We start from the raw sequence: 288358 nt of genomic DNA on the forward strand, positions 1-288358 counted from the left end.
CTTACTGACTGCACTGCCTTTGGCGTTTCTGTCACCTCTACATCTGTGTGGGGAGAGGGAGCTTGTCTGCCTTGCAGGGTTACTGTGAAGCTTTAACAAGATAAGGAATGCAAAGTGTTTAGTGTAGTGCCCGGCACAGGGTAAATCCTAAAACAACACGTTAATGGCTCCTTTCCCTCTCCTTTCCATTAATATTAGCTGATGGTCCTGTAAGTAGTTTTATCGTAAGATTTATTATATTATGTGATGCTCTGCTTTCCCCCCACATTTTCAGTGAATTGAACACGTTGGTTAACCGTCTCCATTTTATATGCATAGAAACAAATGCAAAGAGAATGTCAGAAATGGATTCTTTCTTTTGAAGGTGTAAAATCATTTATTTTTTATTTTTTGTATATGTATTTTTTATTGAAGATAGTCAGTTTGCAATGTGTCAATTTCTGGTGTAGAGCATAATGCTTCAGTCATACATGTACATACATATATTCATTTTCATATTCTTTTTCACCATAAGTTAGGAATGGATTCTTATTAAATAAGAATAAAACTTTTTTATAATACGGAAAACATGAAATTCCTAAATTTATCGCTCTCTTTGACTAATCATCTTGCTTCATAATACATAACACGCTTCATAGAAAATATATTTATAAAAGTTATCTTTAAACAATACAGTGACGAAGTTTAAAAAAAAATGAGTTAGTGGGCTGAACAGTCCTTTTTAAAAGACTCACCATTTACATTATATATTCAAACCCTGAGGTCAGTCATTAGCTGGGAGGTCAAGGGGAGGAGGAAAAGGAAAAGTTTCCGTTGGCTTTTTGTTGGTTGCCGGGAGGCACACAGAGGCAGCGGGCTGAGGGAACAAACAAGCCCGCGCTGCAGGGAAGGTGGCCTTCGCTGGCCAGCACTTCACTGGGATGGAAACCTAGCAGCTCTGTCACCTAACTCAGGCCTCCAGACAAGAAAGTGGAGTTTAAAACCACAACATGTGAATAGAAGCAAGGTTAGTCAAAGAGGTTTTGAGAAACTGCTTTCCTAATGTATTTAAAATGAGTATTAGACATTGCGCTCTGTGTCAGTTGCTATAAACACAGGGGAAACTTTCACACGTTTTTTAAATCGAGCCAGGTTAAACAGCGTATGAGGAAGGGGTGTTTTAAAACAATTTGACTGTGGATTTTGAAAATAAACTGTGGAATTAAGAAAGTGTGGGTGTTGAGAGCTTTCATTCCCTACGTTTGGGGGAGAGGGGAGGCTTGAACATTTGACCTCTTAATTGAGTGCCTTGAAATGTACTTTTATTTTGGAATTCTATTGCTAAGTTGTTTCGTTTCAAAGGCACTTGTTGAGGAAAAGAAAAAAAAAAAAAAAGAAACTTGTAGAGAGAGTTGAAGGCTGCTGAAAAGAGGTGAAGCCATTATGAGTTGCCAGAATGCTACCCAGGAGTTCAATCGCAGGTCCCAGCCTGGACCGAAGGGCCGGGAGAGAACTTCAGAAGGCGCGCCTGCAGAGGAAGACGTCGGCACAGCCTTCCTCGAAAACCAACTCAGCGTGGGCGACTTTGTCCAAATACAGCGGGCTTTCCAGGTATGTGTTAATCTTATTTACGGGAGAGTTTGCACTGTTCATGAAGGAGACCGGGATGAAACAGAAAGACAGTTTCTCAATTAAAAAACAAAAAACAAAAAAACATTTAATGGCTAAAACAGGGAATTGAAAAGAACTGGTCAGACTTGGGTTTAACACCAGAGTAACTTTACCTCTTTGTTCTTTGAGTCAAATGATATTATTTAGTATGAAATTGCTGCTGTGGAATATCATGACCGTCAAGGAAGGAAGATGAATTTTTGGACAAGATTTTTCTTAGCGATCAACATGGTTTTGGAAAACAGAAAGTTACAGTCGTGAGAGGAGAAAGCCAGATCTCTAGGGTGACTCCCAGTGGTAACTGCCCTCGCATGTCACATGGAAGGAGCACACTTCAAGTGTAAATGCGCACCTCCGGTGTGCAGACAGGCCCTCCTGCCTCACCCCCAGTGACACGGCTGCTTTCAGAGCTGATTGTGGTTCCGTGTGAGGGACCAGCCTCCCCATTCCTTTTGAAAATATTGGAACAATGCCAATAGAAACAAAATGTAAAAGTTTTATTTTAATTCTACATATAAAATAAACCCTAGGAATTTTAACTATAAAATGGTTTCCTACTCTCTGTCTTAATTTGGAGTTGTGCAGCTACGCTAATGAACAACATACGTCAAAATGATCTCTAGCTTCTCATGCTGAGAGGAGGAAGTGATCTTCCATGCTGTGGAACTTAGGTAGACATGAGACCCCATCCTTTCTACTTCATTACACTGGCTAAATTATGACCTCAGAGCCTCCGAGTGTCCTCCGGGGGTGCTTGGGAATGTCATATTCGTTTGAAACAGACATACAATATTTTGGAGTATCACCTTGAAGTTAATAATGTATGATGAAATCTAACCGTTAGATTGGCTTCTAACTGGCAGAAATTTTAATCTTTTCCTATCCAAAAAAGAGTTACTAACCACTGAGAAACTCTACTATACCCTTGTTTTGTAGAATAAGTTAAATTCTACCTGTGTTGATGAATTAATGTCCCAACAGTATCAATCATTTCTTTGTAATACAATCTATCCTATTTAGTAGGAGAAACCTGCGCTGCCCTGTACTTTTCTCCTTTTAGTCTCCATATATTTTGAGTTTACCCAACCCTGTTTGTCTGCTAGATGTTCGTGCTGCTCATGTCCAATGCCCCAGATGAATCTGGCATATTTTGATAGACATAGGAAACATTTTGACAGCTTGAGGACATTCAGAAAAACGCAACAGCAGATTATGACAGCTTTGACTCTGGAATGAACAGAAATGTGGCAGTTTTGTTCTGGTGCTAAGAACACAAAGAATTTGAATGCTGGGGTTTATTAGGAGAGCCGACATTGTAAAGCTGATTCAGTGAAACTGCTACAGAAGGTTGGGGGTGGGTGTTCTTTTCAAATTACTGATTGTCCGGATTGAACCCAAGTGAAACCGGACAATTCTATCTCAAGATATATGTATTTTTTACTTTAAATATTGCAAAAGCTGGATCACTTATTTTGAAATTAACCAGTTGGAAAAGCAGGTACTACTGATGGACCAAAGGGGAGAAGCCATTGCTAGTCCGAGCTTGCATGAAGCTAGAGAATCTGATGACAGTTTTTAAAAAAGAAACTGAGCCGCGCAGGCATATTTCAAGACAGAAGGAAATCCATCCATTTTTAACACACTCAACAGACACAGAGTGGGATGATCCAACGGCAAATGTACTACCAAGAATAAAAGTTAGGCCCTTGAGACAACACAGTTTCCATACACAGCATGGATACCTAGAGATGAATGAGGCACTGGATGATTTCAATGGAGTCCAGTCCATCTGTCATGAGTGTTGGGCCCACAGGTCACAGGTGTAATTGCTATAAAAGGGAAAATTGCCCTCAGTGGCTGTCCTGCAACACAAAACTCTAAAGGCAAGGATCTGTTGTCCAATCACTAAGGACGTGCTCTTGGAATGCCAAGAGTCTGGCAGTTGATCCTTTTACCTCTTATTTTGTTTTCTGTACCCATATTGTTTACTTGGGGCTGAAGTGGTTGTCAGGTATTAGGTAAAGTCCATGTCCTTAAATGGCAGTAGCAATGCTTAATTAAAAAATTGGAGGTTGAATCTTTGAGTTGTGTAGTGAATGTTTCACATATATTTCCAAATGAGATTACATGCCATATAAATCTTAGTAGTAACATTTAGGAATAAAGCTAGAATACTTACATTTACTGTATAATGATATAAATAAGTCAGAATCACTTAGTGTTTAAAAGTCAGGGGTCAGACTTCGTGGATTTAAATGCCGATTTTGCCACTTAACAGTGTGACTGTGCAAACCACTCCATCTCTCTGGGGCTCAGTTTTCTGTATTTCTATCATGAGGATAATAGGGTTGTTTTGAGGATTAAATGAGATATTATCTGGAAAGCACTTGGAGGAGTACTTGACACAGAAAACGTACTCAGTTAACATGGGTATTATATAGTCAGTGAATAGAGGCTGAACCATGTAGCTTTTAACATTCTCTTAACTTTAACTCATAGATGTCCCTAAAAAAACAAGCTTTGAATAGCACAACTATGCTTCTACGTTCCTTTTAGTTGGAGTAGGAAGCGGAAGCAATGAGTGGCAAAGACACAAATTCACAAGAAGAGCACAAAAACATTGTCTTTCTGTCTCTTATTTCATATTTTATTAGCATGATAAAGATTTTACTGATGTCTTGATCCTCTCCTTTAGGACAAAGAAGTTATCTGGATAGAAGTCCTAGAAGAGTAACTTGTGGATTTCTTTTGCTTTTAAGTGATGTGTCCAAAAACCGTATATCAGCCTGAAGGGAATGAGATGGGTATTATTCATAGAATTGTAAAATGCTTGTTACTCAAACTTTCCTATAGCACTTAGAAGTCTCAGAGAAATGATACAGTCTCTGGATATTCATATTATTTTAATGTCAAACATATTTTGCGTTTTCTTAGATACTTCAAAAGCCAGTACTGTGTAAGGAAGGATGGCTGTGATTTGCTGATTATATAGGAATCTCAAGAAGTAAAATTATGGTCCAAGGGAAATGGAATTTTGGAAGAGCCCCACTGAGACTCAGTATATACTGACTTTCTTCCAAGATTGTGGCTACTGTAGGTTCCTGAATATTTCTTTCCTTGAATTCTCCGTCGTTGACCGCTTTCTGTCAGGGCAGTCTACTCTCTGATCCTGGAAGCCTTGCTGTCTATTTGGCCTGGGTCTATAGTTTGCCTGCACTGCTGGCCTCACTGGATTGGGTCCTGACCTGCCCCTGTTTAGCAACTGTGTCTGTATTGTTGCCAAGCCAAACTTGAGTCCACTCGTCTGCACTCAGTAAAGTCAATCTACTGACACCAGGTTGTGCAGAAGGAAATTGCAGGGCGCCAAGCAAGAAGTCCTGAGCATCCAGTGCTCAAAACATCCAGACTCTCCGATGGGTTTCAGGAAAGCATTTTCAAAGGCCAGGTGAGGAAAGGGGTGGCAGGCTATGTGATCAGCTCCTGCACAATTCTCTGATTGGCTAATGGCATGATAACAGGGGAGTCACAGGGATTAACATTATCAATTCTTAGGTGCCAGTAGGTCTGGGGGCTGTGTGCTCATGATCATCAAGTAGTTAATTTCTTCTATCTGGTTGGGTTTTCATATCTGTAAAACAACTCAGGAAATGTGCATCAGATACTATTATCTAAGTACTTCAGAGAGGAGCTAACGCAGAGGATATGGGGGAGGGAGGTCTGTCCTGGGAAGGCCCCACAGGGTCCTGCTTGGTTGCAGTATCACCTCCTGGCATGTCCTTTCTGGCCCTGGTTGTGGGCCCAGAGCCAAGGCCTGGCCCTACCCTGTCTACTCCGTGCTGCGGTTTGCCTAAGCCCTGCTAAATCTCTAGTCTAAATAGCTACGAATGAAACCTCCCAACCCACATGTAGAAGGTGAACTATTTGTGCTTAAAGTAGGAAGGGCCAGAGCTGTTCAGTGTGAGAAAGGCATGGTAAAAATCCTACCAGAAGTCCCCAGAGAGGTTCCGGGAGGGTTCTCAGAACCAACCCCTCTTGGGGGTGAATGGAATCTAAGCACAATGCGCTTGTGCTGACTTCATCTCAAAAGGCCAGAGACGTTCGGGAGGCAGTCTGCAGGTCTGAAAATTATGCTTGAGCTGTAATAAATGATTAGATCCACAGAATTTATGGTATCTTCATACTTGATTATCTTTATATAATTCTCAAGATTCCTGTAGACGGGTTCTAAAGCAGGGTCTGTGAACAATGCTTCCTTGTACCAACAGGACAGAGCTGGGGGTTCTGATGCCCTGCCAGGCAGGCTGGACTCGATGGGAGTACAGACAGTCCAACTCAGCCCTTTCCTGCCTTACCATTGTTTATCCTTCCTTCTAAGCTGTCAGGGACCTCCAGTTCATCAGGGACCCGCCTTCTCATTGCACATTGTATCTTCCCTATTAAGTTACCCAAGTGGACAGGACTTCCTGAACATGTCTCTTGTACAAGAACTATTCTTATCTCTTGCTTTTTCCTTTTCTCCCCCAGACATCACCATCTCAAATGCATAAATAAAATCACCCATCTTTGTTTCATTTCCTTTCCTCAGAACTGTTAGATTTTGTTTGTTTCTGACAAAATATGAGACAGTCCATAAAGTTCCTTAAAAAATGTTTTTAAAGTAAAACAGATAGTTAAAATCTCTGTATATGGTGGTATCCGATAAAGTTCAAAATTCAAAAATCTTTCTTTTTATAGAGTGTGCAAACTATGTAAAATACAGAATAGCATATTCATGATAGAAGTTTCTTTCTTGCTTTTATGAAATAGAAAGCAGATATTTCTAATTAGTGGGCAGCTCCAAGTAGGGATTCTGGTACCTGGCACCTTCCATCTTCCACGCTGGCCATATGTTAAGCTAGTCGCAGAGGGAAGAGCAAGAAGGAGAAGGGGCAAGGGTTTTGTGAGCCAGCCTCACATCCCAACTGCAGGGGCAACTATAAAGTGGAGGCAGGTGTGTGCCCACGAAACAATCCATCTATGATCCTTAGAGTTTAATGAGAGGAGAATTTCCATCTCTCCTAACAAACCAGAGTGCTTCAATTTGTAGATTAAGAAAAGTCATGTGCCTAATGGTGTTTTGTGTTTTGCCTTTCCTGCCAGGAAGTTCAAAGCTAAATTTAGTGTTCAGTTGATACAACTATTCTTAACATAGATTTTTCTGTAACAATTATCTTCTGTTTTCATTAGACGACTCTTGTTCTTTTATCTTTGCTTTAATGCTCCAACTGCCAATGAACCTTCTGCGGTAACTGAACAAAAGCTCTTTCTGGAAATCAGTGTAGGTAAAAATGATGAGTAAAAATTTAATATCTTTGAATCATGGTAAGATTTTATAAAGCACTTCTGTAGGTATCATGTTGTTTGATCCTTTCACCAGCCTGAAATGCGCGGACATTTTTTTTCCTATTTACACATAAAGAGAATGAAGCTCAAGGATATTTAATTGAATTACCCCATGGAGCAGAGCCAGGGCTCCAGGGTAGATTGTCAGCTTTCCAGCCCACTGTATGGTGTGGCTCCCTCTGGCCATCAGGCAGCCTCCCTTTGGGATTTGCTCTAAGGACCAGGAATCCCATAGGATAAGGACTTCATTAACAAAACGAGCATGTCAAGTTAATAGCACACAGGCACTGTGCCTTGGTAACTTAGAATTAATGCATAATCAGCAGATAGTCAACAACTCCTATAATAAAATCAATGCAGGAAAGGGCGAAAGAATAATAGGGAAAGATAAGAAAAACCTATTGCTATTTTTTTATCATTATTTTTTTCCTTTCTAAAGGCATCTCAGTGGAGGCTTGTGAGAAAGTAAACCGGAAAAACTTAATCTATAACTCTATTCCATAGTGCAGAGTGCATTCAACAATCTCAGTCAGTTCATCACCTGCTGAACAAAGGCAGCAGGTCAGAGCATTTTTCACCCCAACTCCCTTAGTGAAATCTAAAAAACCCTATTTTTGATGGCAGCAGAAAGGCAGTGAACCCAGCAGGTCCCCCTCCTCAGCATGAAGGTAATAATGTGAAGACAAATCAAACAGCATTGCAGCGGTCCCCATTGGAAACAACAGAGGAGTTCTTTGGTGGTTTTGTTGGAGTTGCTAGAATTCATGGGTGAGGTTAGCAGATGATGGCATTACGAGAACACAAGCATGTGAAGTTGACGTCAACGTGTGAAAAATCGGTCTTCCTCAAACACTGCTGCCTTTGTGCTCAATTTAGTGACAAGTTCTAGCAGCTCCACGCCTTTTCGAATTTCTCTTGTGCTTTCAGAACAGGTCTTACAGCTATTCATTTGAAGTGTATCAGCTTAGCCAGAGCTTTAGGCCAAGGGCACAGCCTACCTTTTCAAATTTCCTGAAGATTAAAAAAGAAAAATGAAGAAAACAGACAGCTGAAGAACTATAATTTGTGCAATTTTGATTTCACATTTGTCTTGTGTTAGCAGGTGTAGCACACCCAATGATGAGATGAGACCCCACCAACTCTGTTGCTAGAAATAGGAGCCCTCTGAATTGTCCCTTGGGGCTTTCTGACCTTGCCCTGAAGCTCTGCCTCAGGCTTGCTCAGGCCCAAGCCCCTCCCATCTTTTCTTCCCTCATCGTGTCTCACTGTCAGATTACAGTTGAGACTCTCATTACATCTTCATTCTCTGGGCGCCTGACTCTCTGCTGAGGACTTTTAGGAATACCGTTTTCCTCTATTCCATCACCTCCCATGTTCTCCCTCCCTAATTTTCTCAACGCATCTGAGCCCAGGTCTTGCTCCAGTCTATCCAGTATGGCGGCCATGAGCCACATGTGGCTGTTTAAGTTAAAACGAAATAAAATTAGAATTTAATAAAATAAAAAATTCAGTTCCTCACAAGCACCAGCCACATTTAAAGTATTCAGCAGGCACAGGTGGCTAGTAGCTACCACATTGGATAGTGAAGATTATAGACCATTTTCTTCATCACAGAAAGTCCTATTGGACAATGCTGTTTCAGACCTTTCTCATGATATCTGACTAAATTGGTCCACTTCTGGCCACATTTATATGGCCAAGGGGCTACTTGTCGCCCCTCAGTCCCCCTGGAAATATACCAGATTGCTCATTTCTTAGAGCTTGGAGGCCAGACTGATTATTGGCCCCAGAAAATATTTTTCCTTGGCTTTAATGTAAGACCTACTTCTCCACTTTCCTTCCTCAGGGCTGCAAAGAATGGGAACATCCATTTCTTTCAAGGGAATTCTTGCCTCCCGCTTCAACCCCCTCTCTTCTTCCCACAGTTATCCAGTTGATTATGGTTCCAACAAGTCACTCACAAAATTATCTGACACTGGAACATTACCCAAATTGTTCATGCTGGTCATATTTTAGTGACGAATGCTTTAACAGCATTCCTGTTTTATGACTTATCAAATGCTGCTGCCTCAGATTGGACTATTCCTGCTTCCCTCCCCTCAGTCTCCAGCTGACTCCTACTCATACTTCGTGTTTAAATACCACTGTAAGAAAGCCTTCTTTCAGCAACCAGGCTGAAGCACCTTATCATGTTCCCGTTTTCTCTCCTCATAGCTCCTGTCTGTTCCTTTCCTTGCCCTAATTACAGAAGCTCTGATTAAGTACCATTTGAGCCAAGTAGGAGGATGAGGCTGTCAGAGAGAAGCCAGTACGAGATCCCGGAGGGTGGAGGCCATGGGTGCAATGAGAGCATCTGGAGGAGGGAGCAGAGGGTCCAAGACAGGATCGTGGGGAAATTCTTCAAGGGGGCAGAGAAACAACGGAGTTGATACAATAAATAAAGAAGCAGGGTGATTTCCTGGGAGTAGAAAGAGGAGAAGCAAACAAACGGAAAAAGAGGGTGTAGCCAGTTGTACACAGTTTCATTGGTTTTAATGATTCCTATTTATTTGACAGTCCTTTTATCATTAAAAAAAGTTAGAAGGAATGCGTTATTTTCATTGTAAAAAATCAAAGTTTCGCATGAAATTCCCCTCTTACGATGGTCCAGCCCCAGCAACTGCGCTACTCTGAGTAACTACTCGTAATGCTGCAGCCATCCAGTATATTTTTCATTCATTTCTAACCACAGATGCACATATATCACATATAGCTTTATTTTACATTTAATTTATTTAATATATTATATGTGGTGCATTCAAGGAAGAGCGCCACGTAAATAGCTGCCAGTCGTGTGAAAAGATACTCAAACTCATCAGGAATTGGATTTGAAACTCTCATCAAAAAAGACACCCTTTTTCATTCATCAGCTTAGCAAAGATTAAAAAGATCAATAATATTTACTATGGTTGGCAAAGAAAAGGGGAAATGGGCACTATCACTAAGATTGTAAACCATCAAAGCTTTTTTGGGAGGCAGTTTTCTGGAATACATCAAATGTAAAATGTAAAACGTACCAAGTGTATACTTTTTGAACCAGCGATTCCAATTCAACAAGCTGTCCTAAATAAATCATGACAAGTGCAGAAAAACACATGTATGAAAATACTCATTGTAATACTGACAATAAAATGGAGTATTTAAAACAGCCCAAATATTCATCAATAAATGAATGGGTAAATAAATTATGGCATACTCCTTCTACTCAGCTATTAAAAAGAATAAGGAAGACATAAAACTGCCAAGATTTACTGTTCAGTGAAAAAAAGAAAATTGTAGAACAGTGCATGATCATAGTCTAAAATGAAAAATACGCGTATTTGTGTGCGTGTCAAGGTCTCAATTATGGGAAAACAGAACTGCTCTTGTAGCAGGGTGAAGTATGGCAGATGACTTTGTGGGCTCCTTCCCTATACCACAGTTCAACGTGAAGGTAAATTTTATTAAAACATCGGGATATCCCAATCACCTAAAGACTCAGTGCTGCTGTTTTCTAAATGTATGGTTTAACGACGCTGAATTGAGAAGCAGCACCATTTATAGATACTTTGTCTTTCTGTTAAGTGGTTTTCTCCATCATCTTCCTTTCACTGAGCTTTAGCATTGAGAGAGACTATAGAGAGCTATTTTTTACTGCCTTTATTTGACAGGTGAGGAAACAAAAATTCAAAAGAAGAGATTTGTCCAGGTCCATTTGAGTTGTTGGCAGAACCAGAACATCACCCAAAGTGGTGTGATATCCATTTTGATCTCTTCTCTCTTGGTGAACAACTCTAAACTTTACTCAAACTTATTTCTAACTGTCCAACATGATTTTACACAGTATTTTTCTATAACTCAACCATTGTTCACTTGTCTGACCCTGTCCCCAAACTTGCCATTATTGGTAAAACAGATGAACGCCTCTTCTACAATATAGGAGAGAATATTAACAATATGTTTATTCATTTATTGATTCTTACAACAGATATTTATTGAATGTTTACCCTGTGGAAATTAAAAACCACTGAGATCCAGACCTCCCCTCAACTGAGGGCTATACTGACAAGTAAACTTGGAGTTATTCTATAATCACTTAGTGCTCTGAAGAGTGAGCCATGTGGGGGGGGGGCACATAGCTCACATTGGAAAGGGCCTCCAGGAAGGCTTCCTGGAGGAAGTAACTTCAGGCTGCCATCTGATGGAAGGGCATCACTCAAGCAGGTAAATGGGTGTTGGAGGAGTAGATTTTTAGAAAGAGGTTATGAAGTTCAAAGTTCAGTTGAGCAGAAGTAGTGTGGTGCTTTCAGGCATCCGTTTGAAAGAGTCAGAAAACTCATCTGCAAAGGGGAGAAGAGTAAAAGATGAGGCTGGAGCACCCAACCAGAGTCATGAGGAGGGCCCTGGGGAACCGTGTTAAAGAGACAGACATTTTGGGGACTGCAGGGAGCCACTGACATGTTTTTAATCATGGGAGTGACGTGATGGGAGTGGCACTTTGGAAATAATCACTAAGGCTGTATTTTTGGAAAGTGATTTGGGGGTGGAGGTGGGAGAAGAGCAGAAGGGAGGTGCAGGGCACTTAGAAGGCTGGTACAATGGGCGGCCTGTGCAGAAGAGCTTGGTGGAGAGATTCGGAGCTGTGATGCACAGAACTTGTTGGTCAGTTGGGGTTATTAAGGCACATACACTGAGTTGCGGAATACAGGCAGAGGAACGAGTATTTTTTTCTCCTTGAACTCTTTATTTTGAAAAATATCAAACCTAGAAATATTAAAAGTGGAAAGATGAGTATAGTGAACATCCATATACCCTCCATCCAGATTCAACAATGTTTTGTTAATGTTAATGTTTTGCTACATTTATTTTCTCTCTCTCTCTCCATACATGTGTATATATGTGTGTATATACACACAATGTGGAGATATATATATATATATATATATATATATATATATATATATATATATAGTGTCTTAGTCCTTTCAGGCATAACAAAATATCACAGAATGTGTAGTTTGTAAACAACAAGAATTTATTTCTCACAGTTCTGGTGGCTGGGAGTCAGATCAGGGTGCCAGCATGGTTGGGTGGGGGCCCTCTTTCAGACTGCAGACTTCTTGTTGTGTCTTCACAAGATGGAAGGGGCTAGGGAGCTCCCTGAGGTCTCTTTTATAAGAGCATTAATTCCATCCTTGAGGGCTCCATCTTCATAACCTTATTACCTCCCAGGGGCCCCACCTCCCATTACTATCATGTTGGGCATTAAGATTTTGACATGTGAATTTTGGGGGGACACAGATATTCAGATCATGGCACATGGTTTTACCTCAGTCATTTAAAAGTGAATACAGACATGATGATAGTTTACCCCAATTAGCTCAAAATGTATCTCCTAGGAACAAAAAAATTCTTCTAAATTACCATAATGAAATTATCTTACCCAGGAAATTTAACTTCATATATTACCTAACAAAAAAAGGTCTATATTAAAAAAAAGGTCTATATTAAAATATCCTTATTTGTCCTGATAATGTCTTCCATATTTTTTTTTTTCCTTACAGCTCCCTTCCAGACTCACACATTTCCTTTAGTTGACATGTCTTTTTAGTTTCCCCTAATCAAGAAGAATTCTCCTACGTTTTCTTACCTATCATGACATGGCCATTTTTGAAGAGTCATGTCAGATGTCTAGAACATCTCACAACCTGGATTTTCTTATTGATTCTTCACTCTTAGATTTAGGTTCACCATTTTTGGCAAGGCTACATAAGAGATGTTACGTCCACCTCTTGAATGACACAGATGTTACGTCCACCTCTTGAATGACACAGATGTTACGTCCACCTCTTGAATGACACCTCTTCAGAGGCACAGCATGTGAATTTTTCCTGTTATTGGTGATGCTATAAGTTGAATCCTTTAATTGCAGTGGGTCCACTAGAGGTCTACTTAGTAAAGGCACCTGTGGGTGCCTCGATGTTGTGTTGGAGTATTCTTCAACAACTTTCACCCATTAGTTTGAGCATTAATTGATGATCTTTGCTTGAAACAATGAATACATTGGTGCTTGGAAAATGGTGACTTTTAAATTCTACTGATCTTTATCTATTCTCAGTATAGCGTTCCTCTGTAAGAAAAAAGCTTCTTCTTTCTCACTCCCTTTTTTCTCTTCCTCCCATTCTCTCTTTCTCTCTCTCTGTATCTTGGGTGTTACTACAGACCCACGGATTCATTTATTCTGTTCAATGCATTATTACCTATTACCATGATTTTTCTTTTTAATACTGAAATTGCCCCAAATTTAGCCAGTGTGGCCCCCTTCAGGCTGGCTCTCACATCCTTTTTACATGTTTCCACCAATCTTTTCTCGCTTCCTTGCTTTCTGGCAGAGCTTCTGCCCAACCATCAACCTTGATCAACTGTGGACTTTGGTCAATGAACAGACATTGGTAAATGCTGCCGAAAATAAGACTGGAGCTTCTTCCATTATTGATGTGGTATAATTAGACTATTGTAAAGTTCTGGAGAAGGAAGAACTCCGAAAGCAGCTTGTCATGAAAGACAAATTCTTCAGCAGAAGAGCTGAGGAGAAGATTAAAGGTATGTCCATATGTCGAGGAGCTGTGTCCTGGTGGTTTGAAGCCACATGGAAGGAGGCCCGTGAGATGCTAACATATGTTTATATATAAAGTCACTTTAGCTATGTTGCCTATGGGATTTTCCCAATGGCCCTTTATTGCCATCCTCTGCCATCTTGTTGTCTCCCATCCTGTCCACCTCCTCTTTCTGACACTATTCTCTTCCTGTCTGTTTAATTAAACAAAAACAAGTGCCAAATTCTTCTCTTCTCGATTGATGGCTTTCATGTGCCTCAGATTTCACTTTCCAACTAAATGGGAATCCTAAGAAATTTTCTCAACCAAAGATATTTTGGCATCAAATATTAACCTGGTACACATTCCACTTTAGAACTGGAAAGAAAGAAACCACTGAAAGAGTTAGCTACAGGCTTTTGATCTTGGTAATGCAGCTTCAGTAGCGGGGAAGGGAAAGAAGCTGGCTTGCAAAGGTTGAGTAAGTTGGAGGAGAGAAAATTGAGACAGTGTGTGAACATGATTCCTTCAAGATGGCTCTCTGAAAGGAGGATGGGGCAGTAGCTAAAAGCAGATGGTAATGTCAAGGGAAGACTTTTAGCAAGTTCATGTGCTTTGATTATGTTGAAATGCTGATGAAAAGGACTCCATAGAGAGCAAGAGAATGATGATAGAAGAGATTCTCTGAGGTGATGGGAAAGGACATAGCCAGGAAACAGGAGAATTTCTGTTGTCACAGGAAGGAGGGAAATGGCTGCAGATGCAGATCAATCTCTGCGTGTGTGCAAAGGAACGAGGAAGTTCCAATATGGCTGATGTCTTCCTCCTCCTCTTCCTCCTTCCTCTCCTTCATTTCTGTGGATCAGAAGTCAAATGTCTCTATTAGAAACGGACAGGGAAATTATGAAGTAGATGGCTGAAGAATGAGAGTTAAGAGTTCAGCGAGGAAACATGGAATTCCTAGCAGTGTGGGAGGGACTTTTTGAGGTTGGCAACCATGTGTTTTATTATGATGGCACCATTCTGCCCATTTCTCTGATATTTGCCCATCAGTGTTCAGCAGCCTGGGTGTAGGCATGGAGAAAATGCTTTTCCAGGGCTATTGTTTCACTTGACACTTGGGATAAAAGGGTGAAATGATCCCTGGCCATACTCAAAGGAGTGAGTAAAATGGTCAGAGATTGAAGTGTTGGCTTTCTGGTCTGAGAAAGTTACAAGAATAGGAAGGAGCTGATAATTTGGTTGAAAAAAATTTCCCCTAGAACCTGGGTTGGAATCTTTGTGACTTTTTAGTCATTTCCTGCTTACTTATTGATTCAGAGTCCCTACATAAACTTTATGTATATTATCAGAAACTTTAGGGTTCTAAGTAAATAGCTTTAATCAAAATTCCGTAAGACCATTTGGGTGTGCATATTCCAACCTCATATTTTTCTAGTTTGTTGATGAATGAGTTACCCTAAAGAGAATCGGATTTTCTTGAAGTCAGCATGTTTGTGGAATGATGAAAGTGGTCAGGAATTGGAAATCCTTGGTTGTAGGCCTATTTGTGGCGACAGTGAGTTATGTGACCTCAGAGAAGTCTTTTTAACTTCCTGGGCTTCAGGTTCTTGTTTTTAAATGAAGGTTTTAGCTTGTACCTTGTTGATGGGAATGTAAATTGATGTAGCTACTGTGGAAAACTGTATGGAGGTTTCTTAAAAAACTAAAAATAGAACTACCGTATGCCCCAGCAATTCCACTCCTGGGTATATATCTGAAAAACAAACAAACAAACCAGAACCACTAATTCAAAAAGAACCCAAAGTTCATAGCAGCATTATTTACAATTGCCAAGATATGGAAGCAACCTAAGTGTCCATCAATAGATGAATGGATAAGGAAGATGTGGCATATATATACAATGAAATACTACTCAGCCATAGAAAAGAAGGGAATTTTACCATTTGCAGCAACATTGATGGACTTGGAGGGCATTATGCTAAGTGAAATAAATCAGACAGAGAAAGACAAATTCTCTATGATAACAGTTATATGTGGAACCCCCAAAATACAACAAACTAGTGAATAGAACAAAAAAAGAAGCAGACTTACAGATACAGAGAACAAACTAGTGGTTACCAGTTGGGGGAGTGGAGGGTAAATTAGGAGTGGGGGAGTGGGAGGTACAAACTATTGGGTGTAGGACAGGCTACAAGGATGTATTGCACAACATGGGGAATATAGCCAATATTCTGTAATAACTGCAAATGAAGTGTAACCTTTAAAACTGTAGAAAAATTAAAAAAAAATAAATGAAGGGTTTGGTATAGATTTTTTAAACTTCCTTCCAGCTCTAACATGCATGAAACTCATGGATGCACACAATTTTTTGACTCCATCTACGGTTTCCAATGAAGAGACTGCAGTTGTTTTTTAAAAACAATATATATTTATCCTGCTGTAAGGATATTTCCAAATAAAGATCAGTGAAGTTCAGTTGTCTCTTGGTTGCAATGGTCAGGCTCACCCCCGAGGCTTCTAAGCCTAGGCAAACAGACGATAGTGATAAACATCATTAAGGTCTAAAGCAGAAAATTAAAGACTTCCATAGACTTAGGGAAAAATGATATAGACAGTTACATATCCCAGAAATTATGATTTTTATTTAAAAGAGGAAGATAGATTTATAGATTTTTTTTTTTTAATCTTGCAGCTGCAATTCACCTCTAATTTACCAGGTGGGTACGAAATCTAACTGTTGAATTTTTGGTTCGGGAGCTTTTAGTTCCAAACCATTTCAAGTTCAGTACAGGGGTTTCGAGGCCTGTGTCTTTGCTAGTCACAAAATTTTAACTCCATTCAGACTGGTGAGCTTTTGAATCATTGATATCATAGTATCAATGAAAATTGAAACCAACTAAAATCCACTGAAGTGAGAGAAAAGAGCAATATGAACTTTGGCTGGCAGACGAGTCCCTTCTGTTCTGCTGTTCAGTCTCCTATGAACGTTCGTTGGTAGGTGAAAATTGCAGGGGATGATATAAACTGATGCATGTTTTGAAATAACACATCTCATCTTCTGCTCCAGAAGATGTTCACAGGCTTTGACAGCAAACTTTAATACATATTCATAACCAATGCATTTTAGAACCAAGGGAAATTGAGGCAAGTGCAACAGAATGAAGCATGAGGAAGCAGCATGTTAATTTTAAATTTAATTATAGGAACTGGGCAAAGGGTGCATTTTGATAGTGTATCCTCATTCAGCTGTCACAGAACATTACCCCAAAAGCATGCTGAATATTTGACAGAAGAAATACTATTTTTGGTGAAGTGCTTAATAAAACTAGCAAGTTCTTGGGAAAATAAGATTCTGAGATCCTATTAGAAGCTATTTTTTATATAGAGGAAAGGAAGCAGTGCAAAATTCTAATTATCCCAAGGGTCGGGGCAGGTGGTGAAAAAGTTTTCAGACTAAAGAGGATTTCTGGTCTGTGCAAGATTTCAGTTCATGGAATGTTTTTGACATGCTTAAATGCTAAATTCAGTTTGAAATTAGGCAAAATAATAGTGTGATTTTTTGTGATCTTTTTACTTCTGGTAACCTAGAGCCACATGTCATCTGTTGTGATCAGCATTCTTGGGCTCCCTACTGCAGTGTAAGCATTTGAAGAGCATAGACCTCCACTATCTTATTCAGAGCTGGTGCTAAGTGCTTAGAATAGTGTTTGGCACAGATCAGGCACTTAAGAAGTATTTGTTGAACGAATGAATAAAAGAATCTGCCTCATGCTACCTTGTATGGTGTACATGCTCAATATATATTTATTAATAGATAGATCAGTGGATGGATGGATGGATGGAAATATTTCTCTAAGTGGCTCACACCTCACCATTTGATTTTCAGAATCTGAAAGTAAATATTCACTAACGGGTAAGGGCAGTGAAACTTGGATCAGAGACATGTTAACCTACTACGAGCTTTGACAAAGGAGAAAATACCCAGGTTTCTGACCAAGTTGGATTATGCTCTTTCCATTGTTTCAAAGTGGGACTTGTATTCTAGTCTTGGGCAAATCCCTGTTTCGTACAGAGTTAGAAGAAAAATTTCCTTTCCTCATTTCATGATAAAATATTGCTACAGGAAAGAGTTATGGAAAAAACTCACATAAATAACATTTCTAAGAGCTGGCAGATTTTGAAAGAATTGAGTGCTTGCTTTGGGAATGTTTGCTCTGTTTTGCCAGCAAGTATGTAAATGTTCAGGCTTCCTGGAAGTGATTTTTAGAAACTGGTTGATGACTCTTAAGAGGAGTGTGAAGACCCCAGCTTGGTGCGGGTCTTGGGTATAGGCGGTCTCATACTTTGTTAATGGAAATGTAAATGTGTTCAGTCTTTTGGAGGAAGATTTGGCAAAATACATCAAAAACTTCAAGAATGTGCAAATTCTTTGACTTAGCAATTCTCCTTCTAGGGAATTTCCCTCAGGAAATAACTGGACGGCTAAGCCAAAGATATATGTGCAGAAATGTTTGTTGCAGGGTTGCTGATATGAAAGGGTAAAGCACTGGGAACAACTGAAATTTTTAATACATTGTATGCCTTCTCCATAGAAAACTGTGTGGCCATTAATATATGTTGTGCAAGGCAAAGCTTCATGGTTGATGTAAAGTGGAAAAGGCAGGACACAAAGATAAGGAAATCATGACACCATTTGGTAAATAATGCACAGTATTTCTATTCCTGTCTAGGAAAAAATCTGATAAGCTGATGCCATTATGAGGATTTTAATTTTGGCTTATCTATATTTTGTTTTTTCTATACTAAACATGAATTTTTTTGTGTAAAAATAAATGATTTTTAAAATGTGTTGGCACACTCACATGTTGCTGATTGAAAGCATCTCTTTTTGATGAAACAAGGGCTGTCAGTTTTCTTAAAAAGGGTATACTTTTGGAAGTTTACACTTCGGTTTAGTGCTCAGGTTTTATATAAGTTACAGTGAAATCCAAATTTTAACAAAGCTCAAAAGCTGAAGGGAATTTTACAGAATTCATGCTTTTTTTTTTTTCTTTAAAAATAAAAGATGGGTCACAAGAACTGACTGTAGCTGCAGAAAATGCTTTCTAGGCAAAAGGAAATGATTTTTTAAATATTCTTTGAAAAAGAGTCAGGAAGACAGGAAGATTTTCTAAAGGTCTAAAGTTGTGCTTGCTAAGAAAATCAACCAGACATTCTGGGTACATTTCTTGCAAGAACAGTTGAAGGCAATAGCTGGTTATTTTCTCACTCAATAGTTACATAGACATAGCAAAATAAATTTATTAATATTATCTTAGTAAAGGCTGAATGAGAATATGTTTTCTAATGGATCGTACATGCTTCTCTTTTATTAAAAGAGGAGTTCTAGTAGATGCAGGGGTACTTTTTATCTCAAAAAGACTGGACAGAGAATCGTGACTAATAGGAGTGAAAGGGTATACTTGAAAACACTATTAGGTAGTTTTTATTTGGAAGGCCTACATTCAAATTGGAACAAACTGTCTGTGGGAAGAACATTTTATTAAAGCCATACTAATTAAATTTTCAGTTGAAGGGACTGAGAATTAATTATTTTGTGCTCTATGTTTTATATTGAAATCCAATTTCCTAAATTCTTAATATTTCCCTAGCTATACTAAACATATGCTTGTGAATTTAACTTGATGTGAATGTGTCTTCAACAGGAATAAATAATGTTTAAATAAAATTGTTCAATGTAAAGAGGGCCTTATATACAGATTATCTTACTGAACCCTCATTCAAACCCTGGAGAGGTTCTGACTGGCCTGTGGTCATGGCAAATGCAGGCATAAAACCCAGATGCTAACTGAATTAGTACTAATTTAAATATATATGCATATGTGTATATGCGTGCATAACTAAATATATATCTTAAAATATGGCTGAAAGATAAATTATTTTGCCACTTAATGCTGAATCTAATATAGTTTACAACCAAATCATGGTATATGCAAACTCATTTTTAGAATGAAGGATTTTCTTCTTTCTTTCTATGGAGTTATCTTCCGCCAAGTTCAGGATGGAAACTTCCAGCTCACCTAAAATCCACAGAGCCCAGTACAAATGGCTCAAGATAAGACAGAAGCTGTAATTACTCACGGTGATGAAATGTCATACTTGGTTGTGGGAAATAGTCTTGGTTTCTGAAAACAGGTTAACTTTTCTTTCCCTGGGCTCACTTAGGACAGTGTTCTGTTTGTGCCTTTGAGAAAGGACAGCTGAAACAGTGTGTGCAGTTGCTATTTCATACTAAGGCAGCATCCATCGTCTGTCCCTGTGACAGCAGTGGTCATGGAAACGGAAGGCTTCAGACAACACTGTTAGTGGACACAGTCTTCTGACCCAGTTGGATCACTTTTAGAACCAACCAGTTAGCAACTGGCCACCTCTGATAGGAAGGACTGATTTACTGAAATTAGTAATTGTGTACACTTCCAGAGCCTTACACACACACATACACACACACATCAACAAACAAATTTTGCTTCATCTTCAGGGAAGAGTCTTTGCTGGCATGATGACTCCATTTATAGTCCTTTTATTCTTTAAGCCCTTTAGCAGCCAGTTAATGTTTATTGATTATAAATTACTGGACTCACATTAAATGACACCATATGGTAGATATACATTAAATTAGCAACTAAACCTGATAGCACCTCTAAGATTTAGTTATTATTGTCCCTATTTAGAGGTGCAACAACTGAGGCTGAAGCTTAGAGCTCCAAGTCTGCAATCCCACAGTCTCCCTACCACGGCTGTGGTATGTACAATATACTGGAATGAACAGATGAATTCTAGTCCTGGAATCTTAATGGGAGCCACTGATAAAATGAGAATGAATTGTGTGGTAAAAGTCAATGCATTTACAATTTTAAGCTTGAGTAAAAAATTTACATACCTTAATTGTACATTTAAGAAATGTATTAAAGCTGGCATATAATAGAATTAATAAACATAAGCCACACATCAATCAAGGCATAATGCTTCTTGAACAAGTTAGAATTTTTTAAGTAAAAGCAAATTCCTAAATTATAACGGAAGATATGGCAAAACCATGGTTTTATTTTCAAATTGAAAACAAAAAAGCTAATGAGTGAACAATCAGTAATAGAATTGTCAAGTATATCATACAATTGCATTTCTCTGTCACATTTCATAAATTGGAAGCATTTCTCAAATCTTCCCCTAGTGCATAGTGGCATTATTAATGTGCAGAAAATTATGAAGTTGATTGTGTATGTTACCTTGGGGAAGAAAATTTGTTTTCTTCTTTGTTTATGGTCTATTTGCAATTCCATATACTAGGATAGAAAAAAAGAAGTTGTCTTGGTGTTGTCAGTCAGAACAGTTTTTCATTCGTAGAAATAAAAATAAATTACAAAACTCATAGGAAGAAAATACTTTAAGATTCAGCTTTAAAGTGTTTTTTGTTAAAGGGATAATGACATAGATTGGAGGGTTGATTGATGTCATTATGCAATAGTTTAAAATAAAAGATCAACGTTGACTTAGCTTTCAGAAACAGTTTGCAGTTTTGGCTCAGATGGAGTGTTTTTTAAGATCAAATTTCTTTCTGTACTCTTAAAATCTGGGTCACTGAAAATTTTCCATCTATCTAAACTCTTTAAACTGAAAATAATTTAACAAAGATAAGAATGATGGACCTCTGAGTAGTTCAAAGGGCTAGATACCAATTATTTCTCAGAAAGTTAATTTAATTAATTAAACTAACTTCTGTTGAATGCTTGATTGATTACTTAGTTCTTGCACAAATGATATCTCAGTCTTTTTTTTCTTCATTAAGATTATATTTTTAGAGCAGTTTTAGGTTCACAACAAAATAAAGAGGAAGGTACAGAGATTCCTCATATTCTCCCCACCCTGACCCATGCATACCCTCCCCAATTATCCGCATCCCCCATCAGCGTAGTACATTTGTTACAATTCATAAATCTACTTTGACACATCAAAATCGCCCAAAGTCCACAGTTTACATTAGGGTTCACTCTTGGTGCTTCTATGGGTTTAGACAAATGTACAATGATATGTATCCATCATTATGGTAGCATTCAGAGTAGTTTCACTGCCCTGAAAATTCCCTATGTTCTGCCTATTAATCGTCCCCCACTTCTCTAATCCCTGGCAACTATTGATCTTTTCACTTCCTACATAATTTAGCCTTTTCTAGAATGTCATGTAGTTGGAATCATACAGCATGTAACCTTTTCAGATTGGCTTCTTTCAGTTAGTAGTATGCATTTAAGTTTCCTCCATTTCTTTTCATGGCTCAATAGCTCATTTCTTTTTAGCACTGAATAATATTCTGCTCTGTGGATGTGCTGTGGTTTATTTATCCATTCACCTATGAAGGACATCTTGGTTGCTTCCAAGCATCGGCAGTTATGAATAAAAGCTGCTATAAAGATCGGTGTGCAGGCTTTCCTGTGGATATAAGTTTTCTAATCCTTTGGGTAAGTGCTAAGGAGTGTGATTGCTGGATCTACATATGGTAAGAGTATGTTCAATTTTGTAGGAAACCACTAAATTCTCTTTCAAATTGAATTTACATTCCCACCAGCAATGTATTAGAGTTTCTGTTGCTCTACAACCTTGCCAGCATATACTGTTGTCAGTGTTTCCGATTTTGACCATTCTAATAGATATGTAGTGATATCTCATTGTTGTTTTCATTTGTACTTCCCTGATGATATATGATGTGGAGCATCTTTTCATATGCTTACTTGCCATCTGCATATCTTCTTTAGTGAGGTATCCATTAAGGTCTTTGATCCATTTTTAATTTGATTGTTTGTTTTCTTTTTGTTGAACTTTAAGAAATTCTTTGTATATTTTGGATTAATTTTTTATCAGATGTGCCTTTTGAAAATATTTTCCCATCTATGGCTTGTCTTCCAGTTCTCTTGACATTGTTTTACATTTTAATGAAATCCACATTATGAATTCTGTCTTTCATGGGTTGTGCCTTTGGTGTTGCATCTAAAAAGTCATCACCAAAATCTAGGTCACTTAGGTTTGCTTCTATGTTATCTTCTAGGAGATTTATAGTTTTATATCTTACATTTAGGTTTGTGATCTATTTTGAGTTAATCTTTGTGAAGGGTGTAAAGTCTGTGTCTAGATTCATTTTTTACTATGTGATGTCCAGTTATCTCAGCACCATTTGTTGAAAACCTTATCTTTTCTTCATTGCATTGCCTTTGGTCCTTTGTTAAAAATCAGTTGACTATATTTATATGGGTCTATTTCAGGGCTCTCTATTCTGTTTTACTGATCTAATTGTATATTCTTATGCCAATACCACACTGCGTGGGTTACTGTAGTCTTATAATAATATAATAAGTCTTAAAGTTAGATAGAGTCACTTCTCCGACTTTGTTCTTGTCCTTCAATATTGTGCTATCTCATCTTGATCTTTGGCCTCTCTATATAAAGTTAGAATCAGTTTGTCAATATCCACAAAATAACTTGCTGAGATTTTTCCTGGGATTTCATGGAATCTATAGATCATCTTGGGAAGAACTGAGATCTTGCCAATATTGAGTCTTCCTATCTATGAACATGGAATATCACTCCAGTTATTGATTTTGTTGATAGGAGCTTTTAGTTTTCCTCATATAAATATTATACACATTTTTGTTAGATTTATATGTGTTTCATTTTTGAGGATGCTAATGTAAGGTGGTATTGTGGTCTTAATACCAAATTTGACTTGTTCATTGCTGGTTATAGGAAAGCAGTTGACTTTTTTATATTAATCTTGTATCCTGCAGTCTTGCTATAATTGCTTATTAACTTCAGGAGTTTTTTGTTGATTCCTTCAGATTTTCTAGTAGATGATCATGTCATCTGATAACAAAGACAGTTTTATTTCTTTCTTCACAATCTTTATACTTTTATTTGCTTTTCTTGTCTTATTGCAGTAGATCTTTGAGTACGATGTTGAGAAGCAATGGTGAGAGGAAGATATCCTTGCCTTGTACCTGATCTTAGTAGGAATGCTTCAGATTTCTTACCATTAAGTATATTGTTAGCTGTATGTTTTTGTCAGATATTCTTTATCAAGTTGAGGAAGTTTCTTTCCATTTTTAGTTTACTGAGAGTTTTTATCATGAATGAGTGCTGAATTCTGTCAAATGCTTTTTCTGCATCTATTGATATGTCAGTTAACCTTCATAATAATTTTCTTGAGGTTGGTATTTTGCTATAACCACTTTACAGATGGGAAAATTAAGCTTCAACAGTGAAGGAACTTGCCAGTACTTCCCACAATTTCTGGTGGAACCAGGATTAAACTTACAGTTGTTGGACCTGCTCTATAATATGCTGCTTCCTAGTGCTTACTGTCAGTTCTGACTCTTTGGCTCTGAGGAAATAGACTCTCTCATTATGAAGGACACCAAACTAAACAGCCTATTAATTTATGTACTTACTTGAAATACAGATGATTCTCATCATTCACAGATTCTGCATTTGTGAATTTGCCTGCTTGCTAAAATTTATTTGTGACCCCTAAATCAATACTCAGGACACCTTCGTGGTCATTCACAGACATGTATACAGTTGTAAAAAGTTGCCATCTTCCAGCGTGTCTTTGCCATGCTGAACGCAAACACGGTGACACCTGTCTTCTTATTCTAACTCTTGTACTGTAAACAAGTGTCCTATTTGTGCTCTACTTAGTTCAGGTTTTTGCATTTTGTGCTTTTTGTTGGTGATTTCACTGTTTAAAAAGGGCCCCAAAGTGTAGTGGTAAAGTTTTGTCTAGTGTTCCTAAGTGCAAGAAAGCTGTAATGTGCCTTATGGAGAAAATATGTGTGTTGGATAAGCTTCAGTCAGTCATGAGTTATAGCGTGTTGGCCATGAATTCAATGTTAATGAATTAACAATATATATTAAAATGTCTTCAATGGAATCAGATGTAAAACAAAACTATGAATTGATCTGCTGATGAAAATACTGTGACCAGAGGCTCACAGAAACCTAACTCTGGATTTCCCATAGGAGCAATGCTTCAGTATCTGCTAATTTTGTGTTTGCAGAGACTTTATAGAACAAAACTACCATGAATAACAAAAATCAGCTTATAAAGTTTCACTGTTTTTGTAATGGTGTCTTCTTCATAGAGGGGACTCCTTGCCCTTGGATTAAAGTTTTGCTGTGATAAAATTTTACTGGCTGTCCTATACTCTCTTCAGGGATTCACCCATTTTCTCTAAACCGCTACATTTGCTTCTTACTGACGGGATAACAAATTACCACAAACTTAGTAGCTTAAAACTCACAAATTTATTATTTTACAGTTGTACAACTCAGAATTCCAAAATGGGTTTTGCAGGGCTAACATCAAGGTGTTGTCAGGGTTGTCTTCCTTCTGGAGGTTCTGGGGGATAATCTGTTTCCTTGCCTTTTCCAGCATCTAAAGGCCACCTGCATTCCTTGGTTCATAGCGCAGCATCACTCTGACCTCTGCATCCATCATCATATCAAACCTGTGACTCTCCTACCTCCCTCTGCTAATTATAAGGACATTTGTAATGGAGGATGTCAGCTTGTGGGCCTGTCAATTATTTGCTGCTCAGCCCAAACTCACTTAAGTATAGCACTGTCATAAAGTAGAAGATATTTTTCTTTGCATCTTGGAAGAAATGCTGATTAGATCCACCTTTGGGGTAGCACAATGCTCTGGTACTTAGGATGCTTTCACTGTTGTCTTGTTTTTATTCCTGTTTCTAGCCCGCAGAGCCACGTCAAACCATTTGTATGTCCAGGGAAGAATTTATGCAGAGGATGACAGAGGTTGTTGGTTGGAGCACAAAGGAAGCATATGGAGAGCTCTTTGATAAAGTGGATGTGGCCCAGGATGGCTTCATTAATTGGGACAAGCTGACTTCATTTATGCTGTTAGCCCTCTATGAGAAAGATGAACAAGCAAAAGCAACTGTGGCTCCACAGTGGAAAGACCTTGAGTTCCTCCCAGTGAAACACAAAGACACCATTCAAAAAGTAATTTTCTTAAGAAGTTCAAGCCGTTATCTGACCATCAGTAAGGAAGGTTTATTAGGAATCTGGGGAGAGAATTTAAAGCTGCAAGAAACGCTTCCCATCACTTCTGATGCCACCAAGCTTAAACACCTGTGGGTGACAAGTATGGTTTCTCTGGAAAATGTAAACAAGGTATAGTCTTTATAAATAAACGTATGGCTTGTAAAAGGGGGGAAATGAAGGGACAGGGCTCTGATCAATAGCAAGTATAACACTAGCTGTGACAGAGAGCTGCATTAGTCTTCTGTACCTCTCATCTGACCTGGACGGAATGCAAGTAAAGCCAAGTGAGTTAGTCTATTCCCCAAGCTGTTATGTTGTGTGCCTTTAAATGACAAGGCTGATAGCAACTCAGATTCTTGGCTCTGTCCCAAATGTGGCATGCTGCAGGACTAGCTGATAAGACCTTTATGACTCCATAGATTTTTAGCAGAGTCATGGATCTATCTGCAGAGCTGAGAAGCTGCATCAGTGGACAGCATGGCTCAAAGCAATTTCAGGAAACTGCTTATCTGATTTTGACCACTGAACTAGTCAGTTTCTTAATTTTAATGGGTAGAGACCATGCAGTTCAAATATCCTCATATAAATATACCTATGAGCAAGATAACATACTGAAAGGAAAATTAGTTTGTGGGGGAAGAATGCAGCCTAAAGAATCCATATTCTTAGTATTTTCACATTAAGTAGATGGTAAATTTTACTATGGAAAATTGAAGTGCACACACAAGCAGAGATAACAGCATTAAGAACCAATATCCACTCTTAGCCATTTTCAATTCATAGCCAGTCTTGTTTCAGCTACATCTCCCCTCTTTTGAAATCCAAAACATCCAATTATTTAATATGTAAATACTTTATTATTTCTAAAAATGCCTCTCTTTTTAGCATAACCATAATATATCACATTTAATATCAATAGCAATAATTCCTTAATACCATCAAATATCCAACCATGTACCTGTTTCCTTGTCTTAAGATTTTTTGATAGTTTGTTAATCGTTTGATAGTTTGTTTGAATCAAGATCTGAATAAGGTTCAAACATTATGAATGGTTGATATATCTTTTTTGATCCAGACGTTTTCTTCTATCTCTTCTTTATTCTTGTGTTTTGTTGTTCTTGTTGCTGTTGCTGTTTTTGTTAAAGAAACTAGGTGTGTGTCCTTTAGAGTTTCTCAGTCTAGATTTCACAGATTGTATTTACATGGAGATGTTTAACTGGGCCACCTGCTCCCTGTGTTTTCAGTAAATTGGTAGTCAAGTCTAAAGTCTTGATGGTTTGTTTATATTGGAATAGATGTTCCTCAATCAGGAAGCATGAAATGCCTGGTTCTTTCTCTTCTTGGGATGTTAACAGTTACTGCTGACTATTCCTAGATCCATCGATTTATTAAGGGTTGCAAGATGACGATATTCTAATTTCATCCTTTCCTGTTTCTTTAGAAATACCTTTATAAAAAGAAATTCCCTTTGTCAATTATTTAGCCATCATGTAAAACAAATTGTATAACAAAGGCAGAATAAATGCTTAATTCTTTACTTTTATTTAGCAGTATTCAAAATAATTAGCTAGTCTTTTAATATCCTCTAAAGATGAAAATGAATACTACTATCATTATTGTTATCAATACCAATACAAACTCATAGGTTTAAATTTGATTTGTTTAAACCCACTGAGTTATTATCCTCTACCAAAAATTGTGCCATCTTTGGATAATGGAACTAATACAAGTCAATGTCTGAGTCTTTTTTGATATAACAATAGCAGTCGTTGAAAGCTCCTTTGTTTGCTGGTATGACAAGATGTTCTAGGATCATCTTGTGTATCTATTATTCTGGGCCTAGAATCAGCCATTTCTCTAAAGAGCCAGATTCTTTTAAGTGGGAAAAGTATGTTCTACTGCTTAGACCCATAAAGAGTAATCATTATCATCATCGTACGCTCTAATCTTCTTCTCAAGATCACCATGAAGGAAATAGTATTCCCCCTTCAAAAATGAGAGACTGGGCAAGGAGATATTGTTTAATTTGACCCAGTCACACAGGATGTAATCAATGTTGCAAGATCTGTAAACCAAGGCAACCTGATTTCAGAACTTGTGCTTTGCTGCCTCAATGGTGACAGCCGACGTTATATCCAGCTCTTTCTTAAGGATCTGGTGTTAATGTTTAGCTAGTAGGGATTAAAAGATGGTTCTAGTTCAGACATTGTTTGTATATGTGTATAGCATTCTGTTATTATCATGTAATGTTTGTACTGCTATATTATGTAATGAATATGTTGCACTGTTTCTGCTTTCTGGGACTGATAACTAAATCTTAGCCTTTCTTTTGTACTTACTTAACATAAAAGCCTAAAGAATATTGCTTTTTTTCTTCTTTTTTAAAACAGCCTTATTGAAATACACTGCACATATGAAAAGTGTCCAAGCTGACAGATTCTAATCCATATTTATAACTGTGAAAAATCAACAGTACAATGAAAATAATGGCTACATTTATCACCCTCAAAAGTGTCCGTGTGTCCTTTTGTAATTCCCCCCCTCCAGTCCCTCCCATCCTTCCTTGCCAGGTAACAGATAAGATAAGCTTTCTGTCACTATAGATTAGTTTGCATTTTCTAGTCTTTTATGTAATTGGCATCATACAGTGTGTACTTCTTTTTTGTCTGATTTCTTTAACTCAGCATAATTATTCTGAGATTCATCTATGTTGTTGGATATATTAGTAGTGTATCATTTTATAGTTGTGTAATTAATATTCCATTGTGTGATGTAGCACATCCTTACCAATGCTTGGTATGATCAAGATTTTTTCTCTTAATTTTGGCCATTTTAATAGGTTTGTATTTTGTCTTATTGAAGTTTTAATTCACATTTCCCTAGTGTCTAATAATGTTGAGCATATTTTCATTTGCTGATTTGCTACCTGTATATTCTCTTTGGTGAAGTGTCCGTTCAAATCCTTTGCCCATTTTTTCATTGGGCTTATTTTGTGATTACTGAGTTTTGAGAGTTCTGTCTATATTCTGAGTCCATGCATTTATCAGATGGATAATTTACAAATATTGTATCCCAGTCTGTGCTTTGTCTTTTCATTCTTGTAACACTGTCTTTGGTCATTTCATTTTCAGATTGTTCATTGCCAGTGAACCAATAGGTTTTTAAAAGTTATCATATATCCTGCAACTTTGCTGAACTCATTTATCAGTTCTAATTGATTTTGTTGTTATTGTTGTCAAGTTGTCTTCCTTAGGATTTGCTTTATATAAGATCATGCCATCTGCTAATAGAGATTGTGTAACTTCTTCCTTTCCAATCTGCATACCTTTAATTTCTTTTTCTTGCCTAATTTCCCTGGCTAGAATCTCCAGCACAGTGTTAAACAGAAGTGGTGAGAGTGAATGTCCTCATCTTATTTCTGATCTGAAGGAGAATACATTCAGTTTTTCACCATTAAGTGTGGTATCAGCTGTAGGAGTTTTTGTTGGTTGGTTGGTTGGTTTTGGTACATGCTCTTTATCAAGTTTCTATTCCTGGTTAGTTGAATATTTTTATTATGAAAATGCATTGGCTTTTGTTAAATGCTTTTTTGTATCTACTGAGGTGGTCATACAATTTTTGTCCTTTATTCTATTAATGTGGTATATTACAATAGCTGATACTTGTTTAAGTTAAACTAACCTGGCATTCCTGGTGTTGGGAGGAAGAAATTTTCCTCCATCCTTTTAGGTTCTTTTGGTTGGGCTAATAATTAATTTGACATGAGACAGATTAATGGGGGAAAATCAAACAGAAGTTTAATAAAACATATACACAGTAGAGACCCAGGAACACTGAGTAACTCACCAAAATGGCTGAAGCCCTCACCTAGAATGCCGTCTTTAGCAAAGACCAAAGATGATGTTGCGGTGGTGGTTTGAGATTTCAGAAGGGATGAAGGCAATTCACATGAAGATGGAAAAGCAAATGTTTGGTATACAAATGTTTGCTGGGCCCTGCAGAGACACCGGGACACTGAGTGGACTCTGATCTCTCGGCCTTGGTAAGTGGCTGCCACCACACCTGGCCCTTATTCTGTGCAGATGTTTTTGGTAATAGCTCTATTCTGGGTACAGGCCCTTTATCCAAATTCTTTAGGCAGCTAAGGCAGAAGTAAAAAGGAAAAAATGCCTGAGTCTTCTGTTTGTTAAAAATGATCAACCTAAATTAATCCTCACACTGAAGAGACAGTTTTGCTCCCTTACACTGGTGTAAATGTTACTTGCTCATGGTGTGTAATCTTTCTCATATGTTGCTAGATTCTCTTTGATAGTATTTAGCTGAGGATTTTTACATCTGTATCCATTAGGAATATTGGTCTGCAGTTTTCTTGTGATAAGTTTTTATGTGGTTTTGGTATTTGGATATTCTGTCCTCATAAAATGATTTCGGAAGAGTTCCCTCCACGTCTAATTTTTGGACAAGTTTGAGAAGGATTGGTGTTAATTCTTTAAATGTTTGGTAGAATTTATTAATGAAAAGCCATCTGGGCTTGGGATTTTGTTTGTGGGAAATTTCTTTTGATTACAAAATCAATTTTTTTTTTTTCTTACTTGTTATATGTCTGCTGAGATTTTCTCTTTCTTCCTCAGTTAGTTTAGGTAACTTTTGTATTTCCAGGCATTTGTGCATGTTGGCTTACAATTGTTCATGATATTTTCTCATAATCCTTTCTTATTTCTGTAAGGATGATGGTAATGTCCACTTTTTTATTTCTGAATTTAGTAATGTGTGTCTTCTCTCTTTTTCCCCCTCCTTGGGTTAGTCTAGATAAATTTTCTTAGTTTTATTGACAAATTTATTTACCCTTTATTAAATAGCTTTTAGGATTTTATCTGACTTAGGAAAGTTATTTACAGAGTTTTTATCAATTAATTTCTGTGAAAGCCTCTGCTTATCTCATAAAACATGGTTTGCAAAGTTTCTGGTATGACTGTGTGATGCTGTAGCTCCTCCTGTCTGTCTCTCCTATGTGATTAGTTGTCTAGTCTCCCGTGGATGGAAGAGCTTGATGGGTCTGTGAAGTGGGAATAGAGAAGGAAGCACATTCAAATAGGAAAAGTTTTTTTCCTGGCTAGAGTCCAAAGTTAGAATGCTGTACTTCTGTAATACAGTTACGGGCCCTCAGGGGAAAATGTCAGATTTGGTGCTAACATTTGCATGTGTGCTTTTCATATTGATCTCACTAAATCCATCAGAAATGCTTTCTGATTTTCTACTTTGCTGCTTTTTAGATAGCGGTGGCTTTTACAAGTAAAGAGATTTGTTTCTATGATCTGCTATCCAAAGAAGAATTTCCTTGTCAATATAAACTCCAAGGCCTGAAAGGAGCACCGGTTTGCATGGATTATTGGTATGACCCTCTTGATGCCAATGAATCAATTCTTTCTTTTGGGGACATCACTGGAAAGGTAAGTGAGGGAAGGATAAGATTGAACACTATGGACTTAATCATCAAACTGTAGCTCAAAACAGAAATAGCATGCAATGAGCAAGACCTTCTAACTGAACTACATTATAGAGTATAAGGCCACACATCTTGGACATGAAAAAGATGGATTAGGTCACACTTCCTCTTCTTGCATATGAAAATCAATCTTCATTGTAGTTTTCTTGCCTGTGTATAGTCCCCTTTTCCTTATTTAGAAAAAAATATTTGCTAGCTTTTTCACCATAGGTTGCTTAATCTAGTAGACCTCAGTATTAATAAACATTTAATATTAAATGTCTAAAGTTATCTCTCATAACTCTTTCAAATTGATTATTCAGATTTTCATTCATAAGGTTTCAGGCTTCTCAGTAGCAGACTCTTGGGAAAGGCTTATTTCTTGTATCATGTAACAAAGGGATGGATGCATCAGAGAGGGCAGCCCTGAAACCCAGACACTGCACACGATGATTTCTGTCTTTCTATCAAATTCTACCCTACCTCTGAAAAATTACTTACTGAATGGCATAGAGCATGCCTGTGAATGCTGAAATAGTCTAATTTGTACAATTTCCTTTCATAATTGTGTAAGCTCATCATTCTCACTGTTTTTAATGACAAGTATATCATAAAAGCAAACAAATAAAATGCCCTTGGTAACTGCCTTACCAACCTTGTAGCGTAATGTCTTTTAATATAACTGCCTGCATCCTTTAAATAATATCAAGAAATTCCTATTAATTCAATGTCTGTTCCTTGTTAATCTTAAAGAACATGGAATCTTCTTGCAACAATTACCCTACCCATGTTTGTTTTTCTTTCCATGTCTCTCTCAAGGTTCAGATAATTTCTTTCACAACAGCCTTGATTTCCCTTTTCGAGCGTCCTGCTAGTGCGTGTGAAGATGAAGAGGCAACCGTGACCATTAACTGGGCAGAGTTGCTCTCTGGACGTCACAAATGTTGCCGTACATTAGCACACAAACTTCATCTTGGAGACTGGGTCAGGCAAGGTACTGAATTTATTTGTTTTTTAATTTTATTTATCTATCTGTTTATTTATTTATGAAGCATGGTTGATTTACAATGTTATGTTAGATTCAGGTGTACAGGAAAGTGGCTCAGTGGTTATGATTATATAACATCATAAACCTCCCAGTCCCTGAAGAAAATTTAGATGCCTCACATGCAAATCACATTTATATGTAAACTGCAAATTAAAACAATTTTCTTAGGGCAGGCAGTATGTCCTTTATTCTCCTTAGTGTCCACTATAACACAGTACGATGCTTCATACAACTTTCCCTTTCTTCTGATTATAAGCAATTTGATTTTGATGTGCCTTAGTTTTTTTGATGTGTGTGTCTGTGTGTGGGCCTGTGTGTTTATGCTGATTGGAATTCACTGAGATTCTTGGGTATGTGGATTTATAGTTTTCATTAAAATTTGAAAATTTTTCTATTGTTATCATTTCCAAAGTTTTCTGCCTCTCTGTCTCTCTCTTTTTTTTTCTTCTGAGACTCTCACTATTTATATGTAAGATGCTTGATATTGTCCCACAAGTTATGGACGCTTTTTCATCTTTATTCAGCTGCTTTTTCTTTTTAAATCACTATACTTTAGTTTAGTTAGACATAGAAGACATATCTATGTCTTCAAGTTCCTGGATCTTTTCTTCTGAGGTATTGCAGAGGGGTTTCAAAGGGTGAGTGAGGCTGCTTCTGTGGTTCAGATGGGTCAGGATACCCCGAGGCTACTGCCTTAGTTGGGGGAGCCCTGCAGAGTCCTGTGGTGTGGGCTGTACCCAGTGGAGCCATGATATGAGCGGACCACTTCAGAAAGCTGCGGTGGGGGTGGGGCCACTGCCATGGCATGGACAGTACCTGTGGGGGTGACACTGCTATCCCAGGGAGTCTGGAAACCAAGAGGATTATTCTTAAGCCTTAAGTTTAATGGAGTTTTCCCTGTTAGGTTCTGTGTTTACTTGAGACCTCTCATCTCTTTTATCTTTCTTCTTTCTTTTGGAATGGGAATGCCTATCACATGCCTGCTCCACGGTTTGGAAGCACATAACTTGTTTAGTTTCACAAGGAGTTCACAGCTTGGAGAGGAATTTGCCTCAGGACGGGTTGACTGTATCCTGAGTCTTACCTACATCTGGTGTAGATAGTTCGATGAGATTTCAACTTAGACTTCAGAGTCATTGTTGGAATGAGTTAAGACTTTTAGGACTGTTGAGATGTATTTTACATGTGAAAAGAACATGATTTTGGGAAGAAGGGCAGGGGCAGAATATATGGGTTGGATTTTTGTGTCCCTGCACTGCAAATTCATATGTTGAAATCCTAACCCCTCAATATGATGGTATCAGGAAGTGATGGCTTTGGGACATGATTAAGTCATGAGGGTGTGGCTCTCATGAGTGGGGTGGGTTAGTGCTCTTATAAAAGAGACTCCAGAGAGCTCTCTCACGTCTTCCCCATGTGAGGACACAGTGAGAAGTAGACCAACTATGAATTAGGAAGTGTGCCCTGACTGGACACCAAATCTGTCAGCACTTTGATCTTGGACTTCCCAGCCTCCAGAACTGTAAGAAATAAATATTTGTTGTTTAAATCACTTGTTCTCTGTATTTTATTACAGCAGCATAGATGGACTAAGACATTGGATAAATGTTATTACAAAACATTTTAAAAGAAAAGAGATAAACCAGTGGAAATCATACTAAATATTGGTTGAGTTCTTTTTTTAAATAGGGGTTTACTTATTGTTAAAAGAAAGTGGTTGGGGTGAGAAAAACATATTTACAAATAATGTGTAGTTTAATACTCTTATGAATGGCTGTTGAAGAAAATGCAGTAGCAGAGAATTCAAACAGGAGAAAATAAAGTGTATGGAAAGATGAAGTATCTGTATAAGACTTTCTTTTCTTTTGAGTTTTAGGTTTGAAGCTCAGGTATCTCTGAAAGGGAGATCTACTTCAGTCCTAAGCAATGGATGAGTGCCTTCGCCCAGATTTAGTCACTGGGACTAGAAGCTTAAATACAACTTCTTTTTTGGTTTGTTTGCAGCTCAGTTATTTCACTATGAGAAGGGAGTGATACAGGAGAAATGTGGGGTGTGAGAGGATGGCCATGTCCAAGGTCCCAGGCGAGTGCCCCATCAAGTGAGGGTCTTTAGCTTTGCACAGGAAGGAATGCAAAAGCGAGCCATAGTTGAGTAAAAGCAGATTATTCAGAGAGATACATACTCCTTAGACAGTGCAATCTGGCTCGGAAGGCAAGAGAGGCCATGAGGTATGGGGTTGGGTGTTTAGTTTAAAGTAAAAGAAGATACACATCCATAGACAGAGTGCAGGCCATCTCAAAAGGCAAGAGAAAAGGCCACACGGTGCGGGGTTGTTAGTTTCTATCAGCTTGGTAACGTCATATGCTAGCAAGTGGAAGGATTATTCCAACTACTTTGGGGAAGGGGCAGGGATTCCCAGGAACTGGACCATCACTCACTTTTTGACCCTTTATGGTCAGCCTCATAACTGTCATGGCACCTGTGGGAGTGCCATTCAGCACGTTATTGTATCTCAATGAGTGTATAATGAAGCTCAGGGTCTACTGGGAGTTGAATCTTCCGCCATCTTGGTGCTAATTGCTGTGTCATTCTTTGAATAGTTGTGCCCTGCCCCCTTCCCTCCTGTCTCAGGAGAATGGCTGAAATGAGGAAGCAGGAAGAAGAGGAAGGCAGGTTGGAGTCAGATATAGGACAGTGGACTTCGTAGTGATTATGTTCCTTGGCTGCTGGCAAGACTTACTCTGTCAGCGGCAAGCAAACAATGGCTGCTTTCATTTGATACTCTTTTTACCCCAGCAGAATGAATTGATATTCTTAGACCTCCTCAAGAAATATTTTTGCTGATTTCCTTCTCAATATAAGGATAGAATATACAATTGAGGAAAGAAACTAATACATGGACAAGTTTGGGAACAGTGTTCCACTGAAGCTAAGGATAAAATATCTGTACAACTGAAATGTCAAAGGGAACACTCAGTTTCAGACATAAGAACATTAGCTTACTGCTTTCAGATAAGGTTCAGACTTATTTAAATCTTTGACAGAGAAAATGTTTTCATCTTGTCTGAGTGGTTCTGTGTTATATCTTAATGGAAAAATAATTACGTTCTGAAAGGCCTGGAAAGAAAGTACAGAGATTTGGGGAAATAGTGGCAAGACGCAAATTCAAAAGATGTCTTAAATCTCAGAAAATTATTATTTTTTTTTTGGTCCCAAAGAATTGCCTTCTCTTATAGACAGTACCATTGGAAACCTTAGAAACCAGAGATTGGAAGTTCAGCTATGGAAAGAGTGAGCACTAAATTGCCAACAATAAAAACGATTGCTTTTTTAATTCTGTTGAAAGGTGTTTTGCCCTTTTTGTTCGACCATGGCTAGGAGAAGGTATGAGACAGTTTGAACTGATAAAATCACTAATTGCTGAGCTCATTAGTGGAGCCATGCCAGGGAGCTGAGACCACAGACAGCAGGTTGTTTCTTTCGGGAGCCTTTGTAATTGATGGGGACTAAGTTTGGAAGAGAAGCCAGATTTAGTGTCTTGCTTGTGTGCTTTTCCACTTCCCTGCATCTAAATCAGTCCTCCAGAAAGAAATGATGCCCCACTGAGTCAGTGGGAACACGCTGCCCGTCCTGCCAGTTTCCTCACTGTGTTTAAAGCACTTGAAATCAGCTGTGAGCCAGTGGCCCAGGTTTGAAGTAAAAGGCCACTTCCTGCAGCTTGTTCCATAGTGTGGTGGAAGGGTACCCACCGTAGCGTGAACGTAGGGTCTCATCGGTATTTCAAAAAGTCATTACATGAATTGCATTATTATTTTTTAATGTGCCTCTCAGTGCTGAATTAGATGTATTTTGATTTTTAAAAATGGAATAGAGTTATTCTTTCTGATCTTTCCTCTTTGAAATGAGAGTTGCTCAGAATGTGGAGAGCCCTGTGGTGGTCTCAGAGAATGGGACTCCAACTTCAAAATAAGAAATGCAACTAAAAATAAGCTCCCTCAGACATGAGAATATCAAAGAAAGTCCAAGGGAGGGAGATTTCCTAAGTCATATGACTCAGAAATTAGAGGCCTGAAAAGTGATATTAAGAATTCCTATTTCGAAGTGGCCCAGTTTCCTACCCTGCTAGAGCTTCCATCTGGCAAATGGTGGAGTAGCCTCATTCTAGCTTACTCTAAGTGCACTTCATAGCACTACTTACTTAGTTTTTAGGTATCACTTTTTCAAATCACTTTTCCCACATTAACTAATTGCTGTTACACAGGATGATTTTGACAGCAAAGCGAAGGACAAGGATCGATGACAGCTTCCCTTAATGCCCTTTTTATGACTAAGGGGCAAGAAACTGGAAGAGTTGAAAGTTAGCATCTTAATGGGCAGACATGATCAAATTGTCTCCCCCGCAAATATTATATGAAAGTAACTTAAAAATACTTCTTTACCAGTCCTCAAACTCACTGAGAATATTAAAAACAAGTTATTTTATCCATTCATTCCATTCCCTAGCTTGATATTTTAAAAACTTTTCCATTGTAACTCATTTCCTTTCCTCTCTTCAAAAAGTGAAGAACACATTTTTATTTATGAGGTAATCTGATTTTAAGGAAATGGCTTTACTTTCACCTTCTACCCGGGCACTCTCAAGAGCTCTGGCATTCTGCAGTTTAATCAGAAACGAGTTATATCTTGGTTGAGAAATAAAGTGTGAATTGTTGAGCCTCCAATATGTAAACACTACAAGTCCATAAATGTCACTTGCTAACTTCCAGATTCAAATCTTAAAGCAATACTTTAAATACCAGGGCAGAATGTACTTCTTTATATGTCTGTCTTTATGGCCTCAAAAGTAAAGATGATAACTTACATATAATGTGGGAACATCTGACAAAGCAATTTCCTGAGTGGAAATGCTTTATTTTGATTGTACTGTAATGATATTATGGAGTTTCCATGGATTGGAAGATATAATTTTAGTGCTGTGGTGCATACTTTACATATTATAATATTGCTTTTCTGAGTCAAGTTTAATAACCCTTAGCATTTTCTGTAAACAAAGAGAGATTTTCAGTGAGGTGGCTCTTGATGGGGGCCCTTGTCATCACATTTTATACTGTTGGTACTTCTGGTAAAGTAGCAGGGTTAGAGCAGCAAGCGATCAGCAACCTCTGTGCTCCTGAAATTAATTGTTCTCCAGTGATGCTCAGAGGACTCAGTTTTACAGGAACTGATTACTTCTTCCTTCCTTCCTTTCTTCCTTCCTTCCCGCCTCTCTCTCTCTCTCTTTTTTAAGAAGGAAAGAGTAGATAAGAAAAAAGGATGCAGTGCAAGAGGACATAGGAATACTGTTCCTAGGGGGATAAGTGGCAATAAAAAATGAAGAGATCAGGAAAGACTCAAGATGAAGTGGGGGCTTGGTCTCGGACTGAGGGTGTGAGGGAGATGGATGTAGTTGATAATAGAGAGAACCTCCGATCAGGTAATAGAAAGAACCTGGCTTGCATACGGCAGCGTGGCTTAGTGGAAAAGAGGGATGCAGAAGCACAAAACAGAAAGCTCACAGCCAGACAGGGCTGGGCTCAATCTCATGTCCGTCTCCAGTTACGGCTTTTGGACTGTCTATTTCTTCATCAGTAAATTTTGGTATACCTACCCAAAAAAAGATGATTACAGGGTGAGAACATTTGGCATGATGCCTGGTAATGGAAGGGATTCAAAAATTATCCTAATACAATTAATATAAATAATTCATAGACTGAGGGAGATTACATGATGGGATAAGAGCAAGAAACACACTGTCCCAGTGAATTCTAGACAGAGGGGAGAAATAGAGCCTTTAGCAGTCCTTCTGTGTTTCACAACACACTGTATGGTGAATTATTCTGTTTGTTTAGAGCTCTGTGAGGTTCCCTTTTTGAAACTCTCCTTTGCATGATCCCAGCCCCGCTATTTTCCTTAGATACTGTGTTCCAGCGTTGAGCAGGAGAACCTCAGCATCGAAGGTCAGTTAAACTCATTTACTTTAAAGTAGTAGAAACCAAAAAGAAGCCCAGAGTGAGCATGGATTAACACAAAGGTTATACATCATTGGTAACAGAAATTTTAAGCATCGCTTGAAAAAGCAGGTGCAGTGTTTCACAGTCGCAAATGACTTGGTAGCTGGAGATTTACCAGCTGAGTCCTTCAGCTCTGTCATGGCCGGGCTTCATGAGTAGAGGTTGGGGGGGGGGGTTTCCTCAAATCCTGATATTTTGTACAGAATTTTGTGTGTGTACACATCTTTCTGGTAGAGAGGGTCTACAGCTTTCATCAGATTCCCAAAGGGGTGTTTGGCCTCCCAAATTTGAAGAGTTCTGGTTTAATTCTCTCGAGTGTGGCAGGACTCCACGGAATGTATTCTAGTGTTTCGCTGCTTTAAGTGTGGTCCTAAGACAGCCTCAGCGTCACAGCGGGGGGTTGTTAGAAATGCAGCGTCCTGGGTTTACTGAATGAGAGCCTGCCTTTTAACGCTGATCTCTCCAGTGACTGGTGTGCATATTAACACAGAAGCCCTGTTCCAGCTGTCAAGAGATCAAGCCTGGATTTTCACTCTGATTCTGCCAAACATTAGTGCCTCGAGCTTGGTGTTTTAATATTGCGTGTTATATAACAACATCAAACTACCAAACTCGGAGTCAGGGTGCTTGGGCTCTGGTCCCAGGTTTGACAACAATCAGTTGCTGACTTTGGCCAAATCTTTGAACCTGTGTGGGTCTCTATTTCTTAGTCTGTAGAATAAAGGAGTAAATTAGTCTACTTTCAGCTATAAATTCTGGAGGTTACCTTTTGTTCCCCCCCATATGTGTTTTGTCACCACGTATTTAGTGAAATGTTGTCTTTCTGTCAAGGCTCTCCAAACGTCTTCTAAACCCTGCAGCCCATGCTGGTTTCTTTCTTTTTAGAACTTCTAGTATCCTTTGTATGCCAAAGTTTTCTGTAATTGCTTGGTTTGCATGTCTTTCCTTCCAAGCTTGGGGCCATCCAGACTCTGTCTGTTTCTTCTCTTGCTAACTGTATCAGAGCACAGGGCACATGGTAGATGCCTAGTAAATCTTGGAAGACTGGATGCCGTGTTTTGAGAGAGGATGTCTCAAAGTGACACAAGAATAGTCTCAATTTCATCAATTTGGTTTTAAATTGGTCATGCTAACCCATTTATTTCATTGTGAGGTAGATATGAAGTATGTGAAATTAAGCTGTTCACATAATGTCAGTATCAGCTCTTAAATGAATAAGCCCTGGTTGCTTTTAGAAGCGATTGTCTTAATAGAATAAGCTGGAGGGAAAGAATGTACTAAGCTATACTTCTGCCTGTCAGAATTCCCTTCCCTTAAGTCATTCGGAGATGTATGTATTCATACATATGTACACATATATACATATGTATACACACATCTAAATAAAGCAAATTAAATTCTTTCACCAAAATAATAAAACTTGCACGTCAGTTGCTAATAAGTTAGCTTGCCAATTGCAGCACAATCAACAGTACAGATAGTGTGGGGCTCACTTGGAGGATGAACTTTTAAAAGACCCTTAAACTAGTAGAGGACATAAGACTCGTGTTAGAGAAAAGAAAGACTTCATTACTCACAGCATGAGTATCAGCTTATTTGTGTCAGTTCCTCTTGAGACTCAGGTCCCACTGAGGCAAGACAGATGGTCAGAGACGAATGCCTGCAGGGTCGTGTTACAGGAGAGGAACCCACGAGTTTAGAGAATCTGAATCCTCTACAGTGGACAGGACGCATGCCTGTCTTTTGCTCCAGACTTATTCTCGGTGGTAAATTTGTCTACCACTTGCTGCAAAGGGAGACACGATCTCTGTATTCTAGGATTGTGTTTCCTGTGCAAACATCCTTGACAAGATAGTGTGGAACAAAGAGCAGTGAGGGATTAATCTCATAAGAAGCAAAGGAATGCTAGTGATAGATACCCTGAGAACTTGTATTCCAAGAGTGTCACTCTTGATTCTATGTAATAATCAGATCAGAAACATTTCCAAGAGCCATTCTGTTAAAGCAGCTTTTCTTAAGCTATACAAAGGGACAACGTCCCTCTTTGTGTGAGGCAGAAATTTAATCATGAGGTCAAATTAGAAAAACTAACACAACATTATAAATCAACTGTATCTCAATTAAAAAAAAGGAATCTTTCAACTTAGGGGCACAGATCACTGTCTTAGCAAAATGCAAAAGGGACCTGCTGCCATCGAACCACAAAGGACATGGTGGTTTGAAGGTTGGTGGGAGAGTTGGTCTTTTGGAGCCTGTGAGTCTGACAGGAATGAATCTTGGCATTGCATTGAGTCCTGGCCACCCCTCTCTCAAACATTCTAGACCAATCAAAACATAAATAAACCAGTAGTTTGGGCATGAGCTGGACCTTGTGAGCAGCAGATGGTTGCTGAGCTCCCGTCTGCCTGTTCCAGGCCCAGGAGGCCCAACCCAGCAACTTGGCCAGTGACTTATATCTCCAGAATCCCATATGATTATTGTGATTAATATTGTTTCCTGCCCTGTGTTCTAATTAAAAATGATTTTTTAAAGGTATCCTTAGAGTGGAGGATAAGTCTGAATGCAGACTTTGCTGTAATTTTTCACTGTAAGTTCTTTGGTGGGAGAGAGGGTTAGTGAGGTTTTGTAAGTATCAGGTTGTGTCATCAAAATCTGAGTTTAATTTTTAACTTGATGTATGGAATCGATTCCAGTTTGCCTGTATCTTGTGAGAAATCAACTAAAGATTGTTTTCCTGTTCTGTTTTTTTTTTTTTTTTATCAGTTACTTACAATGCATCTTTAGATGCTATCATTTCTAGTACAACCAGCAGTACTAACACTGTGGTGATGGCTTGGAGAGAGAAATCAAAAAAGCATCTGAGAATGACATCCTTCAACATTGCCCAGGGCATTAATGCTTTCGATTACCACTCTCGGCTCAATTTAATTGGTATGTAAAATACATCATGATAACTATGAAGGACTCGTAAATGGGCTGGGATGCATATTTGTATGCATGGAGCCTCTTCAACTGGTTGCTTTATTGCAGAGAGACCAACTCAAGCAGCTCACTTTTATTACCTGAGAATGTTTGATAATGATGCATTATGAAGGGCAACATACATAAACTACATTGGGGTGAAAATATGAGAAAGTGCCCCAATGCTTTAATGAGTCTTTTTATTAGAATTGATGGGGAATGTAAAGTGATGCAGAGAAAGAAGACTTTGTGCAGCGTCTGCCATTCTGCCATCCTCCTGATATCACCAAATGCTCAACCCAAACAAATACATCACTTTCCTTGTGCACGTGCATGTGCGCACATGCACACACATGTGCGTACACACACCGGCTCACTAGAGAAATGCAAATTATAGTACGTTTTTCAGTCATCTTTTAGAATACACCTCTAATGGTTTTTGAAAAATTGCAGATTTCCCCTTTAGTGTGTCAAAGGAGAGTTCTTTGATGTAAATTTTAGCTGAAGAAATAAGCTAGAAAGGTTTTCAAGTATTAACTAGTGAAATAAAATATTAGATATTTTGAAAGCTGATAATTTAATATGTATATATTAGCTCAAAAATTGTAAAAAGTGTGTTAAAAAAACTAATATGGTAGTTACAGAGAATGAACATATATGGACCTACAAATTGGGTCATATTAACCCTCATTCAGAAGTTATCATTCATATAAAAAGTATTGCTATCAGCTAGGGGGCTGAGTCGCTAAAATTCCCAACAATAATAGCTGACAATCATGGTAAAAGAGACCTTGATTTTGAACTCAGGAATATGTCAACATCAAACTTTCAAAGAGGATTGTAGATTTATTAGACAAAGCTAGAAGAGTTAGTGAGCTGAGTTTGGAAGGACTCAAATATCAAGCAATTCATTGATTCATTGATTAATAATTTCAGCCCCTTTATACTGACCACTTGTATCTGTCCCAGTGCTGAAATCACATATTACTACATGCAGTAATATTTAGGGTAACATTTATCAATTATCTTTTTGATTTCATTCTGTGAGTTAAAGGCTTGAAACGAAAGTGGATTCACCATCTCTCGTTGCTATAATTTATACGTGTATACTGGGGTATTAATCAAAACAGGGGTGTGACCTTTGAGGCAGCTCCTTAAAGGTGTGTAGGTTCAGCTCCACAGTCAGCCCTAAACGAGGGAACAATAGACGGTGCTCAGCCAAGCTTCCCCAGACCTGAAGAAGCACTGTGCTCTCAGTTCCTGATGTGCTCCCAGGTCCTCATGTGCTGCCTGAACATAACCAGTTTGTGTTAAAGGAAAATATCTCATTCTCGCAATAGAGCAGGTCAAACATCTATTTCTGATGCCTGTTTGCTTGCAAATGCTCAATAATTTACATGATGGTGAAAATAATTGGCTCCTAGTACTTTTTCATAAATTTGGAAACTTTAAATATTGTTTGAGTTCTCTCTTACTCCTGGGAAAACTTTAACGTGGTCTGCTTTCCTAGACTGTGCTGGCTGGAGAGGGGAAACACTGGGGCTAGGAAGCAGGATTTTGTCCCCTTCTGGTTGGGCTGCTGGTTGCCTTTTTATTTTTTTTTTAATTCAAGTATAGTCAGTTGTAATGTGTCAATTTCTGGTGTACAGCACAATGTCCCAGTCATGCATGTACATACATATATTTGTTTTCATATTCTTTTTCAGTAAAGGTTATTACAAAATATTGAGCACAGTTCCCTGTGCTATACAGAAGAAACCGTAAAAAAAAAATCTATTGATATATATAGTGGCTAACATTTGTGAATCTCAAACTCCCAAATTTATCCCTTCCCACCCCCTTTCCCCAGTAACCATTAGATTGTTTACTATGTCTGTGAGTCTGTTTCTGTTTTGTAGATGAGTGCATAGTGTCCTTTTTTTTTTTTTTCCTTTTTCTTTTTGGATTCCACATATGAGTGATATCATATGGTATTTTTCTTTCTTTTTCTGACTGACTTCACTTAGAGTGATGATCTCTATGTCCATCTATGTTGCTGCAAATGGCACTATTTTATTCTGGTTGCCTTTTAATGGACCTGCCTTGTGCTTTCGCCCCTTGCAAACCTACTCCCTCCATGTCAGCTATTTCCCGTGACAGAACTCATGCCCTATTAGCCGGGGCTGTTGGACAATGACAAACTTTCCTTCCTTCAAGGCAGGGTGTATTAGTGCTCAGAAGGCATTCATACACCTACAGTGATACACTGTGGGATATATTCATTCAAAAAGAATGTGTTGTGGGGTTGTCATGGTACTAAAAACATTTCTTTCTTTCTAATATTGATTAGCAACTGCTGGCATTAACAATAAAGTTTGCCTATGGAACCCCTATGTTGTCTCTAAGCCAGTTGGTGTCCTTTGGGGTCACTCAGCCAGTGTAATAGCCGTCCAATTCTTTGCTGCAAGGAAACAACTTTTCAGCTTCTCCAAAGATAAAGTAAGTAACAGTGTGCATTTAATTTATTTAGTTCTGCCTTTCCAGTTCTTACCCAAATTTGTCTTTGGTCTCAAATTCCTCTTTGAGATGGTGTAGATTTTTAAAATATACTCACTTACTACTATGTTTTTGGAAATCTATATTTTAAAAAAAGATATTGATGGTAACAAGAATAGTCCTGGTCGACTGGACAAAGTATTTCATTAAAACATTTTTTAAAATATGTATTCATAGATTGTTTCCTTATTTTGGACTCTCAAGGTCACAATTTGAGTTTCGAAAGTATTTACTAATCCAATAAAAAGACTGAAATGGGAATGAGAAAATGTTGCTTTGATAATATATGGGATAGGCACAGTCATTTAGCTATTATTGCTTGCTGTGGAAGAGACTCAGTAAATTAGAAATGAAAGTTAATCTGAAGACTATCAACTGCATGAAGAATGTTTCAATTAAGTACATCAGTCCGTTTCTATTTGATAATATTGATGTAACATTCTAAATACAGTGGAAAAAACATGGTACCTTAACCAGGTAGTCCAGGCTGAATGCTGACCACATTATTTACCACTTAGCTCCCCTGTGGAGATTTCTTAATCTCTAATACTCTCATCATTTGTTCATCTATAAAACTGCTTTACATAATATTTTACTTATAGATCCAGTTAACATTTGATAGATTTCAAGACACGTGGTTGTGAAAGATGGGCAATCGGTTTATTGGAGACAACCTCTGAGAGTTTTTCAGTGAATACGACTTTTCATTTTATTCTAAAGTGATGTGTGTATGTGAAAATTAAATAGACATGAAAGAAATTCATCTTCAACTCATTAGCTTCACCCCATGCATACATCATACCAAGCTTGCTTATTTTACTGTATACTTATCAGCTTGTAAATTTTCTCCCTTTGCCTAAAACTTCTCCAGTCAACTGCCAATTCCAATTGATTCTACCATCAAATATGTTTATCAGCCTCACCTCTCCCTCTCAGCTGCCACTGCTATAATTCAAAATCTCATTTAATTATTATCTTCTGGATTATCTCATCCACAACATTGCAAAGGTTTCCTAACTTATCTCTCTTCTTGCAGACTGGTCTGATTCCAATCTGCCCTCCATCCTGTTAATTGAATGGTTTCTAAGAAAACTTCTTTAATACCTCCTTTTCCCTTCATTCTAAATGTCACCTCTAAAATTCTTAAGCTTTTATACAAATCCCTCCCCAGTCCACCAGGCCCACCTCACTTCCTGCTTTTCTCCTCCATCCATTTGATGCTCCAGCCATATCAGACTTCAGCTGTTCCCACCATGCTGCCTCTGGGCTCTGCTGCGTGCTTTTGCTCCTGCCTTCGGTTTCCTCTCCTCCATGATCAATTGGCAAAAGCTTCAGACTTTTTGAAGTCTTTCATGCAGACCTTGGTGTTTGTTCTTCTGTTGCCCCTGTGTGCCCCTCATTAGAGCATGTTGTTTTCTGTTGTACTGAAATTGTTAGTTTTCTTTTTTTTTAATTGAAGTATAGTTGATTTACATTGTGGTGTTTGTTTCTGGTGTATGGCATAATGATTCAGTTATACATATGTGTATATATATTCCATTTCATATTCTTTTCATTATAGCTTGTTAGAAGATATTGAATATAGTTCCCTGTGCTATACAGTAGGACCTTGTTGTTTATCTATTTTATTTATAGTAGTTAGTATCTGCAAATCCTGAACTCCCAATTTAACACTCCTCACCTCCTCCCCACCTTGGTAACCATAAGTTTGTTTTCTATGTCTGCTAGTCTATTTCTGTTGTGTAAATAAATTTGTGTTACTTTTTAGATTCCACATATAAGTGATAACATATGGTATTTTTCTTTGTCTGACTTCACCTGGTATGATAATCTCTAGGTCCACCAATGTTGCTGCAAATGGCATTGTTTCATTCTTTTTTATGGCTGAGTAGTTTTCCTCTGTAGTTTGCTTTCTTAAGCAGGGTCAGTATCTTTTCTGCTTATGTACTTGGTATCCATTACAGTGCTTGGCACCTTGTCATATTTGGTCAATGATTATTTGTCTACAGCTTGAAATGAAGATGCATTATTGTGATTCTCAAGTATTAAAGAAACTCAGACTGAAAACTTTTCTGATGCCTTAGTCTTACTTAGTTGTTCTGTTTTCTGAGATCTTTTAGCACTTTTTTCTAACTTCTGTTACTGAATTTCACACAATCTGACATGTATACTCAAAGGTAGTGCATGTATATTATATCTTTCACTAGATTTTGAGTGCCTAAAGGCAAAGATTATTGAATTCATTTTTGTGTTTCCCAGAACCTAGCATATATTAATGTAGATTAAATACATGTTGAATAAAATATGTATTATTTTAATAAAATAATGTAACTTTCAACTAACCAATTGGATACATGAGGTTAGAGGTTATGTCTTTTTTGGATTGTGCCAAACATATGGTAGGTCCTCAATAAATCATAGATAAATGAACAAGTCTTTATCAAAGCTAAATATGAAAGAAATAGTGGTTATTTTATCATTACAGAATTTCCTGAAAAGGGTTTATAACTTTAAAAGCAAGGGAAAAAACTGTTCTTGGAGTCAGAACTGGTTGCTGTGTAGCTATCATTAATGTTAAGACCGCCTGGCCTTTTTCAGGGCAGTTTCATCTTTCTGTTTTTGCTTTGACTTTAAGCCATTACATCCTAATAAAGCCGGTCATGCCGTCTTTCGCATCAGTCCAAATCCATTTCACTTTGACAACTGCATCGTAATCTCAGCCTGTATGTCTTCACCACAAACAGCAGGCTTTCAGCCACCAGCTTGAGCCTTTGCCTCGGTGCCACACAATTCTGTTGGCTATTTTATAGGACGGGGTTAAGTTTGGGAATAGGGAAAATGAAAGAGAGAGTCTTAGACTGAACCATGTTTTGGTCAATGAATTGCTAAATTAGAGGCTTTTTAGACCAAAGCAATTTAGATCTAAATAATTTCTCCCAGAAATGATCTGAGACTCCAGTTCTTGTTTGGAAGACTGCTCCATTGCACTTTCCGGTGATGATTAAACAGTTTATCCCTATAGAATTTGGTGTCATACTATGTACATTGTCCAATTGCATTTTGCTTTGGACTCCTAAATTGTCTTACAAGATGGCAGTTACTGATGGCAAGGCCCTGCTGGGAGCCAGAAACTTGGTCATTTAGAGGCAGAATCACCATGGGAAGTAAGAGGATTTTCAAAGCCTTGGGGAAATTTCTCTGCTGGGAGCTGACGTTCCAACCAGTGAACCTGATTAGGCTTTTCTGTTTCTCCTAACTCTTCTCTCCTGGGATACTCATCCTGATTTGGCCACCAGAATCAGATCAGCTTGTAACTTAATCTTTTGTTTGAGGGCCTGATTTTCCCCAGAGCCTGGTTTCTGTGTTGTAGACCCAAGACTGGGAAGGAAAATACGAAGACTTTGGAGCTGCTGACTAGTTCAGATCTGTTTATCTTCCTTTCCCTTCTGCACACCCTCTCTTCTCAACATCCCTGTGTCCATCCAGAGACAAAGCCATTTACATTTTGTTTAAATTATGCAAGCAAATGGATTACTGCTCTTCTGTAAAAATTACAAGTCAGGAAGCATGTAATGTAAAAAGTGAATATTCCTCTTGCTTACTCCCCCTTCAAATAAATCCCTCTCCCAAGAAATAGCTATTACTAACACTTGATATGTATCATCTCATATTTTTAGTATATACTTAATGTATTATGTAGTATAATATAGCATATTATAGTATATGGTGTTATTATAATTTATTATTATATATACAATATGTGTGTATACAAATATAATGTAATATTTATTATTAATTTTTGTATAAATGGCATCACATGAGACATACTTTTCAGCAACTTGCCTTTCCCTAAACAATATTTCCTGGAGATCTTTCAATGTGAGTATATCTATATAGATCTGAATTTTTACCTGCTACATAGTAATTCATAGTATGGATGGTCATAACTTGATGATTCAATCACCTGTTGATTACGAGATATTGTCTCTAATTTTTTGCGTTTATAAACCGTCACATGTATACACATAAATATACAAATGCACACACACATCTTTAAGACCACATAAGTTAATATCTTTGTGATATGTTCCTAGAGATGAATTTCTAGAAGTGATGTTATTGGGTCAACAGGGATTCAAGTCTTAAAGGATGATTTAGATTGTAGAAACATTGTACCAGTTGGTATACTCATCAGGGTGTATAAAGGTGTCTGTTTTCCTACACTCTTGTCAATGATAGATACCATTAATGTGTCCATTCTTTCATGAATCTAATGGACAAAAAATTAGGATGAGTTTCTTCTTCAAATATTTATTGGCCATTTATATTTCTTGTTTTTTTTTTTTTTTGCATTATCCAATCATGCCCTTTATCTAATTAAGTGGACTCGGAGCTACTATTGATTCTTTGTAGTTTGAAAAATATATTATAATTTATTATATATGATGCAAATATTCTACTTTCAAGCATACATCTTTTAACTTTTTAAATGTAATTTTTATCATTCAAACTTTTAAAATTTTTATGAATTTGACTCTAAGAAATGATTTTCTTTATGGCTCTGAATTTTATATCTAGCTTAGGAATGTGTTCCACATTTCATTTTTATAAAAGTATTCTCCTTTATTTTCTGCTAATACTTTTCCTATTGTCGATTTTTTTTTTTTGCATTTAATTTTGCAGTTTATTTTTGTATAAAGTGTTTTTTTTCCTGCAAATGGATATCCAAGATTATTTTTTGAATAATTGTTCTCCCTCACTGGTTTAAAATGCCATTGTTATCATCATTTAAATTCCCATGTACATGTGAATTTATTTCTGGATGCTTTGTTCTTTCCATTAGTGTACTTGTCCTTTCCTACACAAATGCACCACTATTTAACCAGGATAGCTTTATTCTATGTAAGTAAGTAGCTTTATTGCATTATAAGTACATGTTGGTTCAATATTCATGTTCTGTGAAAAACTGTATTAATTTTTGGATTGGATATCCATTGAATTTGACATTTAACATCTTTAGAAATATTGAGAAATCACACCCTGTGTTTACCCATTTATTCATTCTTTTAGCTTTCTTTCAGAGAACAGCATATGCACAAATTCCCCATCCCTTGCTGAGGTTTCCCTGCATATTTCAGGAGGCATCTTACCACATTCTTGACTTCATGCGAGTGTTTGTAATGCGGCTATGCCCACTTTCTATATAACCTATACACTGAGTTTTTAAGTTTAACATTTTGTTTTCCTAAAATATTTTTTCAACTACCTGATAATTTTGTGTAGTCTTTTGTCCCTTACCCATTTGGGGGATTTTGACTTTTAGCTCTTTAATTTCATATTCAGTACTGTATATTCTTATCAGATAATTCTAATAGCCAGAACCCTTGGTGATCCAAATTTGCAGTTTGCTTTTCTGGTGATTCTCCCTCATGGTGACTTGTTTCCCTTTTATGTTTAGTTATCTTTTCTTGTTACCTCATTTTTTTGCTGTTGCTAAACTAAAGGCATTCTGAGGAATGAAACTGAAGATGCTTTCTTCCAGAGAAGATTTGTTTCTGCCGAGTGGAAATGAGGAAAACTACTGTCCTGAAGCTGCTGCTTTTTTTTTTTTTTTGGTCCAGTTTAATTGAATAGTCTCACCTCAGTGCCTTCCCCTTGCTGCTGGTCCAAGGCTCCTGGTGGTAGTCTCTTCATTTATGCCTACTGTTCACTGTCTCCACTTTAAGTTTCTTCTTTTTTAACTCTTTCTTCTTTTGGACCCTTGGAGATCGTCCCCAATCCCTGAAGATCTAGCAAGGCAGCAAAAATTATGTTTTATTTCCAGTTGCGCTTCTTTCAAACAGGAAGGCCTGTTACAAAAACCTAATCTACAGTGATACTTGAACCAGAGTTCCCTTGTTCTAACTGGTTTTCACTCTTTTTCTTCAAAATTGTTGTTAGCATAAATATTGAGTACAAAAAAAAAAAAAAAGAAATGTAAAGTGTTTGGGTTTACTTTGTGAAATAAAAGAGGAACAGTGATCTTTGAAAGGCAAAGTTAGAAGGCTTTTGTTTAAAGACTGGGAAAAATTCTGTTATGTTTTTCAGTGTTATGTGAGTAATGATAATGGCAAAAAATCAATTTCACTGAACTTTTAAAATTCCCCAAATGAACTTTTGTTCTGAAAAAGAAACCCCTTGAAATAAAATGTTGGTATTAGTCAAATTTGTTGCTAAACTTGAATTTGGAAATCAATGAGGTTTTTGCAGAACAATTCATAGTGTTAGGAAACATTTTGACTTCTTCAAGGTCAATGATAGAATGCACAGTTAGGCACATAATGGAAATCTGAGTCTTGGAGCTGTCTATGTTCTCTCATTTTTGTTGAAAAGAAGGGAAAAGAGGTAATGATTATGGTAGCAGTTTAAAGATGAATAGCACAAGAGAAGATTTTAATTTCCAATTAATATTTTAAATTAGACCTCAGTCCTGGGGAAAAAATGGCAAAAATATTTCTCAAAGGAAGATTTGTTATATGACTTTAAAATAAAAATATTAGGTATTTTTTCAGTAGAATACTTTTGCTAGCCTGTATCACATCAAACAAAATTGCCTTTAAACATTCACTGATTATGCCTTTGTGGATTATCCAAAGGCTTAAACTCTAAATAAATAGACTTGTTAATACATAAAGGTGTATTCAGGAGCACCAGTGCCCTCTGTTCCTGTTATCCGATTATCTGCAAGTAGGCTATCCATTTTTGTGGATTATCCCGGAGAGGTGAGCTGCTGCCCTGCTGTCTTCAAATCCCCCAGTGATATGCACACTCTCTCTCTCTCTTTTCCTTATTGTCATTTTGTATCTGTGCCTTACAGGATGGCAGGAGTTAGTAGCAAACGTTTGATGCAGCCAAAGAAGTCTCCTTTTGATACAGTTGTCTAAGTCTGTTTTCTACTTTTCCTTCACTTTTATATCACTTCCTATATATTAGGAAACTATGAATCTTTTTTTTCCCCTCCTACCTATCTGGAATTAAACTTGGACATGTTGCCAATATGTAAATAGTGCTGATTAAGTTTTAAAAAGTGCACTGAAAACAGATTCTCTTTCCATCCATACATCTATTTGTGCATCCACCCATCCATGAAGTTACCATTTATAGTGCAATATTTATAAGACAAAAGTTTTATTCATTTATTTATTACTTATTTATTACAGTTTTATTATGCCTGTGTGAAATGATTTTGTCTGTCTCCAGCAGGGAGCAGGGAATAATTCTTCAGCAAGATTAGAGGGTATTTCTTTAGCCCAATCTTCACAATATACCTTCATGAATTTATTTGAATTGATGTTATTTTGGAATCTATAGGTAATGGATTGAGCAATTTCAGTACATTCTAGACAAAACTGACAGAATTTCCAAGCTGGCAGGGGCCCCTTCTGTATGAAGGTGAGGAAATGGGGAAGTAGTATCACATACCGAAGCCGACAGACCTGAGTGGTATTAAAAGTAGGATTCAGATCTCTGGAGTCTGGCGTCTCAGTCCACTGGTTTGTAGAGCTAGTGTCTGTGAATAGAACAGCATTTGCTTTTATAGTCCTGCATTGTTAAGTGGCTAACGGTTGAAACAAGATAAAGATTAAATAGAAAAATAAGTCCTCATCATTTTGTGAAAAGCTAACTTTTGCCTTGATATAAAATCATAAGCTTAGATACTTATTCCTCCTAATACTAGAAAAATGGAGATGAAATAAAGAGCTCCGTATATACCATTTCAAAGACTAGACTTAGTAAGTCTGAAGTTGGACAAGCATCACAAGTTTTTAGGTATCATGATGAAGATAGAAAAGTACAGTTTAGGTGAAAAATATATGGAAAACATAAATAAAAATAATCAATTATAATTTTTAAGCCTAGGTGTTTTGTCAGTTTCTTTATTTTTCTTGCCAAGAATAAAGAAGATATGTCTAGGCTATCTGGAATGGAAAATGTTATTAAATATACTCCTTTCTCAGCTGGGACCTATTTCCATTCCAGAAGTCCACTTGAATATAAGAAAAGACGAGAAACCAAAATTCTCAGATAATAACTAGATTATTTAAGTGACATTTTGCAAAAGGCTTGATTAATAAAATGAAATTAATGTGAGATAGTTTTCATGATTAAAAAGGTATTGACTGATTAGGGGAGTAGAGTTACCTGGTTTAAAGCCAAGGCACGTGGTATTACTGATTAAGCTGAGAGAAACATGCCTTTTTCAAGGAGATTAGCATTGACTTTAAAGCCATGTGGAGAAGTTAAGGTATAAAACGAAAGAAATCCTTGGGAAATTAACACGCACGCACGTGCACGCACAAACACACACACATACACACTATTGCCTGAGCCCCATCGTCAGAGGTTCTGTTTTAATTGGCTTGGGAAAAAGGCCCTAACATAAGTGATTTCTAAAGTACCATGGGTGTTTCTAATGTCAAGGTTAAGAACCACTGGTATAGAATATGGGAATGGAGGAAAAATTGAAAAACAGATGGGAGGTCACATACCATGACATGATTTTGGAGAGAATGCTGAAACACTGTTTTATGCACCGATGACAGTATGTAAATTTTGTTGGCTTTGCCTCTCAGCAGAGAGAAAACTTAGAGAATTAAAGATGGAAGGGGATTTGGGGGGATCACTAATTAAGAGAGCTAAAGTTTCTTCAGAGGTGGGAGGGAAAGCAGAACAATAAAAATTAATTTAAGAAAAATTAATGAATATACACCTTTAATAAAAAGCACCTCTAGTTTTAATTGCTAATAGCAAGAACTAACCTGTCATAGACTAGAGGTTATCGCTTATCTATTTTCAATTTTTCATTTAATTGATGTGACTAAATGTCGATGAAATATTAAAGCCAATATAAATTGTTTGAACAACACAGTGGAAAATGATTCTGGGGAAATTATAGTCCATTAATACTGCTGAGTTATTGTTAATCTGTATTTAATCAGGCCCCAGATCATTATTCTGAAATGAAATTCGTTTCAATGTTTTAGGAGGGAGTCCTTACTAAACAAGACAGATTTTGAACAGTGAGGGTATGACTGTTACAGGTTATATGAGTGTCCGAGAATGATCTAGATGTGTCTAACCTTGTGGCTTTAACATTCACAATAATAGCTCGTCAATCCTATTTATACTTAGAATGCTTTGAAATACATTTGCTCTTCCTGTTCCCTTCAGTGTTTGTCCTGTTCCATCTGTGTGTCATTTTTGTGTCTTAATTGTCTCCTTGAATAAGAATCGGATATCTGTGGTTTATTTGAACTTGATTTCATTTAATAGTAAGTCTTTTTATTTCAGATACATACATATATGTGAATATAGAAAGAGAGAGAGAGAAGGAGGCTGTATTCATTTTCTATTGCTACTGTGACAAATAACCACAGACTCAGTGGCTTGAAGCAATGCATGTTTATTTTATGTTCTGTAGGTTAGAATTCCAGCCTGGGTTTCACTGGGCTAAATTCAAGGTGCTGGCAGGGTTGTCTTCCTTTCTGGGGGGCTCTGGGGGAGAATCCATTTCCTTGCCTTTTCCATCTCCCTGGTCCGTGGCCCCCTTTCTCCATCCTCGGAGCCAGGAACACTAGGTAGTGCCCTCCTTACATCTCATCGCTCTGAGCTCCCTTGTGATTATGCTGGACTCTCCCAAATCACCCAGGATAATCTCTCCATCTCAAAGGCCTTAATTGATCACATCTGCAAAATCCATTTTTCCATGTAAGATAATATGCTCACACATTCCAGGAGTTAGGACACGGGCATCTTTGGAGACTATTATTCTGCTTACCACAAGCTCCTACTAAATGCAGGCACTTCTGGGGACTGAGGCAAAACACAGCCTTTCCCCAGAATAGATTGCAGTTGAGGAGATATTTAAACAGAGCAAGGAAATACAAAAAATACAAACAATGAGAGAAGTGTGAATAATTACAGCTCTATGGAATGTTTGCCTGGGGTTGAGGGGGAGCTAGAGAAAATTTGGCTAAAAAGTTAGAATTATTCTTGACATACTCATATGACTCTGTCACTTTTCGTGCAGGTTTTGAGACTCTGGGATATTCAGCACCAGCTGTCCATCCAGAGGATAGCTTGTTCTTTTCCCAAAAGTCAGGACTTCAGATGTCTCTTCCACTTTGATGAAGCCCACGGACGACTTTTCATCTCATTTAATAACCAGCTAGCATTGCTGGCAATGAAAAGTGAAGCCAGCAAGAGGGTGAAAAGCCACAAGAAAGCAGTCACTGGTGTGCTTTACAATTCAGTCTTGAAGCAGGTAATGATGCTTTTCTGTCATTCTCCTAACATGTCCCCATGCCCAGAGGCTCATTTCATTAATTCACTCTAAGGTAACTGAGGACAAATATAGAAAAAGGGATGTGGGAAAGACATGATTCAATAGCTGTGTGCTTTTTCTGCAACACTGTGTGTTCAGGTGGATTTGAAGAGTGATTTCATTTTCAGCCAGTGACCACAGCAGCACTGTTAGAGTTACTAGAAGGAAATACTCCAGCTAAAACAAACACAACATGGAATGTAACTGAACTTATCTTTGTTACCTGCTCATTTGGGTCTTGATGCCAAATGCAAGTGAACCTGGCGTAAAATTCCCTTTTATGAACACTATCCTCCTGTATCCCGGTGGAAAGATCTGAAATATGCATGAAATGTAATTAGCAAAGATCCATTTCGCCAGCAGAGTTTCCACGAGTGGCTCACAGTGGCAGCCTAGAATGTATTCATAATAAAATGATTCAGTTAAACGTGGTGCCACTTGGTATGCAGCGCCAGTGTTGTTTGTCTCCCTACCACGCTAATGACGCTTTGCAGCCTTTGCTGATGGGAGCGCTTCCTGCATGTCAATGAGGAAGCGGGCGCTCTGGAGCAGAGATGCCGCCCCAGCCACAGGCCTTCTTCGAGGACAGTGAGGGACAGCCTGTGGGTATCACAGAGGGAGCAGGCACCCGTGGAGTTTAGTTTGCTGCCGTGATCACCTCGGGCCTGACAGTCACAGCACAGCAGGAGCCCAGCTGAGAGCCAGGATCCTGCTCGTGGCCAATTAAACAATAACTCCAGCCCATTCTTTCCTTCCTTTCTGCAGAAGCTTCTGTATTCATGCAGAAATGAGTAGTTCAGATGGTGTGTGAGGGGAGGAGAGCCCTTTGTTAGTAATGAGTGGTGTGTCGTGTCATTGCTTCAAACACTGTTTTCTGGTTATTCTAGGAGATAAAAGTCCTTTACAAAACAATGCATTTTGAATTCCATCTGCAGGGGGAATGTTCCCGCGTAAATGTTTTACTGAACTTTATGAAGGCAACCAGTTAATTCGGCTCCCTGGCGGCCACGGAGAGTTGTATTTGTTTCCAGGAGAACATTCTGCTAATTGAGATCTGCAAAGTTAGAATGCTGGGTTTGTGCATGGATGTTATGATCTGTGCTGCCTGGCCACGAGATGAGCAATACTTCACGAGGAATTCAGGAAATGGGATACAAAGAGGGTCTGGAATCTTCCGTGTGGTACATGAAGATAAAGCCAAGATAACACAAGGATATATAAGTTACAGGCAACAATAGAATATGCATATATGGAATATTAGTTAGAAAGACTCTGTACAATTGAGTTGGTATTCACGCCTCTACTTATTTTTGCCGTTAAAAGTATAAATAAATGCATTAATATGTATATAAAGCACATGGAACTGTGTATGATACATGTTTCCTGACTATTAGCAGCTAAGCCACAGAGAAACACATTGTACAACATCTATAATTGGAAAAATATGTTGCAGTCAAATACAAAGACAACAGTATCACCCACATTCCCATCAGCCAGCGATCATTTATCATTTCAGAGTAATTAGACAAAGCAAGTAAGAGTTTTAACAAGTGTCAGGTGCCAGGAATGAGGAATCAAAGATTCATGTACCACATGGTTTTTTGCCCCCGTAATTCAGGGAGACTCATAGCTGGGCAGGTGCTCATTACAGGATTGTGGGATGAGAGAGGAGGAGGCAGACACATTACCAACTCAGGAGGAAACAATGGAGTACAGTCAAATGCCTAAAGATGAGAACCAAGTGCTATCCTTGGAAAGTAATCAGTTCTGCCTGGGGCTGGGGTGGGTGACAGTTCAGCAGAGCCCTGAAATCTAGAGAGGGAACTCCTGAGAGGAGAAGGAAGTAGTTCCAGACAGAGGGTACAACATGACCACCTTCAGAGAGGCTTGGGGTGTGGCTGGTTTGGGCATACTTAGCAAATGTCATGGGAGTTGAGACAATAAAAGAGGCTTGGAGCGGGATTGTGAAGATCATTCACTCAATGTACTGGGGTCTGGTCTTGAGAAAATAAGGCATAGACTTGAGGTTAGAGCAGCAATTCTCACAGCGTGATCTTGGATCCCTGGGGAAGGCAGATCCTTTCAGGGAATCTTCCAGATCAAAACTACTTCCATCATAATATTAATTTGCTGTTTACTGTTTTCACTCCTTGTTTCACGAGTGTACAGTGGAGTTTCCTGGAGGGTCCATGAAGAACGATGATGTCACTTCTCTGAGGGCGAAAGGAATGTGTGCTTTTGTATTCTCGAGCTTTAACAGCTTCTCAGTTTAAATTTCTAATTTGGCAAATGTATATGTGTATATCTGTTTATCTCTGTCTCTATCTCCATCTCCCACCTAAATAAGAGCCGTTTGGATTCTTCAGTCATTTTTAAGAGCATAAAGGGATTCTGGGACCAGATGTTTTGAGAACCACTGAGTTAGAGAGATGAGAGTTCAAACGTTGGGCAGACTACTTATCATGTCTAAGCCTCAGTTTATTGACTTTCAAAAATGTGTGTGTGGGGCTGGGCATAGAGATGATGATGGTACCAGGGGGCATTTCCCACCCAGCCTCGCTGTGTCCTGTCCCTCCTCCTTCCTCCCAGGCGGCCAGCCCTGCCTTCTTGCTTTTTTAAAATCTTTATTTGAATTTTGCATCATGTGGAAGCAGATGTTAGGAAGGGTAAGAGAGGCAGAGGGGCCCCCAAATTGGGCTTTGTTTCTGGCCCCTTGAGATGAGGAAGTGGTTTTTTCCTGCCCCTTCTCTTCTCGGCCATTGCAGTTCCTGCTGGTAGACGTTCAGGTCCGGGTTTCGGCTCTGGTCCTCTCAGCATCCGAGGTCTCCAGGGACGTCTCCTGCCTCACTTCTCTCTTCCCTCTCTGCTCATTGCTCACATTTCTAGTTGTTGTCCAGTTAAACACTTAAGTGCATTCTCATTTTTCTCTCCTCCTGTGTTTGTCTCCCACTTCTGTGTTTTCCTCCAACTCCTGACGCTGTCCTGAGCACCCATGTTTGCTGGATTCCTAGATTTGGTCAGTTACTGCTGTTTCTCATTCCGGGTCAAAAGGAAGCCACCCCTTTTCAGTCCCCTGGAGCTTACTCTTTGGTTATTTGGTTTGTTGTCTTTTTTGATTTTGACGACTTACACTTTGTTTGAATTTAATGAAAACCTTTTCTGTTGTCATTTCAACGTGTTGCCAACAATTTATTATTATTTCATTCTATTTGGGCATCAGCGGGGACCTAATGTAATCCTGTATAAAAGTGGCTTTGGTATATTTCTGTGACTTTTCTTTCTCTTCCTGCCTTTCGGTACCCTCCATCCTAACCTAAGAAAGTGATGTTAAGCCAGGCAAAGCTTTTTAGAAGGAAGCACGTGCTTTATTTCACCCGGCAAAGCTTGCCCTCACAGCTAGCAGCAGAAGTTGGGACAGGATGAAGGAGTCCCGGGAATGCACAATTTTGAAGGAATCAAAGTCACTCAGTTCTGATGAACTGAGTTATCACTATGGTTCTCATCTTAATGACGTAGGTTTGTATGTTTTTGTAAAATAGGTAATGTTTTAGTGTTCTGCATTTAGACACATTTTTAATCAGGCTAAATATGTAAGCATCATCCAACTTTGACAGAGAATGATATTTACTATTTTTCTTATTGAATTAATTTTTTTTAAAAAAATTAAGAATTAAAACAATGCAATGAAGATCAAATAAGGACCTAAATATTGCTGAACTATCAACATGCTCTCACTATCTCTTCGTGCTAGGCTATTTTACATAAATACGGCTCTGTCACCTACTTTTTAATTCTGTAACATATTGGAATTATTTCCTTGTACGTAAACATAGATTTACTTTGTCATTTTTAAAAGGCAGCACAGTGTCCCATTGTATGTATGTATCATAATTTACCAATCCATTTGCCTTGATGAGCATTTTGCTTTTATGACTTTTTTGTGCATAAATATATTCACGCTCATGCCTTTATCTCTCTAAGGTAAAATCTTAACAATGTATTTCTAGGTTAAAATATATGCATATTAGATAATTTGATAACACAAATTGCCTCCTGAATCTTACCATTTTACCCAGTAAACACATTAATCACATACATTGTTATGGAAAGAGACATGTCAGGCAGCGGCTGCCTGGCTGTCTCCAGCAGGACTCCTGAGATCCTCGAAAGGGTTCCCATAATTCAGCATGGGATGTGGCTCTGAAAATTTGAAAGTTAGACTTTTCTTTACTTTGTGTAGAATAGTGCTGTTTCTTGGAGGAACAAGTCTCACATTGCCACAAGAAACATGACCCCAATCATTCATTAACAGCGGGGCTAGGGTACAGTTTTTCATGACAGTGCATCCTGTCCTCTTTTTTGCACACGATTTTGGGGTAGTTGAGATATTTAAGAATCTAACCAATTCAACTGGTAGTTCCCTTGGGAATTGTACAATCTGAGCAAAGAGAAGTGGATGAGCTTGAGGGAAATTTATCTCCATCTTACAAGACATTATGCCTCTTTAGTGCCTGTATTTAGGGCAAAATCAATGTGTTTCTCCATTGAACAGAATTGGATGTACACTAATGAAAACTTTCTCTCTGCCTGCTTATTTCTGGTCTCCTAGTGACCTGCCTTCTGTTAACATGGCTTTTTTTCATTGGCCAGCTTAAGGCAGTACTTGATTACATGTCAATACTGAAGCTGTGAGCTCTGGTCCCTTGATGGAAGGATGGAAGTACACTAGTCTTAAGGTTAAACCAAAGCTGATACACATGGCACATGCACATCCACACACACACACACACACACACACACACACAACGAGTTTATTAAAGGTGACTACTTGGAAGGAATAACACATTTCAATTTTACAAAACTCAAAAGGACAAAGGGTATACAGGAAAAATGTCCTTATTCCTGTCTCTACTACCAATTTCCTTTCCTGGAGTCAAACAGTTTTATAAGTTATATGAGCACCCTTTAAGTGCTGTTGCATTCTTACAAAAGTAAATATGTATACTCCCTTTTAAATATATATATATATATATATATATATATATATATAGTAATACTTAATATCTAAGAATAATTATTATTTTAGATGCTTTTTACACAAATGGTAGCATATTATATGCACAGAAACACTGCTCTGTATGTTGATTTTCCACCTAAAATATAGCCAAAAGATCATTTAATTTCATTACTCAAAAATTATCCTCTTTCTTTTTCATAGCCAAATAGTATTCCATTAAATGGGTGTACCAAACTTCATTAATCAGTCTTTATGAGCATTTAGATTGATTCCAGTATTTTTGTATTAAAAATAATGTAGTATTTTTTAAACTTGAACACATAAACCCTAGTGAGGAAATATCTGTGGGATAAATTTCTAGAACTGGAATTATCGGGTCAGAGAGTATTTATGTCAGTAACTTTGATGGATATTGTCAAATGTTCTGCATAAAAGCTGCTTTACTTCCATCAGCAGGGTAAGAGAGAACACCTTCCTCGGCCTCTCTCGTTATCACAGTCTCAGCTATTTTGTAAGACTACTCTTTTTTAAAGAGCACTTTTAGGCTCACAGCAAAATTGAGAAGAAGGTATAGAAAGATCCCTTACACCCCCTGTCCCCCTCATGCGTAGCCTCCCAGCATCATCTACATCCCCCAAGAGAGTGGCACACTTGTTAAAATTGATGAAACTGTATTGACACATCCTTATTACCAAATGTAATCCCAGTTAATATTGGGGGTGACTCTTAGTGATACCCACTTTATGAGTTTAGGCAAATGTATACCCCCATATCCACCATTATAGCATCATAAAAATCCTGCTCTCCACCTCTTTATCTCACCCTCCTCCCCTAACCCCTGGCAACCACTGATATTTTTACTGTCTACATAGTTTTGCCTTTTCCAGAATGTCATATAGTTGGAATCATAAGCATGTAGCTTTTCTGATTGGCTTCTGTTAGTAATATGCATTTACATTTCCTCTGTGTATTTTAATGGCTTGATAAGTCATTTTTTAAACACTGAATGATATTCCATTGTCTGGGTATACCACAGATTGTTTAGCCGTTCACCTACTGAAGGGCATCTTGGTTGCTTCCAGGTATTGGCAATTATGAATAAAGCTACTACAAACATCTGTGTGCAGTCTTTTGTGTGGACATAAGTTTTCAACTCCTTTGGATAAAACTCAAAGAGCATGATTGCTGAATTACATGGTAAGGGAATGTTTAGTTTTGTGAAAAAAAAAATTGTCAATTGCCTACTGAAGTGGTTGCACCATCTTACTTTCCTACCAGCAAAGAACGAGCATTCCTATTGCTCCACACCTTGTCAGCATTCGGTGTTGTCAGTGTCTCAGATTTAGATGTGTGGTATCACATTATTGTTTTACTTTGTATTTGCCTGATGACACATGATGTGGAGCATCTTTTCAAATGCTTGCTTGCCATTTGTTTATCTTCTTTGGTGAGGTGTCTGTTAAGGTCTTTGGCCTGTTTTTTAATTGGGTCGTTTGTTCTCTTACTGTTGAATTCTAAATGTGCTTTGTGTATTTTGGATAACAGTGATTCATCAAAGATGTCTTTTGAAAATATTTTCTCTCAGTTTGTGGCTTGTAGTTTTATTCTCCTGAAAGTGTCCTTTGCAGAGCAGCAAATTTTAAGTTTAATGAAGTCCAGCTTACCAGTTTTTTTTTTTTTTTTCATGTACTCTACCTTTGGTGTTTTATCTAAAAAAACACCAAACCCAAGGACATTTAAAGTTTCTCCCATGTTATCTTCTTTCAGTTTTATAGTTTTGTGTTTTACATTTAGGTCTGTGAGCCATTTTGAGTTAGTTTTTGTGAAGGGTGTGAAGTCTGTGTCTAAATTCATATTTTTGTGTGTGCATGTCCAATTCTGTAAGCACTATTTGTTGAAAAGATTATCTTTTCTTAATTTTATTGCCTTTGATTCTTTGTCAAAAACAGTGTTTATGTGGTCTAATTTTGAGCTCTCTATTCTGTTCCACTGATCTAGCTGTCTATTCTTTTACCAGTATCACTCTATCTTGACTGCTGCAGCTTTATAGTAATATGTGGAGTTGGATAGTCTCAATCTTCTGATTTTATTCTTCTGCTGTATTGTGTTGCTTCATCTCAGTCTTCAACCTTTCTGTATAAACTTTAGAATCAGTTTGTTGATATCTACAAAGTGACTTGCTGGGATTTTGATTTGGGTTGCACGAAACATATAGATTAAGTTGGAAAGAACTGAGATCTGGACAATTTGAGTCTTCCTGTCCGTGAACATGAAATCTCTTTATTTAATTCTTTGATTTCATTCATCACAGTTTCATATGTTACCTCATAGAGTTCTTATATATATTTTGTTAAATTTATATGTATTTCAGTTTTGTGGATGCTAATGTAAATGGTATTGTGGTTTTATTTTCAAATTCTACTTGTTCATTGTTGTTATATAGGAAACTGATTGACTTTTGTACATTAACTTTGTATCCTGCAATCTTGCTATAATCACTTATTAGTTCCAGGAGGGTTTTTTGTGTGTGTGTGTGAATCCTTTAAGATTTTCTACATAGAGGATCATGTCATCCGCTAACAAAGACAGTTCTATTTCTTTCTTCCCAATCTTTATGCCTTTTATTTCCTTTACTTGTCTTATTGCGTTAGGCAGAGCTTCTATATGATGTTGAAAAGGATGAGGGGGACATCCTTGCCTTGTACCTGATCTTAGTAAGCAAGCTTCAAGTTCCTCACTATTAAGTCTGATATTTTCTGTATATTTCTTGTAGATATTTTTTATCAAGTGAAGGAATTTCCCTTCTATTCTTATTTTACTGGGAGCTTTTAATCATAAATGGGTGTTGGATTTTGTCAAATACTTTTTTGCATCTGTTGATATAATCATATAGTTTATCTTTTTCAGCCTGTTGATATGATGATTTACATTAATTAATTTTCATAAGTTGAACCCACCTTGTATACCTGGGATAAACATCACTTAGTTGTGGTGTATAATTCTTTTTATGCACTGTTGGATTTGATTTGCAGTTATTTTGTTGAGTATTTTTCCCTCTATGTTCATGAGAGATACTGGTCTATACTTTTCTTTACTTGTAATGTCTTTGTCTGGTTTGGGTTTTAGGGTAATGCTGGGCTCATAGAATGAGTTAGGAAGTATTTCCTCTGCTTCTATCCCCTGAACAAGACTGTAAAGAATTGGCATAATTTCTTCCTTAAATGTTTGGTAGAATTTAGCGATGAACCTATCTGGCCTGGTGCTTTCTCTTTTGGAGCACTGTTAACTATTGATTTAATGTCTTTAATATATATATATTTATTATATATATATATATTAATATATATAGACCTATTCAGACTTCTTCTGTCTTGTTTCTTTTAATATGTCTATTTCTTCTCATGTGAGTTTGGGCAGATTATGCCTTTCAGTAAATTGTCCCAGTTCATTTAGGTTATCAGACTTGTTGGTGTAGAGTTACTTGGTATTCCTCTGTGACACTTCTCATGTATATGGGGTCTTCTGTGATGTCCTTGCTGTCTACACTTTGGTTTCTGGCAGTTTGTGTCCTCTCTCTCTCTTTCTTTCTTTCTTAGCCTGACTAAAGTCTTACCAATTTTTAAAATTTTTTCAAAGAATCAGCTTTTGGTTTTACTGATTTTATTGATTTTTGGTTTTCAATTTCATTGATTTCAGTTCTAATTTTAGTTTTTTTCTCTTCTTCTGCTTACTTTTCATTGTGTTAACTCTTCTTTTTCTAGTTTTGTAAGGTAGAATTTTAGATCATTGATTTTGGATCTTTTTTCTTTCCTAATACATGCATTTAGGGCCGTAAATTTACTGCTAAGCACTGCTTCTCTGCATCCCATAAATTTGATGAGGTGTATGTATTTTCATTTTCATTTAGTTAGAAATATTTTAAAATTTCTCTCGATGTTTCTTCTTTGATCCATACATTAAAATTTGAAATGTGTTGTTTAGTCTCCAAGTATCTGGGGATTTTCCAGTTATCTTTCTGTTGTTGATTTCTCGTTTGATTTCATTGTGGTCTGAGACCAGACATTGCAGGATTTCTAGTCTTTTAAATTTGTTAAGTGGTGTTTTATGACCCAAAGTGTGGTTTATCTTGGTGAATGTTCCATGAGAGCTTGAGAAAAATGTGTGTTCTGCTGTTGTTGGATGAAGCAGTCCATAGATGTCAATTATATCTAGTTGATTGATGGTGGTGTTGAGTTCAACTATATCATTACTGATTTTCTGCCTAGAATGATTCTGTCCATTTCTGATAGAAGGGTGCTGAAGTCTCCTACTATAATAGTGGGTTCATGTATTTCTCCTTGCAGTTTTTCAAGTTTTGTCTTACGTCGTTTGACACAGTTTTTAGACACATACACATTAAGGATTGTTATGTTTTCTTGGAGAATTAACCCCTTTATTATTATGAAATGCCCCTCTTATTAGTTATTCATAATAACTTTCCCTGCTCTGAAGTCTGCTTTGTCTGAAATTAATATAGCTACTTCTGATTTCTTTTGCTTAATGTTAGCATGGTATATCTCTCTTTATCCATTAACTTTTAATCTATCTGTGTTTGTATATTTAAAATGGGTTTCTTTTAGGTAATATATCATTTATTTTATATTTGATCCACTCTAACAATCTGGCGTGATTTGTGCATTTATCCTACTGACATTTTAACTGATTATTGATATAGTTGGATTAATATCTATCATATTTGTTACTGTTGGTTGCCCTTGTTCTTTGTTCCTATTTTTGTCTTCTCTCTCTCTTTTTTTTTTTTTTTGCCTTTTGTGGTTTTTTTAAATGAGCATTTTAAATGATTCCCTTTTCTCTCCTTTTTTTAGTGTATCAGCTGTGTGTATGTATAAATATATATAAATATAAATACATAGATATATATACATATACACACACACATTTAACTTTTTTTGGATGATATCCCTGGAGTTTGCAATCTAGATTTATAATGTATCCAAGTCTACTTTTAAATAACACTGTATTGCTTCACAGATAGTGTTAGTACCTTATAATAACAAAATAATTTAATTCTTCCCTCTTGTCCCTTGCATTCATTTCCCTTAAAAACATAATTTAATTATATACATAATCACATATTAAGTGTATACATAATACATATTAAATGCATAATTTACCAAGTTGTTGCTATTATTGTTTTGAACAAACTTTTATGTTAGTTCAATTAAATATAAAACAAATAAAAGTTTTATTTTCTCTTCACTTATTCTTTATGCAGTGCTCTTCTTTTCTTTCTGTAGATTCAATTTTCTGATCTATATTAATTTTCTTTTCTCTAAAGAATTTCTGTTAGTATATTTTGAAGGCAGTTCAGACTGGTAACAAATTCCCTCAGTTTTTCTGTCTGAGAATGTTTTTATTTCTCCCTTATTTTTATTTTTGCAGGATACAGAATTCTAGGTTGGTGACTTTTTGCTCTCAACACTGTAAGTGTTTCATTCCACTCCCCTCTTGATGGCATGTTTTCTCAGAAATAGATGTAATTCTTTGTTCCTTTGTAGGTGAGGTAGGAGTCTCCTTCCTTTGGCTTCTTTCAGGACGTTTTCTTTACCTTTGATTCTTCTGTAGTTTGTGTAATATGTGTAGGTGTAGTTTTTTTTGGTATTTATCCTTCTTGATGTTATGTGAGCTTCCCGAATCTGTGGTTTGGTGTCTGACACTAATTTGGGGAAATTCTCAGTCATTATTGTTTCAAGTATTTCTTCTAGTCCTTTCTTTTTTCTTCTGGTATCCTCATTATGTGAATACTACACCTTTTTAGGTGTCCCATAGTTCTTGGATATTGTATTTCGTTTTTTTTTCAGTCTCTGTTCTCTTTGCTCTTCAGTTTTTGAGGTTTCTACTGATTTATCCTCAAGTTCAGAGATGCTTTCCCCAGCCATATCCAGTCTACTAATAAGACCATCAAATGCATGCTTCATTTCTGTGACAGTGTTTTTGCTCTCTAGCATTTCTTTTTGGTACTTTCTAAGGATTTCCTTCTCTCTGCTTATGTTATCCATCTGTTCTTACATGCTGTCTGTTTTACCCATTAGGGCCCTTAGCATATTAATCACAATTGTTTTAAATTCCAGGTCTGATCATTCTAACATCCCTGCCATATCTGAGGCTGACGCTTGCTCTGTTTCTTAAAACTATGTTTTATGTTCGTTTGTTTTTTGCCTTTTAGTGTGTTTTGTGATTTTTTTCTTGACAGTCAGACATGTTGTGCTGGGTAAAGGGGATTGCTATAATAGGGAAGTAGAAACGTGGTGGTCAGGTGTGGGGCAGAGGGGAAACATTCTATATTCCTGTGATTGGGTCTCAGTCTCTCAGTGAGCCTGTGCCACTTGGCTGTGAACTTCACGTATGCTTTCCACCCTTAGGTGGGACGGGAAGGCTAGAACCAGCTCAAGTTTGGTATTTCCCTTCCCCAGGTCAGTTACGCTCTGGTTAAGGAGTTCCTCCTGAGGGCAGACCTTATCAAGAAGAGAGTGCTCTGACCCGTTTTGCAGTTGTTTACTTCCCCTGACCCTGCCAGGGCCTGCGGGGATTTTTTTCTAATATTTACAGTGGGAACATGGTCAGTATTCTCAAAATAAAAACTGATACATTTGTGGGGGCTCCCCAGAATTTTTAACTCTCAGACTTGCCCGCTTTGAGCCTCCAGCAACCCATCAGTTCCGGTTCTGGTTCTCCTCACTCGGCTCTGTTACCCCTGGAGTTTTCAGTTCATGAGTTTCTGCTCTGGATTTTCTCTGTTTGCCTGCTGGTCTCTCCAGTTTCGGGGGCAGTGACTTGCCCTGTGACCTCGTTTCTCTCACTGATCTTACTAAGAAGGGTTGTTGATCTTTCAGCTGTTCAGCTGTTTACGCACTGTTAGGTTGGAGCGACAGCTTCCAAGCACGCAGCACCAGGACCTGCAAGACCGACGCGGCCTCAACTAGTTTTTGTAGTTTTCTTAGCAACTTTAATTTTTAAAAAATTTTTAAGAATTTTAAATTGAAGTGTAGTGGGTTTATAGTGTTAATTTCTGGTGTACAACATAGTGAGTCAGTTACACATATATACATATTCCTTTTCATATTCCTTTTCATTATAAGCTATTGTAAGATATTGAATAGAATAAAGGAGGTAGTGCGGTTTTAGAGTAAGAGTTCTCAATGCTTTATGTTGAGCAAGTAATTTAATTTCTCTAAGCAATAATTTCCTTACCTATAAAAAGGAATACCTTTTTGTATATAATACTACCTCCCCTGTAGATTACCTGTGAAGGACAAAGGATATTGTATATAAAGATACACAGAAGGAAGCAGGAGTAAAAGCTAAATAAGTATTAGCCAAAAAAGGAGAAGTGATACTTTTCTGACTTTGTCCCATAGTTCTTGTGGGTGCCCAGTGATTTGGGAAGTGTTTTGAATGCTTGTATCATGACCACAGCAGGTCACAGCCCATGGCTCCTCCATGTATTCACACTGTCTGAGCCTCACTGGCCTTCTTGCTCTTCCTTGAATATGCCAAGGCCACTCTGCCTCAGGGCCTTTGCACTGCTGTTTCCTTTGCCTGGAACTCTCTTCACCCAGGTATCTGCATGGCTCCTTCCTTCGCCTTAGTCATGTCTTTCTTCAGATGATTCCTCAAGGAAGCTTTCCCAGAGCCCCCAGTTTGTGCCCACCCCCAGTGATCTCTGCCTCCTTCTCAGTTATATTTTTCTCTATATCGCTTAGCACCACTAAACATCATATATGTGTGTGCGTGTATGTATATAAAATGCTTTTGATTTTCTCATTTACTTGCATTTCCCCCCGACTAAATATAAAGTCAGAAATTTTTCACAGTTATATCTGCAATGCCTAGATCCTGGACTTTGCATATTATAGTTGTTCAATAAACTCTAGGAATGAGTTCGAAAGATCCAATTACAAATTAATCTCTGAAGAGATGAAATCTGCTAAATAAGATTTACAAATGGAGAATGGCTGCCTTCAAATTTTTGAATTCTTTGTCTGTACCAGTCCTCTGGGATATTATCATTCTCCTCACCTCGCTACTTACTGAAATGTAATTTCTAGAGATTTGAGGCAAAATAAAAAAATTTACAAGTTAACCTGCTTTATATGATGAGACTATAAATAGCACTGACTAAAAAAGAAAACTAAAACCAGTAATTAAATCAAATGCCCTGATCCCTTGGTAGCCAGCAACATCTGCTGCTGTACTTTTTGATTCTTCTTGCTTTGACCTAGAGCTTGGGATGCATATGAAAGACAGCAGAAATGCTTATTGTTGTTGGAATAGCAAGGGAACAATTAGGGGACAGGGACAGAGCCTCACATCTCTTAGAATTGTCTGATTGGCTGTGACAGCTTCGGATGAGAGAGACAAAAAGACCTATGTATTCCTAAACAGTTATTAACTCAGGTGTATGAGGTGGAGCGTGCTTGCATCAGAACGATTTGCTCCAAGGTCCATTTGCTCTGCAGTGAGTTATTAGGACGGTGCTGTTTCTGCTCTGCAGATGCCAGGGCTCTGTCCTCAACGGTTGAGGTCTCATCTGATAAGAAGCAGTCAGGAGTAAACTCAAAAGTTACAGGGATTTGGTATCATCAAAATGTGGCATATAAATATGATGCCAATACTTATTCCTGGGTTTCATCACCGATAAAAACAGCTTACTAAAAATACAGTCCTCACCGCCCTGTAGTCAAACCACTTCATCTGCTGAGTGATGTTAAACGCCCTCTTCTCTTGCTAAACTTTGAATGTCTTTTCACCTGCCTTGTTATTCGTGTATTCTGCTGTTGTCATAGTGAGAGTAGGTTCTGTTTAACACCAGTTGTGTGTTTTTGACAAAGTCCTCGTATTTCAACACATTGTTTTCCTGAAGACTGCTCCTTAAGGCAGATTGCCATAAAATGAAATCTGACTGGCTGTACACTATTGTCATTATTGATTCAGATTTCATGAGAAATTGTGAAATGACTAGAGAAAGGTGCTGAACAGTGATGAGTAGTATGCTGGGGCTCAGTCAGGTAAGGCAGGGAGGGAGAGCACAAAACAGCAAAAAGCGAGAGTTACCAACTCCTGTTGGACATCTACATTAGATAAAAGTGGTGGGTGGGGCATGACATACTTTGTAATGCGAGTGAAGTCAGTCTTGAACAAGTAAACAAGTCTTTCTCTGAACATGGGTTATTTGATTTTGCTTCTTTTGTTTCTATCAGGGAATACCCATCTTTTAGTACTGAAATGCTTAGTATTCAATAATGCTGTATCAGTGCTTTTCAAACAGAAATCAGAAAATCCTCCAACCTTCTCTTTAAAGACTGCTATCAACATTTTCACTCGTACTTGGAATATTATGTTTTCATGGCTTTGTCTTTAATGAATACAGTTGAAATTGTTAATCAGTTATGTGAGAAAATCCTAAGTGTGATATAATTTTAAATTTCAACATACATCTAAAAAAGCTGGTTTCTAAAATGTAACTGTTTACACTCACTCTTATTGTTGGAAGCATTAAGAAGGCATTAGGGGTTTTTCTTAAATTGATTTGGATATAAAAAGTGATATGATTCCAAAGGAGAGGTCAGATGATTAAGCTTAAACAGAAAAATAACACCAGCTAACTTCTATGACTTCTTTATTGTATGTGTGCAGTGGGGTAAGGGCTTTACAAACATTGGCGTATTTAAATCTCTTAACAGTTTAAGGTAGTTACTGTGATTCTCTCTGGTTTACAGGTGAGGAAACTGAAACTTAGAGAGAACAAGAAACGAGCACAAGGTCAGACACTGACATTCAAACTCAGGCATCCTGGTTCCAGACACAGCGCTCTTAGCTATCGTGCACGCTGCACAAACCAAAGCAAACAGAAACACAGCGAGTTACGTGGGATTCAGGTGTTAGGTGACATTATTTTGAAGATTCAGGCCATTTGTCCTAGCAATTATGCTATCGTTTAATAACAGTAATTAAACATCGAAGCTACTTTTGATTTCACTGAGGGAAAATGTGTAGCATAGACATAGTTTTACCTCCTTTAAGAAATTGTCTGATTAAGGGTTGTAATATTGGGGGGAAGCAAAGGCTGTGAGAGCTCTCATGCTCACGATCGATTCTTTGCTGAGGCATTAGTGTTGCTAAACGGTGGCCTTTTTATCCAATTCCTCCTCTTCTTTTTACCTCTGGAACTACTGTCTCAGGTGAGCATCTCTTAGCTGGACTATCACAGCAGCCTCCAAATGATCTTCCCCAAACAAACGAGTTTGTTTTCCACGGTGAGATCGTTCTTAGTTTTATTTTGAGTCATACATGCCACTGATAACCACTGATAACCAATGAAAGCTATGAACTCTTTCCCAGTAAAACCAAACAACAAAACCAAAACCTTTATACTCACTACCCGTTATTCTCTGGCATTGCTCATTAGAGATTTCAGGTGTCTGTCACCAGCTTGCTTCCTCAGCTGATGCTCCACCCCTCATCTCATCATCTGCTCTCGGGCTCCACTGTTCTTATTGTTTTTCAGGCTTGAAATAGGCTCCAAGTTCTGTCTTCTAAGCACACTCGTCATTGTCTGGGATGAAGGAAGGTCTTACCATGTGACTGTCGGAGAAGGCCCAGGATTCACACCTCCTTATACCAGCTTGGGGATGGTGCTCAGCTGATTAGAATCTCAGTTTCATCACTGGTAGAATAAGGGCGATAACATAATTTTACAGAGTTTTTATAAAGATCAAATGAGAGAGTGAGGGTAAAGGACTTGACACTCAACAAACACGTGTTCCTGTCTTCAGTCCCAGACTGGTCCTTCTCACTTTTAACCCACCCCTCCTCCTCCAGTGAGTGGATTTTGAGTTTTACTCTCTGTGCCCCCAGGTCCTCAGGAGTGACACTTCTGAATTTGTAGCATTGCTGGGCATTCATCTATTTCCTGTCTGTCTCTCCTTCTAGCCAGTAGCACTTGACCCAGGCTGCGTACTTAAGTAACCTGGGGAGCTCTTTAAAATATACCACTGCCTGGTCCAATTAAGTCACAGCGTCTGCCCTGGTATGCAGCTGTGATCTTTAAAGTGATTCTAATGTACAAGCCTAGACTAGAGACCCCTTGAGAGCAGGGGTTCATCAGTGAAGCCCCACTGCCGTCATAGAGCTGGCCCCAGTGGACATGCCGTGAACGCCCGCAGAATGAGTGAATGAATAAATGAATGAACATATGCATGACAGCCAGCTCTCCAGGCCTTTTGAAACTTTAACCCATTTAATTGTGCAAATGTGACATTCAAATTTAACCTATTAATAAATTTCTCTTTGTACATTGATGATCAATATCTAAGCAGATAAAGATATGCTTTAAGTTTTCTTAAAATCTAGATATTGCTTCAGGCAACTTCCTGTCCACACATTTTTTTGGTTTAGTGGGGTTTTTTGGTTTGTTTTTCTTTTATTCTTTTGGGTCCCAAAGTCATATTGTTGATTTAGTTATAACCTATAAATCTCTTAAAGGGTGTCTAAATACCTAGAGCTGAAATTAGCAGTCTACTTGCCACTATTAAATTTCTTATGGTGGGACTGTCGTATATAATCCTATCCCTCCCTGCATTTGTTTTGCTGTCTTCTTCTTGGAGTGTATATGCAGATTTATATTTAACCTTCCTGTGTTCTTTGTTTTCAGTGAGTCATCAATAATTGTGTCTAGCTGTAAAAATACACACAGTACCTTGAGGGAAAGAGGAAGAAAGGGGCTAATGGCATCAGAAGCAATAGCTCTAGCGATTTGCTGAAATGAACTTTTTCCCATCATGGCTGCTGGTGCCTTCGTTTCGAATGCTGAATGGAAGCTGATACCTAGTGAGATGTTTCTCTTCATATAGTAAATAGTGTCAGAGTATCGTGACTGATACAATCAGCTTTCTCATCTAAATGTGATAGATTTGTAAGTTCATTCTCAGTAGGATTCTATTTCAGAATGGCCCTCGACACTAAGCTGAACAGTGGGTAAGGGAAGAAGATTCCTATCTTTTCTGATAAAGAGAATCATGACTTCATTACCTCCGTTCTGGCCTAGAAATTGAAATGTTATCAGCTTAATAAAAAGAAAGTAAATACATTGCAAAAATGTCTAACTGTGGAGGGATCTCGCGAGTGGAAATGCACAGGCTGGATATTTTTATTGAAATAAAAATGGTAGATTCTGGGAGTATATTTAATTTCCCTCAGTGTTATTTTCTCGTAGGTCATCAGCTCTGATGTGGGGTCGACTGTTTCCTTCTGGATGATAGACACTGGGCAGAAAATCAAACAGTTTACTGGTTGCCATGGCAATGCAGAAATCAGCACGATGGCCCTAGATGCAAATGAGACACGTCTTTTGACTGGCAGCACAGATGGGACCATAAAGGTGCGAACACAGTGATGCTTCTCTATCCAGATATGAGGGGATTAAAATGTTGTGCAAGGAGACACAGCTTTGGCTATATTTGTGCTGGTATTTTTGGTCTTGCAGGAAGAGAGATGAGATGAGATAAGAGTTAAATAACCCAAACCATCTAATACCAAAGCTGTTAGGAAAATAAACCTCTGTGGACAAATGAATAAATGATTTTTCTTAATAAATTATTTAGAAGCTTACTTACTTTAGAAAGCCTTTTCCAGTGTTCTGGAGAAAGGACCACTTTGGGGAATAAGAGGCCTGAATAATCTTCGTGTGCTTCAGCTACTGTCTCTAGTCTTCTTTTTTCTCAGTTTATACAATGAGAAATCAGGGCAAGTAAGTAAACTTTTAAAATGGCATCAATGCCAATTTTTCTGAAAATGAATATTTAAAAATCAACCCATTTTGTAATTTGCATTTTTGTGTGAAGGTAACTGAGATAGTAAAGAAGGGTAGTACGAAAAACAATCATATTTATTATCCATCCTAAACTATCACTATTTTATGCTTCCAGTTTTCTTATTTTGTAACTAGTATTAATTTCTTCTGGGAGGAAGGTGCTATTTCACTTTGCAAAAATGATAAATTTTTGCAAAAAGTTAGGTACTTAAAATCAAAAATCATACCCACCAGTGAATCTTCTCTGCTCCCCTCGGCTCCCAGAGCAATGACAGTTTTGGATTAGAGGTGACTTGTGACATTTTGAGGCAACAGAAGGCTGTTTCCTGAATAAGTTTTGAATGGTCCTCAACTTTCTGTCACAGCTGGAGTCCAAAGACTATTGATTAGATGTACCTGTTCTGGTGGGCTGTGGGATGCATTTTTTTAGGTAGGCTGCAGGGGAGGGTCATGCAAAGCTATCTGGATATGTAGGTAGAACAGCATGGGATTTGGGGGCAAGGACTCAGGGGAATTCCAGGCTGGCAACGGTCAGTGTGGAATGTGCTGCCGTGAGAATCTCTGGAAATCAGCAGAACATGGCCTCTGGGAAGGTTAATATCATGCGATGTGGACTGGGAGCACAGGTTTAAGTAAAGTAATCTAGTTCATGGGGGAACTGGTAAAATGTGTGAAGGTAATGGAATAATCCCAAAAGTCAAGGTGAAATAAACAGGAGAAACTGGAATGGAGTTTAGACAGTGGCTCAGGCAAAGGGAACAAGCGAGCATCCCACATACCAGTCTTCAGATATGGGACTGAACCGAGAAATGAAAGCAATGGGTTAGACTCCTTACTCCTATCTTGAGAAGTAACTGGTTATAGTGTCCAGGGTAGGAGAGACTTGTAGGTGGTTGCTACAGTGGTCCCAGCTAAGGGACTTGATAAGATGGAGGGACGGTCAGATCTTTACAATACTTTTTTGTGGGTGTTATTTTTGGTGGCTTGGTAAGAGAGCATGTGCACCCCTCAGTGTCTGAGCTCAAGCCTTGACATCTTAGAAGTTAATGTGAATTTAGTATTACAACCACAGCTTTTGAAGGCACATTTATCCTTATTACAACAGCACAACAGAATGCTGAAATTTGGCAACCCCTGTGTAGGGTGCATAAATCAGTGTTGAGCTGTGCTGGCCATATTCTGTGAAGAAACAAGAATGAGTGCTCTTTTCCAACCTCATGTATAATTTAGAATCCAAAACCAGTACCTATGCAATCAAAGATTTAAAAGTATTGCCCTATTTCTCATGGTTTTGAAGTGTCTGCTTTTAAATTAATTAATGTTTTGAATAATTAATGTGTGCACACAATAAAATTTTAAACAGAAAAGAGATATACAGTGAAAAGAAAGTCTCTTTCTCACCCCTGTTCCCAGCTCCTTCCTTGTGGCTATGAGTGTTACTAGTTTCTTTTACGGCTTCCTAGACCATGAGCTCTGTTTATTTCTCATCGGCAGTCCACTGTCCGTGCTGTCTGCATTTTGTATTTTCCTGTGTTGAACATTGATTCATATGAATGCAAACAATGTAATAATAATGTTAGCTAAATTTTATTGCATACTCACTATGAACAAGACACTGTCTTAAGCCCTTTTTACATGTATACACACACACACACACCCCTGCATCTATATGGTTGGCAGTATTATTATACCCGATGAGGAAACTTAAGCCCAAGGAGATAAAGCAACTTGCTTGAGGTTCCATAGCTGATTGGCTTTCGGCAGAGCTTAGACACGTGGAGATGACTCATTCTTCTTCATAGCTACATTATACGCTGCTGTGTAGAGATTCCATATTCTGATGTTCAATCTCTGTCAATGAGCAATTAAATTGATTCAAATCTTTAGCTTTTATAAGCAATGCTTCCAGAATATCCTTCAAAATATGTCATTTCACACACATAAATACACCTGTGTGGTGATTTTCTGGAAGTTGAATTTTTGAGGCAAAGTGTATATGCATTTTAATTTTGATAGAAAGTGCCGACTTGCCTTTTGTGCGTGAGGTACCAATAATGTTTCATAGCGGGGCTCCATTTAAACTGCTGGTGAACTAATGACCCTCTCTCTTAAAGTACATCCATCAGGTCTGCGTCCTCACCCACAGCCTGAGGAGGTGAACTAGAATTGTTTGTGCTTCTGTGGGACTGGGTCTGGCACCCACTGTCAACAGGAGTTTTTATTGTCAGAAGAGAGAAAACCTAGTACGTGATGACCTTGTTCCCGGGCTCTGTACTAGATGTTTCAAATTCCAAGCATCCCTGAGGAGGAAGGTTCCTATGTCATAAACAAGGAAACAAAAATTTAGAGAGACATTTAGAGAAAGAAAGATTCTGACAAACTCCAAAATATGGCGCTTCGTGATTTTTTACTGTCTCCCCCTTGAAGATATGCATTGATTAATAGCCTTTGAACCAAAAATTTTAGAATAGACTGATAAGGTTACAAATAGAGTAACAGATATAATAGCTAAATTTAAATGGTGAGAGGATTTTCTTTAATTATTATATACCTCAAGTGAATCAACCCTAGTCCAGAACGTAAACAAGAAAGTTAAAAATAATCCTGTTACACCATGTGATTTTACTCATTGAAGAAGACTTTTTCTTGTCTGAAAGGTGATTTTCATTTTTCTCTTAAAGGTCTGGGACCTCAATGGATATTGTCACCACACACTAAATGTCGGGCAAGAGGGAGCTGTGGATATTTCACATATCCTGGTTCTTAAGAAGGCAATACTGGTGACAGGCTGGGACAGGTATGGACAACACAAAACCAGGACAACACAGTGTTGCATGTCCTTCATATAAAACTGTAGCTGTAGGAATATAGAAGGAGAATGTTTCATTTAAATCTAAAAGAAAAAAACCCCATAGAAATCTTGATCAAATTCTGAGTCTTTAACTTGCTGGTGGCCTGGGTGAGTGACTCTATTTGGAATTGACTGAATGCTTAGTGAATAAAATATTTTCAGATCATGCAGCTTGAGTGGCTTTGAGAAGTGTTACAGTGCTTTCTCCTGGCTTTGGGAAATCTTTTTTCTTTAACCATTCCAAGTAAAAACACAATACCACTTCTTGGGTAGTAACTCCAGAAATTTGCCAAATTCTGTAGGCAATAAATTCTTAATGTATAAATAACATTCCTTCCACTGCAAAAGGAACTCATTCCCTTTTCTGTTGTTACTTAGTTTAAATTGCAGCACAAGCGGGGAATAACCTGCTGAAGTCTGTTAGCACCTCCTTCATATCAGTGCAGAGAAGGGCCTGTCACAGTCCACTTACTGTTCTCCAGGAGCAATTTTCCCATTTCATTATAAGGAAAATTACTTTTCTTTCCTTTTTTCCTGAGAGAACTAAGGGAACATAAGCAGGGCCTTTTCTATGGCATTGTATAAGCACTAGGAAGATAAAAGTGTGATATGTTTTGAAAATATACTGTCCATAAATTCAATGGTTCACAAAATATTGTCCTAATATGTAATTTGCCCAAGATTATTCGCGATAGAATTATGACCTTAATGGTTCAAAGCTAGGATTAGATCAGATTTTATACCTAGAAAACTAGTAGTATTTATTTGGGGATTTTTATCAATCATAGGAAAGGCTTTATTTTTTTAATGCAAATGTGCACAGACAGACAAGAAAACATAGTGCCACACCAGCTTGGTTTTCAGGGGTAGTTTGACTATAAGGAAAGAAAGTCTAGTTCAGATTATTCTACTTGCTATTAAGAGGTAATTTAATCATCCTCACCTTTGAAAGGCAAAGCTTCTTCACCTCCCTGGGAGCAATCATGCTCCGTCAAAGACTCATAACCATTCCCACAGACTATGGCCTAATGACCTCTCTAATTAGGCTCCGACAATGAATAAGTGAAATTCTCCAATATCATGGCAGGGTAGGTGTGTAGTATACAGCTGATCCACTTTAAATTTTGAACATGACAAAAAAGAATTTTAAGAACTAATCAGTGTTAGTCAAAACTTTGGATACCGTTTTCTTACATATATTTTTTAGACATCCATAGTTAGAAATTAACATCAAATGTAAGGTTTTTTTGATTCCTTACAGCAGGACACTTTTTAAAGATTAGATATATAAAGTCATCCAAAAGTGATTTAAAGGAACATCTGATGTTCTGATCTATATTGATGGATGGTCAATTTCCATAATCTTTTAGGGAGGACATTTTGGGAAGATTGAAATGAGAAGAGGAAAACTTATCACTCCTCTCACTTTCCTCCATCTTTTCTATCTTCCACAAGGTTGTCAGGCCTTGGATCCCTCAGTTGGAATTTAAAGCTGAAGGAATACATTCCCAATTACATTGTCTTACTTTCATATTGATGAATTTTAAAAGTATATTTCCTAAGTAGAGTTTCTTATATTAGGATGGATTTCGCAGGATCTTTGCAGGATCTTTTTTCACCAGGAGGCATTTAACAAAAGAGGCAAGAGAATAAGTGAATTGTTTGGTTATAGCTTGGGAAGAATGGTCCATTAAACCAGTTCCTTAATAGTTGAGTGATTTGAGAAGAAATAACTGGAAGATTGACAGTCAGCTTATTAAGCTTTCTTTAAAACTCAGAGGAGGCTGTTAAGTTATACTGTAACTTTAGCTTTAGACTCTATTTAAATGAAGAAATTGGTTTGATAATTCTGCCCAAGGTGGAAGAAGAATTTCATTTATTGAATTAGCTACCTAAATATGCCATCCGATTTATTTTATTCATAGTACTTTGTCGTGTTACGCACTTTACATACATTATCTAATTTAATCCTTAGCTTCATCTTGGAAGGTAGGCAGTATTTTGCAGCTGTCTCAGATCTCTGTCTTCAGCTCTTCTCTTTCTAAGCTCAGTTATCCATTTGCTTCCTGGTTGTGTCTGACTGCAATCCCAAATTCAACATATTCTAAACTGAATGTATTATTCATTCCTTTCCCCCGAACCTGCTGATTCTCTTAGATTCAGAGCTTCAGTTAACAGCTGGACACCCTGGTCAAACTCCTTGGTTTTCCCCTCTCACTCCACTTCACAACTGAGTAGTCATTAAGCCTTCTCTACTTTATATTCTAAATATTTTTTTCAAATCTTTTCCCATTACTACTAAACTGTATGATTCAGAGCATCGTTTCTACACGCATGAATGCCACAGCCTTTTCATTTGACCTTTCTTATAGTAATGCCTTTCTTTTACCTCTTAAATAGATTCTGCTCATTTTAATGATTTCTGCAATGATTTCTTTCTATAATGCAGTCTGTCTACGTCACTTCCTTGTTTAATGCTTTTAAAGTGTCTTCAAAAAAGCTGAAGCTCCCTCTGGCCTGCACCTATTCTTAGTTTCCTTCTCACCCATTCTTGTGCATATTCTAAGCTCAAATGGCAACATGCTGTCAGAGCGTTTCCGTACAAACCATCCTGTTTCACAACCCCCACCTTTATTCTCTCCCCTTATCTAGAAATCTCTCTCCAAATACTTTTCATATGGCTAGTGTTTATTGCTATTTCAAATCTTGTTCATACATCTCCACCAGAACATCTCTCTTTACTCCCAGAATGGAAATATGCCCCCTTTAGTCTTTGTGCTGTCTAGCTTCCTGCGCTTTATTTAACCTAGGAATATATATTTTGAACATCTAATAAACATATATAAATATATAGTGCCTGGTGCTTTTTAGATGCTCAATGATATTTATTGAATGACTTAATTAACATTTATTGAATAGACAGGGAATCTGAGGAATAGAGAGATTAATTACCCATGGTCACACTCCAAATAAGAGGCAAGCAGAATAGATATTCAAATCGATTCTCTCCTTACAATAAGCCAGAAAGGCAGGCATTACCAATTCTCTTTCACGAGGGAGGGAAAAAGCCTTAAGGAGGTTGGGTAGCCTGGCCAAGGCTAGTAGGCAGCTGAATTAGAATTCTGTGCCAAAGTCCATGCTCTGTCCACCATTCCTGAGTTACAAAAGGAGCTGTTAGATCATGGTAGAGTGACTATATTCTTTTAAATAAATAATTTGACTAAGTATGTTGGTCATGTCAATCAAAGCTAAGGAATCAGTTCTGTGCATTTGAAGAAACACATAAAAGACACATAATATCAACAATACCTCAGAATTTTAGCTTACCATTATTTTTCCCCTTTCTTCCCCACAAATATTTTTAAACTGCATCTAAATGGAAAGTACTCAGTTAGGAACAATGATGGACTGAATGAGAATGTGAGGAAGCATGAGTCCTCTCCAGGGCATCACATTGTGACTGGGGGGTTGATGCATACAAGGCAGGATATGGTAGCTGCCACTGTGACCTACTCTTAAGCCAAGCCTAACTTAGAGAGCCGTGTTGGTTATTTAGAAATATGACCGTTCATATTTAGAGAATATTTTTCATCAGAAAAAAAGAAGCTCCAAATTCAGAGCTTCTAGAAACATGTTTCTTATCATTTGAAGCAAAATATACTCAAAGTTGTGAATTGACATAGGATCAGTTAAAACATACTTGATTAAGTATCTGGTCGTATTTATGTTGATAAAACTGAATGAATAGAAGATCAACTATCTTGACATTTGTTTAAAGTTGTCATGTAACATGTATAGCTCTGGTAAAATCAAAGAAACAACCATACTAGTTCAAGATTTTATCATATTTTTATCTTAATTTTATGCCCTAAAATTCTATGATTCTGTATTTACAGCTTTCTATAAAAATAAACTCAAGCTCTTAGTCTTCTCCGCTTCTGCCCAGAGGAAAACTTCTGTTTATGAAGGTTTTATCTCTGTAAAATATCTGGACTTATACCAATACAAAAAAAAGAGAATATTTCATTTAATTTCATACAATTCTGAAAATATTGATAGTAGCATCCTTCACAGACCTCTGTAAAAAGTAAATGTATAATAAATAGCTGTTGATATACTTTTATTTCTAAAAATGTTTTTAAGGAGAATGAGATTAGGGATTTGAAGTTCCTCAACAATAAAATTTATCCATCACAAGATGTTAAATCGTTGATAGTTCACCTTACTAAGGAACTATGTATAATCTTATATATGACTCTATAGGTTTATATTATTAGGATAAGTATCAGAATGAAAATTTCCAAAGCTGTGTCTTACTCTGAATAACCTTGCTGGAGGCTAGGTGGTGACGAGTATGTTTGAAATTCACAAATAATCCTCAAAACTAATTTTGTGTTGGTTTCAGTATCTAAAATTTGACTCCACAAATTTTAGGAAAAAGAATAAAAATGAACTGATTTATATTGAACTCATTCTCTACCTTTGAGATACCCCTTTTAAACCTAAAAAGCAATGGATCAAATACAGATACATTCTTATGACAGTTGGACTAAACAGCACATGAGCAGTTAACCTCTGAGGGAACAGATAGTCGACTGTGTTCTTTTGTTTTCACCATGACAATTTCTACCATGACAAGTTTTAATAAAAGTTATTTTCTTAGCTCATTCATCTTAAAAGAGATTTTTTTGATTTGTTTTGGTTTTAGGTTTTTTTTTTTTGCATGGATGGGGCAAACCCCAAAGAGGTTATTTTTTTAAACATTCATTTACTTATTTATTTGCACTTGACAGGTAAACTAATTTTGTTCTCACAGAATTGGTCACCATGTCTAACTTTTGAAATAGAGATATCTTCACAGGATGATACAATGACTCAGCAGCCGTACTCTCAGGATTTTGAATGTGAGGTGTGGAACGGAACTAGTAAACTCCTTCAATGCCAGGAAGAACAAATCTCTCAGACTCCTAAAATGGCCTTAAAATTGGCTCATTCTGCACTTCAGGTTTACTCTTGGCAAAAGAACAAACTTAAAAAAGGTTATCTTTGAAATGTACAAAGTAAGAAACACAGTGTGGATCCTGAAGGCATTCTAAGGATAACTGTCATTTCAAATGCAAGCTTCAGGTTAGGTTTTAAAGGGAAGGTGGCAGCTAATCAGTTTCTCACCGTTTTGACACACAAGGTCAAATATCAGAAGGGCTACTTTTTACACCATCTTAGGAAAAGCATTTTGTGCCTTTGGATGGTAGTTCCTAAATATACCTAGTTAATATGGGTATCTTGGCAAAAGAGACATCCAACGTTGAATTTTGACCCAGAGGTAATAGAAGTGCCGTGGGTTGACCTCTTTCCTGTCACTCTCACCCTCAACACTGTCCATCCCCAAAGGTTCATCTCTCCAACTAAACTCACCAATAAATAAAGAGAAATTAAAAATATATACATATAAAGCTATTATGAGATTAACTACAATTTCAAAATTGCCAATCATCTTATTTATATTATCTTATCTTGCTAAGCCTTATATTAATATTATTAAAATTATAATGTTAAATTATTGCTTTAAAAAATAGAATAATTCCTTCATTGACTCAGCAAATATTTATGAAGTGCCTGTTATATTCTAGGTACTATTCTAGGCACTACTGATGCCGAAGGGAAAAAGTCTTTGCTCTCCTAGAGCTTATTTATGGTAGGAGAGACAGAAAAGAAACAGACAAATAATAGACCACAATATCACATAATGATAATGTAATAAAGAAAAAGTGTGTAGGTGAGGGATGAGAGACTCAAGAAAAAGTCTTTAGCTAGGATGGTCAGGGAAGGTTTATTCAAAGAGGTAGTATTTGCCCAGAGAATTTTTCATTCATTCATTTGACAAATACTGATTGAATATTCAGTATGGGTGGGTCACTACGCTTGCTGCTGTAGGGTTGTCGAATGAGACAAGATCCCTGGTTTCTGAGAGCTTACAATCCAGCAGAGGAGTGGAGACTTACAATATTAATTAAATATTGTAGGTAAAATGTAAATGATGTAAGAGGTCAGAAGAGGGAAATATTTCTTACAACTCTAGTTATTAAGGAAGCCTAGAGAACAAAATAGGCCTTAGAGAATGGGTGTGTGGACAGGTAGATGTGGGTCTGAGGGATGAACGGAACTCCGCAGAGGGATGGAAGAGCACACTGAGAATGAAGGCAAAGCAGCTGGAAATGTGAGGGCTACTTAGAGAGCAGTGAGCACTGCTGGGCTTGAACGTGGAGGCGGGCTTCAGAAACAGTCTCTGAAAATCCCGAACAGTTCAAAATAGCTCCCTCAAGCAAGAAAGTTATTTGAAACCTTGCATTCTAGCTCTAAAGTCTAGGTGAATTTTGCGTTCTATTACACAAATCCATCTATCCTCATTTTAATACAAAAATAGTTTCCCTGCAACCCTTTGAGTAAAATTAACACTTGGGAAAGTGCGCCAGTTAACCCTGTGGCTTCCAGCAGCCCTGTCGAATGTTTAGTTGGACATTCACATTTTCCTTTGAAAAGCAAGGATAGAAGAACAAAGGGAAATTTTCTTAAAAAGCTGATTGGACCCAGATATTATAGGGTCTTTAATAACAGACCCCCACATTTGAATTTTGTCCTGTAGGAAATGGAAAAACTAAGAAATGTTTTGTAATAGGATGTTAGCCTCATCTTGGATCATGCTGTTTCCCTACTCTGCCTGGAGTGACTTCCTCTTCCGAATCTTACCCCTCTATCACGGTCCAGCTCAAACATGACCCCTCAAGTCAGCCTTCTGTGATTTTTGCAACTGGACTTCCATGGCAGTTGGTCAGTACTTCCTCAGCACTTCCCACTTTTCACTTTGCATTTTAGTCGTTTTATGCTGTGGCTCTGTCCCCTGCAGCACCGTGAACAAGGACTTCCACTGGAAGTGGAAGAAGAAATGCTTGTAGAATGAATGCATATTAAGAGCCCCTGAATGGAATGATTGATCTAGTAGCAGAATGAAGAACACACTGGAGGTGGGTAGCCTAGAGACAGTGAAATTGGTTAAGAGGCTGTTATAGTTGTCCAACCATGAGGCAGGGAGTGCTGAACTAGGAAGCTGTCATTGGTTATTTAAAATACAAAGGAAGGAATGAATATGTAATGAATATGTAATCGCGGAGGTAGAATCTGAGTATTTTATTTTACTGGGGAAGAAAAAGACATGCAGAAGGCTAGAATTCTGGTCTGTTAACCAAGTTTGAGGAGTTAGGGAGTTCCGCTGTGGAGGGAAGATGGAAAATTTGGATTTTTGATATGCTGCTGATGGGAACTATAATGGAACTATCAGTTGTGGAGTGGGAATTACTCAACACTGGAAAAAGTTACAAATGAAGATAAATTTAAGAGCCATCTGTATAGAAGTGAGATTGGAAATTACGGTGGTATACAAAATCCCTGAACAAGCCCTCTTGAGCAGAGAGAGGGGAGTGGAGTGACAGTGAGTCATGTCCATAGTAAAAGGAGAAAGAGGAAAAAGGGAAGGGAGGTAGAGTTACCAGGAATGAAAGGTCAGGGAGGCTGGAAGAAAGCAGAAGAGTTTCCAGGAGGAGGAGAAACTTACATCCATCAAAGGGTGAGGAGTTACACCGACAGCGTGATTGGGAGACTTTTAGCCTGGGCGGAATAGAAGAAGGATTTCAGAAAGGTGAACAGAGGATGCAGGTGAAGACACCATGCCTGTGGTTACAAATGCTCATTTGAAATGTGTGTGGCTCTAAAAGGAGGGAGAGGCTTCCCAGAGGCTGGTGGCCTTAGTTGAAATCAAGTAGAAACAAGATGGTGTTGATGTCCCCGTAATTTAATCTTTAGGCTCCTCCCTTCCCCACCAGGCACCAGGCATTTCAATCCCTGTCCAGGAGACTGACCTTTTAAAAACTCTTATTTCTGTTCAAAATGTATCTGCCCTATGTCCCGTTCCTTTGAATTGGCATTTTCCAGGTGTGTTTCACGAATAGTCATTCTTCAAGATGCTGTGTGAGGAAGGACTCCATGGTCAAATCAGTCTGGAAAATGCCACAGGGAATGTTAACATATCAGATGTCCTGGAAGCCCCTGATGAAAAGAAACCTTAACAATTCTGTTTAAACTATCAAAAAGTTTTTGGCAGTTCCTCAAAAGTTTGTCTGTTTGTTTAATTGAAGTATGGTTGATTTACAATGTTGTGTCGGTAGAAGTGTACAGCATAGTGACTCTAAGCTACCAAATATTATTTGTTCACATACTGCTCTTTTTTATTGTTACTGTCACAGAACTCTTTGTGGTTCCATGTCACCCCCGTATGGAGAAATTTTGCTTTAGGGTCTTGGTGATGGATGATTAATCTGCTAAATGCATGCATGTTTGGTGTTAATGATTGTGAAAGGATGATTAACCTTCTGATATTAAATATTTGTAATTTACCCAGGAATTCAAGAGAGAATCCACATGGAACTTCAGTGGGAATTCAATCTTGTGAATGAGAAGTGGGAATAAAATTTTGGATAGCATTGTCGTTTAGACCTCTCAAATCACACCATCCAAGTGCATGATGGCTACTCAATCTTGGTATCACTTTTAGATTCACAGCTAAATGCTGTATCCTTTTTTACTAGGGCAATTACTGTGTTTCGACCTCAGAACTTCAATCAATTTTTCATCCAGCCTGAAGAATGGAAGGGAGGAATACAGCACCGTGATGACATCTTATGTGCTGCATTTTTACCTCCACAAACACTTGTTACAGGTTACTTGAACCTTCCATTTGATGATCAATGGAGAAAGTTTTTTTTTTTTTCTCACTCACTTAGAAAATGTCTTTTCTCCACTGCCAAATGAATAGATTCCTTGAAGAAGCAGTCCTTGCCCTTAAAACTACTCTTGGCCCTTATTTCTGATAGTGGTTATGTCCATCAGCTCCTGAGCCTGGCTCCCTGGCTTCAGGTCCTGATTCCACCATTTGCCACTACATCATATTGAGCACATTATTTTGACTCTAAATTATAATTTTCTCTGGCTAATAATAATATATTGATATCTTGGTTTGTAGCAAAGATTGCATAAGATAATTTATGTAAGGATTTAACATAGCTCAGCACACAGTAAGTTCATCAGTAAACGCTAGCATTTATTTTTATTGTCCTTTTTTCAGGAGCAGCAATAGAGCTATTGGGTGGAAATCACACTCCTGAGGAACTCAGATGTTTCAAAATGGGAACACGTTAACCCTTTGGCACCATTTAGTCTAAGTAATGTTGATTAAAGACTGGTCTCACCAAATGTCTATAAATCCAAGCTCTTGAAAGGATCTGCAGGCAGACTTTGATGTGACTTATTAAAGAGGATCAAAAATTGTTGTATCATTTCTAGCCAAAGAAAACAATTTATAAAGACAGATTGCAACATGAAATTATCAGGTCCATATTTTGACAGCCCCAATTTTTTATAGAACCAAATATGGCATAATTAAGAGGGATGAAGAATTACAGGAAAAGAGCTAACATACCTATAAAGGGTTGTAATATGAGGTTTACTGCTCTGTCTATGCTTGAAGTTTCATTGTTTTCAGAACTTCCCTGATTAGTTTCCAGTAGGGCCAACTCTGCAGTTGAATTTTCTTTATAGCTACTGGAAGTCTACCCTTGCAGCAAGTATCATGTCCTGAAATGTGATGGAGACAAGTAAGGCTGTGTAGTTCTTATTGTAAAAGTGTCATAAAATACCACTGTAATTGGGGAATGAATAATCTCTTCATTCATTCTCATCCCATCAGTCCTATGTGAAAATGTTTGGTCAAGCACTTTGTAAGTGAAGCATTTCAAAATAGTAGGAGAAGGTGGATACTCCTGTGGACAGCCAATTCCATGGGCATTCCTCATCCTTGGCCAGTTTGTAAGTTACACAGGTTGCTCTCTCTAGGACAAAACAGAGATTCAGTGTGTTTTACTCCATTCTCTCTCCAAGTCCCAGGAAAGACACCATCAGTACATCCCACTCAGCTTTTATCTTCTGCTCTCCCCTGGACGCTGACATTCTGCTTAGTAGGGAGTTGTTCTCACCAGGCTGCCAAGAGCAGCAGTCTGGGCAAGCGTTCCTCCTCCCACGACAGGCATGGCCAGACTTAGTCCCACTATTTGGGCTTTCTACGTTCTCTGGGATGAGCAGTAGGAAAGGACTTTGTGTAGGGAAAGATTTAGGATTGGAGAAAGAAACATTCAAGGAATAAAAAGAACACACACACAGGAGAAGAGATGTGGGAAACAGAAACCTAGAAGGACTTGATTTGCTTGAGCATCAACATACTCACTAATATGTAAGTACGTTAAGAATGATGAATAGTTTTTCAGTATTTGTAATGTGCTAGGCACTATTCTAAGTGCTTTCATTCTACACAACAACCCTATGACATATAAAAGTTATTAACCCGGTTTTATAGGTGAGGAACTTGTGGCATCAAGTGCAGTTAGGTAACTTGCTCCAGGTTACACAGCCAGTAGGCGATAGCGCCAGGACTCAAACTCTAGCTATTTAATTACAAAACCTTTATCCTGAATGCTTTATTACTATAAAATAAAAAAAAGAGATATAATAATGAGTTCTATCACACTTACTGAACAGGTATTCAGTGAAGATTCTAAATTCTAAAGTTGAATAAAAACCTAGTAATTATTATCCATCCATTCATGTCTCCAAAAATATGGAGACCACTTACGAAGTGTCAGATTCCGTGTAAAGTATTAGGTTAGTAACTTCTTCTACTTGCTGTTGCTCGTATTGTCTGTCTAACTTTCTGGCAATTTATGTTCTCTGTCCCGGCTCATATAGGGAGCTATGATGGAGAAATTGTTCTGTGGAACAGTAGCACAGAAAATGCTCACTATGTCCTTCACCCTGATTACCAGTGGCTGCCTAAAATCAAAACCGGGTGAGTGCAAGTTTGAAACTAGAATAACGTGGCCGAGTCCAGCCACAACAGGCCAGGCTGTTTGTGCTTGCTCCTGGTGTCAGCTTGCTCCCAAATTATAGGTGATCGGCTGCGAGCACACGGGAGCAGTGGTACCGCTGTCTTGTCAAAGTGACTAAAGGGAACCTTGAGATTTACTCGGCTTAGCAAATTCTCCACGGCTTGCTGTTCCTTCTTTTTAAGCAACGTCAGCGTTTCTGAATTACTGACGGCAGGGAGCAGGCCTCTGATTTTTATCTAGTTCACTTTTTTGCCAATAAACCTCGCCAAATTGCCTTTGAGTGAACCTTGGGTACTCCTTGGTAGGAAAATAGGAGCTCGTGTTCACTTGATAGGCTGCTCAGACTCCATCTAAGCTTGTATTAAATATCATGCTGCCTGGAAATCTTAAATTATTTCTTGCTTTAGAAGCCTGTGAGGAACATTAGATGGGGGTATATTGTATTTTATGGGAGTTTAGCAGAACAGATAAATATTTTATACTTAAGCAAAATGTCTTGACAATTGCCTTTCACATTTTATTTTAGCTTCCTTAGATACTACAGGCTTTTCCTTAGACTAATTTATTTGGGGTAATGAATATGTCACTCCTCATGGCCCAGTGAGGTTCTGTTGTCTCAATTGGATGAACTCACAGGGGCTGAATTAGACCTTAGGAAAGGACTGGTCATCAGAGACAGCTTTTGTGTGTGTGAGTGATTTGTTAGGAGAAAGAAAACTCACTTAAGAGATTTAGAGTTTACTTGGCTGCAGGCACAAAAGTGACCGGCTTTATATACAAAGAGCTAATCATTAGGGTTCATCTGAACCCTCCACGGAGAGGGTAGAATTCTGCCTCTTTCTCTGCGCTGGCCCTCTAGAAAGCACTGTGTTGCTCTTAGAGCAAACCTAATTGTGGGTATGATTAAAACCGCAGAGAGATAGATAGGAAAGAAAAGCAGATAATGTCAAATTTAGAAAAGACACAAGAGGCATTGCTCTGAAATTTTGAAGATTCCTCTGTATAGATTTTTCACAACTATGTGCAGACTACTTATGGATTCTGAGATGAATATCCCCAGTTTTTATTAGTGTGACCTGGAGACGACATGATTAGATTTGTACAGTTAGGAATATCATTTCTAGGGTAACTCACTAGCAAATAATATTGCTTTAAAACGATCACTCACATATGTTAAATAGTCATTATATCTCATATTCATTAAGTTACTTGCAAGCTTAATTTTAATGATTAATAAGTTGAAAATGCCATGACACTAGACTCACATTTGTCTTGAACATATCAGGATCTCTCAGATGTTAGCAGTGACTCCAAAATGAAGTCCCTATTAATTCAGATCAAGGGAAAACACAGTAAGCGTGTTTGGAATATGAGGAACAAAAATGGAACCAAATAATCCTTCAAGTTGGGGTTGGCGGAGTGAACAGCAGAAAGCTCTGTGGATGTTGACTGGAAACCTACTGTGAGACTTGCTGGAGTCACTGGAGGCCGTGATGGAGGCAGGGCCTGTTGTTTTCCACAAGTGTTTGTTTGAAAGGCAGAAGCTTCTGTTCATTAAGATACCTGGCTTTCTCTCCATCTCAGATACAGAGCCACAGAAGCTTCTTGGTGCTGGAAGGAGCCACTCCACCCACCCCATGGCAGACCAAACCACCCTGGGAGCCTGTTCCTTTGAGAGGGATGCTGAGTGCAATCATGCTGTTATGACGCTTTGCTTCCTTGAAGCAAGAGAAAACATCGCAGCGACAGGTAAAATATATATATTTATATTCTGACTGTAGACTGCTTTGATATACTATAAAATGTTGGAACAGGGAACAATAAAGAAAGTTCAGTCTAATCCTATCAAGGTCTCGTAGAGTTTGACTGCGTCTAGCGAATAGTCAGTACTAGGTCACGGGAGGCCGCAGACCAAGGTGCATGAGGTTAGGGTTTAGGAGGCTGGCCAAGGAGCAGGAGCCAGACCAGACCCACCAGCAATTTATACAGTGCTGTGTCTGTCAGGATCAGAATGAGAAAAACTCAACAACAATCAGAGTTGGTGTTCTAGCCAGGGCATAAAGAGGTTTAGTAGGGTAGAGGACACACAAAAATTATGCTCCAAGCATATGAGCCAAAGCTTAGGTCTACATGGGGCAGAAGGATTGAGTCGAAAATAACCATGCTGGCACCTGTTATCAAAATGGGCTAGGAAAAATAGTGAGAAACTTGGAGATTGGGGGCAGTTGTGAAATTTGAAATAACTGTTGATCCCAGGTCAAGAGAGCTACTGGCTCTTTGTCTTAATTTTTTTGAAGGGAGGGGAGCTGTGAGTAATGCTTTGGTGTCTTTACCAGCTGTCCATCCTGTCCAGAATAGGTCAGAGTTCTGGCTAGAGCTTCTGCTAAGATATATGCTAACCCTGGTGCTACAATACAATATTCCATAGGTATTTGATATTAGAATAGATGAAGTAACTATTTGCTTCATTTCCCCTTTGTCTTCATTGGCTATGTCAGCATGGTGTTGATGCAGCCTGTGTCTTCACATAATATAAAAATCTGCTTCTGAGAATAATGCATTATATTTTGACCTTTCATCTAAAAAAAAGAATTTTTTTATTTTAGACTTTTTTTTTAACATTGGGAATCTAGACCTATGTGTGTTCTATGATGGAAATGAGAAATAAACATATCTGAACCATTTTTTCCATATTCAGTTTCTCATATTCAATTTGCAGATGGAAAATCTGCAAGAATTTCATATAAAAATTTTCAGCATTAAAAATCAATAAAGGTATGCCCTCATAGAGTTTGAGGATCACTGTGGAACATTTAAAATAGACCTTGAAACGATTAGATTCTAAAACTTTCTATTTTCTGGAACTCACTTATATTCACAAAATGAACCATTATCCTGAAATTGCTCTCATTTCCTCAACACTAATTCTTCTTAACTGTTATCAGTATTCCCAAATTGTTTCTACTGAAGCGGCTACAGTACCATCATTTCTACCTTAAACAGATACGATTGTTAATAGGCAGCACATTTGTGAAGCAAATTGGAAGTCATCTACAGATTTATCAAATAATAATAGGAACTTTGCCACAGAAGAATAATTTAGGCAAAGTGCTTCTACAAAGCATATAAAAATGGAAAATGAAAAGGTTAGTTCTAGGCCTATGAACCAAAAAAGTGCTCCATAAGGACTTACAATGAACTCTTGATGAAAGTGAAAAAACAAGCTCAGAATGAGAATTCTAAGCAGGCAGCTACGAAGAGAAATCCATAGCTATGCTGCCGTAACTACGTGTATGCATCCAGCTCTAGGCATGAAGAATTTTACCTCTTTGGTATGTGTGTCTAGTGGGTTATTAAGAAAGATGGGTTTTACTGTAACTGAAAAAGTCAGCATAAAGTTGAAATTAGTATTTTATAAGTTTATTTGGAGTAACAAATTAATTCTATTGAAATTTACCAAACCAAATAATATCACAATGATGAATGAAGGAAAGGAAACTAAAGTTTATGGAACATCTTATACATCCTATCTCATTTAATCCTCAACACAAACCAGTGAAGGTATCCTAGGGTTATCTCCATTTTATATTTGAGAGAGTCAAAGTGCTGGAAATTGATCTCAGGGCTACACAACTCTCCAGCATCCACATGCTTTCCACAGGGCAAAGCAACGTGGAAGTTGTTTCTTGTGTTTGTAGTTTCCTAATTAGGTGTTTTCTTACGTATTAGGGGGAGCCAACCTGGTGTCATGTGGAGGATCTGGGTATGTCAGATTCTGGGATACAGTCAAGAAGCAACTTCTGGCTGAATTTTTGGCTCATAGTGGAGTTGGTTCCATTATTATGTCTACTGATAAAACAAATCGATACCTTGCTACAGGAGATCTTGACGGCTGGTTGAAAATCTGGAATATAGAGGTATGTTGAAAAAATTCTCACATTATCTTTATTATTTTTGATTGCCTTTTGTTGCAGATAACTATGAATGCGGTCTTGACGGTTTCCTAGGTAAATGAAGAACAGTCAGTATTTTAAAGAAAACATTTACATGTATTGATCAGAGACTCTTAAAAAATTCATGGGGAAAAACAGATTTTTTTCAATATTGAAAATCTTCTGTTAATATATTGTCAAGTCAATCACCCAAAGTAAGAATGCAGTATTGTCAGGAAGGTACTGCAGCATCATTTGAGAATAAATAATTAGTATGTGCCTTATTTGAAATGAGACAGTAAACATAATTTAAATAGAGTCCTGACCTTTCATATAACAGTCTTGCCATCCGGAGTTAGTTTGGGATTTTTTGTGTCAGTGATTACCTGCTCAATTTTCTAATAATATTGTGAAATTGTATAATATGTGACAGTGTCTACATGATAAAACTAATCGATTTTATCAAATAACTGACTTTACCATCCATTTTTTTCTTTCCATTCTTCCACTCCTCAAGTTAGTCAAATCAGTTAAAAACCTTTTTTTGAATGTTAATACCTTTTTTCTAACCTCTGTTATCACAAACTATTTATTTGCATTTGTGTCACCGATTGCTGTTCCCAAATGTACCTTTTTTCATTTTCGTATCAGAGTTTTCAAAAAAATGTTATGTCACTGTAATATTTACTATTTGGATGTTTCAGAATTCTGGCATTTCTTTTTATGCAGGAGTACTGTCTTAATTCCAGTAAGAGCAAACTCACACGGGCCCCAGCTCTGATAAGATCCTTCCGACCCCATGAAGACTGGATAAGCTCCTTAGAGATGTGTGAGCTGGGTGGCCGCTGGCTGGTTCTCTCCGCCTCTGCTGACTGTAGCATTTGTGTGACTGATGTCTGCGGTGTTCCCGTCGGGGTCTTTGGTCAGGTAGAAATATTGCTTCTTTATTATTCTAATATTTACTTGACATTTACTATGAACTTGGCCTGATTTCCATTTGAATCTCATCGGCTGTTAAAGGTCATTAGTCATGAAAGAACTGACTTCCATTTCTGGAACTGTAGCTCCAAGCTTCCGATGTCCTGTTTGCCATTCACCATGGCAGTTCCCTCAAGTGGAGGACACTGGAGACATGAGAAGATGGGGGCTCTGTGCAGCTCAAAAGGTACCAGGATTTCTGGAGAAAAATTTCTCCCCCAGAATAAGTGAGCCCCTTCAGTTTCCAAATTTAGTAGAAATACAATATGGATAAAATTACCATATTATTACTAAACAAATAGATGACAATGACAGCCAAGTAATAACCAAGGTAACAATCAAATATAGAAAATTTAAGGGGAAAAAACCAAATCTTTCTATTCATTGTCTGATGATGTCATAACCATCACTAATACTTGTTTGTAACACCTAGAAACTACATGCCTGCAGCCCTGTTCTAAGGTCTCTACGTCAATCATTTCATGTCATCTGAACAGTTGTCTATTCCATGAGGGAAGAATGCTCATGATTCCCATCTTACACATGAAGAAACAGAGGCACAGAGAGTTTGAGTAAATAGCCCTGAGCTCACAGAACCTAATAAGTAGTAGAGTTTGGCTTTTAACTCAAGCTGGCTCATTTCAGAACTCGTGCTTTTAACCTCTTCCTCCCGTGAAACTAAGCTCTGGTTTATACCTGCTTATGAAAAAAATGGAAGCGAGGGGCATGAGAGAAAGAAAATATCCATTGTCTCTCTTTTTTCTTTTTTCCATTTGTTTTCATGGGAACTCAGCTCCTGAACCTTTGTGCTTTGGGGGACAAAATACCAGTTTGATCTGTTTCAAACAATACTCTTCTGGAGGGTGATGATAAGGCTGGTTTGGCCAGGTACTGTGGGAGTCTCAGGGTGATACTTGACAGCTTTATGGTCTCTTCTGCCCTGTCGGTACGGCAGGTGTTAGACTCTTCTGAGTCCGGGAAAAGGGTGTCTGCGTGGGAACTCGGATGGGTGTGTGGGGAGGCAGCGGGGAGAGAGACAGCTTGGGGCACGCTGTGTTCTGAACATGCAAGGAGTCGGAAAGCTGCTTCTGGCAGTTGGAGAGTTCAGACAGTGCCGACAGAGCTAGATGGCCATGCCACATGCGCTCTGGTGAGATAAGGTGCGAGTTAGAGCAGGCAGAGAAGCAAAGTGTCATCCAGTGTGTGATGTCTGTGGTGTGAGTCCCTTACAGGGTGCTGACGCAAGAAGTAGGGCTGTTCTAGGTGTGGGTGCCACGTAAACCATGTCCACCAAACACAATCTGCACCTAATTTGATTTTAGTTAAGAAATATGTGCTAGCAAAACTGTTCATTTTTATCCTTTTTTTCCTTAGTTGTTTTGTAAAGTCTTTTGTATTTTGCGGGACTTCAGCCTCAAAAAGCCTGCGTGAAAATAATTTTTTTTTCCCTTCTGCTCAAGACAGGAAAAGAGCTACCAGGGCTGGGTAGTTATAGAAAGTAAAGGCTGGCAAAGCAGGGGACAGCTGGGTTTTCTAGTTCCTTCTGCTTGCGCTTTGATTTTTTTTTTAAGAACTCACTTTTATCAAGCTGTCTTGGATATGGTTGCTGCTGGTCCTCAGGGGCACAGGAGGCAAGGGGAGGGGAGGTGAGTGGAAGAGAGGGGAAGTGGAAAGAAAGAAAATTAGCAGGTATTAGAAAATAGCAACAGTGAATGTCTTTCTCAGTGTGAAAAGGGATACCCTTTCAGAAAGAACAGAAAGATATGGGAGGCAGATGGAAATACAGAGATAAGAAGAGAAGAGACTGAGTTAGTAAATATGACTGGGATCAGAACAATTTTTCCTGAACCAAGGTGATGTGTACAATGTGGAGACTTTTGACCTCCTTTGAATGTTGCCTTTGTCTTTTAGTTGAATTAATTCTGGTCTAACAGGTATAAAAACAGAAGGAAAAGCAATAATGTATTTTAGTTTTCTACATTAAGTCTTCATTTTCCTATCATATTCAGTCTGATTAAAGTATTCAAAATTCAGTGCATTATGACTCAATATATATTTCATGAAAGAATTTTTTTAAAATAACGAAATCACTTTATAACACAGCTATTGATCTGAGGTTGGTTTTCAAGTTAGATTTTTAAAAAGTACGTGGTGTGGTATGTCTATTTCTGGAGTTGGAGACACAGGAGTGGGGATGATTTATGGGTGGAGATACATTTATCCCAGGAGACTGTCAGATGATTGTGGTATAAAAAGAAATGAGATGATGCGTGTTTGTCTCCAGTGCTGGCCTCAGCCTCAGCTCCGCTGTCCCAGCAGAGTTTGTGTACTGGACCCTCCTCAGCTGACTGCCTTGATGGCCAGTGACTTTGAGCCTGTTCACTCAGTGTTTAAAATTTGATTTAGTTGCCCACGTTTAATCATGAAGAGATTTTGTATAAGACCAGATTTCTTGCTTCTCCTAGAAAAGAACGTATGGCATTTCCTGAGAGTAGCTATGGCTCCCTTTAAGTAAAGTCGGTTCTAATTCAGTGTAGTCCTGCCTTTCCTTCCCTTTTGCCTATGAACACGGAGGTGGCCTTTCATTTGCTATTGATCATCTTGTATGAGACTTGACATTCATTGACACTATCTTTCTGGCCCTGGGGCGCATTTCACTTTGCAAACCCTTCTGACAAAGGTTGGTGGGCTTGCAGGCCAGTCAGGTACCTGGGGATTCCTGATACTCCCTCACGTCACAGGGGCAGTGTTTCCTGGTGCTTTCCTGTGGGTGCAGTGGGAACGGATATAAGACAAGGAAATCGCTTCTGTGTTTAAAACGTAAAACAGATTGTCGGTGGGGAGCTCTTGCTAGATGGATACCATTAAAAATTGTAGCCAAGATCTGTGACAGCTATCATACAATATATTTTCTGGGGAAAAGTACTCAATAACTGGACTGGCTTTTGAGATTTTTTGAGGAGGGGAGATGCAAAGAATGTACATGTATGAAAAATTCTAACACTCCTTCAGCAAAAGTTTTGTTTGCCTTTTCAGTAAATACATATCTTGCTATTCAGGATTTTCAAGTGGGACTGTCGTTTTGTGTTTTTTTTTTTGTAGTTCATTATTATCTCTTCAGAAGATTTCTGTTTGTTTCTTATGACATATCTCTTTCTAACTTTGTTAAAGTTACACGTGTATGTCTTATCTCCTTTATAAAACTGTAAGCTCCTTGGGGGCAGGAATTGTGTCTTATTCATTCTATTTTTTTTTTTGTGTGTGTCCCAAGGACTTCAATTAATAGTCTAGCATATGATAGAAACACATAAAAGTTCAAGGAAAATACATTTTATAAAATGTATGTTTTTCAGGCAAAGCATTGGCAACTTGAGAACTGTTTTTCCCTTCCTAAAAGAGATACTAATTTAATGGAAAATAAGATTCAAGAGAAAAGCATAAAGGAAATTCCTTTACTTTCTAAGGAGGAATTATGTTTAGACCCATCAGAACATTCTCTACTTGATAAGGAAAACAAAGATTCAACATACAAGTAAGTACATCTAACCTGTAAAGGGTAAGATTGGCTCAGACTTCCTTGTGTGCTCCGTGGAATGTCCCATGAATATCTCAGGATTTTGTTAACATTTTGGTCATTGGTAGGTGTGTGTGTGGCGGGGGAGAACTTATGTTCTTAGGGTGCTGTCTGATTCTGATTTCTTACCTTTGTTGAATGTTTGATTTCTATTCCGTGTCTCCTAGTCTTCTGTGTCTGCTCCATCATCAACCTAATTTTGGAAATTAACCAGATTCTTCAAAAACAATATATGTGTGTATGGATGGATATGTCTAGCTAGCTATCTACCTATCTATCTTAGAATGTATATCAGATTTTACTCCTGGTTTTGGTAAGGTACCCAGAGGTGTACATGACAGAAGTTCAGAGAGTTTAACTTTAAATATTAGACATCACTCTCCTTTCAAGACTCCTAGTCTTTCCTTCATGTTTTCAGCCACTTCTCTTCACACCACCCTTATATTCCGTTAAATCTCTAATACCAGGCAGTTTTAATTGCTTCTTTTGCTTCCTATACTCGTGCAAACTCATACTCTCATAATTTCACCTTTCATTATTTTTTGAGAAAATGATTTTATTCATTGTATTTTCTTTGAAAATTGGCATTTTTATTACCATGTGCACATTTTGCTTTTTCTCAGGTCTACAGAAAAATTGCACAGGAAGTAGTGTTCCTGCATACCCCACCCCAAACATATAGTGTCACACATTAGTGTGGTACATTTGCTACAATTGATGAACAGGTATTATTATTAACTGAAGTCCATAGTTTACACTAAGAGGGTAGTTTGAAGGTTCTCTGATGACCCCATACAAAGCCCTGAGCGTTGCACCTTTGTAAATTAATGCACTCTCTGGCTAATCTCTTGGGGCTCAGCCCCAATAGCTGGGATTTTTCAGTTCCAGTCTCCTCATACTGGCGGGGCTCGCCTCTTCCACAACGACCCTTGGGTTACCTTCTGCTTGGCCACTTAAGAATCCCATGCATCCTTGCTACACCGATTGCTCCACAGTTACCTTTCTCCTCTTGCTCACTTGGATAGTTTCAGCCACAGCTGTTTGCCTGTAGACTTTTTCAGATATTAATGAGTCACTGGTTCACTGTGTCCCTCTAATGGTTACCCTGGGGGCACGTGTTAAGCTCTTTGCCTGGTTTATGTGAACAGAAGCTAGAACGGAGGGGGATCTTCCCTCCTCTCCCATGGGAGTGGGACTGAATGTGTACCTATAAGTCTCTCCAATGCAGTTCTCTCTCAGAATTTCTGCATCCTTAGTCAGCTTATATCCTAGCATGATGGTTGGCTTGGGCATCACAAGATATCAGTTTGAAGCCACCTCCTTGACCAAGTGGGCCTGCAACAAAGAATCTGTCAAGAACTTCACTTTGGAATATGGGAATACTTTTTACCTTTAATTAACTAATTATTTCACTTTTAGAGTTTTGGACCTCTGCTGACAAGGAGGGTAGGAGAAAAAAAAATCCCCTTTTAACATCCTGTTACACTAAATTACCCTTTGGTATTTGTTCTTCTATTTCGTTGAATTATGGCTTGCTGAAATGTCAAGTGGCGTTTTGCTTTCAGGAAGAAGGATCTTTCCATTTAGAAATATAGCATGACCGATCCTGCACAAGAACAGAATGCTGAGAATGGAAAGACTTTGTGTACGATCAAATGCCCCCACCCAGCCACCCAGCTCAGTTTTACAATCAGGAAATAAAGTTACCCCAGGGTAACACAGACTGATCGTTGTTTCTCTTCCTGCCACACTCCTGGAAGAGGGACTGCAAGTGTCCCAGATCCCTGTTTGAATATTTCAGCCGATGTTACTAACTTCCCATTCTTTATGACAATCTTTTTTTTTTTTTAAATTAGGCTTTCCTTAGATTTAAAAATTGTCAATTTGAGCTGTTTACTTCTTCCCCGACTTCTGTCTCATCTTGTTTTATTTCCTGTTGTTCCATGACACTTCATTTGTATTGTGAAAATTAGTGCTGATATGTAGGTTCTTAAATTCACAGATTTCTCTTAAATCTAGCACTCTGTGCTCTGCCAGATTAAATAAGAATACAGCAGAGTGATCTTTTCACCTTTATTATACGTTTCCGTGGACCTTGGGAGATGCTTCCAGGAATAAAAAGCAAAGTTATCTCTGTTACTTCATCTTTTCAAGTGACAACACCTCCAAAAATACCTGGATGGTATCAACAAATACCTGTGATCTTTCAAATTTCTGCCTTTATCTAGTTCAGATGGCTGGATTGAAATAATTCTAAGACTTTGCAGTAACGAGATAGTACAGAATGTCATTTTGGAATTATTGAACTAATTGAAAGAAAAAGGTTAAAAATGTATCTTCAGAATTGACTTGGCAGGTACATCCCTCCCTTTTCCCAGGATCATGTCCAGGAACCCTGTGCAGAAAACATATAAACGCAATGCAGTTGTCAGATGTAAAATATCCTTCATGGCCTCCATCCAATACTGAAGAGATTACAGATCATTTTCTCCCTAAGAAAATATTATTGTGCAGGGCGTTCCTTAGTCCTAATCAGATTAGTAAATCCAAGGAGAAAATCGTGCCAGTTCTTGTCCATATGCAAAAATATGAAAGAAAAGTAAATATGTGAAAGAATTTAGAGAGGCTAAAAGAGGAAAAGCACATTTGGTGTGTGTATGCAGATGGGGTGAGGTTTAGATGGAAGGGGAGAAACAGTAAGAAAGATGGAGAGGCAAAAAGAAAAAGCCATTAGAAAATGGAAGAAGCAAGAAAAATGAAGGAAAAAATTAAATGATTTTAAGCTGTGTTCTCATCTTAACTCCTAAGATTCTCTTTCCAGGATAAAAACCTTGGCATTTATTACCTTTTGGCTTATATATAAATACCAGGTTTCCATAGTGCTCCAGGTATTTTATTATATTATGTGTGACAACTAGGTAGGTGGTAAAATATTATCTTCAATTTAGGTCCTGGGGAGATGAAGATGAATATAGAATTTCAGAGAAAATAGGAGGCCCTAATGCTAAGTTAAAAATTGACGCAGAGAAATAGGTTTTTTCCTTTCCATAGGTTCTGCGAAAATTGAATTACCATTAGAAAATAAAAAAAGAAGAAATAACTGAAGAGAGAGAAAAGAGAACGAAAACCACAGTGGACATGTGTTTTTCTTAAGTTATGGCAGAATTTGGTTTCTTGACTCAAACGAAATTATTCTAATCTGGAAAAAATTTTTAAATTTATTTTTTAATGAAGGTACTGGAGATTGAACCCAGGACCCTGTGCATGCTCACCATGCATTCTACCACTGAGCTATACCCTCCCCCCTAAACAAGTGTATATCTTATAAAAGTGAGGACATAGTGTACATGGTTTATAACCTGTTTTATCACTTAAAAAATACAGTCAGTACATTTCCCTATTAATTAATGAATGCCCATGGACATCAACATTCGTAATGACTTCCTAGGAATTTATCACATAGCTTTTTAGCCATTCTCTACTTTTCAAATATTTAAACTGTTTACAAATCTTAACTGGGAAAAGGTTTCTTTGAATACCTTCATGCACATGTGTTAGAGTACCTGACTGAATTCCTCACTTGAATGAATTCTTTGAAATGGAGTTGCTGAGTCAAAGTTTTAAAGGCCTTTGCATCTTGCTAAATTGCTGTCCCTACAAGGTATGGCTCCACCCCCAGCAGTATATGGAAATGGCTGTCTCTGAGCCATCACTGAATATCGTCATTGTCTTAAAACTGTTGCTCTGATAGATCACCGTAGATTTAAGTTGGATTTTTAAATTATTTATGAGAGTAAACACTTTTCACATGTTTATTAATCTTTAGTAATTCAGTTATGAACTTGAAATAGGTATCTGATGTCTACTAGACTAATTCTTACTGCATTCTTAAGAGAAGCCCATCCCAGCCTCTTCTTGAATAAATCCTTTGAGATGCACTCACCATCGTGCCAGTAGCCTTCTCTGTTACTGAACCGCTCCTTATAATAGAATGGCTCTAATGGTAAGTCAGATCTATCCATTTGTAGAACACTCTCTCATCCATCTTCATTCTTATTCTAGGGCAACAAAGATCAAGCCTACTCCATCTTCTATTATCTGACACATTTTTCTTTGGTTATCATTAGAAAATATTTATGGGGAAGGGATTAATTATTATAAACCAGAATAAAAGAATTCGATGGGAAATGAAACAAATTTCCATTAATTTCTCAGTAAGTTTACATAAGGCAGAAGGCACTCTCAAAATGAATGTTTCTTAGACATGTGAAATAATGATGTTTTAAATTCCATACTATTGTTAGAAGGGTACTGACATTTAATATTATTTATATGCTGTGGATTATCTTATTATTCTGCCAGTAGATCTAATGTGAGAAAATAAATTAGGAATATTATAAATATAAACATATAAAATAAAATAAGGACTGGTTGAAGGGGATGTTGGGACTCCCTGCTTTGAGGGAAAAATGTTGTATTATTTCGTACTTAAAGGGATGGTAGCCAATGCTTATTGATACCATATTTCAGGCACTGTTCTAAGGTTTTTATGTATTTAACTATTTAATCTTTACTATATTCCTGGGAGATATCTACAATTATAATCTCTATTTCATGACTAGGAAAGCAAGTTAGAAAAGAGTTCAGTGATTTACACAACCAACAAGACGTGAGCCAGGAGCCCTAACGCAGCATTTTGGCTCCAGAGTCAGGACACTTTGCCACTGCTCTATTCTGTCTGTCCAACAGGAAACGTGTGACAATGTTGAAAAGTTACTGGTCTCTGAGTCAAGTGATCAAGTATTTTGTCAAGTACCTGCTATGTGGAAGCCACCACTACAGACAATTTCGCTTTCCTTTCATACTCGACAGGGCACCTGGGGACTTGTCACACATCAGTCCTCCCTTCTGCATCCAGAACCGCGAGTTGGGAGAGTCAGCGTCTTTCCTTCCCACAGAATTGATGCCAAGACTGCCGGAGCCCATAGTAGGCTCCCTTTTGGCAGAAAGTTTTAAACTCTGTCTAAGCCCTTGATTACATTCTTTAGCATCTTCATTTTTGTCCATTAGGAATATTGGCTTGGGATCTTAGGAATATTTACCTCTTTCCAATTCCCTGTACATTTTCATAGTAACCACTCTCCCAAAAGTCAGATGTCCATGGAAAGGAAGCAATGGTTTGGCCTTTGAGTATGAAGTGGATTCTACAGTCTAGTTGTTCACAGAACTGCCCTTTGTCCTGGGGCTTTATCTGTTATAGCTCTATGTCCTAGGCAACCAGCGCAATTTGTTGTGACTCTGTAGGGAATTCTCTCCTACTCTCTGCCTTTCTCTTTCCCTTTGTGGATTAAACTCTTGAGTGGAGACAGGCAAAGTATTTTGTTTTATATAAAAGATACTAAATTTAAATACCATTGAAAGAGAGAGCCAGAAAGCAAATGGTCTAAAAGCAGGAAAGAGTTCAAGGTGTTTGAGGAAAAACCAAAGTCTGGTGTTAACTAGTCCAAGAATAGACCTCCTTACTTACAGACCTCCTTCAAGCTTTTGCATCTCAGTTTATTTCAATAATACTTTTCTGGGGAAAAAATTGTTATTCTTTTTTTTTTTTAATTGAAATACCCTCAGTTACAATGTGTCATTTTCTGGTGTACAGCACAATGTCCCAGTCATGCATATACATACATATATTCGAAAAAATGTGTTCTTAACCTAGTAACTGCAAGGCCTAACTGACTGTACTCTACATTCCTGCATCCACTGCCAACTTCTTACTGTTACAGATTCTCTTACTATCTTAAAGTGACTCTCTAAAGAGACCATCATTCTTGTCTTCAAACTCAGATAGTGGCTAAGTAATATATCTTATTCATGGGAGATAGTATATTGTAAGGAAGGTTACTCCAGTGTGATTGGGGAAAAACTACCCTCAGTCTTTTGGATGGCAGAGATTTCCTTAAAAAAATCTATAATTCCAAATAACTTATGTAGATACTCCCCCTAGTTACGTAGGTAGAACTTAACTCTTCTTCATCTTCCTTAAGTGTAGGCTGTGCTTGGAAACTTGCTTCCAGAGTAGTATGCAGAAATAAAGGGGAAAAAGTAATACTTTACAGTGCAGAAACTTGGCAAACACAACCTTGGCCAGGTGATAAAGTTACATCAGCAGTGCTGAGCCAGGTTGACAGCATGTGCCCTTGACAAGATGTGATGAGAACGGTGCTTCATCTCTGTTGTCTTCCTCCTAACAACCCATAGTCCCTCTCTAACCAGAAGAAAATCATCAGACAAACCCAAACTGAGGGAGATTCGACAAAAAAATCTGACTGGTATTCCTTTAAACTGTCAAGGTCATCAAAAACAAGGAAATTCCGAGAAAATGTCATAGACCAGAAAAACTAAGGGGTCAGAAAACTAAATGTAATGTGGTATCCTGAGATAGAAAAAGGACAATAGGAGAAAAAAGCTAGGAAAATCTTAACAAGATATTGAGTCTAGTCAATAGTATAATACAAATACTGATTTTTATAATTGCGACAAGTGGTAATATAAGATGTTAACAGCAGGGAAAATTAAGTGAGGGGTACAGCAGAACTCTGTCTTGTCTTTTCTGCTTCTCTGTAAACCTAAAACTACTTTAAAATGAAAATTTTACTTTTAAGCTCATTGCGTTTGGGAGACACAGTCAACTAGAGCAGAGGAAAAGGAAAGAGGGAAATTAACATTTACTGAATACTATTAAATAATAGTATTAGACACATCGCTGAGCATTCATCCATCTTATCTCCTTTAAAACCACAGTAAGAATCTCATATAGAGCAGGAAATTGAGAGTGTAGGAAACATCTCAAGGTTCTGTAGCTACTCAATATGTAGCAAAATTGGAAATAAAAGTTTGGGGGTGGGAGGGCAGTAACCAAGGAGGGTAAAAGGATTCTAGGAAAGAAGGCAGGAGGGCGAAGGCAGGCCCTGTGGCCCTCAATGATCTGGTGAAAAATAGGCATGTTTTCTGGCCTGATGCTTCCAAGAGAATAATAACAGTTTTTGGCAACATGATGTCTAGCTGTTAAGGGTGAAGTTCATGACAGTGAATGTTAAATGCATTTGAGACCATTTCCTGTTTTCCGACTGGAATCACATACAGCTAGGCAATGGCTTCACTCCCTGTGTTTTATTGATAATAACTTTTCCTGTGGATTCAAGCTAATCTAATGTTTTCTTATAGAGTCATATGATAAGCCTCAAAATCACTAAAATTTTGTGGGTTTTTTTTGCATTTTGGATACCATAAGTGAAGATCCAGGCATAATACTGAATAAAAGAGCTTTTGACACATACCACTGATTAGCCCATATAATTTACACTCAGGGCAAGGGCAGTGTGTGCTTCTGTGACATTTTCTTCTACATAGTTTTTTCTTTGACCTCCCAATAGTTATGAGGACAAGACCTTTGCTTAACCATCCTCTCCGCCTCTCTGGCTCTCGCCCTCTTATACCATCACCTGGCTAGCAGGCATTTTATTCAAAGATGTAACTGGATTAGTGTAAACAAATGTCACTGCTTAGGTCTACAGGATGGAGTTGTTTTTTGTTAAAGTAAGGTATGTATTTATAGCCAGAAAGCATCTGTTCACCCTTCGTGACTGATATTTTGTTTCATCATAAATTATTTTCTTTCAGTGTCAGACCATCGGAAGTCATAAATTTAGGTATGAAATATAAGGAAAGAAATATTTATAAGAAAAAATCACATAATCTTTACAATGGTGAAGTTACGCAAAAATCATTCAGTAAGTAATCACTATTGATATATTTTATCATATTATTATTTTATAGATTGGAATGAATACAACAAATAACTATGTGCCAGGAACATTGGTATTCCTTAATAAACCTGAAACTAAGGTCTTGTCATCTCCATTTAACAAAGGAGGACAGTGAGACTCAGAGACGTTGAGTGACTTGTCCGAGGCTTCACAGCATACAAGTGGCAGACAGTGTAAGGTCTAAGCCAGAAAACATGTGAAAAGTACCCATCTGTATTTCCCAAAATAGAGTTGGTACAGAATGTTAATTCTACCTCTTAAGTGTTTAAAAGATAAAAGTAAAATTAAAACTATTTTTGCTCTCAGAGGCCCAAAAGCCACACAGAACAATGTATTTGTTTAGTTTGGCTGACCAGAAAAAGAATTATAAAAACAGTAATTAAAACAAAAGAATTGCTATTATACTGAAGTGTATTATTTATAATTATTTATAAGAGTAAGTCATGAGAATCATTCTCGAAGCTCCATGATATAACAAGAGTATTTCACTCACTACAAATCTTTTTTCAACTTGTGCCCGAGGGGGATCTGCACTTTCATAGAGCAGATATGCTCATTTCTGTTGAAAATTTGCTGTCAAATTTATATTATTATTTGGTAATATTCAATGCACATTTATGAACTAATCTACTCCATAGGGGTTTTATCAAGATTATATGAGATAATATATGTAAAGTATTAGTGCTTGGCATATTATAGAAACTCAGTACAGTTTTATTATTAATGTTATTATTATTATTGATGTTGTTATTGTTGTTGTTATACCTTGGAGTGTAACTTTTGGAGTGAAACACACTTGAGTTGATGTCCAAGGGCTGCCATTTACCATTTATGTAAATTCAAGCAAGTCACTAAAGCATCCTGAGCCTCGATTTCTTCATCTGTCTGAAGGGCATAATGGTACTTTACAGGCTGTGAAGATTTCTCCTTTGGTTTGACATAACACATTGGTTCTCACAGTGTGTGGCCTGACCTAGCAGAAGCAGTATCACTGGGAACTTAGGCATATTCTGAGGCCCCATCCCCACTGGACTAAATCAGAATTGGGAGTGGTACAAGTGGTTTATGCTTTAACAAGCCCTGCGGGTGAGTCTGATGCCTGGTAGTTTGAGAACCACTGACACAGCACACGACTTGTCTCTGAGCAGGTGCTGATTACGTATTAGTCTACTTTTCCTAGGTACTGAGCCATCACGATGACAAAAGCACAGACAGTTTTTCCCTTCACGGAGCTAACAATCAAGCAAATGTAAAATCACATCTTGACTTAAGTTCTTGTAGAATTCTAGTCCATTATCCATTTATCCCGTGAAGCAAAAACAAAACCTTTTCACTTTGTCCAGGGCTTTGCTTGAGAGGGCATAATTAAAAGAGGTTTCCTTCCCGTTATCTCCTTGTGTATATCAGAGATATAATAATACAGCTCTGGTGTACATTTTAGCAAAACGAAAATGTACCTGCAAATTCAAACTTTTAAGATAATGCTGTTAAACTAAATGCTAAAAAAAATAGATTCCATCTCACAAAGCATACAGTTTTCTTGTAGATAAAAGAGAAACTGGAGCTTTTCCAAAACTGCAGAATACTCATTCCTAAGGGAAAATCGCACAAGAACACAAAATGAAAAATAAATGAATGGGGAGCCTTGAGTTTCTTTTGGTGACTTTGAATAAAAGAACCATGAATTTATCTTGAGCAGCTGTGTTTCTTGGGTTTACTGATCACAGCAGCTGTACCAGCTGAGTAACAGGAAGGGTAAATTGAAAAAAGTTAGCTGGGAAATGTGCTAGCTCCTTCTGAGGAACTAATGATATTGTACTTTTTCCCCATCCTCCCCTAAAACCTGCTGTTGTGCAGGCGCTTTTAGGTCGTTGAGCATCGGAACCTTGGAAGAGCTGCCTCCAGTGCATAAACCGGCTTTTCTTCTGGACCCTGAGACGTACTTTAGGGAAGAGCCAGAGGAGGACCGTCCCCAAATTCCAGAGGTTCCATCACTTTGTGAAAGTAAGTCCTCCGCCGTCATACACTTCCATCCTCTCTCCCCGTGACACTCGACCGATTACAGAAACAAAGCAGAAAAGCGTGCAAGTGACACGTGTTGCCGTGTAGGTTGCAGTGAAGTGCAGTGTGGTTTGGCTCAGATTTACAGCTCAGCTGCCGATCTGGGCTCTCAGAAAGGACAGCCAACAGGCTGAAATACGTCAAAGGGATATTTTAATTTTCTCACTTTTCTGACGTCCGAATGCCCTTAATATATATTCTGAGTTTACCATGAATGAAAACCCCTCCCCCCAGATAATCCATTTTTAAAGCTGATACCAGAGAATGAGACATCGTAAAGACTGCTTCAGAGCAGAGTCCCCGACGATCTGCTTTTGTTCTTTTCACGTGCAGTATTATAAATAGCTCATACTTAAAGCGTATTGTCTTAGAGACTTCCAGCTGCAGTGCTAGGCTAATATGATGAGAAGACAAGAAAGCTTAACTTAGAAAATAGAAGTGAATGATCGCCGCAGATTTGGAAACAAGATATGCAAAAGAATTCTCAAATTTTCAGGACTGTTATTGACTTCCGAATTTCGGAGAACTTGAAGAATATTATCTACAAAAATCCTACCCTGCTGAGAGGGGCCCAGCGGGAGTGTAGACAGCACAACCTGCTACTCAGCAAGGCACTCAGAGAGCATATGGACACCGCAGGGAACTCACTTAAAATAATTAATGAAAAGAGAAGCTTTCAACTGTTAACAGTCAAAAGATCAGATCTGCACTGGAACCATCAGAGATCTGTGGTTTCTAAACTTTTTCAAATCCTCCGAGGTAGAGGTTCAGCTTCATCCCTGAGAAATAATAACCCTTGTAGGAGGGAGGTGTTCCTTTATGTCTACCCTTGAGGGGGTTTAAACCTCTTGTCTCTGCTTGGTTCCCTGTAGAAAGGGGCAACAGCTGGCCAACATTAAAAAAAATCCACTTGTAAGCAAGATACAGCTGTCATTCCTCACCGCCATAGTTTCCAGTCTAATCATTACCAGCTTCCTCTGCTTCTTCTCAGTTTCTTTTTTCTAAATTTATCATCATTTATTTGCTCTCAGGAGGGTCATCTGTGGTTTCCGCTCATTTCTCTTAAAAACATGAATCCATAAATGTTAGGGCTCTAAATAACCCTTAGTGCATCTGACGGGGCTTTCAGTCTGTCAGCCTATTGCTTTTTCCCCAGGATGATTCATCCTTCAGGAATAAATATGGGGAGGACTTGTCCTGCTGAGTCACAGACGGAAGAGAATCTGGGGGAACAGACAGGAAGAAAAGATCCAGAGAGTCAGAACGGAGTGTGAAGGATAGTCTAGACATAGAACATACACACAGGAAGAGACCAAGATGGAGCAAGGAGTCAGAATTGAGGCAGGAGAGACAGACGAGCGGGGTACCCAGAAGCTGGAGAGGCAGGAAGTGGCAGAGGCCAAGGGTGAGGGCGGCAAATGCCTCTCTCCAGCCCTGGGAGCTCCTGCTTTTGTGAGGAGCCTTGTACGTTCTGCAGCAGAATTCGCCTTCGTCTGCAGAGAAATTCTCCTCATGGGCAGAGAGGACGTGTGTCGGAGGAGGTGGGGGTGAATGGCTGATGGTAAATATGGGGAAACACTAAAAAGACTCTAATACGTTTTCAAAGAGATTTCTTTTTTCTCCTTTGAAAAATATGTTTTCTCTCTTTTGCTTTTCAAGTTCTTTCTTCCGTTTTTCTTCCTTTGCTCCCTTCTAAATATTTCCACTCACCTACCTTCTCTGCAAGTAAAAATCGTTCCTTTTAAAAAAAAAAGTTTCATCAACTTGAGGGAGAGACAGATGTAAACTACAGAGGACAACAGAATGTGTGACTCAGATGAGCGTCTGTGGAAGCACCGAGGAGGACGGCAGGTGGACTTTGGCTGGGGCTCTGGAAGGAATTCCGAGTGGAGGTCACATCTGAGCTGGGACTTAGAATGAGTGGAGGTCAAAGGGGGAGGGAGGAGAAGAGGAAGTCACAGTCAGGGAAATGTAAGGAAAGACACATTGGGGGTGAATAGGGCAGAAGTCCAGATGGTTCCAAGTTGGCTTCAGTGAGAGACTTCAGATGGTGACACGTTAACTGAGTTTGACACAGATGAGCAGAGTTGAGTTTGGAATGTATTGAGATTGAGGTACTGATATGATATTTGGAAATAAAGGTCTGGAGGACGGAAGAGGACTGTAACATACTCTGCATGATAACAGAGTCTTCAACTCGCTGATACTGAAATCATGTTTGCTCCTGCATGTATTCAGCCTTCCTGGTGAAAATGGAGTACTTTCTTTATGTAGCCCTTGGGCTGGATGCTGGAGGCACCGAGCTGGCATGTAGAGACACAGCCATCAAAGCTCTTGAAGACTAGTTGGGGAAATGGATAAGGAAACAAATAATTATGCTTTACAACAAAGGCTGTGATAGAGATAAGCACTGGATACTGTGGGACCACATGGAGATTCATAGATGATTTTTCAGAGAAACCAGCTTATGCCTGAACTAGATATTAAAAGTTAAATTGATAGTAGCCTGGAAAAGAAAAAGGGGGATGGTACTTCTGGCAAAGCAGCAGCATATGCAAGTGTCAGGGGGTAGGAGTGAGATGGATGGTGTGCTAAGGAGCCACGTGGAGTTCCAAATGGCTGGGTTCTAGGAGGGACATGATGAGAATTGAGACTAGACAGGTAAATGGGGGGGCCAACCATGGCGCACCTAGTGGACTATGCTAAGGACTTCGGTGTTTATTTTACCAGCGATGAGGAGCCGTTGGAATGTTTTAGTCAAGTATTCTGAATGATCCCATTTTATCTCTTCTGTGAACTCTTTAGTTTTTATAGATCTCTTTGTGTTATCCTTTTAGTGATCGCTCTAGAGTTGATAACACTCTTTCCTGTGTCTTTTATTTCTTCCTGGGGTGCTAGGCTTCCGTCTGAGATTATTTTCCTTCATTCAAAAGAACTTCCTGCTGTCTTTCTTGTATTGTGGGTCTGCTGGTGAGTAATTTTCCCAGCTTTCATGTGTCTGAAAAAAGCACTTATTTCATTTTGATTTTGGAAGCACATTTTCACTAGGTTTAAATCTTTTTGGAAGCACATTTTCACTAGGTTTAAATCTCTGGATAGAAGTTTTTTCTCTTTTTTTCCGACTCTTTAAAGATAACATCCCATTGCTTCCTTGCTCCCATAGTTCCTGTTTAAAATTCCACTCTTAATATTATTGTTGTTTCTTTGAATATATCTTTTTTTTTCCTGACTTCTTTAAAGATTTGTTTTTTCTTTATCATGGTTTTTAGCAGTTTTACCATTGTGATGGGTATAAGTGCACTTTTCTCTGTATTTATACCGCCCAGGATTGACAGGAATTCTTGAGTGCATCTTTCTTCAGTTTTGGAAAATACTCAGCTATTTTCAAATACTGTTTCCTTCCAGTTACCACTCTCCAGCCCTTCTGGTATTGCAGTTACATGTATGGTAGACTTTCATCATATCACAAACGTTTTCTATGTTCCTCTCACCTTTCCGTCTTATTTTCCTCTCCAGGCTTCATTTTGGGTATTTTATGTTGACTTGTCTTAGATTCACTAATCCTACCTTTTGCCAGTCTCTTTTAAACCTCTGTTATCAGTTTCCAGTTTCAGGTTTCTTATATTTTTTTCAGTTTTCAAATGCCATTTCAGTCTGGTTTATGTATATCCTAATTCTCAGTTGAAATTACTTAGGTTTTCAGCCATTTTGTCCAAATTTTCTGTTTGCTTTAACATATTTTAAATAATAATTTAACAGTCCTGATCTGCTGACATCAATATCTGGGTGATCTTTGGATCTACTTCTAATGTCTATTTTTTCCTCTCGATTAGTGTTCACATTTTCCTTCTTCTTTGCAAGTCCTGTAATTTCTGTACAATCTTTATTGTATGACAGAAATGATGTATATAAGATCTATAGATAATGAAGTTAATGTTACTTTCTTCCAGAGATAGTCCACCCTTTCTCAGCTGGACAGAGAGCATGAAGGGTAGATTATGTTAATCCAATTAGGATTTGAGCTGGGTCAGTGCTGGATTACCACTTCAGTTAGACTTCATTTACTTTTTATTTCAAATGTTTGTGTTAGGCCGCTCCCTTTAGTGAGATATGGTCTCCTGAGTACCACAAGACTGCAGGAAACATTAATCTGCCTTTCCAGTCCAATCCACAGTCTCCCACACCACCCCAGCACTCAGAATATGTCCTGTGGGGAACACTGGCCATAGTTACAAAATTTCTCTAGATTCCAGTACATCACAGCAACCCACCTAATCCTCAAAAGCTCTTCTGATTGTACTTCCCCTTAGAAAAGCCTCTCTGTCTTTAGGAAGCCTGTTTCTTAGCAATGCCCAGACTTGATTAATTCCCAGAGGGAAGAAAAGATTTAGCAATCTCATCTTGTCTGAGAAGAGTTCTCCTATCTCATGGATTTTAATTTGATAATCTTTGTTTTCACAGCCCTCTGATAGCTTTATTAAAATATCAGCTCTCTAACTTACCTTTTTTTTCTCTATCTGGTACAATGAAAAGGGTGACCTGCCACTACTTACTAAATTCCATCCAGAAACAAAATATCCATTGAAATGTTTAAATGGGAAGGTAGCATGATCAGAGTTGCATCTTAGAAAGCTTCCTGCAAACTGTGTAGTGGATGCCTTATCATGGGGCTAGACTGAAGGCAGTGTTTGTATTATCATAGTGGGAACTTGTTGTATGCCATCAGCTACCTGCTTTTGAATTCTCACTTTGCCTTCTACTAGTTGTTTATATCTGGATAAATTACATAAGCTACGAAGTCTTGGTTTTGTCATTTGTAAAATGGGGTTAATGACACCTGCTTCTTGGAGTTGTGTGGGTTAATTTTAGCGCAATGACTAGCACATACTAAGCATTCATTAAGTGGTATCTATTATTATTTTGAAGATAAGGAGACCCTAGAATAGAAAGGAAGTAACTACTTTTAGAAGTATTACAGAGAGAATTTAAAGGATTATGTGCCCTGATGAGTTGTTAAGACATGAATGACTGTCAGGTTTGTAACCTGGATAACTGTGTCAAAAAAGAGGCGAATATTGAGAGAAGAAATATAGGGGGAGAAGACGGTTTAGAGTTAGTTTTCAGAATATGTTGAGATGGAGGTACCTGTGGAACATCTAGCAAGAAAAGCTAACACTTTTCCAAGAAACTGACTGTAGCAGGAAGGGGAAGGACAAAGCACAGTAACTGAAGAGCAACTGCAGTGAACTATAACTGCCGTCAAGGCATGTTTTAGAATTAATTTTAAGTTCATTTTTGCTTCTGGTTTTAGGTATAATATAGGCATCTAGTGAAAACTGGCTCGTAAGAAGTAAGGAGAATTCTAAAGAACACAGGGATAGCACATCTAAAGAGCAGCCACCACTCCCAGGCCCGAGGTAGACCAGGGAAGATGCCCACCCAAGCCGGGCTGAGACCCAGCAGTGTGGGAGAGGGCTTCTCCAGGTCTCACTGGACGGCAGGTGGAGAGCCGCCGCAGTGGAACTTGTGGGAGTCTGCTCCCAGGGGTGTCGGGGGAGCCATCCGCAGGGAGGTGCTGCATGTCAGAGCTCACTGCAGAGCCGTCAAGGGAGTGCCGGGGAGGCTGTTCACAGGGAGGAGTCACACTGGTGGCCCTTTGCTTCCCTCTTGGGATGTTATGGGCAATCATTCACTGGATGGTGCCAGACAGGTGGCACTCTGCTGCAAAGCCACCTGAGAGGGTGACAAGGGAGGCTGCTGGCTCTGGGCTCTAGAGACGTCATACTTGCGTCACAGGAGTTTGGAGCTAGAGAAGCCACTGGAGGAACTTGGTCCTGGAGGAGCAGTTCTGTATGTGTCTAGTGCTGGAGATACTGCCCTACCAGAGCCCCGTGAGAGGAGCACTGACCTGGAAGAGAAATCCATTTCTCCTCTGGTGTCCCTCTAGTGCCCTCTAGTGACAGACATCAACACCATACCCACTGTCAAAGGAGAACTATTTACAGGGCTCCAATCCATTATCACGCAGCAAGCCGTGGAGAGTGGGTTTGGAGCTGAGGGGCAATGCATTAATAATTGGCATAGTACCGTCCTCCTTGGCTATTCATAATTTATTCCCCACTCCTGGTCTTTTACATTATTCTGTAACCTTTGAAATCACACTCATTATTCCTGCTAAGTTATAAGATGTTAATAGTTATGATTGTCTTTTGGAGAATTTCCATTTATAGAAGGAATAAAACTTGGAAGACTGAAAGCAATAAAGGTATTGTGAGGGCAAAATTTCATGCATAAACTTGGCTTCAGATCAAGATTCTACCACTTGGCTAGCTATATGACCTTGAGCAGCAGGTCAGTTAAAATCTCTGTGCCTTAGTTTCTCCAAATAAACATGGCCGTCGTATTAGTTACCATCCTCATAATGTTGCTGTGAACTTTAAGTGAAGTAACCCGTGTGAGGCCCTTAGCGCAGAGCCTGACCCCTAATAAGAGTTTGATACATTTTCTTTACTGATGACATTTTATCATTATTATTCTACTAAATAGCTCTATGATATAAGAATGATTAGCATCTCTATTTTCCATATAAAGAGTCTCTGGCATAGTCCCTGTGGCATAGAAAAAAGAGTTTAAATAACTTATCTACTCTTGCATAGCTAGGAAAAGGTGGACCTTGGTTGAGAAGTGTCCGTGTTATTCAGGTGTTCACATTATTAATATTTCAAGGTCCAGCCTCCCTTGTTCAAATAGTGTTGAAATTATTTTCCCTAGGCAACTTAGTCTTATGTTGATTTCTAAAACCAGCTGTTTCACTATAATATTTACCTATTTTTATCACTTTCACTTAAAATTGTTCATCTCCTTTTTCGTAGGAGGCTATTGAATTTAAACATTGTTATTATAAATGAGCACTTAAAAAGTCTTAATTATTAATATTCCACCCCCCATGCTATCATTACAGCGTCTACCTTAAGCCTCTGCTCTGCATTTTACTCATGTTCCTGCAATCACCATAATTTCAGTGTGCGGACGTTTATTTGGCAATTGTATGATGTTATGCGTTTTGCCAGACTTACTCTCGATGTTCTAAACTATCACTTTGGAACTTGGGACAGTTTTCAAACACTTCATAACCCCTGGGTGACTTTTTAGTCTTACCTACTGGGTTTCTAATGTCCTTTTGTACTTTCTTTCCTTCCCTTTCAAGTTGAAACACCTTTCACACTCTCTCTTTAGCTTCCAAGTTGTTCCCCATGGGTTCTCAAACAGCTTGAAACCCCGTTTTGATATGCTTTATTTAAAAAAAAAAAAAAAGCTGGAAACTACTTAGAAGTGGCTCTGGGTCAGGTTTTGCCAATAAATTCCCCAGAAATCATTCAAATTGTACCTGTAAAATCTTTAAACTTTCCAGTGTAGAGAAAATGCTGCATTAGTGATACCTCAGATGAATTGTTTTGTTGATGTTATTCTGTCAAAGACAAAATGCATGGGACAATGCAAGATGTGATTTTATTCAAGCTATTGCAACGAGGAAGATATTCATCTTAAAAAAGGAAAGGGGCTCCTGGTGTCCTTTAAAGTCCAATGACACCCATTCCTGGGCTCTCAGATGTCTACCTGTGATTCCTCAATATGTTAAGTACATTCTTCGCTGGGCTTGTTTGCCCTAGCAATTAGCACCAGGTAATGCCTAGTGTCACAATAGCCCAGGCTGGCTTGTTTCAGCCCACCTTATCGGAGTCAAAAACATCACCGCCCTTCACGGACCCCAAACTTCTTACCTCACCTACCACCAATCAGAGACCCTGCACAAGCCGATCGAGTACCTTGTGACCCGACCTTGTAAAAGACCCCACCACCTGGCTCCAGGTGCACACACAAGCACCTCTTGTCTGTGTGGCCCACTGTTGTCTATGACAGCGTAGCCTTCATAAACTCCTTTACTATTCTTAAAAAAAAAAAGAAAAAAGAAAAAAAGAAAGGGGGCTTGAGTTGTTACAGAGCCAGGTCAGTGAATCTTTAATATTGGTCTTGTTGTTGCTGAGAAACCAGCCTCTGTACCCTGATGGCCGAATTGAGACTCGGAGGCAGAGTTTTGGGAGAATTAGAAAAAGCAGCTTTATTGCTTTGCCAGGCAAAGGGGAGCCACAGCAGGCTCGTGCCTCAGAGACTGAGTCCATCTTGGGGTTGGTGTCCTGAGCTCCATAGAAAAACCAGATGGAACAGAAAGGTGACAACAATCAGGGTGTTTTCTGGGATACTGTGTTCTTCCTAATCTTGATGAATCCACCTGGCGTCATGGAGAAACTCCGGGGGTCTGTTCATGCTTCTGAGGCTATCAGCCTGTGACCACCTTCCTGGAGCACAGCTTCTGGGTTAAAGGATAAGCTACTCTGGGTAAAGAATGTACAGGAAGTGGAGAGTGTAATGGAGAGGTTGGGTGCTGTTTAGCACAAAAGCAGTTGAGCAACTGAAGCAGAGATGGGGGTTTGTCAGAGAAAAGAGAAAAACAAGTTGCAAGAATTTTAAGTCAGAATGAATCGGCAGACGGCGTTAGCATCAGGGAAGCCATTTTGCTAGTTTCCTGCTCTTTCATTGCGAGGAGGGTGGAGAGGGGCTTATCTCAGAATGAAAGAGAGCAGAGGCGTCCTTTGCTGTTATCTGTTTCCAGAACACAGGAGGGTGGGGGCATTTCTTATGTGCCTCTACCATCTAGGAACACAAGGATTAGGTAAAGTTCAACGTTGTCAGTCCCCTCAGTTTTATTCAAGATGAATGAATACTGCTCATCACTGAACAACTCAGAAGTGACTATAAATCTCCCGGGTGGAGGAAAACAGTATCCAAGAAGTGTCTTTCAGGGATTCTTACTGGCATTGCTCCTGCAAAACCAGTTGAACCAGATACCAGGAGGGGGCAGCAAGTCAGTTGTTCTGGAGTCCTGGAGGTACTGGGAGCAAAGAACGGCTGCAAGGAGGCAGAGAGTCTGGATTGAAGATTTGGGCTGTCAGGTTTTACTTCTCAGTTTTAGACAGCTGTGATGAGAGCTGAAAAAAGTTAGTTTGGAGGATTGTAGTCAGATACTGAAGAAAACTGGAAGAACTGAAAATTTGGTAAGAGTGCACAATTTGTGCAAGCTAACAGTCTCAAAACTGGTGTTTCCAAAGAAAGTCAATTAAAACTCTTACCAGGTGAGATGGAGTTTGCAAACCTGCAATTTACAGAGAGGGGCAAAATAGCTCAAAAATGGTGAATGCAGCCAGAATCTGCCTAACCAGAAGGATGTGCTAGATACAATGCTGGTTTACCCTCTACAGTTCTTAAACTACAGGTACAAAGTACACACACAGGATTTTAGTAACATCTAGCTTGTATAGCTTTGCTTTAAATTTAAAATTTTTAAATCTTAAATCTAGTACCAGTCAAGAAAAAGAATCAGATATTATAGAAACCTGCTTACTTGAACAAGTAATTTAAAAATACAAGAAGAATGCATTTATAGTTATATTCATTTTAAGTAAGAAATGAGAGATTGCTATTCACTCCAGGAAATTTTAGATAACTAGAGATCCAGATTGAGCACAAAACTCAGAGATGGCCGAAAAGTACAGATCCTTCCTATTATCCTGTTATTTTCTATCTTTGTTTACATGATCGCCACAGCATGGCATCTTGAAAGTCACACCCAGACCCACTAAAATTTGAGTCCTACAAAACAGAAGTCATTAGCATATGAAAAACATTTTAAAAAAAGTTTCAACAGATGCTCCATATCATATGTCATCAGAAAAATGCAAAGTTAAAAAACAATGAGATATCGTTACACACCCATTAGAATGGCCAAAATCCAGAGCACTTGATGAGTTCAAATGCTGATGAAGATATGGAGCAACGGAAACTCGCAATATTGGTGGGAATGCAAAATTATACAGCCACTTTGGAAGACAGTTCTTTGGTCTCTTACAAAACTAAACATACTTTTACTACACAATCCTGCAAACATGCTCCATGGTATTTACCCAGAGGAACTGAAAACTTATGTCCATACAAAAGCCTGAACATAGATTTTTATAGCAGCTTTTTTCATAATCACCAAAACTTGGAGGCAACCAAGTTGTCTTTCAGTAGGTGATGGATAAATAATCTGTGGTACATCCAGACAATGGAATAATATTTACCACTAAAAAAAAAAGAGATATCAAGCCATGAAAACATATGGAGGAATCTTAAATGAACATTACTAAGTGAAAAAAACTAATCTGAAAAGATATATGCTGTGATTCCAACTATATGACATTCTGGAAAAGGCAAACCCATGGAGACTGTAAAAATATCAGTGGCTGCCAGGGAAGCAGGAGAATATGTGAATAGAAGAAACACAGAGGATTTTTTTTAGGGCAGTGAAAATACTCTGTATGATATTAATGAAGGACGTTTTTCATTGTCCTTTAAATGTCCATAAAATGCACAACACCGAGAGTGAACCCTTAGGTAAACTATGTCCTATGGGTGAGTAGATTCATTCCACTCTGATGAATGATGTTGATAATGGGTAAGTTTGCATGTGTGTGTGCAGAGAATATACGAGCAATCTTTGTACCTTCTTTTCAATTTTGTTGTAAACCTAAAACTGCTCTAAAAAAAGTCTTAAAAAAAAAAGGTTGAACAAGATCCCAAACCAGTCGTTTAAGTGTCATATGAAGACTGTTAAAGTGTTTTGATCAATTCTCACTACTCTGCCAACAACCTGTTGCTTTGTTACTTGATTGTTACTCAATGGTGGAAGAAATTAAATGACAGCTTGGCCATACCGATCTGGGTTCTAGAGTTAGGAATCAGAACCTTGATATTAAAGTGTGGGCAGTGGATTATGGTGTGGGCATCAAGGTCTCAACTCTAATCTATTGCATCAGAATCTGCATTTTAACAAGACTTCTAGGTGATTCTTGTGAACTTCGAGGTTTGAAAAGCACTATCTAGAGGACTTGGAATAGGACAGAGGATGTGAATTAAAGAGAAAGTTTTCAGAGCACTGTATATTCATAGGCTAACAGCAGCTGGTCATTGCAGCGCTAAATTTACGTAGCCACTAAGTCCCTTCTTGCCAGGGTGCCTTGTGAGGTTTGCCACTGTTGTTTTCTGATATATAGCTAGTTGCCAATCAAGGGGCACAGGGGAAGGCTCTGATGACAAAAGATTAACTTTGCTTTATTAAAATCACTGAATCATTTTATTTTAGTGAAAATGTTTGAATAGCTTCATGACCACCACATCTTTCATTTTCATTGCTTTTAAAACACCTTTCGGTTATCATTATAATAAACCTTGTTGCGCAGCCGACTAGCAAATGAAGTGATAAATGTATAATGCTGTATTTTCCCAAGTAGGAGATCAAGAATGTAAATGGTTACCAATAACACTTAATGTTAATTTTTAGAGCAGAAGTGGTGGTAAGTGGATGGATATACAGATATAGGACATGGAGGAGCACCCTTCTGTTAGTATGTAGAGCCCTCAGGTCTCTGAAATGCAGGAGTTCCAAGGTGTGGGGCATGAGCTCACCCCTTTGCATGCCTCGAGGTATCTTCATTCATTTGTTCATTTATTCAACAAATACATTTTTTGAACGTTTTCCATGTACCAGACACAATGCTGGGTGCTAAGGGCATTTAAGGTTATAAAGGCAGACAAAGTCTTTGCTCTTGTTGAATTTGTCATTTAAGGACAAAATGGACAATAAGTAAGTAACTAAATATAAGAGAGTAAGTTTGGATAGTGATGTTGTTAAGGGGTAAGAAGAAAATAAAGCAAGATAATGTAATGGGAGGGTGACTCAGGGGAGCGTCAGTGAAGGTCTCTCTGATTGTTGAGCTGAATCATGAAAGGTTAGAGGAAGCAGTTACAACTAGGGACAGAATATTCCAAGGACAGGAAACAGACATGTAATGCTACTGTGGTGGGAACAAGGTTGATATATTCCAGGGACAGCAAGAAGGTCAGTGTTGCTGGAGCAAACTGAGAGAGCTGCTTGTAGTGGTACAAGGTGAGATTGGAGAGGGTCAGGGATCAGGTCATCTGGGGCCCTGTAGCCTCGGAAAAAAATTTAGGTTTAAGTGTGAAGGAAGCCTTTAGAAAGTTCAAAGAAGAGATGTGACCCAATGTATCCATATATGTTTATTGTCACTAACTCTTTTAAGCAAATGACTCTCCACTATTTTAAGTTAAGTTGTTGGGCCCATAAGGCAAGAAGTTTGAGGCTTGAGATCCCACATAACACCCGTGTGGGAACTTGAAGGTGCTTTAAGATAAGCTGTGTATTTGAATAAACAAATTTCCTTTATAAGGAATCTCCCATAGACTCTGGTCACAAACCACAGGAATCTCAACACACTGGTCTATCTGTCTCAGTAAGAACGCTTCACCCTTCACAATCGCTCTGTGGTAAACTGCACTTTATGGCAAGTCTGTTAGCCAGGGTTCAGGGAAACCAACAGGATCATATATTGAAATGTATAACAAGGAATTGCCTTATGGGATTGTGAGGGCTGGCTGAGCAGGTCCAAAATGAGTAGGGCTGAGTCAGGAAGGAAGATCATGGGCTGACTGGACAGAGGCTAGGGTTGTCCCCAGGCAGCTAAGAAAGGAAGAGAACAGAACACTATGGGCACAAGCAGAAACCTTTGTCCAGGGCTGGAATTTCTTTTCTCTCTTAGGAAGCCTCAGTCCTGCTTTTAAGGCCTTCCAACTGATTAAGTCTGGCTCACCCAAATTATCCAAGATAATCTCCCCTACTTGGAGTCCATTGATTAGGGATTTTAATTACAGCTGCAAAACTTCTTCAGAGCAACACCTAGATTAGCGTTTGATTGAATAATGGGGGACTCGAAAGAGCCTTGCCAATTTACTGCATTGAGAAAACAAGTCATCATAGCAAGGTTAAAGACATTCTTTTATAATCTTAAACAGTTTCAATAAATGGTTTCTTACATGTATCACAATCCATTGCAGACTCACTCATATCATATGAAAATAAGTATTCCATTAACCCATGGATGTTGTTACTCTGAATAGTAAGAGGAATTAATTACCGTTATTCATTTAGAAGATATTAAGCTATTGACATCTTTTTTGCCACATAAAGGAGAATTAATGTAGGTTAAATTTTATAAGCCTTAGCTCCAAAGACCCTTGTGAGTATTAGGAGTTGCTGGGAGTTTTAGGGTGTTCTAGGTGAGGAGAGGAAGCCAGGTGATAAGCAGGAATCATTTCCAGGTAAGCATTTCAGGTGCCTTTTCTAAAAGACATCTGAGAAGAAGCAGACTCACCTCTACCAACCTCTAGTAATTTGCTGAGATATGTCTTCTCCTTCTAAATAGCCACTTTATGAATAATTTCTTATGTACAATTTTATATTCATGTTCTTAAAGAAAGCTCCCCAAATTGTAAGCTGCAGGTCCAGGAAATAGGGATCCACTCTTGTATATGCATTTTTTTATCACTTGTTTTTTAACTCAAAAAATAAATTATCCCAGTAAGATTGTCCTTCTCAAGATCTTACAAAGCCCTATTGGTTAGTTATTGAGTTAATTGTCCTGCAACCCAGTCAATTACAATGAAAATTCCTCAGCTATTTGAGAGACAAATTTCAGCAAAACAGCTAGAGTTTATTTCAGAAGTAGTATTTTGGCTTTCATAGTGGACCTCGGGAGAGCTCTAAGGTATTCAGAATGCCTCGTGATTCTGAGGTGCTTATCTGCAGTCAGAGGACAGACTCAGCTGCTCACGCCCAGAAATCCACACCGTCTTGTGCTGCTGGTATTGGGCCAGTGGAAAGTGTTTTCATTTGTACCTTTGCTTAGGAGATAGGTCCAGGTTTCACTGTTGTCTTATTAAAAAACAAAATATATTCTTACATGAAAAACATATTCATACTGGGCAAATATTAAAACATATAAAAATTATTCAGTGAGAAGTCTCCCTCCGTTCTATGAGGCTGAACTGTTTAGTTCCCACTTCCACGTATTTCTGGCGACCACCACTACGAGTTTCCGTGTATCCTTGGAGGGTTTCTGCAGGCATTTATTATTTTTGATTTCAATCCTTGCTTTGTTTTGATTTTGATTTGCCTGCTGTACTTTTCCAATCTGTTTATTTCAAAAATTCGGAGTCCCTTTATTTCACATGTGTGTTGGATTTTGCTTTTGATCCAACTGAAAAATTCTTTTTTAAAAAAAATCATGAAATTGAGCACATTTAAATCTGTTAATATGTTAGACATTTTGGTTTTGTATTCCTCCTACTCTTTTCTGCTATTTCTTGTTTATATATTTTTTGAAGTTTTCACTGGACCTGTAATCTGTTTCTTTGTTTTTATTGTTTTTATTTATTGTTATACATTTGTTCTGGTGGTATCTTTATACCCATAGCTTCATAAGATTCTTCCCACCCTTTATTTTTCTAAGACAGTCATGATTAGATCCATGCTGATTGATGATAAAATGAGCATGTTTCCTCATTCCCCTGCCCCTCTTCCACCGTACAGTTTTATCCAATAATACGACCTTTCTTTGTGCTTTTATTTTGTGAAGTTTGCTTACACTACGGTTACTTGACTTGTCAGTTTAAGTCCTTCGTCTCTTAGCTGTTACTGATGTATCACGTCTTCTTTCTTACTCTCCCAACTTTTGTGAATTGTATCATTTCTACATCATCAGGCATGTGGCGTTTCTAATTTGTCATCACTTTTATGTTTAGATACGTTCGGTGCTTACCACCTAATCTTTCCCCCAATTTTCCTCAGTCATTTCTCAGTTTACATTATAGTCGTTTCCTCAAAAAGGACTCTTGGGAACAATAGTCCCTGAATTCCCTGCATGTTGAAGCTGTTTGTGGTTTTCAGATTTGAGGGACTGCTTGGATGTTTATCATATTTGTACCTCTCATGTTCTCTCCTTGTTTATCTTGTGGGTGTTATTCTCTCTACTGTCCACTGGTATTGATCACTGCTATGAAGATATCGAATGCAGGGCATGTGTTTCTCTCCTTTTGAGTGAACTGATCATTTTGTTTGGCTGCCAAGTGATTGTCTTAAAAGTCTAGCGACTTGAAGAGGATATGCCTTATTTTTGACTATTCTGAGTCTGTTATTTCTAGTACACGGTTTATCCTTTTTTTTCTCTCGGAGAGACAAAAGTTAGTTCTTTTATTTATATCCTTTTTGCCCCCAACTCCTTCTTTCCACTAGAGATCTCTCCAAACTCCTTCCTTGTCACAATTTTAAAAAATTGTCTCAGGCCAATAACAAAGATTGGCTGTCTCTAAGCTATTAAATTATACCAAGAAATACCACATATACCAAGAAGTAAAGAGACTGAGATTTTGGCAAAGTGAAGACATATTAATAAAACTGTGATTGTGTTTGGAAGTGTTACCAAAACTACAGATGCAAGACTGAAGTTTCTGCAGGTTCATCAACCATTTAAAAGTTCCAGAATATGTGCTCTAGGCTGAACTGTGTTCCCCCAAATTACCAACCCCCAAGTATCCCATAAGGTGACTCTCTTTGGAGATAGATAGGGTCATTAAAAAGGTAATTAACAGTATGTCATTTTTATATATGTCAGGGTGTCTCTTACTTGAGGAAAGTTTTGTTACATGATACCTTAAAGTATTTCTGCTTAATTTTTCTTTCTTAAGGACTCACCCCATTTATGCATTTGTTGGATCTTTTTTCAATATCTATTATTTCCCTCTCTAATTTGTTCTCTCTTTAATTTTCACCTTATCATGTTTGTTTTTCTCACTCGATTGTTGTTTCCCATTGTGTTGCACGCAGTCTGTTCTCACCTGTGGTATTTTTCCTGCATTCTGCCAGCCAACATTTCTTCACTTCCCGTTGCATCTTCATCTCTTCCCTGAGTTCTTTTACTTTTGCTCTGTGATCTGCCTTTCACAGAGGCAGGTAATTTATCAATTTTAAAGCTAAGCTTGACAAAATGCTTCGTAACACTACTTGTCTGTCCAATGGCAACGTTTTTCTGATGGTGAGCCACATATTGATTAGTTTTGCTGCTCTTTTAAAATTTTGTTTTGGTTTGTTTTTAATTTTGCTTATAATACATTTGTGTCCATGCTATGCTAGTTTTTTTTTTAGTTTACCCTTTTAATCAATTAGCTTTAATGAGTTTGGTGCTCTTAGACGTGAAATTTGTGGTAGGTCCTCGGGTGGGAGCTTGGGATGTGGGATTAGTGTGGCCTTCAAGTTTTACAGCCTCCAGAGGTGGGCTGCTTTTAGCAGAAAATGGCTCGTAGGTGTGATTCTTTATATAGTCCTGCCTCATGTGTTTCTCTGAACCGAGTGAGTTTGGGGGCAGCTTTTGCTGCCAGCCTCGTTCACTTCTGTGTAGCAGCCATAGATACAAATGAAAGATAAAGCATTTGGACCAGGGGGTGAGTCCCTCATCTTTAGTGACCATCTCTTTGCTAACGCTTTCTGAAACGCTACTGCTGGACTTCTTACACCCCACACTTAGCGGTTTATCCTGTGTAACTTCTGCCCAGCCTCAGCTGTCTGGCTGCCCTTCTTCATGTTTTGTAGGCTGCAGGTTACTGAGTGTGGAAATTGTTCGTGGGGTTTTGCTGAGTGTGGAGATTGTTCATGGGGTTTTGCTGAGTGTGGAAATTGTTCATGGGGTTATTTCACCTTGTTTTCCTGGTTATTCTTATATAATATTCCAAGAGCAAAAGGGGCAAGATACTGACTTATCCAGTCATGTTTGTATGAGAGGTGAAGTGTTTTGTTTTTTGTTTTTTTTAAGTACAAATATAGAAAGATGCTTCTGTACTGTGAAATTATTCAATATGTATGTAGTTCCCTTATTTCATATTTCTTGGCTTGGCATTTAAAGTGCTCCCCATTCCAGCTCCAATCTCATTCTACTTTCCTCTCCTGTATATATTTTACACTTATGTTAAATTGTACTGAATTATTCAGAGTTACCTGTAGAGCAGCTCCTATTTCTCCGTACTTTTATTCACTTTGATCCCTCGAGCTGACATTTCCTTTCCTCCTTGTAAACCCTTCCTCATCTCCATGGTTCTCACCATCAGTGAAAATCCTCTCTGGGCTTCAAGATCTACGCAAATAGCATCCAGTTCTTAAAGCTTTCCCTCTGATCTCTGCATATTGTTATAATCCTTTTATAGGTTTAACCGTAATTTACATTGCTCAGATTCTCTTAGCATGGTATCCTGGTATATCTGATATTTTGGTTATTTGGCTACTGCTCCCATTTTCTACCAGTTGGAAGGAAGCCTGTGACTTAGTCATATTTGTGTCCCATTTATGCCTGAGCGCAGAACGTGGTGCATAATATATATTCAATAAACATTTGTTGAAATGACAATATTTAGCAAGAGGCCAAAATGGTTTTTTTTGAATGCCTGGCATAATTTCCTCCTGCTTCTCCCTGATGCACAATATAGCCGTTCGCCGGGATAATTTGGTTCCTTTTTCACTGAAGCCACAGGTCCCTGCAGATCAAAGTATCTTACAAGGATGTGATTGCAGATGCACTTGTTCAGTCATGCAGACAGTCAGACTGTGTTTGGATGATTTTAATTGTCTTATTTCAATACAGAATAATTTGTTCTTGGCTCTTTTATGAGTATTTGATAGCTGTTAAGTAGATTAAAAAAACAAAAATGGAAAACAGAAGCTTCTTTAGTCTTTTACTGTTAAGTGGTAGGTCTATATCATGGTATAAATACATTAATAGAACAAACACTGTTAAAAGTTAACTTTTAAATTTAAATTGAACTAAAAGGAATAGCAGAAGCTTAGGAGGAATATTTCCCAAATACACTCTTGGTTTTAGAAACATACACATTTTTAGAAGATGTGAAACTCAAAAATGTCTCCCCACTATTTCATTTAATTGGATCTTTTACCAAGTTGAATTTATGTGCCATTTTCTTCATCATTTTGTAGCACTGAAAGCAGTATTTGATGAGAAAAATCTGTTCCCCAAAGAAATTCTGGATCGTGAACGAAGAGCCAAGCAATTATGCCAAGAAACAAGTAGTGAAGTGAAGATAAAGAGAAATAAAAAACCATTATAATTGAAAGGAAAATAAAATATTTCATTGTCACATAAAGTGTGTATATAAAATGCAAAAAAAAAAAAAAGGAATCAAGAATTTTGCTCCTTTCTTTTACTTTCTATTTGAACTTTAGGAAGCTTTATTTTGAAACAGTGTTTTAATACAGCTTTTATCCATCACCTTTCACTTTCTTTGTATTCTTTGTAAAGGAAAAATATGACTATAGAGGGGGCAGTATCAATTGGTATTATCTCAGGTGTTTTTATATAAAATGTACAATTCCAGAGCAAAGTATTCTAACCAGTCAGACTTCTTTTTACTCCAATAGCCAAATGCTTTTGGCCAATTTGCATTGTAAAGTCAATTTGCATTGAAATTAAACATGTACTGATGGAGTGAATATCTACAAACTTGACTAAGAAAAGCATTTCACCTTATTTACAGTTTCTTAAAAAAGGGTTTTGATAATGCAGTGAAACCTGTCAATAGCAGCTCTTGCTATTAACTCAGTGACTTATAGCCATTCTTCTATGTGCTTATTGAGAAATTACTACATATGTTCTCCTTCTAAACTTTGTTATGCTGTACTCTAAAACTGAGTGGCCTTGCACAACCAAAGAGGTAATAGCCTCGAAGGAAAAAAAGGGGTTGTGTGAAAGGCTCATTCTATGTGGAAAGTCAAGTAGGGAATGTTTATTATGAAACACAATACATTACTTTTTGATCTGCTTTTCTTTATAAAAATCATCATCACCAAGCAACCAGTATTCTTATGATGCTTTAATTATTGCATCCTGTAGGAATCATTAGTAAATTCATTCATATAACATTAGATTTTTACTATACATTTGCATTTTAAAGAGTCCTTTCAAAAATATATGTATTTTAAGAATTTTGCAATAACACAGGCAAGTAAAGGAAATGATTGACAACATATAGGGGCCTAGTCTGTTTAGTAACTGCAAAAGTTCACGTTTAAGCCTCACAATAATTACATATAAAGATATGTATTTTTAAGGTTAAAATCTGAAATTTGGACACTTTAGGAGAGTGCCCAATTATTGATGGCAGAGTTGGGATTGGAGTCTAGGTCTGTTTTAGTCCAAAAAACATGGTTTTCACCCTTCACTATTCTGTTCACTTGTTTCTTATTATATAAAGTCAATGGAATAAACTCTAACAGTAGAATTTCCAGCATCAGTAGAGCATATGTCTGAATTTGATGGAGAGGGTGCAGAGGAAAGGTTTTCAGAAGACAGTTCACTGTTCCATCACCTTTAAGTGAATGCTGAGCCAAATTTTGCAACTTTTATGAATATTACTTTTCCTTCTCATTGAATAACAGTCACATATGGGAAAGATGTAGGATGTAGGAGAAAAATTCTTGAAAGAATCAATCTCAACAAATGTTGGAGAATGTTGTCAGAGAGGTGAAGGCCCTGGAAACCATGTTCAAGAGGAACAAATAAATAAATGGGGAGGTCTGGCTTAAGAAAGAGAATTCATAGGATATATAAACTATTCTCAAATATTTCAAAGCTGTAGTGAAGAAAGAGTAGAAGCAGAACTGATGGGTCCAATTGTAAGAAGGCAGATTCTAGAGTAGCTTACAATCCCTGTTAAAACATGAAAAGATTTCTTATTTCCCCTTTCCTTCCCATCTTCACTTCTCATCTTGGTGCAGAACTGTTGGCAGCAGGCCAACTGCATGGCTAGGAAAGGAAGTAACAATTGCCAAGAGAAGACCCACCAGAGATAAGCCTACTGGACCCAAGAGTATGGGAGGGGTGACTGGGAGTGGGAATTAGTGGGTGGGAAGGCAAAGGGATGAGTGGAGGAGATGACCATCATGGTTGAGAGACTGGTTATATTGGGCAGATAAATATTGAATAAATAAATGGATAATTAGTAGATATATTGAGAATGAGAGCTGGGTATCTCACTGTTACAGACAGTCTTTATAAAAACTGAAAGGGAGTAAACTAGAAAGAATCCTGAGATTTTGGATTGGTTTGATAATTTTCTTTTGTATTATCTTGGTTTCTTTTTGGTTTTCGTGACTCTCCTGTATGCTTTTGATTTGTGGTTACCCTGTTTTTCAAGTATATTAACCCATTATTACTATATATCTGTTTGCTTTAAACTGGTAGTCATGTAAGCTCAAACACATCTTAAAAAGAATGAAAAAAAGAAAAAAACTATATATTCTTGCTCCCCACTCCAACCTTTTATGATTTTTATGTCCTCTTTTACATCTTCATGTTTATTCCCTTGCAACTCATTGTAGTTTTCTCCTTTCTTTAGCATCCTGCCTCTTTTTTATTTACAGTAGACTTTTCAATATTTCTTTGAGGATAGGTTTAGTATTGCTGAATTCTTTTAGTTTTTGTTTTTGTGAAATTCTTTCTCTCTCCATCTATTCTAAAGGATAGTCTTACTGGATAGACTATCCTAGGTTGCAGCTTTTTCTCATTCAGGACTTTGAATATATGAGATTTTTGGATTGGGATTATTGGTGTGAACTCATGATTTTAAACAGATAGATGATAGATGGATAGATGGATAAGAGATAGAATGAAATGTTCAGGAGTGATTGAAAATTGTGTTTGCAGCTTGTTCTCAAATGATTCAGAGACTGTTATAATGTTTACATATATATATATATGCACACACACAAACACACCACTTACATTTATTTACCCACACATAATATATGGGAAAGGAGAAAGAGAGGGAGGGAAAGAGAGATTAGATGCACACATGTGGTGAAATGTTAACAATTGGGGGAAAACAGAGAAGGAGAGAGCTGGATGGTAGTTCTTTGTATTATACCAGCAACTTTTCTGCAAATTTGAAATGTTTCAAAGAATTATTTTTTTAAAAATGAAAAAATTTGCCTTGGTATAAAGGGTTCCCTGAGATGTTAAAGCAGAGGCTGAGTAACTCTCACAGGGATATTGCAGAGAATTCTTGCATCAGTTGGAAGGTTTGATTGGACAATCCAGTATTTCAAAAACTTAGAGCATATGATCTATGAATTATAGATTGGTGACAGTACAGTGGAGCAAATATGAGCCATATTCCCAGAATTTAAAGGAATATTAAGATGTTAAAGAGATAATGTGTACAAATACTTTGCGAAGTCCCTTTTCCTCATTCATCCACCCACCCATCCCTCCATCCCTCCATCCATCCTTCCATCCATCCATCCATCCATCCATCCATCCATCCATCCATCCAGTTATTGAAAGCACATGCAAAGACTGTTTTAGATGCCAGGTATACATATTTAAATAGAACAAACTTCTGCCATCAGCTTTCTGAAGTGAAGGCACATAAAGTGCAATGGTTTTTGAAGTAAAGATTGAATGAGCCCATTAGTTTTTCTGTTACAATTTGGAAATTGTTCTACTAGATTTATTTTACTTTTTTTTTTTTTAACCCCTGGAGATGACTTTGTTTGAAGTGATTATTCTGAAATAGCCTGGTTCGTATAGACAGAACTTCTCTCTGTAGCTTACTACATGTGTGTGGCACTAGGCTGTGTGTGACCCTAATTCCATCCTTAATTGACTCAGGACCTCTTTTGTGAAAGGAATTAGGAGAAACTGTCTCATAATTATATTTAATGAGAATAGAGCTTTTAAAAGTATGAAAGTCTCTTTTAATGTTACTCTAGTAATTTGGAACAAAAACACACACAAAGGGAAAAATTAAAAGACATTTATTAATTATGTCTTATATCTTCTAGCATCTAATTGTGTAGGCAGGTAGCAGGGTTTTAAGCTTATCAAATGTTAATAGAACTGAAGACTTTATAAGCTGTTTCTGAAATTAATATTTAGGTTCAATTATTTAAGATCCATTTTTCTGCAGTGAAAGGAACTTGTCACATTAAAATAAGATGTGCCACAATTTGCAACAGGCTACTTTGTACTATGTAGACTGCACTAAATATAATTTAACCTGTACTCTTTACAGAACATTTTCCTCTTATCACTCAAAATATATGGAGCAAACTGGTAGAGAAAAGAATACCTGCAATTAATTCATGCTTCAATGGAAGAATTAACTTATACATCCTTTATTGAGAGCATTTGCTTGTATGTTTTTCAGTTGGGAATTAGTTATATTTTTACTTAGAAAACTATAAAATGCTAAGAAAGATAATGAGATTGAACCTGTAACCCCTAGTTATTATTTTTATACATAGTCAGGTTTATTTTTTACAGTGGAGGTAGTGATGGTGCTCAAATTTATAGCAAGATGCTCTGGCTCCCACTAATGAACATTTGTTTTTTACCTGATGCTCTAGCGGCAAACAGAATTATAGAAAGAACAGATTTGTGAAAATATTTAAAAGGTTTGCAGCAATATTTTATGGACAGTTGTTGTATCTTTATGGTCTATTAAAAGAACTTAAACCAGGGAGGAGAAATTCATGGCCATTGCTTTTTACTCCCCAAGAGACAGGACAATATACATTCTGCTTGAACTGCCCTAACATAAGGTTCTTACAGAACAACTTCATTAAGTGGTCTTACCAAGACAGAGTATCTGTCTCTGTCATTGGAAGGAAAAGTAATGGCCTGTTCCTGGGTAAATCACATTATGCTCTGGGTAATGTACAGACATAGTAATTTGGTAGCCAAGGGTACTTGTGATGGATATGTGCTGGTGTCACTGCATGGATAGAAAAGCATTGATTGAATGATAGTCTTGGACATTCAGACTTATTCATGAATTGCAGAGTAGAACAAGAAGAATGGTAATGTTCTCCTGTGGCATAACTCCATTTTTGGAAAATTATCTCCAACACTATGAAGTTGAGGCTGGAATAGAGTTTGCTTATGTTAAAGTAAGTCATATTAGAATAGAAGCCAAGATTTAGGAAACATTTAGAGGTGCCTAGATGGGAAATTAAGAATTTTAGTAATTTACATTGTAAAATGACTATTACTCAATTAAAAAGTGTTTAAAAAAAAGAATTTTAGTAATTTAAGAGATTATGGCCTATAATTGTCATCAGGCTTTTCATGCCTGAGTTATAGCCCTGTTAAGACACTGAAAGAGATTAACAGGGTCCTTGAAAACTTTAAAAAAAAATGAATTCCTTTTAAAGATATCTAAATTAATTTTTTTCTGTCTCATAAATTTATTAGAAATAATATTACATTTAGTGAGCAATAGTGAATATTTGTTTAATTAAAACTGGACCAAATTTTCCATCTCTCTTCTCAGAGGCCTCTGATGAGTAACATAATGTGTTTAATGTCTGATTGCCATTGAGGTGATTGATTTGAACTAGAAAAATGAGATCAAAACCCATTCCATTATGCATCCATTTTTTATTAATGACCTCTTTGTAGAGAAAGTCATGTAGAACTTTAAAAGCACATGAAAGTCACACCAATGTTTATTATCTAATTATCTGTGTTTGACAGTATTATCTTGATAATTTGGTAAATCAATAATCTTAATCTGGTGTTTCTGCTCAACATAAAGAGTGTATTTCTTCAATGTTCATTCTTTTTCCTAAGGATTCAAATGAGCCTTGTATCCACAGGAAACTCCTCTGACTATTGTATAATTTGATGAATTGTTGAGAATTCTGTAATCGCAGCAGTAATTTGTCTCTGCATTTTGGACTTGATTTAGCTTTATTCTTTTTCTTGTAGGCATTCTGAAATATTTATGATGGAATACATTGGTAATCTGATGTGAGAGTCCTGTAAAAAACAAAAGGACTAATTGCTAGCAAATGTACAACCCCTGGCCTATTCTTTCACATTCTGTTTCTACTTACTATAGAAGAAGTGAAATAATGGATGAAATGATAATGAGAACTTAATGATTTTTAAAAATTCTACTGTTTTCTCCCTGAATTCTTGCATATTTCATAATTTATCATTAACCTGGTCATGTTAGTCCTTTTATACAAATGTTGTGAACACCTGCTTTGGTTTTAGAGGAATTAATCAAGCAATGTTTAAGATAAACAGAGTTGGCCTTGACTGATCAGGTGTTCCATGTACTAGTGTTTCCCAGCAAGAACATTCTAGTGGTAACACTGCAGTGAATAATCAGAAGCCAGTTTTGAGTAAGTACTTTAAAATTAAATAGCTTTTGAATGAAGTATGTATGCAATAACATTGACCATGGGTGTTTAATAGAGCAGAGGAACGGCATTTCAGTTCACTTTGGTGGAGGTATTATTTAAATGTATTAAATTAACACATTACTTTTATTTTCCTTAAAAGATGTCACTATAAATTTGAAGGTCAAATTCTTATAGGACTATTCATCAGATTGCTTAGTTCACCAGTGCTCTGTGCTTTCTGGTGACATACAATCCAAAATGCAATGAGGTAAGTGACTTTTTAAAGCAATTTCTTTTTTTTTTTTTGCAAGAACTCATAGTTTATTAAGTGCCTAGAAATTGTCTGGGAAAGATGGATGCTCAAAGAGTATATATTTTAATTATTAAGATTGTTAATGACAGGACAGCTCCGAGATTCTACCACAAGAGAAAAATTACATCCTTCATGGTATTATTTGTTATTCTGATATAAACCAAGTACATAAAAATGTTCCTAATGAACTGCCACTTGATGACTTAAAAGTACTAGTAATGTTTTGATTACTGATATATCTACAAACTGATATTTTGGCCAGAAATCTTCTGAGAGATTGAATATATTAGAAAAGGATACACAGAAATGTATTTTGCATGTAAAACTTCCCTCACACACTGGCTTTCTCTATTGTTGCACTACCACTCACAACTCTTGTATTAATTTTATCCTCAATAGTGCATTAGCTTGATAGCATATGTTTATATTTTCAGCTTACCAACGTATTATTTTCTCACAATTGTTTTGGATTGCATTTTGAGATTTTTTCCTTTGTAAATTGCATATCTAAACAAATAGTGTTTAACTACATATATTAGAAAATAATTTAAAATAACTAGATAATGACTCTACAGCTTGGTTTTGGAAAGTACTTGACTATTGGTAATCTTTATATATAACAATGATTCTTAGTGACTCTTAACCATTTAGGGGTCATAGTAGCCCTCATAATCTGTAAAACATGCTGGAAATACAGTTCTTCATTTCTTTAAGCTAACAAAACATTGTTCTAGAGATTTTCATCATTACCCCCAATAAAGGGTTCCTTCCTAGTAACCTATTAAACTAAGAGTTATTGAGAGTGGCTGAAGTGTGTTATTTGTAAGGTAAAATTAGTGTTACTAAAATTTTAAATAGTTTAAAAATTTATTTAAAATTCATTCATTTTAAATACTTCAGAGTCCGTATTCTACCAAGTCTGTTGTAATATTGCAAAACTCACTCTGCTCCTGATGTAATGAGATGGTTGAATTTTTTGCAGTTTTACTGGAGAGCACTTTAATAAAGTGTCATTAGTGTTGTGAATTGGTTACAGTTTTCAATTGAAGCTTTCTTATATTTGTTAATTTGTTTGTCAAATCACTCTTTGATTTTTTGGCAACTGCTTTCTTCTTTTGTTGTTATTGTACTGTTTCTATTTGATTGTTATTTTGTTCCTTTGTAACTTTTTCTGAGTCTTTTCACCTCCCTTTGGAAAAGTATGAGGTGGGTTTGGGGGTATTTCTCATTACAGAAGTGGAATTCCATAAAGTGTAAGACTTGTTGCTGTAAGCAGTGAGCCAGATTAACTCAATTGATCTAGAATATATTAATTTCCTAATATTGTGGGTCCAAAACCACACTGGAGTGTGTTCACTTTTTTTTATTCCACTTCTCCTTTTGTTCTTTAAACCTTTTTAGGGTCGTCTGGACAGAGGTTTCCCTTGATGTTAGAGTTGCAAGTATCCCATTTAAAACCGTGGGAAAAAATAAGAAAAAGTATCATATAGCTATTCAGAGATAGTATTGCTATTGATAATAGCCCAGAATTATAATTTCTCCTTTAACTAAAAACCCCTGCAATATATTCTCTACTGTTTCATGAATGAATATGAAAAATTCTGTGGTATCTGAATCTTCTTGTCATAGTTTGTTCTAAGTAAGACAGAAAGTTCTTAGTAGGTAGAAATCTTTCTGTTGAGCTTACTATGGTAAATTCAGATTACTTTGAAAACTGAATTTCTAATTAGACAGCACGCAAAGGTCAAAATGGAGAAGATCTTGTTGTGGAGTCTCCTGTTAACTCTTTCTGGAAGTCAAGCTTCAAGACCCTGGGCTGAAAGAAATACTGAATTTGCGGTGGATCTTTATCAAGCCATTTGTTTATCTCATGAGAACAACATCTTAATTTCCCCTCTTGGAACAACTCTGGCCCTGGGGATGGTACAGCTGGGAGCAAAAGGAAAAGCACAAGAGCAGATTAGACAAACTTTAAAATTCCAGGAAACCTCGACTGGTGAGTTTCTTACGTATGATTATTTATACTGGACAAGATCTGGCCAAATTTATTTTTAAACTGTTCCTCTATTAGTAGCTCAGGTCTGTAGAACATTAATAAGTTAAAAATGTTATGTAAAGTATAAAAAGTTTTATAGTTTTTCTTAATAAAATGGAGAATCGTAAATGCAAGTAATTGTCAATGTAAACAAATATAATTGTTTCTTCATGAAAATGTTACCAAAATCATTTATTATGAAATTAATGCTATTCACACAAAAACTGTCAATCTGTCTGTGTATTTTCTTCTGGCCTGTTTTAGCTGGTTTTAGTTGAGGTTATGTTGTGTGTGTGTGCATGTGTGTATATGCATAGATATACACCCTAAATATGGATACGCATTTTCTTCCACTGACAATTCCTATGTTGTGATCATTTTTTCATATCCTGCAACTGCTTCAGAATGTATTTTTAATTGCTGTGTCTCATTGACACTTACGGAAATACCATCGCGTACTTACCTGACCCTCACCACTGGGTAGTCGCCAGTACTTCTCCTGTGAGCCTGCCGCAGTGAGCACCCTCCCCCAGAAATCTGTGTGTGCATCTCTCATTATTTTGTAGGCTTTTACAAATTAGTGTTCTAATTAAAATTTAACTTTTTCAATTAAACGAGACCCAGAAAAAACATTCATTTATACATTTTAAAAGCTAAAATTAATAGTTTTTCAAGTAAACTTGAAAAAAAAAAGAAGCATTTACATAACCTGAGACCTTTTTGCTCATGAGAAGTTGGCTTCTCGTCTCATAAAGACCTATCTGAGATAGTGTGTAGAAGCTTTAGAGCTGGTGTCCCATTTGAAGGGGCAGTTGCCCATCACCCTGGCTGTCTTGTGCTCCCAATTTTCATAATGATTTTAACTTAAAATTTTACATCACCGTCAGATGTTGTGTCCTAAACATCAGGGGAGACACTCAGATTTTTGATTCGGGCTTTGAGTCACTATAACTATAATTCATTTTAGTATGTTTACCTTAGCACAGAGTCATTCTATTTAGGAAACTGTTTTTCTGAAAAAAAAAATCTATTTGCGAGGTTTTATTTGCTTCATTTTAAATAAAAGCAATTTTATATAGAAAGGGAGTTGGTGCTAGTGAAGTTGATTCCAAGAGTTTTCCTTGGTGAATGATGTAAAATGAAGCCACTGTGTTCAGATCTAGTCTTGATTGTCTGTATGAATTTCAGCAAGTCCCACTGGACAGTCCCAGAAACATTTATGTCACATGATACTGCTTTGAAAAATAATAGAACACTTATGGAGGTATGTAAAGTTGATCCTATGATAAACTAGCAAAATTAGAGCCTCTGAAATTTGAATTACTTTAAATGAATCCATCTTATAGAGGAACACAGGAGTCTTAACAACTCGGGATTGTGAATGTGCTAATAATCATAGTAATAAAAATCACTATCATGACACTATCAAACATATACAGTGTATCAGTTAGTCATTGTTTTATGTACTTGTCTCTAATCTTCACAGTTTGTGAGGCAGACACAGCCCTGCTATGCAGATGAGGATAACGAGGGAAAGAAAGGTTAAGTAACTTGCCCAGAACTAACTCCAAAAATGATTCACTGAGGGTTGTAGATCTTAAGAGCAACAATAAACGTTCTAATATTTTCTTTGGAATAGGATGTATGGACAGTTAAACATTAATACTGTAACACATGCAATAAAATCTACCAGACCATTATGCTTTGTCAAGGGAGAGAGGCACAGATGGCGGGTAAGTGCAAAAAGAAAAGAGAGACCAGCCCAGAGGAGAGAAAATGTAAAAATTAAACTCTGGAAAATAAAAAAGAAGGGAAAAATGAAGGAATAAAGAGAAAGGAGCTACAGAGTTATGGAGGAGAACAGAGTGAGAGAGTGCATGCATGAAGCTGCTCTCTGCTGAGTCAGGCTGTATTTTACTTTTCCTGCTACCAGTCTGCTTCCCATGAACGCTGCTTATTCTACAGACGGTCGTGCAGCTCCTGGCATCCTACCCCATCGGGGCGCTCAGTGTCCTCAGTTCTTCTTTCTTCCCCCTTGTCAAAACAGCTGCTGAGGATTTAACCTTCTCCAGTTTACTGAGCATCTGATAACACTCCATTTTGCTTTGCCTCTAATAATGCTGCTTATTAATCAAAGACTAACTTAAAGGTGCTTCTTTATTCTAAGAGAATAAAGAGAATTAGGTGTCGACTTCTATCTCAGTTCTGCATCCAAATGACCTTGCGATTGGGCATCTTTCAAGTTATCTTATCTCTCTGGATTTTAGATCCCTCACTATAAAAAGAGGAGTTTGGCTTAGATGATTTCTGTGGACCTATTGGCTAAAATAATCTATAATCCTATGACTGCCTCTGTTTTCATCTTTGGATCTCTTGGATTGTACACATGCTTGGTTTGGGGGCTCTTAATAGCAGGAGAAGTAAACACGTACCAAACTTTAGAACATTTTCTGGAGGTCTGGTAACATCAAACCAGAAGTCACATTCACTCATGACCTGTAGGTTTTCCATGGCTTTATTTTAGGAAATGAAGTTAACTTATTCTCAGTGATTATTAGGAGCCATGGGTATGTATTCTTTTTGATCTGTGCTAAAAGAAGTTATTCATCTGTAAATTAAATCAAATTTATAAGGCAGATAACTTTATATTCTCCCAACATGTGTTACTGGAGAAATTTTTTCATTGACTTCCGAGTCCAATGATTTATCAAAGGGCACACAGTCTTAGACCTTAAGTACATGACATAAATTTATTTGCTCTGACAAGTGAGTTGGAAGTATTTTTTCTCCCCCTCTCCTTTTCCCCCTATTCCTTTAAAGATGTTCATAAATTACAAGCTCCTGAAAATTGGTTTCAAATTCTGCCACTTTATTTCTGACCTCAGCTAATTCTTTTGGAGCTCTCTTGCCCTCACTCAGAAAGTGTTCACTGTAGCCTCTCAGCTATTGAGCTATTTTTCTCAGCTTCAAATAGCAAGAAATGATTGCATCTAAAGTCATTGTATATACAAATAAAACAGACTGACATTCTCCCCTTCCTTACATAAGGAATTCCAGGGTTATAAAGCATTGCTGAAATTCTTCAGATCCAATCATACGGAAGTAAGTTTTTGTTGTTTGTGTCTGTGTCTGTATCTCCGTGAATGGAGAATCATAGGCTTTGAAACAGAATGCAGTATACCTTCCAGAGCCTGCATGAGTGGACAAGGAGGCAAGTGGGGACTGAAAAGTAGTCTCCACTCAGCTGCACAAGATGCAAGACAACGGAGCCACAGCCCCCACCCACCAATGAGGGCACAAGTTCTTATTTGCACAAAGATGCCCTGTGGCATCTGATGAAGTGTTCACTCACACACACACACACACACACACACACACACACACACACACACACTCCCCTTCTTTCCAATAGACACCTGATAGCAAGTTTCTCTCAATCCTTTTTTGTTTCTGTATTCAATGAACGTCACCCAATGATGAACCATTTATGTTTTCTTCAATAGAGATTAATTGCATGTCATCAACTTGTAAGTTATGAAAGTGGTATTTTCAGCATTTAACTCAAAATGAAACAAAGATTCTGAAAGAACCTTGGATTTGAAATACAGTTCCCAGATTTAACGATCGAGTTCCTGAATTAAGCCAGAAGGGGATGAAAAATATCGGTACCCTTTGGTAATAAATAGGAAACCACGGAGCAATGAACAGAGCTGAATTCTCTCATGGTGCATACACCTTCCTGACAACACTGTGGTCAGAGTGACCCAATGGTAAATAAGTAATAGGCCAACAGTGATTCTTAGCTGACTCTGACAGACTCACTTGGCTAGTGCTTACAGTTGGGATGGTTAAAGATTTTTATTGTTCACAAAGACAGCCAAAGTACATAAATTCATGAACCTGAAGAAATAGGCAATTCTGGTTCTTATGCATCTCTAGAGATGATTATAGGGGTTACTGCATTCATTTCAAAACTTGGACAAGCACAGTTGCTCATAAGAGAGCAATTCTTTCTTATGCTGAAATAAAAGTAGTATTGAAAAGGATTGTTCACACTGCCTGAGTCCCCATCCCCATCAGCATTAATTAGTATTCCTCTTTCATAAATATCACATGTTGTGCAAAGAATACGATTCTAAAGATACATTTCCAACAAATAAGAATGAGCTACATTTGACTATAAAGAGGGAGTTTCCTTCAGCCTGTTTAAATGCATATTCTTGTTTTTGAGAAATTTCAAATTTACATGGACTTTTTTCTCCATCTCTCTACAAAATGCATATTCCACAAGAGATAAATGCTTAAAATATTTATACTAACTTAGAAAGGATCGTTAGTTATACCTAAGGGTGCAAAAAATTGATGATGTGAATCAGAGTGCTTGGAAGCGAAGCTGAGAAGCTGTTGTTTTTATGTTGTTCAATATGTCAGTATATGTTACAATTATTTTTTAGGAGAAGAATTTTCTGTGCTGAAGTCATTTTTCTCTGCCACCTCAGAGAAAAAACAAGAATTTACATTTAATCTTGCCAATGCCCTCTACCTTCAAGAAGGATTCACTGTGAAAGAACAGTATCTCCATGGCAACAAGGAATTTTTTCAGAGTGCCGTAAAACTGGTGGATTTTCAGAATGCAAAGGCTTGTGCAGAGACAATAAGTACCTGGGTAGAAAGCAAAACAGATGGTAAAATTTCCCATTTTCATAAAATCATTATTTGCCATTGTATTCATGGTTTTTAATATCCTGAAGTAAAGAATGGTTGAATGTTTTCCTATTAAACTGTGGCTCAGAGAGATCAAATCTCCTATTTTGCTTCCCTGTTATTCAAATTAATACTAAATTATAAAATTGAGAGAAATTGTATGCTGCTTTGAAAAGTATAGAGATTCTTTTTTTTGAGAGACACCTATTTGTAGCATTCTTAATGGAAGAATTTTAATAATAGTTTTTGTTTAAGTGTAGGGTTTTTTTTTTTAAGTAGAGCAGAAGGAATAATGTCTTTGGCTAGGTTAAAACTTCAGTCTGTCAATCTCAGATGCCTACTTTCCCACAGACATTGTAAATAATTAACACATCTTAGTTGGATGTGTTAAAGTTTCATAATAAATATTGATGATTCTGTCATAAAATGGTAATCTAAGCTTTAATTTAAATATAAGCTAGCAAAAATTCCAAAGGCACTACAGAGTGACATCGCAGAAAGAACACAAGTTTAAACTCATACAGATCGGAGTTCAAATCTTGACAAGTTCTAAACTAAGCCCCATTTAAAATGAGGGTACCATTAAAGCATTTCAGGATTACTGCGTGGTTAAAAAGAATGTATGTGAAGTGACAAGCCTATGTCAGGTCCTCAATTAATAGCAGTTTGTTTCTTTGTGCATATGCTCTGATGCAAAAAACTATGATGTGTAAGAAGCGACTGTATTCATGGGAAGCCTCAGATGGAGAAGCCTAAGCTGAAAATGTGAGATGAGTGTTGTGAGCAGTGTTCACAGGAAAGTCCTGTTAATGGGATGCATAATGAGAACAGCCCTAGACAGCTCCAGGGCACCTGATCATGCTGCTATCCCATAGATTCCAAATTCTCATTGGACACAGAAATAGGAGACTGGTTGTTTAGAAGAGGAAAAATCACACCAGCAACTCCATTCTTGTCCTTTCCTGGTCGTCAGCGGCTGTGGCTGCAAGAGTGGCAAGTTTGCAGGTGCCATGACCTTATTAACTCTGACTAACTTGCTGAAGAACCTTGAAATAAAGTTAATTTAAAAAGACCAACAGATATGCAGGAAGAGGTATATAGTTTTTGTTCTTGCTATCTGAAAAACTATTTACACAATAATCTCACGAAAGAGAGGCCATTACTAAGTCTGTCCAAATTTGCCTGAGACAATCTTGTATCTCCTGTTTCCTAGTAAAACCCTGTTTGTATCTGTTTCTAAGTGAAATATTTAATAGCACTCCCCTTTACTCTCAAAATTGCCAAGTTTAAATGATAAAGCACCCTGGTTTTAATTATCAGCAAAATAAATTTTTCTTTTAATTCTATTTAAAGCAGTTCCTTTGAATCAAGATGGCATATTTCTTTCTGCCTCTTCCTCCATCCCCGTCACAGGAAAAATTAAAAACATGTTTTCAGGGGAAGAATTTGGCCCTCTGACTCGGCTTGTCCTAGTGAATGCCATTTATTTCAAGGGAGACTGGAAACAGAAATTCAGAAAAGAGGACACACAGCTGATGAATTTCACTCAGAAAGATGGTGCGGCAGTCAAAATTCCAATGATGAAGGCTCTTCTGAGAACAAAATATGGTAGTATGAAACATGACACTCTAAGACATCAATTTGGAAATTGCCAGGTATATTAACAATATATTTTCTCTGTTCCAGGTTATTTTTCTGAATCCTCCATGAACTACCAGGTTTTGGAGTTACCATATAAAGGTGATGAGTTTAGTTTAATTATCATACTTCCTGCAGAAGATGTGAACATAGAAGAAATGGAAAAACTCATTACTGCTCATCAAATCCTGCAATGGTTCTCTGAGATGCAAGAAGAGGAAGTGGAAATCAGCCTCCCCAGGTTGGTAATGTCGTTTTATCATTCTGGTTCTTCTGTTTTCACTCATGGAGGGATTTGAAAAGCTGGCTGAAAGATAACAGATGCTTGAAAAGGCTATTGACAAAAATGAAAAGAAAACCCCATTTGGAGATGTTATGCTACTTTATGGCTACAAGGGCAGGTTTGAACATTACCAGCATTCCTTTGGTTAAAAGAAGAAAGGTTTTCAAAAAAAAAAACAAAACAAAAACCAGGAGATGGTTAAAAATATTTGCAATCTTTATAGAAGTTATCGAGTTAATGTGAGGTTATAGGGGCGGGCCCTAATCTGATATGGCTGGAGTCCTTATAGAAAGGAGAAATTTGGATGCAGAGATACACAAAGAGGAAAGATGATGTGAAGAAACAGAGGGAGACAGTGGCCATCTACAAGCCAAGGAGAGAGGCCTGGAGCAGATCTTGCCCTCATAGCCCTCAGAAGCAACCAGTCCTGCAGACACCTTGATTTTGAACTTCTAAAACTATGAGACAGTAGGTTTCTATTACTTAAGGCTCAGAGTTTGTAGTAATTTGTTTAGGTGGCCCTTGGCAAACTAAGTAAGAACAACCTCAATGTTTAACCAAACGTTACTGAAAGCTAATGATAAAAGGGGCTTATAAGGTGAAAAGTAATTTAAAACCAGGTGCCAGGGAGTGTCAGCCATTTCTTGTACCCGGGAGTCTTCTGTCCATTGCTCTCCTTAGCCTGCCCTTATCATGGTGCCAAGGCCATTCACCCCAAAGGAGTGTCTTTACCATTCCATCCTACCCAGCATCCTGGGTCCTCCAACTTTTACCAGCATAAAAAGAAAACAACACAGATTTCCCCCCATCCTCTATAAGGTCAGATTCCTAGTCATGTCAAGAACCTAAAGCACTAGATTTCAGCCTTCAGTGAGAACAACAGTTTTGTATTGGGTAGAATAGATTACACCCTCATCATCGCAAACTTCTCCATCTCCATCCCACAGCTCCTATTTGCATAAAAAAGCTCCCTGTGTTGCTTTTCCCAAACAAATGAACAATTTGCCTTAAGAGGTGAATTTGTATCTTCAGTTATATGGAAGCAGAAACATTCATTGGCAGTGGTATACTCTTTTTCCAAACAAACTCCAGCCATCAAAGATTTCTTAAAAATTTGGTGGTAGCTTCAATCACAGTACCTCACTAGATGATTCTATTCATAGCACAAAGCCTGGAAAGTAGAAGATGCTAAATAAATGATGGGTTTTTTTTTTTTTTTCTCTTTGTTGAAAGATCACTGCTCAGCCAGTACCAACCTAGAAAGTTTCCTCTGGATTCTCAGTCTCCCTTCCTCCTTCCCCCTTGGTCACGCCCTTCTCCATGGTAGCTAACCAGTATATTGAAATTAACTCTTATGTGTAGATTTCTCCAGGATGCTCATTAGAATCGACCACTCCTTATTGTTACTTCCAGAACACTGCATGCATGTTTACATTAAGGTACTTATTTCGTTGCATTTTCATTTCTGGCTCACTCTTATTGATCCTATTAAGATGTGAGCTCTAGGACAGGGGTTAGTTTCTCCTTCATTTTGGTTTCTGTAGTCCCTAGCACGTTTCCTGGTACATAGTATGTGCTAAATGAATATTGTTGAGTTAAGTTACATAAATATTTTCAAAGAAAGAGATTCTATGTTATTTCCCTTTATCTGATTTTAAATGTCTCAAATATCATAATTCAATTTTCTAGTCACTCTTGAATTCATTCCCCTTGAGGATGCTGACAAAGCCATCCCTCCCTCTCATGCATGCGGCAGAATAAAAGATAGGATATTAGTCATTTTTTTGTACTATTCTCTCTAGAGAAATAAAATTAAGATTTTTTTTTAAATTCAAGGAACTGAAAATTTTGTTATCAATTATTCAATTGCATTAATACTTCATTACATTTAAAATGTATTCAGTTCTCACTAAAAGGATGAGTCTTCTGATTTCTTAAAGGAGTCATTTGCTCATGTGTTAAGTTCATGAACGATTTTAGTCCATCAGGACCATTTATTGAATCCAGTTTCCTGAGCACTAAGATCATGGATTGAAAATTCTGAAATACATTTTCCCCAAGATGAGCAATTTCCTTACAACAGAAAAATACCCATTTGAAATCTGTGTTTAATACAGAAGAGGGAAAATTGTACGGGCTCAATAAATACTCTTGGGTGAACTGACAGTCTTATACTTTATTACTCAATGCTGTGGTTCTTCTATATCTGAAGGAGTGAATTATGGTTTCCAACTGATAACTAAGGATTCTGGTGATACTGGGACAGTTTCGTCAGCCGTGTTAGTTTCCCAGGGCTGTTGTGACAAATCACCACAAACCAGGTGGCTTAAAACAACAGAAATCCATTCTTTCACAGCTCTGTACGCTAGAAGTCCAAAATCAAGGTGTCAGCAGGGCCATGCTCTCTCTGAGGCTCTGTGTAGAATGTTCCCTTGCCTCTGCCTTGCAGCTGGTGGTGGTCCGTAGTGCTTGGTGTGCCTCTGCTGGTAGACTCATCACTTCAACCTTTGCCTCACGTGGCCACCTCTCTTTACATGGCATCCTCCTTTCTTGCAAGGACACCAATCATACTGAATTAAGGTCTGGTTCTACCCCAGTATGATCCTGTTGGTCTGAAACAAATACACTGTCAGATGTTTCTCCAGCAAAGATGAGTTTATTCAGGATAGCAGAGAATTGCATTTTGGGGTCTACAGCCATGACAAGCCACATGCAAGTCCCTCAATGGTAAGGGAAGGAAAACGCTTTTATAGAGAGGAAAAGGAAGTGGGGAGGGCTATAGTAAACAAAGAGTCCACTTCTCTCCATTGGCTGAGTCCTTGCCAGGAAGGAAGGGGAGTGTTTCTTCTTCCTGTTGGGCTTTGTTATTATTGTCCTCACGGAGCATGTAAGCTCCCCCTTCTGGTCTCCCAAGTCTATTTAATTGAGATTTCTGTTTATTAAATTTTTTTACAACCTCAACCTAACTAATTACATCTGCAATGATGCTGTTTCCAAATAAGTTCACATTATAAGCTGCTGGGGGTTAGGGCTTTGACCTATGAATTTTGGGGGACACAGTTCAACCTATATATCAACTAAGCTAAATTTTGTCATTGTAAAAATAAGTAAATAAAAGCTTCTTTGGTAGCAAAGTTAAGTAAATGCCAAGAAAAGAAAAATTAAACATAAAAATGCTTGTAGTGTATGAGTGACTAGATTATAGTTACTGTTAAGAAACACTTCTCCTTCCCCTCTTTGATATATGACTAGTTTAGAATCAAGGTCAATAAGATAGAGTGTAATCTAAAAATACTAAGGCACTTTCTAGTGTTTACTATCTGTAACATACCAGATACCTAATTTTGTACTTTATCCTGCAGTTGGATAACAGCTACAATAATCACATTACTTTTTCTAAATTTAATAGGGATCTTATCAATATTTTAGTAGTCAGAGTTCCTCAGATTGATGATTCTAACACACCCTTACTATGTATCAGATTCTACTCTCTATAAGAAAGGGTTTGAGATTGTATTTTTATGATCATGTGTATTGGCAAAATTGATCATTTATTACATGTAAATAAGGTAAACAAACTTTTATCTATATAGCACTTTAACTTTGTTAAGCATTTAATATTTACATTTTAATACAAATTACTATAGTTCTATAAGCTGACTTGGTTATATCTTGCATTCCACAGATAAGGAAACTGTGTCATTCAAAAAACAAATTGATTGACATTCAATTAAGTATTGGGAGACAAGATTAGCTCTCATTTCCATTGACTCACAGCCTTATGATCTTATTAGTTTGCTACTTATTAGAAAATTTATCTCCTTTTCAAAAGCAGAGATTGCTTGGGACCCCACTATGGACAGGGGACTGGGACAAATGCAGATTGATAGACATGCTCCCTATGGATAAGATGGTTACCACTTAAATGGAATGGTGCAAGATTTGCACAAGAAATTTACTAACAATATACAGTAAATACTAGAAGATTAGTACAACTTGTAAACACTAGAAGATTCGTGAAAAAAGAAAGGAGAGAACGGAGAGGGGGCACCAGAGACTGAAACTGCACAGACTTCATGGAAGAGGAAGGATTTGCACTGGGCTTTAGAAGAATGAAGAGTGAAAAGTCCCATATGCAATGGGGAATTATTGTAAATTTCCAAGTAGGCTAGTGGGATGATTAGGCAGTGCTTTATAGATATATTTGGTAGTCACAGTGCCTTTGGTCAAGCTGGATAACTTGTCTGAACTCTCTCCCTATTCTCCCTCCACCCCCATTTTTTTCTAGATAACTTCTGTTGGTCCTGAAAATCAAATTTGGGTTTTAGAAAGCTTTTCTGTTCTTTCCATGAAAGATTCCACATCTTCCCTTCTCCCTGCTAGGAAAAGTTCCCCTAGTACCTTGTGTTGTTTTTTGCACAGTAGTTATATTAAAATTATTTGTTTGTCTTCCCACTGGACTATAAACTTCCTGAGGTCAGGAGCTCTGCATCTCTCCTTTCTGTGACCTCATCACAACAGTAGCTACTCAATGAACATTTGTTGCTTTAATCTGAATAGTAGTGATGTTCAGGACGTGTTAAAGAGGGAAAGACTGAGGTCCAAAAGATAGGTTAAGAAACCACTGCAACCATTCAGGCACTAAGTAATGAGTATTTAAAGGAGCAGCCTCGCTGGGAATGGTAAGTGACTGGTGAAGTAGAAAGGCATTTATTGGAGTGTGTGACTACCTAGATATGGGTTAAGAAGGAATAGATGGTTCTAAGGTTCTAAGTTTGACTTTCTAGGAAAATGAGAAGACTTTGATTTTTCCTTCTTCTGTAGCAGTCCTTAACTGGGCACCATGGACTTCTGGAGAGTTCTGGGCTAGATTGCAGTGTCCTTGAAGCCCTTGAAATTATTAGCAAGTTTATGAGTGTAAGGTCATATATAATTTCCTCAGGAAAAGCTTCACAGTTGTCATTAAATTTTTGGCAGTCAAGATCTTTGAACTTGTTAAATACTATACTTTTATTCAAAAGTATAGTAATAACTAAACGAGAGCCCTAGTCCTTCTGAGAGATATCATTCTTTAAACATGTTGACTGATGTGACACCTCACAGTGTCTTTTATCAACTGTTGGAACCAGATTACAGAAAACAGAACGTGATATTGAAGACCAAGAGCTTTGCCACCTCCATCCTCTATGACTTTGATTTTTCTCTTATTACTAAGTGGGATGCTGATAATACATGCCTCTTAGGGTTATTGTGAGGAGAACTATGAGAAAAGGTTTGTAACATTTATAGTCTTCAATATTTATTATTATTCTCATTCGACTTTAAAATTTATTGAGACTCCAATACAGTGCCAACGGTATCCTGGGTGCTCCCTCTCTTTGCTGTGTCTCATTTAATCCCCACAATAAGTTTGATAGAGATTTATTTTTATATTCAGGTTACAGTTAAGATGTAGACCAGTAAACACTCTCCTGTGGTCACACGGAGAGTAAATGGTGGAGTCAAAATTGTAAGAGTCAGGAAACAGGTGTAATGCGGGGCAGACATGAGGGAGAGCACAGAAGGAGCAAATGATCAGCGATAGGATGAGCAGCAAGATAAGCCACGGAGACTTTCAGAAAGAGACAACAGCTGCCGTGGGACATGAAGTGTCATCTTTTTGCTGGGCTAGAGATCCACCCCAGGCTTGGCCAGCCTCAGGACTCTTAAGTGGGTGAATGTGAACCATGTATGGGTGAGAGGAAGTGACCTCAGGGAAAATGAGGCTGGATGTGGGAATAGATAAGTCATGACCAGCTGCAGGGTGATTACAAATGTTCATTTACTTTCCCCTTTTGGGTACTGATACAAATTGGAATGCAGGTTTACATTAAACATTGTCCAGATATGTTTTCTATGTGACAGAAAGCAATTTAAACTCAGCCCTTGAGGCCAATGGAGTATTTCTCTCCACCCCCCACCCCCCAACACACAGAGGAAATTGGTTAGAAAGTGACAGAAAATGTTATGTACTCACATAACAGTCCAAGCCCACCAATCAAGGATCGTGTTATATCTCAATCCTTGTTGGCAGCCCCAAGACTTGATTTGCCTGTTTCTAAGCCTGAATCTCCCAAGGATGACTCAAGCCCACTGTATCAAAACTGGGGTTCGAAAAAATAAGAATAGGAATTTAAGGGAGCCCCATCCAAGGCATTTTGTCATTAAAGAAGAGTCTGGGTATAAGGGAGAGGAAAGATACAACACCAATCCGTGGTAGATCCTGCAGACCCCAGTGGATCTGTCTTAAAACAGAAATTCTGAATTGTTTTCTTTTGTTTTCTGCAGCTTTAACCTGTGTAAGACCCCTTTAAGCACAATGGTTGCATATGGCAGTAAATTTCTGTCTTTCAAGGAGATGGATAATGTTGACACATGCTAAAACATTCATGATTATTTAGTTGTTGTCTATCCAGTCTTTCTGCTACCCATTCTTTTACCTTTAGCTGTATCCTTTTGACAATTGTAGAGGAGAGTCAAGGAAAAAGTAATTGAATCACATCTAGAATAAATATCAAGATTCACAAAATTTGGATTTAACAATATACATTTATGTATTGACTGAGATTATGATTTTGAATTATATTTTGATTAGAAGGCCATGGAATTTAGCACATTAGCTTTGACTTGGGATAGACTTGAGTTTGAATCCGAGCTCTGTCCCTTGACTTGTCCTTGAGGCTGCAAATCAACCTCCTCAAAACCTCTACTCCATATGTTAATGGAAATAATAATACGAACTTCCTAGGGTTTTTGTGAAGATTAAAAATGATCATCTTTATTAAGTGCCTAACACATGGAAGTGCTACAGTCACACCTGGCTATTCATGGCTCCAATAATTGTGGCTAATTAGAAACTGGCTGAAGATTATACTTTTATTAAATGGTTGAATGACTTTCTATCGCTGTAGGTTTCATTGGACTGTATTATGAGCAAGACTGTTACTTAGATGACTCTGGTGATAATTAGGCCTTATTAGATGTTGTAAGAAGGCTTGCAGTATTCCTTGTCATTATCCTCAAATCACTGGACTATTATACTAAAAATAGCCAAATTATAGGTGGACCAGAACATTTATCCTCCACCTTTTAGAAGCCCATACTCAATTCAGTATAAAAAAAAGTGTGGAATGAAAATAGAAAAAAAGAACAACCCCAAAGCCTCAAAACCATCATGCTGCATATAATCTTTCTTAGCAGGAAATTAAAAGGAAGGAGCTGAAAACAATTGACATAAAATAAGTTATTTTCATTATCAGGAGGTTTTAATGCGCCTGTTGTGAGTTGTGTCCATTCCCCGTTAGCCGGGGTTCTGAATGAATTAACATCTTGCAAAAGTGCGTAATATTTTACCAGCAAATGATTTAGGCTGGTAAATTTTTGCCACAGCATGTTCATTGGTTTGAAGAATTATAATTAAGAAGCTTGTTCAGTATTTGGCAATTAAGACAATGATCTAATGAGACTTGTTGCCCAAGCTAATTTCTGGCCCCAGATGTGGGCCTACCTGTCAGCTAAGCAAGGATCCTGGGCTTGAGCAATCATGTCTGCATCCAGACCAGAGAGCACAGGGGCAAAGGCCCATCAGGGCACAGAGAGAGCTCCCTGGACCGGAGCTGTCCTGGGACTTCCCTCAGGTCGGAAGTACACATAGCTTCCTGTTGAAGGACCGTGCACTCTTTTCTTTTCTTTCATAAAGAAAGTTTCCAACTTGGTTGTAAAATGTAAATGGATGCTTTTAGCATCCATGAAATCAGTAAGTACTAGTTTCTTCTTCTTCTTCTTTTTTTTTTTTTTCTTTCTTTTTAATGAAATGGGAAAGTGAGCACCCGTGATCCTGTTGACTTGAAATCATGGAAGACCAGTGCCTGAGAGAATCTTTGAGATTCGCTGGTTAAGGCCCCTCTTCAGGCAAGCTGAGGTTGAGAGACTTGCATAGGATCTGGAGTCCTAACTTAGGGTCCTGCATTTGAAGGACTGGCCAACTCTTTTGTTGTTTTCCTCCTGTAATGTTTATGTTTATTTTATTCTGAAGAAATTTAGTTCCCTTTCAACTTTTCACCCCTTTCACAGGGCCTATTGGGAAGATGTGTGGTGTGTCCACAAACTGAAGGAAGTCACGTCAACTGTGACAATGGGTGGGAAGGATGATAGGTTACTAATGCCTCCTCTGTGTGCCTCAGGAGCCAACAATCTTCTTTAAGGACTGTTGGCCTCTGCTTCTGGCTCATAGCAGCTTGGACGCCTGCCAGGAACTGTTTCATGGTGTGAAAAAAACTTGAGTGTATACAGTTTCTGGAAGGAAGCTTTATACTTCTAGAGAAGAAGCCAAATAATTGAAAACTTAGGTAAAACTCTCACCCTGTTTTGTTGGGTAATTGTTACTTCAAAAAGATAGAGTATTTTCTTTCCCCTTTCCCCCAACCATTTATCTGGGAAGTAAGTTATGAGCAACCCAGAGCTTCTCAGTGGAGCTGGGGGAAAATGATGTGAAATGTGAGGAAATGTAACTGGGATAATGAAACAAAAGTTTTCACAGTATCATCTCTTCCAAGTCATCCGTTTTATTAAAAACGTTTTGGTAGCCAACTTGTGCAGTGTTTCAAGAATTTTCCTCTTCATTTTTTTTAAACAGATTTAAAGTAGAACAGAAGTTAGACTTCAAGGAAGCTTTGTATTCTTTGAATATAACTGAGGTATTTAGTGGTGGCTGTGACCTTTCTGGAATAACAGGTAATATGAAAAATAATTCTTATATTATCATGTTAATATGTTTCCTAGTAACTATGTTAACTGATCTTAAAACTGAAAGAGTGTTTGGCCCCAGAAAATACATACATGGGAAATAGATGTTGGTCAGGCCGGGCTGTCTGTAAACAAGCGCTCTATTTTGCATTTAAGTAGTTTTCCTTAATGGAAGTCAGACAGCATTTTTAGAAAGTTAGCTGAGCCTTCTAACCACACTTACAATGAAACTACGTAAGTAAAGTCTTATTTGGGCTTTTATTTCAGCCCTGTTTGGATTTCCTTATCTGAATAATGGGAATTGAAACTTTGAGCTTCTCTTCTAAGCAGAGCTAATAAAACTCTTATAAACCAACTTGCAAATGTTAATTCGGTAATATTAGAGCCCACAAAATAGTCACCCACAAGCTGCTGCGTGATGAGCACAACCTAGAAATTGTAAAGCCGCAGCTTGTGGATTTAGCTTGAGACTGACAACAAGTCTGAGGAGAAGAGCTTTTATGCTCACTGGCACCTGGGAAACTGTGCATGGTTAAGATGCTCATTTACACAATGATGCCCAAGACAGTCTTTAATTTCTCTCATCTTGGCAGTACCCACTAGTCCAAAAATAACCAGAGAGGAAAAAAAAAAAAAAAAAAAACGGATAAAGAGGGTCAATTTGTTTCAAGTTACTTGCCCTCTTTTAAATTCGGTCTTCTGTTTTATATAAAAGGAAGTCCTAATGATAAAAGCTTGTCTGTCTGATGGGGTTGGGTATCATAACACAGAATTATTGTGTATTCCTATATAAAATCTGGGCTTTGGGGAAATTGTCATTAATTTTGTGAGTAAATGAATAGAATGAATGAGTTTTCCTGGTGGAGGAGAAGGGTGGGGTACCCAGTGACATAGGTGTTCATTATCTCCTTCACACATGATTTAGCTGCCCGTTTTCCCACTGATGGATAGATCTGACTTCTCTGACAATTTCATCAGCATCGGGAATGAGACAGTCAACATTAAATACTGCGGCAGGATGCTATCCAAGTGTGGCCTGGAACACAGCCACTTCACCAACCTGAAAGAAACTAAACCATTTTTTAAACACCTCTTCCTCTTGAATTTCTTTCTGGCCTTCAGAAACTCACTTGCTGTATCTCAGACATTTCAAACAGCCACGCACTCTGCAAATTCCTGGCAATTTGTGACTTCTATAAAATCTCCTTTACAAGTGGATTTATCACGAAAAAACCTCTAAAATACTTTATAGAAGAATTTGTGCAAGAGAATAACCCTGAACAGAGTAGAATAAGTGTCCAACATTTTCTGCTCTGGGTTACCCACTTCCCTCTCGAGTTACCTATTCGAGTTGTTCTAACTGTGCTGGTTCTGCCTTACTGCCTGAAGTAAGACAGCCACAGCCAACCCTGGCAGTATTTCTGGTCTTTGGGAGAACAGTGTTATCCCTACTTACCATGCGTACAGTACACAGTCACCAAAGGCCGCTGTGAACCAGACCAACATGAATGCTATGGGATGCTTGCAAAAGAGACATATACTCATGTCGTTCACAAGTTCTGAATGAAATGTTTTCAAAGAGGTATTTTGGAAATTCTGAGATGACTGACTTCTGTCATTACCTCTTGTGTCACCTTTAGTAAAGTGTTTAGCCTTTCTGAGCCTCAACTTTCTAATGTTACATGAGATAATATATCCTAATGGTGGAAATAAATAAAAGAATGTAGGTGTATCATCTCGATCAACATCTGTCATACAGTAGATATTCAGTTAAATCCAAAAACTAAGTAGGCAAATGGCACATTAATATTTACTTGCACATCTTCTAGCAAAGCTATTTAAAGTTTCTTGTCCTTGACTTGATAAAGATATAATTGGAATTTTCATAGAAAATTGAAGGAAAAATTATTACAAAGGTGTAGAAACCAGTGAGTTTATGGAGTCCAGATTCCTTGTTCTGATCTATCCTCTCTCAGCTCCTCTGCTTTTTCCGAGCCTGGACCCTCTCTGTATCAGACGAATGCGGGAGACCAAGCTGCTCAGTCTAATAGCCGGGGAGTCCCTTGGTCTGGTGCCAGTGCTAAACTGGGTGAAATTCTCCACTATACCCCAACCTGCCTTTTAGTCTTCATTCTTTGTAGGGGACCCTCGGTCATCTACTCTTGCTGTATATGTGAATCATATCTTATTCTAGGCAGTTGTGGGGAAAAGAATGTGCTTATTTGCATGACCTAAACAGACCATACCCCTGTATTTCAGTTAATCCACACTAATGATGTGGACGCCCCCTTTTCTCTATCTTAACGTGTTTCTATCACTAGACATACTTACATCCATTGATTTATTTATTTGGCAAGTGTTTAATGTAAGCCTGCTATGGGCCAGGCAGTTTCCTAGAGTTGGACGAAACTTCTGGTGAAGTTTTACATCTGTTAGGGCAGATGGACAATTAACAGGTAATTAATTAGTTAAACGATAAGGTGATAGATGTTATGAATTAACTAAAACAGAGTCATGGGATAAAGAGATTAGGCCAGAGCAGAGCAGAATTAGACGGTGTGGGAAGGAAAGACCGCTACGAGGATGTGGTGTTTTTGCTGAGACCTGAGTACCAAGGAAGCCAACCAGGGAGAGTGCTGGGAAAGGGGCTTTAAGCAGAAGGAGAGCTGGGCTAAAGCCTTGATACTTGACCTTGTAACTGGAGCTACCGGATGAGGCGAGGAAGGTAGATGAGGATGCGTGAAAATCAGGGGCCCAGATGGAGTCATCACAAGCAATTTGGAGTTTATTTTCAGGAAGCCATTTTTTATGCAAATAACCCTCCAATGGCTTCTGACTCTCTTGCCTGAGGGGATTTACTTTTCTGTGAGCTCTCAGAGCTGCTTCCCCTTGACTGAAGTATTTCTTCATGAATCCTTCTAAATCCAGTTAGTTTTGGTGGAGTCACATCAGCTTTCTCTCTCAAGAGAGACAAAGATCCTTTCTTTCCTTTCTTTTCAAGTTTCAAGACCCATCTTCCTCTCCTCTGCCCTCTTGTCTCCACTGAACCCATGACCACATTTCTGTGGGGTCTCTGAGGAACCTTGTCAGATCTGTCTGGTCGTGACAGATCAAGGATGCCAGATGGCTTCTGAATTCATGGTTTCACTTCCCCCTTCTCAGGGAGACTCCCCTCCTAGGTCATTAATCAGAAACGCTTCACACATACACACGAGGGGAGAAGGGGGCACTCTGTCAGCTTGTATCCCCACCAGAACGAAACGTGGTAAGACAGTATCTTATGCTGAGGAATTTGATAGGTTTTAAAGTATAGTTCTGAAGTGATTTTGTAACAGATGACACAAAAGCTCTTTAGACTTTCATCACCTCACCAGTTTTGAAGGAAAGTAACTTTTATTCTAAACTCAGATCAAAATCAAATACAGAATTTAAAAGGCAGGTTGGCTTTGAGGTTGAATACATGGGGTGGGATTAATTCAAACCTGTAAAGCCTTTTTCATCTCATCTGTAGACCACGACTAAGAGGGGCAAAACCCTGTGTCCATTCAGATGTTTCAGTTAGTGGGATACCTGATTTGAAGCTAACTCCCTTCTGTTTTTACCTTTTATATCTGGGCTGAACTTTGTCTTTCGATATCTATCTCTCTATCATCTTTGCAAGCACTAAACCTAAACTCATCTTTATCTCTAACAAATTAACTAACTTGGAAAGAGCTTGTTTTTTGCTTTTCTTTGTTCATTTGACATATGTAATTAACCTGGGATCCAATAAGTGATGGCTCTGAATTTTAACCCTAAATGCACTTTCATATTTTCCAACAGATTCGTCTGAGGTGTATATTTCCCAAGTCATGCAACAAGTTTTCTTTGAGATAAATGAAGATGGTGGTGAAGCTGCAACATCAACTGGTAGGACAAATGATGTCACAGAAGCCGGGAGGAAGGACTGGGGGAAATGAGCTTGAGGGTGCTGGCACTTTGCAGTCTTCTGATCTTCCCTCCTGCTGTCCAGTACACTGTAGGAAGAAAAAGTAATGGTTATATAAGCTATTTATGCATCTCTGTGGCCACAGCTTAATACAAAAGGGAAGGGATTTGATTAAGAGTTGAGGACCATCTACTAATATTTATACTTAATTGTAAATTGAATTACCTGCCGATTAGCCGATAGGATCTATTATTATGTTTTTAATTGAAGTATAGTTTACAGTGTTTCAGGTGTACAGCAAAGTGATTCAGTTATACATCTACATATAGATCTATTCTTTTTCAGATTCTTTTCCATTATAGATCATTACAAGATATTGAACACAGTTCCCTGTGCTGTACAGTAGGTCCTTGTGGTTTACCTCTTTTATGTATAGTAGTGCGTGTCTTTTAATGCACATTAGAATCAGCTGGAAAGCTTTTAAAAATTCTATGTATGTATGCCCAGCCCACATCCCAAAATAATTAAATCAGTATCTCTGGAGATGAGATCCAGCCTTCAATATTTTCTTTCATTTCCCTGAGTGATTCCAGTGTGCGTCCAGTGTGTGTCCAGTGTTGAGAACTCGTGCTCTCCGGTGACTTGCAGCCTATCCTTGCTGCTGTTGGTGTAATTGCATAGGCCAGCCGCGGCAGCACTTGGTAACTTGTTAGAAACGTAGCACCTCAGGCCCAGTTCCAGACCTACTAATTCAGCATCTACATTTTTCATGGTCTCCTGGTGACCTGTGTGCACGTTTCGATTTGAGGACCTCGCTTCTATGATGTATTTCTTTGAACAAATAGCATTTTGAATAGTACCTATGCTGCATAAAAATAATACTCAAAAAGTAAGTGGAGAAAAGCCTAAAATTCAGTTAGAAATGGAAAAGTCTGCATGACAGACCTTACTAAATAATCCTTATATACCATTAACTTTCCCCATACGTTTACCTTCCCACAATTTACCACCCCTAGAAGCCCAAATCCCCTTTTCCTTTTTCTAGTCACTTCTTCACAATTTACTACTTCTTGTTAAAATGGCATATAAGCTCTCAAGCCTAAACACTTCTTTGTTGTGAAGCTCCTGTGCGGATACAAAATAAAATGATTTCTTCTATCAATCTGTCCTTTGTCACTTTAATTGACACACCTCAATCACAAACAAAAATTATAGAGGAAAAGTTTTTTTCTTCTGTACAATTGTTTTTCAATTCTGATCACATGTTGCATTTCAAAAACTATTTTCATGGATCTGAAAAAATTATACGAAAGTGTTACATTATTGGTAAAGAAAACATTTGAATTGAGTTAGAAATATTTAATCTAGAAATTAAAAAAAATCCAGTCATTTAAATGTATCCACTCTGAAATATTGACAAATGCCACACTGGAGCAGTCTGATAGAAATTATTACAGTAAATAATTGTAAAGGCAGAAGACCTCTCTTTCTAATATAATAAAAATCCTATGCACATTCAAAGCACAAATCCTAAAAGCTCTGAGCTCACAGAATAATTTTGCAAAAATTAAAAAAGAATAAATTTGAACTCAGATGTGATTACTACAAGCCTGAAGAATAGAAATAAAGTGCAAACATACCTGGATAGGAATTAAGAGTTGAAACATTATAAAACAAATTATATAATGCAAATAAATGTGAGCAGAAAGTTACTGTTTAAAAGATGAAATTTTCATCTGCTTTCACTAAATTGAGTCTAGTATCTGGCTTTCTTCTTCACTGAGTGTAAATGTGAAGTTAGAATTATCCCATGAATAATCCAATATTTATTCTTCTGCTCTTTGATTTTTAAATTTATTCCAAATTTCTCTGTGTTCAGAAAATGATTATTTTTCCACATGTTAACTCCTCAAGCAAAATGACCTTTCCTGTCTACAAAAAATATTATGGATATTTTTTATTTACTGATCTTTTAACGTGAACATCTAAATAACTGTTGTCTCTATTTCATAGGCATAGACATCCCTGCGATCATGAATCTGCATCGAAACCAATTTATAGCAAACCATCCATTTCTATTTATTATGAAGAATAACCCAACAGGTACCTTTTTGAGAATTCCCTCGAGGAACTGCTTAAGTTAAATAGACCTAGTTCTAACTGTTAATTGTAATCTACATATCTGAAATCATTTACTCCCAATTAATTGCATTTATTTTAACTTTTTCAAAAATTTTTTTAGTGTCTATTTGTGGAGTGCCTGTTCTGTAGCAGGCATTGTGTTTTAAGAGCGGACAGGGACCTAAAACAGAGCAGTAGTAACAACAGCTGCCAAGGTGGCTGGTGATTTTAAATCCCTTTCTCTGCAGCTAACACCATTTCAATCAGTTTGATATGATATTTAATAAAGACATAGAAACTCAGAGAGAGGTTGTGTAGTTTGTCTAAGGTCATACAGCTGAAAAGTGGCAGAATGAGAATGAGACCTTTTTGGCTCAGAAGTCAACCTTCTTTCTTCAATGTCAAAATGGGAGTGGAGACTTGGGAGTTGTACAGTTGTGAAACGTTTTAGAGGTGGATTCCAAAAGAATAAGTGCCTGTAGGCTCTGAGTGGGAGAGAGGGGTCAAATGTTATTTCAAATCTCTAATTTGGACAGTTGGTAAAAGATGATGCAGTGACATACCAGACGCAAAGGTAGTCATGGATTGAACTGGCATTTGACACAATGGCGACATAAATGCAGATGGCTTTTGTATAAGTTTTTGCAAATTCCCTTATGAAAAAGAGAGGCCAGAAATGTGGACACAGTGAGGAAACTTTAAGTGTATATTTAGAACTCGTCAGGAGTTACAACCCCATGTGAGGGCTCTAAACTACATAATATCATTCATTTCTGTATCCAGCCCAGTATTTGGCAAAGTGCCTTGCACGTAATGTCAGTGTCCCTGGAGATCAAAGGTTTGGACTTGGGTGTCAGACCTGGGCTTATGTCCCAGCTCAGTGAATTAATACTTGTAAAACAAGTCATTTACACTTTCTAAGCCATATTTTCCTCACCTCCTACTTGAATATAATATTAATGTTTATTTCATAGAGTTAAATAAAAGAATATATGAAGCCCATGACACTGTGCCTGGCACATAGTGTTTGTTATGAATACATGAATAAATATAAAAGAGTGAATGACTGAATAAATGCAGAAAGGAAGAGAAATGGAAAAGCTTCTCTCTATAAACTGGTTTACATGGAGAAGAGACAGAGTTAATTTCAGAATCTGAATCTGTTAGATTAGTTAGCAATACTGATATTATTGGCCTCCTAAGGAATATATCAGCCTCTTTTTTTTAGGTCCCATGAAATTAATGCTGAATGACCCTTCTGATAGTTATATCTTGGGAACAGTGGGACAGTTTTAGATTTGATGATTAGTTTTAACACAGCCTCAGTTCTACCAGAATTGAAGTGGACGTGTCAGTGTTGAGATATTCTGAGTATGTCATTTGATCTATACGTCTTTAACCTCTGGCTAACTCTTAATTTCTTGCAATTAGTATGTAATTACTGAGTATGGAGAACAGAAAGAATGAAGCTGCATTAGGCATCAAGGCGCAAGGAAATAATGGCATTTAGAATAATGATGTTTGACTCTTTATTTTCCAAGTTGATGACTACGGCCATGTAATAGCTATCAGTTAAACATCAGTGAAAGTTCAAAACCCAAAATAATTCACTTGTTTGTTTATTTGTGATAATGCTCAACTATCAGACCCTTAATGACAATTTATACTGTTTTATGACCTTTATTGTAATGAAACTTTCTAAACTAGGGTTACTCCCTTAAAGTTTTGTTTAAAATGAATGGCCACTCAATTATTGGAGGCTGTAAATTGTTGCCATACAAAATGTAGAATGGTCTATTATCTTAAGACAATACACATTCAGGGATTTATTTCTTTTTCTCTCATAAATGAACTGAAGAGATCCTTGAGGTTAACGAAGCTGGTGACTTGGCAGGGCATACGAGACTGCTAAGTGGCTTACGACTGACATAAAATAGATTCATTTGACAATTTCTGAAGTATGAGGATGAATGATTTTAGATTTAACACAACCAATTTTTATCTAGATTTAAATTTTTCTTTTGGTCAAACAATCCTCTTGGGCAAAATCCATACATTATTTGTGCTTTCCCACCAGTATTGACTTCTATCATATATATCTCAGTATATTCATCCAAACCTCTTACTGAGCCAAGGAAGTGAAGAACATTTTTCCTTCTTTTAGGTTGATAGCATAGGCCAGAGTTAGAGACTTTCAGAAGAATATTGTAAAAGATTCTACAAGAAATGTGCCATTTCTCAAAAAGCAGTGAATCATGGTTTTAAAACTGACAGTACTCCATACGTAATAAAAAAAATATTGTATTTAAAACTCTTCAGGTCTTGGGTTGAAGGGAGAAGCAGACTGCAGGGTATTCATTAAGAAATCTTTTTTTTTTTCTAGGTCATTAGCTTTGGTTATGCTATTGTATTTTCACACTATGAAGTAAAAGCTGCTTCCATCTGATGGAGATGTTTCATAACTATGTTTGATTAAATATGAGAGACACCTCTTTAAGAAGTGGGCATGAAAAGAAAAGTGGAAACAGTAATGATTTCTGCTTCAGCCTACCTCTAAATCCACTGCTGCTATGTCAAGGGAGATTTCTCTGATCTGTCCAATTTAGTAGTGAGTTGATTGGTGACTGTAGGAAGACTCACTTCAAAATGTGGTTCTGCTTGGTCAAAAAAAAAAAGAAAAAAATTACAAAGGCCGAGACAAATGACTTTTATGTAATGGCTTATACTTCTGACTGTTTAAAATTTTAAACTATTGTCTTCTATTTATAAGGTTAGTTCCTATGAAAGTTACTTTAAGTGTTCTCCAAACAACTCTGATAAGCATTTTAATGCCATAGGATTATAAAGATATTTTATGCCATAGAATCATAAAGATGCAAGAGTCACTGGTGATTCCCATTGAGACTAAATGGAGAAGTTGTTTACCATCCTTATCTGAGAAATTGGAGTACTTACTTTCTTGGGTTTTTTTTTTTTTAGAATTATTTTGAGATTTTGAGGAAAAGTATTACAAATTATAATCACAAAAAGAAAAAAACCTGCTGGAGATTATGTCTATTTCCATGTTATTGGTCTTTTAAGACTGTCTTTGGACTGAACAAAACAGTTAGTGAAAAAGGGCTTTTTATTTAATTTCTGCCATGGTTATTTCAAACACATGTAAATATAGTCTTCATTAGCTTTCAAATTATGTAAAATTTTATTTTATCACTTTTGAAATGGACCTTTATTACAAGGGACTATAAGGAATGTAAGTCAAGGCTACGCTTGATGTGAGTCCATTCGAGCACTTCGCTTACCCTAGCTGAAAAGAGAGGTGAATGGATTTTGGCGCATCATTTCTTTCTGTTTTGCCCTCTAGTTCTTAGATCCTTTTCACTTGCAAACACAGAATGGCTGGAAACAGGTGTTTACGTTTTTGCTGTATACTATATCACCTCGGTGAGGATTTGAAAGCACTAGCAATATGAAATATTGTCTTCAGTGGTGAGCTTTGATTCAGCGCTGAAGGAGGAGATCTGAGAAGCTGCACTTTTAACCCCAAGGGCTCATATTACATGCACAAAGAGATGACTGCTAATGCCTTCAATTTAAAACTCTGCCATGCTCTTCACCATTTTATTATTCTGTGTTTGCCTGACTGAGTCTCTATATTTAGAAAAACACCTCTCTGTCACTTTATTTTTGCTTCCCTATGTGAAAAACAAGACTAACACATTTTCCATGATAAGCTGTTGTGGGTGTTAATTTGCTTCATAAATTATCAGAAAATGATTAATAATGATATAATTATGTATATTTTAGACCAAGGAGTGAGTTTTGCTATTAGATGTTGCCTGTTTACTTTACAGAGAGAAAAGTCTAAGCGATTTGTTTAAATATTAAGAAAAATTAATTATTGTCTTTTTTTTTCCTCCAGAGATTCCTAAATTGTTTTTTTCTTTTCCTAGAATCAATTGTGTTTATGGGCAGGGTGAGAGATCCCGACACCCAAAAGATGAAAGGAAGAGATTTAGATTCCCTGTGAATGAAAAGCACAGCCTCAGACTATAATTCCTGGAAAATAGTTGATTGGCCAGATATCATCAAATATCTTCTGTCTACCTTTTTCTGTTTTAAGTGGTGCCTGTATTCATCTGTATTCGGAGTAAATGACATTATTAATAAATGAAATGATGCATTCAATGTTTTTGTTTTTTCTGTATTTTTATAAAGTCTATATGAATCAAAAGCAGTGAACTTACATGAAATATTACTGTTGTTGATATGTTAGAACAGTCCATCTAAGATACCTTAGGTATCAGATTCCTGTCTTAGATATCAAAGTTTCTATGTTTGTAAAAGACTGGAGTGTCTGACTCAGACATGGCAGTGTTATCCAGGCCTGGGGAAGTAAGTCCGAGAGAGAGAGGGTGTGCTGTGTGCCTTCCTGGGTGCTGCCTGACACACAAGGATCCAGTATCTATGGACAAACTTTTAGTACCAAGAGCTAATCTTGGTACTCTGTGTGTTATGTTTAACATTTGTCTTGTTTCAGTACCTTTTGGGACATTTTTCTTCTGATTTATGCTCTAAATATGTAAAAGAAAGTAGAAATGGTGAGAACTTTTATAAATCTTTTCTATACATGAAAGTGGCAGCCAAATTAATGTGATTCAGGAGGCTAACCTTTCATAATTTTATAACACTCAGCTAAGGGAAGTGTTAGAGGCAAGATTGTAATCTGCAAAGATTAAGTGCAGAAACCTTCCTCTGAATGTCATATCAAGGTATCCAAAATAATACTATGTTCTAATGACTTTGTACAACATGTTCCACGGGTTTTTCCATTTTCATGTTAGTGATGTGGTGTCCTTTTGTTTGTTTGTCTTCGCAACTATCCGAAGAGAGTTTAATGATAATGGCTACCCACTGTTGAGTCCTAATTATGTGTCAGTCATTGAGGTAAGCAGTTTATCTACATTATGTTAAATGCACTAAAGATGCTATGAGATACCATTACCCATCCTCCTGATAAAGAAACTGAAACTCAAAGACATATAAACTAGTCAAGGCTTATAGCAAATAAATATGGCGGTCCTTATGTCAAAGTTTGAGCTCAGGACTCTCTGAATTAGGAGACTATGAGCATAATCACTGAGTTATAATCCTGCCTATGTAAGTCCTTTACATTCGTACAGGTCTTCCCCTGGAACTTTGTACTGTCTAGTCTCTGAAATCTCAGTGTCCATCTGCAGCAAAACCCACAGCACTACTCAAGGCATTTTGAAGACAACTTTGGAGCTAATTGTGATTGCTTAAAACCGTAAAATAATTGAAAACAATGCTTGTTTTGCTAGACAGTCAAGTTTATTTAGATACAATACCGTAAATGCTGATATGTATGTTAATGATACATTGCAAGTTTATTCCTCATCATGCAACTGGTTTAAAAATATGCCTCCTCGATTTAAGAAGAAGAGTATAATAAACTATTAAGAGGACAGCAGTCTTACTCAGGTCTGTCCCACTTCCTGTTTTCCTTGGATTATGTGACTTCTTACGACCCTCTCCCAGGTCACACGTTAATCTGCTCTGGAGATTCATTCACTCCTTCCACAAATATTAACTGAGCTTCCATCGTGTTCCAGGCACTCCTCTAGGCACCAGGGAGAGACCAGTGAACAGAACTGACAAGATCTCTGCCCTCACCAAGCTGACAATTTACTGGTGGCAGAAAGACAGTAAGCCAATGAGGACATAAGAAGGGCTTTATAAAATGAGATAATGTGATGAGGTGACTGCCCAGGTTTCACTCTAAGTACATGTTTTCTTAGTATGTTCCTAACATATTTGTTTTTCTTCAATAAGATCTGCTAAATGTCTGCCTCGGTTTCCCTACTGTAGAGCCCAACTTTGCATTGTTGCTGCTTTCTTCTCTGATTCCATACTCTGCAGCTGGTAGGTGTTACTTGCCTCCCGAAAGGAGAATTTAATCTTACGGAAGAAGGAGTAGCCTTCCAGTGTGGGTTCAAGCTGAAGATCTCCCCTTCCTCCATTCTAGGAACATAGTTGCCAAAGCACTTCCAATATTAAAACCTTAATCTTCACCTTCATTGCAATTAACTCAGAAGTTATTATAGTTCCATATTACAAAGCCTAGAAGTGTCTGGAATATATTTATAATATATACATAGGTATTTATTTATTTATGAAATAATACAAGTATGAAATGATTTTCTCTGCCAAGATGCATAAACTGTTTAAGATTCACAACAGTACATAATCTATGTGGGATAAAAATATTGTCAATTAATAGCCCTTGTAAAGGTTTAATACTGAATATGTATACATACACATTTTTTTCCCCCTTAAGGCAAAATGGCCATTAAAGTAGTAATATATTGTTTGGAAACTTGCAGTTGAGTTTTACTAACTTCACGTAGTTGTAATTCATGGTGTATTTTAGAGAAAGGAGTCTGCTACTTGGGACAGTGGGACCTGGGAGGTCAAAGGCCTGAAACAATAAAAATTTTTTTTTTGATAGAATTCTCCTGAATTCATTAATAAAGACCTGGAAACTGTGAAAGATGCAGAGAAATGTTGGGCAGATTTAATTAGAACCAGTGCTTTGGACCTCTCCCAGGATGGCCTCAGACACACCCTCTGAGGAGCACCTGAGCTGTGGATCCTAAGACTGACTCCATGCTTAGGGTGAGAAAGTGGGCTCTGTAATGTTGGTTTGTAAGAACACTTTTTCCCCGACATTCCCTTTTTTTTTTTTCCGTGGCTCCTGTGTAATCATCTCTAAATCTAAAGCTGGCAATTCAGGAGATCAAAAATCTGGTTTCTTTCTGTTTGTGAGTCTCAAGTGACTACCCTGAAGGCATAATATAAAGGAAATGAAAGATGAGATATTTTTCACTGTCTAACCTTGTGTTTTTGGCTTGTCACCTCAATTCTCTGGGATTTCAGTGTCCTCTTCTGTACAGTGAAGACTTGGACAAAGCCTATTTAAAGTCCTCATTCCAAAGTCCTGTGTTTGTAGATCTTGGACTTCTCAACGAAAACATGTTTGGAATGATGTCTTTTAAGTCATTATTGTCTGTAAGCAGTGTTTTTTCATAAAACAAAGCAAATTCCAGGATGCACCCTCACTAGGATTTTGGTCTATTACACTGTTTTTATTCACAAGTTTCAGATTTAACTTTTAAAGGAAGAATACGTATAAAACAACTTGACTGTTGTGACAGAGACCCTTCCTTACCCAGCGGAGACTGCGCGGGGTAGAGCTGTTGCTGGGCAGTGGAAGCCTAGCTGGGGACTTGGCTGCACTCATCTGAGTGGAGCCTTGTAATTAGTTTTCGTTCGTGGAATTTGAGTGGAGGTGGGTTTGTCACTTGTGAGCTCATATGATTACGAAACAAGTGTCTCTCTCTAACTGCTCTCTTTTCCCATACCAGCTAGATGCCAATGCTCAAGGTCACCCTGGAAGCTGTACGGAAGCCCTATTAGCCTGGGTTTCTCTATCATTGTGATTCGCAGGTCCTCTCTGCTGCCTTGGTCAAAGCCAACCAGGAGTACCTACCGGCATCGGACAGTGACGTGAGTGAGAGTTGTATGTTCCTTGGAATTTAAGGGGTTGTTAGTGACAATAGTGAGTGTTAATTTGGTACCTTTAATGGGGGTGCTTCTATAAAATATAGAAAGTGTGTGGTGTAATTTAAAGTTGGACAGCAAAAGCAACAACAAGAACACAGACATAGCAGGCTGAAAGCAGGGGAGTTTGTTAAGCTGTGGGACTCTTCGGTAAACTGTTGCCTCTGATAACCTGGGAAGTAGACCCTGTACGTAGAGACCCAGTATCCAGCCAGAGACTGACTACATTTTACATCTTTCTTGAACTTGAACTTGATAGACTACTTGACATGTTCTCACCAGTTGGAATATGAGCAGAAATGTTACGTGTTACTTCTGGTCACAGTGGTTAGGAAGCAAATTGGCCTACGTTTCTTTCTGTTTTGTCCACTCTGTTGGCTGTATATCAACATTAAGGGTGACAGTGGAAGCCTTACAAGGCATCTGGAAGATGGCAAGGCTCCCTCAGCCTGGGTCCCTGAATGATTGCTCGGATCACAACCATTCTATTATCCACCCCATCACCCTTGACCAGGGATTCCCACACTGGACTCTACTGGGAGCAAGAAATGCACCATATGGTGATAGACCATAGGAAGTAGGTAGCTAGTGTTCACCAGAATACATGCTTTTAATATGTATTTTCCATGTATTAGCCTGTAGTGTATGTTTTCTTATCCTAGTGCTTGACACCTGATAAGACAAAGTTCGGGGATAGTATTTCAATTTGCCTAATTCTGTGAGAGAAGCTCAGGAATGATCCAGTGCATTTTCCCAGGCACATTGCTCAGCTCCATAGTAAAACTGTATCTTTGCCAAATGAAAGGAAAGGGTGTAAAATGCAGAGAGCTCACAAATGGGGTGCTTTGCTGGCTGCCACATAGCTCTCTTGATTGACATTCTTTCCGTAATAGAAAAAACAGCCTGTACCTTCTGGTCACTCTGTGTGTGTGTGTGTGTGTGTGTGTTTGTGCATGGTGGAAGTAGGGGATGGGGGTTGAGGGTATCTTCTTTAAAGACTCGTCCTTGAAAAGATTTTTGACTAATATAAAAAAATTATGCCTACTTGCAAGGGATTAAGAAGTGGCCTAGCTAATGATATGTAAAACATGTGCTCAATGCTTCACAGAAAATGACAGAAAAAATGCTGGTCTTAGAAGATCTCAACAGGCATTTGTGGAAACCAAAACAGATTTTCTTTTGAATTCTATATACGTATTAGCATTAGATTTGAATTATTTGGTTTGTCATGGCTTATATCACAGTATTCATATTCTTTGTATCCATGAAAATATATAGAGAAAAATTTCTGGCAATTAAATTTCTATTTTGTAAGTAATGATAGCTTATATATACAGAGATCTTACTATCACTGAGTAATGTATGTACAGTATCTTATATATCCTCGTATTTCTGTCACATCCTTTATAAAATAAGAAAATTGAAACCAAAGTGTTAAGAAACTTTGCTCAAGGGCACATGTGGAGTATAAATAGTAGAACTGGTCGGTGTCCAAACTCTGGCTCTCTAACTGCAGACCTCACCTCTTCATCACTAAGCCAGTAATTCTCACACTCTGATGTGCATCAGAATTACCTGGAAGGTTTGTTAAAACACAGATTGTTGGTCCTGGCATCCAGGGTTTCTGATTTGGTAGGTCTGGATTGGTTCCTAAGTGTTTACTTTTCTAACAAGTTTCCAGATGATGCTGATGCTGTTGGTCTGGGAACCATACTTTGAGGACCACTGAAATAAGGCACAAAGCTTCTCTTCTAAGATAGATTCTTGCCATACTCAGAATGATATGATAATTGATAGGATAAGAAAGAAGCCCAGAGCGCAAGATTCAGTGAAGAAAGAGGCCAATTAGAAAAGGTTATATTAAAAATACAAATGAAAGCAGGTAAATAAATTACAAAGACGATGACTCCTCATTGCATAAAGAATAAAAGTAAGATTTTGCAGCCAATCTCCAAAGCCTTTCATAATTGAATACTGGATTTCTAGACTAGTCTTCACTCATCTGTGCTTGGTTATCCAGCACATTTCCAATCTCTCATCTTGGGTGGTGTATGGTAAAGCTGCTTCCTCTGCCTGGAAATGCTTTTCTCTCCTTCTCTGCAAAACGTGTCTGTCAGAGTTCTAATTTTGCCTCAGGACTTAGTCCAAGTATTTCCTTTCCTTAAAAAGCCATCAAAGGCTCTCTTGATTCCTACTTCTTCCCACCAACACTCTCCCTTACTCCATCGTATCATAATAGTTATTTGAATTGCTCATTTAACGATGGGCCCAGGAAAAGCTGTGTGTTTCTTAATTGCACCACAGTGAAGTCTTATTCATCATTGTTTCCCATAGGACCTAGGTCTGCTGCATATTGACATTTGCCCAGTGAGGGTCATCAAATAGAAGTAATTAAAGAATGTTGTTAGAGCCACCGATTCAAGTATATGTTTGCCTTATCAGTCTATGTGAGGACCCCCCACATTGTAGATAATAGTAAAAAGTAAGAATTTATTTCAACCGTGAATAACAATGACTCAAAAAAGAATAGCTTAAAATAACAAAAGTTTACTTCTGTGTCAGATAAAAGTAGACTGGAAGTTGTCAACCCATGGCTGGTATAGAGGTTCCATGGCTGTAAGAGACTCAATCTCCTTCAGTAACTCTATCCCTATGGTGTTGTGTCTTAGTCAGCTCAACTTCCTACAGCAAATTGCCATAGACTGGGTGGGTTAAACACAGACATTTAATTCTCACAGTTCTTGAGCCTGACAAATCCACAATTAAGGTGTTCCCTTTAGGTAATATGTCCCTGTTCTCTACTTGCTTTTTAGGCATTTGATTACAGTGTGCTGTGATATTATAGTCATTGTGTTTATTCTGCTTGAGGTTGTTGTTCTTATTGGATGCATGAGTTAAAATGTTTAACATCAGATTTGGAAATTTTTGGCCATGACTTTCCAAACTTTTTCTTTCCTCTCCCCACCTCTTCTGGACTTCAATTGCATATATGATAACTGCATTGCATCACTCCACAAAATACTGTAGCTTTGTTTATATATATATATTTTATAAATTGGTTTGTATAGATTCCATTTTAATGTCTTTAAAGTTCATTAATATTTTCTTCTGTAGGGTCTAATTGTCAATGAATTCCATTCAGTAAAATATTTATTTTAGATATTATATTTTTTAGCTCTAGAAGTTTCATTTTTAAAAAATCCTCCGTTTTTCTCCAAATTTTATTTAGGTCTTCCTTTACATCTTTAAATATATTTATAATAGCTATTTTAAATCCTTTTCAGCTAAATTTATTATCACTGTTATTTTGGGGTCCATGTTTCCATTTGTTGGTTTTCCTTTTATTTATGCTTCTTCGTGTATGTAGCAATTTTGATTCAATGCTAGGCATTGTCAATGTTGTTATCATGTTGTTGTGATCTGGATTTCATTGCCTGTCTTTAAAGAGACTAAAGAGAGCTGAGTTTTATTTTAGGAGCCATAAAATTACTTGCAGATTAGCTTGATGTTTTCATTGCCAAAACTGGCTAAAAAAAGAAAATTCAGCTATATAAAGAAAATGATAATATGAAAGGGAGAATACGATTTGCATGTAAAAGGGTTAAGTCTTGAAAGAACTAGAAACTGCTGACTGTCTTCCCTGCTGATTGTTAAAGTCAACATAGTTACTTATTTAGTTTTACATCCACATTTTCTCATCTTGTCTCTACCTTAGAAAAAAAACATCTAGAATTCAACAAGGAAAAAGTAGATACATATTTTCCCTCCATATTTTATGCAATGTTTCACTGCAATCCAGGCAGGCTACTTCTTAAGCTGATTTCCCTGTCTTTAACTTCACCTCGAAAGTTTGTATATGCCCATAGTGGAGAAGAGAACAAGGAGGTAACTTTAGATATCTTTGTAAATATTGAATTTGCCATGAACCCAATCATCTAAGAACAGATAGAATATGATTAAGTCTGTTCTACTCTGGTGCATTTTCAAATGATTGTTAATAGAGGAAATTGTATTTGATCAAATTATCTAGAGATTATTGAAGAAAGATAATTTGGAAGTGGGGTGTTTAAGCTTCCTCAAATACACCAAATCACAGCATACAGTCTCCTTTTAGAGATTAATAGAATTCTGCAATTCATTTTTGACCAATATATTTATTTATATACTTACTGTGTCAGTAGGTTAAGATATAAAAATGTATCAAACTAAAAAATGCTAGAATAGTTCAATTCTGTATATGAGCACTCAAGAGAAAAAGTAATGTTAGTCTTTTAAGATGTTTAATAAAGAAAGTCACTAATTTATTCATTCTATCTACCTGATAATGAAAAGTTAACAAACCAGACCACTGTATGGTTTGACTATATAAGCTTTTTCAGATTCAATTTAAATCTCCCCAAAGTATTTTACGCATTAGCAAATTTAAAATAATAATGTAACTTGCCTTTTCAGAAGTTAATGGTATAAGATGACACAAATATGTGAATTTGTTCAGTTTAGTTAAAAGACACAACAAAAATGATTTATTTTTTGTAAAAATGTTTAGTATTTTTTATTTTTTTTTGATCCTTAGGTTAGTTAACATTGTGATTTTATAGTGTATGGCAGTACTTTTCAAAGTATGGTCTGGGAACCCTTGGGAGTACCTGAGCCTCTGTGAGTTCAAATTATTTTTGTAATAATATTATGAAGTTATTTGCCCATTTCACCCTCAGTCTCTCATGAGTGTACAGTGGAGTTTCCATAGGCTACATACAAAATGTATGATATTGCAACAGGTTGAATGTAGACAGACATGAAACTATAGCTGCCTTCCATTAAACAAGATGTACAAGCGATATGAAAAATATAAAGACATGCTACTCTTCCCTGTGATTTTGTTTTTAATTTGGAAAATGTAGTTTTTTAAAATAAAAATACATCATTTATGTTAACATATAATAGATTTATTATTGTCATTTTAAAATGAATTAATATGAATATTTTAAAAAATTGCTCAGTTTTATTCTCTAGTATGAAAAATATCTAGCTCTTTATGCTTGATGATTTTTAAGTATGGCAAAATACCTTGAGACCAAAATGTTTGTAAACCCCTACTGTATGTTTACATAGGTCACATTGACATGAAATGGTTGAAGATCACACACACACAAAAACCAAAAAACTAGATGACTGATGGCGGAGAGAAGTGGCAGCATGAGTCTGGAAGACCAGGAGCATATGACACTGTAAATAGGCACATCACAGAGACATCTGCACAAGGTGGAGAGCTATTTCAAGTATCGTGGCGCCCCAGCCCCCCAGCTTTTTTCTGATACTACAATAGGAAACAGAATAGCTATAAAATCATTTACACAACTACAGGACAGATGGACCACAGAGCCTGAGTACAGAGCAGAAAACAGCCAGAGGGAGGGCAAGAGAGAATTAATGCAAATTGAAAAAAATATGTGCGTGTGTGTATGTGTGTGTACTTTTTTCCCCTGAGGGAATATAATATCATCGAAGTGGCTTTGTAGAGAACATGCATTAAGAGAAAAGCAAGACTTATCTTTATTTACCCAGTGTTTGCAGAGTTCTTTACAGGGTAAATTAGAAATTCAAGTAATGTTTAGTCAAGGCTCTTTGGCTACAGAAACCCGCCATACTGAAACAGGAAAGAGGACTTATTCTAGGATACAGGGATATGTTGATTACCAAGGAAGAAACTGCAACCAAGTTTCGGGAAGGATGAGAACCTGGAAGCGTCTAACATCAAGTGTTCAGGGAGGTTTTGAAAATCCTTCTTTTTGGAACACTGTGGTTTCTCATCTTTGCTTCTCTTTGGGATACTGATAAATTCATTTGTCTCTGTAGATCAGCTTTTTTTTTTTTTTTTTTGCTGCTTCATGCATATGGTTAAATATGACGTAAGTTCCCACATGTTTCTGTATTTACCAGCCAACCCACCGGCAGAGGCTGGTTAGCATCAATGAATTTCAATTCTAGATTATTCCAGCTTGCAATAATCTGATTGGCCCAATTTGGGTTATATTTCCCCCCCTGATCAAGATAGTTATGGTTTACAGGTATGTAGGGTCTGGTGCTCATGAAGGAATATAAGTTAGGTCTGAGAGAAGTGCCTTGAGAGTTCAACAAATGCTGCCTTTCACAATAAATGAGATATGTAATTATATTCTGCAGATTTCTACTTATATCGAGGTAACTTAGTTATCCTACCCAGAGTCTCAGCCATTTGTGATTTCAGCACATCATCACTGCAGCTTTAGTAAGTGGCATAAATACTTCCTTTATAAATTATTGTAGCTATCTGTTTTGGTATAAGTCCCCTGGACAGTTCTTTTTATAAATCTTGGGGCTCCCTAAGCAATTGCTACATTATAATTACCTTTTTCTCTTTGGGCATCAGACTCTCACCTAAGCTAATCAAAACCTATATATAAATGGGGCTGGTGCAACCTGAGAAATTAACTGTGGATATACGTTAAGTCTGAAGTGGAAGCCTGCAGTTGACTTTTGGCATTGGGATCCATTTTTGAAGTATTCTGTCTAGAATGGTCTTTGTCAGAATGCCTCATCACTGTTGGTGATGTTAGAATTACACCCAATTGCACTCATCACATGGAAGGCCTAAATGCCATTCCTCCCTTACAGCCTGACTCAATGGGACGTGCACCATTTACTCTGACATGCAAGGATGGACTTTTCCTGGAATAGCCCAAAAAACTGTTTACTTAGGAATGCGATCCACTCCCCTTCAATCCTGCCTCAAGGATACTGAGAAAATGTAATACCTACTCTCTTCCTTGGCCATGCAGTGTGCCTTTTATTCCTCTGGGTTAATGGGCGAAATTAGAAGTTTCTGTGTCTTATCAGCGCTGTTTTCCACGTGTCTTTATGTAAGTACCTGCCTAATTAAAGGGGAAAAATCATTTCTCTATCTCTCCACTGGGGACTAGAAAGGTGGATCTTAATTAGACTAATTTAGTAACTAGGGCGATATGACATATGCTGCAGTGATGGTTCTTTTTATAAACAATTCTTTTAAAATTCTCATTTCCGATGCTTATCATAGGTCTGCCCCCAAAATTATTTCTTTCTAGTCTTTCACTCATCTTAGGAACCTGATTTGATGTGCTCGATCTCCATGCCATTACAACATAGTTCACAATTGACAGACTCAAAATGATACTTTCCCAAATGTTGAAATCGGTGGCTGTATTAGGAAACAGGACCAGAACCCAACTTCCAAATCTCCTGGCTGCCAACTGCTTCCCTGGATTCCATGTCATACTTAGACGCAGGCAAGAGAGTTTGGGTCCCATATTATAAACTTCCTCTGACCAAAGAGCTAAAAGTCTGTAAGACCAAGGAAATGAGTCCATCCAGAGCCTGGAGCTCTCTCTTCTAGATCTTCTAAACCATGCTTCGGATATCTGAAACCCTAGAATTCACTTCCCAAACAGTCCCGAGGTTCTTCCAGGGTTAGAGCAGTGCACTTCTTAGAGTCTGTTTTCTAAAAATTATTGCACAGCTAGAGGGAACATCTTGAGACCCAAGATAGGGCCAAAGAACCAGTGTGCAGGGTGGCAGGTGGAGCTTGGACTTAGGGTGGGCATGCAGCCAGGCTCCTCCCAGCGTGAGACAGGGTGGAAGAGGGAGGTGGGCTACTTCCCTCCGGGGACAAGGGGCTGGCTTCCCTTATATTGCCATGTTTTGTTACAGGAACTCAATGAGTTCGAGAATTCTAAGTTCAAACCTAGCTTTCCTGATTATTATGAAGGTTTATTTATTGAACTAGGAGAACAGACATATTTCCTTTACATTTTTGGCTTGATTTATAACTTGTAAATACTTTGACATATGTGAGCTTCCATTTGACTCTTCCCAAGGACCTGCAAATGTTAGCAGTCAGCATGCCCAGATTCATAATAGTAGCAAGACCAGGAAAATGCAAATGCTCTATTAATATATGACTTTAAGCCCTAAATCTAAAGTATTTTTCTCATAGGCTGAGCTGGGCAAGAAGAGATAAAAATGAAATCCTCTCGTCTGTGATAGGACAGCTTGAACTGGAATCAGATCAGGCAGAGCAACTTGTTTTATTTCTCCCAAGCTCAGAGCTACATGTCATTCTTTTATATTTAATCTTCAAAAGCAAGGGAAGGTGAATCTAAAAAATGCCTGACAAAGAAGAATGAAGGAGAAAGGGATCATGTAAGACTTGGAGAACAGCCCACCAAAACCATCCTGTATCTGAGACTTACCCTGGGTCCCGACAGACATTTTCTCTATCTGTACTTGGCTATGATTTCTCAGTGGGGAGGCACTGAAAATGACCATCAAGGTATGATTTGTATTTCTTGGGCACATATTAGGTTAAAAACTATAGGCTGAGTACATTTTCCATGACTCATCTTGCTGTTATGATCAAGTCCAGAACAAAAATCACTTTCAAGGGTTGTTATAGACGGGTACCTAAACTTGGCAGACCAAATTTACTACTGAAGTGAAGATTAATGTGTGTAGAGCAGACTAAGAGATGCTCTCAAGCAGCACCTTTTAGAGAGTAATGTTTAAGTGAGGTCAATGTCTGCCTAGGGGGCCCTAACTTACACAAACACAGCACCAGGGAGAGCCAGGATTGCTTTAATACAGCATCCAAATAGCAACATGAATGCTAAAGATTCAAATTTCTTGTTATCTTTCACCTGGTAAATTAATTCCCTAGTATTTTTTTCTTATTAAGCCTATAGGTATCTCACCATTCATGTAATTTTATGACACCTAATATTAAGCATAGTTCAGATGTCAATAAAGTTAGCACTGCCAATATTACTCACTGCTGATCTTCTGATGAACTGCCACCTTCGCTGGCAGGTCGAAATGTGGATGCATTAGCCATATGGTCTGCTTTCCAGCTTGATATTATATCTAGCAATGCAGCAATAAGAGTTCATAAAGCCTAACCTTTGCAGGGCTCACCCTGCGTGTAAGTAGGTTAGGCGGCTGCTAATGTGGCGTGACGTTGGAGGCTGTAAACCCTTCCTATTCCCAGGATTTTTAAACATCTCCTCTGCAGCTCCCATTATTCTAAAACCTGTGCTAAATGCTAGAGTTAGAAACATAGTCTTTCCTTCCAATCATTTAGTGCTGGGAGAGTAGCAGACATGGTTGACTTGCCGACATGGAGAATTCTTGTAGTAGAGGTGCCCCTACTTGTCATTAAGTAACTAGGTCTCTGTGCTGCCTGTGTTAAAAATGCAAACGTGGGAGATGAAACTCACTGGTCTGTTAACATCTGTATTAGTTCAGCAATGGCTAAACTGCTATTTTAAAAAGTAGGTCCCAAATACAATGACTTTAAAAGATCTGTCAGTTCCTAGGAAATGTCTTCATTTCCACAGTAAAAGCTGAATTGCACACAAGTCCATGCTCTGGCTGAAGGCAAGGGAAAAGAGCTGATTTCTAGGGCAGGCAGTGTCCTGTTAAACCAATGAGGTCGAAATTGCACTTACCACTTCCACTCATACTCCTTTGATAACTAAGTCACATCTGAGAGACAGCTGCAAAGGAGTCTGGAAGACGTAGTCACTAGCGAGGTAGCCGCGCGCCCAGTTTGAACTGTGCGCTAGGGGAGAGTAGGAGGATGGGCTTTGATAGCCCGTTAGCAGCACCCACCACAGAATCATTCAGAACATCAGCAGAGTCCATTTAATAAAGTAGCTATTGCTCTAGTAAAATCTTGGAGATATGGGACGCAGAACAGGACTATTTTTAATGCGGAGAGAATGAATAAGCACTTTGCAGCCTCCTTGGGCCTGACTGTGAGTTGGGATGTGGAGATATTATAGTTGCCTAAAGTAAGCTTGAAGGAGTAGATGGTAGCCAGACAAACTTGGGGGCGCTATGAGGAATTACCTTGGGGCACAATGGAGATGTTACACTGAGCTGGTGGTAGGACCAGCTTCCCAGAGCTGTCTGCGAGCATATCAGTATCATAACAATCAGACATGCAGTTTTTGCAAACCATATTGCACCTAAATTTGCCTCTCTGATTGGAAAAGTCATAGAGGTATGGACGTTACCTTTGGGCACTTCTCCATATAAAAATGTTTTAGCATTAATATTAGAAAAAATCACTTTAAATTCATGTATTACACTTGAGAGATTTAGGACTCTTTTTCTTTCTGGTATGGTTATGTGGATTTTGCTAGAGAAATTTAAAATATATAGCGAGGATCATTTGAAGTTTTGGAAATACTTGATGCGGCAGGGATTCTGTAGTTATGTGATTATCTGGCGCCACCCAGCAGACCAATGGAACATTGACTTAGTGGCCACTTGTGAAGAACACAGGGTGGAGAGTGCAGCCCGCAGGCAGAAGGCTGTCCTAGCCGTGGACAGAGTGATAGGAGTTTCCAGCTTCACAAACAGCAGCCTATCCTCCCCTTCTGGTGTCCGTAGGCAGACAGGCCATTCAGGAACTATTAGGAGAAGCCCAATCTCTTGAGTTAGATTATTATTGTTCAAATGCTAGGTCCTACATGCAGAATTAAATTTTTACCACCTTGCACAATTTCCATTCCTTGCCTTCTTTTCAGGAATAAAGTGAGGGTTTGGCTCTGGGTTGCCACCCTCAGAGTCCTTCCCATTCTCTTCTCCTTCGTTCCTAGAGACCACGGTAGCAAACTGAGAGAGCTCACTGATCTGCAGTGAAATCTGAAATGTCAGATATTGTTCCGGATGTACCCTCTGTGCTCACATGGAGGATTATCCTAAGGAGAAACATGCTGTTGATATTGATGGGGCTGTAACATAATCTAGATTGTCCTAACATTTACATCTCTTCCACACACCCTTTCAGTCTCATGAGCTCCCCGGAAAGTGTCTCCATTGTATGAATTACCAAGAAACGTGTTAAAACTTTTCCACTGTTTTATTGTTGGGAAGAATATTAGTAGGCTTTTGCCAGAATTGCCTTAAAGTGTTTATCACATTCTTCTCTATAAATGCATGCCTTTCCTAGACCCTTCATACGGAAGTGCTGCTCATAAGAGCATGTTATTAAGGGCTCACGTGTCCTGAAATTTTGCTAAACGTTTGCAAATATCACAGATCTAAAATTAAACTTCCTTTCATGTGCTATCATAATTTTTTAGACAAAAATAGAAGGGTTTGCAGTAAATACCAACCAGTAGTGATTATAAACACTCATTAAATTTTTATGTAATTGATTTATACATATCCTCAATAAATTCATTGGATATAGAAAATACTTCTTAGCTAATACAACATACATACCACAATTTATGGTCTGTAATTTTCAAGTTCATAAAAATCCAGACAGTATTTTTCTGAAGGACTGGGGACTTTTATTTTCTATAGTAAAAATGTATTATTGACTACGTTATCCAGTCCTTCAGAGAATCTGATTCCTTTTTATGTTCGCTGTAGACTGACAATAGTATATTTGACATTTCAAGATAAAATAAATTTGCATTTCACAGTTATAGTCAAGTTATCCCTTTTTGCTGTGATAAAATATTGAAGAGGGAAAAGAAAAGCTAGTAAGACATCCTGACACATCTACCCATTTCTGAAACATAAACAAAATGAAGAATTTGAGAGCCCACAAATCAATTTTCCATCGTGGTGATTCATTATCTGTTATCTTGCTTGACTGAATAGCTCTATGACCTGAACAGGAATTAGAGCTCATTCATTTTTTGCGCCTTTTTGTAGCACGTCCGTGAAACAAGCGGGCCAGGCTGAAATGGGCACACTGCCAACTATGTGGATTTTTCTCTTGTACATCAGGAGGCCACCAGCCCAAATATGCTTTGTTTCTCTTCTCCTCAACCCCTCTGCTTGATTGTCCTTGTCTGCAATTTGCAGTTTGCTGAGTTTAAACTCATTCTCATTTTACATGCAAACACAACCCCTTTCTTTTGCCAGTGAGTTTGAGTTTAGTCTTTAGAAAACCACATAAAATTTTCCCCCCAAATGCTGCTGATTCAGCAGGGCATTTTTTCTTTTGAAAGGCAAAGCCATTTCGAGTGAAAGTTCTCCTAAAGATGATTTGTTTTTTCTTAGCCTTGTAACTTTTGTCATCGTCTGCATTTCTCTCAGCATAAAAGGCTCCCTCCTGCCTTTCCCTTTTATTTATTGTCCGCTGTACTAACAATAGTTTTTTTGGAAGCAGGGAAATTTCTTACCTTCTGACTTCTTGCTGGTCAACACAACTCTCCACTTTGACATGTTACATTTGGGAATGAAATATTAATACATGAGATGAGGCACTGTTTCAAGGAAGATAAAGTAAGGAAATGACATAGCTGATCATTTTCTCATGACATGGGAAAGAAAAAGTGTGTGTGTGTGTGTGCGTGCGCAGATGTTGGAATGGGACAAGGAGCAGTTTATTTATTTTCATGAGTCATTCATACAGTATATACGAGTTGATTTGTGTATCTTTGCAAACCTAGGGTAGTGCTCTTCCTCAGTCAAATAGAACTTAGCAAATCAATTGGTGGCTGAAGAAAAAAACCCTGAAAAATGCAAAAAAAAAAAAAACCAAAAACCAACAAAACAAAAAACCAGAACTGGGGAAGACAATGAGATGTAGGAGAAGGCGTTTGTGGAAAGGAGCCAGATTTCTACCACCAAGAATCTCTTTGCTTAACTAATAGCTCATCAGTTCTGCAGGCAAGTAGCTGAGTTCTTCACATTTATAAAAGAGATACTCAAGGATTTAACGATTAGGAAAGGAAAAATAAGATAAGCAGTGTCATGCTTATCATATGAGACTAGGGTTCATTGCCTTTCTCCCTGGTCTTTCCTGTCTGGTAACAACCAGATCTGACATGGTGGTGATATTTTATTCCAGTCCTGAGAAAAGCAGAGACAAATGATGATACTTGAAATTCCCTGACCTCATTTTGCAATATCTCAGTTCTTCATCACCCTTTGCTCTTAGGAAGAGAAGGGCAAAAAAAATTGCTAATGTAACTTTTTCCAATTAAAGTGTTCATTAACAGAACCTTCAAGATTTTAGTGTATCATCGTCATTGTGTTTATTTTGAAAGGACTTTGTCATTTGCACACTCTCAGTCATAAATCATAAATATTTATAACATGCCCAGGCATTCATGACTAGTTTCGACAAGACAAAGTAAAACAAATGAGCTGCTACTTAAAAATAGGTCAAATCTGGATATAAAAATACGACAAAAATCTCTAAGTTCCTCAATCTCAATTTTACCTACTTATTTGAAATTGTGTATAAGTCCATTTGGATATCTCTTTGATATAAGCATAAATATATATTATATATCATATTTTTTGCTATGCAAATAAAATACTTTTCAAATGTGACTGAAGTAAAATTTTCATGGAACTTCCTAATGGCATATTTCTTCAAATTTTGGTTCATGGATTGTCTGCATCAGAATTATTTAGATCAGAGCTTCTTAAACTGTGTGTGATGAAGGTCCTTTTCCCCATTAATCTGTGGAGGACTGAAATGTTTGTTCTACGCCCTGCACAATGAAACAAGCCTGCTAACTGTGTCGCTTGGGTATTGTAGCACTATCAGCTGCTTCAGGAAGTTTCTAGTCCCTTACTCTCATTATCTGTGCTTCTTTCTTCCAGGCCTGGTAACAAACAGTTTGCAAATTCACACTGGTCCTCAGAGCACACTTTGTGTAACACTAAATTAGCAGGCTTGTGAAAGTCCGAACAAACCAGAACCTCATGAGATGAGTCTTAGGGATGCGCATTTTTGATAAGTCCCCAGGTGATATTAATGCACTCTAAAATTTAACTGTTGCTTTCAGATAAGCCTAAATATTGTCGTTACTCTAACTCACAAGCCCGTGGACCCTAAGAGCAGTTAGAATACCTCATAGAGCCAAAGGATTTGTCAGAGGGAATTAGCTCTGCAGCCAAGTACAGGGTCTTTCCGCCACAGACGCTGTCACTCTCTGCTGGTCACAGTCCAGGCACTGCATTTATCTTTTGTCATCTGAAGACCCTTATTCTCTCTGCCCATTAGACACATTTGGTATTTTTCTTTTTCCTTGGCTTTCAAAGTATTGTATCAGATAATTCTTCTCTTCCACTTCTGCAATTTTTTACTTATTTTTCCCTACTAATTCTGGAGATTAGCCTTGCTCTAAGTTCAGCCTTATCTCTGTTGTATATTTTGATAAATTTATCATTTTTAAAACTTTCTTCTTCCTCTCACTTGTCTCTGCCAATGCTATGTGTCTTCTGCCTCATGCCTTGAAAGTGGCCACACAGGTTACATGCTGTACAATTCCATTACATGCCTTCAGGTGCAATTCAGAGTAAATGTGGTCCCCGGGGTTTTGCGGGTTATAGTAGTACTGATTCTTTCAGTCACCTTGGCCTCCAAGCATGCACACAGACTTTGTTTCCATCATCATTCATTTATTCATTCAACAACAGAACCCAGTTGGGAACAGCTGACGCAGGGCCAGAGAAATGCACCTGGAGCAGTTAATTCTACTGCAGGACAACGTAACGTGGAGAGCAAAAATGGACCCAAGGGCAAGCTGGCCCAGGTCAGCACACCAGCTTAGATGTACTCAGGAACTGGATTTTTGCATGGACTAAGTTGGGCTCTATGAAGGAGAAATTTTGCCAGAAGAACAAGGAATTCTGAAATCATGCCATGGCAACTATCTTCCTTCTCAAGAGATCCCAGAGGAAGATATGAAGGAGGCAAAGCACAACAAAGAAATACCAATTTTAATTGAGTTTTGGACTCAAGCCTTAAAGGAGAACTCCAGTAAGCGAGGGCGAACCAAGCGATAAGGCTCCTCGTGTATCAGGTAAGCCAAACCCTCAAACCAAAACGTGGCTTTCTCTCTTAATTCCATATTTTGGGTTAGCCTCTCCAGACTGGTAACTAATATGTGGGCGGAAAGGCCAAATAGGCCAGAATGAAAGAGAGAGAGAAAAAGAAAAGAAAGTGCATGCCCTGATATGGTAAAGTTGGCTCAAGCTGCCTCCTGGGTGAGCCTCGGGCCAGGCCTGGTACATCTAGACTTAACAATCATGTGGGGAAGGCGAGCTGAGAAGGATGGTGGGGTCATGGTAGGGGAGCAGCAGGCCCTGGCGCGCTCCCCAGCCCAGTCTGCACTGAGTGGAGGAGAGAGGAGAAGGTGGGACCACGTACAGCAAGGTGTTGACCTTTTAGCCATTTCACGACCTCTTGAAACATGACCCAAGTTGCTAGCCTATACTCTGGAGTTGGGAAAGGAGGTGCAGCTCTTTCTCTGATCCAGAGCAAAGGGGCCCCAGTGGAAAATGAGGCATGCTGCCTGCTCTGAGGAAGCTCAAGGACACAGGGGAATGGGGGAAACCAACATGTAATTTTCCTCTCCCTTTCTGTGCTATCATCGGGCATGAGTGTGGTATGTGCTCTAAAAATGCCACTCATAGGTTAGTTGATGTCATCAAAATAAGAAAGTAAAAATCTTACTATTTTTCAGTACTGATTACTGTGGAAGTACATGGATAAGTCATCTTGGAACTGGAGATGCTTTTGCTTTTTAGGTATATGTTGGCCAACATTACTTTGAACAGAGGGGTCCAGCACATAGCATCAGTGCGTATCATTACAAAATTCACCAATAATATTGCTTGCTGCTTTTTCATGGACACAATCTTGTCTTCCCAACTTTTTATTGACTGAAATGCCAATAATAGAATATATTACCCTTTGAAATGTTAAAGGGGATTGTCTCAGTGAGACTTAACATTATATAGACGTTTGGGAAAAGGTGGCTTAGGAAGAGTTCTTGGGTTTTATTTTTTTTCTCCTGATCATAACAATATCCTTGCATTCATTACAGAATGCAGATTCTCAGGCCTCTTGGACATTCTGATTCAATAGATCTGATGTAGGGCTAGGAAATTGGAGTTTTTTAACAAATACTCTAAGAGAGTCTTATGATCAAGAAACACACCTGTATGGTGTCTCTCACTCTAATATTCTGTAATTCTGCGGTAGTTACCTGGACCACAGGGAACATATCTTTACTGGCTGTATTGGAGCTAACATTGTATTGAGAACAGAAAGGGTGTTCAGTATGGATTTAACTGATCATTGATGCGTTCTGACAGAGTCCCAGCTTTCAATTGATACGGACAGTTCACAGCCAGTGGTATTTTGGACAGTGACTTGGAAATGAGAATGTATCATTAGAAACAAGGTTATAGTGATTTTCAAAACACTTCACAGTTTACAAAGTATTTTTATTACGTGCTCTCTTAAGAACTTCATCAAAACCTGGTAAAGTTATCAAAGCAAAACTATTATTGATATTTTACAAATGTGGAATGCATGGATGCGAAGAACTGGCTCTTTTTGTTTTACTTAGCTACTTTGATTAAGATTAAAATTCAGATCTCTGTATTCTTTACTTTATGATCTTTTCAAGGTGCAAGGATTTTTTTTTTTAACACTAGCAATCCTGCCTGTATTTATTGTACATCCAGCAAAAGAAAATTCATGACTTTATTCCTGCATAAAAAGACCAGTATTGTGGGTGAAACCAGCTAGAACCAAACTTGATAACTACATATACAAAATGTGAGAACAAAAGTGGAGTATTCAAGAACATTATCTTCTCCTAAGAAAGAATTTTAGCAGTTCCTAATGAGCCAAAGAGAATCTAGAATAATCTCCAAATCCCCATATCTCATCATTTTCCCACCACAGTCTTGGCCTTCATTCTTCTAAATGGCATAGTAACTGGTGCATTTTTGAGAGGGCTGGGAAATGAACTGTAGGGAGTAAGAAAATTCTAGGTCTTCCTTCACAGGATGAATGAATTGGAATAATTGGAATAAGAGGGGAAATTGAGCCAGAGGCTAGTTTAATATACCCCTATTTCCTCCCATGGCTCAAGACTGAGGACTAACTGATGGCGAGGTCCCCATCTTCTCTGTCCTTCCCTCAGGGTGATGCTTTCACATATGATCCTTGGACCGTTGCAGGTGCTTGTAAAATTCTTGAGGTCCACCTCACAGCAACTAAGTCAAAATTTCCAGGATTGGGTCCTTGGTATTTATGCACACTTAAGTTAGAAATTCTGCCAGAGAGAGATTAACCTGTTTGTATATGCAGGTACAGACCTTTTTTGAGGACTTGGTTCCCCAAGAATACGTCAGACTTTTGGCAACTGTCTGAAGCACCTGTTAGAACGGATGGACGCTAATGAAGACTTGCTTATTCGGGGCGTGCAGCGTTTTGTCTCAAGACCTGGAATGTCAGATGTTTACTTCTCTTTTTGATGGCAGAAAAAAACACAAGTCTGAGAGGTGAAAAGATAGAGCAGCATTTTTGTTTTCTACCAAACTTTTTTTATTTAATCTCATTAATCTGCATATTTTTTTGGAAAACAAGCAACTATATCCTTTGACAGGATTATTAAATTCTAAATTGCATGTGATTTGTATTTGCCACAATCCGACAAGAGAATAATACCTAAGCCAATAATCCCTGAACAATTGCCAGTGGGAATAAAATACTTTTTAAGTCTTCAGATAGCAAATACTGCTTAGCCATAGCTACATAGAGACTGGAGAAAAACTTACAAAGTTGAGCAGCACTTTGAAATGTTAAGTTATAGTACAACTCCACCCGATGGATTTCTGTTGAATTTCACTTGAGCTGAGAAACACTATATATATTAGATGCCAAATGAATTTGTATTTGATCACAATTATGTGAAAATTAAATGATTAGTGACATGGACAGAGAAAGAAAGGGCATGGAGAAAATACATCCAGATATAAACAGCTTTTGGTAAGTGTGAAGAATTTGGAGTGAATATATTTTCCATTTTTAAAAATTTTCTACATTTTCAGCTGTCTATATCTGTGTAGCTATATGTAAACTTAATAATGAAAACAGTCAGTAAAATTAATTAAAAGAAACATTTTCAAACTGCTGATGGGCTGTTTTGGGGGAACTGCCGTCTACACGATAAACAGGTTATACTGCTTAGCTCTTATATCATGTTCTTAATTGGTAGTGACTTGGAATCCAATAGTTCAATAAAAACAGAAATGAGATAATTGCATTTTACTTCCACCTTTTCCATTAATTTGGTGTGCTCTTATAGGCACATAATTTAATATCTCTACTTTGGTTTCCTCTTCAGTGAAATGAGGACAACCACATTAGCTTTTTTTTTTTTTTTTTAACTTTAGCATCAAGAATTAATTGAGGCAATGACTAGAAAGAATTGCAAGCATATGAAGAAAATATTCATTAATATTTTGCAAGATAGTATCTTTTGGAGCAGTTTAGAAATACTAGCAACCTAATATTTTTTGAAAACTAAACCTAAATAAATAATTCTAAAAAATAAACAAGATTGTGATACAATCAATAGAAATGAATAATATAAGTGGCAGTGGAGACTTGTTTAGTTGAGCATAGGAAATAATTGGATATACTTCACTAATCAATTAAGGTAAGACTTAAGCTGCTAAAAATAAATTAAACTATAATGGTTTAAATAAGATAGAAGTTAATTTTTCCTTTTATGTAAGAGTCTGTTAGGAAATGGGTATCCAGACTGGAGACTCATTCACAGTAGTTTACTGTGTTACCAGGTTGAAAGGGGTAAAAGGATTTTTGTTTTGTTTTGTTTTAGACTAGCTAGCACTCTGCTAGGTATAGTTATATTTAGCTTGGCTCTGAAAGCAGTTTGTGAAATCACTGCATCATCAGATAGAAACTATATCTTACACTTACTCCCTAGCAGATCTTATCTTATCCCATTGCTTTAAATTTCATCCATATGTTGATGATTCCCAAATGTGTATTTCCAGCTTTGATCACTGCTAGAAATATACCAGAGTGTCATGGTGAATAGTCTTCTTCTCCATCCACTTGAATGTCAAATCAGGTAATGGCACCAATATCCATCCAAAACAGAAGCCAGACTAGATTTTTCCACTTCACATGAAGACAATACTTCGCATTTTTGTCTTGACTTTCTTCCATTTGTAATAGAAACCCTGAGTTTTAGATAGGTACCTGGTTCCCCAGCTACAGACCATCCAGCTTCCCTTGCAGTCAGGTGTGGTCCCATGACCAAGCCCTGGTTAATGGGATATAGACTGAAGTCATACCAGAAATTTCCAGGTTGTGTCCACAAAAGAAGCAGTGGTGAATGGAACCCTCATACTTACATATAAATGTATATAGCAACTGTATTTGTGAGAGACAAAAACTACACACAATCAAAAGTCCATTAAAAAGTGAATGTATAAACAAATTGTGGTATATCTGGTCAATGAAATAGTTCTCAGTAACAAAAGGGAACAAACTGCTGATACACACATCAGTATGGAAAAATTTCAAAAATATTATGCTGAGTGAAAGAAGCGTCACATAGAAGAGTACAAACTGCATGTTTACATTTATAATTAATTCCAGAATAAGAAAAATTATTCTATAGTGGGAGAAAGCAGATCAGTGGTTGCGGGTATTAACTGCAAAAAGGCAAGTAGGCATTTTTACGGGATGATATATATTTTCTATATCTCAATTTTAGTGGTTGTTACGTATATACATTTGTCAAAACTCATTGGCTGTAAACTTAAAATGTGTGTAATTTATTGTATGTACATTATATATATCTCAATAAAGTTGTGTTAAAGAGATGACATTATTTACAGTACAGACCAAATGGTAACAGGTAAAAATCAATCATGTTGACGACAAGCACTGCACAGAAATAGAAATACAAATAGCTACTAGAAAATGTTTAAACTCACTACAAAGTAAATGCAAATTTAAGATATGATTTTCATGTATCAATTATTAAAAAAACAAAGAGAACATTCCAGTTTCTGGTCTGGCAAGAAGCTTAGAAGTCACCATTCAGTCCTAACAACAAGTAAAAAGCTGAACTGAAAAATCAACAATGCTTCTTAATCCTCAAGAGAAGTGAGGTCACAGGGAAACCACTGTCCCCAAATTATAGAGACCTATAGACAAATACAGAGAGTCAGAACTTTCTGGAACAGAAACTTCCTGGGTAACAAGTGCCATGGCTGGGAAACCTGAACCATAACTGAAGAATTGCTGGAAGGGCAGTGTAGACAACTCAGAAAGCTAGAAACTCCAAGGCGACCTAGTCATTGGACCACACTTACTTGTGAGTTTTGCCTCCTGAAATTCTATCAGCTTCTTACAGTGAATACTGGAGGAAAATCCCTCATGCTTTTGGAAAGGGAAGTGAAAAAGTTTTTTTTTTAAATTTTTATTTTTTTAAACTATACCAGAGCTCTCTGTTCTTCTTAAGAAGATCTACCCTTAGGAAAAATTATTTAATCAGAGTCTAACCTTCTGGGGGTTTATCAGAGCCTAACTGACCTGGGGGAAGAGAGATACCCAACTCCAGCTGGCTTCAGTCACTCTGTCCCACCTGGAGGGGAGGTGGAACAGCTGAGAGGCATATGTGAAATTCACAGTCCAGAGGCAAGGGCTCACTAAAGGACTGAGACCCAATCATGGTACCTGAGTACTTCCCCTGCTCCCACACCTTGCACCACATTACTAAAGACCTACTTACAGCAGTTACTTTTACCCAGTACATCATTTCCAGCTATCAAGGAAAACATTACTAGACATACTAAAAGGCAAAAAATCATAGTTCAAAGGGATAAAGCAAGCATCAGAATATGGCAGGGATGTTGGAATTATCAGGTTGGGGATTTAAAACATGATTAATATGCTAAGGGATTTAATGGATAAAGTAGACATCATGCAAAAACAGATAGGCAATGTAAGTAGAGGGAAAGACATTCTAAGAAAAAACCAAGAAGAAATGCTAGAAATCAAAACACTGTGACAGAAATGAAGGATACCTTTGGTGAGTTTATTGGCTGACTGAGGAAGAAATCTCTGAGAAGGAAGATATCTCAATAGGAACCTCCAAAACTGAAAAACAAATGGATGAAAGCCTGAAAAAAAAACCAGAACAGAATATCCTAGTGCTCTGGGACAACTACAGAAGGTGTAACGTATGTGCGCTGGGAATACCAAAGGAAAAGAAAGAGAGAACAGAAGAGAGGAAATATTTGAAACAATAATGTCTGAGAATTTGCCCAAATAAATGTCAGAAGCCAAACTACAGATCTAGGAAGTTCACAGAAGATTAAATGGAACAAATGCCAAAAAACTATACCTAGGCATATCATTCTCAAATTGTAGAAAAATCAAAGATTAAAAAAAAACTTAAAGGAAGCCAGAGAGAGAAGCACCTTACATAGAGATGAGCAAAGATTGATTTCTGCTTGGAAACCATGTAAGCTGGAAGAGAGTGGAGCGAAATATTTCGTGTTGAGAAAAAAAAATCCCACCAAACTGGAATTCTGTACCTTCAAGAGTTAATGTAGAATTATCCTTCAGGAGGAAGGAGAAATTAAGAACATTTCAGACAAACAAAATTTGAGTTTCTAAAGTAGACTTGCCTTTAAAGAAATGCTAAAAAAAAAGTTCTTTAGAGAGAAGGAAAACGATATAGGTCAGAAACAGATCTACACAAAGAAAGGAAGGAGCGCTGGAGAAGGAATAAGTGAAGATAAAAGAAAAACTTTTATGTTTCTTATTCTCAATTGATCTAACATATTTTTCAATTGAAAAATCTATTGTTCAAAATGATAATAGTAACGATGTATTCAATTTTGTATATAAAATATACATACCTACATATACATACCTACATATATATATATATATGAAGTGATGTAATGGAGGTGAGGGAGGAATTAGGATTATTTTGTTATTATAAGGTACTCACACTATCTGTGAAGCTATGTTATTTGAAAGTGGACTTGGATTAGTATTAAACGTGTATTATAAGCACGAGGACAATCACTCAAAAACATTTTTAAGAAGGTAAACCAGCATACTAAGAGAAGAGAGAAAATGAAATATAAAGTGCTCAGTTAGAAACACAAAGAGCAGAAAAAAGAGTGGAAGACAAAAATAAGAACAGAACGAGAGCAACAAGAAGAAAAAAGTAACAAATGTTATAGATATTAACTATCAATTATTACTTTAAATACCAATGGTCTAAATAAACTAATTAAAAGACAGAGTGTCAGAGTGGATTAAAAAACAAAATCCAACTATATGTTGTTTAAAAGAAAGCCACTTTAAAGTAAAGGCACATAGATTAAAAGTAAAAGGGTACAGAAATATTAACCATGATAACACTCATCAAAGGAAAGCAGAAGTAGTTATAAATTCAGACAGCAGATTTCAGAGAAAGGAAAGTTATCAGGAATAAAGAGGGGCATTGCCTTATAATAAAGGATCTGCTCTCCAGGAGGATATAACAATTCTTAATACTTATATACCTAACAATTTGTCTTTAAGGAAATAATGTCTCAAATATCTTTCAATTTATATACCATTTCTTCAAAATGTGGTGAAAGTGTTATCAATAGAAGACTTTCAGTTAAAAAAATATTTATATGCCTAACAACAGAGTAAACTATGTGAGGCAAAAACTGGCAGAACTTCAAGCAGAAGTATATAAACCCACCATTATAGCTGGAGACGTCAATATTCCTCTCTCAGAAATGGACCAGTCCAGCAGGTAGGAAATCAGTAAAGACAGAGTTGAACTCATCAACACCATCAGTCAGCTGGATATAAAGGGCATCTATAGACTGCTTTATCCAAAAGAAGCAGAGGCAAGCCTCCCTAATTCCTTCCATGAAGCCAGTATTCCCCTAACAACACTAGAAAAAGACATTGCAAGAAAAGAAAACCACAGACACAAATTCCTCATGAACATAGATGCAAATCCTGTCTTCAGATCCACAAATACTGGGGGTCATCCTTTCTTCCTCCACCTCTCATCTAATCAACTCCAAGTCTACTGACGACTTTTTCAGTATGAACATTGGATCCTTTCACTTGCCTTTAATCGTGCTGTCTTGGCCGAGGGCACTAGTATCTGCTGGACCGTAGCAATGGCTTCTTAATTAGTTTCCCCTTTGCTAGAGTTGTATGACTTTCACTTCTTTTCTCCCTCTTCCTCACTCCTCCTAAGTCTCTTTCAAGTTTCAGTAATGCTGGACCATTTTTAGATTCTCTAAACTTACCGTATACTAACTCATTGTTAGGGAGTTTGCATGTGCTTTTTTTCTACCTGGGACACTCCCTAATTCCACCCACTCCCCCAAAGCATTCTGGGGCTCCTACTCCACATCTGGGCCAAATTAGATAGTGCATCACTTATGCTAAGAAGACTTTCTTGAGCCTTGGCTGTTGGGTTAGTGTCCTCCCTCTGTGCTTCTAGAATATTATGTTCTCACACACTGTTAGCAGTTAATATTCTCAGTTTCTTGTTCTTATCTCCCATCTAGACTATTTTCTTTTTCCTGCAAGGACAGAAGACACATTTGTCTTGCTCATCATTGTAGCCATTATTTATCCAAGTATCTGGGACACAATAGATTCTCAGTAAGTATTTGGTGTATGTCTACACTTTCACTAAAGCTAGCTACTAGCTAGCTACATTAGTGCATATGGCTTTCTGAATTAATGTGAAGATGGATATGGAGGTCATATTAAGTCATGGTGGCCATAAGAATGTTAAATTCAGTTTATTTTATGGTGGAGAGAGTTGTGGCAGCTCTTTTGGAATATTTTGGGAGCAAGTTCTGCAAAAGATAAGGCTGTTATAAAATGTTTCACAAAATCTGATGAGAAATCTGCCCCTGGGGATCAGAGCTGTAGAATAAAGTTGATGAAAGAAAATTACTGTTAGACGTCTCATGTCAAACAAACCTTGTAACTCTTGTTTTGTGTCTCCCAGCTTGAGTGCATAAGAGAAAAATGCAAATTTCCCCAATGAAGTACAGCTAGCAGTGCATAAATCTCAACAAGACAGTAGGATACACTTATTAAAGCGTGGCAAGGATCAAAATGAATGTCTTTTTCTCTGAAATACCAGCTTTTTCCTTTTTAAGATTAGCTTTTCCCTAAAGGTACATCAATTACAAATAATTGTCTGTTAGCAAAACCAGCTCAGCTAAATGTAAAACAAATAAACTACGAAATTAAACTGATTGAAAAATAAGCAAGAGATTTTACCTTTATTTTGGATGGAATGGCTTCAGAAGAATGCCAGATGACCTTACTATCTTTGTATATGTAGGAGTATTAACTCAAAATTATGAGAGACATAGATGAATGTTCTACCGTTGTTTAAAAGAATTCTTTGGGAATCTAACTTTGGGCTTGCCTTATAAAGGAAGTTACTTTATACTACAATTCTTCTGATAGTCATCATAGGCAAGATTCTTTTTTCTTCACAACTGAAATCAAGACATGCTGGTTTAAGTAACAAAAGGGAGTTTGTTTTAAGGATACAAGGGTGTATCATGCAATCCAAGGGCTAGGATGGAGCTAGTTCTCAGAAAAGGGAAAGCTTTATCTGTATAATTTCCTCCCTTTAAAAATTTCTTTTGTCCTTTCTTCTTCTTCTTCTTCTTTTTTTTTTTTTTTTGGTCCTTTCTGTAGTCCACAGGGCAGAATACTACTAATCCAAGAATCATTCAGTCTCAAATCTACCTTCTCACATGGAAGAATCTTGTTTGTATTTATGGACTCCTGTCCAATAAATCATTACAAAGGTGGGCTAGGTTGTGCAGGAAAACATGGCTGCCAAGGCTCATGGATTGTTGCCAGGCAAAGGGAGGGGGAATAAGGAACTTACTGGTGCCCACTATATTTGCTTATCAATCTCTGGATAGGCAAATACTACCCTCATATTAAATTAGAAGATGTAGGAAAAAAAAGAAAGAAAAAGTTATGTTCAAATAAAATGTCTTTCTAAAGAGCTCACCACCTGAGTTCTTAGCTTCACCTACTTTGGATCTGTTTAGGAAGTTGTGTGTTGGTATATTGGTATTGTCAACAGATGTTTCAGGGACCAATGCCAATTCTTTTTTTAAAATCAATGCATGTAGTGCATGCTTCTCAGCAGTAAATATATGAATGGCACTGAGAATAACTGAAGGTCACATTAATAAATTCATTCAGGTTGTTAGGCTCATTTGTGAAGACTTTGCAATAAATACTGCTGACTAAAAAAGGCCAAGTATAACTTTCATATCCATCTATTTTAAGAATGTTGGATGAATGTCTCTCTCAAAACCATCCTCTCCCAAGTTCTCTGAAGGCTCCTGGGATATTTTCAACTCTTTCTTTGGCTTTGGTTACTCTTTTTATGCTGATGACACCCTAATATGTATGGCCAGTCCCCATCTCTTTCCCAACAACTAGATCTATATTTTATTTTTTTATTACTTCTGATTGCTATCTCAAAATTAAAACTTCAAAACGGAACTCATTTCTATGCCATCTCTTTGGTCCCTACTCTGTGAACTGTTCCCTATTCTTCGACATCCACATTTCTTCAGTCTTCAGAGCCTGTTGGAGTTTATGCAGTCCCCTTGAATCTATTTCCTGTGGCCTGTGCCTTCTGCAGTGATTTATTCCAGACTCATCATTTCTATCTAATACAATTGTATTTTAAACGTGTCTCTTTGTCTCCATTTTCTCCTTTGGCTCTATTTTCACATTATCATCAGAATTACCTTTGAAAGATGCTCTTTTAAACATACTGAGATGATTATTTCCTGTTTTAAAAACACTTTTGCAGTTTCCATTGTAAACAGTGTAATGTCCAAGGTGCTTTTAAATTTGACCCCAGCATGGCTTTTTATCCTGCCTCCCTGCTACATATGCTATGTTTGAATCACCCAGAACTTCTGGCCAATGCACACACATGTCTTGCTCTAGCACTTGGTGAATACAGTACTTGCTACGTTACACATTAATTATTTGTAAACTCTCACTTCCCTCAACAGACAGTGGGTTCCTCAAGGGTAGATATACAGCCTTTGTTCCTCTTTGTATCTGTCTTAGAGCAGTTTCTGCAATAGAGCAGGTGTTGAATAAGTGCTGATTAAAAATGCTATGCTCATCCAAAAGTGTATACATTTATTTTTCAACTGGAAGAGGACTGCACATTGCAGGAAGCAGGAATTTATCATATGCCCTGATGATTTTCCTCCATTTGCGAAACATCAGTAATAATTGCCTTGTGTTATGGAAACTTATTTATGAAGGATTCTGTGTCATGGGTCACAGCCACAAATTACAATGCTGAAAAAATTATAAAAGGACAATGACATCTCCTAAATACGTGTTTCTTCTTTTTCCTGCTTTAAATTTACCCTTCAGATATATTTAAATATATTTATATCGTACTAATTTGGGGTTTTGAGAGGGTTTTTTTTTTTTTTTTTTTTTTTTTGGTAATTTCATGTCGCCTCTAAAGCTCAGCTCTCCTTGACAATTTGAAAAATTCCATACATATGTAATAGGATGTTACAGTCAGTGTCTGGCAGGGCGTGAAGAAAGTAGATGCCCCATTTCAAAGTAAGGATCAATTTCAGGACTTGTAAAAAGGAGATGGTGGAAAACTTGTTTTACAGTCTTGAACTCACCACCAACTTCTGCCCGTAAAAGAGTTGAGGAGCCAAACGTGGAGTGGAGATTTTCTGAAAGCACTTTTGGGGAGTTGTTGGTATGCCACCTCCCTCAGTACTTGCTATGAAAATATAACTCCAATAATTGAGAACATGACGACCTATAGAATATACATGTTCTACAGTTTTATTTTTTTTAATTCATTAAGGAAGGCCCCACCAGAATGGTAAGCTGGTTCAAAAATCTAGATGCAAATGATATGAAAATTATAGATTAAAAAAACCTACCAATTAACATCACAGAGTCAGAGCCTTATGAATAATAAATGATAAGCACACAAAGGTACGCTTTCCTAGAGAATAAGGTAAACTTTGAGTGGGCTCATCGAGTGGGCATTGAAATGACATGTAGTTATTCCCTTGACTTATTTTCAGGGTTTTAACAATACCTGTTTACAGCCTGGGAAGACATACATCACTGGGGCCCTGTTGTTGGGGACATAGTGGGCTGGTTTTTGACTCCATCCGAAGAGTCAGCAGTGCAGTTGTTAGGCTGGCTGGTTTCTGGTGTTTGAGCCAAAGGGAGGTGACCATATTGGCTACCCTGCATTCCCACAGCATGGTCGGGCGAAGTATGAGAGAACATACAAGAATGTGGGTCATTTAAGTTTTTGTCCAGGAGGACCATGGAGACCCTGCAGAGAGAAGTGAGAATGATCTCTTGATGGCTAGGAGCTCAATGAGCAAAGGTCTGAGGAGAATGTATCATCTGTATCTACAGGAATGCAGGTAACAGGTCCCCAACGGATGGGGTGCGGTGGTCTCTGGAGAATGGACTGCTTTAAATCCCTACCTGGGAGGCTCGTATCAGTCAAGTTAGGACTTTCCTGCTTTGATCCTTATCCTTTCCTGTGATATTAACACAGACAGTAAGACGGAAACTGTGAATGGATGATGAGGAATAGAAACGCAAGCTTTTCTTAACAATTCCTTGACTTCAGCCTTCCCTGAATTCAGGAGAACCAAGCCCTGCAAAAGACAAAAGTCTTAAAGAGTTTTGACAGTTATGTGGGACTGGACATTTTTACTACTCATCTAAGCACTTTTATTACCTGTGAGTGACTAGAAAGTCAGGAGGCCAGGCACAGTTTTCCTCCAGGCAGTGCCTACCAAGTACAAAGTGAGGTTACTTAATGAGTTGGGCTTGCTTAATGGAAGCCTGTGTGTGGGTTTGGGTGTATAAGAGAGAATGTGTCTTTTTAAGCATGACCTTAAAATGACCTTAGGAGGTCTGTGCTCTCAATTTCTTCATGGGTGATTTTTATCTCTTTAAATTGAATATTTCTGGCTTCAGAAAACTTGTGTTCAGAGCTTGTCTTCAGCCTGGCGCGATGAGGTATGTATCTGCCAAAATCCTTAGGAATACTGTGCTCCTGACGTAGATGTGATAAAGCCCTTGCAGAATTGTTGGTGTGTCAGTTAAATGTGCTCTACTTCAGCAGGGAGGATATTCCATTTCTAGAAGTGTTATTGTTTTCACATGTTTCATTTCATTTCATCACTAATCATGGTTTTGAAAGACAAGCACTTCATATTTTTCACTTTACTGTGTCACTTAGCTTGGGCTTCTTTTTTTGGCTCTGTGTTGTTTTGTATCAGTGTGCATAAGCTAAGATATTGTCCTAAATGTAAGTTTGATAATGTCCTTTTAGGGCTTCTGAAAAGTGCCAGAATAACTTATATAATATTTTTTATGAGTTTAACTTTCTATTGTACCAGTAAATGCATTGTTGATGTGAAAAAAAGTGCTCTACAGGAGTGATCAGAGATTTTATGCAAAATGCTTCGACTGGGTCAGAACTGAAGCTTGTTTACTGTCCCCTCTGTCTGGATTGTCTCCTGCCCTGACTGCCCCATGTCTTCCTCTATCCTTGCATTCAGAGCCTTCTAACCTAAATTTGAACTCTTAATTATTTTCTATTTCTTGATTCTGCTTATTCTTCAAAGTCCCTGACCTATATTTATATGTTTGTTTATTGTCTTTCTGCCCCCATTAAAATATACATTTGACACCAGAAGGGGCTATATTTTCTTCATGCAGTATTTTCAGAACCTGAAACAGTGGGCTATCAATAAATATTTGCTGAATAAATGAATGAATGAATGGATGAAGCGATGCATGCTGGAAATACTGTTCCTGGTAATTCAAAGAGGACAGCTGTCTGGGAAACACAGTCCTACACAAGAAACTTCCAGTAGTATTATAAAACCATTTGAGACTTGTCACTGCATTAGATTTAAAGGAAGGACTTGTGAACTTACACCATGAACACTAAGATAACCATCATCGCCACAATACCACCACCAGTTTTCAACCATTTAGCACCTACTATGGGCCTGGCTAAGTGCTAAAGACTTAACATACATTGTTCCACTTACTCCTCCATGTATGGACTAAATGTATTGTTATCTCATTTAACCAATTCATTTGAGTCTTACAACTAGCTTAAGGTCACACAACGGGTGAGTTGTGGCAGGACCAAGACTCAAACTCAGGTCTGCCTTCATTTCAAAGCCTAGTCATAGCCACAGGACTATTATTGTCTTTTATTATCTATACTGTTTATAATCTTATACAGCTGAATCTGCAAAGGGAAAACATTCGATGTGTTCTTAAATGAGTATTGGCAGGCATGTTAATGCGGAAAGCAGCAGTGCGAGTTAGTATCTTAATTATAATAGTTTAGTCCAGTAACAAGAGAGATGCAGTGTGGATAAGCATATTACTTTTTTTGACTGACTGACTGCAGAACCAACCAGACATCCTACTTGCAGCATATATACAACAAGATTAAAAACTACAGCTTATTTATGAAGGCCCAAATAGGTTCATCACAGGTGACTCTCTGGAAGAGAAAAGTTTGAGAAGTATGAGTTGGTTTTTTTCTCTCTGTCTCTCTCTCAGCTCTTACACTCACAGACCCCATGGGTCATATATTTGGCATAAAGGAAAGAGAGTTCTAAGCTTGTTAAAGACTTGGATTCTAGTTCTGACTTGGCCTATTGTGACCTCTGATGAGCGACTGAATAGCACATACATGGGAGTTCTGAACTGCTCAGGTTGATTCTTCTTGGCTCTGCCATTTGCTCACTTTGTAATTTTGGGGTGTCATTCAAACTTTCAGTGCCTTAATTTTCTTAGATATAAATTAAGCTGTTATGAGGATGAATTAAATATTACAAATAAAACTCCTAGAATAGTGCTTGGAATATGGTAGGGGCTCAGGAAGGGTTAGACAAGTGTTACCCTCCCCAGCACAAAGCTACCAGCACCTGCCGTTCCCAGCCCTTTCCTTTCCTCTTCCTCTCCCCCTTTCCCCTTCTCCTCCTCCCCTCCTCCTCCTCCCCTCCCTCTCCCCCACCTCTGCAGGTCTCCCTTGCTCCCTCTGCTGGGCCGACAGCCGCAGTACCAGGCCTTCCGGTTGCTATGGGTACGGAGGTAACGCGGTAACCAAGGAGACCAGGGCGGAAGCTCTGGGCAGCTCGCGGCGGCCGGCGACAGTGACGCAGACGGGTAGGGGCTCCAGGTCGGTCTGCTGGTCGTGGTGGCGGCGGGCGGCGGGCGGTGGGCCCCGCAGTCGGCGTAGCTTCCAAAGCACCCGGTCCGGGTGGTGCCGGGCGCGGGGCAGGACGGCGAGGGAGGAAGCTGGGCTCTGGGTCGCCGGACCCCCAGGTTTATGCTGAGCCCCTGCCGTGTGCCGGACACAGTGCCAGGCCTGCCGGCTGTAGGCGGCGGCCTTGACTTCCGGAGTTGGAAGCCTTTTCCTTAAACAAGATTTCCCAGACCGCGATGCTAATGGAAACATGGACGAGGGTGTACCTGAGTGAAACAGGGCCTTCGTCACACCCATGTACCCCTTCTACACCCCGACCTTTTCGAATGAAGTCTTTTGAGTCTTATTTGAAATATTTAGTTCCCTGGCAAACCAGTATCACACCCCCTTTGTAGCCGCCTTTCTGCCTGGGCGGCCCCACGCACCCACTTCATTCCAGAAGCCCTCTCCTCCCAAGGGGAAGTCACGGTAAGGGGTGAGGGTGCCAGTTTCGGAAATCTGAAGCTGTGGAATTTTTTTCTTCCCCAGTCATCATTAGAGGAGCTCAGGACATATAAGTTCAGTTATGTATTTTTTTTTAGCCTGGCTTTTTAAATGCACAGTTAGCAAGACTCATTTAAAAAAAAGTCATAAAGTTGAAGTTACAGAGGATTAAAAGTATGCAAACTGTATGCTTATGGAAAATGAGAAAAAAAAACCAAAACAAAACCAAAAAACCTCCACTTCCCTCTAGCACCTTATAGGCTACTGGAGGTCTGTCCTGACCTCCTGTAATATCGCCAGTTGTATCACAAATTATTTGAAAGAACCTCAGTCCTTTATTTCTTTCAAAACACTTAATACTTCCCACAATTAATTTACTTGCTTTTAAATTTTTTCCTACTTCCTTCACCAGAGTGTAAGTTGAGTGAAGGTTGGTACTAAACCTGTGTTCACTTTCTTCCTTAGTGCTTAGCCTGATACTTGGCACGTGGAAAAGTAAAAGAAAGATATCTGTTGAAATGGGAAAGAGGGTGTGTTTGTTTTAATTATTTTCCCAGTTAGGTTGATAATACAGTAAATTCAAAGCAGTAGAAAAAATTAAATACTAAAACTTAGCACATTATTATTGACAGTACACTATGTGGCGGCACACTAACTGGACTGCCCTCAAATATTTGGGATACTTGAGGAAACAGCACCTATATAAGCAAAGCAGCAAAATATAACACAAGGTAGCATATAACAGCAAATGAGTGTGATACATGTGATGTCCTTATGGGTGGAGGAGCTCACTTCTGATGGAAGAAGCCTTCATGATCCAGGTGGCCTTCGAACTCGGCACTGAATAGAATAAAACTTGGTGAGCAGAGGAGTGGAAAATAGAGCATACAGCTTAGAGAGATTCGAATGCATAATGGAGGATCTTAAGTACCAAGCAGAGTAGCTGGGCATTTTTTTCCCTACGTGTATGGGGAACTATTTAGAGATGAAAATTTGTGACCTTATATTATGTGGCAGCAATTTGACACCCAAAGGGTTTCAGTGGGGTTTAAATAAATTGCTGTAAAACTTAGAAAATAATTGAGGTTAAACAGTTCTTTCTCTAAATTTCCTTTTTATCACAGGTTAAGAGAATTGAAAAGGGGAAGAATCTGAGTGTTACGGATTAATCATTTTAAGTATGTAGAACAATTTAGATTTCAAATCCTTAAGATGGTCTAACAGGACTGAGAATAAAATTGTAATTTCTGGCTTTGCCATCAATCTTGGATGGATGCCTTAATTTTCCCCATGCCTAAGATATTCACAAGAGAGCACCTAGAGTAACGGATTGTATGACAATGGATGGGATAAATAAAATATAAAAATGTTAAAGAGCTTAGGTTTCTAAAAGGTATGACTCATAATTTAAGACTTGCATTATAATTTGTAATCATAAAAAATTTTTAATTGATACAGAATTAATAATAATTGTGTATTACTGTTGTGCCTTTCACACTTTTTTTAAGCTATAGAAGAGTTTCTTCACATTAAGTCTGTCCCAGAGGCTCATCATGTAAGAGAGATGAAATCAGAGCAGCTGGGTGTAAAGCAGAGCCTTGATGCTCCCCAGTCCACTTCTCAAGGTAGTTTCTAAGTCTGCCCTCTTCCCTGAACCCTGAGCTCTCTGGGGCCCCTTAGGAACCCACAGCTTGACTTGTCATAGATCGGAGATCTTTTGTTCAATGTTCTGCAAATTAGGGGAGGATCCCCACCATTTTCTACTGGGTAAGCAAACTGAAGCTCAGACTCCTCTCATACAGTGGTCTTCTGAATTTAAACCCAGTATCTTTTAATATTATGTATTGTTTTTTGTTGGAAAGTATTTTAAAAGGATATCTTGCCCTTTGATATTTAAAGGCAAACTTTTCAGTTCTCAAGGGAACCTTCACATATTAAGTAAAAACAAAAACAAAAAACAAAAAACAGATGGCTTAGATACCATTTAGTGCCCTGATGCTGTGTTTAATTATCGAGTATCTTGGTTTCTTGAAAGACTGAGTGCAGCCTGAAAGTCAATACCTGATTTACTTTCAGGGCCTATGGGAGGAGAAAATGGCATATATTTATTCGATATTATTTTAGTAGACTATTCAGGCACCAGGTATTATGCGAGGGATCATGTGTTTTCAGTCCTTTACTTAGATTTCAAAAAACAAACAAACAAAAATATATATAAATACACATGTAATATAAATATATATATATAAGGATTATATCAGATAGAAAAAATATTAAGAGTAAAATTCTTTTAAGAGTTTAAAATAATTATTTTTAATTAAATTCATTTTCATTTAACATTTCTTATTTGGGTCTCTGATTTCTAAGTAGTATGGTAAGCATTTTAATCCATCCAAAAGAGCTTGCTTATTAGACCCCTTTAAAGTGTGTACTACAGTAAGGAAAAGTCCTTATTTATTGCCTTTTAAGCTTTCGGGTCTAAGATGATCTGGGTCATTAGGAGAATCAACTAGCCTTAGATAAGTTTACAATTACATGAAAACAGTGGTTTCCCAAATATGCCATTTTGCCAATGGTGTGATAATAAGTTCTCTGAGCCTAGGGCAACGCTTGAATATTCTGAGTTTCTAGATTTATAGATCATTTTCAATTCCTTGTCTCCATATGTGGTAGCAGGCCTTGATGCTTGGGTTGCTTTCCCAAAATGGGAACTTATGTGGAAGGATCATTCAAACCATGATGGACAGTTTGGGTCGTATTGTGTGTATATGTCTGGGGAGGATCAAGTTTGGGAACAAAAAATGATGCAATCTAAAAAATCAGGTAACTAGAACATTTTCCAAATAACTACTGAATTTTTGATATTTAATTATAAGAAAAAAAATTACTTGACCAAGGAACACATGGAATTAATGAGGTTTGTGTAATAGTTTATCTGTATTTCCCTGGTTCCATTAGGTGACTAAAGTTTTGTGCTTTGCTTTTCTTCCTGCTGACATTGTTATATCCTTGCTGTCTCAAGAAAGGTGACTAATTCTCTATTGGTTTTAAGAAAGGAAACAAGGAAACAGGCAGAACAGCATGACTCACAATTATAATCTTCCTTCTTTTCTTCATACAAGAAAATTGGCTTATGCGTGTGAGTTGATAAAACATTTAATTGAGAAGAAGCCTTACTAACTGCATTCAGTGAAGTGAAATGCCCCCTGAATAAGGCCATTTACTGGTTAAATCACATTATCAGCAGAGCTATAAATCTGAATCATCTCATCCTAGTGAAATTTACAGATTTTTCTTTCATTTCAGTCTTTGTGTATCAGTTCAGCTTTATGCATCTGTACATACACATGTACGATTATATATCTCAATGCCTAAATCAAATTAAGGCAATTGAAATTATTTTGATTAATCAGACATATTAACTTTGGAGATTCTTTTGTTTTCTTTTTTAAATGATAATAGTAATAATAACATTTTGGAATTTTTCATGAAAAACCTGTTGACATGTAGATGAGGGTCCAGCAGTTAGATTTCCTGATTAAGATCAAAAAGGTATATTGAGTTTATATTACTATAGGTCCTGGAGGTTTTAAAAAGGTACTTTTGCAGCCTCTGTTTGATAAAAATGAGACAGATTCTTTCTAGAAAGGAGGGGTAGAAACAAACCAAATCTTAGTTTTTCATTCCTGTAATCTCTTTAGTTCTTTTTGACACTGACTGTAGCTTTGAGAGACAGGACTTGGTGGTTGAGATGAGTCTGAGTTAGCTATCTCTCCTGAGTACTTCCTTCTGTCAGAATGTATTGTTGATCTTTGTATGGTTTTCCCTTTGACTGTGGGTTCTCTGAGGGGAGATGCCGAGTCTTATTTACCATTTTGACTTCAGTATCTATAATAGGGGTCTCAAAAGAGCAGCTGTTGGAGGGGAGATGTAGCTCAGTGGTAGGGTGCATGCTTAACATGCATGAGGTCCTGGGTTCGATCCCCAGTACCTCTATTAAATAAATAATAAAAATAAACCTCCCCAAAAGAGCAGCTGTATAACTGCTTGTTGATTGAAGGCACAAATATACTTAGTCCTATGATGCAACCATTACATTGCTTACAATATAATATTATTTTGTGTAATTCCATTTTAGGATTCTCTTCAGAGAATAAATTCCTTCAGAATTTCCTCCAAGATAATAAAATATCTACGCTTTCAGGCTAGATTTGTTTTTTGGAGGTAGAGTATTTTGAAACTAGATATGAGTGAACAGACTAGTTGCTCCTGCTGGACAGTATCACTTTTAGTTTTGAATGAAGCACAACAGAGTAGATTTGTGTGTTTCTTGGCTATCTGATGGACTCGCAGACAGTTTCAAAAGAGGCATTCCAAAAATGTTTTGATCCGTGGTTGCATCATTGAAATTATAAAATAATCTCCCAGAGATTGGATTGATTCTGTTGTATCCACTTTAATGTCACGACAGACTTACATTTATTTACTTCTATTCTGATGCCTTCTTTCCTTAAGTCTTTAAGCAAAGCTTCTAGACTTATTTCCTGTTCTTCCCTCTAAAATTTTCTGTGACTCTCATTAGCTACAGAATAAATTCCAAATTCTTTAACTTGGCATTTAAAGTCACCTATTATTGGGTCTCAACTTACATTTCCAGATTTATACCTACTGTTTTCCTTCCACTCAAGAGCTACTCTCTCCCACAGGGCAGAGAAGTTCATCCAGTCCATATCTTCATATATCAGCCCCCCTTCTCCTTAAAGCCCCACTTCAAATGCTAGCCAGCTTGAACGCTCTTTTTTCTCTCCCTTCTTCTATTTATAAATTTTATAACCCTTATAATTCCTACCTTGTTTTATGGCTTTTATATATTTAGATCTTATATGCCCTATTTGACTCTACACTATTCCAGCCCAGAAAACAAATCTCCTTTAGCCTTGACTCCTTCATGTCTTGCAGTACAGTGTTGTGCATATAGCAGAGCCTAAATAAATATGTATAGGGGTTACGAGGGCATAGGAGCATGTGTATAGAAGGCCGGTATCAAATGGTTTGGGCATTTAAGACTGTGGACTCTATGATATTGCCTCATGTTTCTTTACGAGTGTTTGCAGTTTGGGAATTTTTCTTTCTAATACTTGTACATGTGATTCAGTAATTCAGCATTATAGAGTAAATTATTATGGAACCATGAGTAATTGGGATACTCAGGAAATAGGGTGTTCTGAATAATTTAATTTTCTGGTTAACTTGGAGTTAGGCAAAAAACTTTTTTGTTTCATTTCTTGTTGAAAAATTATTTCTAAATATGCTAATTTCTGATCTTAGGCAAAGAGCATCATTAAAATTTTCTCTGATAAATGAGGATATTAAGATGCCTCTGGGTAATTATTACATACTTTAATTTTCATTTTACATTACCATATATGAAAAAACAGATTTTGAGTTTGGATTATATCCCTTTGTTTTTTTTTCTTACTATATTTAGCCTTGAATATTATTTTTGGATGGGAACAAATACTTAATACATATTTTTATAATCTTAACCATAGAAAGAACCAAAATGTGTGCTCTATTTGTCTTAATGAATTCATTCTTCACTTTCAGTTGAATGTTTCCACAGTCTCTTGTTATACAATTATTGGTAAAATTTTAATTCCATCAGATATGTTATAGTTGTATTAAGTATATACGTGTACATGTAAGTTGTATATTAACATATAAATATTTGTATAACTTACTGAGCATATACAGTAATTTTTTGTTGCTTAACCTTTGATTTGGCCTTTTTCCCTCATAATGACTTCTGGTTTTAAAATTTTCCTGAGTTATACATAGTTTCAAATTTGTAACTTAACTGCTTTACCTCTGACATAATTCTTTTGTCTTTGTTATTTTTTCAGAAGTTTTCACAAGTCACAGTAATTTTTAGACAATACTAGGACAGTAATCATGAACACCAAAGATTTTGTGGTTCTTCCATGGGGGAAACCTGGAAATTCTGTAAAACTAAAATATAAGTAAGTACATGAATGTTTATTACTTAAAAAGAAATAATTCCTAAAGTTTCTGAATATTATAAAATATTTTTTTCCACATAAGGCTGTTTAGAATTGATATCAAAGTTTGTGAATTCTCATTTCCATTTTCTTCAAATTGCTGTATTTTATGAGAGTAGGTTTGAAATGTTATAAATCTATCATAGTTTAAAAATGAGGACTAAAAATATTTATGCCACACGAATTGACGTGAATTGGGCTTATCAACTACTGAAGCGATGTAACAGAAAGTTACAAATATTTTTGTAGTACTTATTCAAAATAAAAAAGCATCCCCCTGAAGAAACTGGAAGAAACGAAATTTAGGGAGATTATTTAGACTGAGAGACCTTTAAACAGGGAATAGAAATCACTAAGTACCCTTGCACTTTGCATAGTTAAAGGATGCTATGTGGAATTCGCCTTTCCCAGGAAGGATGTCTTCTGTTCTAGATTACCGAGGAGATGCATTTGGCCTGAGTCAAGCAATGCTGGGTATCCCGGGAATTTCATGACGTGGTAGGGATACAAGAGGCTCAGTATACTGTTTCCCTTGCAATCATCCAGAGTCCGTGGAGAGCCCTAAGGCCTTTCTCTCAAATATTATTCAGCGCCAGCCAGCATGGGTTGGGGGCAGACTGTTGATTTTTAATTTTAGCTTCAGAGTTCCCTGACCCCCATCAATAGTGCTGTGGTTATTTGGTGTCTTCAGAGCTTTCCTAATTCTCTCTTCACATTTAAGATATCGTGTGTAAAAGCACTGGGTCGACTGGAAAATGCTACATGGCATTATCATAATCAGGTTTACTAGTTTTTGGTGGGGAAGGGAGCTATCCAATTGCTAGTATTACCAATTTTCCTTTTCTGTGCAAAAAGAGAAGGGGCCATGCATTATTTGATTTTGATGATCTGTTTTAAGTCTGTGTATATATACTATAAACATTCATCCAACAAACGTTTAATGTTTATTAAGTATACATACACTGTGCTAAGGAATGAGGGATACAAAAGCAGGAAGTCGCAATCTTTGCCCTCAGGGTGGCTTATGGAGAACGTGAATAAGTAAAATTACATTTACAAAATAGTGTGAAACACGGTGTGATGTTAAAGCACAGGCAGCTCTGAGAACACGGCCCAAGGTCCTGGCACAGAGGTTAGGAGGTCTTCAAGCTTTGCCCAAAAGATGAAGTTAGTTTAGTAGTTACTGGGTGACAATTGTGCAAAGGCACACAAGACACATCATTTGGGGACTTCCAGACATACCTAGTTGGCTAAGATTTATGGAATGAAATTGGAGAGGACGGCAAGATTGTATAGATTGCCAATTGCCTCGTATGCTGCACTAAGGAGTTTGGGATTCACCTTGGAGATGAGGTCTGTTCCCTGGCCTGCATGTCTCCATGATCCACCCATGATCCACACGCACAGAAACTAGGAGGGGAACACCCACTCTGTGGTAATTGCTATGGAGTTTCCTTTCTTGCCCTTTCGTTGTTCCAAGTTTTGTTTATTTGACATTGTTGTAACAATTATCTTAACATTGTCTGACATTTTGGTGTTCTCCAACTCCTCTCTATCTCATTCCCCCAGGCTGTTTCAGTGGGTTGTTTCTGGCTCTTGGATTTGTTGTGTTGACATGGGCTCTGTATCTAAGGCTGTCTCCAGGTGGAATCTATTGTCTTATTCCAGACCCAAGGAATGCCACCATCAACTTGACCACATGGTCTGTAGGTCAGTTCTTTTTTTTTTAGGCTCGCCCCTTTCCCCTACCACAATGGGGACTTCTAAAACAGTAAACATTTTCTAAGCAAACAAGTAACATGAGCACATTTGTGCTTTTGAACTCTTCACTTGGAGACCATGTGGAAAGTGTCGTGGGCCGTTGAGACATTGAGTAGGGAGACCAGCTCGGGGGCTAATCACGTGCTACGTCCCCAGCCCACCTCAGAGTGCACTAGTTCAGGAAATGGCATCACTGTCCTCCTGGAGGCTCCTGGGATTATCTCAGCCTCCTTCCCTGTCCCTTCCCTGGTCAGTCTCGAAGTCCAGATAATTCTGTTTGCTTATATTTCTCAAATGTTCCCTGTTTTCTCTCAGACCAGCAGAGTCTCTCTGTCACTAGAATGATGGGAACAGTCCCCTTCCTGGCCGCCTTGCTCTCAGCCTTGAACCCTCTCGTTAATAGGCCATCATACAGCCAGGTGCATCTTTCTAAACTGCAAGCCTGATCAGTTCCCAATTCTCTTAAAACTTTTTGAAGATTCTCATTGCTCATGGAATACAAATCTGAATTTCTCATCATGGCCTGCATGGCCCTTTGTGATCTGGCCACCGTCCACCGGAGCGGTTCCATTTCCTGCCACCTTTCCTGTCCTGCACTTAATGCCTGGGCACGTGGAGCCTCTAGTTCCTTGATCCACATGTAACTCTTTCCTACCTGTGCCCACACTTTTCTTTCTTCCTGGAACACTTCTCTCACAACCTCCCTTCGACTGGCTAAGTCCTTTCATCTCTTAGGACTCAGCTTAGTCTTCACCTTCTCCAGGGGCTGTTCCTGCAGCCCCAGGGCTGAGTATGTGCCCTTTCTGTGGGCTCGGGTATCTCTCTGTACGTCTCAATGCGAACATCATTATATTATATTTCAGTTACCTTCATGCTCGTCTATGTTGCTTCCCATAACGGAAACTCCACCGGGTCTCACTGCAGTGCTTGTTACTAGTAGGGGCTGAATTACTCCTCGTGGAGCAGATATAATGAAAATAATGCCTCTCTCTCTCAGTATCTTCACCAGCTTCTCTGAACCCTCTGGACAGCTTTTGCCTCTTATCACTTTACACTTATTTCCCTGGATTGTGTCCACTTGGGGATGCATCTTTGGCCCTCTTGCTCTTTGGTGACTACTCACCACCTATATGAATTATTTCCCTTTCTCGTCTTTGTTATTCTTAATTTTGGTTCTTTCCTATAGCATGCATGGGTGCCCACATTGCTTGATTATGGTAAAACACTAATGTAATAATGAAGGAAGAGATTTAAACGCCTGATAGATAATGAAAGCTAGAGAAGGTTGGCTCACTTCTGTGAAAGAGTCAGTGACTAATGCTGACAAGGGACAACAATTGTAAAATGAAGAAAATGGCTTGTGTCAAAAGCTCGATGAGCTTCAGATATCATTACAAAATCTCTCTTGCACAAGAATCTGTAAGGGGGCTCTGCTCTGTCCTCAAAAAGTGTTCTTGTTGCTTTCCTTCTGAGGAAACAGTAGTTGGTGCTTGGCTCACTTCCCATTTAATCCCTCTGATGCTCCTGGACCAAAACCCTTAATAGGGGCTTTCTTCCTAGAAGCCCCAAGCAGGCTCAGCACTCTCTCTCTTTTTTTCCCCCTGTGTTATACATACATGACCTAAAGGTAGAAATTTATTGAAGGTTTCCAAGATAATTAGCAAAAATGTGTGTTCTTCCCATTTAAAAAAAAAAAAGAAAAAAGTTATTTTAAACACTATGCCTCAAAACACTATGCCTCAAACTACTTAAATCCTTTAAAGACTGTATGAAAATTAGAAAATATTTTTACTTTATTTTCTCTGTGTGTGTTACGGATATTCGTGCATATATAACATCATAGCTCATGTGTAAAGTCAATTATGATGAAACTATTAGCAATGTAATAGGAAAAACAAAGTCTCAGATTTGAAGAGATACCTGGCTTCAGAGAATGTTAATGGAAGGCGCATGCTAACTTTAGAAACCATATTTCAAAGAATACAAAGGAAGTAGTTAAAATACTTTATCATGTATTTATTATTCACAGTTTTAATTAAGGGCAAACAATCATATAAGATTATTTTTCCTTTTTAAAATTTGTTTGTTTGTTTGTTTACCCCCAAATGAACATTCTGCATTTAAATCTTGTTCAGAAATGCTCGGGAACTGAGGATGGAGAAAGTACAGTTAGAGTTGGAGAACCAAGAAATGGAGAAGAAACTGCAAGAGTTCCAGGCAGCAAGGAGCAAAGAAAAGGAAGAAAGAGAGTGGGTAACATTTTTAGAGAATTTTAGAAGAAGAAACTGAATTATGCCAAGAACCATTTTATATATTATTGTCATTCCAATGACGATCTGTCCTGAATGAATCATTTCTGGCTTTTCCTGATGAACAAACAATGTTACATTTCCCTTACTTTTTCTATTTGTGTCCCTTTCCTGTGGACCTTATTTGGTCTTACTCTTTGTTATTTCTCTTCTTACGTTACTCTTCTGAACTATAGCCTGGAATGTTTAGGACAGCAATGCAGAATTTGCCCTTTGCTCCCACACCATGGCCATCATCAGGAGATTGTGTTTATACTCAGGGCATTTTTATTTATTAAAAGATTTTTTGGTGGGTACGGGTTTACATGCACATAGATAAGAAACATTCAGACCCTCAGGTACGTTTGAAATATTTTTAGCAAACATACTTTAGCTGAAATTTTATTAATGAGAACTCTGTAATACTATCTTTGCATATTTGTATTAATTTTACTGAGAATTTCTCTCTGTTGTAATAATAATAAATATGAGAAAGGTCAAGTAGAACTGATAGTTATATAACGGAAATTGTCTCTTCTTCTCTCTAGGCTGACTCCCAGCCTGGTTTGTAGAACCACTTTTAACAATTAAAATGTCTCTCCCCACACATGTATTATCTTCGTACAAGCCTATATATATGTGTGTGTAGGAATGTGTGTGTGTGTGTGTGTGTGTGTGTGTGTCTGATGTGTCTTTTACATTTTTACAAGAGGTCATTATAAAAATGTGTGAATTGATTCATGCCCTACTCTTCTTAGTGCCCTTGCTGCGTCAGCTACCATTGATCTCATTTGTTTTTAATGGCTACATAGTGTTTCTTTGTGTGGATATTTATTTTTCAGATCTTTATTAAGTTTTCAGTGTTTTGTGGCTATCTATGCTGCCATGAATATTCTTCTACATGTATTTCTGCTCACATATGTAAGAGTGTCTGTGGGATACATTCCTGCCTGTGTCATTTTAGGTCCAAGTACGTGGCAGTTTACATTTTTGTAGACATTGGAGAAACTGTCTTTCACATAGACATCGAAAGTGTGTAACTTTCTCATACAGAGGACGAGTGCGTGTTTTGTGTGCTTTTGGTGGTACTAAATATTACCAGACTCTCTGTGTATCAAATTTGCTTCTGTTTGCTGCTCAAAATGATGATCATCAAATAACTATGAAGCACCGTCTGAACTATTAAAGAAAATGCAAGTGTTTATTATAGTTTCAGTAGTGTTTATCTTTAGAGACTAACTCTCTGAAAAAATATTCATGACACATACGCACATCCCATCTAATCACCAGAGCATTGGTTTGTTCAAGGCATCTCAATGTTGTACACCATCCCAGGTAACCAAGTCTATTGTGTATCTTGCTGCTTTTCTCCTAACAATCCAATGGTCAGTCCCCCACCCCACCCCCTTTTGTTATTCTTTTTCCTCTTCTTCTTTTTTTTAAACCTTCACTGCTGTGGACTTAGTTTGGGCTTCTCAGTAGATCATGAATCTATCTGTGAATCAGAGTTTCTGAAATCAGCCGCCAAGCGTAAGTTTTCATTAGCTGAGGAACCTTGTTTAGATGTCTTCAAAAAGGTGCTAAAGCTTGACTGGGTTTTCAGAATAGTTAAATGCTTTTCTAAGGTCACGTAGATAGTTAAATGTCATAGCCAGAATGAGAACCTGCGCCTCACTGGTCAGAAAGATACGAGTCTGGTGTTCCAATCTTGGCTTTATTAGTTATTATCTCTGTGACCTTTGGCAATTTTTTCTTTCATTATTTTTTCAAATGGGAATTGGACACCCTGCTCTGTTGACTTCAAAAAATTTTGTGAGGCTCAAATAAAATTGCTTTGAAAACTATGAAACGAAACAGTTTGCCTTCTTTGCAATCTCTGTTACCTTTCACTGTGGGAGCTAATTTGAAGTCTTAAGAAGGAATTCATCATTTCGTAGATCTGCTGAATATTTTGGGGTATTGTTTTGCTTCCTTTTTCTCTTTACATTTGCGAATGCTTTGCTTATAAGACTGCTCAACAATCTGTAAAATCTCCTATAAATCAGTAAAGCTATCTTAAGTCATTATAAATGTCTAAAAAATGAAATTCTTCATCTATATTTTGGACATTTCACTTTTATTTATTTCTTCTCAAAAGTTCCAAATACAGTAGAGCTATATTTTAGAATTACTGAGGATATTGTGACATTATTGATATTTCATTTTCATTTTGTGGTGGTCTGTTACATGTTAACAACTGGATTTCCATTTCCTGAAACACGGAAAATATATTTATCTTCATTAAAGGGAGAAATGTATTTAGTAATTACATTTTGTCTTTTGTTTATATATATTGAAGGTCAAGTGGATATCATTGGAAATCTGGACAAGTGGGCAAATTGGGTAATCAGTCATACATGATGTCACAAAATAAAGGAAATTTTATTAAGGTAAGAAAATACCATTTGATTCTCAGGCAATTTGTAAGAAGATATAAATGACTTTTTCAGATCTTGCTTTCCCTTCCATACTTAAGAAACCACTATTCTTGTTTTAACAACTTTGTATTATTATTGGATTTTGATTAAATTTTATGGGTTAACATGTAACTTTCATTATTCAGATATATTTTTGTTTTTCCTCTGTCAGTTGATTTTTTTAAATTTACCTTGAGTTGAATTTTTCTAAACTGAATTTTTCCATTCAACTCCATTCTGGTTTCGAGTATGTCAAATAGAACTATGTAGTTTTATATGAGGTGAAAACGAAGTTATTTGATATAACAAAAGACAAACATTTTTAATGCCTTATTAATTCACATTTGTTTAATGTGTTTGTGTTCTGCTTGAATAATAATTACTCATAAACTCTTGATTACATGTGTGAAGATACCCAAGGAAAAACACTTTAAAATTTCCCAGCTATAGAATTACTTCACCTTTACTGTGTGTTGTAAAATACAACATTACATTATATTTAAGGTTAAAACCAGATGAGTGTCTTTATGTAAAGAAAACTGTTTTGCTTCTGGATTCTTTAGTATGAGATCCGTGGCTTTGTAAGTTTTAACTTACATAGCTTTTTCTTTTTTATATTCCTGTCATTAAACTTTCATTGGGCCAGTTAGCATCTACAAACATCTTACTCAGCACTTCTAACCTTTTTTGGCTTCGGAAAGGCATTTTATTCTTTAGTGTGGTTCTCCTACTGAGATATGTTTCTTTACTTTTTGGATTAGAAGTTTTATGATCCATTTTCTAGTTTTCATTATCTTTCTGAGACAGTGTTCTATGCTTTAGATGTTGTAAATATCATATTTTAAAAGTGCTCTTTGTGATTATTGATTTATTTGTTCAGTGGTATTTATTAAGTGCTTTCTTTGCCTTTTAGTGAATAATCCTTGTTCTCAAGGAGATCCTTACCTAATGCATATATGAACATATTTATAGGAAAAGTCACTGTAATTTTTGCCATTTAGTGTATGAATCATTTGTGCTTGGTAGATTATAATTTAGTTCTACAAATATTTGAAAGTCTACTATATATATATTTGTAAGGAAGAAGTGATGAATAAATAAGTCATAATGCCAGTTCCCATAAACCTCATAATTGAGTAGCAAGGTGAATGTGTGGGGGGCTGGGGGCTACAGAAGGTGGCAGTAGAAAGTAAGATTGGGCAGGAGAAGGGGAGGCCTGAATACCAGACTCAGGAGTCTTGAATTTTTCATTGGGTGAGTGGAACTCCCTGACAGCTTTGGAGCATGAGGGTAGCAAGTTCCAGGTAATGATGTGCGATGGTTGATCTTGTTAATGTCCAGTTCATTTACAGTTTATAGGTAGAGTATAGAGCAAATGCTATTCAAACTGTTTGGATCATGTACCACATCAATAAAGGATATATTTTGAGAATGGTCTTTCTACCCATGAACTTTTTATTAGCTTATAAATATAATTTATTTGTATACATACTGATTTACTAATATATCATGTACATTGTAAAACAAAATATGGAAATTAATCAAGGATGATATAAACATGAATAAATGTTTCATTTCTTCTCTTTGATCTTTTCCCAAGTCCCCTCAGGCATGCATACGTGCTACTTTGGAGGCCACTGGTACAGAGGCAGAGAGACTATTTAGAAGACTATTAAAAGAATCTAGAGGTCAAATGAGAAGAGTCTGAATTAGAATGTAGCAAATGGAATATAAAGGAAATAAGGAACCAAAACACAGTGAGAAGGGAAAAGAGGAAGTTAAATATATAACTGATATTCCGGGATAGAATACATAAAAGAGCTGGGAAAAAAGTTCAGGGATATAGATTTAGAGCTGGCTAGTTGGCTTCCTCCTTTTCTCCCTCTGTTCCTCCCTCCCTCTCTTTCTTTCCCCAGCTTTACTGAGGTATAATTGGCAAATAAATCTGTAAGATATTTAAAGTGTACAGCATGATGATTTGTTATCCATATACATCGTGAGTGGATTTCCACCATCAAGTTAAATAACACATCTGTATTTACCTTTTATAAAAAAAAAATTAGAACATTTAAGTTCTCCTCTTAAGCAAATTTCAAAGATTTAGAGTTTTGTTTGAATTCACATGAGTTAGTTGAGGCTGAGTGAGTAAATGTTCTCCCTAAGATTTTATAAAAAGGAGAGAAAAAGTGTAGGGGATAAAGGGCAGGTATGACGGATAGAGCTCAGAGAATATGGAGGCGAAGAGAACTTTAGTGCTGACTCACTCTCTGTTTTATGCCAGTCAACAGTGTGTGTGTCCTGTTTTGTCTCATTAAGTGCTTGTATCTCTCCTAAGGGGCAGTTGTTATTTTTCCAGTTCCACAGGTGAAGTAATTTAACATCCAAAAAGTTAAATAACTTGCTCATGTCAAGGGTCAGGGCCAAGATTTGGAATGCAGGCTTTCAGGCTAGTTCTAAGATAATTTGCCGGCTCTCCATAAATGGGAGCCTGAGAAGAGAAAGAACTGGAGAAGTAGAGTGAAGGTAATGTAATTTCATGGGAGAAAAAAGTAAAAGATAATGTTTTTAGAGAAAAAGTGGAAGACTCAACCTTGACTGACATGTTGTATAGTGGAAAAAAAATGACTATAGTTTTACACCAGTGTCTCTCAACAGGGGGCAATTTTGTCCCCCAGGAGACATCTGGCAGTGTCTGGACACATTCTTAGTTATCACCACTGAGAGGGATGTTTTTGCTAATGGTGTGTGGTGGCTACAAGCCAGGGGTGCTGCTGTACATCCCACAGTGCACTGGGCAGCTCCCACAACAATTATTTGGCCTAAAATGTCAATGGTGGTACAGTCAAGAGCCCTGTGCTAGTCTGTATGGATTAAAATCCTGCTTCATTTCATTAGCTTTGTGATTTTAGGCAAGTGACATAACCTTTCTTGGGCTTCTGTTACCATATTTGTAAACAGGCATACCAATATTTGCTGACTACCTCCTGGAGTTTTGAACAATGTGAGATAATCTGTGTGAAACCAATTGTAACATTAACAGACAATCACATTAAAATGTTTATTTACAGAGAATGAGAATTTTTAAAAACACTAAATTTGATTTGATGGTTGGGTCGTTATCAGATGTAAAAATAAATTTCAAGTGGTTGAAAAAGAAAGGCAGATGGCAATGAGTAAAGACTGAAGTTTCAATGAGCATGAGAACAGAGGATGCCTCTTAAGGGTTTAAGAGGATCAAGGGAATATTTTATTGCATTGTTTTTTAGAATCAAAGGAAGATATGGGCCAGTTTGTAGCTGAGGGGTAGACTCACTAGTGGAGGAAATATGGAAGGTTCAGATGAGAGAGGTGCTGGTTGCTGGGGGTGTAGTCTTTGAGGAGGTGGCTCCTTGAGGAGAGCTTGGCCAAGGGAAGGAAGGCACATTTTCTCTGAGACAAGAAAGATGGGAGAGAAACCAGGGGGCAGTAAAGGTACAGTTTTAGAGGCTGCTTTTGACAGGCGGAGAGGCAGGAAGCTGTGGGAAACTCTTAATGGAAGACCTCAAAATTCTTAGTGAATTTGAAGGCAAGGTCATCTGTTCAGATTAAGGAAGGGAAATAGGTGGATTTGAGTTTTTAGCAGTGAATGAGTAAGTGGTTGCTAAAGAGCCACAGAGCCCACTGGGCTTGTTCAGCGTGGGTCTGTAGGGGACGCAGTGGGTATGGTTTCATCACAATGGTAGGTGGATATGGGAGGTCCAAGAGGAAGGAGATAAGGTGATCGTGGTTAGCACTGAGAAACTCTTGAGTTGGGGCTTTTGAAGGTGTGGCCATTCAGATTACTGCTTAGGTTCAAGGTTTGGTCGTAATGGTCAGGTGGATGAAGAGGCACTTGGATGTTCACAGTAGTCAGCGTGTTGGAGAGTTTTCAGCATCAGTATGTCGTGTGAACACAGACAGTGACATCTCCATGATCAAAACCCAGAAACATGATGGAGAGAAACACTGAGCAGACTGCTAAGGTTCATGTGGAAGAGGATCCTGGGTATTGATAAAGGCAGTGAGTGGATGGTGAGGACCTTCAGTGGAGACCACTTTGCCGAATGATGAGAGAGGAGCAATATTCTGGAAGCAGCACCGAGGAGCAAACAGGGAGGCCGTTTCCCTTCTCTCCCGGTGAGTGAAAGGCGGTAAGAATGGAACTCGTTCCTCTGGAGAGTTCTGTTGAGAAGGTTGTCCGGGAGGAAATGTGGGTCCAGTTAATGTGAACTTTTGGAAGAGAGATCTTTAGGAAAGGTTTCAGGCGTGTGATAGTTGAATGACTGGTTAATAAGGGCTTCATAGAAGGGCAGGACAGCCTGGACAGAAGGACTAGGAAGTAGAAAATGGCAAAGGTTAAGTAGCTGATTGGACTGAGAAGGAGACTGTTAGAAAAGGTGGCTTGTGGAGGAGTGTGGGCCCAGTACAGCACACTAGGGCATTAGTGGGAGGTTGGAGGCATCTGTGAATGCCAGGGAGGCTGATGAAGATGGTACGGTCTGACCCCAGTGGTCCGGATGATTTGTCTGTGTGGTAGAACCACTAAGCTGCTCTGGCCCCTGATGGCACCTTTTGGCATCTCCTAGTGGAGGCATAAGTGGGTTAATAAGGTATAGGCTTCAGTATATTGAATTCCTTATGTTTTATATATACATGCATATGAACATCCATATATCTGTATGTGTATATACGTAGGGATGTGTGCGTCTGTTGTGTGTATCCCTGGTCCAGACCTACTCCACCCTCATCTCTTCCCCAACAGATAAAAATCGGACTTAGTAGAAAATTATATTTGCCTAAAAATAGCAGCTAGCAGTCTTCATTGAAATATTTTTATGCATTTTGATTCATCTGAAGTAAATATGGCTATATTCATAGAACAGAAAAATCTTATTCACAATAACAAGAACAAACTATAAAATTTCCCTAATAATGGGTTTAGTTTGCTTTGATGTCTCCAATCCTGCCCAGGTAGCCTGTAACCACATGGATCATGTTGCAATTCAGATGTATCATTAAGGTAATAATGTTGGATAATTTGGTTATGAAAAATGAGATTAAATTATCTGTAACTTGTATAACACTGCCAGTTTAAAAATAAAAGTGTGATCCACATAAAAATTGATTATTTCAATCCTATTTGCCTGTCTGCTGTGTTTGGTACACAGCATCTGAACAGCTCTTTAAAGAATGTGAACAAACAAATGCCCCTTTGAAGGAAAACCACTAGACTCACTGAGAATAATTAGGCCTAAATTTCCAAAGATAACTGCAGTTGGTACAGCCATAGACATAGAGGCAGCCATTGTTCTCATTGTCTCCTGTACAAATTGGGCAATTGAGCATGCAAATTGAAAACGAGGCATGCATTGACAGTGTGTGTGTGTGTGAATGTGCACAACGCACCATGAACGTCTGCGTACTTCAGATGTTGGTTTTAACAAGACCAAGACACCTATGTGCAATTGAGGAATCGGTTTCATTGCTTAAGATCCAAGGATTTTAAGTGATTATTTATTTGAAGTATCTAGCCATGATTCTTACTTGCTCAATTTTTTGTCTACAACTTGGGAAAGTCAGGGATCACAATATATTTGAAGGTTATGTCTATGATGCTTAAACATGTCGTTCTCTAAGTTGATAATGATAATGATACTAGCTTCTGCAGTTATGCAAGCAGAATAGCCCAGACAGAATTCAGCTTGGATTCAGTCTACACAAATATTAGACTTTGTATGTTTCAGAAAGATCAGCGATAGGAAAGGCTTACTAAGCCTTTATAGTATTTGAATGTTAGTGCTTTCCTAAAATCATTTCATGATGATGTGTAATTTTTGTTTAAAAATAATTTGACGTTTTAAAAAATCTGGCTTATGTATATTTCCAAAATTTATTTTCCTTTTATGAATTTTCTCTTGATTTAATTAAACATCCTATATATGCATTATTGATGACCTCCCATTACGTTACTCTTTCAAAATGTTTGTTTTGTTCAAGATACACCAAAATGTTATGGCTTCCTAATATTTTTGTGAGTAACTTAAACTTCATTTGAATTTGTGTACCTGACAAATAGTATCTATTTTCTTAATATAGTTTTCTGCCGGGAAAGTGAAATTAAAATTACTGAAGGAGCAGCTTCAAGGTAAACAGTTTATCACTGTATTATTAGATGCTGCAGATATGATTTATTTTCTTTTACATTTGAATTACATAGAAAATTAAAGTATCAGAATTGTTTATGCAATATAAATATTCTAAACTCCAAAATGGTGACTCTTTATCTTTGATATTCAAAATATATTTTATCTATATATTTTGGGTTAGGTGCTTATTTTATGTCAAAAAGATCAGCTTAAGATATGATTATAATAATACATTTTTGAAAAGTGAGGACTTTCATAGTGTTGTCCTTAAACTTTTATATAATCTTTTATAAAACTTTTTTATAATCTTTTAACCAGGAAGATAATTTTAACACTATAAAATTGTAAGTTGAAGTTTTATTCTGGGAAATTTAAAGAATATTGAAAATTGCTTTATATTTTAATAAATTATTTGAAAATAGCAAAAAACCAAAAATAAATTTTGAATTTAGAATAATTCTAAAAGAAATAAGATTTTTAAAATAGAAAGGAAACACATTTAATTTGAATAGTGAAGATAATTTGAAACAAGTTCTAGAAATATATGTCACATTTATTATAGAAGTTGTTCTGTGTGGGCTTCAGTTTCATCCAGAGATGGGACTGAATGCTGTAGGAATTCTATCAAAAGCATAGTTTTTAACATTCTGTAGTTTTACATGTCCAGTTCAATTGGGTTTACAGCTAAATGGATGTGGGTGGCTATGTGTGGCCCTGCAGTCAGAGCTGGCGGGAGGGAGACTGTGGGCTCCTCAGCCCACTGGGGAGATTAGACTTGGCTGCATGGCATTCTTACTGGGCAACTAATATTTAAATACTATTTTGAAAATTTAGAAATGTGCATAATTTCATTACTTTATCAATCAGAAAACTGAACATTGTTTTTTAATGTGATTGGTTTGACTTTTTTTCCCTTTCAGAGCCAGTGAAACAACCATTTAATTATAAAATGGAAAATTCTTCTGAAAGTGAAAAACCCAAGATAAAAGGGAAGGTTTGCGGGCAGTGTGAGAACAAAGCTGCTCTGTTGGTACGTACACTGTGATAAGATATGGAACAGAACTTTCATGTGGTCTCACACACCTCTCGCTGCATAGCCGGCTTCGGTACCTTGTCCTCTTCCTTCCTTCTGTTCCTAAGGGGGAGGTGTGCGTGCTGCCAGGAGAGGCCCCATAATACAGGAAACCCCATCCTCTTGTTCCTGTGTGAGGACATCACCTCACTCTTGCCCTCTCTCCCTTGGATCACGCCTGTCATCGCACAAACACACTGCAGTATTTCCCAGACCAAAACTACAGCAGAAGTTGTCTTTGGTCCCCACATCTCCCTCTGTACCCCTTTTGGCAACACTTCTAAAGAGCTTTCTACACTCGCTGTCATCGTGTTCTCTACTCCTGTTCCCTCTTTTTCAAATTGAAGTACTCTTTATTACTGTGAAATGGACACATCTTATGTGTATACACCCCCATTAAGTTAATAGAGCACCTCAGAAGATTCCCTTGGGCCTTTTCCAATTAACCTCCATTACAAAGCTAACTGCTGTTCTGATTCTTAGCAGCATACCTTTAGTGGTGCTAAACCTAGTCCGGAACTTTATATAAATGCAATGATGTGGTATATTTATATATTGTATGTGCGTATGAGGCTTCTTTTGCACCACATGGAGAGTCTTCCATGTTGTTTCATTTATCAGTAGTTTACTCACTTCTATTACTGAGTAGTGTTCCATTGTATAGCTATACCAAGATTTGTTTATTCCTTGACGTGTTGAAAGATGTTTGAGTCGTTTCTGTTTTTTACTATTATGTTTAAGGCTGCTGTGGACATTTATGTGCAAGTCTCTTTTTTTTTCCTCAAATGACATTTATTCTTTTTTCTTTGAAAGTTATGAAGTAAGATTTTTAAAAAAGCCGAAAAATAATGCTCTCTGACAGCTCTCCAACTTTTCATTGCTGCTAATTTCCTGAACTTTTAAAAAGTTTTGTGGTAGAATACATCGTAATTTTAACATTGCCATCATAGCCATCTCAGGAGCACAGTTCAGTGGCATTAAGTACATTCACATCGCTGTGCTGCCGCCACCACCGTCCATCCCCAGAACTCTTCCCACCCACAGGACTGAAACTCTGTACTCGTTAAACAATAACCCCCCTCTCCCTCAGCCCCTGGCCACCACCATTCTATTTCCTGTCTCTGTGAATTTGACTGTGCCAGGTCCCTCTTGTAAGTGGGACCAGACAGTATTTGTCCCCTTGTCACTGGCTTGTTTCACATAGCATGTCTTCAAGGTTCTTCCATGCTGTAGCATGTATCCGAATTTCCTTCCTTTATAAGGCCGAATGATATTTCATTGTATGTGTATTCCACATTTTGTCTATCTGCTCATCCACTGATGGACACTTAGGTTATTTCCACCCTTTGGCTATTGTGAATGATGCTGCTGTGTACGTGGTTGTACAAATATCTGTCCAAGTTCTTACTTCAAATTGTTTTGAGTGTATATCCAGAGGTGGAATTGCTAAATTCTTGTTCTCTCTGGAACCTTGTCCATTCAGTAGTGGATCTCCACTACTGTCCGGCAACTGCTGCCATCAAGGTCACCAGTGACTTTCACGTTTTTAAATACAGTGGCCAGTTTACAGTTCTTACCTTAACACGTCAGTAATATTTGGCCCAGAAGCAATCCCTCTCCTCTTCCAGGACTCTCTACCTGGCTTCCTCTGGAACACCACTCTTTCTTGGTTTCCTCCTAATTTGCTAGCTGTCCCTTCTCGGTTTTCTTTGTTGGTTTTCCGACCCCTTAATGTTGGAGTGTCTCAGGACTTAGTCCTTAGGCCTCTCCTCTGGTCTGTTTATACTTACCCTCCAGGAAGTTTTATCTACTCTCTTGGCTCTAAAGACCATGTCGACTTTGATGGTGCCCAAATTTACATCTCTAACTCATACCTCCCCACGACTCTACTCCCCCTGACTCTAACTATACCTCCCCCAGACCACTCATCCCCCCCGACTCTAACTAACCTCCCCCCGACTCAATCATACCTCCCACGACTCTAACTCATCCTCCCCCCAGACTCTAACTCATACCCCCCCCGCTACTCATACCCCCACGACTCTATCAACCTCCCCCGACTCTACCCCCCCCCCGACCTAATCATCCTCCCCCGACTCTAACTCTCCTCTCTCCTACTCCCCCTGAGACTCTAAACTCATCACCTCCCCCCCCCCCCCGACTCTAACTCATACCTCCCCCCGACTCTAACTCATACCTCCCCCCGACTCTAACTCATACCTCCCCCGACTCTAACTCATACCTCCCCCCGAGACTCTAAAACTCATACCTCCCCCCGACTCTAACTCTAACGACTCTACTCATACCTCCCCCTGACTCTAACTCATACCCCCCATCCTCCCCCCCCCTGACTCATACTCATACCTCCCCCGACTCTAACTATACCGCCCCCAGACTTCTAAACTCATAACCTCCCCCCCCGACTCTAACTCATACCTCCCCCCGACTCTAACTCATACCTCCCCCCCCGACTCTAACTCATACCTCCCCCCTGACTCTAACTCATAGCTCTCCCCCTGAACTTTCAACTCAAGCACCTAATCAACACCTCTCCTTGGATGTCTAACGAAAATCAGTAATTTAACGTGTTCAGAATTCAGCTCTTAATATCTCCCCAACAAATTTTCTCCCTCCAAGGTCTCCTCATGTCAGTAAAGTTCAATTCAAATGTTACCTATCCTGACTGCACTTTGTAAAATAGCAACAGCTGAACTGTACTCTCTATTTTTATAAGCTACATCATTCATCTACGCATCCTTTATTACCTTTCAGTGTGTGTGTATATATATGTATGTTTATTTATTTTCCACTTTCACACAATGTAAACTTCATGAGTAGGGGTTTAGTTTTGTTCGCTGTCCTGTGCCCACCACCTAGAATGATGCCTACAATTTAATAAGTATTCAAAAATTTGTTGAATGAGTCATTTCTTTAAAATTTTTTCTGTAATTGAAAAGCATTGTTAACATTGAAGCTAACTGAAAGGAACGTATCCACTATCTTTTGCAATTAAAATATTGCACACCCTTAGGAAGCAGTTCCCCCTCAAAGAATTGAATGATTATAAGTAATACTTATGGATTACTATCACTAATATTTATTATAATTTCAGAGAATTTAGCTATAATCACTTCTGATTTAAGATTGTATTACTAGCTTTATTTCATGGCAGTTTTAACTGGGCTCAAAGAGTTAGAACACTAAGTCTAACAAAGCACTAATAATATTAAATGTAAAACCTTGGCTCTGATATAATGTTCTTACTATTACATCATACTATTTTTTTTCTTACTTGATGTAATAGTGGACAATAATTTAAGGAATTTTAGCAAATTGTACCTATCCAGAAATGTTTAGAAAATATAAACAAAATACAAACAAATTCATGAAGCTGGAAGTATGATAGCTGAAAGGAACTTATTGGTAGAATTGAATTGCTGAAGACTACCATTCGTGATCTGAAAAAGTATTTGCATAAGAGCTCATAGTTAGTATTTCTTGTGAATCCTGTTCAATGTTGAGTGCTGTTTAAAGGCCATGGAATTTGAACAATATGGCATATGTAGATAAGACGACCTGGAAATAGAGGATCTGTTTTTCCAGAGAAGGAAAAGCAAGCAAAGGACATCTCAGACAGGATAAATAGCATGTGCCTTGGCTGGAAAGCAGATGAGAGTGATGAAGCATGTGCAGTGATTACAAAACTGACTTGCCTGAAAACTGTTATAAATAGAAGCCAGGATTGAGGCCCTAACTGTTCTTAAGGAATTTCACTAAGATTTTAAGAAAGGGGGTTCTTCAGTTTGAAATGAAAATAATATTCCATGATACTTGTCAAAGCACAAAAAGTAAGTTACTTAAACATTCAAGCTCGGCGGATGTAATGAGGTTGACTGTGCCATGTGGTGTTGAACTCTGAGATTACCTTGTGTTCTTAGCTTCCATCACTCTGGATGATCATGCCGACTGGATCATCAGAGTCAACCTTCCTATATCGTATGGTAGGGCTTGCATCAGGGAAAACTGTGTGTGGGAGGTAGGGGTTGAGAACTTGCATTTTGGGTTTTTGAATGTCAACTTTACCTGGTTTACCAACTTTACCTTTAGCTATGTGATCTTCAGCAAATGACCTAATTCCTTTGTAGTTCTGTGTTCTCATTTGTAAAATGGGGATAACACGGATAACAGTAGTGTAAACCTCAAGGTTATTGCAGATGATTGTTAATACATATGGAGTATTTAGCATTGTCCCCAGCATGTGGAGAGGAGACAGTAAGTTGTATGCCTTTTTTAAATTGAAGTATAGTTGATTTACAATGTTGTGTTAGGTTCAGATATACAGCATAGTGATTCAGTTACACATACATACATATATATATATTCTTTTTCAGATTCTTTTCCATCATAGGTTATTACAAGATATTGAATATAGTTCCCCAATTGTATGGTTTTTGATGGCATACAATTTTCTTTTGTCCTGTTGCATTCACATATATTGATAAAACCCTTAATTTCTAGATTTCTTCTTTTTAAAAGAAATTCCAGTAGCTTTAGGCTGTTTCTGCATGGCAAAAATGAAATGGATATTTCAAAATTATATATTAATTTGGCAAATGTGGATAATTTAATTAAACTCAAATGGATTCTGAAGGCTTAGCATAACTGATCTAGCCTTAATTAAATTAAAAAAGATATTTGCTAAAACTGCACTTGGGTGTTCCATCATCGAAGAAGCATCTGCTGTAGAATGGTGTCCTTATCTACGTTTTTGGTATGTTCCTGCCAGATATACAAACTGCCTAAAAAGATTTTCCAGTTGGCGGTCATTTTAACCCAATTTAAATCCAAATATGCTTGTATAACAAAATATATAAGCTTACTCTGCAACTCCAGCTTTGATCTTCCAGTACAACATCCGTTTGGCTACTTGGATGAAAAGTCTGTTGTTAGAAAATACTTGACTTAGAATTATATGCTGAAGCTGACTCTCAGTCCTCTCTATTTATGAGAAATTCATTAGAATGTTAGCAGATATATTGCAGAGTACATTTTGAAATCTACACTAATACGACAATACTACCATATGTGTATGTGAACTTACAGCTTTAATTAAGCACTTAAAAATTATGGATGTAAATAATGTTTTATCATCATTTCTTTTTTTTAAATTTTTTCCCATCTTTTTTTTGGGTGGGTAATTACGTTTATTTATTTATTTATTCTTAGAGGAGGCAGTGGGGTTTGAACCCTGAACCTCATACATGCCAGGCATGTGCTTTGTCACTTGAGCTACATCCTCCCCACATTATCATCATTTCTTTAAGAGACTATAGCTCTTGAAACAAGAGTTGAAAGGGTAGGAGTAGTTCCCATAGTAAGGATAGTATTTGTTTTTCTTCTACTTAAATAAAAAATCCAATTCTGTGTAGCTAATCACATTTGAAAAATACATTTGGATTTTGATAAATACCAGACCATGCAATCATTTAACATATTAGATCTTATTTTATTGAAGACTTTATCAAGAGTTTTTCAATAAATGATTAGTCCTGAAATTAATGGCCACTGATTAATTATTAGTAATGTAGGTCACGGGTAAGAGCTTGAACTTTGAGCCAGACTCTGGGGTTGAAATCCTGGCTCCATTAGCTGTGCAGCTGGACAGATTCTCAATCATTATGTTCTTTTGTTGGCTCATCTTCACAATGGAGATACAATGACCATGCTAACCTTGTAGGGCTGTTCAAAGGATTAAATGAGATGACACATTTGAAGCCCTTAGAAGTGAGTGAGTGCTCACTAAATGTTGTGGGTATGGTTGTTGTTATTTGGTTCTACCCTTCCTTTTTAGTTTTATTTTAGTTATATAAAGTTTCTTACTCTTTCAATCTTTTTCTTAGTATTGCCCTAAACCTTTTTTATTTAATAAACATAGCTACATTATTGTAGGTAACTACATCATTATATGGAGATTTGCAATACCGTTTAAAAAAAATTAATGGACTCCTATTGGGTTTTTTTTTTTTTTAGTGCCGTTTGTTTTTTTCTGAGCATTAACTTTTTTTGTATATATATTTTTATTGAAGTATAGTCAGTTTACAATGTGTCAATTTCTGGTGTACAGTATAATGCTTCAGTCATGCATGAACATACATATATTCATTTTCATGTTTTGTTTCACCATAATTTACTTCAAGATATTGAATATAGTTCCCTGTGCTATACAGTATGAACTTGCTGTTTATGTATTTTATATATAGTAGTATCTGCAAATCTCAAACTCCCAATTTATCCCTTTCCACCTTCCCACGCCCCTGCCCCCCGGGGTAGCCATAATTTTGTTTTCTAATGTCTGTGAGTCTGTTTCTGTTTTGTAAATAAGTTCGTCTTTTTTTTTTTTTTTTTTTTCAGATTCCCCATGTAAGTGGTATATGGTATTTTTCTTTCTCTTTGTATCTCATTTCACTTAGAATAACAATCTCCAGGTCCATCCATGTTGCTTCAAATGGCATTATTTCATTATTTTTTATGGCTTATTGAGTTTTTAATGAGTTTAGTCTGCTCTTTTTCATCCTGTACATTCTAATGCCTTGTTACTCTGTGTGAGGTCTGCACCCAGCAGCCAAATGAACATTGCCTGGGAGCTTGTTAGAATGAAGGGTCTCAGGTCCCATTCCAGAGTTACCAAACCAGAGTCTGCCCTGTAACAAAGGCCCAGGAGTTTCATATGCACTGTACAGTTTGAGAAGTTTCACTCAATTACCCATTTCAGTTCGCCACTGACCAGTACAAGGCGGAAGAGTCTGGTCTACCTCTCCCCACTCTGCTCCAGCTGCTGTATGCTTATCATTCCCTGATACCAGTAGAGAGGAAGGAGGAGGGCAAAAGGTGGTGGGCACTCTGAGGGGAGAGCTCACACAGGGAACGTGAGCTCCTTGGTACAGACTTTCTGACATCCTCTCTCCAAGCCCTCATGCTCTCTTATTTGTGCTACTGGTTGTTCTCAAGCTAAGCCAAACTCAAGAAAATGAGGGCTATTAGCCATTTGCACTATTTTTGTCATACTGTGGAGGGTGTTGGAGTAGCTGTACAGCTGCACAGTAATAGTTACACTTGCAGTAAAAATTCCATTTTCTTTTCTTACTTTCATTCTTGCACAGGTATATCACAGGTACATGTATATCACATTTTTCAACTTCTCCACAAATTAAAAAAATTACATTTTAACACCACAAAGAATTTGCAAGATAAATATAAACTTATCCATACTCATTTCGCCAGTAATAAACACTGCTGACATGCTGATGCAGTTCCATCTAATTTTTTTCTTATACTCTTTTTCCTTTGAGGAGTCTTCTAAGAATGCTTTTAAAACCACCTTTTGAGACTCTCCAGTGAAGTAGTGGCATTCAAAGAAGTCTGTGGGGATTTTTGGAGACATAGTGTATGCATCTTTTCAAACTAACTGTGCCATGTAAATCCATACAGAAAGATAAAAACACTTGTAAAAATGAAGTAGTTTTGACCCAGAGATACGGCTGTTTAGTTTTTATCCATTCAAGAAGTTTGATTTGAGGTGGCTGGTTTCTTGAATAATTTATTCAGAAATTATACATACATACGTGCAGCTAGCATATATATCTAATACCTACTTGCCGCTGTTATATTTATTTTGGTATGAGAGTAATTAGAGTTTACAAGTTAATTTTGGTCAGTTATATCTTAACTGGGACAAATGGTTGAATTCATTTCCTTGAATTTCTCAATTATGATGACATCTAGGTGTGTAATTGGATAAATAAAGTGAGAGCAATGAGTTTTTTATGCGAATATTTTCTCAAAGTTATATGTTATAAGACAGTATGATTTTTCAATATCTTTTAAGGTATGCCTTGAATGTGGAGAGGATTATTGTTCGGGATGCTTTGCTAAAATTCACCAGAAGGGGGCACTGAAACTTCATAGAACAACTCTTTTGCAGGTATGACTTTAAAATGCTTTACTTGTAGAGTATTTGTAAAATGTTTCAACACAAAGACATTTAAAACATGTTTAATTGTCTAGAATTTGGGATGGTTTACATTAATTTCTAAAATTCTGTTACTTACAGTCTTTATATATAACTTAACATTATTTTACTGAACACTAATCGGGATATTATTTTGCTGTTTAAACTGTCTTAATACAGTTCCTGAAACACTTAGCTTGATTAGAGTCTTTACATTATGCATTCTATCTGCGAACCTGACATTTAACAATTAGATAATATTTTTATCTATTGTGGTTTCAAATGAACACGTGATTTGTTTAAAGTGTTATTTGTATCTAGTTTATAAATAGAAGTCTCATGTTTTCTTCCCATGTTTATTTGAAAAAGTTAGTCTTTTACTTGTCCTCCCCAATTATCATTTAAATAAGCTTATCTCTTGGGTTTCTACTTTTCCTCCTACATATCAAAAGCTTTTATTTGTCCTCATATAGTCATTGTTTTTTGAAATGCCTAAACTCAAATCCTGTCAGGTGGCTCTAAAATTCTAATTCTTAAGCAATAAATATAGCTAAATATAGATATGACATTATATCTGTTACATTTAATGATGCATTGATTTGTCACAGATTTCATTCATTATACAGACATTTACTCAGCAAATATTTATTGAATACCTTTTAAAAAGCAAGGTCAGTGCTAGGCAGTGACCTTACACAGATAAGTAACCCTAGGATCCTGCTCTTAAGGACCCAGACATAAAAGTGACAGCTGAGGACCTTGTGTAATGGGCTAAAGATCTTAATATTATCTTGCAGGTTTTGTCATTATCTGTATTTAGAAAGATCACTGATAGATTTCAATCTTTACATGTTGCTTCAACGTATATGAACATTGGTGGCTCTCAGATACCGATGACCCCATTCACGATAACCACGAAACATAAAACTGACCTTTCTCATATCAATATTTACCAAAGTCAGTTACTTTTGAGTGGCTACTCAAAGTTTAGAGTCTCCCAACATAAATGATGGAGGGGAAACAAACAAAAAAACGCATTCACCTGCCTCAGGAAGTATCACACCATGAAAATGAATGTATTTAAAAGTGAGTATAATTGTTAATATATAAATAATATAGAATTTAAAAGCACTCCACTTTAAGGGTACGGAGTGTAATTACCCCATGAGTTCTCATTAGGATTTTCTTTTCAGTGATTTATTCAGCACGTTTTCTGAGTTATCGCTCAGTGAATTTAGGCACTGTGCTAGCTGGTATGGAAGATACAGAGAAGAATGAGACACAGCTCCTTCCCTCAACTTCAGAATTTGACTTTCAAGATTTATCCTAATCTGAATCTCTTTTCTCTCTCCCTTTCTTCCTTTCTCTCTTCCTGTCTTCTGTCCCTTTCTGACTCTCTTTCTCTCTCTCTCATACACACACACATTCAATTTCAAAAGGCAGTCAGACTTTGCTGTAACATGGTTTATTGCTATCCAGAGGCAGGTATGATATGGGTCAAATCATGCTTACTAGAAGCAACACGACATAGCTTACATATTCTAAACATTGAACGTTTTTCTATTCCATGTTAATGTCATTAAAAATGCATATATTCTCTATCTTAACATAGAAGAACGTGATCTTTGTAAATTAGATTCTTATAAAATTCTAAATGTGGAGTTGTTAGGGAGGTGAGAGGATTAATATTTACTGAGTAGAAGCTTCATCTCATCCCAGCATCACGTTTTCTAGTTTTGGTCACAGGGGAGGGGAGTTTGGTAAGCCAGAAATAGTAGAGTGGTATTTAAATTCCTAGTGAATTTCAAATTGTGGAAAATGCATTTATTTCTAAAAGTTAGCATAAATAAATTTCATAATGTGTATACAAATCAAAGAGCATAGCAAATAGCAATGAATCTTGAGAGGTTTTTTCCAAACACAAGGGTTCTTTTATGTATATATTTTAAAGTTAAATAACGATTAATAACTACATATCTTCTGTATTCACGTTACTCCTCTGGATTGCCTTCTAGTTTGTGGTGACCGAAGTTGCTACTTGGTGCTATCCTGAGGATGGTCCTGGGTCACTCACTGTCTGATAGGGAAGTCGAATTGTGAGGCTGACCCTCAGAAAGGAGCAAACAGAGATCACTGTACTGGGAATGAAACATACATTGTTGCTACCCTCTTTTTATATAATATGATTTTATGTACTTAGATTGCTAAGTAATGAAATATTTTGAAGAAGGTATCTTATCTTCAGATAATTCAAGTAAATTTGACCATTTATTTATTCAGCAAAAATTTTTAATTAAAAAAAAATTTTTAAAGGATACCAGAAATGTATAACCTACTCCTTCCCATTTTAGTAAAGTGTACAGTGAATGGAGTCTCACTAATGTAATGTGCTGGTGACTCCTGCTCCTTATGTTGACCGTGGCTGTTGCAACGGTTCATAAGAGGCCTTGAGTAGCTGGTGTAATTTGCAGAGCTACACATTCCCCCTAAGAGATTTGCTTTTCAGGTTAGCACTTTATTTTGCTCCTCTGTCATGGCCTTACCTATTCTTTGCCATCGCTTCTTGACTTTAATCGATTGTCCCATTCACTCTCTGCCATCTTCTTACTATTTCCGTTTAGCCCTTTGATGTTTTTTCACTCATCTTGCTTCTTCCTCCTGGTTTCTATCATTGCTCCTGTCTTTCCCTGTGCATTAAGGTTCTTGGTGCTGTTGTGTCCTGACCCAATGACCATTGCTCAGCAGTGAGTGGATATCTCTTTCTGTTTAGCCTTCATTGAGTGGCCATAGTATTTTTTATTTTTCTACCATTTTGGTAACTATCAAAGTCATTAGTTTTTGTTTTTTTTTGTTTTTGTTTTTCTTTGTATAACTGTAATATATAATATTGTACATCAGCTACATCTCAATTAAAAAAAACACATTGTGGAAGTCATGAGTTTTTTAACTGCTGAATTAATACCTTAATCTGAGAAGTTAAAGCAGACATCTTATATTTGAATATCAAACATTACTGTATAAAAAGCAAGCACTCTAGGCTAATCGCTGCTGTACTTTATATTATTTAACCTATGCTAGGGTTTCCAGTTATTTTAAAGCACAGTCTAATTTGAGTATGGCAAACCCTTTCAGCCCCCAGTCTACAGACCAGTGAGTTTTTACAAAGTTCATGCTCAGTAGGGACCGTTATCCTGGCATATCTTGTTTCACTTAAAGGATAAATCCCTGAAAAACTGAAGGCAAATTGTGACGAATTACATGTTGACTAACATAGTTTTAAAGGGTCTTTCTTTTGATTTATGATTGATTTATTATTGGGAATGATTCCAGCACAATTTTTTTATTTTAACCTTCTCAAACCTCTGTTAAATAGTTAATTATCTGCAAAACAATGTGTAAATGCATGAGGGGAATTATTAAGGATGAAAATTCTACTTCTATATTTAGAACGATTTTCAACACTAAGGGTTGAAACAAAAGGTTTTTTTCACTGGGTAAGCCTCACATTGATGAAAAATAAGGTCTTAATATAGTAGGCATTCCTATTTCCTTTTAACACCAAAAGATCAAACAGAAGAGACAAGGTTAATCAGAGATAATGGAAAATAGGGGGAGAAACAAACAGAAGACATTCCGTTGTGAAGTATGACATGCACAAAGGGAGGCAGGATTAAGTAAATCATTAATAGATTCTGGTAGGTATATTTCCTTAATTGGAATGGAGATTTTCTTAACTGGAAAAGAGAGACCTTGGGAAAGGGGGGTGGTGGTTAGTAATGAGAGAAGAGATAATTGAGGTAGAATTTCCATGTTTTTTAGTATGAGGGATTTATATACAGCTTCTTTACTTTTTTATCTACAAGTAAGGTATGCCTATATAAATATGGATTATAAGTGGAAATATTTGTCTGCTTGCTTACAGGAAAATAATTACCAGGCAGAACCTCAGTTATCACCAGAATACTATTTATGCTTTCTGACTTTATGGCAGATTTTGTTTTCTTTCATTTGTCAATGACCAATATCAGCTTTTAGGCTCACACTTTCGTTATTCTGTTAATGTTCAGTGTACTACAGTATTTTTAGGCCATAGCTAACCATTCTGGATAATATCATGGTTACTTTCATGGTTGCTCATAATGTACACATTTTAAATGCTATGTATAAACATACAGACGCTATGTTGTGCCTCCCAGATCCTCCTCTTTAGAACTGAGACATCCACTTCCCTAGCTGCCTGGAGTGTTGCCTGCAGATGGATCATAGTTGAATCTGTCCCCAGGAACTGCCCTTGCTCAAGGAGAACTGCCACCTCCAAGCCTACACTCCACCCCTGGAGACAGCCCATACTCTGGTCCAATACCTGGTCTATGTTAGGGTATGAATTCCCAGCAACCTCTGTCTCAACTGGGGACAACTGTGATGGCCATCACAGCTCCTCCCTTGGGATTGGCAGCTGCTTCAAATTCATCTGCTTCCCTCACTGGCCTATAAGATGTTCCTCTCAGAGCACTCCCCAGAAAAAGCCAAGCAGGCGAATCTCAGAATTTGTTTCCTGGCAAACCTGACCTGTGACCACATGTAATTCAGACTGAAATGATCGATAATTGTTGGCCTAATTTTAGAGTGTACTGCAATTTTTCAAGGTCAATATATAGCAGATCTTTCTTCACTTTCCAGATTCTTAACCTATTGAGAAACAGATATTAGAGTCAGAAGGTAGAAATTAAAAAATCAGTTGTATTATTGATACAATCAGAATTGGTGACTGTCACATGTATGTTCAGACAAATTCAGCTTCCTGATACTTCCTGAAATTGAACATTTTTGTCCCCTGCACCCCCAAATTGTAGATATTTCCCTTTGGCAGGGCAGGACCTACCCAGAAAAACTCCTTACTGGATATCTAGGTTGGAATGCATCCCTCTCTGGGCAGCCCTTAGAGAGAGAACCCTGAAGGAGCAGAGATGGGCATGCTCACTTTCTTCTCCCAAAGGTTCACAGATGAGATAGAAATACAAGGATGGGAAGTAAATGTTCCCCTAAAAAGGAATTATGATAAATTCACATGATTTTAGAGTCCAGGTGATGCCAACATCCTAAAAAAAAATGCATGAATTCACTATTTATAAATATAGTATTATATATATGACAAGACAAAATATTTTAAAAAATTTATTAACAATCTAATATCAGTGTGTTTTCCCTCTGTTTCTTATATGTGCACAATGATACAAATGAATATTCCTTGCGCTGCAAGCCTGTATGCATAGTCATTCAGTAGGATTATCACTTTGCACTTCCTCCGTCAAACGATATTGTTATTGACTGTCCACTCTTTTATATCTTCTGGTAAGTCTCAAATCCTGTGAGGAGGGAAGCTGTTTCCGTCTTGCCCATCACTGTACTCTTGGTGCTGGACATCATACCTGACATGCAAAAATCACATTTTGAATGAATGAGAACATAAATGAATCCCTACTGATAATGATCAAGCTCCTGAAATAATTTCAAAATACGTTTTAAGTTGCAAAGTTTATTTTTCTCTGAATTTTGAAAACCAAATGTTGGATAATTTAAAAATGTATGGTGTGTTAATATGTCATGTTGGTGAAGGATTAACAAAACCCTTTCCTCTTGTGTCTTAGCATTTGACCTTTAGTTAACTTTCTAGCTCTTTCCCTGGGAAACAGATAAAAGTCCTAATGTCAACTATGTTCCTAGGCAACACACTTAAGGTAAATATGGCTCCTGATGGGTAAATTACATCTAAACAGGGGGACTATAAATACCTGGGGTAAGCCTCAGCTCCCTGAGCGCTGTGAGCTTTGTAACTGGCACATGTACTGGGGGGCTCTAGAAACCTGCAGATGGGGACTGACTCTGATGGGACGTAAGGCTTCTAAACCAGGCATATCCCTCATCTGTCTGAGCCGTACTTACGCGTGAACTGCTGCAAGACTCCCACCAGAGAACAACTAATGCTGTCCCATTAGCAAACTGTTGTTCCTGTCCTTATCCTTCTGAGCAGACTGTTGCCGAGAGTGGTTTGATGACAGCCTGGTGTGTCTGAAAGTTTAGTTTACCCCGGCAGACTCCTTGGAGGACATTACAGTGAAGTCTTTGATTAACCAAAATTTTAAAAAACAGAATGGTGGGATACCCAGAAGATAGATGAAGAACACTTGTAGAGGTATCATTGACAAGAACTTTTTAAAAACGGTTTTATTAAGATATAACTCACATACTCTATAGTTCATCCACTCAAGTTATACAGGTCAATGGATTTTAGTATATTCACAGATAAATGCAACTATTACCACAGTTAATTTTAGAATATCACTTGGAAAGAAGCCTCATACCATTTTGTTACTACTCCCATCCCCCTCTTCTGTCCTCCCCCTAGCCCCCTGGTAACCAATAATCTATTTTCTGTGTCTATAGATTAGTTTATTCTAGACATTTAATGCAAATTGAGTCACACAATGTGTGGTCTTTTACGACTAGCTGCTTTTACTTAGTATAATATTGTCAAGGTTCGTCCATGTGTTGGCATGTATCAGTGCTTCATTTATTTACGGCCAAATAACGTTCCATTGTATGGATATACCATACTTTGTTTATTCATTCATTGTTTGATGGGCATTTGGCTCTTTCTACCTTTTGGCTACTATGAATAATGCTGCTGTGAACATTCATGTACAGGTTTTGTGTTGGCATATATGTTTTAATTTCTCTTTGCTATATCTCTAGTAATGGAATTGCTTAGTCATACGGGAGCTCTAATTTCTAATTGAGGAACTGCCAAAGTGTTTTTTCAAAGCAGTTGCTCTATTTCACACTCCTGTCAACGGAGTCCGAGACTTCTGATTTCTCTGTGACTTAGCCAACACTTACTATCTCACTTTGTGATTCTCGTACCCTCATGGGCATGAAGTAGCATCTCACTGTGATTTTGATTTGCGTTTTCCTGATTACTAATTATGCTGGACATCTTTTCAATGTGCTTAATGGCCATTTTATATATTTCTTGGAGGAATGTTGATAAGGATTTTTGAGGAGACAGTTTCAAATTATGGGTCATATTTTAAATATGGAACATTTTAATAGCTTTCACCAGTGAAACTACATCTGTGATGATATTTTTAGATACCAGAACTAAGAAAAGCTAGGGAAAGCAAAAAGACTACATTTGAAAGGGGCATGGAAAAGAGAGAGTAGGGCTTCTATTACCACCAGTGAAAGGTTGGAAGAACATTAGTGGTTTAGAAGGTATATTACAGAATCAAGTGACAAGGTAACAGATACAGTGGAGAAAGGCAGATCCAGTGCAAAGGTTTAATGCAGAGGTGGCCCGAATCCATCTGACAGGGAAAGAAGGGTGTGTCTGTAATATATATGCTAAGGAAATCTTTAAGATAAAACTAATATATGCAAGCTCAGAAACTTGCAGAGATGTCGTGAGGATCAGATTAAATGACAACAAATATAAAAGTATTCTGCTTACAGCAGGTGCTCCATACACTAGGTTTTATTAGTCAAGATATAATATTTGTAGAAATTCAACACAGTTCCTACACCATCTAAATTTAGAACCTTGAAACCAAAGTATGTTAATGATGATGAGTCTAAAGAATTAATGAAATGGTTACTTTTGGTTTTAGTGATGTTTCTAAAAATATTATAGTAATATATATTTTGGAAGGTTTTTGTGAAAATAGAGTGAGGTAAAAGTTTAGAGAAATACAGACTTCCTCCTTATCCAAATGGAGAATAATAGAATCTCAATATTAGAGGGGAACATAAAGATTGGTCTAAAAACCTGTGACTTGTTTCTAGCCAGTAGAACATGACAAAGGTGAAGGGGTTTTGCAGATGTAATTAAGGTTCCAAATCAGCTGATTTCGAGTTATCCCAGGAGAGCTGATTTGGGGTGGGCCTGGCCCAATCAGATGACAGCTCTTAAGAGGGAACCTGAGACCCTCCCTGAGGCCAGAGAGACCCTCTTACTGGCCTTGCAGAAGTAACCTGTCCTGTAGTGAGAGGGTCAGGGAGAAGACCACATGGCAAGAAAGTGTGGGCAGCCTCTAGGAGCTGAAAGCAGCCCTGGGGCTGGCAGCCAGCAAGAAAACTGGAACCTCAGTCCTTTAGCTTCAGGAACTGAATTCTGCCAACAACCTTGTGAGCTTGGAAGAAAACACTTAATTCAGGAAGGAATGCAGCCTAGCCAGCACTTTGACTGCAGCCTTCTGAGACCCTGAGCAGAGCATCCAGTTAAGCTGGACCTAGACTCTGACCCAGTGGAGACCATGAGGTAATAAATGTGTATTGTTTAAAAAAAAAGATCATTAGTCTAACCACATGGCTGAACCTTTAATCAATCACACTGATGCTGGTTATTTGAGGAGTCTTTATAATTTGCAGGTGCTATAGATTTTTTGTGGAGTCTAATAAATTTTACAGTAGTTTTTTAGTTTGTGTTTTTTATTATATTTTAGGTTCCTTGGTCTTTCTGGGATAAAAATTGTCTGACTGTGATGTAACAGCATTACTATATATAAAAAACAAATATGTCAGGTTATTGATTGTTATTTATTAGTGAGTTTATTCTGTTATGCCTAAAAATCTGTTTTTCAAAGCATCACATATAAAATCACTTGTTCCTCATGTAACTCAAATATGAGTAATTGCTGAAAGCAGCTAACTCATCTGGATGCATTATACATGTAATATTAGTTGAAAACAATAGTAAGTACTTGCTAAAATAATTAATATAGTGTATAATTATATGGCATCAAAACTGCAAATAGAAAGCAGACTGCAGGTGTGAATTTCCTACATGGTTTTCTTGCTGCTATTCTGGCACACTTTTAAGATTGCTCTCTGAATAGAATTTTTAATGTAATGAAATTTGAAAGGCACAATTATTTAGACTGAGATCACATTTTGTTATTTTTCTTAATACCAAGTGATTTAAAGTTTTTTGACAGTATCTTACCTTCTGTGCTATTACATTTATATGCTATATTATCTTATTTTTAGTTTAACTGCATTAGGTGTGTTTATTTCATTATTCTCACATGTCACTTTATGATAGTACTAAATATTGAGTCCAGATTAGTTTTATTTGACACTTACTGTCTATTGAATAGTAAACTGAATTTCTAATCAGGGGCATGTGTCCAGGTCCTTGTTCATTTTTATTATCTCTTTCTGTGTCAAGAAGGAATAATAATACATAAACCTTTGATTAATAAAAACCCGTGGCTTCCATTAGGCCTTTAGAGGAAAGGTAAATCTAAGCGTCCTTTAAGTTTTACTTGAAGTTATACTGAAATAGTGCTGGAATAAGCAATAAACTTCAATCAAGAATTTCACACTTCCAGGATTTGCTTACAATAAGTAGGTTTTTTTGGTATATATTTTTATCCTACTCATGCAAATTTCATATCTGTTTTTAGAAACATGATGAGAACTGGATTTAAAACATGATTCTGTTGTGAGCGCCCCTGTTGCAGTTTTCTTTCACCCTGTAAATATTTAGTTTTCTCCTGTTTCTTCATGTATTTATATGGGGACTTACACTCAAATTCTGTTCTTCTTTCTGGTGTCTGCTATACAGAAATTCCTGCCTTTCGTTTCTCCACCTTTCAGCTGGCCTGAAGGTTAACTTTTTTCTTTCTTCTGTTTGATCCTACTGGTGATAAAAGCTTTGGTTAAGTCATTTATGGATATCATTTATTTCAGCTTTCATAGAAAATTCAGAGTTGACCCTATGGTAAAGCCTTCTTAAGAGAACAAATTTGTACTAAGACTATCTGTCAGGATGGATTCATCAGAAAAGTAAAATAACAGTTTGCTCTGAGAGTAGACAGTATCTTTTAATAGTGTGAAAAAATTGAGAGATGAAGGCTTCTCTTTTTCATTCTTACTTAATGGGTTAGGTTCAAAATTATGTACTTTTATAAATAAATCCTTTTTACTTTGCAAAGATATTTTTACTAGGTGGAAATTTAACGGGCTCATTGCATCTTGTCACAGATACATGATAATTTGCGAAATGTATCTGCTTGGTGTCGTGTTAGTATTCTTTCTTTTCTATGTCGCTCCACACGAGATTCAAATGATTTGCTATTGTCAGTTTTAGATAACAGGATCCTTGTACTATCATCGTGCACCGTGTTTAATGCAACTATAAATAGAAATATGCTAGCAAAATCATCTGTGGAGGCTTCTTCGGATAAATAAATCTAGAGCGAATATTTTGATGATTTTTAATAAAAAGTTTACTTTACTATAAATTAAAGCATAATTTTTCAGTGTACATATGTTACTATCATAACACAGTATATGATTTTTGAAAAACTTCCCATTCTGGACAATCCCATACTTAACTAACAGGGCTTCAGGAAAAATTAGGGTTAGAGGAAGGCCACTCAGATCCTGTGGCGTCTTGTAATCAGAGCCCTAACAAAAGCAGTTACCCATCCTTATAAAACCGCTAACACATGTACCTTGAGGACCTGGGCTTCCTTCTCTGTGATGTAGGTCCTGGAAGCAATTCACTTTTAATGAGATCACTTTTGTCAAGATGAAAACTCTGAATCAAACTGTTGCTTCTTTTATTAATCCATTGTTTTAAATCAGAGAAAGCTTCTTTGTAACTTCTTTACCTGCATTCACATTTTTTCCAGGTAGCTTAACTTAGTGAAATGTATGGTTGTTAAGACTGTTAAAATAGTCTTATTTGCACTGTGGGGAGGCTTTTTTTTTTTTTTTTTAAATAGATTTTCAGCTTTTTTCCTAAGGTTTTCGTATATTACTAAGATTTTGGCTTTAATTGTGAGATAGCTTGCCCTCGATTGCCTCAAAACAGTAATGTGCTGGAAAAGAAAAACTTAAGAATCAATTAAACTCCACAGCTATACTGACATCATTCCTCTGTTTACCAACTGCATATGAGGTAATTCACATCAAGGAAATCAGAACAAACTGTACTTGGGAAAATATTCTCAGTATGGAAGTAAAGTGTTTTCTGAAAAACCACGCCAAAAAGCCCTACGTATATACGTATATATTCATTTTCAAAAAGTTCCGTTAGGGCATAATTTGACCTTCCTGAAATGAGTTTTATAATTAAGTGCTATATGAGCCCAGCAGAGTTCAACAATCAGTTCTGTGTATGAGTAACCATTTTTTCTGTGTATATGTACATCCTTACCTCAGTTGTCTCTTTGCCTAGCAAAAACAAATGAAATAACAGAACTCTTCTTCAGAAATTAGAATTTTCACTTTTTAATACAAGGCTGTGGGTTGCCATAAATCTCTTCTAAAATTTTGCAGCTGGAAAATCAGTGAAAATTAGCACCATGAAAAGAGACATTCAGCATTTCCCCCCACCAAACTTACAAAGTAACAGAGGTCTAAGTTATGTGTGAACTTCTTTGAGCTGGAACTTCTGGCATAAGGAGGCATGGCTATATCAACATGATCATTAATATGTATTGCTGGATACCGGGATTTGGGGTGATGAAGGCAGTTAGAGTTTTGAAGCACTGACACTACCATAAAGTCTATCATTTTTCTAACTAAACTAAAGCTTTTACTCTTGGACCTTAACTTCTATAAGGTGCATCCGTTCTAAAATGCTATAAAATATCAACCGTCTTTACTTTGATTAATGATACATTGTCAGAGTGATGAATTCTTCCAGAGTGTAATTTGAAAGATAATATCATTCTAGGGAGAAAAAAAAAAGTTCAGGTGAGAGTTTAGAACAGTAACCAGATGAAATCCTACTATCATGCAGTGGAGTGAAGGATGTGGGGAATCTAGAAATGCTGGCAGTAAATCACGGTTTTTGGCTTTAGTTTAAGCTTCCATCCTGCAGTGAGATATATGATTTACTCTGTGCCCTGAAGGCTGTTTTGGTTTGATTTTTTAAACATTTTCAGCATGTGGAGAAGTTGTACAGGTAATTTTATTCAATTTCAGTCCCCTCCGCCTCCTGTTACAACCCATTAGTACTGCTATATGTCAATTTTCATGTTTAGAAGATATTTGAGTTTTGAAATTGGAGAATATCTTATTAATAGATTCCATATCATGTTATGATACTGTTAACTATTATTCATAGTTATCTATTTTAAATGTTTTATAAAAACAAAACCTTTACATTCTTGGTCATTGGCTACTTATTTCTCAAAGTGACAGTTGTTTTATTATTTAGTTCATATGTTTTGTGTTGCAAATCTAGATGTGTCCTTCTAAGCAGAGACAAAAAGCTGCAGGGATATATGCCAAAGTGTTGATGGTGGTCACCCCTGTAAAGGGTACAATTCATAAATTGCAAGGAGCCTCTATTTCTTCCTTTTTAGTGTGGTGGCATTATGATTTATTTTTACTAGGTTTCTGTAATTTTAAAAAATGTTGTTAATGTGGTTAATTTAAGGCTAGGTCTGTGTTACTGTTCCTCAGTGGGTATCTCTTGAGTGTGAGAAGGACCTTTTCTTCTTGAGCTGTACCATTCATCCCACTTTGGAATATTCGTTAAGCCTGGTTATCACCCATTAAATGTCGGTAATGCTGTCCAGTGATTGTGAAGACCCAAAACACTTCCCCTATTTTCAGTCTCCTTGCCCTAGATGGGAAGCACTGATCTCTGTATAAGTTGGGCCTCTTTACGCTAGCTTGAGCAAAAAGAATTTTTTCTTGTTATTGAAGGCCATGCAGATGTCTCATTGTATGGCAGTAGGGCTGTTGTAGCTGAGTCTTGGTAAGAACCCAGGAACAGAAATTAGACATTGTCGAGAGCCCAGGAAGACTCCTTCTTCCACTTTTATTATTTTTTTCTATGTGTCTACTTTATTTTTTTTCTTGTAATTGGCAAATTATGAAGATACATAACAGAGGATCAGTGACAGACCAAATGTTGCTTTCTTGATTCCAAATTAAATCCTCGTGAGCTCACTTGTCCTATGACCTGTGGCCCAGAGGGTAGAAGTATATTGAGAAATTATGTCTTCCGTGGTGGGGCTGGTGAGGATGAGCTCTGTTGTGGGTCAGGGAGAAATTACGATGGAAGGGGACATTACTAGAAACTGAACATTCCCCCTAATACAAGTCTCTGCTGCAGTCAGCCAAGTGATGCAGGAAGCTACTTGCCTACTGACTTATTTTTCAGTCCAAATTTCTTTTATTGAGGTTTCATTTACATACTCTGAAATTCACATTGTAACTATACAATTCAATTAAATTTACAAACCTGTGCAGTAGTCACCACAACTGAGTTTTAGAACCAAAATTTTCCTGGTGCTTTTTTGCAGTCAACCCTTGTTCCCACTTCTAGCCCTGGGCAACCACTGGTCTGTTCTCTGTTGCTATAGATTTCTTTTCTAGAAATTTCATAAAAATGGAATCATTCATATGCAGTCTTTTGTGTCTGAGTTCTTTTCACTTAAGGTTTCTGAGGTCCTTCCAGTGTTTCATGTTCTTTGTAGTAGTTCATTCCTTTTTAATGCTGAATAATATTCTGTTGTATGAATATGTCATATTTTGTTTATTTAGTCATCAATTGATGGACATAATGATTGTTTAGACTTTTGGCTGTTAGAATAATGATACTATGAATATTCATGTACAGGTGTTTTTTTGCAGACTTATAATTTTATTGCTCTCCTGTACATATCTTGTAGTGGAATTGTTGAGTCCCAAGTTTTGTTAACTATTCAAGAAACTATTCAAGACACTTCCAAAGTGTCTGTATCATTTTACATTTCTCACCAGCAACATAAGAGGGTTTCATCTTCTCCACATTTTTGCCCAAGCTTGGTACTGTCATTCCTTTGCATTAGAGTTGTTTTGCTATGTGTGTAATGCTATGTCAGTGTGGTTCCAATTTGCATTTCTCTAGTTGAATGATGTTGCACACCTTTTCATTTGCTTGTTAACCTTTTATATATCTTTGGTGAAATATTTATTCATATCTTTTGACCATTTTAAAACTGGGTTATTTGTCTTTGTGTTATTGATGTTTAAGAGTTCTTTATGTATGCTGGATGTGTCTTTTTATCAGATATATGATTTGCAGATATTTTGAAAAAAGACTTTATTTTTAAAGCAAATTTTAAAGTTCAAATTCTAGGTCTTTTACATTTGCATATACGTTTTAGAATAAGATGATCAATTTTAGGATAAGATTGTCAATGACTACCAAAAACCTCCTAAACAAACACAAAACCTGATGGGATTTTGTTATAGAATGCATCACATTCTCAGGACAATTTTGTTCTGACAAAGCTTTGATATATCACTTATTTCTTCTATGGATCATGTTTTAAGTGTCATCTTTAAAAATTTTGCCTGATCCAAAGTCCTAAAGATTTCCCCTATATTTTCTTTTATAAAATGTATAGTTTTAGCCCTTGAATTTAGGTCTGTGATACATTTTATTTTGTATATGGTGTGAGGTATGTGTCTGTCAGTTCATATTTATGCATGTGGCCATCTAATTGTCCCAGCGCTATTTGTTAAAAAGACCATTATTTCCCACTGAATTGCTTTGACATCTTTGTTAAAAATCATTTGAACATAAGGTCTTACTCCCGGTCTCCACATTCCGTTCTTTTGCTCTGTGTACCTAGCTTTATGCCAATACTACATTGTCTTGATTACTGTAGCTTTGTAAGAAATTTTGAGATCAGTTGGTAAAGATTCTCCAATTTTGTTCTTCTGTTTAAAATTATTTTGGCTATTTTAGTTCCTCTACATTCCATATACATTCAATTTTTTTTAATTGTGGTAAAATATACATGACATAAATTCTACCATCTGAATCATTATTAAGTGTGTGGTTTGGTATGTTCACATTTTTCTACAGTCTATCTCCAGAACTTTTTTATCTTGCAAAACTGAAACTTCATACCATTGAACAACAATGTACTTTGTTTCTATGAATCTGAGTACTCTAGGTACCTAATGTAAGTGTGGTCATACAGCATTTGTCTTTTGGTAACTGGCTTATTCCATTTAGCATATTTTTCTCAGGGTTAATCTATGTTGTGGCATGTCAGTTTCCTTCTTTTTTAAGGTTAAAGAATATTTCACTGTATGCATATACCACATTTTGTTTATCCAGTCGTCCACTGATGGACACTTGCATTGTTTCTACCTCTTGGCCATTGTGAAAAATGCTGCTATGAACATGGGTATGAAAATATCTCTTTGAGACCCTGCTTTCAATTATTTTGGGTATACACCCAGAAATGGAACTACTGGATTATTTTTTTCAGATGTAAAGTCAGCTTGTTATTCATACTGATGCACACTTATGTGTGATGAATCCTTTTTCTCTTGTTCTTTTCATGTTTTTCTGCTTGTCTTTGGCTTTTTGTAGATTGATTATGATATGTCTTGGTATGGATCTCCTTGTGTTTATCTTTCTTGGGGCTTGTTGAGCTTCTTGGGACGTTTGAAGTAATAATTTTCATCAAATATGAGAAGTTTGGGCCCATTATTTCTTCATATTTCTATGCCCATTTCTTTCCCTCTGATACTTCCACTAAATATATATTGGATGGTTATGCCATCCCATAAGTCTCTAAGGCTTTGTTCATATTTTAAAAAACTTTTACATTTTGCTTTTCAAATTAGATGATCTATCTTGGTCTGCCTTCAAGTTCCTGGAATCTTCTTTCCTTCATTTCAAATCTATTGTTAGCTTATATATGTCATACTCAAGAATTCCTATTTGTTGTGTGTGTGTGTGATTTTCATTTTTTAATCAGCTCTTATATAGCCCTCATTTTCAGAATCATCCATTTAGGTGTTTGGGTGGTCCACTACTCATCCCCACTGGGGCCAAAACCTCAGTCTGTCAGAGCTGTAGTTTTTCCTCATTCATTTATAACCAAATTTTCTAGTTCATTGATAATGCCAGTGCAACTCCAAGATTTTGCTCTCCACTGGGAATCAAACATACTCCCTGTTCAGCAAGGCCAGTCACTTTAGTAATATTGACAAACTTGGGAAGGGACATTTAAGAAAGGAGCAGCCCTATCCATACTCTCTTGTTGTTCTTCACGAATTTCAGAGTATTTCTTCTTGAATAAATGTTTCTTGTTTGCTTTTGGTTGATTTCCAGAGCCCTGAAATAGTTTTTAACAATTTATTATTTGACATTGTTTTATGGCAACAGAGTATTTTACTGACCTCTTCATTGTACCATAGTCAGAAGTCCATTGAATTTGGTAGGAATTCTGTTTTCCAGATATTTAGACTATTTCTCTTATTTGCATAGAAATAGTATACTATTGTGATCTAGATAAAATGATAGCAATCATTTGAATGCACTATTTTCTGTCATCACTCTGCTAGGTGTTTTTCATAAAAGATATGTATTCTTCACAATAGCCCTGCAAGGTAGAGATTATCTTTACTTTACAGGTACAAACATTTAGCCTTAGAGAAAGGTAAATGATTTGCCCTTTTGTGCTATTATTAATAGTGCCATTGATTTTGCCTGTGTTGACATTGACTCAAATAGCTTGGGTATAAAGAAGGAATGTTCAAATGGAAATTTTACTCATTTTTATCTTAGTTAAATCAATTAAATTAAATTCAGCCAACATTTCTTAAGTACCTAATCAGCATCAAACAATGTTCTAGCTGCAAAATGTGAAGGATGGGGCTGCAGGGAGGATAATTGAAAGAAGATGATATTATATGTATATGTAGATATATAAAGTATACTTGGTATACAGGGCAGAATAAGATATGGTCCCCTCTCTCAGGGAATCAAGGAATTCATCATCACAAGAGAGAAGACAGATATATTCAAACAACTGTAATACAACTGACTGATAAGTGTTCTAACACAATGGTTCTCAAACCTTAATGTTCATTCAAATTATATCTAAAACTGCAAATTTTGATTCAGTAAGTCTGAGTGGGACCTAAGATTTTGTATTTTTAGCACATTTTCAGATGATAGTGATACTGCTGATATATGGATCACACATGAAGAGCAAAATTCTAGCATCGATATAAGCTGAGAGTCAAAAGCACACAGAAAGAAATCTATATCTATATCTGTCTATTTTTATATCTATCTATCTGTCTGTCTATCTATCTATCTATCTATCTATCTATATCTGCTGTGGTTAGATGAGGAAGAAAACTTCCTCTCAGAAGGATTAAACAATTTGCTCTTGGAGTGATGTCAGCATCGTGGTAGGACCAGATGCTCCCTTTGTCTCTCTCCCTCAGTCTACAACTAGTAAAACATCCATAACTCCCATCCATAACACCTAGTAAAACATCCATAACGAACATCCATAACAAACATCTGTAACAAAGCTTCCCCTACCCAACACACCAGGATGCCAGAGAGTTCCACACATCTGTACATCTGAAGGTGAATGGACTGGGACACAAAGAGAAGGTGGAATTGATGTAACAGTGGAGGTGGTGCCCATGACCCCAGCCCTCTGGCCATAGTGGGTGAGCCCACAGCCCTGGAGAACCCAGTAGCAGTCGGGGAGGCAGAGCACATAACTCCAGACACCCAACTGCAGTGGCACCCATGGCCACAGGAAACCAGACAGCGGTGGTGGCAAGGACCCACAGTCCTGGTCCTTCCAGCCATGATGGGTGCCTGTGATTCTGGCCCCTGAACCCGTGGCAGTGGCACCCTTGAACTTGGCAACCCCAGATGCAGCAATGTGTCATGACTCCTGCTACCCTGGCTCCCCCAGTGGCGATGCTAGTGATAGCAGTGACACTGGCAGCAGCAAGGCAGCAGCAAAACCGGAGTTCCAAACACTGACAGCTTAGGTGCTGAGGACACCCATTCTCAAATGTAGCCAGAGGCAGTTCAGGTATGAGAAACCAGAAGCTTGTGCTGTAGTACCACCTACTGAAAAACAAAAGAAAGGCCTCGAATAACGAGGCCTTTAATTATTAGAATCTAAATTTAAAAACAACTTTATATAAATAAGAAAGTTGTTTATTACTTCAAATGCACTGACAAAGGAGCAACTCATCAAACATCATGAAAAACCATAACACTGTATCACAGAAAGAAACTGACAATCATCTAGAAATCAGACTTAAAGGTATTGAATAATACAATCTAACTGATAGAGAATTCAAAATAGTTGTCGTGAGGAAACTCAGTGAGTTACAAGGAAACTCAGAAAAGGAGTTCGATGAACTCAAGAATAAAATTAATGAACAGATGAAGTATTTTAACAAAACTAAAACTCTAAAAACAGAACAAACAAATTCTAGAGCCAAAGATCTCAATGAGATGAAGAATGCATTAGAAAGCACTGGAGGTAGAGACCATATAGGAAAGAGGATCAGTGAGCTCAAAGATATAAATAAAGAAATGTTTCAGGTAGAAGAGGAAAGAGAACTAAGGTTTTTTTTTTAAAGGAAGAAATTCTATGAGAACTGCCCGACTCCATTAGGAAGGGGAGCATAAGGATAATGGGTATCTCAGAAGGAGAAGAGGGGAGAAGGGAGCACAGAGTTTATTTTAAGAAATAATAGCTGAAAACTTCCCAAATCTGGAGAATGATCTGGAGATACAAGTCCATGAAGCAAAGAGAACACCTAATTACCTCAGTCCAAAAGACCTTTTCCAAGACACATTATATTAGAATCATCAAGAGTCAATGATAAAGAATTTTTAAGGCTACCAGGGGTAAAAATGATGGTAACCTACATAGGAACCTGCATCAGAATATCAGCAGATTTCTCAGCAGATGTAGGCCAGGACAGAGTAGAATAACATACTCAAAATATTGAAAGAAAAATACTGTCAGCCAAGAATACTTTATCCAGAAAAGTTACTTTTCACATATGAAGGAGAAATAAAAGCTTTCCCAGACAAACAAAGCTGAGGAAATTTATCACCATTAGACCTGCCTTACAAAAAATGTTAAAGGAGTTCTTCTACCTGAAATGAGAAGGCAAAGGTATATAAAACTTTGAGTAAAATAATAATCAGGATCAGAAAACTGCAACTGGCATTTATTATAGCATAGAGATTAAAGGGGAAAAAGCAGTAAAAATAACTGTAGTAGCTTCAGTTTGGTTACAAACTCACAATATAAAAATGGATATTTTGAGACAACAAAAACATAAAGGGGAAGAGGAAAAGAATGGAATCTGAATAGGCAAATGAAGATAATATGCTATTAGCAGAAAAAGGACAATTTTATCTGAGACTTTTATATAAACTTCATGGTAACCACAACAATAAATCTAGAGCAGAGTCATAAAACATAAAACAAGAGGAAACCGTGAAAAACATCATAGAAAACTACCAAAGTAAAATGGCAGACAGAAACACAAGGAAAAAGAAACAATGGAGATATAGAGCAACCAGAAAACAAAAGAGAAAACATCAGTACTAAGTCCTCATCTCTCAGTAATGACCCTAATGTAAATGGATTGAATTCACCAATCAAAAGAGACAGAGTGGCTAGGTGGATTAAAAGACAAGGACAAATTATTTGCTGTCTCCAGGAGACTTATCTCAGCGCTAAAAACAAACACAGGCTTAAAATGAAGGGATGGAAGATGATACTCCAAGCAAATGGCAGCCAAAAGAAAGTGATTGTAAGCAAACACATACAAGGACAAAATCAACTTCAAGCCAAAAAAAGGTAACAAGAGACCAATATGGACATTATATAAATGATAAAGGGGACAATTCATTAAGAAGAAACATTTACTAATATATGTACACCTAACGTAGAAGCACCAAAATATATAAAACAATTATTAACAGACCCAAAGGGAGAAATTGGCAACAAGTCAATAATAGTTACAAGAAGGAAACTTTAACACCCTACTTACATCAATGGAAAGTCAACCAGATAGAAAGTCAAGAAAACAGCAACCCTAAATGAAACATTAGACCAGACAGATTGGGTGGATTTGTACAGAACATTTCATCCAAATGCAGCAGAGTGCATATTCTTCTCAAATGCACATAGAACTTTCTCAGGGATAGATCATATGTTTGGGCACAAAACAAACCTGAATACATTTAAGAAGATTGAAATCATATCAAGCATCTTTTCTGATGACAGTAGTATGAAACTAGAAATCAACTACAAGAAGAAAACTGGAAAAATCACAAATGAGTGGAGAGTAAACAACTTGCTACTGAACAACTATTAGGTCAGCGAAGAATCAAAGGAGAAAGTTTTTAAAAACTGAAGACAAATAAAAATGAAAGTATGACCTACTGAAATCTATAGGATGCAGCAAAAGTGGTCCTGTAAGACACGTTTGCAGCATTACAAGCCTACCTGAAGAAACAAAACGATTCTCAAATAAACATTCTAATCTTACACCTAAAGGAACTAGGAAAAATAAAGAACAAATGAAGCCCGAAATCAGTAAAAATTAGGAAATAATAAACATCAGGATGAAAATAGAGACTTTAGGCAGTAGGAAAGATCAATGAAACTTGGAGCTTGTTCTTTGAAAAGATAAAAACTTGACACATGTTTATCTAGATTCACTAAGAAAAAAAGAGAGAAGGCTCAGATGAGTAAAATCAGAAACAAAAGACTAGAAATTACAATGGATAGTACAGAAATGCAAAGGATTATGAGAAAATAGTATGAACAGCTATCCTCCAACAATAGGACAACCTAGAAGAAATAGACAAATTCTTAGAATCAAACAACCTTCCAAGACTGAATCATGAAGAAATAGAAAATCTGAATAGACCAATCTTTACTAAGAATATTGGAACAGTAATCAAAAACCTTCCAAAAATCAGAAGTCCAGGCCTGGACAGCTTCACAAGTGAATTCTATCAAACATTCAAAGAAGATTTTATACCTGTCCTCAAACTCTTCCAAAAAATTCAAGAGGAGTGAATACTTATTATACAGTGCTAACGCTACCTTGGTACCAAAAACCAGACAAGGGCAACGCAAAAAGGTAAAATTACAGGCCAATATCTCTGATGAACATAGATGCAGAAATCCTTGACAAAGTATTAACAAACCAAATACAACGATACATTAAAAGGGTCATACACAATGATCAAGTGGGATTTATTCCACAGATGCAAAAATGATTCAACACCCACAAATCAATCAACATGATGTATTACATTAACAAAAGAAGATTAAAAATCAAATAATCATCTCAATAGATGCAGGAAAAGCATTTGATAATATTCTACATCATTTGTGATAAAAACTCTCAATAAAATGAGTATACAAGTAATATACTTGAACATAATAAAGGCCATATGTGACAGACTCACAGCTGACATCATACTCAATGATGGAAACCTGAAAGCTTATCCCTCTAAGATGAGGAACAAGACAAGGATGCCCCCTCATACTACTCTTACTTAAGGTACTACTGAAAGTCCTAGTCGGAGCAATTAGATAAGAAAAAGAAATAAAAGACACCTAAAGTGGAAAGGAAGAAGTAAAAATGTCACTATTTGTAGATAATTTTATTTATAGAAAACCCTAAAGACTTCACTGAAAGACTATCAGAAATAATAAATGAATACTGTAAATTTGCAAGCAGTATTGAAAAAAGGTTGTGTTTCTGTACACTAACAACAAACCAACAGAGAGAAATTAAGGAAACAATTCTTTTACCCTTGCAACAAAAAGAGTGAAATAACTAGGGATAAATTTAACCAAGGAGGTAAAAGACCTGTACATTGAAAACTAGTAAGATATTTTTGAAAAAAACTGAAGAAGACACACAAAAAATGGAAAGAGATTCCATACTCATTGGAAGAATTAAAGTTGTTAAAAATAACATATGTGTGATGTATTTTTCACATAGCTAGGGACTTCTAAGCATTATAAAAACCATTTATATAGTACTTTGGTGAATTTCTAATATTAATGATTCTGTTAAACCTTACACCTCTTAGGAGATAGATGGCTTGAGTTTGTTCTGTAATTCTACTCTTATAGAATATTTTAAACTTTGTTCAAAAGCTTTGTTTTTTCAAAGTTCATGTTGCCATCTAACTCACCTCTCCCCTGCAATATGTAAATAAGATAAGTGAAAGGAGAATCTCTGTTCCTCCCTTTAATTTTCTTGTGCTTGATCCAACATGAAAATAAATACGCACAATGAATTAAGAACAAAACTCAACAGTCTGATCTCTGTACAAGCAATTGTATATATAATTAACACTGTTGTATGTTGTATATAAAAGAGAGTCAGTCCTAAGAGTTCTCATCATAAGGAGAAATTTTTTTTTCTGTTTCTTTTCTCATATCTATATGAGATGATGGATGTTCATTAAACTTATTGTGTTAATCATTTCATGATGTATGTAGTTTTCTTTTTCTTTTAAATGGAAGGGACATTTAGAGAGAATTTAATAATTTTAAGTTTCAAAAAATCAAAAGTAAGACCCATTTTCTATGTTAACGTAATTCAGTAGGGAAGGAGATTAGCCTGGGAAAGAAAGACCTTGATTCTAACTCAAGCCCCAACATTTTGTATCCGCTTGGCTTTGAGCAAAGCTTTATGAACTTGGATTTTCTTGGCTAAATAGTGGAGCTTATAATATCTGTTCTCTGTCTTTGCATGATTGTTTTAAGAATGAGAAAAATAGAGTATACATATATACTCTTACAACCAAGAAAAGTAATATTTAAATGTAAGATGAGGGAAAGAAAATTCACATTTATTGGCATTTTACGTATATTGAGTTAACAGAATTTTAAGACATTTAGGTATAGGATTTCAGTTTATAAGTCATTCATGGTATTTATCTTATTTTTTAGCAGTAAATTTAATTTGAGAATAAAATCATTTTTATTGATGATTTCAGTCTTTTAATATGCTACCTAAAGATGTTATAAAAATTGAAACATTGATAGCAAGATTCATATTAGGACAGGAATACTCTTTGTTTTGTGTTATTTAAATATATATATTTGAATGATAACCCCATTTGATAATTTTATATAAAATTAATATTTTTTGATATTTAAAAAATATAAAATATAAACTAGAAATTTTAACCACTTTTGAAATCTACAGTACTTTATTCTAGGTAATTTAAACTTAGGCTTAGATTGGATTACTATGACTGAAAAAAATTTTGTTAAAATGCATTTTTCTGGGGAAAAATGAAGCATTACCATTGGCCTAATTTCCTTTTTATTTTCTTGATAAATCAACTTTATTCAGGTGTAATTTGTGAACAATGAAATGCACCCATTTTTCCTGCATCAGACCTCTGGAGTTTGGCTCAAGCTCAGATGGGATCCAGAATCCTACAGACCTTGGGCAAACCAGGGTTACTGCTGATAGGAGATCCCTCAGAAAACAGGGCCTTCCTGAGATTTGCCTGCTCTTTTCCAGCCACTCTGAAGGCACTTAATAAGGTTTTTAAAAATCTTTTTTCCACTTAATTTTATTTCTGCCATTATTTCTCTCCCTCCCCCAGCGCCTTCTTTTTAATTTAATTTAATTTTTTATCTGCAACTTAGACCTTCATTTCGTCTTTACCAGCTCCTCAGTGCACATACAACAGGGAGGAGATGAGGAGTGGTGATAACTCCCGCCTGGTTTGCTTCTGTCACGTCAGGCCTCCATGATTAAGCTTTTTTCTCTTTTTTTAAACAAAGAAGATGGAAACAGCTACTTCGAAACATTTAAAAACTGCATCCACCCTTGACAAACAAAACAGATTTACAAGGCATTTTTTTATGCCAAGTAAAAAGGTGTTTTGAAATCAGAAAAGAGAAGTTAGTTTTACTCAATTTCCCAACACTGTATTTTTATGTTATTTTGCTGTGTGCTATTTGCCAGGCACTGTGGTAGCCATCAAAGATTTAAGACATGATTGTTTCCTTCTGTGAGATTTCATGATATGGTGGGATAGATGGACATCAAAAGATGATGTAAAATCAATATTGTGTGGGCTGTTAGCGATCCCCTTGGGGTAAGAAGTGGGTACAGAGGATGGGCACCTCGCTCAGTTTGGGGAGGAGCGCAGGGAAAGGTGGGAGTAATTTGCGGTGAATCCAGAAGGCGAGGTCAGTCGCCAGGCAAAGGTCACAGAGGAGGGAGGGCCTTCCTGGTAAGTGAAGCTCATGAGCAAAGGCATGACAAGAGGAACGACCTGGAGCTTGCTGGGGAACCACAGGTAGGGGCACTTCCTGATGTGCACTTTTGAATAGTTAATACTTTCTAAAGATGCTTTATCACCAAGAAAATATTCATTACTGCTTATTCAGGCTCCCACTAGATTAGCTATATTTAGTTCTTTATCCATGATGTGCACAAAATAGCACATCTATCTATTTGGGGTCTATATAGTGGAAAGCCTATGAGTCATTAGAATTATACACACCTGGGGTCACTTCCCAGCTCTGCCACCCACTCACCATGTGACCAAGGACAAGTTATTTAAACCCTCACAGCTTTTGTTTCTGTATCCCTAAAACAGAGATTAAAAATATGCTTTAGAGTTGACTTGAGGATTAAATGCCATGTTTTTAAGATACTTAGGATAGTCTGAGCTCAAACTAGCCCCTCAGTAGATGGCAGCTTTCACTATTCTATTGTTTGATTTAAACAGCAATTTGTAGTTTTAAATATTAAATAAAGTGCGTTGAATTTTACCAGTCATAGGATGACGCAAATATGTTTTGATGTATCTAAATTGCTTAGGCTGACAACGTAAGGCTTTTTATTCCTGGTTTATTTTTCTTTAATAGGCAAAGTCTCAAATATTATCCAATGTATTGGATGTTGCCCATCGGTTTATAAAGGAAGTTAATCCAGATGAACCCAAAGGAGAGACTCGTTCTACAAAAGAGATTAGTAAAAGTAAGAATAAACCCAAATCTCCTCTTCTGCAGTGGAGCAGCTCTGAGGTAAGCTGAGGAAAATATGGGAGACATTTTCTGTCATACATGAGCATGGAGACTGTCAGTCATGTACTTAACTAGAGCTGCAGAGTTTTGAAGATGATTTAATCACTTTGTTGTTTAATATGATTTTTAAAATTAATCAAACACAGTAAAAATCCTTTTAAAGAGATTGCTTTGATTTCACTGGTTACTGGTTTTTTGATGAATGATCCTTTGACCATATTGCTTTCCAGGCATTTTCACCACATCAGGAAATGAATATTTGGGAGAAACAGAAAAAAACCCCCACAATGAAATATAATAATTTTATATTAATCAGGTTCTCTGCAAGGTTAAAAATATAAACCTTTGCCAAGTGTTTTAGGTGGCAGGGGATTTCAGTTATCTAAAATCAGATTTATACCACAATGTGGTGGTCGTTCAGCTTGGTTACTGATCCTGCGGCGTGCCAGATAAGCTTTCATCAGCTCACGTCTGTATTTTAATAAAGGACTTGTGTTGATTCTTTAGCAAGAAACAAAATTCCTCAAATTTTGATCCTTGTAATAATCCTTATTCTTTTAGATGCTGCTCACCTTTCCGTGGTCTTTCAGAAATCGTAGCTTGGCCAGAGTTACAGGGCTTGTTGCTTTGTGACAGAGTCAAACTTGAAATTCAGTCTGTTGAGTTTGAAACCCATGCTCATGGGATGTACAAGAAGGTGTGCTCTGTGTCAGCAGGACCGCTTTACAGCAGAGGAACTGTGCCTGAGCTGTCCAGGGGGGTTAGCCTGCTGGCATGAATTTTGCTGGTAGACCTGCCAACGATGCTTGTGAAGAATCACTGAGTGAATTACAGCCTTATTGTTAGACTAATACCGTACTAAGGACCAGCTGTGTGCCAGACACCATCCTACATATTTCATGTGTATTCTCTCTTTTTTAGCCTTTTGAAAATCATTTCTTTTTTTCAGAGGAGAAGATAGTGGCAGAGTGCAGTTTGTATAGATTGCCCAAGGTGTCATTGCTAGTGGGGCTTAGATTTGAACGCAGACCATGTGACTCCAAACTACCTGCTTTTAATCACTCCCCAGAAGAGGTGGTTTTAAGGGTTTCTCCTTCATACTTGCCGATTTATCTAATTTATCTTACAGCAGAAATAGTGATAAATCAGCAGCTAACATTTATTAAACACCTTATGCTAGGCATTGTGCTTTGTCCTTTAATTGCTTTATCTTATCCAATAATCACAGCAACCATATAAGTTCTGCATTATCAATACCTTATTAACAGGTGAGGAAGGCAGAGGGGAGTTAAGTAATTGGCTGCACTGGAAAGCTCTAGAGTGCGCTCCTTTGCCTGTGCTTTCAATCCCTACAATAAACGCTGCCTCTTGTCCCCATTGGTAACTGTGTATGCTGTACAGACCCTCCAGTTCTTGTCTTAACTTAAAAACCATTAATTCAGCAGTTTCATCCAGGAGAGGACGTTAGAATCAACTGGAGAAACATTAGAGATACACACATAACGGGGTGGGTCCCGACGTGTGTGGCTTTAACAACGGCTCAGTTGTTCCGGTGAGCGTTCTTGGCTGGGCATCACTGCTGCCCACGCTGAGGAGTGCCCCCCGCTGTGCACAGTGCACACGCTGAAAGGGACCGTCTCAGCTGCTTGGGAGTCGTCTGTGCTGAAGGGCAGTGGTTCTCCAACTGCAATAGGCATGCGTTTGTTAAAAATCTGTATTCCTGCTCTGCCATTCAAATTTTGATTTTTTTACATCTAGGTTAGGGCCAAAGAATCTGATTTTTAATTGAATCACCAAGCAATTAGAGTGCCCAGAAGAGTCAAAATGATGCTAAAGCCTGATATTTGTCTCAGGACTTTTCTTATGGATTCAAGACAATGGATATCCTTGGAAAGGGCTGCAGTTCACGAAAGAGCTTCCACATTAGAGACTGAAACCTGCTTTTGAAATCCGACTCTGGTTTTCTTGCAGTTTTGTAACATCAGGCAATTTACTTAGACTTTCAATCCTCTGTTTTCTCCTCTGGAAAGTGGGGGTATTAAAACATGCCTTGCAGGGTTATCATGTGGCCTAGAGGGTTAATGGATGTACAACATTGGATTCCATGTGCTCCTTCAAATTTCCTAGGCCTTGTAGAAGCAGACAGGATCATGTTGGGCTCTGAGTGGAAGTGACATATGACAGTTCTGGGCTGAAACATTTAAGAGCCAACGTACAGTCCTCTGGCTTTTTCCTATCCAATCACCGCTGTGTGGAAGCCAAGTATCCTAAAGGCGTAGCTGTAAAATGCAAACATCTTATATCTTTGATTCATTGCTTGGAAGGGAGCTGCCCTGAAGAGCTGCTGAAATCACCAGAATACTTAACCCATTTTGTATGAAGCACTGAATTTTCAGTTCTTCTTCATTAGTACAGCATACACACACACACACACACACACACACACACACACACACACACTCACTCTCACATATTTGGTTACTGAATATCTGTAAGTACCTTCCCACATGCTTCTGAGACTCAGTATTTCCAAAATAAATGCATTACCCTTTTTCCAAAACCTATAGATGTTACTGTTGGTGGCAGCCTCTTCTTTAGCTTTCCAGGCCAGCAAGAACAGACACTTTCTATGGTCCTTCCTCTGCCTCCATTGCACATCCAGTCAGTTACCATGTCTCATCTAAAAACCATCTAAAAACTCTCTTGAATTTTTGGTCACTTATATTCTTATTACTATTTTGAATACTGAAATTAGCCTTTTCTTAAAGTGCAAAAGTTTTATGAAGTGAAAAGTGCATTTCATTCTCATCCCTTCTAGAAGTTAATTCTAACTTTGAATGTGTTTCTTAATACAAATATTAATATGTTGCATACTGCTCTGCAAACATGCTTTTTATTACAGTTAACAATACAATTTTGTTTTTTGTATATTCTACCACTTTCTCATTCTATACAGGTGCTGTAAAATACTCTATTTTTGGGCTATGAAGTGACTTAAAAATACCTCTTTTCCACTGATCAAGAGTTACACTGTTTCAATCTTTTGCCAGTATAAACTGTAGTATAAAGGATAATTTTGAAAAGTAATGTTTTGCATTTATGTTTAAGTATATACATACGATAAAGTCCTGAAATTCCTAGGTGAAGAGGATCACGCATTTGTAATGTGGACAGATATTGACAAATGGATGTAAATTTTCATTGGTTTCCTTGCGTCCGAATTCACTATTCCCTAATTTCTTTCTTTCCCACACTTCTGTGTGGGACTCTAAAGTAGCTTTACGTTTCCAGTATGTTTATGTGTAATTTCCTCTGGATTGCAGGCAAGATCCTTTATCATCTGCCCTTGTCTTTCCACTCTTTATTTTTTCTAATATCCGAATTTTTGCTGTAATGAAATGAACTATGTACAGTTCCATGCCACTGTGCTCCACATCTTAACACATGTTCCCTTCCCTCTCTCTAAAATGCTGTTCCTCCTGCTTTTTGCCCATAGGATTCTTGTTTATCTAAGTTAAATATCTGCTTCTTACATCTGTTTCTATTGTGGACTCATTATATTTCTGTGGTCAAGGGCTAGCATAGTCTCCTCCGGTCCCCGGATGCTTTCTGTTTATATTGAAATGTTGTGTGACCTTCTCTCAATTGTTCTCTAACAATCTGCCTGTTTATTTTGCAATTAAAGGCTGGACATCGACTCTTGTGTTTAGAAGATACACAATGGAGATTTAGCAGTTCGATCAGTGTAGGTAGCCACATTTGATAATTCAGCATTGGTGTGGAACTTATTTTGGTTTAGTTTCCTAATTTAGCTATTTTCTCTGATTCACCGGATAACTAACTGCCACATCCTACCTTTATTTTATTCTGTGTGTTCACAGTGTATCTATATTTTGTACTGAATTTATCCTTTCCCCCATCATTACACTGAGAAGCATGCAATATTTCATATGCATTAATTAGTTTGTCATTCATTCACTTGACTTTTAACGAGCACCTGCTTTGTGCCAGGCACTGCTCTTGGCACTGAGGGCACACAAAATTCCTGATCTCATTACATTTTAATGGGGAGAGACAGGCAATAAATAAACATATAGAGTAAATTCACATGGAGATAAGTTGTTGGGAGGAAAATAAAGCAGATAAGGGTTTGGAAAGTGGGGGATGCAGGGGCTGTATTCTTAGGGTCACCAGTAAGGTAATCAATCACCTACTCTCTGAGTAGGTGACATTTGAGCCGAGACCTAATGAAATGAGTGGAATGGCTGTGTGAAGAAGATACGGCAAAGTATCATTCTAGGCAGCGGGTATAGTTAATGCAAGGTCCTCGAGTAGCATGTGCTTGGCAGGTTCCCAGAACTACCAGACTATAAGTTTGGCTGGAGCAGGTGGATGAAGAGGGGAATTGAAGGAAGTGAAGTAAAAGACAGGGGAATACAAGGCTGTGTACGGCCTTGCAAGTCCTTGAAGGAACCGAGGGTTTCACAGAGAATCTTTGGAGGGTTTTGAGCAGAGGAGTGACATGATCAGATTTACATTTTAAGAAACTGCTCTTTCTGCTGTGGGGCGGCTTCAGGGAGCACAAGATTAGAGAAACAGGAGGATTAGATACAAGGCTATCACTGCTTTCCAGGGAAAAGACTGAGGGAATAACATAATGATAAGTCTTCAGTCCTCCAGGCTCTAGTTTTAATAATTTCTGAAGAGACCATTTAGAACTGCCTATGGAGTTTTAAAGAAATCAGTAAAGCACATAAATAGAACTTAAAAACATTCTATTCTAAGTTAAAAAATAATGTGTGATTCACACTGCTCAATAATTAATGCTACTTGTGTTTTAAGATATAGGAAATCTAGCGAAGTACACTTAGATACATTTGTAATTGGTTTAGGTAGACGCTTCAACAACAAAAAAAGAAGAATGTACAAATCCAAGAGATTGGCTCTTGTGTGAGGAGCTCTCTGATGAGGAAGCTTCTGCCCAATCCTTTCAGGAAATTTTAAATCAACGGAGAACCGGACATCAGGATGACGATGAGAAACAGAACTCACATGAAGCAAAACCAGGTACAGCCTTTTTTCTTTTTTAAATAATGCTTTAAAATAAAGCTGAATTTTTTTCTCCATTCTCTATATTCTGTGAGTATAAGTGAAGTATTCAAAAACTATTAACATTGTGATAGCAGTTTGATATAACTCTTCAAAAGAGTAGTCACTGTCTGACCATTGGTTAGTGGTTAAATAATCATGGAACCCTACATTGGGCATTGGGGATATTTTGCCTTTGTTTCCTATGTAAATTCAGGCTGTCAGGTGAAGAGAGAAATGCTTTCGTCTTCTCCTTTCCTAGCAGAAAATTTTTGCTAGAACAACTATTCCTTCACTGAACTATAATTACAACACATAAAACAGGAGGATCTATGAGAGGGAAGTAAAAATATATTAATACGTCTTGAGAAATACATTTCAAGGACTGCTGTGAAGCTCAGGGGGATAATTATTTGTCTTTTGTTTCTCTTTCTTTTTGAAGAAATATTTCTTTTTATTTTTCCTTGATGATTTTCACACCTGTACTTTAGACATTGAAGATTCAGATGACTGAAGTGTACAGTATCTTTGCCTTAAGGTTCCCGGTATCTCTTGAGGAAAATCATACTTTCAAAAGTATTCAATTTATTAATTTTATTACTCAGGATCTTGTTGAGATTTCCAGTTGCTTTTCATTAAAAATAAAACATTAGTTAAAAATAAAATGTTAGATAATAAATTTAAATCATATAACTTAGTTGACAGTATCTAATTTATGATTTTTATTTCATTTTTTTTCCAATGAAGGAACTCTCCTGATTATTCCTCTTTTGTAACATAGTATAATTTTAAATGTCAAGATATCACACACCTTCTTCCCAATTAGAATTTGATTCTTTTACTAAATAATGTTCTCTCTTTCAAATATTTTTCCTACATTTGTTCATGATACATCAATTTTGTTAGTATTTTCAAGACTTATTTGCATACCCTTTTTAGTATGTATCACAGTATAATTATCATTGACTGTGTTATTTTATGTGCTCTTTTGTTTGTGCTATCATATTTTGATGTATTACTTTACTTTTCTACTCTGAAAAGGACTAAGTCTTCTATAGAAATGCCCTTTTGATTGTTCACTTTGAAGACACAGTACTTAAAAATAACAGAAGAAATGATGTGTTGTAGCTTTCCCCCATAGGCTAAAGATGATTGTGGCTGGAGATGCTTAAATGGAATTAACTGCCTGATTCCACAGAAATTCATGGCACTGTGGAATGGTAGAGGCCAGATGTTGGCATGTAGTGATCAAAGTCATAGTAAAAAAAATTACCAAAATAAGAGGCAGGGAAGACAAGTAATCAGGATGTTTCTATTCACAGAAACCTGTGATATTAACTGGAGTACATAAGAATGAAGAAGTTGTACAATCTCCTGTTTTTCCTATCTGAGTAGAAAATTTCTACCTGATGGACAGAGACTCAGCCTGAGCCACCATACAGGGGATGCAGAGTTTTAATAAAGTTCCCAGCACTAAGCCAGTTCACAGATCTGGAGCCTTTTAATAGAGATAAAGATTGGATTCTTTTGCAGGATTTTGTAGTTTGGCTACAAGAGTACACTATGAATCGTCCTCTAAGCCTTAACTGCAGAACTGGTTATTTACCAGGATAAACATGCAATGAGGAAAGGCAATACCCAGACGTTCATAGGGGTTATTAGATTATGGGTCTGAACCTACACTTATCCCTGAAGACCCAAAGTACCACCATAGTCTGCCAGTCAGTCTTAGGGATTTATGGAGATGAAGAAATAGGTGGAGTCTTGTCTTTACTCTGTCTCATAGTGCATTGGAACTGTGGGACTATTACGTGGTTTTTCCTCAGTCCTGAATATATATTGGGAATGGATATACTTAGTAACAGGCAGAATCCCGATGTTGGTAGTCTGACCTGTGGCATGAAGGTCGTTATGGTAGTAAATAAATAGAAGACCCTAGAACTGTCTCTCTCCCTTGCCAGCATCCACGCTAAAATACCATCCCTGAAGCAATACCACATTTCTGGAGATTTTAGAAATTAGTGCCAGCATCAGAAACTTGAAAGATGCAGGAATGTTGCTTATTATTATATCTCCATTTAACTGACCTATTTGGTGTAAAAGCCAGTGATCTTGGAGAATGACCTCAAGTTAGAGTAAACGATCAGATGATGACGATACAGATCACGGTCGCCTTTCTGGATGTAGGGTCTTTGCTGGAGAAAACTAACACATTCTCTGTGGCAGGGAGAGGGAGACAGCCATTGGTCTAGCACAGGGGGTGATTTTTCTGTAAAGTGACAGTAAATATTTTAGGCTTTGAGGGCAATTGAAAAGTGCTCAACTTTGCCATTGTATCATGAAAGCACTCATAGATAAAATTCAAACAAATGAGTGTGGCCGTTTTCCCATTTAACCTTGTTTGTGGACATAAATTTGAATTTTATATCATTGTCACATGTCACAATATGTTATCCTTCTTTTGATTTTTTCCAACCATTAAAATATGTAGAAACCACTCTTAACTTGAAGGCCACATAAAAACAATTAGTGGGCCAGATTTGGCCCAAGGGCTATAGTTTGCTGCTCCTTGATAGAGCAAATGTATTCTTTTCTATTTCTATCAGTAAGTTATAATCAGAAATAGTTTGATATCATATGACAGAGATAATAGTATACCTTCGCAGCCTCACTCCAGACCTACATTAACTCTCCAGCTTTCTAGCATTATGAAGCCCCAAAGGACCTTGATTGTTTTGATAGTGCACAGAAGATAATGCTTGCCCATTAGATTGGTGGCATAATGCTAAGTGGAGTTGGTGAACAGGGAGTATCTGTTACGTAATTATTATATTGGACCCCTTCCATCATGGATAGGACAGTAATTTGTCTTCATGGGAAAAGCTACGTATTTCAGAAGAGGATCTGCGTTCCCTGCCTGTAGTGTGTCTGCCAGCAGAAGCTTTATTTATCAGAATGGTACCGCACACAACATTGTCTTAGAGTAAGACACTCATTTTATTACGAAAGAGGTATAAGAATAGGCTAATACCTGTGTAAACCACTCGTTGTGCCGTGTGCAGCCCTACCCAGCTGGCTTGATAGTTTTGTGGAATGGCCTGCTAAAGGTGCAGTATGAGTTCGAGCTGAGAAATGTCTTACGGGTTTGGGGTGCTTTTCCTACAGGGTTCTCTATATTACATGAAATTCCAGCAGAACTTCCATTAAACAGGAAGCTGAGACTACCCACTGCCATTTTGGGGCTCATCAGCCCTGAATGAATAGTCAGTCAGGGTCACTGAATGAATAGTCAGTCAGGGTCACTGTACTGACCATGTTGTTTGAGGACGATTACTGGAGAACAATTGGATTGTTATCACACAATAAAGAAAAGAGGGACTTCATCTGCAAGCCATTCAGTGGCGAACTTACCAACATTTCTGTGTCCAGTAATAATGTTCATTGAAGAAAAGGTGGCAACCCAACTTTGGTGGGAATCCAAAAGAGGGCTTCTGTTGTCTTGAATCCTTTGAGATCTGAGTCACCGCACTAGGTCAAAGGTGTTGGCAGACAGTAAGGCGAGCATAGAATGGGGGGTGGGGGAGACGGAAGCTAGGGTAATCAAATCAACGTAGGCTTCAAAACCGGCTACAAAATGGAGACCCACAGCAGCTACGTTTTATGTTGAGTAATTGTTTTTCTCCTCTCTTTTTCCTGTTACCTAATATAAAGTGTACTACTGGCATCTAACATTTCAATTTAGGTTTCAGTTGGGAGTATCACCAAGTTGAGGTCTCCCTATGATACAGAGTGGCTGTAGAACTTTTTGTTTTCCTTATGCTTCAGATATGAGTTTGTTTTTTTGTTTTGTTTGTTTTCAGAGAAAGAGACAGACAGACGGACAGACAGACAGACAGAGACAAATGGAGGCTTGGATGCAAACTGAGTAGACTGTCTGTCCAGGTCCATCCTCTTCCATTTCTGCCCTACTCTGTGCCCCTAGGAACTGATCTCTAGAGACTGCGTCAGCTGAGCTCCCTTGTTCTCTGACTTCTGTTTGGGTCTGGCCAGCTGGAGACACTAACAGAACATTGAAGGGTGAGAAGAAAGAGGCAGAGGTATTAACTCTCTCTCTTTCCTTCTGGATGTGCTGAGATTTGGAGTGTGTATTAGCACCACTCAGGTGACCTTTCAACCACAGCCACTGCTTTCAATGACTGCTTACACCAGTTCTCTTCCTTTGTCTTCTCAGGCCTAAGGTTGGTAACAGCTTCCCACTATTTTTAGTCTCTGAGTGTTTCAGCATCACTTGTTCCCTTAAACCCTGTGACATGATTATAAGTTATCCCTTCATTTGACCATCTTCAAATTACCCCTTTGAGTTTTGTCTTTCCTGTCAGGACCCTGACTGATACAGATGATCAAAAGAAGGATTTCTAAAAAGCCAAGATTTGAGTTGAGGTCTAGAAAATGATTTGGAGAGTGAAGACAAATTAACTTGTGCAAAGGCTTCATGATGGAGAGAGCATATTGTGTTAATGAACTGAAGATAGATGTGTGTGCCTGGACCTTAGAGAGCGAGGGGCAGGATTGTAGCACGACAGGCTAGAGAGGAATCACGCTTAGTGACCTGGAAAGACAAGCCTGCAAAGAGGACAAAGAGTGACATAGATACAGGAGGAATGCTATAAAGTGTATTATCATAAAACCCCATGGAGGACAGTGTTTTTAAATACAGAAATGAGTCAACAATGTGGTTGCCATGGAGAAATATTATGATGAGAACTTTTGTTGGTATAATATGTGATTTTTTTTTTGCCCCGGAGTATCATAAATATGATTGGTTTTGTGTGTGTATATTTTATGTATATGTTTGTAAATATTTTCCTTTCCCTAAGATATTAAGTAGATACAGAAGAACAGTTGTAAAATTTATATAGCTTATGGAGAAAAACAAAACAATAAGTGCCTGTTCTCTCCCTCTTCCCTTCCCTCGAAGAGATTATTACTAGCCTGGATTTGTGTTTTTCATTCCTTTGATTTCCTTGCAGCTTACTGCGTATGTGCATGTCTCAACAGTGTGTAGTTAAGTTTGCATGTATTTGAATAATATGTAAGTGGAAAGCTAGTGTATGTATTCTTTTGCAACTTGTTTAATTTATTCAGTACTATTTACTGAGATTTACCCTTGAAGTTGTGCATAGTTGTATTTTATTCATTTAAACTGCTGAACAGTCTTCTGTTATATGAATATACCACTGTTAACCTGTTTCAATATTGATGGTTGTTGGGTTGATTCCCATTTTGGGGAAGAAAGAGGGATAAATATTTACTCTCCCTCTCCTTGATGTGCTGAGATTTTTCAGTGACTGCATTCTCTGCTTATATTACAAAGCAACACTCAGATGACCTTTTATCCACAGTCATCGCTTTCAATGACTTTTCGTACTTTTCCTCTCAAGCCTAGGGTTGGTAACAGCTTCCCATTATTTTGAGTTTCTAACTGCTTCAATATTACTTGTTCCCTTAACCCTACCAGGAAACCCTACCATTGCTCTTAATATTCTTGCACAGATCTCCTGGCGCACGTGTGCACCCATTTCTAGGTGTCTATTCCTGGGAGCAGAAGAGTGGGTCACAGGTGGTGCATGTCTTCAACGATACAGACGCAGGTGAATTACTTACCAAAGTATTTGTGTCTGTTCTTGCTCCCACCTGCAGTGTTTCAGAGGTTTGGCTGCTTTCCATTATCATCAACACTTTAATTGTCAGATTTAAATTTTTACTGGTCTGATAGAGGTAAAATTGTGTATTTAATTTGTGTGTCTCATTACAAATGACACGGAGTACATTTTCCTGTGTTTCTTGGCCATTTAACTTAATAACATTGAGTAACTTTGAATTTTCAAGTTTTCTAATTATTTCTGTTATTGATTTCTAACTTGACTTTATTTTAGTGTACTCTAAAGTCTGCCTTCCTTCGGTGCGAAAGGCAAGTATTCACAGTGGCGTACAAGGTTCAATGTAACTTGAAGTTCCTGGCAGGGAGGGAAATAGCTCAATGATAGAGTGCATGCTTAGCATGCACCAGGTCCTGGGTTTAATCCCCAGTGCCTCCATCAAAAATAAATATATAAAATTTAAAAAATACCTCTCCTTCTGAAGTTCCTACCTCTGTGATCTCATCTCCTGTTACTCTCCCCTTGGCTTGTTCCGTTTCAGCCACACCAGCTTCCTGGCTGTTCCTCAGACACCTCAGGCAAATTTTTACCTAAGGACTTTTGCACTGTCTGTTAAGGAAAATACCCACCACCCCATCAATCTGAATGATGGGGCATCTCACAGAAATTCTCAGTGGTTTCATTGGTGTATACATCTATCAAAATCCATCAAATTGTACATTTGAAATAAGTGTAGTTTACTGTACAGGAACCATACTACAATAAAGGTGTTTAAAAAATTCTCACACACACACAAAAGAACGTGTAGCCAGGGAGCCATTAAACAAGGGAGAAAAACCAAAACCTAAGAGATACAGATCATGTGGCATTTTCCAGGGAGACATGCCTCATAAATCTGTGTGTTCTAGATTTGTCTTCTATAAGCACTTTGAAGCAAAGGTTATCCTGCTAAATACGTTACATAGCTAAAGACCCTTTTTCTAGAAAATATCATTCATCAGTTTGCCAGGGAAGTCTAGTTGTTAACAGATTCACAGGCGAGTTAATGCAAGCCACCTGCCATCTTTATTTCCAGGAGCGGTGCCACTGGTGATGGGGGAAGAGTGGCCCGCAGGCCAGCCGCTTCATCTCCTCCCTCCTGCTCATCCTTTTAGGTGTGGGGGTTATCTCTCAAACCAAGTGGCTCTTCTCAATGACCTAGGCAGAAAGAAAGCGAGTCCCCATTTTTTTCTTTCTTTCCTGCTGAGAAGTATTTCATTTTCTCGTGGAAAGGGGGCCTCGCAGTGGAGGGCTCTCCTTTCCCCTAGGACTTGCTCTTGGCCTGAACACCTGCTCTTCCAGGTAATGCATTCCGGCGGTGTTTCCCAGAACATCCTCCAGCTGCTTTCTTCAGCACTGCTCTACACTTCAGGGGAGACAGGCGTCGGGTGACTTACATTCTTTTGGTTTATTTCTATTGCTGGCACGTGGCTGCTCCTGAAAGCTGTTCATTAAAGCCCACAGTACGAACTCGGGATTATTCTCTAGCCTTAGTCTATAAAAATACTTTTTTCCCCTCTTTACTACTTCCCTATTTTCTCCAACACTTTTTTCCTGTGATGGTCAGTTTGGAGAGAGGGGTCATATCTAGGAGAGTGGAGGGACTAGTAATTCTGGATTTATACCGCTTTCTTTCCCACAAGTCTCCATCAGTTTTAAATATCTCTAAGTAGTGATTTTAATTTAGTAGTACTTCAGAAACATCTTAAGCATCTGGAAGTAAATTACCATGTAGATATAAATTCATGAGAATAGTTGTCTCCTCCAGGTGCCATTCTGAGTTATTTATTTTCTGTTTCCCATAATGCGTAAATATTATTGTCAGTGGCTATAGTACATACCTTTATGTGTGTGTGTTTATAGAATATATAATGAATCTATTTGTATTTATCATTTAAAGTGATTAGTCCCTTTAAAAACCTTGTGAATCATAAGATTTTTTTCATTTCAAAGGATTATTGAAAGGAACTGTCTATACAGTCATATAATAAATCACCAATATTTAACACTTTTGCATCATTTAAGCCTAGAACTATTGATTATATAGATAAATATCAAGGTACATTTGCCTCAAAAAAATGATGAGTTCTGTATCTTGAGAGATGTGGTAATTTATAGACTAGGTTACATTAATTATGTATATTATGTTTATTTTTATAGACTCGTTGGGAGAATGTGAAGTACAAACTAATCTGAAAATTTGGACAGAACCACTTACAATTGAATTTAAAGAAGACAGCCTATCCTATATGGAAAAATTATGGCTTAAAAAACACAGAAGGTATGTTCAGAATTTTTCCATTATTAGTAAGATATGTAAAAGCTATGAATGTTCCTTGCTTGTGTGACATGATTTTTGGTAGCAATTTTATATATGTGCTTCACATTTGCCTAAATAATTTTAAAGCAATATTAAATCCCCTCTGTTCTAATAAGAACTTTAATTCTGTTTATGAATATAATGCATTTTTATACATGTGCTTTTTTCTGAATGTCATGTAAATGAAATCACATGATGTGTAGCCTTTCATGTCCTTAACTTAGCAAAATGTATTAAGATTCATTTATCTTCTTTAGTAAATCAGAGTCCTTTCCTTTTTATTGTAGAGCAGTATTTCATCATCGCGATGTTAAATAACGTCCTGCTGGTTTCTAGTTTTTGGCAATTATGACTAAGCCTGTTACAAACATTGGCATTTAGGTTTTTGTTTGAATGTAAGTTTTTAATTCCTTGGGTAAATACTTGGACCAGGATGGCTGGGTTGTGTGGTATTTATGTGTTTATCTTGACGAGAAACTGGCAAACTGTTTTCCACTGTGACTGCACAGTTTTGCATTTCTTCCTGCAACGTGTGAGAGTTCTAGCTGCTCTCCATCTTTGCCAGTACCTGGTGTTTTCAGGGTTTTTTTTTTTTTTTTTCCTTTTGGCAGTGACGTTAATAGATGGGTAGTTGTATCCCATGGTGGTTATGTGGCAGAGCTTTAAGTTCATTCATACACTATCCTGGGTATTCCCATGTAACTACTATCCAAGTTGTCTGTATCTCTTTCAAAGTATGATGCCCATAACAGTCTTACAGGTGTGAAACTTAGTAGTGTGTATCTGGTAGTTGCCTCTTTCTAGCTTAGGAATTGGTACATAAAGTAACCCGAAGGTCATTTGTCTTTTTTAGTAGCTGCCTTTCAAGGCCTTTCATACGGAGTTTCTTATACAATAAAAGAAGCACCATTTTGTTATTCAGTGACCACCATCATTTGTGCTTAGACATATCCAAGAAGCTTTTAATGTGGGCACATGAATATTGAGCTCGCTGAATACTGAATGTTGGCAAATTTCCTTAGCAAGGAAGACTGGTTAGTGAATGTATTCACCAGGGTCGTATTTCCACAGCTACTTTTTAATGGTAATCACTTTTTAAGTTAATGCTTTATTTCTTAATTACAGATGCTACTGTAGAGCAATTCATTTGCAATTCACAAATTTGTGATGGATTTCTGATCCTGTGCTTCAGAAAAGTTTCCTATATTGATAACCTTAATCATAGTTTAGATTTCACTTCTGCCTGTAATTGTTGTTTATGAAAAGCTCAACAGGCTTATAAATACATGTTCTATTGCATGTTGTTTTTGTATTTCTTTTCCGATTTGGATAGTAACTTTTTTGTATTTTACCTGCCAATACATAAGTGCTGATAGATTTTGATAGTGATCTTAATATGAGGTTGTGCGTTTAAAAAGATCTTCCTTGGTGATTCTGATGCTAGCAGCCTAATACCGATTCACAGAATAAATTTACCAGTCATCGCAAGAATTACTTGGTCAATCTGGTTTTCCCCGATGAATTGATCAGTGCTCAATAAATACTTGTTTAAATTTTAAAAGAGGAAACTCTGGTGAGGTGATCCTATTCTAAAATGTATTTCATCCTTTATTTATGTGGCATGATCTTTTAACAAAGCAGTGGTGCCAGGGTCCCAATATCGAGAATGTAGATTTAGTTTGTTGACTAACTAGTTGTTCATAGGCAAATCACTTAAATTCTCTTGATTCATGCAAAATATTCAGTTTGGAATAAATAATCTGTAGGCTCCCTTCAACTCTAATACTCTAGTATCTAGACTCTACAAGTCTTTGGTTCAGGGCTTTCCTCCGAAAATTAGGAAAGTCTTCACTTAATGAAGAAGAAATATCTGGATATTAGTACATTTCTGTGTACTTGTGATTGAATTTTTTGAATGTGTACATCATAAATTTATTTAAGAAATATTTTTTGAATTCCTGTGATGTGCAAGGTAAATTCTAGGCTCTTAGATATGGCTATGTTCACGACAGATACATTTAATGCTTACTTTTTTTTTTTTTTTACGATTTCTGGTGTATAGTGTAACGTTTCAGTCATACATATATTCATTTTCATATTCTTTTTCATTATATATTACCACAAGACATTGAATATAGTTCCCTGTGCTATACAGAAGAAACTTGTTTATCATTTTATATATAGTAGTTAGTATCTGGAAATCTTATGCTCCTAATTTATCCCTTCCGATTGAATTTTTAGTACACGTCAAACTGGAAAGAGGTTTCTGGTGGCCCGATGCCAGTTTGTCTTTGGCCTTTACTCTTTAATATTTTCCATCACTTGATTAAATTATGGATGTAAGATGACATGCTATTCAAAGCTGAATAATATATAAATATTTTGGAGTGTTCTGATATATACATTGCATATATTGGGAAAATGCACATAGTTATAGTTTGCCAGAAGATTATTAAATTTTTAGGGCCTTTGCAAGTTGGGAGAGAGGTGATATAGGGTAATGATTAAGAATATGGGCTTGGGGAGGCGAACTGCTTGGGTTCAAATTCTCTTTGCTGTATTTACTACTTGAATAACTTTGAACAAATTGGTTTACCTCTTTGTGCTTCAGTTTTTCTCACCAATTTAAGATAATATTAGTGCCTGTTTAATATTCCTATTAAGATTCAGTACCCAAATCGGTTAGAACAGAGCCTGGTACATTTTAAGTTTTATATTGATGTTACTGCTAATATTGTTAAGAAGGCCCTGACTTATGTGGGGACTTCATGAGCAGGCATAATCTTGAAGGGCTGTGCAGCTACTTACATTCTTAGTTCAAAAGTGACCCTCTTCCCCATAATTTGAGATGTCCTCTGGAACCAAACGCACATGACCTCTAAGAATTCCTGTACTTCATTGCCTTGTATGTGAGATGGTCCACATCAGACCTCATTGTTAGTTGGGTCATAGATGCCACAGCCAGAATACCTCACGTTCATTTCATGGGAGACTATTTTGTTGCCCTACTGGCTTAGTGGAGGTTTAGAAAAATGTCTTCAATTCTCTTAGAATTCTTCAGCATAATGCCAAGACGGTGAGATACAGCAAACATTTGTAAATTAGCTTTTTAAACAGTGAGATATGTTTCACGGACTCCATGTATATTTTGCAAGAGCATTAAATTCTGTCATAACTTTGATTTTTATCCTAAACTTTGAAACAGTAGGATATGAGTGAAGTTAAAAATCTTGTGTGATATCAATTTGACTTACAAAATGCTTTTAGTAGGTTAAGATGCTGTTATACAATTGTACTTTTCTTCTGTGAATTAGAGGCACAGCTACGGTTTCATCGTTAATTTTGTAGACACACTCTTCTGTGAAATAAATCAAGATCTTGTCTGGGGAAGTTTTAGGTAATGCACTGTAGGCTTTTAATTGCTTCTTTCTTGTTTTGTAGAACTCCACAGGAGCAACTTCAAAACATGCTACCGGATACATTCAAACCTCAGGATAAAACCACGAGTGAGGCACAGTGTTCTCAGAATGAAAATGATGAAGATAGTGATGGTTAGTTCAGCCTTGATTAGATATTTTCAAATTCACTGAGCATCAATCAGTAGCTGCTCTTGGTTTTCTTGACTATCATTCTCAACTGCACTGTGCACACTTCATCTCCAGATCAGAATCATGCACACTCTTCTCCCCACCCTCTAGGTTTACTTAGCCTCAGTTTAAATAGTTTCATTTAAAAATAGAACGTTAAGTAAATGTGTAGTTTACCTGAGCTGGGAAAATTAAAATTGACAGTATTTATACCTTTGGAGAATATTCTTCTTCTATGGTTGCCTGTGTTATTAGAAGATGAATTATCAGGTAAAGAATATTCTTTGATGAGATGACTTTTAATCTTATTTTCTAGTTGAGGAGCTCAAAATACAACCCCCAGCTCTTTTTCTGCCAGTAGAAGAATTAAACATAGAGAGACCTGAACCATCTCTAAAAATAGTCGAACTGGATGATGTAAGTGCGTAATGACCACTCATATTACTTAACAAACAGGAAATTCATAATATGCAGTTACAAGTACATATTATTTTCAACAAGATTTCTTTCATAATACCACATAATTTAATAGTTTAAATTTACAAGTGTTTGAATTTAAACATGCCGAAAGGAATAAAGCAGACTATAATTTTAATGTAGACAGTAAATTTGTGAGCTGAATTGATATTGTGTCATAATATGGGAGATGAGAAGACATTTCACTCTTTTAACTTGTAGAAATGTGGTTTAGCATTTGTTTCATTTAGTTCTGTATGTTGTCAGGCATTTTAACAAAGATTAGTCTCATTATATGGTATCTTTTTAATATAATTTGTATACATTGAGTTTGTTGAGTGTCATTTCACATTATTTTCTATTTAAAGGAAAAACAGTATTAAGATGTAAGGGATTTAGTACAGTAATAACTTGAATATAAACCTCCAGCAGACACCAAGTAGAATCAGCTGGAGCTAGAGCCAGTCAGGGCTAGAGCTTCAGGCTGAAGAGTTAAGTTGTGTCAAACTCAGTCCATTTCTGACTTTCTGGTCCTCTAGTAGCTGGATGCTCCACCTCCACATTGTGCTTCCTGTGGTTATCACAGAGAAAGACTAGAATGGAGGAAGTACCTTTTTATGTACTACTTTCTTCTTTTGATTAATAGCTTCTGCTCTGTGTGTATGTGTATATGTGTGTGTGTATGCTTAGCAACATTTTTGTTTCTCCTCTGTATAAATTTAAGATTGAACAAATAAACACATACACAATGCATATATATATGTATGTGTATATATTTATGTGTGCTCTTCATTAAATTGTGGATGCAAGGAGTAAGTTTATGGCATGCCGGCCAAAGAATTAAAAACACCTTAGTCACTAATCTACTTGGCACTTATTCGTTGCATGATAAAACATAAGCTGCAAGTTTTGGTTCTGGGTGTGATAGTAGTGATAAAGTGAACTGACACCACCAGATGTCGAATGTTCTGTGGCACATAGTCAGAGAGCTCATGACATTCCTTGTAAGAAGAAAATATCTAGTACACACATGTTAACTGGTTAGTGTATAATAAATGTATTGAACATACTAATATTATACAACATGCATTTAATAAGACTTATGAAGAGGAATTTGAAGACTCAGGAAACTCCGTGCCTTATAAAGTTGAGTTAGCAGATGCAGACAGTCAACAAAGGTAAGATCTTTCGATGCTTATTAAAAACTCACAAAAAATCAACTATCTCATGAGAAATTCATGACATAAAAAACAAGTGACTTTAATGTTAGACTATATTTTACTTAAGATGTGTTTAAATTTGGGTACAATATTGCTAATATGGATCAATAATCAATAATTACAAAATTACCTATAATGGTATGTTTATGCTCTACCTAGTATCTGGATTATTTAATAGATGCTTCTGAATTTAGGAATTGTTATTATTTGAAATGGCTGACCAAGGCTGATATATTTCATATGAACTTTCTCATTTTCTCCAAAGATAATTTTTGAATTTTCCTTACTTCAGTTTGTTATGAGCCCTAAATAAAAATAGGTATATTAACGGTTAGGTTGAGAGACAAAAAGAGCTCCCAAACTATAGATTACTTCCCAGGTAGATTTTACTGTGTGATAAATCAAATAAATGAATTATAATGGTTCACTTTGTAACTTTTTTTTTTTTTAGAATTTTGTTATTTCCAAATGAATAATAATATATAGCTGTATCCGTTAGTAATGTTAAAAATTACTCCAAGCCCTCTTTGCTGTTGAAGCTTTAGCTGGGATTTCAGGTGTCGTGACTGCCAAGTATTAAGCTGGGTAAAGAGCAGAATGAAGTCCTCTTAAGTAGCCCCTACACCGATTCTTTGTTTATATGTTCAGATCAACTTAGGCCCCTGTCAACATTTTGGAACAGCAGTGGGCATAAGTGATGCCCTCGGACCTGAAAAGCCCCACGTTTGGACACATAGACCCAAATGTGCTTTTGGCAGGAGACAACCTTCTGGTCAGTAGATAAGAAGTTTATATGCCCTACTGTTTCCCTAAGGAAATGGATGGTATTTCTACTCTCTAATTTGATCCTTTTATATACCCTATCACAAGTCATTGCTGTGACCTCCATGTTCAACAAGGCAGAGAAAGTTTCTGATTATGGTTTGGCAGTAGTTTTGCATCTTGGATTGGAGGTGTCCATAGAGCTGCTTCTTTTTTAAGAAGAGTCATAAAAGATCATAAATGACACCAGAGGACCTTTCTGGTTAAGCTTAATCCATGAGTCTTTATGGTGGTACTGTGTACAGCTTACCTAAATATCAAGTATTATTAAATATATTATTCAGGTCCCAGAAAATGTTATTCAGTTGTAACTATGCTTTCATATAGTGATCTTCATTAAAATTGAAACATAAATACCACATATGGCTTTTGAACTTATCTAGTTCTTGATGAACAAATAAAAATTTTATTTAAGCAATAAAACCTTGATTTCATCAGCTTGATAAGATTGGAAGGTAACTCTCCACTTTTAGAAGAAAGAACATAAGAAACCAAACTTATTTCAAAATATTTAAAAAAAGAAAGATCAGATTGAAAATTTGCGGTTTGTCCCTGGTGCCTATTTCTTTTAAATTCATAATACTATTTAGTTACTTGTAGTTTAGAGTATGTCCACGGTACATTAAAACAACATTAAACATTAGAACAAATGAATAACCTATTTTCTTAAGGTTTTGCTATATTTATTTTAATAAGCTGGATTTTTAAAATATATAATTTCTTTCAATTCTATTCTTTTGCTTGTACCTAAACATGATAGTTGCACATTTCATGATTATCAGAATACTTTCCTGTATGAAAATGACATCCATCAACATCATGTTTTCACCAAGGGAAAAAGAGACCTCTTATATCTTCATCTGAGCAACAACTCTTCTTATTGTAAAGATAATTCAAAAGGTAATCTTTTTTTGTTGCTTAATATTATTGACAATGAATGTTAGTAACTTAATAAAACCAATAGGTATTACAGTATATAAAATCTCTACCTATTTTGGGTTCATTTTAATCCCAGAAAATTTAGTACTCAGAAGAAAATTGGTTGAAAGTACATAATTTTCTATCAAATGCTATTTTTAATCAATGGGTAAGAGTATTTGTATTCAGAGGCAAAAGCAGATAATATAAGATTCTAAAAGTTAGGGACTGAGCCAGCTTTTAAAAGATTACTGGGCTTTTAGTGATAAGATTCTGATTGGCACCCTTTTGCCCTTCCTTGCATTAAATCTTTTCCTAAAATATTTAAATTTGATGTAAAGTTTCACATGAGTGATAAAACCAAACCAAAAACAAATCATCTACCTTGCTATCACTGGCAGTTCCCTTGGGATCTGTAGATTAGAATATTGTGTGCTAATGTCTGGTTTCAGTTTCCAGATGGTGAGATCATCGTTTAAAGACAGTCATAGCAAGTTTCCTGGCCTCGGAGTCAGATTTTGTTTCCATTTTTGCCTTAATCACTGTGTGACCTTGAACATGTCACTTCCTTCCTTAGACCTCATTTCCCTAAACTGAAATAGAGCAACTAGATTATTTTCACTGCTTTTAAAATATATTTTATCTACTTAGGATTTTCAGAAAAGCCAATAAATATATCTTATGTGAAGAATTTGAGGGATACTAGAGATCCTTATTTAAAGTCACTAGCTGTAAAACTGATGATTACCTTTTGAATGGGTAGCAGTTGGTAGAGAACAGTGATCTGTGCTAATCCTGCTGGTTTGAACATCTTCACCTACTAAGCCTCTAAATCATACAAGCATGAACTATACCCACATGGGAATTTAGGATTTTTAGGGTTCCAGATCTAGTCCAGAAGATATTTTTTGACATACCTGGAGCATGATGTTCAGTTGCCTTTGGGAAAATACTGAACACAAATGCCCATTAAGTGTTACTTTGAAGATAATTTATTTAAATAGATCTTGTTTTTTAGAGCAGTTTCAAAATTGAGCAGGAAGTACCAGAGTTCCCATATGCCCTCAGCCTCTACAAACTAACAGTTTCTCCCACTGTTAGCATCCCAAATCAGAACATTACATTTGTTGCAATCAGTGAATATATCTTGACACATCATTGTCACTCAGAGTCCATAGTTTACATTAGGTTTCATTCTTGGTGATGTACATTCTATAGGTTTGGACAAATGTGTAATGACTTTTATCTACCATTATAGTATAATACAATAGTGTTACTGCCCTAAAAATCCTTTGTGCTCTGCCTTTTCACACAACCCTCCCTCCTAACCCCCAGAAACCACTGACCTTTTTACTGTCTCCAGTTTTGCCTTTTCCAGAAGGTAATATAGCTGAAATCATACAATGTGTAGTATTTTCTGATTTGCTTATTTTACTCAGTAATATCCACTTAAAGGTACCTCCTTATATTTTAATGGCTTGATAACTCACTTCCTTTTGGTGCTGAATAATGTTCCATTGTCTGGATGTATCACAATTTATTTATACATTTACTTATTGAAGGACATCTTGGTTGCTTTCAAGTATTGGCAATCATGAATAAAGCTGCTATAAAAATCCATGTGTGAGATTTTGTTTGGTCATACGTTTTTAAATGATTTGGGTAAATATCAAGGAGCACAATTGTTGGATCATGTGGTAAGAGTACGTTTAATTTTGTAAGAAACCAGCAAACTTTCTTCCAAATTGACTCTGCCATTTTTCATTCCCACCAGCAATGAATGAGTGTTCCTGTTCTTCAGATCTTTGCCAGCATTTGGTATTGTCAGTGTTTTGGATTTTTGCCATTATAATAATTGTATAGCGGTATCCCATTGTTTTAATTTGAAATTCTCTAATGAAATATGATGCTGAGTTCCTTTTCATATCCTTATTTTCCATATATATATTTTCTTTTATGAGGTGTCTGTTAAAGTCTTTGGCCCATTTTTTAATTGAGTTGTCCATTTTCTTACTGTTGAAATTTTAGAATTCTTTTATATATTTTGGATAACAGTACTTTATGTATGTATTTTGCAAATATTTTCTCCAAGTATGTGGCTCATCTTCTCATTCTCTTAGCAGTATCTTTCACAGAACAGAATATTTTAATTTTAATGAAGTCCAGCTTATCAGTTATTTCTTTCATGGATCCTGCCTTTTGTGTTGTGTCTTAAAATGTCATTACCATAATCAAGATCATTTGGAGTTTCTCCTATGTTCTAGGAGTTTCATAGTTTTGCATTTTACATGTAAGTTTTTCATTCGTTTTGAGTTAATTTTTGCAAGGAGTGTAAGGTCTGTGTCCAGATTTATTTTGGGATGTGTGAATTCCACTTGTTCGAACACCATTTGTTGAAGACTGTCTTTTCTCCATTGTACCAACTTTACTCTTTTGTCAAAAATCAGTTGAATATATTTATGTGGGTCTATTATGGATTCTTCATTCTGTTCCACTGATCTATTTTTATACTTTTGCTAATACCACATTGTCTTGATTACAATAGGTGTATGGTGATTCTCAAAGTTGTATAGTGTCGGTTCTCTGACTTTGTCCTTTTCCTTCAATATTGTGTTGCTTCTCTATATAAACTTTAAAGTCAGTTTGTCAATATGTACAAAATAATTTGCTGGGATTTTGCCTGGGATTGCATTGAATCAGTAGACCAAATTGGGAAGAACTGACATCTTGACAATATTGAGTCTTCTTATCTGTGAATGTGAACTATCTCTTAGTTCTTTGATTTCTTTTATCAGAGATTTTATAGTTTTCCTCATATAGATCTTATAAATATTTTGTTAGATTTATACCTAAGTAGTTCATTTTTTGTGGTTAATGTAAATGATATTGTTATTAATTTTAAATTCCACTTACTCTTGTTGGTGTATAGGAAAGCAGTTGACTTTTGTATGTTGAGATTGTATCCTGCAACCTTTCAATAACCACTTATCAATTCCATCATGTAATTTGTAATTTGTAAAATCTGCTTTATTTCTTCTTTGCCAATCTGTATACCTTTTATTTCCTTTTTCTTGTCTTATTTCATCAGCTAGGACTTCCAGATGCTGAAAAAGAGTGGTAAGGGTTGACATCTTTGTCTTGTTCCTGATCTTAGAGATAAAGTTTCTTACCATTAAGTGTGAATATTAACTGTAATTTTCTGTAGGTACGCTGTCAAGTTGAGGAAGTTCCACTTTACTTCTGGTCTACTAAGAGTTTTTAAGATGAATGTGTGTTGGATTTTATTGAATGATTTTTCTGCATCTATTGATATGATCCTGTGATTCTTCTTATTTAGCCTGTTGCTGTGACAGATTAGAATAATTGACTTTTTAATGTTGAACCAAGACATCTAATTTTTTATTACTTAACAGGGCTTCCAATGAATAGACTAAATTAAATTATATCTGTACTCTCTGCATCACATTTTAAACCTTACTAAAAGGCTGTGTTGTCACCTTTTCAGCAGCAATAAATTCTAATAATGGAAATTTACCATCTTGCAAAAATATTGTAAAGGTTAGTTGTAGACACTTACATATAGGAAATAGCATCTCTTTCTACAAAAAAGTCAGATTCAGATCATTTCTATTCAATTTAGGAGGAAAGTACAGCATTATCATAAAACTTTCATTAAATTGAATAGCTTTTATAAAGTTTTTCTATAAAAGTATTTCTCTGATGTACAGTTTACTGCATTTCTCATAGTACTTGTACAGTTTAAGAGGTGATATTGGAAGTTCTAAGCACTGTGTGTAATGGCTGAGTTATATAAACATCTGACTGCAGCAGGTCAGTCCTCTGAGCTATGAGGCAGAGCTTCTGTCACTGGAGACTATTTCAGTTATAGCCTCTGTGATTTTACGGTCTGTTGAGATAAGATGTATACATTGGAAAGAGAATAGAGAATAAGGCATAATCAGGTAAAGCTGTATTCAGTCTGTATAAATATGTGTGTGAGTGTACGTGTATATATGTGTGTATGTGTATATATATAATATACATGCATGAAAGCAATGTGGTGCAAAAATGTTTAAAGAGTTTTCATTCTTAAGAAAATCTAGACCAATGCTTCACAACTCTATAGTTACACATTATTAATCACTTGGAGAACTTGACAGAAGGGGGAAAATAACAAAAAACACATAAAAACCAGTGCTTAGTCCCACTCTCAGTGTCTGGTTTAATTGGTTTGGGGTTGGGCCCATACACTGACAATTGTAAAGAGTACCTTCAGGTGATTCCATTGTGCAGCCAGGTTGAAAACCAATGATCTAAACCAAGTGATATATTTAAAACAGACATAATGCGATGAGTGACTAATATAATCTTGCTCTTTTTGTAGTTTTCCAGAGGCAGGTGTCCCAGCTTAAACATTTTCTGTGCGCCTGACCGCTGGTGTTTTTTCATCTGGCAGATTTCCCTCTGCCCTCTCCTCATCACTAGTCATGCTGAGAAAAGAGGAAAAATGTGGAAATAAGATTCCCTATGCATTATTTCTCACAAGTTGCTGATACAAAACTTGAGTGGGAGAGGGGGTAGGAAAGTGGGAAGTGAACCACAGGCTGGAATGAAAATTTGCATCAATTTCAAGTTTGCATTACAAAACAAAATCTTGCCTTCTTCCATTAGTCTAAATCATTTAAGTTTGAATGTATAAGTAAATTAGGATTACCATTTATGAACATAAGCAGAGAAGTATTTTAACCCTGAGAACTCAGTAAAGAAACATTGATTTAAAAATAGTGTTTATTGATAAAGGTTTATACTGCAGAACTTCTGGTTTGTGAACAGTTTAATCAATCTATTTGTTTAACTTTATTTAACTGTTGTAAATGCGTGTTTTAAACAGCAGGAACTTCAGGTACAGATTCTGATGACATTGTGGATCCTGATGCTTACTCTCTTGCTGTTGAAAAATTAGAGGAAAACAGATTTATGGAGAGAAATTTCAAAGAGAAAAGCACAGATATAGAAAGTTATCAAAAGTATGATAATTCCTGTATATCACGTGAGAGCAAGGATCCTTTGCCAAGAACAGATTTAGAAAAACCCTCCATTAAGGAGAAATTATCTCAAGAGGACAAGGAATCCTTGGAATTTAGCAACCTGCAAGAGAGGCCAAACTATGAACATTCTGAAACTACAGAGTCACCACTGGTAAATATCTATTACGTTTATTGTATTAACATTTTTATAATAAACATCGTAAGAAAATTTCATATTGACACAACATATTCTTAAATGTTACTTCCTACTGAAGTTAAAATGTGGGACCTTATAGTTAGAGTGACTCAATGGGAAAGAATGTTAATGATTTACAGAGCAAATTCTAATATGGCAAATGCCATTATAACAAATGGTTTTCTATGACAAATCCTTTAAGGCCCACTTCATGCACATAGTAAGAGTGCTATTACTTTTCTAAATAAAATTCATTATTATAAATAATTTAGTATAATAAATCCTTTCTAGCTTTGTACTCTATAGTTACTGGTTAAAATGAAACAAATGCAATTCTGTGGATAAAACCAGTTTTTGTGGTTTAGTATAAGGTTTAAAAGGTAATTCTTCAGGAATTTGGCTAGTAACGAAATGAGGGTATAGTTTTTATTTCTTCTTAGAGAAAAAAAGATAAAGTAGCTCATTATTGTATTATTGCCAAATTCAAAAACTATTTGAATCTCTGTTCTATGTAATAAAAATATTAAGTAATTGTGATTCTTAATAATAAGTTATTTTAGAAATTGGACAAATAAAATGTTAAATTCTTTGGAAACTGGGCAAGTCAAACATTTTAACAAGACTTTAAATTCATTTGCAAAGAATCTCCACGGCGCCTAAACTGCAGGTGGGATGAAAAAAGTAGGAGAATGAACATTGAGCTGCTGCTACTTCTGCTTAGGGGATTAGATTTCTATACCCACTTTGTGACAGGTCTTGTTCCTTTTCAAAGTGGGAAATTGGAATTGAGACCTCTGCAAAACCTTAGGTCCCTAAAAGTCTGCTCAGTCACTGAAGGAACAAGGAGACATCCTCACAGGTGCAACAACATGAAAGGAAACTGATTTCTGCAGGGGATCTAGCCCAAGCCAACAAACACCTTCTCTGAAAAATGGAAATCACTAGCTTCCATCTAGCATCAGTTTAGAGTGATATACATTTCTTGCTTGGACTCTCCAAGCCAATAAAATTAAGACAAATGTTAATCCCTATCTACTGGTGCCCTGATGTATCTGGCAAAAGTAAATCCCAATCTTTTGTAGAAAGACATTCCCACAATTTAGCAAATAATTGATTCCCCAAAATAATGCCCCACTGCAGCTGAGCATCCCCCTTCCCCTAATGAAGAAAACAATGGATCATAGAGTGAATTTCTGAAAACAGAACAAACAAACAAACAAGAACTCTGACTTCCCAGTTTCCACAGGACATCATGCAGAGGGCTGGGTGACACCTGAACATGCTTTGTGCTGTGTTATAGGAGAGGACACCTGAGCATGTGGACCCAGTCCTTTTATACCAGGTGTCAGCCTGCCTGACCTCTGCCATGATTGGGTTTTCTGTAACCTAGTAACAGATATTTGGCAAAAACTCATAGATAAATAATCTGTGGTAATTCATATAATGGAAAGCAATGTAGCAATTAAAATTAATGAAATAGAACTACTTTTATTAACACGGGTACATCCCCCAAATGTGATGTTAAAATGTAATATAAAAGAATACATAGAGTATATGTCTGACAGCAACTTTGGAAACGTTTAAGATAATTTAAAGTTTTTATGGATACACTCAGATAAAATAATTGTCAAAAACCTGCATTGGAGTAGTGTATGTCAACTTCAATGCAATACTACAACTAGTTCTATTTATAAGGTCTAATATATATTTTCCTCATATAGATATCTGAAGCAGTTCTTTAAAATTACTGATATTGTGTGGTAATTACATTATGCATTGCACATGTCTACATATTTAAAGTATTTCATAATTAAAATGGAAATGTTAAAAGAAACTACTAATCATTTTGATCCCTTATACTATTGTTTAAAAAAAAAGGTAAATGATTATGTCATAGAACACAGTGCTTTACACTTAGTGTGAAAATCTACTTTCTTTTCATCTCTAATTACCAGACATGAACTTCTACTGTTCTCCTGCCCTAGTAGAGGCCATTCTCTGAGCAAAAACTACTTAGAAATCTATTGTTCTCCAGTAGAAAATTCAAGAGTGGACAGGCAGTAGAGGCACTTTTTAGCAGTGGTATTACCTGACTTCCAAATGGAGTGTAGGTTCATTTTCTACTTCAGTTTCCAGAAACTGAGTCCTTCCTAAAGCTGGAGCCCCCGATTGAACTGAGCGCTACGTTGTAGAGCAGCAGCAGTGAGGTAGGGTTAGGTGCTGGGAAGCACATGAACTAGTCAGGGGCTCTTGGATTTGGTTCTGAAACTACCAAGTTTAACTTTGTGAGTTTAGGGAAGAAACAAATAAATTCACTCTCATTGTTCTTCTCTGTCAACCTACGCTTTAAAACACCCTTCCATTTTTTCAATTGTCTGATCCAAATATGATCCCCACTGAAGCTGAAGGTGTCCTGTGAATTGACGGTCAGTGTCTGAGAGAGCCAGTGACGGTGTCATGAGTAGAGTGGACTTGGACTTGTCTTTGAAGGAAGTGCTTTCTTGGGCACTTGCTTGGTTTTGTAATACTTACCATTTACGTGATTTATAAATTTGAACAGAATTATAATAATTTTCTTTGAGTTGATTTCCCTCTTAAAACAGGCTTCATCTGGGCATTAATTAGATCCATTAGGGAGCAGCTAAATCCTGAGAGCCACCCTGATTATATTTGAAGCCCATTAGAGTTCTCACTACTAAATCTCCAATCTATTTCCGACTAAACTCATGTATTTTTAATCCCATTTATATTCTTCCCTAAGATGAAAACAGATCAAAATGTGAATTCATAGGGCGGTGGAATAAGCTGAGACTTCAAATCAGCCATATCTGTATTCAAAATTTAGATCTGCTAGTTTCTAGCTATATATAAGCTTCACTTGGCTCACTCTTAACTCAGTTTCCTACTTGTTTATTTTCTTTACAAAGAGTAGTTTGTTAACATGAGTTTTCTCTATGACCACAATCAGATCAGATTTGTTTCCATCGTATTGATTTTCCATCTCTGAATTGATTTCATGGATAGACAAAAACACTAGTTCAGAAACACAGCATATGAGAGACACTCCATTTTCCAGAGTAATTTATGTGCAAAGACATTGAGGGAAGAAAATAAGAAAGGAGAAAGAAAACTCATTTGCTTCCAGAATTTGTCCTCCTTAGATTTGATGGCAAATTTCAGATAACTACTATAATTGTGGTTTACATATTTTTTGGAACTTACTCTATATAAATGTTGTGTTATTGTTTATGTCTCCACAACTGGAGTCTAAACTTGATGTAGGCTGAATCCATGCCAAGAACATAGTAGGTGCTCAGTGAATGAATGTGCCGCTTTGTGTTGATGAGATAAAATAAATTTAATTTTGTTGAATATTTTGTTTTCTAGTTGTTACAAGAAATAGCCCTCAGAAATAAGCCTATAACTGAACAATATCAAGGACTTGAAAAATTCTTTGTTTTTGATAAAAATGAAAGACTCAATTTACCTCCTTCTCAAAGCTTAGAATGCAGCTACTCCAGTACTAGGATTTCTATTGCAGGTAAATTCAGACATGAAATCGGATGGCCTGTAGACCAAGCTAACAATTTTCTGACACCTTTTTTTAAACAGTCTGTCAATATCTTAGGAAATACTGGGCAATTCCGTTCAACAAATAGAATCTTTCTCTTCTTTTCTAGTCAAATTTATTAACCCTGTGTGAGTTGCCATATGTTTATATTTAAGGCTACTATCAGAAAACATAGCTATAATGAGACTGAGAGAGATTATTCCTAGATTTTAGAAGTGTGGTCCTTAATAAATTAATAAAAATTTAAGCTTAAAATCACTTAATCAACATATTTATATGCTAATCCTTAAAAGCCATCTTGAAAGAGAATCTTAAATCTTAGGAACTGTGAGATTTCTGAGACTAGCCATAATTTCCTTTTAAAGCCAGGTCTTGGCAGCCCCTATATTCTTAGATTTCCTATGTATTCAAATGTATTTATCCACATTCAAACCATTATATTTTGTTATATTGCTATATACTTTTAAAAATGTTTGTTTCTATTGAAGCTTCTGTGTGTGTGCAGTATCTTTGCAATTTAGAATTTTTTCCCTTTTTTTAAATTATGAGATTTTGCATAATTACGAGATTTTTGTATGAGATTCTCACTTTCCTAATATATACCTCACTGTTATAAATGTTTTTTATTTAACTAAATATTATCCAGTAAGACAATATATATAATAAAGCAACAACATGGATTTCTTCTCTTTTTAAACTTTATATTATTTTGCTATTTTTTCCATTTCAGGAGACAGAGAATGGATCCCAGACTATAGCATAAGTGCATATGCTGACAATGAAGTTGCCTTGGGTGTTCCGAGGAGTGCCTGGAACCTGGCGCCAAGTGGAGCACAGCAGAGGATGGGTAAGATTGGCTGTTAGGCTGCAGTGGCATATTGTGGGCTCACCTTGTCTATTAGTTTGTCTCTCAGCAGTTTACTAGGCAACTGACAATTATTTTTTGCTGTTACATAATTTAAACTTACTCATTTAAACTGTCCAGGACTTTTCTTCCAAAAGCAAAAAACAAGAGTAGTCATTATTCTTCTCAAAAACATGAATTACAGTCTGAGTTATTTTCTCTAACAATGTGTTAGGGAACAATATTTTTAAAATGTAGCTCAGGATATGGCATATATTTTAAACAATCCTTATAAAATCATACTCAGTTTCACTACACCTTCAGGAAACAGTGTGTTTACACCAGGCTTGGCACACTCCTCTACCCGATTTGTATTCTGCTAGAATACAACCATATGATTGCTACTCGCTGCTATGGTTAAGACACACCTGCTCTAAACCTAACGCTTAGTGTGTTGACCCTGGGATCTTGATTTCAGTTCATTAACTCTATTCTTTAACCAGAATAATTGCAAGATTTTCTATAGGATAGCTTGTTTGACGTGTTGAATGTTCATTGCAATATTATCCTAGTGAGTGTGTGCAGAAAACTGTGACATCATTAACATCAGTAGTATTGTCAGATCATTATTGTTATCCTAAAATACCTGCTAAAGTAGGCTTGCTTTGTGCTGAATCCCATACGAAGTTGCAGTAGGTGACTGATGAATTAAGGCAATTCAACACAAATGTGTTCAGTACGTTGACCCCATGCTGGGCCCTGGGCCGTATGTCATGTCCTCTGATCTTCAGGAACTCACTGTTTAGGAGAAACACTTGACAAAGGGGACTATTTGCCTTTGTCTGAAAGCCATCTTCAAGCCAGAAATTTAATTACAGATGATTTGTCCAAATATGTAAGATTTACATGTCTCTCTTGCCCTAAATCCTGTGATTAAAACTACTTGGCTAGCTTCTATTAGATTCTCTCTATATGCATTTATGTTGAGAATCTGTCAGATGTAAAACTTTGGTTTTTTTTTTTCAGTAGAAAATCCATTCATTTATGGTAAATGTTTTTTGGCTCTGTAATTAGATACTTATTCTCACATCAAAGTCTAGGGCAGCTTTAAAAATTCTGGTTGCTTTCTTCTGAGGCAGTCAAAGGAACTGTTTTAAGTCACTGTGTATTGACAAAAAATTCACATGCACGCTATGAGAAATTTGTTACTAAAACAAATCTTTATAGGTAAGTAGTCAAACACCTATAAGTATTGATTTGGAGTGATCAGTTAAAGTCAATAATTTACTATAAAAAACTATAAAAAATATTATAGGAGCACCTACTAGAGGCCAGGGACTGGTGATAATAAAATAAGCCATCTTCCCTGAAGCCCGGGAACTTGAGTTTAGTTCAGAGGCTTCTGGAATGTCTGTGTGAATATAATCAACTGGGAAGCCTGCTGCAATGTGGATTTCTCAGCCTCACTCTTAGAGATTCTGATCCATTAAGGCTGAGATAAGGTCCAGGAATTTGCATTTATTTTATCAACAATTCCACGTTATGCTCGTGTAGATAGTTTAAAAATCATCCTTTGAGAAAACTGCTGTATAGACATGTAGATACATAAATTACACCATATGTAATAAAAGTCTTATGAAAGGACTGTGAGTAACAAACTTCTGGAACCTGATAGACAATAATAGTACACATGATCAGTTGTAACACAGGGAGTTGCACGTGCAGTCTTTTAGGAATGGAGATGATAAAATAATTGCTTTGCCATTGAAACATGTAGATATTCAAGCTGTTAAAGACTAGGTGATATTTCAGCCAGATCTTAAAGAATTATTAAGACCAGTCAGAGGTGGAGGGAGATGATTTTCTGGACAGAGGTAGTAGCCCGAAATAAAAATTAAATTTTCCTGGTTATGCCACAAGTTAATAGAAATCTTATATTCTGAACTAATGCCAGGATATATTTCTATAAGATTTTTAAGTTTGTGAGTGGAAAACATGATAGCTATGAAATACATGTGTGTTTAGCATCAAGTCCGTTGATTCTCCCCTCGCTGCAAAATCTACTGCTCCTCCACCCCAATTTCTTATCTCTGTAATCTGAGAAAATTATAGATTAACACTGATAACAGTTACACTATAAATATAAGAAAAGGAATTGTCCTTGGTATTAGCTCAAGAATATGTGCTCTGATTACTAGTAAGGCCAGCCAAATATTGGGGATATAGCGTAGAAGAGTGCTTTGGGTTATATTAATGGGCATAAGAATGCAGATAAAGATATAAAAAATATGAGTAGTCTTTAATACAATAATTGTTATTACTGTTCTAAATAAAACATTAGAATTGGATGAAACACAAGCAGAGCAACATGTTTCTTGCGTAGTGTTTCAGTGACATTTCTGATCAAAGGACTCAATGTTTTTTCCCTGAATAAAGATTGCAGAACAGTTTTCTCTTTTGACAGTCTTCCTCCACTGTGTAAATTACTGAGAATTTATACATTAAAAAATGTGTTCTCTAAGAGTTCGGAAGCATATGTGGAAATTTTATTTACATTGCCTGCGATGGTATAAGTTACTCCAAAAGGAGTTTCTTCTGTTTATAATCTACAAACTGGAATTAAAAAAAAAATTATGGAATGATCCCTTTAGTCGTGGCATTTTTTATTACTGCCCATCTTAACTATGTCTCAAATCTTAACCCTAGCAATACTGTTAATAAGCTTATACTGGGACACGTTAGAGGAAATGACTTACTCACATAAATGAACAAAATAAGTAAAACCAAGGACCAAATTGAAGCCTCTCTTTCTGTGTTTTAAGGACTTAAATTACAGTTTGAGTATATTTCCAGTAGGAAAGATGGTCTGTCACTCTGCTGTGTGCTAATCATAAGTCTGACCCACCCCCAGTGCACTTTTTTTCTCAGTCGGGATCAATTAGTACTGTGGCAACCGGCTGTTGTTACAAGAGTTCAGCCAGCGTTTGTACTCCCCTGAATTTTCTGAAGGGCATCTATATTGTGTTAAATGTTTCTCACCTCGTATTTACCTGTGTTGGCAGAGGTCCAGTTCTTCCTAATAACATGTTTCGTTTGTTTGTTTTACTTTAACGAGTTCTAAATTCCTTTAAATTTTACTTGTCTGAGACGTACGTAATGCAGGTAGAAGGGTGTGGTTTTCTCCATAGGTTTAGGAGTTTCTACTTATACAGCTGAACTGCTGTCACACTCACTGCCCTGTACTTCTGTTATGCTTCTACTGCCTCACTGTTGAGAATGGCAGATATAAATAAAATATTGATCCCTTACATATTACGGGTTAAGGAGGAAACTATTTCCAAATTCTAGTCATTAAAATAAGTCTTAGGGATATTTACAGTAATTAAAAAAAAACACAGGCACATCTTTGTCAGTTGTTTTTCTTTAGAACTGTCTCTGACTGCACATAGATGCAAAAAGGTCAGAATCTTATTTTAATTTATTCACAATTTCATTCCAACAAAAATTGTTTTCAAAATTGATTTCTGAAATGTTCATTAAACGTGGTGCCCTTTGGGACTTACCTTAGTCAGTTTTAATTGCTTAAATAATTACATATTGCATTAAGATTCTTTTTAGGGTACTAGCTACCTTCAAAGTAGGTCTTTTAAGTTTAAAAAAAAAAGACAAACTCAATAATCATTAACTGTCTAATACATGACAAATGCCTGTAGTCACCCGTCTGAATTTTATATTTTCCTTTGAGTCAATAGAGTGGGCATAATATTAGATGGCATGTTTTCAGTCAAATCATGATTTTTATGATAATGACAATAGCACTTCTTTAAAGAATTCAGTATTTTACACAAAGCCAATTTATATTGCAGGAATTCAAGGTTATCTTATAAACTATTTATATTTAATATATATATATATAAAATATATATATTTTTTATATATATATATATATATATATTAAAGCTATACTTGCACGATGAATTTCTAAATTTGTACCTTGAATATTCCTTTGGCCTTTAATCTTGTGAGTGATACCAAATGACATAATATGTATAGTTATGTTCTGTTAGTGTAAGATTTGAGGGGATTTTTTTTCCTACTATGAAAGAAACACACATATAGAAGAAATCAATTAAATCAACCTTTGAAATAGGTCAAGACAAAGTGGTGACTGCCCTAGTGGAACAGAGTAATAACCTGACTTAGGTCTGTGCTTCTGAAACTTTTCCACTGAAGTGCCCTATAAAGCAGCTGAGAGTGAACTCATATTTAAGAAAATTAGAGATATGCTCTCAACTTCTTTAAAACTTGTGTTTTTTAAAAAAGATTTTTCATACTGGTCTATTTTGTCTCCATATCTGTTTTAACAGAAGAATGTTACATGCCATCAAATAAAATCGGTTCCCTAGGAAGTGGTACTGTATTTATCCTATGGGTTATTTTCTCTCACAAGGCACAGTGTGGTATTATCCTAGAATTTCAGAAACATGGCACAATGATTGGCTATGAAATAGGTGATAAGATTGGGGTGTTGAATTGTTCTGAAGTTGACTGGGTTTACAGATGTTGTGCTTTAGTTAATATTAAATTTAGCTTGCCCTTTTCTGAATGTAGAAAAAACTAGGGAAGATTAACCCAGAAGTTTTTCTTTATGACATAGAGAAAGTAATTTGGGATTAAGAAATTGGGATAAACTGGAATGGATAATAATCTAAAATGCATTTTCTCATAAACTCTGTTGCATGAATTTAACTGTTCTAAGTTGAGGGGGCTGGTATTTGGTATCTTTAAGCACTCATTCAGACTTTCAAGAACCATTTATTAAATTTTTTTTTTTATTTTTTAATTTTAGGCCAGATATCACAGAGACCTTCAACAGCAAATGTCCCACTTTCCAACTCTGTGAAAAGAAGTTCCAGCTACCTTTCCTCTTATCCCCGGTCAAGAAGTGCAGCTGCTCCATCGCTATCCAGAGCTGTTTCTGAAATTTCAGAAATTGAGCATATTGATGATACTGACCACAATGAGCCTTTCTTAGACGACGTTGCTGATCAACAAACCTTAGACAGTTTGGAAAAGGAATTAAATGTGCTGAGAAATCTTTCAGGTAATGATATTTTTTTCCATTGTAGACAATATTGACCCTGCTTTCCACCTGATTCTTTATATCACAGTCCAAGAAAGCTTTTCCCTTTTCCTCTTTTAACCATCGACTTTTGTATCTGTTTTCTTGACTATGCTCCCAATGCCACCCTGAAAATATTATAAAATGTGTGGATGCCTAACCACACCAGAGATAGTCCCCTTAGCTCAATAACACACAGTTAAGTTGTGGCTCAAGGACCTTCACGTGGACAGAAAAAAAATTTTTTTTTCTCCTTTCTACAGACTCACTGAGTTGCTAATATCTGTAGCTTTGTGAAAGATGATACCCAACACACTTGTCAGAGAATTGAGCTGTTAGGTCTTTTGAAGCAGTGTTTCTCAAGTTTCAATGAGTACACGATACCCCCAGAGGTTAAAATGCAGGTTGTGATTCAGTATGCCGAGGTGGGCCCCAGATTCTGCATGTCTACTAAGACTTCTCAATGTTGAGCCTTTTATTTTGATTCATTTCTGGAAGTTTTGATTGTGCCAGTCTTGAGAATGTCTGTGTTTCATCTTTACAGTCTGTTGGCAAGCTAGCTAGATTAATTTAGTGACTCACTTTTTTTTTCCCCTCTGCACTTAGACATTTCTCCACCATCTTCTGTCCTTGCATATGATGCTACTTAGTCCTTTGGTGCAGTTTTTCCATTTAACTTTTCTTTGGTTGAATTTAATTGTCAAATAGTAACCCCCCCCCCCAGCTAGATCTCATGGTAGCTCTATTACTTGAGTCCTGTCATGTTTGAGAATGCTGGCTACCTTTGTATTTGAATGGCAAATTGACTGCAGGTAATTTCCTTGGGTCATTTTTCTCTTAAACCCTGTACACACTGATTTATAGTCTCCTGGGTCTGAATTCTGTTGTGAAGTAATCTGAGGTCTCTTTGATTTTTCACTTTATCCTTTCTCTTGCATGTGACAGGCTTCTTTCCTGACTGGATGTCTGAAGAATTTTTTTCTTAATCTTTGAAATTCAGTAACGGATTGTGCTTCAATGTCAGTAATTCAGCATTTCTCAAAGCACATAAATCCCTCTTTATTATCAGAGAAATTTTCTGCTGTTGTATTTTTGGATTGCTTTTCTGTTCGATTTGTTGGATCTTCTTTGTGCAACAGATTAACTAACATTTTCTTCAACTGCTTTAGCCAGTTTTTATTTTCCTTTGCATTACTGGGATCATCTTGTTTGTCTTCTATGCCAGAATTTCAGTTTTCGGTTGGTTATAGTTCATTCTTTATTGATTGACTTAATAAATTAGCTCTTTACAGGTATTGCTTTGACCTTTTTGGGTAATTGCTACTCTGATACCATTTCAGACTTACAGAAAATTTTCAAGACTGCAAGAATAGTACAAGGAACTCCCATATACACTTCACCCAGTTCACTACCTGTTTATCTTTTGTCCCATTTGCATATGCGTACACACACACACACAAATGCGACTCTTTTTTCTGAACCACGTGAGAGGAAGTTATAAACATCATGACCTTTTACTAAAAAAAATACTTCAGTGTGTATTTCCCACAAATAACATTCTCTTATATAACCACAGTACAATGATCAAAATCAGCAAATTTAACATGAATACATTGTAATTCCCTAATCCACAGTGCATATGTAATTTTTTAAAATTGTCTCAATGATGTTAATTATAGCTTCGTTTTTTTTGGTGGTGTTTTCTGGTACAAGATCCAATTCAGGAACAGATGGCCATTGTTTTTTTCCTTTTTGAAGTCTGACATGTTGTTGTTTGATCTCTGAGATTAGTTTTATTCTTTTTAAAAATGTCATTTTCATTATTTCTTTTGTAGCCAGAGGACTTATGGGGGAATTTTCTTGTGGTCTTGACCTGCTGTCTAGCAGATTGGTCCTTCATTTACTCATTCTCTGTGTGCTGTGGATTCTTGGGCTCCAGTTGATCACATATAACTAGCTGCTGTCATTTATTTGTATCTTACTCGCTCACATGTGTTGTGGGTGGCTCTGCTCATATCCTCTGTCTCTTCTGATACAGCGAGACTGCGTTCTCCCTGAAATGCTCTGCACCCGTGCTGAGATGCACCCGCCCTCTATCTGTGGGTCGGCTCCTGCACTCTTCTGTATCCTGCTGGCTCAAAGGCACAAGGAGGACGGACGAAGGACTGGGGAGCTCAGCCTCCTCTGTGGGAAGATCTGGGTTCTCTTGTCTTTTTCTGGATTTTATTAATGCCAAACTTCATTGGACCTGATTTCAAGTTTGTTCTGTCCCTGGGGGGTGTCCTTGGGTTTGCAATTTTTTTGCCTCTGCTACGATCTTATAGTAGATATTTAAGGCTTAAAAATATTTTAAATGATTTCTCCTTCCCCTTCACCCACTTTTCTCCAAATTGGTGTGATTGGTGAGACTTGTCAGCACTTTAGATGATTCTCCTTTTCGTATTACTAGTTTGTGTGCATATTGGGCAGGGATGATGGGGGTGGAGGGTGGGGAGTGGACAGCAGTAGCCCCCAGCTACACCTCCATGAGTCTTACATTTATTCCTTTGGTTGTCCCTTGTCAAAGTTTATTATTTGAACTTGTACCCCTTTCTTTGGTTTCTTTTATGATTTTATTTTATTTCTATTTTCCTTCTTTTTCAATTCATTTCGTTAGGAGTTGGGGAAGGAGAGACTGTGATCCATCTTTACCTATCACTCATCATTCATTCACCTTGCTCTGCATTAGTAAAAATCAAATGTAAATATCCTTGGAGGTCATTCTCACATTAAAAGCCAGTGCTAAAATGAAGCACGTCAGGTCTGAACTGGATCAAAAGGATAATTATACAATTTTTAATCAGGAGATTTTTTTATTTTGATAAATTGATAAGTTCCATTATTTACAAATGAAATAACAGTACAAACAGTAGTCTTTTTTTGCTTCTAACCTCTCAGCTTTTCCATTTCCTTTATCGGATTTGTTCTTACATGCTAGTCTTTTTCCCTGTGTTGCTTATTTCTTCACCCACCAACACCAGTATTTTCACTAGAATACATAACTTTCCACATACACAAGGAAGCACACACCATGTCACCTGTGAGCCGCCAGGGCTTTTCCAGTGGTCCAGGAGCAGAATGCAGTTACATACACACGCCCGACCCAGGAACCACTCTTTCTCTTTGGGAAACTTGGCTTTGGATGAGCGCACAGCTTCGGAGACACTCACCTGGAGCTGAGGAAGGAAGAGGACCGCACGTCGGCTGAATCGTCCTACAGTCAGAGAGGTGACAGGTGCTGTGGCGCAATCAGGCCCTGTTCTAGAGAATTCACTGATTCTGCACAGGCCTTTGTGTTCTGTTCAGTGTCAGTGGGCAGAAAAATTCCACCCACATGTCACTACTCACTGTGCATTCTAGCAAAACCCTTCAGAAGGTCTGGTCTCACACAGACACAGCTACACAATTGGACTCCTATACAAATGTAAATGGGCTTATATCCCTGTGAAAGCTGCCTTTCTGTGAGAAGCAAACCTTCTGACTTGTGTTCTGCTAGCTCTAGGATACACCCACTTCCTCTAAGTTCCAGGAAAACAGCCACCTTGCCAAGGAGCCTGGAGAAGAAAAGACACAAAATAACTGCATTGAGTGAAGTTTTTCTCCTTTGATTGCAATTACTGAAGCTGACATTAGCCGTTTCAGAAGTAGGCAGGGCTGTTGGGAGTCGGGGACGTTGCTTATGCAGGCTGCAGACACAGCTTTCCGCTGAATCAGGAGACAAGCAAAGCAGGGTGGTTAAGAGCCAGGTTCTGGGGCCGGGGGTCTGGCTTTGATACTTGGAACCACCAATTCCTAGCTTTGTGCCACTGGGCAAGTTATTTTCTTTTCCTTTTTTTTTTCAGTTGAAGTATAGTCAGTTTACAATGTTGTGTTAATTTCTGGTATACAGCAAGTACAGTGATTCAGTTATACATACATATATTCTTTTTCATGTTGTTTTTCATTATAGGCTATTACAAGGTATTGAACATAGTTCCCTGTGCTATACAGCGGGACCTTGCTATTTATCTATTTTATGTTTATTAGTATCTGCAAATCCCAAACTTCCAATTTATCCCTCTAGCCCCTGCTCCCCACCCCATCCCATTCTCCCTGGTAACCACAAGTTCTTTTACTATGTCTGTGAGTCTGGTCTTGTTTTATAAAAAAAGTTGTCTTGTTTTTTCAGATTGCACATATAAGTGATATCATATGGTATTTTTCTTTTCTCTCTGGCTTACTTCACTTAGTATGACAATCTCCAGGTCTGCACATGTTGCTGCAAATAGAATTATTTTATTCTTTTTTATGGCCTAGTAGTGTTCCATGGTGTGTGTGCAAATATATATATATATGCCACATGTTTATCCAGTCATCTGTCGATGGACATTTAGGTTGTTTCCATGTCTTGGCTATTGTAAATAGTGTTGCTATGAACATTGGGGTGCATGTGTCTTTTCAAATTAGAATCTCCTCCAGATATAAGCCCAGGAGTGGGACTGCTGCATCATGTGGTAAGTCTTTTTTTAAGGAATCTCCATACTGTTCCCCATAGTGGCTGCACCAAACCACATTCCCACCAACAGTGTAGGAGGGCTCCCTTTTCTCCACACCCTCGCCAGCATTTATCAGCTGGGGACTCTTGAATGAGGCCATTGTGACCTGTGTGAGGCAATACCTCATTGTAGATTTGATCTGTATTTCTCCAATAGTTAGTAATGTTGAGAAATCACTTTCTAATGCATCAGGTCCCATGTATGAAAGATGAAGATACTGATAGACCCTATCATAAAATTGTTCAATGATTTATTTCAAGTACATATTAAATACTATATTTATAAAAAATTACTTCTTTCTCCACACACATGTGCACACACACACATGCATTTTGACAGTTAAGTGCCTAGCACATAGTCCTGAAAACAACTAAATTATGTAAGAAACCAATGGGTGGTGCTTTTGACATACAGTAAGGTAAGGTGCCCTTGGTAAGTCCAATTTTTAGTCAAAGACATTTAAAAGTTGTTTCCATTCTAAAACTATGTTTTCTTCTGGGCCACTTTGAAGATTACAGTTAGCTATAGTTTATGACGTATTATTATTCTCTCCACAGATATCTTTGTAAGTAACACTGTAGTCACTTCTTTAATGAGCTCAACATATCAGTATAATTTACTTATCAAGGCATTTGGTCAGTTTTTGGATATTGTTATAGCCTAAATCATTAGGAAATATAGAACGTATGAATAATGAGGAAGTATTAGCAGTAATACACTGTAAAGCGTTCACATTTTCAATAGTTAAAAATGATTCATTTATTTCAAACTCATTCTGATTTGTGGTTTAGAGTCTTTGTGGTCCTTAAATTCCCATGTTAAATTCCCAATCCTATGTTTGTGTGAGCCTATGGGTAGTTAATTGAGCCAAGGAATTAAAGAGAGGAAAATGCCTCTTCTTAAACAAGAAAGAATAAAATGTACTTGATAATAGCAGGTGTAGCCAGATGCCATCTGTGAAACAAAATAGTGAGGCAGTGGCTTTCAGAGTAACCAGAGCCTCTGTTCGTATAGGTTGACCATCAAGTAAGATACTAATCTATAAAAGAGCTAATAAGGCTTTATAGATAGGTAATTAACTAGATAACCCTTGTGAAGACAGTCAGGTTAAGATAGGCTAGAATGACCATCTTTTTGCCGTAGGGAACCTTTGAATTTCAGAAAAGCATTGAGTGCTACATACGAGTGAAAATCAACATAGTAAAAATTCTGATTAAGGAATAGGAAACCGCTCAATGAGCACTAATAATCACTGTTTGTTCTCATATGTAACGTTGCTCCATTTGATCTTCATAGCTACTCTGTGGGTAGATGTGGCAGGTGCTACTTTTAATCTCCCCGTATTGGATACAGTAACTGAAGCCCTGGGTGAGGCGGTAATTGCCCAGGGTCTCCCCTGGGGGCCCAGAAGCGCCCAGGCACAAACCCAGGCAAGTCTGCCTCACATCCCTTTGTTTTATCACCAGACCATAGTGCCACTTAAATCATTTGAAACCCTTACTTCAAATCTCTGTTGTGATCGCTTGAGAGGAAAAGGGTGTGGGCAGAGTGAAAGCAAAGGGGGGGAGGTATGGCGGATAAACAAGACAAGACAGTGGAGGAGGGGAAGAGGCTGACGGGCTAGATGTGGGCTCACAGGTTACAGGGCGAGTGTCCTGGTTGTCACGCCTCCCGAGCACTGGGATGTCATTTGTGGCTGTATCTAGTCTTTTAGAAGTTTTCTCATTTCTGTTGGCAGTGGGTTCCTTATTGGGAAATAGCCTGTCTGCTTTGTTTCCATTCTTTGAAGTTTTTAACCTGTTTCTTTGGTCTTTCCTTTCTTCTTTATTTCTTTTATTCATATAAGTGTTTATTTCCCAGTAGAATAAAGTCTTCTGTAAGAGTTTTCAATGACTTAAGTTTTAGAAATACACCCTAGAACTTTATATTTAGTCAATTTTCCCTCTTTGCCCTTCTTTATTCTTGCATTTAAGAGATACTTCAATGATCAGAGAACATACTCTCTTACCCTCGGGACAGAAAAGATTTAACTTCAATCCATTTCTCCACAATCTGCTGACTTGACAGTTCTAAAGTAAAATCTCCATTGTAAACACCAGTGCACTCTTCCCTGGTCCTGTATGAGAACAATCAGAAGACGTAGGTTTTTGTACAGCTGACCTCTTAGGCTTAACACTAACCTGCGGTAGAGTTTTTGTAAGCAGTTTTATTTTTCTCTGATGTCAAATTTACCCCTCTTAATTTCACAAGATATTCTGAAATGTAATTTTGGGAATGAATAATTAAACAAAAATAGTCCCCTCCTATTTTATTTGCACAATCTGTATTATCTCTGTGCTTGTACAGTTAGGACTCGAATGCCTCTCCTGGTGGGATTCTTTAGATCTAAGCCTCACCACTGGGTTTCAGCGCTGCAGGTCTACCAGTTCTAAATCCTGAATTGACTGCTCTCCCATGGGTAACATTCCTTATCGTTAGGGCGTATCAAGGGACCTTGCACAGCTGTCTTCATCTTGTGGGAAAATAGGACAGAAGATAATAGCTGAATGCTAAAGAATTAGATTCTGGAACATAGTTATTTATGATATTGGTGAGCTAAAGGAACTTAGACTGAGTTCCATTTCCTCTGCTATGTGGTTGTGTGACTTTGGACAAGTTACCAATCCCTGTGGGCCCTCAATTTCCTAATCTCCAACAGGTAGGGATGGGACAAAAGAATTAGGCAAGGAATCTTTTGTTTTTCTTCAAATTAATCTTATATAGAGTTCCCAGGCATAAACAAGACCAAGGAACGCTGTCCTGATGGCTTTGGGGTGGTGGGAGCAGAAGCCTTATCCCTCAGCCTGCTGAATTTCTCCATGTATCATAATGTAGAAGCCACTTCCAGTCCTAAGTATATTGAAGTCTGTCTATCTTGCAGCAGGAATAATCTAAGTTATTTTCTGTAAGGGAATCTCTGCTCCAAAACTTCTAGCTAATACTAACCACCAAAAAAAATTATCTTCAATTAAGTGTATAATACATGTAGTTTGGTGTTTGGCCCTTCTGATCTTAGCATCTTCATAAGAGTGAAGGGAAGACTAGCACCCAGTAATTTCAGCAGTTTTAAAAGTCACCAGAGCATAACCTCATCTATGTGAGATGGCCCTTACAATGTTATCAATGACAAAAAGAAGGCATTGTGCCCTGTCTAGCATAGTAATCCTGTTTACTTCTGTACCTTTTGGTAGTTCACATAAAGAAGTGTTTGTTTATACATTTGCTTTTTTAACTCACACCATTTGTCCTCACCCAGGCTGAATCAACGGGCCCGCTTCATGAAAAGGAAAAAGATTTAAGGCTTCTCCCCTTTCACACACACATGGTCATTATCTACACAAACAAAGCAAGGAATTTAAAAAGAAAGGGCAGCTTTGCTAAGACTTACCTTTGCCTCAGACTATGTGGGGGCAAACCTTTTATTCTTCAAACTCAAAAAGATATAATAAAGTGTTTAACATTCAGAAAAGTTATTGTAGCTTTAAAGAGGACCACTTGATTTTCTTTGGAATTCCGCGAATTTTCAGGGCATTTGACACCTAAGTATAATGTCTACTTAAAATCAGAATGGCTAGGCAAAACAGGCCTGATTGAGGGAGACAGATGTTGTCTATACTATACTCCACAAATGCTGTACAAATATCACTTTTATGTGAAGTCTAAAAAAGTCCAAATAATAGAAATAGAGAAAAGTGGTGGTTACTAGGAGTTGTGGGGAGGGGGGATGGGGAGAGACGGGGAGATGTTAGTTAAAGGGTACAAATGTCCAGTTACAAGATGAATACATTCTGGGATCTAAGATATAGCACACGGTGATTATAGTTAGTGATCCTCTGTTATATACTTGAAAGTTGCCAAGAGAAAAGATCTTAAATGTTCTCACCACAAAAAAGAAATGGTAGTTATGTGGCATGATGTAGGTGTTAACTAAGACTATGGTGGTAGTCATTTTACAATCAATAAATGTTTCTAATCAACACATTGAACACCATAAACTTACACAAAGTTGTGTGCCAATTATACCTCGATAAAGCTGAAAAAATTGGGGAATTTGCTAAAAAAAAAATGTGATTAAAGTGATTTGATACCCATGCCCTAATTTGTAATCAAATTTGCCTCACATTCTGCCCACCCCAGAGACAATAGAAAATTGAGACAATTGAAAATCTGTGCTGACCGTCTCTGTACTGCTTGCAGTTTACTCTGGGTAAACGTTCAGCACCACATGCTGTGCATTTGTTTCTTGAACCTTTGTGTTGACAATGCGTGAAATAAAATATTTCAGATCCTTCAGAAAAACTTTACAGCCTGACCTCAGAAGAGTTACCGGCCTTCAACAACCATTTGCTGAATATAAGTCAGAGTACCCCAGATTTCCTTAAGACCTCGCGTGCAAGGGGCCCCTGGGGAGTTGGGGAACAGAGGTAGGTTAAATCTGCAGCTTATATGTAAAGATAGCGCATAGTAAAATTTTTGACAAGCCTCAACTAGTTATCTTTACTACATAAAGAGAGACTGTCCTCATGTGTGTATTTCCTGTGGCCATTCTTTGCAAAATGTTTAGGTCCTTTGCTGACCTCTTACCGGGATTTAGTAAAAAGCTTATGACAATGTTACTTTAATGTAAAGAGATAATTCTCTTCTGCACAATGTGTGTCAGAAAAATGAAAAGACATTTGAAATATAATAATCCTTTGGCATTTCTTCTTACATTGGAAAACAATTGTTTAACTTTCATTCATTAACTTACTAACTTTCAATACTTTGCATTAATAGACTCTTCCTCAACATGAATAAAGTTTTTAGAATAGAATATTGAGAAGTTTACTTCTTGATATTAAGTTGAGATTGTTAATAATAGCGTATTTTAATTTGTATAATTTCATTTTTTCCTTACATGAGATAAGAACATTTAGAGATGGTGATCAGTTTATAAGGAACGTGGGGTACACTAATAATTGCTTCAGAAAAGCAGTCTATCGTGTTGGTCTATTATTGACATACTGGAATTCCTTGAAAAAGAAGAAGGGATCCTTAAAAAAACTAAAATAAATGTAAAACAAAAGTCCCTTGAATTGTAAATTCCTTTGATTGGCTCAAGTCTAATACTGAAGTAAAAGGGAATTGAGTCCATGACTCTGTCTTTCTGAAGGAGGAAACCATTTAGCTGTGGTCCTAGGATCTTTGCATTTCTAACACTACTTACATTTTTTTAAAAAGGGATCAATATAAATTTGCTATTTTTCCCTAAAAAGTCATTAAGAACAAAGTAACTAAACCAACCACATACTCTCACTGTCATTTCATGAAAGAAAGAATATTTAGTACTAAAGATAGATGGGGAACATACTAATAGAATGAAGAATGGTTCTTCAAAATTAAAAATTTCATGAAATAGTTATTACTTTGTCCTTTTCTCTTCTCTTCTTAAACCAGTGAAAACTTTTAAAGTCACAGTTAGATCTGAACTGGTCCACAGACAAGAGTTTAGGAAATGCTGATCTAGCCTGTGTTGGGCGTATGATCCCGAGAAGAGTTACATCCATCACAGAGTGA

The 288358-nt window shown here is 37.3% G+C and overlaps 3 protein-coding genes, 1 long non-coding RNA gene and 1 other non-coding gene across 7 annotated transcripts in view; 4 read left to right on the top strand and 1 right to left on the bottom strand.

Moving 5' to 3' along the window:
• Positions 1-800: 800 nt before the first annotated feature.
• On the top strand, positions 801-122482 carry WDR49 (WD repeat domain 49). The gene is made up of 18 exons (XM_032484883.1): positions 801-1590; positions 25446-25886; positions 31031-31207; positions 32062-32236; positions 41105-41272; positions 43632-43780; positions 53907-54140; positions 71492-71656; positions 74770-74885; positions 83579-83709; positions 85788-85883; positions 87509-87676; positions 89657-89844; positions 90589-90786; positions 94191-94369; positions 102089-102198; positions 104092-104238; positions 122285-122482. Exons 1-18 carry the CDS (start codon positions 1423-1425, stop codon positions 122413-122415), a joined length of 3141 nt encoding a protein of 1046 aa, XP_032340774.1. The 5' UTR covers positions 801-1422; the 3' UTR covers positions 122416-122482.
• Positions 95886-101947, bottom strand: LOC116665401. Its single transcript, XR_004321999.1, has 3 exons — positions 101720-101947; positions 100433-100436; positions 95886-95896 (listed from the first exon to the last, which is right to left on the bottom strand). It is a non-coding gene; the product is annotated as an uncharacterized LOC116665401 (long non-coding RNA).
• A 5902-nt stretch (positions 122483-128384) lies between the features above and the next one.
• SERPINI2 (serpin family I member 2) lies at positions 128385-156488 on the top strand. Of its 2 annotated transcripts, none has more exons than XM_032484893.1 (9): positions 128385-128497; positions 130541-130806; positions 135300-135530; positions 136963-137157; positions 137236-137428; positions 146145-146242; positions 150077-150163; positions 152196-152285; positions 156254-156488. In XM_032484893.1, the coding sequence occupies exons 2-9, from the start codon at positions 130560-130562 to the stop codon at positions 156328-156330; spliced, it is 1218 nt and encodes a 405-aa protein (XP_032340784.1). In that variant the 5' UTR covers positions 128385-128497; positions 130541-130559; the 3' UTR covers positions 156331-156488. The 2 variants fall into 2 exon arrangements, with proteins under 2 accessions (XP_032340784.1, XP_032340779.1); XM_032484888.1 differs by lacking the exon at positions 128385-128497 and adding an exon at positions 128658-128765.
• Positions 156489-189998: 33510 nt separating this feature from the next.
• The window catches only part of ZBBX (zinc finger B-box domain containing), a 99376-nt gene continuing 1016 nt past the window's right edge, over positions 189999-288358 (top strand). The window contains exons 1-20 of one of the 2 annotated variants that reach the window (XM_032484906.1): positions 189999-190099; positions 196513-196629; positions 200565-200678; positions 203056-203146; positions 209288-209336; positions 210258-210367; positions 218295-218390; positions 243161-243319; positions 247005-247064; positions 248212-248386; positions 256267-256387; positions 259868-259977; positions 260330-260430; positions 261568-261647; positions 263272-263411; positions 268321-268628; positions 272040-272193; positions 272954-273070; positions 277917-278171; positions 287088-287226. In XM_032484906.1, coding sequence (XP_032340797.1) covers positions 196562-196629; positions 200565-200678; positions 203056-203146; positions 209288-209336; positions 210258-210367; positions 218295-218390; positions 243161-243319; positions 247005-247064; positions 248212-248386; positions 256267-256387; positions 259868-259977; positions 260330-260430; positions 261568-261647; positions 263272-263411; positions 268321-268628; positions 272040-272193; positions 272954-273070; positions 277917-278171; positions 287088-287226 — 2447 coding nt within the window. In that variant the 5' untranslated portion in view covers positions 189999-190099; positions 196513-196561. The remainder of the gene's footprint in view (positions 190100-196512; positions 196630-200564; positions 200679-203055; positions 203147-209287; positions 209337-210257; positions 210368-218294; positions 218391-243160; positions 243320-247004; positions 247065-248211; positions 248387-256266; positions 256388-259867; positions 259978-260329; positions 260431-261567; positions 261648-263271; positions 263412-268320; positions 268629-272039; positions 272194-272953; positions 273071-277916; positions 278172-287087; positions 287227-288358) is intronic. The other variant, XM_006183821.3, reaches the window with a different exon arrangement.
• TRNAV-AAC lies at positions 194534-194605 on the top strand. The gene has a single exon. It is a non-coding gene; the product is annotated as a tRNA-Val (tRNA).

This window comes from Camelus ferus, chromosome 1 (assembly GCF_009834535.1).
Source record: "Camelus ferus isolate YT-003-E chromosome 1, BCGSAC_Cfer_1.0, whole genome shotgun sequence".
NCBI classification, from domain to species: Eukaryota; Metazoa; Chordata; class Mammalia; order Artiodactyla; family Camelidae; genus Camelus; species Camelus ferus.

Bases quoted from the DNA above. Each gene is read 5' to 3' on its own strand.
- WDR49 (XM_032484883.1), top strand. From the start codon at position 1,423: ATGAGTTGCCAGAATGCTACCCAGGAGTTCAATCGCAGGTCCCAGCCT. The intron at 25,887-31,030 runs GTATAGTCTTTA...GCTGCTTTTTAG, and splicing joins CTCTGGAAAATGTAAACAAG to ATAGCGGTGGCTTTTACAAG. The intron at 90,787-94,190 runs GTAGAAATATTG...TATGTTTTTCAG, and splicing joins CCGTCGGGGTCTTTGGTCAG to GCAAAGCATTGGCAACTTGA.
- SERPINI2 (XM_032484888.1), top strand. The intron at 135,531-136,962 runs GTAAAATTTCCC...TCCCCGTCACAG, and splicing joins GGTAGAAAGCAAAACAGATG to GAAAAATTAAAAACATGTTT. The intron at 150,164-152,195 runs GTAGGACAAATG...TCTATTTCATAG, and splicing joins TGAAGCTGCAACATCAACTG to GCATAGACATCCCTGCGATC.